The sequence below is a fragment of the Struthio camelus genome, chromosome 26, assembly GCF_040807025.1.
Source record: "Struthio camelus isolate bStrCam1 chromosome 26, bStrCam1.hap1, whole genome shotgun sequence".
Classification (NCBI taxonomy): Eukaryota; Metazoa; Chordata; class Aves; order Struthioniformes; family Struthionidae; genus Struthio; species Struthio camelus.
The window spans coordinates 5,845,560-6,122,771 of record NC_090967.1 but is presented as its reverse complement, the minus strand read 5'-3'; the positions used below and the strand labels follow the sequence as shown (position 1 = coordinate 6,122,771).

The window sequence follows — 277,212 nt, the reverse complement described above, 5'->3', positions numbered from 1 at the left end:
AAGTACATCCTGCAGTACATGTGAAAGTGCACTTGCCCCCAGGCACTTGTGAGAAGTGTAACAGCTGTTGAACCTGGTGTGTCCTGGAACATATGTGATACAACTTCATGTAAATGTATTTTTCTGTAGCCTTTGACTCCTGTACACCGTTTCAGACTGCTGTCTATTTTGAACAATTGTGTCATATCAGAAATGCAAAGAGCAGCTGTCCAAGTGGAACCCTCAGTTGAGACCTTCTGAACTCTAATATTAATCTTTTGAATTGTGTTTGGGGAGGGGGAGAAGAGAGGTTTATACTACACTGTAAATGTGTCCAACTGGCGTTTCCTTTGTGCCCACCTCGGCTGTGATTGCTCTGAAAGGGCTTATTGTCTCTTTCCTTGGCTTGTTTAGCAAGCAGCTATTTTCAATGAGGGGTTATTCATGGTCCAGTCTTGAATGAATGTTTCCTTTGTAGAGCTGTCTGAGGGAGATGTGAAAGGGGCTTGTGTTTTCAGTTCAGCCATTACCCACTTGATGGGCCATGATAAATTGACTTAAAAATGTAAACAATAAATGCAAGTGGCATAGTAGGAGCCAGGGCTGTCAATGTGAAAATAGAGGAACATGTTGTTCAGACCTCCAAGAGGAATGAGTTTGTGTTTTTTCTCACTGATGTCCCAGACCAATTAGAGAAGATCCAGAGACCTTGAAGGCAAAATGGCTCTCCCCAAAGCAGCTGTGATCAGAGCAATGACTTTTAAGTGGCATAAAGCTCAATTATATTTTCTCTTTCCCTATCAAGCTGGTTCAAGTTACAATTCCATAGATGGGTTTTCTATTCTTGAGTGCCTATGTTTTGTTTTGTTTTGTTTTCTTCTCCTGTCTCTACTGATAAGAATCTCAGAGCTGCCATTTAGCTGATAGTTTTGGTGCTTTGGGGCACAACTGAACTCCATTTGTCCCTCCACGGTGGAAGCTGAGTACTACTGCTACTCCAGTGCCTTTGGTCTGAGGTTCTTGTTGTGCCATAGCATAAGAAAACTTTTAAGTTTCAGTATTTCAGGAGGATCTTCATCTTACACTCATGCTACTCCTAGCAAAAGAGATGTCTGCATTTGTGTTTTGACTATCTGTATGTGACTATGAATGTATTGCTTTTGATTTTTAAACATGCCCATAATGAGATTTGTATTCTTTTATGGACTGGCAGCTGGCAGGAGTGCAAGCTGCATGCCTTTTGGAGTGGGTATTTAGTAAAGTCTTTCTCAGCTGGGGTTACCACCTCCTGAAGTATGTGCTTGCCTGTCCTCAGGTGCATCTCCTTATCCTAGAGCCTGCTGTCACTTATTTGGAACAGGTGCAGAAGTGTAGCTGTGGGGGTAAAAGCAAAACACACGGACTTCTTTGCACTGAAATACCTTGTTGGCCCCTGTATAAGCAAGGGGTAAATCTTCCTGCTTTGCAGAGATCTGTGGAAAAGAGAAGGATCTGGAGGAGTTTTTTTCTGTTTGCATATCAAACCCAAACTGTTAAAGGATGAATGTTTTGTTAGGGGCTTTGAACGTGGTTTTGAACATGTACAAGTCTCTCTTCTCTCTCCCTGCTGGACAATAGCACCAGAGCTCTGTGGGTAGCTTCCAGCCCTCACGGCCACCCAAGGGCTGTACCTTGGCAGGCACTGCTGTTTTCCACTGTTGTATCATTAATTGTCTTCGTTTGATAGTAAAATACTAGTTTTTGTCTCTGGTTCTCGCTACTGGAGCGATTCCAGGCTATTGTCATGGCTCATAGTTGAAGAGAGTAATTGCATTGTTTCTTGTTTAAGAAACTCCCGCATAACTTCATTCAGCGAGTGTGGTGTGGGTTTTTTTTTTTTTTTTTTTTTTTTGCTGATTAACTGGCACCCAATTAGCTGATGCTTCTCCGGGCATGCTGCCTTCGCCGCCGGGCGCTGGGGGGCGGCTCCTCGGACCCGGTAACGGCGGGGGGGGGGGGGGGGGGGTGGCGCGACGCCGGCGCCCGCCCCGGCCGGAGTCTGCGCGCTGCCGGTGACAGCGGCGGCGGCGGCCGGCGGGGCCATGGGCGGGCGGCGGCGACGGTGAGCGCGCCGCGGCGGGGAGCGCCATGCCCGGGCCGGCGCCCCCGGAGCCCGAGCCCATGCCGGGCTACGGGCAGCTGCTGCGGCGCGGCTACGGCAGCTTGGCGGCGGCCGTGCGGGGCTGCGGCGACTGCGGCTGGGAGCTGTCGCGGCGGACCTGGGCCGAGAACGCGCACCTGGGCTGGGGCGAGGTGCTGCTCTGCGGGCTCTGCGCCCTGGGCTGGACCGCGCTGCGCCGCGCTGCCTCCCGGCGCCTCTTTCGGGTCAGTCTGCGCCGCCGGGGGGGCCGCGGAGCAGGGGGGCCCTGTTGCCCGGGAGAGCTCGGCCTCCTTCATCCGGGGCTGCGTGCCGGGAGGTCTCGTTGCACGGGAGCTGTCATCCCTGTTCACCCGGGGTCGCTGTCCGGGAGGGCCGAGGGTCGCGTTGTATGGGAGGTCTTGTCCCCTTTCCCCCGGGGCTGCATCCCGGGGGGGTCTTTTTGCGTGGGAGACATCATCCCCCTTCCCCTGGGCTGTAGTCCAAGAGGGCCGGGGGTCTCATTGCATTGCTGATCTCATCCCCTTTACCCCGGGACTGCATCCTAGGCGGTCCGGGAATCTCGTGTGACAGGAGATTGCGTTCTTTTTCTCTCTGGGCTGCATCCCGGGAAAGCAGGGGGCCTCAATGCATGGGAGAGCTCGCTCCCCTTCCCCTGGGGATGCATCCCCAGGGGAGGTTTGGGGGTTATTTCTTGTATGGGGCCAGGTTGCACGGGGTGTGCATGGAGGAGGGAGAGGGCTGCATTTCTGTGTGTCGTCTGCAGTTTGCAAGAAAGATGTCCTTTGCTGCTTTCCCTTCCCTGGTGCGGTGGTAGAAGGGTTGGCGTGGGGATAGCTGCTGTACTGCAGTGCTGGGCTGACCTTCTTCAGAACATGGGGGATGCAGGGATGCTAGCATCCGACAATCAGTCACAGCCTCTGAAAGGGTTTGCTGGCCATTTGTCCCCTCCCTGTTAAACTGCTGCTTTGTAAGGGACAGGATGAGCAGGACTTCCCTGATAGTGAAGAACAGCTTCATTAATTTCTTGCAGTGAAAAGCATTCATAAAGAAATGAGACCTTTCGGATGGCTCAGTCCTGGCAGAGGGGATTTCTCCCACGCTACCTTTCTAGAGAGGTGCCGTAGACTTTGCTATGCAATTTACCTTGGCCTTGATAGGACTTGAAAGGCAAAAGCAATGGAGGTGCTGTCTTTTGGGTCAGGTGACAGTCCTCTCAGAGGTACAGAGACAACCCTTTTCTCACCTACCCAGGCGTATGGTGGCACATGGCCTTGAGTAGCTACAGGAGCATGTGTGGTTCTCTGCGTCTACATGGGACAGGCCTTGTTTCCTGGAGAAACTGCTCCCTTCAAGGCTGTTTCACAGAGCTACCAGAGCTACTGGTAGCTTAATTACTACAGCTTCACAGTACAGTACAGTGAAAAGGAAGCTATCGGAAATTACTGCTTTCCTCTCTCTGCCCTACTGGCTGCCAAGGCCTGTCTTTGAAGTGGCTCTACCTTTGCTGTTCAGAATTGTCCTTGCTTATTCTGGTAACGTGAGGTGGTGCTTGTCCTGTCCAAAGTTCCAGTCCAAGGCCTCTGGAGTCATCTGAAGCTGCTAAAACGGCATGCAGGCAAGGAAGGCTTCAATAGTAATGTGCTGGCTTTTTATGTAGAACTGAACGTGTCCTTAGTACCTGTATCTGTCTGCGTGTAGCTACTGATGGGCAGCATACAGCACCTGGAAATTCTGGCTCTGGTCTGAATGAGGTTGGAGGTACTGTAACAGATGGGAGGTAATTTCCTTTGTGCTCCAATTTCTCCTTGTGCGAGGCATGGCTCGTCTTTACAGAGTGCACACTGATCAGAGGGTGAAAAAAACTCTTTGGAGTGCTGTGGAGTCCACAGAGTGCCCTTGGAGGACGCTTGGCAACTTTTACTGACGCTGAAGTATAATTCCCTTGGAGAAATGGGTCACGATTGTAATTGCAGAAGAATGAGGAGAGTTGATCGGAGCTGGTTCTTGTGGCTAAACCTGAGTGTGTTGTAGTGATGAGATGCTAAGTGACAGTGTGATAGCATCAGTTTCCTCCCAGCAGATAGGTGGAGGGGGTAGCAGCAGGGAGAGGAGACTATTTTTTAAATGTTATTATTACTTTAGCATCTGAAACTTCCTCTGTTTATTCTGCTGGACTTGCCATGTGAAAAGCTGGAGGTTGTGGCTTTCCCCTAAAAGCATTAGTAGTTTTTAAGAAATCGGTTTTTATTGCATGGCTCTTGTGCAGGTAGGAGAGGAGTGGGTCATTCAGCAGCAGAGTAAAACGTTCCATCACTCAGGGAGGAGGAAAGTATAAAGAAAAACCTCTTGTTTAACCTGGGAACAAAACTTCTCCCACGCTCAAGACCCTTTGCTTCCCAGTATAGACTCAAAGAGGGTCCTTCCTCATTTTGAATTCCTTAATGTTCTGTCCAAGAACTGAAGCACTCATGCTTATAAAATGAATTCATTCAGTGTCCCGAGAATGACACCTTCCTGCATGTTAGTTATAAATAATAGATCTTGCTGCTTGGATTGTAATTCTCTGCATCTGAAGAGGAAGTGACTCTTACCGCAAGGCCTTGAAGCTTGGAGCATAAAGTGCACCTTGCTTAGCTCTGACCATGACTGCTTCTGTGTGAAACAAGTGCCTTAAAGCAACGTACCTCTCCCTATATTATCTGAATTGTCCCATTTTTTGTCAGTGGTAGTGAGAAGACAGAATCTAGGTTGTTCATTCTTTTTCTGGGACCACTGCAGCAACGTTTATCCTGCAACAGCTTTGTCACAAATTGTCTCACAGTTGGTTAGATGAAGTGGTAGAGACTGTGCGTGTAATGGGAGGGGTTTGGCGATTTCAATTCCTATTGAAATCGTTGACGTTACCTGTTATAAGTGCTGGGTTTGTAACTGTGCACTAGACATAGCTTTTCCAGTGATCCTTAGAACAAAGATAATTTTGGGTCTGTTGCCTCTTTTTCATAGAATCCTCACTTGGTTTGAATACAGAAAGGAACTTGTTTCTGCATAGAAAAGATCTCGCTTAGCTGAGCAAATGTGAATTACTGGATAGGGAAGGCCCTTGAGGTCAGCTGTACTGGGGGTACAGGTTTCCCTGTACAGGTCTGAGGGACATGTCTTTCCTCCTTGGGTTCTTACCTTTGAGTTTTTCTCTGCTCTTTGTCCCCTTGATTTCCGAGTGTGTGAACTTGAGTGATACTCACAACACATGTGATTATATCATCTCATGGGAGCTGCCGCCCACCTTCAGAAGTGAAAAAGGTCAAGCCAGGTCTAGGCAACGGTTCCCTTCTCTCTAAGCCTTCTCCTATATTTGTGTGCCCCTGTCCTGCTGTGGTTAGTGTCTGTGCTCCATTGGTCTCTGAAAGCCACTGCCCTTGGTGTCCTCCCCATGCAGGGAGTGGTGGCAGCCAGACTCTAAGGAGTTTGATTAAAAAGCAGCAATCTGAGCATCTCTCAGTTCTGCGTTAGTTAAACATCCTGGAGAGTAGCTGAGTCTAGAATTGTCTAGGCCAAGCATAGTTGGAACAGGACCAGGCATCTCTCCTTGGGAAAGACTGGGTGAAGCGCCTGGAGCTCAGCAAGCCTGCGCTAGCAGTCTCCTTTTCCAAGCAGGTCTTGGGCTGCGCAGTGAACTTGAATAGATAAAACTGAGAGTGCTCCTGGATTCATGCGCAAAGCTGGTCCAGAATAGCTGTGGCAAGCCTAGGCAGACACCTTGCAGCCCTCAACTACCCTGAGCCATCTTTGCTGCGCTGCTGGGAGCTGACAAGTCTTCTTGTCAGATAGTTTTGCCTCTTAACCTGATGATGTTTGTCAGATACCACCTCTGTCCTTAGTGGCTATCTGGCTTTTCTCTGCAGCTGGTAAGTGTTTTCCATTTTTGGCCCACACACTAGCCAGATTGCTCTCTTGGTGGTGTTGAAATTTGTAGGACATTGCAGTGTTCTCTGCAAGGAAAAATGCTGTGTAAACTGGAAAGTGTGCTCTGGAAAGCAGAGTTTCTAGGTAGGTGATCAGTATAGCCCCAGGAAACATACTGAAGCTGGAAAGCCATGGTCTCTGTTACCCCTTTCAGTGACTTATGTAAGTTTTCTCCACCCTACAGTATTGTCAAGACTTATTTTTCCAAGCCCCAGAGCTAGGAGCGTGCCTTGGGGGTAATTATCAGTCTGTGGGAACGCTGGCCCCAAAACCCACCACCCGAGACCCGAAGCAGTCTCTGCTGCTTCTGCTGTGAGCAAAAGACACCAACTGTGGCCAACGGTGGGGGAAGGCTCAAATGCACTGCCATCTCCCCAGCTTGTCTGGTTGTGCTCTACCCAGGGTTTAAAGCACAAACCCTGAAAACTCGAGGAGAGGAAGCCACAACAATGGGCCCTTTCTTCACCCAGGGAATGAAACTGTGTTGCTGCATCTCGGAGCGGGGGCTGCTTTCCCTGAGCCGTTGTGTCAGCATTCAGGCATGAGAAGGTTATTCAACCCCCGCAGCACCCTGTTGGCAGCTGTGTATGGCCTCCGAAGAGTGTCTTCTATGGCTCTTCTCTCTTATGGATAAATCTTACTGCTCTCGGAGACAGCAAGGAAGAAAAAATGTCTGTTGGTTTGTTGCAAGTGTCATGATGTCTTTTTCTATATGTTTATCTAGAAACTGTTACCTAGAGCCTAACATAGATTCCCAGTGTCTTAGCCGGTACAGGTAGAGAAACTGAGGCACTGAGAGGCTCCATATTTGGTGTAGGGATGGAGCCGTGAGAGAGCTGGAGTTCTTCATGCTGTGCTCAGTTCATTCCTCTTTCGTACTGGGGTGACAGCTGCTGCTCTTGGGCTTGCAGGCCCCAGGAGACTCTTCTCTTTGTGTTTAGAGAAATATGACACTTTACTGGGTCTTTCCTTCAGCCGGCTCTGTGCCCTGATGTGGGTAGGGGGTAGCAGCAGGTCTAAGAGCGGTGTCCAGGCTGGATGTGGAGGGGACGTTGTCCCTTGGGGCGGAGAGGCACCATCGCAACTTTGCAAAGGTGCAGACCAGGTTGCAGGGGAGCTGCGCCACTGCCATGGAAGGGGCAGAAGCTGGCCAGGTTTTGAATTAGAGTTCTGCTTGCTCATCATTGTCATCTGCATTGAGGAAGAGCTGATGTGAAGCTGCCAGTTCCTGGGGCTGAGGATGCTACGTGCCAGCCGTTCCTTTGTGTTCCTCTGGGGAACTCTTTGTGCCCAGAAGCCAGACCCAGCGCGGCTGGGATTTGGCTAGTCTCTGGTCTCTAGGCTGGAGAGGTGGCAGAAGAGATGGGAGGCTGTCTGGGGGGATACAATTCCTTTGTAACAAGCCTCAATTCACAACCTGTCACGGCTGGTCTGCCTGGCCTTGCTGGAAGGACTTGTGTTCTGCTTCTTCAGCTGCTTGTGGATTTAAGAGGACAGACTGCTTTCCTCTAGTGCTGCAGGCTGTAAAAAGGGAGTGTGTGCATGTGTTTGCTTTTTGCTAAGAGTATTTTTTTGACACTTTAGCAGAACTGTGGGCAGCGATGGTTTCCATTTGGTTTCTCTTTCCAGTTTCAAGCTGCTCTTGCGGTGCACTCTCGCCCGCTGCTTTGCTCATTCTCTCCCCAGCCCTGCAAGTTGCACAAGGCAGTGTGTGGGAACGGTTGCATTCCTCAGACCCTATTTCCAGTTAATTTTAAAGGTGAATCAGAAGATGTCTGTTAACAATCCGGTGGGGGCAAGGGGAGGAGGGAGAAAGAGCCAGTGGCCCTTTAAGTGAAGCCCCATTACATCACTGGCGAGGAGCCTTTTGGCTCTTTCAGCCTGAGCCAGATCTGCTGTTCCTGCGCACTCGTCACCCTTAGCAACAGGCATCTCTGCACTGTTGCCATGGAAACAGCAGCTGGGAGGACATCCTCCATCATGCCTATCTCCCCCTATAGGGGAGAAGGAGGCCACGAACACAGCACAGCGTGGGCTGGTTTCTCCCCTTGCTCTGGGCTTTGTCAGGGTGGGTGCCTGTGTGCCTTGGCAGCTGGCGCCTCCCTGTGCAAGCAGTCCCAGGTTTCATCTGGGCGTCCTGAGTGACCTGGGGACAATCATTCATCCCCCAGCCTTCTGCGTGGGTCAGCTTTCTGGAAGATGCTGTTTATCCTCCAGCCCTTCAAGCTGTGGGGACTGCTCCTGTGCCAGCTCTCATTTCTGCACAGCACTCAGGGTAGAGTCTGAGATGCTTCATAACTATTTAATGGAGAAGGAAGGCTCTGCTCAGGGCCTGCCACTAGCTATGTATGCAGAGAGGGTTAAAATCTGTGGGTTCGTTAGTCGCCACAAGTCAGAATAGCCCTCCATGGGTTTTACTTTTACTCTGGACTGTGAACTGCTGCCATGCCAGAAGTGGGCTGTTCACCACCAGGCCATGACCGGAGACTTGTGGCAACTTGCTGCACCACTGCAATTCTGCTGAGGGTCTGAGCGTCTGTAAAACACAAATTGTCTCAGTAATGCTTGCTTGCCCCACAGATGATGGTCCCCATCGTCAGCTCTGCTTGCCTGGGGTAGAAACGTGGTGTCCTTCCCCTTTTGCAGGTAGGGAACTGAGGCACAGAGAAGTGACAAATGACTTGGCTTATTTAGGCTGAGCTCAGCATCCTAAATGCAGCTCCAGCTGAAGAGGACAGGACTGGTGAGAGGTTGAGAAATCACCTCTTGGTGGCCCTTGGTCTCCAGCTTGGTCTCATGGTAGCATGGTGAGCTGTTGCCATCTCTGAGCTGCTTCTGTGCTCCACTTTATGGAGTTACGAATAACTCATGCCTCTGGACTCGGGACTTTCTGCCTCTGCATTATTTATTCACCCTTAGAGCTTCTTCCTCTTTTTTTTCTGCCATGGCTTCTGTTGGAACAAACCTTGCCAGCAGTGTGTTCCTGGTCTGGACGAGGACTGCCGTGCCCTGAATGCAAGATGTGTGGGGGGAGGCTGGAGCTGTGCCTCTTTAGCTGGAGGGGTCTTAGACAACTTGGCAGGGCTTTATAGGGCTGGTGCTTCCAGGCCTGACCACTGCTGGGAAATTCAGAGCTTAGAACAAAGCACTTTCAGACTGGGACAGTGCTGGGAGTGGAGCCCTTCGCAAATCTGACACAGGGAGGGGCTAAAAGCCAGGCCAGCCACAGCCCCGGGACAGCTGGGGCCTTATTATAGCCTTTGAGCATCGAGGAGCCAAGTGTTAGCCTCGGAAAGTGCTGAGCTGGGGCAGGGTATGGTTACTTTGCAGGCATTTTGTTTTCATCTCAAGCTTATCTGGCCTCTCTCTGGTGAGCTCTCAGCCCCGGGCCTTGGGGCATTATCTGCGTTTCAGGCAGTGACGATTCCCTCCGGACCTTGAGCCACGCTCTCTCGTGTTGACTGCTCCCCCACAGCCGTGGCCTGGGGTTGCAGAGGTTGCCTGGGCTGCCGGGCTGATATGGCTCTGTCACTCTCGTGATGAGAAGCAGAAAAGCTGCCTGGTGTTGCTCAGCTGCCAGTGGAGGGAGAACGCCGGTGCCCAAAGCTCCAGCTGAGCTGAGGACAAGCACTGGCTGCAGCATCGTTCTTCCTTCAGACATTTCACAATCTGGCATGAAGGAGAGCCTTAGCTGTTCAATTTTATTCCCAGGGAGCTGATGCTGTTCAATGCTGTGGCTTTGCTTTTGCTAGGATTTCTCAGGCGTCCCTGGCCTTGGTGGCCCGTCTTTCTTGCCGTTGCACAGCATGAGTGTTGGAAGAGCTATGTGTTATTCATCGCCCTCGAGAGCATGGGGAACTCGGAGCAAGAAAGTTTCGTTCTTTGTGTGAGCAATCTGCAGAACTGCTCATCCTCCCTTTCCTCACTTTGGCCATGTTCAAGGAGGCTTTGCCTCTTATATCTGTGAGCCCCAAATGGTAGGAGAAGCTCTGTAAACCACAGGAAGGAAAATCCAGCAGCATTTCAGCACTGGTCAGCTAGAAGAGCTGCATGAGAGAACAGGTGCTTGGACTCAGTGCCCCAGCCTTTACCTACCTGTTACCTGCAAAGCCGGCCTCCCTCCAGCACTGGTTGCCCATTGCAGGGGAGACTTGTGACATGGCAGTTAGTGGAGCAGCAGTAGCCATGTCTAGGACTCTGCAAAGCCTTTGCTTCATCAGTTGAAAGGCTCTTTTCTCAGAGCTGGCAGTGCCGCAAAGCTCATACATGCAGGGTGGTCACATTACAGCTTCCTCTTCTGGGTTTCCTAGTACAGATAGGACTTGATCTTAATGTATTTGTTATTGACTCTATTCTGCCAAAGCCAGCTGTGGTCAGCTCCACTCCTGGAGCAAGGATGATGGAGGCGCCATTGTGGCCAAGGCCGAGTAGATGGGATCTGTAGCCTTGTGTTTTGCCCTGCTTCAGGCAGGGCAAAAAACCTCTTCCTCCTCCTTATTCGGGATGCAAAGAAGGCCAGAAAAATTCCCTTCCTGTCCCTCTTTTTACGAAGGGAGATCAGTTGTTATAAAAAGAAGGAAAACGTCAAACCCATCTTTCCAGCTGCAGTTCCCGTACAAGTTTCAGGACTGTCCATATCATTTTGCTGAGGACCTCTATGATCTGCACTGTGAGTTTGTGCCCAGTCTGGCAGTGTACTGCGCGTGCTCGTGTCCCTCAGAGATCCTTTCTCATGGTGAACGCTGCCCTGGGCTCCCCAGAGCCTGTCCTGCCGTGTGTGATGGTGCTTCTCCCCTCTCCTTGCAGCCCTTCGGGGAGTGGTGTAACTTGCAGCCCAAAGATGCTGCCAAGATGCCTGAGAGCGCCTGGAAGCTGCTTTTCTACACGTTATCCTGGTCATATGGCATCTACCTACTCTTCTTCACCGAGTATACTTTCTTCTATGACCCGCCATCTGTCTTTTACGGTACGGTAAGAACGAGGGAGAAGTGGGTTTGGATTAGGATGCCCAGGTTCATAGAACATCTGAGCTGAACAAGTGAACTGGAGTTGAGATGAGAGAACCAGATTGCCTTTTCTGTGATGCTATGGGTACAGAAAGGGCACAACTGGCCATCTCCATTCATTTAATTACAGAGAGAGTGTCACCTAGTGGTTGGCATGGGTAGGGGCTGGGGTGTCTGGCATCTGCCTTTAGCTGTAGAGGGGAATGGGACTGGGTAGTTAAAGTAGGGGAGACTGTAAGGTGAGGCTTCTTTCATAGATCTAGGAGGGGGAGCAGATCTAATGCCAAGGGCAGGCCTTGGGAGCCAGGACTCCTGGGTTCTCTTTCAGCCTTTGCCTCCTTTATTTCTGTGAGGTGCTGAAAGGGAGCTGGAGCGCGAGCACAGCTGAACCCTGAGGGCTGCTTGGAGCAGCTCTGGCTGCCACTTGCTCTGTGCTGTTTGTACTCCTGTGCCTCCAATGCTGAAGGAGGCCCTGTGCTTATGGCTCTGGGTCACCCAGGGATCTTTGTCCCACCCCAGACTGGAAGAAGGGCATGGATGTGCCCACGGACATCGCCATCGCCTACCTGTTGCAGTCCAGCTTCTACGGACACTCCATTTATGCCACCGCCTACATGGACACATGGCGCAAGGACTCAGTTGTCATGCTTCTCCACCACGTGGTCACACTGACCCTCATTGCCTTCTCCTATGCTTTCAGGTGAGGACCCTGCCTGTGACACGGCCCCTCTGCACTGTGCTCTCGCCAGATGTGGGCCGACGTGCAGCAAAGGCTGCAGCCTTTCCATGCCCGCATCCGCTTGTGCACGTTTGCCGGCAGGACTCCTACTGGGTTGGTGTGGCTTCTCCCCTGCCTAGAGCTAATCCTGACTCAACGCTATCACTGCAGTCCCCTTCAGCACGTTGCCACACTGCGCTGTGCCGACCTATTTGTCTGGATTAGTCACAGAGTCTGTCTGTTCCTGAAGTGACGGGCCATGTGCACTGGGTGCGTGACCCCCCTGCCCCACACGTGTCCCTCTCTGGTCCCCTTTTCCCTGCAGGTACCACAACGTGGGCATCCTTGTGCTCTTTCTGCATGATGTCAATGATGTGCAGCTGGAATTCACTAAGCTCAATGTGTACTTCAAGCACCGGGGGGGAGTTTATCATCGACTCAATGACATCATCTCCAACATTGGCTGCCTCACCTTCAGCGTCAGCTGGTGAGTTTGTCTGCCTGCCTGGCCCTGATCCCACTTCCAACCATCCTTGCCAGCTTTTGCAGTTCCCCTGGTGCCCCGGGGTACAGCCTGCTGGTTTTGTGTGCATGGGAACAAGCCGTTTCTATAAACTGTTTGGGAAGAGGTTCCTGCAGTGCCTGACCCCATGCTGGGCTTGGAATCCTTCTGTAGTCACTTTGCCGTCTGTCACCACAGAAGTGCCTGTGAAATCTCGCTTGCAGCATGACAAATGACCCCAGGGGAGGAGGAGCTGTTTCCATTTTCCCACTCGTTTGGTTTTAGCAGTAAAAAGCATTTTTGCAAGAAGGAAACAGGACGTGATTCTGTCCCAGATTCCAGCCTTGCTGTCCCTCTTGGGGGAAGGCTAGAGAGACAGATGAAGAACAGGGATGAGTAACTCGCAGGTTGTCACTCCTGATGTGTCCCTTTGTATCCTCCTTCCTTCTCTGCAGCCTGCTCTGAAAAGCAATGAGAACCACAGATTTGAGGGGGAGGAGAGCAAGGAAGGCTTGTCATGATAGACTAGGGATGTGGAGGGCTAAGAAGGCCTTCCAGCTATGTTTCTCTGCTGCCCCCCCTCCAGTTGAGATAATCTCTGCATTGTAAACCTGCCTCTCTATTCTGAGAAGGCCCTTTCTCTGTCCTGCCTCTGGTGCCAAGTCTTTTCTTCCCATTAGTAATGGTATTCTCCCTTCATTAGCTACCCTTTCACAGGGCCTGTACAAAGTCCTGTCTAGAACCGGGCCTTCAAACCCGAGTCAGATGCCAAGAGCAGGGACTGCCAGATGCAAGGAGAGCTGGCAAGGGTTGCCCAGAGACGCGAGGTTGTGCCTGGGGGATGCCACGCTGGGTCCCATGCCTCCCCAGGGATCTCCGTGGGCCGTTAAACCCACTGTGCTCTCTCTGCCCTGGCAGGTTCTGGTTCCGTCTCTACTGGTTCCCCCTCAAGGTGCTCTATGCCACCTGCCACTCCAGCCTCCAGTCGGTCCCTAACATCCCCTTCTACTTCTTCTTCAATGCTCTGCTCTTCATCCTCACTCTGATGAACATCTACTGGTTTCTGGTGAGTGCAGAGGTGTTCAGCAACCCCTACGCTAACTTCTGCCCTCCTCAGCTGTTCCTGCACAGTGCCTGCTGCCTGCCTGTCCTGGGGACAGCTGGGGAGACTGTGCTGGGAGGGAGGAGGTCTGGGAGGACTGGGGGTGGGTTGAGGGGAGAGAAGGGAAACCAGTGTCAGTGCCCGGAGGGGTTCCTCTGGGCTGGAATTCCAACTGTCTCGCACCCCGGGGATCCACGAGAAGGGAGTGACAACAGCAGTCAGCAGTGCCGTCCCCAGGGGGATTCCTTCAGTCAGGGTAGGCTGGAACCTGATAAGGGCGTAAATGTGCTGGCATCCCCCAAAGCTCTGGGGAGAAGGATGAGAAGGGTGGACTTGCAGGGTTCACACCAGCAAGCTCAACTCCAGGCAGAGCTGGGTGACATCTGAGTTCATCAGCCTGCAGGGAGTAAATCGACTAAGGGTAGTTGCAGCAGCTTGTGCTATTTAGTTCCCGTCTGGCTCAGTCCAGCCCTGGCTGCGTGCTTGGCCCTGTCCCTCTGTCCCCCTTGTTAGCCCCAAGTCTTGTAGCCACCTCTGCCTCAAGTTGAAGTGGAGATCTTTTGCTGAAAAGAAAAGCTGCCTCTCTAGGAAAAAGATTTGAGGATAAAGAGCCTCAGAGAGGCTAAGAGGGAACTCTTCCTCCTGCTAAATAGATGTGGAATAGCCTTTATCCTGCCTTGCACTCCTGCCCCTTGCAGGGATGGACATATCTTGTGCTTCCTTCCGCTGCTGTGAGTTGTCAGCCACATCTCAGGGCAGGAGGTGACACCTCTTTGCACCCATGGGTGCCAAAGGTTGCCAGTCTGTAAGGGAGCTGTCATTTTTGGGGTTGAGGACAGCAAAGAAAGGCCCTGATTAGCAAATGGGAGCGAGCAGGTTAGTGGAATGGCTCTGGGCCTGGAGGGCTGTGACTGATGTTCTCTCTCCCCCCATAGTACATCATCCTGTTTGTGGCCAAGGTGCTGACAGGGCAGATGCAAGAGGTGAATGATATGCGTGAGTACGACGTGGAAGACAGCAAGAAAACAGTAATGACCAAGAAGAAAGAGGGTGAACTCCAGCTGCCCAGTGCTCTGAAAGAAGGGTGCGTGGGGGAGAGGAAGCACGTACAGCACCCATGGGCTGGGGGAAAGGGTGCTGCCAGACCTGTGAGGCCCATGAGCAGCTGTCAAAGGACCCAACACTGGGCTGGAAAACACAAGAGCAGGATCCTTTGACACAGAGCGTAAACAATTGTTGCAGGGATCCGGAAGAACTTTGTATCTCTCCATCCTTAGGCATTCTGGTGTGTCCATCTATTTTTCTGTTCAATGAACCCTTACCCATCCCTTCCCCTGCTCACAGTATAGGACTGGCTGTTGTGCATTACTGGGGGCTGCTCTCTCTGAGCAGCATCTGCGTTTGATGTGATGGGCACAAAGTCTGGCGAGATGCTGGAACCCACAGGCAGATGTGGCTGGCTGGGGACCAGGCTCAAATCATCTGCATGAACCTGTCGGGACAGATCTGACTTCAGTAGTAGTTTGTGAAAGTAACAAAAGGAGAATCAGTTCAGAGACCAAGGCTCATTTTCTGCTGTGCTGTCTTTCACAGGATGCACCTGAAGAACGGACTTATAAAAGACAAGCGGTTGTAAGGAAAGCGCAGTTGCTGCAGCCTGGGCAGCCTGGCTGGATCTGGAGACTGACCCAGGACCCTCACTCAAACCCAGCAAATGAAAGGCACAAGGAGAACATGCCCCTGATACCCCTTCGTCCCCTGCCTGGAGCCGGGGAAGAGATGCCACTGACAGTAACAGGCCCCTCCTGGGGCTTGCCTGTGACCAGGCTTCGCCTGATGCTGATGTGCTTTTTGTAACCAGTTGGTGCTGGTTCAGCTGGGAGGCTGATGGCTTTGCTAACGTGGTCCAGGTAGGATTTGGAGCTGGCTTTAGGTCCCCTGGCGTTTCCTCTTCCACCCCATCCCTCAGCTATTCTCAGTCCCTTTGTGATATCCCCCATCTTTGTTGGATTTCCCCACGGACCCTGTCTCAGCAGCCCTGAAGGGTCCTTTGACCCACCTTCAAACTGGGGAGGAAAATGTCCTCCCCTTTGTTGGCAACACCATCCCAGGCAAGGGGAGCCCAAAGCCAGCTCTGCTCTAGCTGCTAAGCTGGGACTAAAGGAGATGTGATGCAGTTCACCTTGGAGCCTCACAGCTCGTGAGGGGTCACTGATACAGAGCTACCCACATATATCTGGAGGCCACAGTGCATGGCACAATTCCCACGTGCAGGTCCCTGCCTGGAAACCCAGTCCTGGCACGTTATTCCAGCCTCCTGCCCTCCAGGATGAAGGCTGGGACATTAATTTGCTTAAAATGCTTGTGTTAGTCTTATATTTGCTTAAAAAGCCAGTCCTAGGAACACATCCTGCAGGGCCCCCTGACGAGGGGACTCCAGACTCTCGCTCAGCAATTTCTGCTTGCTAAAGTAAAGAACAAGGAGTCTCCGCTACGTTGGTTGGTTTTCCAGGCAGTGCCAGCCCTGAGCCTTGCAGGGTCCCTGAGGCTGAGCCAGGTGGTGTGCTGTTTAGCTGGGAAGCCCCGTGGATTTTACAGCCCCTCAGACTGAGCTCACCCCATTGCTTTCCTCTTGCAGGACCAGTACCCACAGCTCCTGTGTGCTCCCTGGGAAGCAGAGGTCCCTCCCAAGCAGGGACAATAGGCCATGAGGGGGAATTCATGGCATTAATTCCAAGCATCAGAGGGTGGTTAATTGTTTTTCTGTTTTGTCTCTCATGTTGATTTGACTCCAGGCCCATTATGTGAGCCACAGAGAAAGTTTTTTGATAAACAAAAATCAAAGTGTCACTTTGACTGATGGAAACCATCCCAAACTGTGACAGGATCTGTCACCTTCTTACTTGTAACCCCATAGCAGGGTTTCAGAGGGGTACCTGCAATGTTCGGCTATCTCAGTGTTTTAGTTCTTTGACTCTCAAGATGGATTTGTAGCGTGAGGGACGTGGAAGCTAATATCCCCAGGCTTCTTTCTGCTCAATCATAGCAGAGTAGGGGCAGCGATGGTGCCAAGTTGGGGTGACAGCGGTAGCTAGTCAGCACGTGTATGGGTAAACTGAATTTCCCGTTATCGGCTTGCCCAGACTGAGTAACTCCTTGGACAGCAATGCGTGTGAATGTGTGCGTGTGTAACAGCAGATGTGCTGCCATCAGGTTTGCTGTGATGACTAGAAAGGGACCGTGCAAACCGGGAGGCCCTGGGGCTTGTTGCAGCTCCTCTGCCAGAGCAGCTGGACCGGGGGATCCTGTGCGGGGGGTTTGTGTGCTGATGGCTTTCTGCACAATAGGGGCTGGCCCCAGGGCTGCCTGTCTTTTGGGCAAGGCGGCATGTGAGGGAGCGAGCTGAAGAGGAGAGTATGAAGATTTGAAGCGCTGGAAGTTGTCAGCATTTAGAGAGAAGTGTCAGATGCTGGGATGCAAATAACAGGTTTGAAAAAGCTGATTTGGGGGGTGGCAGCGAGACCCTGATCAAAGCGACTCCCTGTGGATCTATCTCAGTGGGATGTCCATAAGGTCCACCTTTCTCCCTAGGGCACTGGGACCAGTGCTCAAGTTGCTGGCAGCTTTGTATATGGAAGGAGAACAGCCTTTTTCCCGTCAACAGGGACTTTGTTGGACCTTGATGGTGTTGAGATGAGGTAGAGACTGTAAGAGCTCTGCGGGAGGAGGGGGACCTGCCCTCCAACACGCACACAGCAGCCTCAAAGGGTTAACAGGCCCCAGGAGGCTGGAGGGGCTGTTCACACCCTCTGCCCAATCCTGGGAATCCCTCTGTGCTAATTGAGCACTAATCAGATCAAAGGCTCCAATCAGGTAATCAACACCCCCCTAGCCCCTGTCTTCAGTCCCCTCGAGAGCTGGTCCCCAGCACAGCTCTGCTCTTTGTCTACCGGGAAGGAAAGCTGAGCAATGTGGCCTCTCTCTGTATGTGCCAGCTTCAGAGCTGGCCTTGCCTGGGCTCTCCTTAGTGTGATTCTGGGGATGGATTTAAGTTTGCAGGAAAGTTTACTGTTAAAATCCCTGGGTCTGAGCACCAAACCCAGCCCCAAAACCCCTGTTCCTGTGCCATCTGTGCTCTGGCGGATCTTCCAGAACAGAAAGACATCTCCTTCTACAAACAAAGGCCTGGAGGATGCTTGTAGGGTGGAGGAATTTAATGTCCCTGGAAACATCATCCGTGTCTTCGCTGACCAAGGTACAGAAATGCCATGATTTAGGTCTTGCCTTTGGAAGCCCCTCTACTCTCTGCACTGGGAGCTATTGCTCCAGTCCTTCCTTTCCTACCTGTGGCGTGTAGGTAGGAGAGAGGCTGGGGGACAACAGGGCAGTGGCCAGAATTGGTCCCCAAGAGAAATCATTGATGTGTTAACTCCAGTCCCTTGGGATGCTGTAGATGCTTATTTCCAATTTAGAAATGAGTCGGTAGGCAAGGAAGTGTGTGCAGAGCTGTGCAAGGCACCTGGCCAGCTGGGAGTCACCTAATGCAGTTCAGAGATGTTGGTTTAATCCTAGGTGACCGGTTTGGTTTCTGGCTTGCAGTGGCGGAGCTGTGACTCCTCCCCGGGGCGCTGGTAACGCAGCTGCTCCATCCGCCAGGACTGTGTGGGTGCAGCGAGGAGAACTGGGATCACCCAGGCACTCGGCTTTGGATGGGGATGGAGCTGCTCAGCTGTGCCCCCTCATCCTTTTTGTCCTCATGCCCCTGACTGACCACGTGGCGTATCTGGCTGTTTCAGCCTGTGGCATCTCTAAGCCATTCCCGGTTATGTGGGAACTGTTTGGTCAGTGTCCTCTGTGTCTAGAGACTGAGCTCACCTCACTTGTGATTCAAGGTTTCCAATGGAATTTTAGGTCTGACTTAAAAGGGCTGCTTACCTTTCTCTTCTCTTTGCTGCTATTTGCCTTTCTTTCCACCCCATCCCAAATGGCAGGTACCCCCAAATCCACCCTGTCCTGGGGAGGAGATATTTACTGGGGGAAAAATAATGCGCCAAGATGTTAAGTAGTTTCTGGAGGAGTATTACTGCCCTGTCTGCGAGGCTGTGATTGCAGCAGCAAGAGGCGAAGCTGTGCTAGTATTACTTTAGCATCTCGGTGACACAGGCTAGAGCCTGGACTAGCAGCGTGCCTCCAGGCCTCTCTGAAGGCTGTGCCATTGAGTGGATAGTCCACGCTGCGACATTGTCATCTTGGTCCAACAGCTGCAGGCGCGTTTGGATGCCCAGCTCTGTCCAGTCCCATCTTCCTCTTGCTGTGCAGCCAAGAGCTTAGCTTGGAGCCCTGGGAGGCTGATCCCGCTCAGCGTAATGGGATTCAAACACCACCACCACCTCTATTTTTCCTTCTTTGTCAGGCCACTTCATTCATAACAGGCAGCCCCAGACATTGCTGTGCCTGCAGAAGCGTCTGTACTTTAATCTCTCTGTGCTTGAGGAGGGCGAGCGCTTGACGATGGCTCAGCTAGAGATCAAATTCAGCCACAACTCCTACCACACCTCCAGCCAGGGCCAGGTCTTTGAGTTGAGGCTGTACCAAACCTCCCAGATGTCCCTGCGGGAGATGCCCTCCCACGAGTACAGCCAAAAGCTGCTGGTAGAGCAGTCCTTCGCCCAGCTGCACAAGTCTCTTCTCTTCAACCTGAGCGGGGTGGCAAAGGACTGGCGAACTTACAGCAAGAATCTGGGCTTGATCTTGGAGATCTCGGTGGGCGGCAGAGATGGTGCATCAGCCCTGGCGAGCAAGGGGCTGCAGAGCCTCTGTGCCAGCATCGACTCCTTCCTGGATACCTCTCTCCTGGTGGTGACCCTCAGTCAGCAGCAATGCAAGGCCTCCCGGAGGAAGAGAAGCGCTTACTACACCCCTGTCACACCAAGCAACCTCTGCAAGCCCAGGCGCCTCTACATCAGCTTCAGCGACGTTGGCTGGGAGAACTGGATCATCGCCCCCCAGGGCTACCTGGCTAATTACTGCCTTGGAGAGTGTCCCTTCCCGCTGACTGCTGAGCTGAACAGCACCAACCATGCCATCCTCCAAACCATGGTGCACTCGCTGGACCCCGAGGGTACCCCCCAGCCTTGCTGTGTCCCCGTCAGGCTGTCCCCCATCTCCATCCTCTACTACGATAACAATGACAACGTGGTGCTGAGGCACTATGAGGACATGGTGGTGGATGAGTGTGGCTGCAGATAGTGGAGGGCCTGTGTGGGTGGGTGTGCATTGGGGCCTGTATGAAACACTGTTGAATGGCTGATAGAACAAATCCAAAGGCGGTAAATCCCCTCTGCGCTGGTGTTTAGGGACTTTCCTATTGCTGCAGCAAGGGCCAGAGCTCCTCCCTGGACTGCTGTTCTCCGTTTGCATCCAGAGAGGCGATCTGGCACTAAGCGAGCATTACTGAGTTTGGACATGTGATTTAATACCTGGGTGCTTGGTCCGCCAAGAGGCTGACTGCTGTAGCCAGCTCGGGCACGTAGGGATTATGATCAAGTCCGACACCGATCGTCTGCTCGTCCACTCTTTGCAGGCGATGGTGGCACTGGTTTGTGAATCCCAGCTCCCCCCTCGTGCCCAGGCCAGAGCCTAGTGGAGCTGCTGCGGGTGCCCTGCGCGACGCCTGCGCTGCTCAGGGAGCAAGGCACCCTCTGCTGCAGAGGAGCAGCTTGGCTTGGTTTGCTGCTCGGCTTTTTTTTTTTTTTGGCTAAATGCTGCTGCTTTCCCACAGCAAAAAAGGAATTGCTTTTTTTAATGCTCCTGGTGGGTCTGCCTTGCTGCTCAGGTGCCCGCATGGAAGGGCAGAGCTGTGGGAGAGCGAGGAGGCAGCGATGCGGCAGCTTGGCCCCACTGCGAGAAGAGGTATGTTGTCACCGCAGGAGCCGCGTCACTGTGGCGTTGCCGTGACTGAATCCCTTCTTATAGCGCAGGTACGAGAGTGGTGGTGGTGGCTTTTACTCTGGCAACTCTAGCCTCAGCTTTTTTTTTTTTTTTTTTTTTTTTTTTTTTAAAATGTGTGTGGTAGCTTTTTGGGGGGGGGGGGGGGGGAAGCACACAGCAGTATACTCAGGTCAGAGGTGCTAAGCGGCTTTTAGCGCCAGCCATCACGTCTGTCCAACCTGATGTTACCTGTGGAGGTTTTTTTTGCCTGACAACCAGCCCCATCCCCAGGGCTGTGGCAGCTGGATGTGCGCCCGCTGCAGTGCTGCGTAGCAGAGGGCTGCGGCTGTTGAGTCAGTGGCAGCTAGGTCCCTCCTGGGCTGCTGTGAGCTGCAGTAGTAATTTACCTCATTAGAGACACGATGAGACCAGGTCCGTGGTCCAACCGCAGCCCCCCCCCCCCCCCCGGCCCCCCATGCCACTGCACAGCCGGCAGGCGCAGCTCCCCGCAGCAGTGTCACGGCCCTGTTAATTCAGGCACTGCATTAATGTGGGTGCCCATCTTGGGGGGGAGGAGGGGGCAGGGTTTTAGGTTTTTTTTTTTTTTTTGGAATTTTTCTGTTGAGCTTGGGTGTTTTTTTTTTTTTTTTTCCCCCCCCCAGACTTGAGGTCAAAGCTGCAGTTGTTGGCTGTGTTCCCTAGTCTGTTGCAATAGTGTGGACAGGCTCTTAACTAAGTCTGTTTAATGCTGTTAATAAAAGATAGCAGATCAGTATTGTTTGAGATGTAATTAGCTTTGTCTCATCTCTTTTGAGCAACTGTGATCACTGACTGAGGAGTTGCCTCTTTTCTTCCACCTTTACATATGTGAGCTGTGGAGTCACTTGTGGCAGCTAGATTCAAGGCCTGGGCGAAGCTATTCAGCCATTCCTCCTGTCTTGCGCTGTCCCTGTTAGCAGCCAAGGCTCCCCTGCACCCCCGGGAACCGGGGGTAAGTGCCCCTTCCAGCTCAGGCCGCCCGCACCGCTCCCCTTCGCTGCCGCAGCCCCTTCGGCTGGTGCAGGTGGCCCAGCTGAGCCGTGGACAGGGTGGAGAGCGAGGGACCCCTTGCCCACGACAGACACACGCAGGGCAGCTGGCTCAACTGCAGCTTTTGGGGCAGGGTGGGGAGGGAGGGCAGGAAGAGAAACAAGACTTGAAGGGTTTTTGGTTTTTTGTTTTTTTTTTTTTTTGATGCAAGTCTGAAAAAGTAGCGTGAATTTTCTTTTTTGTAGCTATGCTGTAACGTCCTAAGTGTTTGATTAAGTATTAACATAACAAGTTAGGCCTTCTCCCTGTAGGGGAGCACTAAAGGTTTAACCACTTCTTAGTTTGCAGAGGCAACGTCTTCCTGCCCCTCCTGGATAGTGTTTTTGCTAACATGCCTGAAAGGTGTAGCAGGTGACTGAGAAGGCAGTAGCTTGATTATGTAACTTTTGAAGCACAGTAGTGTGTTCAGGTCCAAGTGTGCGTTTCTTGACTCTGACATGCCTGAGCAGGGAAGCTCCAGGGAAGGTTAGCCCTGCATTATTCCAGCAGATGAACAAGAGCAGTATTGGAACTGATTTCAAACACTTAATGGTGTAAGGGCTTAGAGGAGGACTTCGCTACAGGAGTTAACAGGAGCCCTTTTGTTCAAATGTAAAAAAGGACAAACCAACTTCAATATTAATTTTTTGAACCTATGCTGCAGCAGGCTAAGGGACTGAAGGGCTCAGCTCATTAGGATGCAGCAGGCAAGGAAAACTCCTTACCTTGTTCTCCAACAAAATAGAGAGGGCAACAGTCCCCTATGCTGCCCTATCCAAGCACTATGGAAGCAGGTGGGTTACAACACACGAGGAAACAGTTCAGGTGGCAACAGCAACTAGAAATTGAGACATTCTCAGACCAGCTTAATGAGCTTGTATCAAATGAAAACTACGTGCAGCTTCACTACTACTGCCAACATTCTGCCTGCTGCCTGAGCACACGGGCTAGTGCCAAAACCAGACCTAAACACCTAAACTGTATTTTCAGCAAAAGCTGAGCCAATCTTGAAGGACTATTCAGGCCAAACAGGGTTCAGCTACCCAAGCCAGTCAACCACTACTTAACAGGAGTAAACGCAATTTTTAGTTTTCCACAGAGCATGCAAAGCAAGAGGTAGGAAATGGTCCAAGCTGGACTGGTCACCTTTAGCAAAGCACTTCCTAAGCCCTGTAACTCCCACCCAACAGCAGCGCACAGGCCCAGAATATTCCCATTTGAGCTAATCCCCAAGGCATGCATAGAGTTGGTCAAGAGCCAGAGGCAGGAACCTGGGTAGGACGTCTAACAGACTTCTCACAGTTCATTTGCTTAACCATGTATGCTATGCACACACCACACTTTTGTACTAGTATGTGTTGAAAAAGAAGTAATAAACTTGAAGTTTATACAATCAGACTAAGTTTTAATGAATGTTTCATGGTTTCATCATTGAAAGTTAGGGGCCACCTTGAATGCAAGAGCTGTTTATTAATATTTTATTGATGACAAACAGGTTTAAAACAAACTGAGACAAAATCAAAGAGTAACACCGTGCTAGCACTGATGTCTGGATTTATAAAACTCAGAGTAACTGCTACAAAAGAAAAAAAAAAAAAAACAGCACAAAGCAGAGGCAAGCATTCCAATCGGTGAAATAAAGGGGGTGAGGGGAGAGGAGGGGGTTACATTACTCAATGGATTGCATTGCACAAGGGGGTTACAGCTTAAACCTATCTCAAAACTATGCAACTACGCAGCCTAACCAGAAGGAAAAAAAAATTAAAAAGCCCTTCGGCAATGTTAATAAATAAAACAGTCCATCTTACAAGGAAGGAAGGTGGCCTGTGTCTCCATTCTTTCACGTTTTAGAAGTCTAAACTCTGGAGGCTTTTTATGAAACAAGAATGGTTTTTATTTCTGGCAAGTTTAGTTTATTTTGCAGTTCTTGAACTATGTTCACTGCAGGACTGAAAAAAATTTGAACACCTGTTCCATTTTATGTGCACACTACTCACAGTTTGTGGGTATGCTACACCGGATCTGTACTGGGGGAGAGACACTCTTGAAAAACTACAGCAAATACAGGTTATGAAAGCGGGTCAACACTCTACAGAAAGGACAGTAATGAAAGGGTTTTCCCCCCCAGTTACAAAAAGTGGGGTTTACATCATTTAAGTACATTCATATGAGAGGTATTTTGAGTTCCCCCAAAAAAAAGACTAGAAACACTTGGAGCCCTTTGAGTATAAAGCTAACTTAATTCAAACTTTAAAAACACCTAGGTTAGTAATTCACACTCTACTGATCTTAGCCAATTAGGAGGTAGAGGTTAGTCTAATTTCGGGGTCTGATAAAAATGGGTCTGTAGGAATTTAAGTTCTCTGCGCTGTTTCTAAAAAGGTTTAGACACAAATAAAATGCTCCCAGTGTTCCCATATGACTTATTTAAGACATGGGTACAACTTAGAAATTGGATGGCTTCTTTTATGTGCTGTTTTCAGTTTTGACTTCCAGCTATTTCTCAGGCCAGCATTGATGGCACAGCCGTGTCCACTACCTGAAAAAATAGGCTCCGGGTTTGTTTTTAAACACCTGAATCTTTCAGCTATCTGCATTAATCACTGAAGAAGCCACACAAAAGCCTAACCCATTATCTCTAATTATACCCATCCATCAGAGGCCACCTTCCAACAACTGCCTGCTTTTTCCATTTTTCCAACCTGCTTCGATAACATTGTAGAGTCTTTACTTCAAAACCAATATAATCCCCAGTTTCCACTACTTCTTCCCCAGATCTGTGGGAGTGAATAAAGCAGGCCTATTAGCATCTTTTCCTCCAGGGCCGAAGGGCACAGGAACCCATCCCCTTTTAAGCGCACAGTTCATCTTACAGAAAGGCTTGTTTTTCACAGAGTAGAGTCCAGACAGTAGCCAATTAAAGCATACAGAAAACACTTTGAAACCCTCCTCCTGCTCGAGCGCGCAGGCTCCTTTCACTCTAACTGCTATCCAATGTAGGAAGAAGAGGCTGATTGCTGCAACTTTAAATCACACTGAAAGTTCTCAAGGTTGGTGCTCTAATTTAGTTTTGTTTTAAACTTTTTGTAAGCTTCTCAGAACAAGGATCTCCCAGGTCCACCACTAAGAATTCAGAGACAAACTTCTAAAAATTCAGTGCTCCTTTGAAAGAATCTCTTTAAAACCACCTTGTCACAAAGACCCGTTCAGAATATGGGCGACACGATGACACTAGGATTTCAGAGCCAGTGCTGGACAACAAAACCTGCATCTCAGAGTTGAGCATCAGCTATGATCCGCTGCATTTCTGCTTGGCTTGCTGTCACTTAGTCAGGAACTCTCTCTCAGATACTCTGTTTCTAAAATGTAAACAGTTACTGCTAAAATATAGTACCCCTTTAAAACCAGAACAACTCTGAGATGAGGGTTTTCCTCTCCCCGTCTGCTCTGAAAAGTAATGCCCTGCTCGCAAAGAGAAGTATGGAATGAAGTGAAACCTGCTTAAGGCCCTTCTCTCGAGCTTGTTTGACTGGGGGAGCAGGGACTCAGCTGACCACTCATTTCAGGGTGAGATGCCTTCCCAGTGAGGCGCCAGCCAGTCCTTCGGTGCTCTCTCTCCTCTCCGGTCAGTCTCCTTGTCTCAGTGAGCTAGCAGTGGGCTCTCTCGCGCGCGCGCTCCTTTCTCTCTCTCCTCTCCGTTGGTTGGTTTCTTTCTCCTGTTGCTCTCACACAGTGGTGCTTCAGTTTTAGCAGTGGAAAACAGGTATCCATTTTATTTTATTTTTTTTATTACCCAGAATAAAATGCTGATGAACTAAGCTCCACACAAGCTTAGCTCTTCTTCCTCAACCTGAAAGCAAGAAAGCAAAACAATATTTGCATTCTGGGTGCCACTGTTGTGACAAAATACTGTTTTCATGAACTTAAATCAGGGAGTAAGAAGCAAAGGACTGAACCTCAAGTGCCTTACACTCTAATACTGTGACAGTCCCGTCACTCCGCCATGTTGATATGCGCGTTCACCCTGGTAAGTAGAGTCCTGTGACAGCGCCACATCGATCTGAGATTTAAACTCATCACCAAGGTAACTGTCCTGCAAACGAGAGCATTTGTTGAGCTTGATTACTGATTGGAGGCTTAAGTGCTTCCTTACAGAGCAGAAAGTGCTACATGGCAGCCAAAGTCAAGGATAAAAGCTGCGAGAAACTTCAAATCTACCATTTTTGCTGCAGAATTTTTACAAACCAAACTGCAATCCATAAATATTAAACTTTTTGCAATAACTGGCTGTTGAAGCAGCCAACAGTTTAAAAAAAACAGTTCAGAAAAAGCAGTCTGTAGATCAAATTCTGCTTACCTGTGATAATTCTGGTTGGGAGAGCCCAGGCTGACTCATCTGCGATGGCTGACTCATGGAGATATACCCTTGAGTCAGTGGACCCTGGGAGAAAGGCTGGGACACCACATCTTGGCTTGCTTGACTATTTGGAAGGTTTGACTGACTAGTTCCAGGAATCCCAAAACGATTTTTCTGACGCCCACCACGACCAGTCTTTCCTTTTGGTGCCCCTCGTCCTGGAAAAGCGTTTATCCCAACCATCAGTGAGACGTTTTACAAACGCAAAGCGCAGGGATTAACTGCTTCTATAAAGACTTGACTGGCGGCTAGCAAGAGGCAATATTTTGTACGTATTCAAAGTAGCAAGCACAGAGAAATCAAAAGGCAGAACTGCCAAGGTAGACAGAGCAAAGGAACACCCTCACCAGAGGCTGCAGTACTACTGTATTTGCATTCAACACAACTAAGACTTGTCCCTCCAGCACATCATCATCTAACCTCATCAGCACAGCTGCAAGAGTAGCAAAAGCAGTTCTCCCACTTCTGACTTAAAAATGAGGCTTTCGCCCTGTTCCACCCTTGCCCCACGTACCTGCAGCTGGTCCATTAGCCTGGCCAAAGTATCCCGGTGGTGGCATCGGTGGCATCACAAGGTTGAAAGGGATAGGAATGTTCATAGCAGTGACGTGGCTGGGGCCAGCACTAATCATCCCAATCTGGTCATGAGTTTGGAAGTACATGTTGGACGGGCGCCCTAGGGAGGGGAGGGGAAAAAACCACAATGATTTCAGGCATCTCGAATATTTAAAAATCAACTCATACTCCTCCTCCTAACAGTAATGGGAGGACTTGTGAGCAGGGAAAAAAAATCAGAAACTGGAAACTGAATGGACAAGCCTACTGCTGCCAAGAACCTCCGACAGTTCTAGTTCAGTATTCATCCTGCACTTCCAAGTTCCACAGAGACACCTGTTTATCCCACCTTCCCCTTTTATATACCTTTCATTCAAGACTACTGAAATGCTTACATGCACACAGAAGTCCATCATCTTGTACTTGCTTTGCAGGCATTATAGCAGCCTTTGCAGTCTACTTTAATTACACAGACAGCAAACCCCCTCCAGTTCTTAAACTCTGCATTTTTCTGTAGTAACTCTTTAAAACATTTAGAATTTTGAAGTCTGTAAGATACCATCCCCCAAGGACTAATTGAAAAGTCTATAAAGATGTTGATTTTGATAGCTGCTTCTACCTTGACTGCTCCGGTCATAGACAGATCCTGGAATAATAGCCTCACGTGCATCATACATGGCAGTAGTCATAAAACGGGCACCCTGGAAGCATTACAAGAAGTTAGACAAAGCCTTTGCACAGAAGACCGATATTTGCACCGCAACTCAAATCTAAGTTTTTTGGATAAGAACACAGTCAAGCTCTGCAGGCAACGCCTACTTTACAAGTGCTGAGGAAAACAAACTAATTCTAATGCATGAAAAACACCCAACTAGATCATTGGCAACTAGGAAAAAAAAAAAAACACACACTTAATTCGGTTTGAGATGGGTTGTTTGTAAAACTATTTGATGAATTTTCGGTCTATTTTGAGGTTCTAATGATAGCTTTCCCTTGCTCTATTTCTATAGCTGTCCTTTGGTGAGGGCTGACAAGCTGTTTTATGGCTACTTATCCCCCTTTGCCAAATGTTAAAGGACTAGATACAATTTTCAACTTGGAAATTTTAAGGTACAATAATGCTATTAGGTACTCATTTCTAATGAGCTTGGTATTTCCACATAAAACAATGATTTGATGTTTTATTCACCTCAGATTACCTCCCACATCAACTTTTTTTACTTACTGCAAAATAAGTACAGAAAAATCTTTTCTAGAAGTGCTCAACTTAGAAACAGCTGAGGAAGCAACTTACTTGGTCACAGTCCAATAGCCAAGCAACAAAAATGGAAAGATATGGGTGTGTGAGGGTATGTGGTTGAGCGTGTAAGTCCATCCATTTATAACTGATTATCTAACCCCAAATCGCTTCATAACACAAACAGAGACAGGAAACGTCAACTTACTGGATTGATGGTATTGACAAGTTTCCGGGGCTTGCTGAATTGCATAAGGCTTTCCCGGAGGTTATTCAGTGGTCCCTCCACCAGAACCTTCTGCTCCTTGTAATAATTCAGCAGGTGATTCCAAAGTGGTTGTTTAGACAGTGCTTTTGGGTTCCCAACAATAATTACGCCATACCTGTAGAACAGCAAATAACAAGAGAAACTAAAGTCAACTTTGACTAAAAATAAGTAGTGTTACGTATTAATGTCAGAACGGCCTGAGTCAACAAGTTATTTTGCAGTAAACCAAGGCACCCCAAGAAGCCCATGAGGCTAGTATGGGAGACCCTGATGCAACAGTTATGTTTACAACAAAAAATTTTTGTAGTATGACAAAACACTCGAAAGGAGGAAATTGCTGCAGTCAGTTTCTCAGTAATCACACACTTTCTTCTGACACATTTGGCAAGTCCACAGTGTACTAAACTAACCACATGTTATAGTTGTTTAAAAGCTTAATTCTTAAAGACAAAAGCTTGCAGGAACCAAGGAAGTCCAACATAGTTTTGACTTCACACTACCCTTCTCAGTAATTAACACTACTTCTCTTAAATAGATTTAAGGACGGGAAGGACAACAGAGAAGCAGACAAACAGAAGAGTTCATCTGCTCCGCAGACATGGGAGGGACATGCCTGCTTCTACAGGCTACTGATGTCAAACGGTCACACTGATTAATCTTAGATTGCTCTTGTAAATAGATGGGAACACGAAAAATCATCCAAGGGCCCCTTAAGCAAAACAAAGAAACAAAACCAAAACACACACACACACCACAACCAAACACCCCCATACCCCTACACCGGCATTCCATGCACAAAACAGATCTTTCATTAGCCAGACTGCATTACTACTTAACAGATCAAATTAGGTCTCCAAAATACATACAAAATATTCTTAATTTTACTTTACCTTGCTCTTGTAAGAGCCACATTAAGACGCCTGGGGTCATTCAGAAACCCTATTCCTTGGTGTTCATTGGCCCTGACACAAGAAAGGATAATAAAGTCCTTCTCCCGTCCCTGGAAGGCATCCACACTCGCAATTTCCACTTCCTGAAATGGAGGAAAAACATGTACATCACGGAAGCACTGTGCAAAACAGTTATGTTACCAACAGGTATTACAAAACACTTTGGCTGCACAGTAACAGAAGCCAGCATTTAACAAAAATGTTATTTTTGCCATGCGGAATGATTTGATAATTCCACTGGTCACTAAATAGTTTCCCTAAGGGAGAACAGACAGTCTCAGTTTAGGACAAACTACTTCTATATTCACTGCTTCATGGCTCTCATATTTCCCCCAAACTGACATTTGTACCAGAGAAAGCATCCTTTTTCTAGGTACACTGCCAAAATGACTGACTATTCCAAAACCTTGTAGTAGTAAGACAGCTCCAAATTAGCACTGCTGCTCCCAGCTGAGAAGCCTGAATCAGAAGGACAGATCATTCCTGGCAGAAGCAAAAGTTATTTCCACCACGTCTTCCTTCAGTGAAAACACCAGTTTTTCAATATTGCAAAAGAGACTGTATTAAACATACAACTGTCTTGTTTGTAGAAACAAATTTTAGTGTTTGGTAGAGGAGGCCAACTGATGGTAGGACATACTCCTAAGCAAATAATCTGTATTAGCAGCAGAATTTTTGGAGCTGGGTTTCCTGCATGTCTCTTGGCTGGATGCTTCTATTAAAGCCACCAGCTCTGACTGAAGCTTTTCCGCTACTCAAACATTAATGACCTCTCTTTCTGTGCCTAACAGGGAGGGCTCACTGAAGTCCTCCTTTCAACGGAGGCCTTAACAGGGCTTTCTCCTTTATCTGGACAACTGCTCTCCTGAAACTTATTGGCATTTGACACCTCTGAAACCCTTTCCCTTGGTCAATTTTAACCAAAATCCACTGAAGTGCACAAAAATTAGCAGAGAAGAATAAACACACACTGAAGTCTAAGTCGTCAGACTAGAACGAACACACTGAAGTTTCACAATATCTGAATTTTCTAGCTTCTTTGCATCCCGGTGTTCTCTCAAGTCTGTACAGTTACTCCATACCTGGTAAAGTTTCGTGTGCAAGGAACCACTGAATTGCATGTACTGCACCAGATAGGATCGCTGACCCTCATAAGGAGTAATAATGCCAATCTGATCTGGTTTGGCACCAGCTTTCAATAACTTTGTAGTAATCTTCTCCACATTGGCTGCTTCCGTTCTACAAAGAGAGATTTGTTTTTCTAAGAATTAAGGCGTTAGGTCTAACATACCTCTCGCGAGTTACTGGGTATAAAAAATTTGAACACATATAACACATACTGTGCTAGCCTTTTGTCAGAAAGCCACTTCAAGAACAAGTGTGATTTTATGCTGTGTTGCTTGGCTACTCTGATTAATTCAGCTTTGGCTTTGCAGAAACATTCATCAATATTACCTTGTGGCTTAGGTTGCACATGCATATTCTCTGCCAAAGAAATATAGGCAAAAGCTAGCACCTCCAAAGGTCTTGGAATGACACAAATTTCTTCTTACACGTACACCGACCTTCTCAGACCTACACAACTAAACTTCCTGGAACTGCAAAGTTCATGGTGGCCATCTTTCTAAAATGGAAACTCTCAGTATAGTTGAGAGCATACACGTGCCTTGAGCAAGACCATTAAAAATATCCCAGCCTGCTGTGCAAACAGATCCTTCAATTGCTTTATCTTAAAGTTTTAAATATAGAATGTTTTTAAGCCAATCTCCCTGTCAGCCAACTATTGTGCCATTTGTTTGTGCACAATCTGGGTTGCTGCATTCAGCAGTCTTGCACATGCTGTTCATGAAACAGACTGAGATTAAAAATACCACAGCAGCTATTTTTCACAAGCTGGTCTGGTTTCTTTTCAGGCACAGGAACAAATGCATGAAACCAAAAGGAGCAAAACATTTTAAATATACTCTTTGAAAAAGGTTTTGGAATGCAAGGAAAAAAGGACGGAAGAGAAGGAACTGAAACTCACATCTCTCTCTCTTCTCTCCCACTTTTTCACCCCAAAAATCCAAAATATAGGCTATCTGAATTGGGACTTTGAAACAGCAGTTGATCAGCACTTCCTGTTGCAACTGCAGTCAGTTTAGACACTGGCCCAAATTCACCCCCATTTATATTAGACACTTAATTGCCCTATGTTCCTTATACAATTAAGAACGGAAAACATGCACCCCCAGAGAACAATTCAAACCAACTTAAGATCTGAACTGCTCCCACTGGGGATGCCTTTTTCTCCTCATTTACTGTAAAGGCAGCCCAGGGCAAATCATCTCCTAAAGACAGTTTGGTTAGCTGGCATCCGTCCTATCTAGCAGCGCTATGGCTGATTGCCGCTTTCACTTAAAAGGCACACAAGCAATTTCAATCATAGCTGCTAATAGGAAATAGCATTTCATTAGTTTAGAAAGCGTACTGCAGCATATAAGAATAAATAGCACTGTAGAACCGTATCCCCTCATATGACACCTCTGAGGTCTGTGGGCTGGCTGGTTTTAAGTACAAGTATCCTCTTCATGGAAATAGAAATTAACCTTTGTCTAAAACACAGGCCTTTAGTTAGGCGTCAGGTCTTTGCTGACGCAGCAAGGTACCACAAATTACAGTGAATAAGAAAACCTATGGATTTAGGTGCAGAGATTCTGTAGGGTAGAGATATACTTAGATATTTGGTTTGCAGTAGGAATGGTATATTCCATCCTCCTTCGACTTTCTTAATTGTGACTTCCTCTCCTAGCAATGTTCCAGAATCATTAAAAGATTCATATATCAATCTCCCTTATAGTTGAGATATACTGGGATGAAGGATTTCTAAATAAGTCTATATCTTGCTGCTGAATTTGTTTACCTGTTTAAGTAAGAGGTGCCTGAACTGGCAATTTCTTCCTGTCCTTGTGTAACATAGAAAAACATTGGCTTATCTGGCTGCGGCCACTGGAAATCAAATCCTTTTTTCACACGGTCCGCTGAAGAACACAAAAAACAGTAAGTAAAAAAAATTAGCATTGCTTTACTAGAAAGAATACTACCCCCTCTCACATCAAAGCATCTTAAAGACTCAAAAACAGAAGTGCAGCAGCAATTCTCTTTTTGAGGGAACGTAGTTTAAAAAAAAAATAGATTAAACATGCTTCCTATAATCCTTTAACAGAAAAGGCAATTTGTAGGTTTACCTGCAGTAACACCATTCTGGAGTGAACCCTCATAGAAGATATTGGATGGAAAAGCACTAAGTGCAGGATGCATGCGATACTGCACTTGAAGGCGAATCGGACGGATCCCCAGCACCACAAGCCTCTCAAAGAGAGACTGAGATAGGCCAGCCTTTGCAGCTTTTTTACACATCACAACAGGACCAAGCTGACAGTGGTCACCTACAAGAATTAGCTGTGGAAAAGGAAAATTCATCACTGATGACAATGCAAATATCTAAGTCTGTATTGTTCTGAAATCCACCCAATAACTGGAAGTGACAGCAATATCCTAATATAAAATAAATTAGGAATTAATCCATTTGTCTTGTCATAAGCTTCAGATCTAACCTAAGGCTTATAAGTCTAACTTATAAGCCTTACTTACTGGCTAACTGTCCAGTTGCATTACTGATCGTTTTAGAATAAAATTTTATTCAGTCTCCAGTTTGTTCCAACAGGGCCAACATATTGTAGGTGAAGATTATGCCAAGGAAACAGAAAACTAATATGACTAACACAAATTGAAGTCATTTAGATCCGTGTTATGAGAAAGTCTTCCACGAATAAAAGCATTTTGGATGCCTATACCGTGAAAACCACTGCTTAACACTACTTCATCTATTTATAAACTTAATTTTCTTCAGCAAAATTCAATGGCTCCTACCTGTTTTGCTCCCAGGACAACTGGCACCATACACTCTGGCTCAGTAGCCTGCGTGCTTTCATCAATCAGAATGGAGCGGAACTGCATTTTTGCAAGTCTTGGATCACCAGCTCCCACACATGTGCAACAAATCACATCTGCATTCTGAGACAGACAGACAACTGAAATCAGTCAAAGAGGATATCAACAGATAATACTTCTATACGGAAAAGCATTTAATACTATTTTCAGAAATCCCCCCCAAAACTAAACCGTACTCTGGCCTTCACCAGCAAATACAACTAAGCCTCAGGTCAAAAGAGGCAACTGTTTAAGGTGCTAGAACCAACAGAACTTTACCATAAGCAATTCACGCTCTGCTGTTCGTTTCAGTGCACGGTAACGTTTCTCATCAGCGGATGACAGTTCTCCAGTTTCATCTTTAAGCTGCTGCAGTTTCTGAAGCTCTGGCATGCTGCAAGACAAAGGAATTTGCTTTACAGCCCCATTAACAACGTCTTCGGATTACAATATAAAACTTAGGTTTTTAATCTTTTTTTTTTTATTGTGCCACTTCTTTGGGAGCAGTATATGCCAGTTCACAGAGGAAACCTTTATATATTACCACAGAAATTAAGAACTCATCTGTAAAGTGACACGCACATACGGAAGCAAAAAAAAATCACCACATCAAGCAAATGCTTTTTGCTGGCTGTTATACACTTAATTATTGCCTCCATCACAGGATCCAAGCTTTTCTTTGTTCCCCCTCCCTTTCCACCTCCAACAACTTCGTACCTATCCATGTTTCTGATCTGGTTATGCAATGCCAAGAAGGATACAGGAGAATCAATTGCCTCACGACTTTTAGCACACAGGCGAACCACTTTCAGTCCAGTTTGATGAATCTTCTCAGTCAACTGATCTACAGCTATGTTACTTGGAGCACAGACTAATACAGGCCTTAAAGATTAAAAAAAACGACATAAGTCTCAATGAGTTATAAATAGCCTTTTCTGATAGACTTGCAACAAAGTCAGAATTGTGTTAACATGCGTCCCCAAAAAAAGTTACTTAAGAATGTTTTCCGAAATAAGCACAAGTCCTTCCAGAATAGTATATTTCTAGAAAACCTTTCTAGTGCAAGGTGTCAAGTTATTTTAATGTTCAAACATAAGTCGAGACTCTGACCATTAATAAAGCAACTTTAATGCATTAAAAAAATTAGAGGGAGTTCTTACCCATTGCCCTGTCTAGCCAGATGATAGACAATTGTGGCTGATGTCACTGTTTTTCCTGTACCAGGGGGACCCTGAATAAGACTCAAGGGACGCTGCAAGACAGTCTTCACAGCATAAACCTGATTTAAAAAAAAAAAAGATTTTGTTATTTCATATGTAGGTAGTTACAAAGCTCTTCGAACTCTATTCCTAAGTCCTTTATCATATTCTTTGCCTGTAGTAAAAAAAGGATGGAATTACCTGAGAATGGTTGAGATCAGGAAGTCCTTGTGCTGTAAAGCGCTTTGGCAACTGGCATTTAATAATTACATCTTCTACCTCGTGGCCTAACAGCTTGTGATAGATGTACCCAGACACTGAAGTCTCATCCACAGCAAATGTTTTTAAAGCACTCTGCATTCTGAAACAAGGGAAGGAAAAAAAAAAAACAGTACAAGTTAAAACATAACAATCCAGAAGCGTCCAGTGCAAAGGTTAAACAGACATCACGCACATTAAGATTAAAAAAACATGCAAAAACACCCCACACCACACACACAGCATCCTTTGAATCAGCACCCAGAGGAAGAAAGGTGTTTTTGTGATGTAGAGCTGACAAATCAGAATTAGAACCCAAGAACACAAATCTTGTCCCCCCCCCCCCCCCAAAACACACATGCTATGAAGTGTTATAAGCAAAAAATCTGTAGAGTAACCAGCCTTTGATAAAATTTGCCATAATAATTTTACATGCAAGATTTGAAGAAGAGTCGCAAATAACATTTCTTTCAGGATAAGAAAAGAATTCTTTTCTTATAAAGTGCAGTACAGACATGTCTGAAGCCTATTGACCTCACAGCTGATTCAATCACCTTGAAATTCCAGGTAAAATGATTCAAAGTTTAGCAGGGTAACTAAGAGAAGATAGCACTTCATGACTGAGCAACGTTTAGCAAGTCGCTGAATTGTAAAATAATTTCTCTTCTTACTTTCGAAACTTAACCAAACATCAGGTAAGCTTTCCCCCTTCAGTTTACGTGTTACCTTGATATATTTGAAACAAGCCTTAAACGTGCCCTCAAAATGAAAAATAGTGGCAGTTTAGTAGTACTGAGATCAAATAAACTTCTAATAAAAATTAGGTCCATTGCTCCATGAAGCAGAGGTCATGTGTTTGTAGACCTGATACCTGCAGACTGCTCTTTCTGATTGTGAACATTTTGAAATGCAATACATCCTGTCCAACAATTCTTGCTCAAAACTTCCCATTGAAGTAAAAGGAAAAAAACATGCATTAACTATACCAATTATTTGCCAAGTTCTGAACTGCTTTCCCAGTACCTGTCAAATGAAGTAGACTTCCATACAAAATCCACTTGGAAGTTATGAGTAACTTCCACAGGCGCTCCAACGCTGCTTCTTAGCTCAATGGCTATCTCGTCACCATAATCTGTAGAACCTCGTTAAGTAGTAATCTACTGCAAACATTTGAATTTTATTTTTCCCTATTTCACTTTATTTAGCAGATCCCTGTTTGACATAAATTTAAATGGTTTCAAGATTACTTTGTACATTTTTAGTGGTTTCATTACGATGAGACTTCAACCTTCCTTAAGGCCCCCACTGTCAAGAGTGCAGAAACGCTTTGTAACTTTTAATACTCTTCACAGTGAACTTCTAAAATTCTGCTCATCCATTTTACAGATAGGGAACTTTTAAGAAGGAGACTTTCCAGACACATGTGTTTTGCTTGCAGTACTGGAAGTCATAATAAGCAAAGCTAGGAGAAAGAGAAACCTGTTTCTCCTGAAGTACTGTCGCTATCCTACCTGAAATTCAAACAGATTAAGCTACTTAATTCACAACGTCACTGCTTGTGATCTACACAACTCCTTTCTTAAAGGCTTATTAAGTAAAGGATACTATCAGGAACTTTGATAACATGACCAATTCCCTTCCATAAAGGGGCCAGGTCTCCTTTATACCTCAAGCAGATCTCGTCTCCTTGCATAAGACGCATATCTACAAAGGAAGAAAAACAGGTCTCAGAAAACCCACCAATGAACAACCATCCCCCAATGCAAAAACCCTACAGAACTATTTCATATCCCAGGCCAGATCATCACAGTTCTTTAAACACCAAGGTTATTCACCAGACAAAAACAGACAAAACATACAGCTAAGCTGTCATTACCTGAATCGGTCTTCGGCAAAGTGAAATAAGCAATTCTTTTCTTGTTCAAGCCCAAGTCCCATCTGACTGTGATGTTATCTTGGGTCTAACGGTAAAGGAAAGGCATCTATTATGTTCTTAAAGACTGCTTACTACCACAATTCTCCTTATAGTCTCTCCCCCCCCTCCCCACCACCAAACAGTGGAAAACTGCAAAACTCCCATTCCAACGTCACACAACAGCTAAATGTCTGTATTTATTCTTAAGGACCGAGTCCGCACCACCTGCGGAAAATAACTCTGTTCGACAAATACAAAGTTACATGGTTGACGAGCACCAAATTCCTAGCCACCGCTGGTTTTGTTCTTTTCATTTTAAGCATTCATCAAGTACTTACATACGCCCATAAAATGCAAGTTTGACTGGAAACTTATTTGCCAAATCCAAAAGCAACAGAAATATAACTGGGGCTTATGATGATAACCACCTAATAACAAGCAGCCAAGTAACAACTCTAAAATGGAACCTGGTTCTAGGGAAGAAAAACAAACACCTAAAAGAAAAAAATTCAAGTGTTTCAAACTCTTCTTTAAAACTCAGTTTGAGGATTTTCCTTTCATTTCCTCACTATCTCACAGCACCATTACTACTGTAATGTAGTTTTACTGCAATAAGATTTTTGTTGCACTTGAGCCTTGCTTCTATTCTGTTAAATATGACAAGACACTTCATATCAGAGACCTGGTCAGAAGTCTCCTCAGACAGGCACGTTTCAAGAATACTACCTGAGACTCCTTGAGTTTCTTGTCATAGTCTGCCTCAAGCTTCACTAGAGGACCAAATATATTTTGGTATTGATAAGCATCTTCATATCTAAGTAGGACATGCTGTGGCTCTTCATCAACACCAGGCTTTTCTAAATCCTCAAGAGTTGCAGATGGATTTTCCTAGAATTTAAAGCATAAGTGTTTTCTTTCAAAGTTGTAAAAATAGAAGTGACAAACTCACTGTGCAACAGGAGCAATAAACCTCACGAAAGAAGTTATGTATTCCATTAGAGACATTTTTGGGGAAGGAAAAAAAAAATGAAAACTGTTGTTTCTCATTTATTTCAGATTTGAGATCAAGTCTGGGAGTTTTTTTTTTTTTTTTTAAATAAAGTCAGACATTGACAGTTTGCAGGTTCACATATCACTGCCACAGAAAGAGTTATAAGAGGCATAATTCTAACCTGTTACAACAATATCAAGATATCATGTCATGCTTACTCACATCCAGTTGGTTTTGCTCTGCATTAGAAGGCACACAGAAAAAGTTCTTAAAAAAGCAAAAACTGAAAACCAAGTGTAGACTGAGTTCCTTACTCACCCAATCATCATTTCAAGCAGAACTGACTGAAAAACTTAATACAGGGAAGGAAAATGGTTTCTGCAAACTGTCTGACAGTGCAGCTTTGACGTAGCTGAAGAACTTAGGGATGCAGCTTTCCTACTTAAATAAATGATCCCCTGAACTCTCCGCTAAATTCCCATTTGCTAAAACAATCCTGTCCCTCCTTCACAAAAAAAACACAAAAATAACACTTGGTTAAATATCGCTGGTATTTAAAGAGAAGCTCATACCTTCCAAAGTTCTTCCAGTTTGTTAATCTGTTGAGCTGTAATCTGACGTGCTCTCAGCTGTTCCTGTTCAGATGGAATCTTTACCAGCCATGAAAGGAAACAGCGGTCTTGGATAAGAGGCTGCCACTGTGAACTGTCCCAGTTAATATCCTTTAAACTGCTCTGACTGGCACATGGTTGCCTGCACAACCAAGATATTGGAAAAAAATTATTAAATTAGACAAGTGTAAGAACAAGTTTACTGCGCAAAGTTTGTAAGATCGTGCTTACCATGCTTTTCAACAACGCAAACATCTCTGAAAGAAGAAAAAACCCCACACTGTAGCCTGCTGTGCCAATTCAATTATTAGTTCTTCTATTGGCTACTTCAACACAGGGTATACCGACTGGGTATCATGAGTAATATTGCATAGGAATTTCTAAAATTGAAAATTTCAGAACCTAAGATACTTAATATCATACTCACCTTTAAGAGCGGTTATGATCCCTTAAGACTATGCACACACACAATATATTAGAATACACTCAGGACTACTTCCCATCTGTTGTTTAAAACAAATAGGAGAACTCATTCTGTAGAAACACTTTCTACTGTCAAATACATGGTAAATGACAGCACTGAATAAAAAGATATACAATTATAAAATCATGGCTTCTGCTACATCCTGTCAGAGAAAAATTTCCAATTTACTCTCATCTTCAAATAATTCTGAGCTGACAAAAGAAGTTTGTTCTGTAATAGCGTCTGACACTACTCCAGCATGGCTCCAGAGTCATTTCTTAAACTGATTGGTTTCGCTTCCAAATCTGAAAACCACAGCAGTTTAACACCAAGGGGGGCAATATCTTTATTCCATTAAGAACTGTTTCATTTGTAAGAGATTCTTTTTATACTACTAAGACATTTATAAAGCATAACAGAACATTTCTTCATTGCATTGTCTAATTGTCTAACTCATGAAGTCTGTACTGTCACCCAAAGAGAGAATGGTAACAATAATGAATATACAATAATATTAAAATATTTTCGGTAGAAAACGAGAGCAAGAGTTGGCCCGTTAGAAATAAGATTATGCAATAAATTTGCTACAAATGTGCCAATAAAGGCATTCTCTCACCTGCACAGCAAAACAACCACAGAGTCTGCCTTCGCTGGAATAAAGCCCAGGAGAAACACATTACGACATCCACAGTTATAACATTCCAAGACAGTCTCTCCTAGAGGCCCATCTTTGTGGAGCGTCACCTCTTTGCACTTCGCTCTCACAAGATGATTAACAATGTGGCTGAAACCAGAGAGGATATACATTTATAAGAAGTTAATACTAAAGTCAGATTTAGCCCCAATTTAAGACAATATAACAGCTCCATTAACATTGCAAGACACAAGCAGAATCTATTTATACTGTGGCAGACATTGGTAAGGTCTTGCTGCTTTCATCTAGGCAACGATGACTGCTAGCACAGTCTCTACATTTTCTCAGTGCATGAATGCTCTAGGGTGACTGTGAAAGTTATCTTACTGATAATAGAAAGAAGCCCCCTAAAGCCCCACATGCTAAGAACATCAGCTATGCTGCTTTACAAGCACCTAGAAGCAGTAAGCTCACCCCACAATGTAATTCAAGCTTTACTGGGATCGAGGCATACATTCATCATGGTAGAAAAGCAAAAGAGGTTGGGGATTCACATTTAGGTCACCAGACTTCAGTTGTCACCAAAAGGTGAGTCACACCAAGTATGCCCCTTCAAAATGAACACGCTCTAGAACAAGATTCTGTCACGGTCATTTCCATCATTGATCATTTACCTGCCAGATGTATTTCCACGCCCATTACAGAACCATTTTTTGCTGGTGTTGCAGTAAACCACACAAGCTGGGTCATGGATACCACAGTAGCTAGAATTGAGAAGAAAAAAAAGGAAGTGATTTGGTGACTGCTTATAGGAGTCAAAGATCTATTGCAAGTGGAAGCTATAAGTGTATGCAACAGCACACCAGAGGGCACTATTTTCCTGCCAGTATGTAGATGTCTCCAAGGAAGTTATTCTCAAATTCTAGAAATCCTCTAAGCTTACACCTTTTACTCACACAAACTCGCTATTAAAATTACAGTTCAGAAACATGTGCTCTTGCCTTCTGGAAATATTAAGCTCGGGGTAAATACTGGGCCCTACCTGCAGGCATGCACAGGGAGGTCCTTTGTGTAATAGGTATCTTCCTCATCTTCTTCAAAATTCAGCTCTGCCAGAAGCTGGCTGGTTTTAGCCACATTATCGTCCACAGCTCCGTTCTGCAGAATGCCATCAGGTCCGTTAACCTGAAACACAAAGTCAGTGCTTAAGTTACAAAATCGAAATATACTCCAAATCAGAAAGCTGAGGTCAGTAATCCCCACCCCTTAAACATAAGTTTTTGTTTTAATTTAGAAAAACTTAAAAGAAGAGGAAAAAAATGATAAGAGCTGAAATACACAGTAGTTACATAATCAGCACTTGTTTCATTAGCTCCTATTTTACTGGACTATTTAAACCCTGACTGATGAGTAGAAAAAAGTTGTTAACGCAGGCAATTGCTTTTCCACGGAATACATTTCTCCCTACGGTCCTACATAACACAAGAAAACTCCATTCAAACAGTTCTAGCAGTATCAAACATTGCTTTTTTTTCATCCCTCATATTTTACCATGGGAATTGACCTGAAAACAGGATCTTTATTGTATAGCACTGCCCCCATCTATTTTTACTGTCCTTTACCCATCAAATTTCATTTTTTTCCGTGATACCAGAAGCATGCCTTCATGACACATGGACAAAGAACAGGTTAACAAGAAACCTATTATAAGCCTAGTTAAAAATAAAGTAGTACAGAAAATAACAGAAGCTGTTTCTCTGCAGAGTATTTTTCAAAGCTTTCCACAGGTGTCTCAAGCATACTTGCATAATACATCAGGTAAGACGATTACTATGTAATATTTTTTCAATTTGTTTAGCTATGATTTCCATAAAAAAGGCCTCAGTATAAATTATCCGAGAAAACTGCAAAATCAAAACTAGTCATTACCTCTTACAAGTTTCCAGAGTACTGTTTCAGAGAGCCAGAATAACATACCACATATAAAACAAGTGTGCAAGGAAGCTGCTGCTCTCTTTAGACTAATGATACACTAACTGCCAGGACCATGAAGTTCTGCAGCATTTGGTGCTGTCTCAGCACATTTTACACACACAGTCTTAGTCCTGTTAAAAATATATATTGTTCCTTGTACGTTCCTTTTCAGCACAAGGGAAAAGTATAAAGAAAGCATGTACCACAAAACTATACAGTTTCAGAAATGCATAGAATTCAACTTTTTAAATACAGTGCTTTTACAACTAGGAAGAAGCATCAAAAGCGTGAATTTCATGTATCGGATTTTAGTGTGACTAACATAGTCATTGCCCTTTGGGAGTTAGAGGGGTTCTAATTTAATTCCACTGCTGTCTACTATATCTCTACACACTAACAGCTTAGGGAAGCTTCAGCAAGTGAAGTGAATATGCTTCTGTCAAGAAAAAAAACAAGACAGCTAATCCAATCCCCCCCCCCCCCCCCCACACACACAAACTTTGTTCAGAGTCACTCAATTCCTTGCCTTGTTTAGCAAGAGCTCACTAAAACCTGAGAAGAGACAGGTATACTGTTTAATCCATGTTATCTTCAAGTAGAAGAGATGGGAGCGAAAACACCACAGTGATTGTGAAGATTAGCACAATAATCGTCATTAAAATCAATTTTAATCAAAACACCCATTTAAAATTACAAGTCTCCTTGAGCCTATTTCAATATTTATTCAGACTTTTGTTGGTCCCCATCGCATAAGTTCCTTCAGAAAATCCTTGAGCTACCTACAATCAATGGCAGACCCAAGGCCAAGGCGAAAGAGACATTACTTCCAGGATGCATATTAAGGGACAACTTTTCTTTGAGTATTCAATGTCTTAGCATAGTCACCTTAGCATTTTTGAGCTACAATTCAATAAGCAAACCAAAACAAGCATACCTCTCCCAGAGTCTCATTGAGATTCCACACAAACTAGTTTCATTTTTGGACATTAAAATTTAACACACAACTAGAAGAGTTAAATTTTAAAAAAGTTTACGCTGCTTCGCGTTTGCCTTCAGCAGTAGGGGATCGGATTCAATGACACAAGCTTTGTTTTACTAGCTTTAAAAATACATGAGATGCATTTGCAAAACACGCAGTCTAAACAGTATGACTTTTTATTGATACTATCTCCAAGGGCTGGCTTTTAATAAGATCACCCAACCAAGGGGTACGCTCAGCGTAGAAAGTGCAAAAGAAACAGAGGGGAAAAGAAAAAAGAAATAAAAACATTCCAGTAGTATATAAAGCACATTTGAATGATGAACCCAAAACTGATCAGCTCACTGCATAATAGCATCATTGCAGATGTTGGAAGACAAATATCCATTTAAAATATATAGAACTACTTTACAAAATACGAAGACAATTTATTAACTGGTCATGGAATATGTGGGATCCTGAAGCCTTAAGTTAACTTTAATTTCTTAATGTATGAATACTGGGCATTCATCGGTGCATCTTCTACCTTCTATCCCAAAATGCTCTAATACATTATTACACACATAAGTTGACAAGTTTAATCAATTTTTTGGATGCCCATAGGAAGCTCAGAGTGCCAAGCAGGTCATTAGTTGTAGCACAATCGTACAGTCCTTTTCAAAAAAATACAGAAAAACCAAAAGCTACAACAACTGCAAGCCGTGTTGTGCTTCTGCACCAGGTGACTGCATCAGTTACACCCCGAAGAGCTCCTGCCCTTTCGGAGTGTTAGGCAGGAATGATGTCACCTGTTACTATGAAACTCCAGCAGCCTAGTACTAGGCCTTGGCAAGCAAACAACGAGGAAGTGACTCAACTATTGTTCTAAAACTTACCGTGATGTTAGTCTATGTGCATATTATTAAAAATCTGGCACCATAAACTGTTTTATAAGGAGAAGGGGAGGGGGGCTGTCTCCCCCCCCATTTTAAACGCCCTTTGCATTTTAAAAGCGTTGACTGAAACGTCTCGCAAAGCAAGTTTAACAGCTACATCAAGCAATCTGAAAACTTAGGCGCTCTCAAGCCATCACCAAGGCATTGGTCCCTCTCTTGCTCTTTTTCGATCCCTAAAATACTGGCCAAAAGTCAACAATCAAGGTCCACAGAACCGAGTTACAGAACAGTAATACCCTCTTTCAGTAAATTAGATGAAATAACTTAAGTATTCATTTCTACTGACCATAAAAGCGAGTTCCCAAATCAGCGGCAACAAAATATTACAGAAGCACCATCTCAATTTCTCATGGCGCTTCTGGCTAACGTACCCCAGCCTATGTCCATAGCTGATCCATAAAAGAACGTAGTGTATATATCCACTTGGTGTAGTTCTACTTTAAAGAGGCACGCTTCGAGTTATAGAAATAAAAATAGTTAAATATATAGTTTGCTAGAAGATGACTCTTGTTAGACTGCAGTCCAATCAATCGTGGCAACACATTCCAATGCTGGACAGTAACCACAGGACACCCAGTTGTGCTGTCCTAATTCTGGTAATTTTTCTCATGCTTTAGCTTGACCATTTGTTTTTGGTAATATTTTAGACATTAAAGCTATAGAATATTTACTGTACTTACTATCATCTATTACATGTATTTGTTCTCCTTTTCAAAACAAGGAAGTGTGTATTACTGAGAATATTCACCCTTATAAAGCCTCCAAAGCAGTGAAATATAAGTTCTATTTCCAGATGGGGACCTGAGCAGCAAAGAGTAAGTCATTTTGCTAAGACAAAAAAGTCTCTCGTAGAACTGGAGGTTAAATTGAGCTCCCAGTCTAGACTAAAATCCAATCGCTGACCCATCCTCCTTCAATCACTCACTCAAACAGCTTAGTGCACGTTAAGACAAGGTGCCTTGTCCATCACAGACTCAGGAGTATGTGACTCCTTCCTACCATCGTAACTAAGTCCTTGCCTAGAAGGGCCAGGAGGTAAGGAAGAAATCAGAATTTATCTTAGAAGTATTAAAATTGAACATATGAGTTGATTTGCCTAAACATGCCATATGTAAACAACAAAAATAACGTTTTCCAAAGAGAAACAGCAGAATTGCTTCTGCACTGTTATCTTCTCACTACCTTTTGTCAGTTGCATACTAATCTATTGCAACAACATCCTCTTAAACTATTAGTTAAATATATGTAGGGGAAGGAAGCCCCTTTAGAGTGGCTAAATCAATCACATTTTCTTAAGAAATTAGGTGCTCTGTCTTTCTCGACTAATCTTTTTAAACACCAGGACACTAAGAAGATATCAGAACATGGAACAGCAGGATAAAATGACACGTCTCCAGTGTTTATCAGCTTTGAATAATGATTATACATTTAATTAGCTTTAGTTATATTACAGTAACAAAAATTAACTGAGAAAAAATGAATGCGATCAATTTTCAGGCCTTTGAAGTTGCATTTTTAGCATCTTCCCTGTCAAAAGACACGACAAGTTTACATATTCAAAGTAACAAAATATTCTCCACAATCTTTAAAAATATATAACTTCTGATCTTATAACAGATGAGACTGTTGAAATGTACAAGCCTAAACAGATAGAGGGATTTGTTTTTTGGCAGTTACTGTCACAATAGGTCCGTTCCCCTCTCCCCAGCATATAACTTCTGGCATCAAGATGAGCATCAGAAAGATTCTGCAAAAAGCACCTTAAGAGTATTCAGTTTGACAAAAAGAAAAAAGGAAAGGAAGAAAAAAATGCACCATTCTTTCCCCTTGGCAGGATGGCTATCGACTTCTTAATACCTGAATGTGCTCTCTATGCTTTTTTTTTTTTTTTTCCCATTTTACTTCAAAGGCTTTTCAAACATGTTTAGACAAAAAAAATCCTCTAGTCTGGTCTTTTAGCATAAGTTTATTTGGGTTTTTTTTTTTTTTGTTCTTCTGGCTTGTAGTTCTCTACCATGAGTTCTGGAAAGATCACAACCGATTAAAGCTTTGAAAATTAAGACGACTTTATTAAAGCTACCTTTTCAACCAATTAATATATATGCTGACTGCATACAGACACACAGATTTTATCAATATTTAATAATTGTGATGCCTGAATTCTCAAATAGGAAAAATGTTTACCTTGCCAAATCTAAATCTGAGTTGTTAATTATTATAAAATAAAACAACAAACAGCCCACGGGGTCACATCTCTAATTCCACCTTTGGGTACAGACATAAGCATGCGAACCTGGAGCAAGTCACACCATAGCAGCTACACCCAGGGTGTACGCTAAGCATCTGAAAACACAAGACAATCAATCAATTCATCCTGGGATACATCTGCTATGGCAGGATAATACCACTTTTAGCCTTGCACCGCACACCTGTAGATCTTCAATACCTGGACAGCTTGACCTGTTTTAAGTTTGCTCACTTGTATATCCACAGCTATATCATTTATGGAACCCCATACATCAGTCAGTATTTGCAAGTAAGAGGAAAAAATCAAAAACCATCCAAACTGTGTTTTGGTTCAGGATTAAGAACTTTTATCTACAGTATTTCAACTCATCTTTAAAGTCATGCTTTAAAACATGGATAATTTATAATCATTTCATCATTAACAATAGAACTACATAAGTGTTTACCTAGATGCAATAAAACTTATCAGTACATTCCACGATCTTCACATGGAGAGCCTAGTTTCACTTTTTTTAAAAATATGGAACAGTTTCTCAGGTTTTTTTGTTACGTACACCGCCAAGGTGTGGCACAGAGACAGACAGCATTCTCATTTAGAACACTTCTTGGCATGCGAGTATATAACCGCAGTTCCCTTTTTGCTTTCACTTCTGTAAGGCCACTACTGTCAAATAACAAACTCATCTACCAACCAACATCAGACTATATAAAAAAATACTCATTTTTAAGCTATCAGGAAACAGACCTCTGAATTGGAGCATAAGGCCATATTGCTTGTTGCTCCCATATCCCATACCAACCCAAAACAAACGAGCTTAGCAACTGTGCAGGAGGAAAGGTGGCAAAGAGTAAGGATAAAAATAATAATTAAAAAAAAAACACGCATCTATTGGTCTCAGTCAGAGAAAGGAATAAATTAAAGGGAGTAACAGTGAATTTCCACAGGTGCAGTATCCAACTTTTGGAAAAGCAAGTACTACCTGTAATTATATTTGTTTTAAAGACGGAAACAAGCCGCGACCACATCCTGAAGCATCTCCGATGTCTTACTTCGGCATCGCACCGAAAAGCGACGCGCCTGTCCCGATCCAACAGAGAGGGCCGCTGGCTTTACCAGCGGAAGAGAGACCGCAAGTTTTTAGCCTCGGCGCCCTCTCCCTCCGTTCCCAGGGAAGGAAGAAAAGCCCACGGGTTTCAGGCCCGTGTGTCCCCCCCCACCCCCCCGGCTGCCGGCTCGGGGAGGGCAGCCAGCGCCGGGCCGCCCGCTCCGCGGCCGGGAGCCTCCTCTGCGCGGGTCAGCATCACGCCGCTTCCACTTTCCCGTCCGGAGCGCCCAGCCCGCTCAGGGCTTCCCCTCGCCGGCCCCACGGCCGGGCCCGCCCGCCCCTTCCGGACCCCCCCCACCTCCCTCCTCCGCTTCCCCGGTGGCGGAGACGCCCTGACCCCCCCCCCCCCGGCCACCAACGCGGTCTCACCTGTGCCTCGATGGGTCCCGGCGGCCCCTGCCCCGCTCCGGGGGGTCCTTGGCCCTGCCCCGGCCCCGCCTGCCCGGGCCCGGGCGGGGTTTGGGTCTGGCTGGGGAGGGTGAAGTCGGTGAACTCGAACTCGGAGCCCTGCGTGTCGGCGCCGAGCAGCTCGGCCTCCTCGGTGTCCAGGAAGGTGAGGGTTTGCGAGCTGGGGCCGTACGCCTCCACGCTCATGGCGGCGGCGGCGGCGTCGAGAAGCGGCGCTTCTCCCCCCCCCCCAAAAAAAAAAACGCGAGCCCGTGCCCGAGGCCGAGCCCGGCCGGGCCTCACCTCAGCGAGCCCGGGCGCCGCGCTACGCGAGCGGCAGGATCCGCCGCGCGCACCAGGCCGCGCGCGCGCGCGCCAGCCGGCCGGCCACCAACGAACCCGCCGCCGGGGCGGCCGAGCCAACGGCGGAGGGGGGGGGGGGGAAAGGAAGGCGGGCGGGGGGGGGGACGCGGCCGAAGGAGGCGGGGGGGAGGGGGAAGCGGGCGGGCCCCGCCACAGAACCGAGCCCCGAGGCGCTGGGAGCGGAACCGTCCGGCCGCCGCCGCCGCCGCTGCTGCCGCCGCCGCCGCCGCGCGCCAGGCCAGGAGCGGTGACGCGCAGCGCACGGAGGGACGACGACGCCAGCACGCCCCGTACGCGTGGGAGGGGTGACGTAGCACGCACACACCTGGGGAGGGCAGGCGAGGGGGCGGGGCTCCGGCGGAAGGCGCGAAGGGGCTCGCGCCGCGCCGCGCGGGGGAGGCGCCGCCAGCCACCTGGCGGGCGGGGGGCGCTGCCCCTTTTCCCCCCGCTCAACTCCTTCCCCCCGCCCGCGGCGGCGCGTAGGGGGCGGGGCTTACTCCTTGACTGACGGCCCTGACAGCCAATGGGCCCTCGAGCTGAGGAGGAAGGGCGGGCTGTATGGGAGGGGGGGCGCTGTGGGAGCCTTTGGCCCCTGTGGCGGCCGTTGGCCCCTGTGGTGGCGGTTGGCGCCTGTGACGGCAAGGGGTTTCGGGGGGGGGGGAGGTGGTTATCGGCCCTTGTGGAGGCGACGGGAGCGGGAGGGGGGGAGCTATGGTGGTGGCCGGCCCCTGTGGTTGCGGGGGGGCTGCGGAGGTGGCCGGCCCCTGTGGAGGCAGCGGCCTCTGTGGTGGTGGGGGAGGGGAGGGGGACTGTGGTGGTGCACGGCCCGTGTAAGGGTAAGCCATGGGGGGGGCTCGTGGTGGTGTTTGCCCCTGTGGAGGCAACGTGGGGTCCTTCACCCCCTCGTCCTCGCCGGGAGCTGCTAGCACCTTTTCTACGGCCTCCTTACCTCATGTCCCCCGTTTGAAATGAGTGCGTTGAGTCACGCAGAGAGCAGGTAGGAGAGTTGTGTGGGGGGGCTTGAGGTCTGTTTTGAGACAGACGTGATGATTAAGAAGGCTCCACTGTTATAATAATATCTGCTCTAGCTGTAATACCTATTATACTCGTAATAGTCATAATTTAACAGTGTAAAAATAGTCAGAAAGCTGAGTTGCCACAGGGTGGGGGTAATGGAGTGGGCCATGGAAATTCCTCCAGGTCGAGGAAGGTGAATGACTGGGCTCTGCAGAGGAGGTGAGTATCACGTGTTGCTACCCATAAATAAAGAGAAAATTTGAGTGCCCTCATTTCAACATCCTTTTATTAGAACAAAGCATCTTTTTTTGAGATAACTTCTGTGTTGTGAAAAACATTGACGCGAAAAGTTAGATATTCAATCCGTTTTCCCTACTAAAGACTTCATTTGACAACTGTAAGATGCAAATATGTACTGCCTTTTTGTAAGTAACTTTAATTTTGTTCTTGCTGTTGGTGTAGGATAAAGCCTGGAACCAAAACAATATGTGGGACCAGATTTGCAGCTGTTAAGCCGAAAAGATGTAGCTGAAGACAGAAGAATATCCTTGTCCTGGGAATATTGTGCACCAAATTGGGGGAAAAAGCAAGTAGAGTTAGTTATCATTTTTCACACACTGACTGTTTGAATTCCTCTTTAGCTTTAAGCCTCTGTGAAGAAGGAGACTACACCAATAGCTTATTATAAAAGTATCCTAATTCAAGATTCAGGTTAAAGTAGATTAATCAAACAAACGACTAAAACCAAAAGGCAGAATGAAAAATTGATTCTGGAATTATGACTGCCGCATTAGCTGCTATTTTGCACAGTGATATCAAGATAAGTCATACATAATTTCACCAGTGTTACAGGACAGTCCGAATGTTTAGGCTCTTTGATTCCTGAAGGTGAAATACAGCTGAATTAAGTACCACCTATAATCTCATTGGAAAGCATTCAGAGGATGAACCAAATTGGTATTTCCATAAAGCAAACTGGAAATTAACTGTTTTGTAGTTTAGGGAAAAGTACAACTGTGAGAAAATAATAAATCCTACTTTAGGATGAAAGCAGAATTGAGGAAGAAATTTATAAAATCAGGTAGGCCGTTTAGTACAGACACTTGTTTATGAATAAACAAAACATACTTCAACTTTTGGCTGGTTTACAGAATCCTCAAAAGTTTTGGACACCGATCAAAGTTTTGATGTGTTGCTAATGGCTGCCTGGATTTTTTCCCCCTGTCCTCTGCATAATACGGAAAATAAGAATGTTTTCAAACAGACTTTAGTTGGAAAACATATAGAAAGTTGCAGGTCCTGCGCTCATAGTGCCATCAGAAGCTGAACTCAGTTTGTGATACGGAAGCACCAGCGACGTAAGCTGTGTCCTCCGACAGAATCGCGCTGCTGTCTAAGGTGCTGAAATTGGAGGGCTGCAAAGAGGTTCTGTGGATCCCCTACCCCCCAGGAGGTTCAGTTTCCCTGTTACACAGGTAAAAAGTAAAACCATAGTGAGTCAGGTGTGGAAAGCCTATAGTTCACTCTGATATGTTTCAACAAGGGCAAGCTAGATTAGACTGGTAATTAGTCGTGGCCGTTAGGCTCCCGGTTGTGTTTGTACCAATATAGAGGCATGACTTCTGGAGAGGCTGCATCTGTATCTCATGGCATAATTGTTTGATCATAGTTTACTGCATGCGAGAAACTCTGTGGACTACTCTGGTGTATTTTGAGGTAAAAAATGTATGCAGGCTGCACTACAAAGCTTCCTGGACAACATTTGTTTCTGTGAGCTGTGTTTTATCTAATGTTCTTGTGAAAGTTTTATCTTTTAAGTATGGGCTCATGTAGCGGGATGGCCACTCTGAGTCATTGGTCTTTACTACTGCGTGCCCAATATGAAATCTAAAAAGGTAACGCTCTGGAAAATGAGAACACAATCTCTGAGAAAATTATGATGTTTTACCATTTTTATACATGGATAGAAGCTAGAATTTGCAGGGCATACTTAGTCATAAAAAGCTGTCCGAGAGAACAGATTTGGATGAATTTAAAGAGGATACTTTTTGCTTGCTTCCATAAGCAAGAAAGTTTAAGTTGTTTATCTTGAAGAGGTGAAAGTAAAGGTTCTTCTTGATTGTAAGTGTTGAAATGATGTGTACTGCAGTTTAGCCATTGATAGAAATAATTCAATCCTGTCTCAGAATAGTTAGCTGTGCCAAAGGATTTTCCTTGAAACTCATTTCAATTCCAAGACACACTCGCATCAGGATTTGCTAACTGCACAAGAGAAGAGTGAAAAAAAACCTGTTATGAAAAAGAATGAACTGATTGGTCTCTGCAAACTCCAAGCCTTGGAGATAGTGTTAGGAGGTGTCATGATGACGGGAAGGGTTCAGAGCCAATCAAACTGGGTGTGAAAAATCTTTGCAGAGCTGCTACTTTAAATGGCAGGGTTGGCTTAAAAAAATCAAGTATTTTTATCCTGGAATAAAACATCCCAGGTTAGGGGACAATACGTATAAAGTACACGTTTGCCTTATCTGATATCTCTCAGGTGGAGATCCCATGTTCTTGATAAAGAATTCATAAGGAACACTCACACACTGCACAGCTGATGGTGATTTCTATACAATAAGTACTGTGATTTTGCAATACATTAACATATTATAGAACTATAAATGTAATCAGTAAATTTATTATGCATATTTAATCACTTTACCTTCTTACCAGTTTTGTCGCTTCACATTTGCATTTTAGCATCTATTTATTTTTTCTTTTTGGTTTCGTATTCATGAAACTCTCATTAGTTTAAAAGTTCTTCTCTCTCTGTTCTTCCTTTTGTTTGCCTCTCTCCTAAAACAAATCTTCAAGTGAAAATCCCTTGGAGTTTTACCTAGCCTGACTGCTAGGAAATGGAAGAGCAGAGGATACTTTAAAAAAAAACAAAAAAGCAAAAACCTATTTCCTTGTCAGAATATACTGAGAAGTTTTCAATATCAAAGAATCTTGAAAGAGAAAATCTTTTAATGAAAAAAGCACCAAAAATGCAGCAACAAAGCAAAAATTTTGGAAGACAGTAAACTAGCCATTCCATTGCAGATGTTACACTTCTGCTCAGTCACCACAAGAGGGACATAGAAGGAAAGCTAACATAGCGTTGGAAAAGATTCATAGCAACATATATTTCCTTTTGTTTGGAAAGGTCTTCTGGGATCATAACATTTTGATAGCTTCCTTCATCCCAAATAATCTCTAGAAAGCTTCCTGGACTTTAGAAAATGTGATAATAAGTATTAATAGCTAAAATGGATCTTTTCCCAGAACTTCATAATCTTTTCTGACCTTTTTCCTGCTGGAATGTCTGTAGTAGTGTTGGGATAGGGAGTGTTTGGGCTGCCTGTATTTTTGTTCCATCTCTAGCTATTGGACCAACAAATATTGGAGCATTTAATAGGCACTGGACAAGAAGATTGTGGAGCTATTTTTGTTTACTTGTATTTGATTTTCATGAACTAATGGCTGACGATGCAAATATAATGACAGAACTCATATAAATGCCTTCATGAAATAAGAGGACCATAAAAAAACCCTAAGTAGATGTTGAAAGGTTTATTGGACTCTTGTGGAATTAGAAAGCACAATCCTAATATGCACTAGATCGAAGGTAACGCAGCATGCACATTTAAGCACATGCAGTCTATGAATCCCTAACGTCGGTAAAGCTTTACTTCCAGCCATGATAAAACAAAGGCATCACTAGTTGGGCGTTCTGCTTTGTTTGAGCCAATGATATATTAAGAAGAGTTCTGGGAGAAAGGGTTGCTTTGAGTAAGGTGGAACTAAAGTGTTTTTTTTAATTATAATTAAAATTAATCAGTCCTTAATGCTTACATTTCTATAAGTGTTTTAGCATATCATTAAAAGGTATCTATCAAGTGCCATTGGATTGGATGGTATTTTTAGAAAGCCCTTTAATGCATGGAATGCTTTCATGAACTAAAAACACATCAGAGAAATATTATTGTGCAAATGTAAAAATTCCTCTAAAGTGTCAGAAATTTGGATGCAACAGTAAATGCAACTCTGCTTTGATTTCCGAAGTACCAGTAACGCAGCACGGAAAATTCACAGAGATAGGCCATCACTCACTATTAGGGGAATTTCAACTCTGTAATCCTTCAGCAAATTGTGTAATATTTCTGTCTTTCAACTGATTTACCTGCAGGTTCAATTGCAGTGTGGCTGTAAAAAGTGTCCCTGAAGCCAGTCATGGATAAGTGTCTTAAAACAATGAAGGAGAAGGAAGAGAAGATCTTGAAATTTCTTCAGTGATCTTGACTGGTTCTGCTTAAAATACCTGAATGTGAAGGTACTCAGATATTAAGGTGATGGATGCCATAAAAAGATATAATTGTAGCAGTACATGAAAGCCACTGAATGAAACTAGTCGTAAACTCAGTGCTACAAACCAATTTTCTTTTACTGTCTAAGCTAAGGGGATACTAAAAAGTAATAAACTGTGAAAAGGTAATTTCGTAGTAAAATATGAATTAAAAATATTTTGTTTCAGTATAGAATTTGAAATCTTTCCCTGCCCCCCTGAATATACTTAAATCCTTCAGGGCTCTCACTCCTTGAAATTAGCTGAATGAGTATGAATGTCAAAAGACTGTGTTCATCCTAAACAATGCCACGTTATCACAGAATCTGAATTCAAAGAACTAATGCAGGGGAAAAAAACTTCTTAAGAACAGAACTTCTGGCTTTGTGCACAGTTTTTGGTAGCAAAAATACTAGTTGAAGTGAGCTACTTCTCTATAACTGGCCATAAAATTCAGATTGCTAGCAAAAAGGCATCGTTTTTTAAATCCAAGAAAAAATTGCTAGAATTGATAGATACATTCAAGAGGATACTTGAGAGTAACTGTTGCCTATTAAGACTTTTTTTTTTGTAGGAGTTTAGGAAGGAGCAGACTTGTTAAAAATATTCTGTTTCTAAAGGGGCATCAACAGTTCTTTAAAAGGGATTTCTTCAAAACAGCTGTTGTTTTATCTCAGCTTTAAAACAAATTTTGAAGCTCTTGATTGACTACAAAGACTGTACATCTTTCTTTGTTTTAATTTCTGGCACTTATCCTAGGCAGATGGAGAAGCAGTGAGGTTATTTTGGTGTAATGTAAAATCCAGTACTTCACAAATGGTTTTGATGTGTGTTTAATTTTGTGGACTGGTGTGTCTCCCTCTGTTTTAGTGGGGAAAATGCAAGAGTGGTGAATTTTTAGGTTATCCCTGGTGTCTCATTTAAGTTTATAAATACTTTGAATTTTAGCAACATGATTTCCAATGCGGTAACAACTTTCTTCCTTCTCAAAGCTCTACCGCCTTACAGACATGTCTTTAACTTTGGGGAATGTAACTTGCACAGGGTCAAATATGCGGCTATTTTTTGTAAACAGTATCTTAAGAGAACAAGTTTTTTGAAAAACAGGGGTTTTTTTTTGAGACCCACCCTGTCTTTTTCTTTGCTGGTTGTTTAAGTGAATAACATGGTTCCATTCTCAACATATGTTCCAAATGAATCTTTCCTCCTGCTGTGGGAAAAGTCTGTTAAGTTGGCACTTGTCTTAAAAATGAAATAATGTAAGCAATGCAATTATTAGCTGTGTTGCCTTCTGGGTTTTGCTGGTAGGTGTGTAAAATTTTCTGAAGGTTATACATGCGTTAAACCATATAATGTGGCTATATGATTTGGTTGTTCAGATTCCTGTTGGACTAGACACATGCACCCAAGATGGTCCTTGTCCTGAAATACCAGTCATTTCGTTTTCCAGTCACCAGCTCACAAGAATTATGGTCTCTGGCTTTTTCACAGATATGTCAGTTCCTTCTGATGTGAAATACAGAATCTATCAACATGTCTATCCATTGTATATATTAAAGGTTCAGAAAACACTAAATGTAAGATCTTCCATACTATAGTAACTGCTACAGGTAGGACTAGTAATATTAGCAATTTTTTTCCCTCTGTCTCTTGCCTGAGAAAATGCAGATCTAGAATTGAGGGAGAGCATATGTATTAGGTGTCGCAGTAGCTTTGCCAGGATGGAAGCGCTCCCATTAGAAACCCTGTATTTCTGATGTCTTGGGATGAGTGCAGGGCAAGAAGAGGTTGGGTGCCTAAACCAGACTGGTTTCAGGATGGAGAGGTTTACTTGAAGTGGAAAGAATGTTTTCCTTGCAGAATGTTGTGGATTTGAGGAGGAACCAAGCCAGTATTGAGCTCAGGTCATGAATGGTTACAGTGTAGCTGTGTAATGCCTTCCCAGAAGTCATGAGTTCTTTGGGAATGTACCCAGGCCACGGGTGGAATTTCATCAAACAGAGCATATGAAAAGATCAAGAGGACAGTGGGGTCCCAGGTTTTAACAGATTTTGAGATTCACAGTGTGTCAGCAGCTGCTACAGGCGCTATAATGGAAGTATAGTCTGCTTTAATCCCTGCAAGGCCCATGACAAACCTATGAACCCGTCATGAAGTCCGGACGCTGTGCAACTAGGGCTGTTTGTACTAAAAAGTGAATTGCTGGGCTTGATTTATGGTCAAAAAAAAAGTTTTCAAACTGCTTCTAAGTCCTGGTCCAGAAATCCCTGAGCCTTATGTCAAATGGAAGAAGCCAGAACACAGAATCCATTTATGCAGTTGTTAGCAAACATTATTAAGAAAATGAAATGTTGTTGAACTAGATCCTATGGCCTTGATTTCAGCTATAGTTTGAAGGCAGTGCAAAGGTGTCATGGGAAGCTTTCGGGTAAGTAAGTGGTGTGCCAGGTTCAGGCAGGATATTAACATTAGTCCACCTTCCTGGCAGCAGACTAGTGTATGACTCTGGTGGAAGAGATGATTGCAAAAGGGATCTGAAGGAGGTCTGCAGAGCAATAATTCTAAATAGCACTTTAGTAGTGATGTCATTTAAACAAAAAGAGCAATATTAAATATTGAGCAATGAACTCCATTGGATCAAGAGCAACACAAGGCCACTAGCCAAGATGCAGAAGACCTTCTACAGCAGAAGTTGCACAGAGTAGTAAACAGCCTGAGGAAAGTTCAAAGCATATGAGGTCAAGGATGAAAAACCATATTAGAACAATCCTGAGGAGTGGCAGGGGAAATAACCCAATATTTTCTACGAGTTTGAGGGGTTATTAGAAAGTGGAGGGGAGGAAGATTATAATTCCGGTCAAATAATGCATTCACGTATGATCAGTCCATGTGTCTTGAAGTCAGAAGCCAAATCTTGGGCTAGCTGGAACGCTGGAACAACATGGATGGTTGCTGTGATCTCAGATTGATACTAAACTATTCACTTGGGGCTTAAATCAAATCCAGTTGATAAACCTGCATCCACCCCCTCAGTACTGTGGAAGCAGAAATGCCGAAGCAAGACATGGGGTATTATCCTTGTGGATTTGATAACCTGAGGTTCATCAGGTTACATCAAAAATATCATTTAAAAACTGTATTATTGTAGGTCTTTTTCATTATAGTATGACCCAGTCATGGAGCTACAAGTGGTCTGAATTGATGGATCACTCTCAGGCTGGGGTCTGGAGATTAACTCTTTACTAGTGAGTACATATTGTTTTAAACAAATTCTTACTGAATTCAGCTATGAATAGCTGATAGCCTGGTCAGCTTTGCAGGAGGCTGCACATGCCTCACTCCTTTTTCCTTTTTATACCATTCTTTCCATGTTCCACTAGAGGCCACCACAAACCTCATCTTAAAAAAAAAAAAAAAAGGAAAAAAAGAAAAGAAAAAAAGAGGGGGCACCTGCAGTACTAAATGGCCAAAGCTCCTGTTTCATAGGGAGATTTAGAAATGGAATTTGGATCTCCCTAGAACAACGTTTCTTCCCACTATGTGAGGAGTAACTCCCAGATGTGACTTGAAGCCAGCAAATGATCTCAGGCAGTGAGATCAGATTTTGCTGAGTATACAGGGTTAGACATGTTCATTACTCTTTCCAGAAGATCTCCTATCCAAGCCATGCATTGATATTTGATTTCCTTGGGAAATGTAGGCCTTCTCTGTAACCTTTACTGCATTTGTATATAGAGACCCTCACAGTTTCAACATTGTCTCCTGCCTTGCCAGTAGAAAGTTGCTTCTGTGGTTGCTATTTATTCACCTGAGGCGTGGGGTTCCTGGAATTGTGTACACTTTCCTGGAAGAAGTGTTGAAGGGTGTAATGGCTTGTGCAGAGAGCATTCAAAGACTGAAAAGATGTCAAGGAGAGGCAAGGCAGCTGGAGTTTAGGGAGAGCTCTCAGATTCCACTCTCATGATAGGTATTTCTCTGGCCGTTATTGTCTCAGGAACTCAATGTCGCTTACACCCAAAGTGTTTTGGCTTGAGTAAAGGTTAATGGAAGAAACTGACTGCTGTGCTAGCCAAAAGCAATTGGCCTTTGTTGAAGGAAGTGTTGCAAAAATACAGAGGACCAAACTTCTGGTTTCCATGTGGAATTAAAATTAGAGTAATTCTGTGACCGTGGCAACTGGTCAGAATATGTGTCCTTATGATCTTTGGATGGGAAGAGCAGTTTAAATTAAATAAGGACTTATTCTGCATCTTTACCTAGTCCATGACACTGAAAAATATTGTGAAAAAGATTAGTTTTGCTTTTGTGGCTGTTTCTTCAGCTTTGGGTGGGGCCAGGAAAAGGAACTGCCAGAACTCTCCAGAGCCAGTTCATTCCTCTGAGATTTCTGGTCTGATATTTTCTTGAAAACTCAAGAGGTTTGGATCAACCTCCAGACTCCATCTTTCTGGAGAACTTCCCACCACTTGTGAGCCTATGTACATGCATGCCATTTTTCCATTTCTCTGGGGGGGAGGTGGGGGGAGAACCATAGTCTGGATGATGTTGAATTTTCCTCTGAGTGTATAAATGATGTACAAAGAAGCACAGATTTCAAATAAAGACATAATCTGTAATGTCTCAAAGGTTATGAAAATAGAATGTCCATGTGAAGAGATGCATGATAAGGTAAACTGACAGTATATTGTGCTGGGAAAAGCATGCATTTAGTAGCCAGTAGCTTCTTTGTTTCCACAGTCAGTGAAACAAGCAGTTGGTGGAACAAACCGTTTCACAAATGAAACTGCTTTAATATTAACTGGCCTTTTGAATTGATTCTTTTGACTTCTACCTGTTAATAACTTTCTTTTGTTCTGGGCCAGGTAGAACAGGCATTCCCTTCAGCACAGAGAAAGTTGCAACTCGGAAAACATTTCTGAGTATTCCCTGTCTGCTTTGAGGCCTGAGTGGGGGCCTTTTGCATGAGAACAGCTGAGTATTTAATGTTGTTATCTAACCAAATGTGAATGAGTGCTCAGCTGCCTCGGTCTGTGCTCTCATTTTCTTTTTGAAACCTCATCTTTATATCAGATGAGATCTCTCTTTTGAGAGAGACAAGGTGCTCCTGCTTCTGAGGACGATAACTGTCCTTCCCCACCTCCAGAGCGTGGGCCTGTGAACATTTTTGTCTGTTCATTCCTGTGACAGCTGTAATTATCTTTGACAGAATGCCTGTGGAACGCCTCAGGCAACTATAGGAAGAGGGACAGCAGTGTGGAGGATATACTGTGATACAATGGGGTCTGTCTTGAAGACATTGGGTTTATCTTTCTCTGCTCATCCTTGAGTGGACACTCTTTTGTGGTCAAGATTTTGGGGACAAGCAATAAAGGCATAAAAAAGAGTTTCCAGGAAGAAGACTCATTCTTGTTTGCTCAAAATCTAACAAAAATCACTAATGAGTTGAAGTGGGGTATGAGCTTAAAATTTTGAGAGACAATGTTCTGCTCTACTACCATCATGAGATGAAGAATGTTTTTGTGGACTATTAAGGCTCTGCTAAAATAATAAACCTTTTTTTTCATATTCAACATTCTCATTTTACATATGGATAATAAGACAACTTTAGAGTACAGCCTTGACAACCTATCAGTGCTTCATGTATGCCTCCGTTCTGTGTGCCCTCCATGAATCTCCCAGTCACCTAGATTTCATGGCAACTAAAGAAAGCACCTACACCAGAAGAATTTTCATCGTAATTCGTAAAGGCTTTTTTTCCCCACTTCCCTTGCATGAGAAGAAGTTGTATTTCTGCATGCAAGAATTAAACTACTCATATTAAAACTGGATTTAAGTCTGTGGTCTCTTCCTCAAGCATGGAGTATCGCATCTAGTGATCAGCTTCTTTTCCCCCCTTTTCCTCTCCCATCCAGGGTTTTGAAGAATTGAATTTGGAGAAAGCAATGGTTAGACTTCTGACCCAGCTCTTTCAGCATCCCCTCAGCCAGCGATGATGTGAAGGAGATTAAGTTAATTCAGTATGTTCTCTCCTTTCTTCTTTGTACACAATAATTCTCATTTTCAGCACTGAAAAAGTTTACATCTCTTGCAACAGCTGACTGCAGTTCATATTTTTACGGAGTACCACAACAATGGTCTGTTGATCACCGGTGTCCTGAAAAGACCTGATTGCTTGGTGCTGGTTTTGCTTATTTCCAGCTGTTAAATCACGGTAGATATCTTCCTTCTGTTTTATGGTGGGGTTATTTTAAATGTAAGCAGTAGAGCTAATTGATATGGAGAGGTTATGTGAAAATGAGCAAATGGGAAGAAAAAATGGCTCCTGTTACAGTCAGTGAGAAGGGAAGTGTCAAGAGAACTATCGTTAATCTTGAATCAACACTTATTAAAAAGCTACAGCTTTTTGCTGCATGTGTCCAGGAGGCCTGAGCTGTTTTGCTTAATATAACTTCTGGCATGGAAAATTTCTTGATGTTCCCTTGAGATGTCCACAGAAAGGATAGCTTTGTGGTCTGTGTGAACATAGTTAATAGAACTACTGGTCCAACATGTTGGAAAAGGTAACTTACCACTTTGTACTTCTGAGGCAGAATAAACTGTGAAATTCAGATTTTCTCTGTGGGTCTTTGGGATCTGACCATAGAAAGTACAGTGCTGTCTCTTGTGAATGGATGCTAACCATTCCTTGGCTGTCTCCATAAAAAGAGAGAGGTTTTCTCTGGAGTCCCAAGCCAAAATGTTTCCTTCTTTCTGCTGTTCTGCACTCTGTTATAGATTTGGCAGTGCTCTCTGTCCCAAAGGTGTCTATGTTCTGGTGGTATTAGGTATGAATAGATTGTCAAGTTCTTCGGGATCTTCCTTGCTGAAAGGCACTATGGAAACTTGATCTTTTTTTGAAGTTGCATGGCAAAGGACTAATGGCATGTGCCAGCTTGTGGCTGGAAGGCAGTAATTTGAGGACAGCAAATACTGGTCTGTGTAATACTTGTATATATGATGCAGAAATAGTATAATTTATACACAGTATGTGCATTTTTGTATAGCTACTGAACGAATCATGTGTAGACAGTTCCAGCAACATATCAGTAGATTTCCAGTGACCCTCAAGTTCAGTGTCCTGCCTATGAAGGGGTCGATACCAGATGTTTCTCTTGAGTTAATAAGTTTTGGTAAATGATCAAAAGCAAGTCAGTGCTCCCTGAGAGAGGTCCCTAGACCATTAAAAAGTGTATGTGCTGTCTGCCCACCTACATGCGTGATCTCAGAGCCCTGAGCACTTCCAGTCCCTTCTGTAATGAGACAATTCCTGTTTACACTATTGCTGAAGACCCCTAGATTACATAATAGGAAGGTTTGACCACAGGGATGGATCGTATACATCATTTAGGGGAAAAAGAAAAGCCAGTCTGCTTAGAACAGCTTTTGTTTTTAAGCTTTGCCATCCCTGAGAGTTTTGGGAAGTGACTTAGTACATACTGAGCAACGAGTGAAAGCAATCAGTAAAACTGTGTTATTGTCATTATGACTCTGGGAGGTGTCTTTTAGTAGGAAAACCCAAAAAGGAGACCACGGCCAAAGCAGTTTTACTGAAAGAACTGCATACTCCAAGCATTAATGATACTCCCAACAATAATTCCCAGCGAGACATGATGGCTTAACCATAGCATCAGTTTGCATCTCTCTTGGTCAAAACAGCCTTCAGTCTTCTTTTTTTCCAGTACTATTCAGTTAATTATTCCCAGTTCCCTCAATGAGTCTGAGCTCCCGCTGGCTCCTGGAGCAATAGTAGCTCATTGTTGCAAATGAGTTTAATCCAGTGTTAGAAGTCTTTATTGTCCCTAATAGAAAATGGCATGAATAGTAAAGGAAAAAATGTAAGATGTTTCCTGTAAGGCCTTTAACAACCCTCTTGGGCGTATGATTACAACATATGCTGGGGAATAGTTTTGAGCAGGGTGGCGGTGGGGAGTAGGAGCTCTGGCAGTATTTTACACCCCCATCTGTAAGCCTCATTACAGTGAGAGGAAGGGAAGGATAGGAGACAGCTCTTCTTGATCTGAGCATGCCACTGCTTTTCCACCCCTTGGGCTTCTGATTTCTCATAATTTGTCTTTGGCAGCTTAAATGAGAGGCAAAGCAAAACTGAATGAGGGCTGATACGAAATTTTTAGGCTTATAAAATCCCTTTGATTGGCCTCCTGCCCTCCATTTTGCAAAGAGTTTTTCAGTTTAGTTTAGCTTAATGTCTTAGTTTTCTTCAGACAGGATTATGTTGACACCATGTCTGAGGCATTTTGGAAAGTGTAGGATTATCAGCGTGAGACCCAGAAGTGCAAAGCATTTGACAGTACTGTGATCTTTCCAGAGACAAAAAAAAAAATTAGAGTATCAAAATCCATCTAGCCATTGGGAAGTACTAGAATGTATTTTAAATAAAGGACAATGTCCAGGATGATCTTTTCCTTTATCTTCAGATACATCACATTTTCTTTCTGGGCAGAGAGAAACTCTGGAGAATAACCAGGGAGGAAAACCTCTCTTTGCTTCCTTATGTGCTGCAAGGAGTGTGCTGAATCTGGCACAGCTGAGAAAGGTTCCATGTTAAATATGTCAGCCCTGAGTACACTAATAGTCCTTAGTTGTTCTGATCAGCCTCACCTGGGCCCTCTACTCCACATCCTCTGCCTTGTAGTTTGGGGCTACAGTTGAACTCAGGCCTAGGCCTTTAGCCTTGGCCTGAGTTACTTGTCGTGTACCTGTATACATTTCTATCTCTGGCCTCGTTTCCTGGATAGGCTTTGGACTTATAGCATAGGCTTGTCCTCCTGTCATGGAGCAGTGCTACTCTTGCTGTTCCATGGCAAAATGCAGGAGTTAGAATGTAGGTCTTTTGTGCATTCAGAAGTGTTCTGGGTTTGAGTAGTGAGTCTAGGTTAGCCTCATTCATGCTTCCTGCTGCTCTCTCAGTCCTTGAAGTTCAGTATCGTGTCTGTGATGAAGCTGAACGGTGGTTTTGTTGCTGTTTGCTTATGCAGTTTTTATTTGTTGAAGGATATTTTTTCCTCTTGCAAAAGTATAATTTTTCTTGCTGATGCTCCTCAGAGTTTCTGTGCCTCATTCTCTCAGCTAATGAGGGCAGAATATGCCACTTCTGGAAAGGTCAGCAAATTACAAGGGTGATAAGGTTACCCTTACAATATGTAGTGTTACTTCCTTTGATGATGGATGTGTGTGTGCATTTATTTTTGGTATCTTTACGTGCCAATGTTTGTGACTGAAAATTTCTCTCGCCCCTCACCTTCAGAGAAGAAAGCTGGTTTAGTTATTACGGTGCTGGCATGAGCCTTGGGCATCCAGGTTCAATTCGCTTGCATATTGTAACCTAGTACAAGCTGCTCAACTTCTGAGTGATTCTGTTTCATGGCTGTAGAGCAGCATTCTTCCTCAGAAGAGTACGGTGGCAATAAAAAGTTGTCAGGTGATTCAGCTCTCTCATGGTTGCTACAAATTGGTTATCTTGTTGGAGGTCTCATAAGAGAGATGAAGAAACAAAAAAGCCTGTAGGACTGCAATTGCTTCCAGTTAATACTAGTAGCTTCCTAGGTCAGGTCCAGAGGCATAGTGAACCTGTCCTGATAGAGAATATGACGCGCTTGGAAACTTTCAGTCTAGCACCTTTCTCTTCTCCCCTACCCCAGCATTCACTGAATAAAAGAAGAAAAAAAAGAGACGGTTCTAATAGTATTGGACGAATAAGCAGGAAAATCGACACTTTTGGAACTCTGATTTTACTTTGAGGATGGTATTAGTTTCTGTGCTGTAAAGCAATAGCTTCCTGACAGGAGACTTCGTGTTACAATGTGCCAAGTGCTGTGACACTAGTTGTGGCCCAGCATTATGTGATTCTGCCTATTGCCACAGTGGGTTGTGTGACTACTTTTTTTTTTTTTTTAAACTCATGTAAATAGCTTTACTGATATTAGTCAAATTCCATTAACTGATAGAAAGCAACAAGAAAAATAGATAGAGTTAACAGTGCACAGTGAAACCATGGGGACTCACTATGTCTTGCAGGACTGATTCTCTGTCATTGCAATTTGCCATTGATTAAATGGAAGAAATATTAAAAGTGCATATAATAGGTCTTCAGTGACCTTGTGTCTTGTTTCTCTGAGGGAATTAAAGCTGGAGACATGAACCAGACTGTGGCAAGCTGTAACTCTTCAAACATGTAACAAAGTACAGCCTTTCTGGAATATTGCATCTTGCGATAAATGAGGCATACTGGGGAGGAGGGGTTGTTCTTACCTGTTAACTGATGGAGTTTGTATATAATACTTGTTTTGCTCTAGGTGCTTATGTCAAATAATGAATCTGCCTTCCATAAAGCGTCAGTGCTATTGTTTAAAAGCTATACCTAAACTTTGTTACCGCAGGACTGCAAATAGCTCTAAGTACAGATCATTTAGGAATCCTGTTTGTTGAGACTGTGTTTTAGCAACGGATGAAATAAGTATTTGTACATAATCAAGCTGTAAAATCACGATTTTCAAACTGTTATGAAAATAATAGGTTTTTTGTTTTGGCCAGAAGCACATACTAGAAAGGTAGGACAAAACTGGAGATTCTGTTGGCTGCTGAGCATCAAACTTCTCATTGACCAGTCCTTTTCACAAATGGTATCTTTGGAATTTGCAAGAGTTAGAATATAGCATTCAAAATAAGTAGAAGCTGAAAAAAGCTGAGCTGTAAAATTCTGATGTGTTAGGTTTCTTACTGATCAACTAGTTGCTAATGAGTGAAATACAAACGACTATTGCATAAATATGTCAGGTCAGTTTAACTTCAGTTGTTGTAATAGTACAGTTCAGTAGAATAGGTAATGTATCTTCTGTGTTGCTGATAGTTTATGTATGGTGACAATTAACTGATTATGATTTAGTTCAGACTTGGACTCTTATTCCTATTAAAACTGACAAATAGTTGATAATCTGTAATGACTGTGATGACTTTCCATCTCTACTTTTCTATATTGGAAGTATAAATCTTGGAAACTTGGAGGCTACATACATTACTAGACTTTTCTGCAAAAACATGGAGTTGAAATGCAAGCCTTCAGATACATGATTCTTCAAAGAAGGAGCTAATCTGTTCTCTATTTTCTTGGTGTGTAAGAAAAGCAACTTAAACTGTGTCCCTGGGAAACATTTCCTGACAGTAGGAATGTAAAGCATTGGAAGGTTGTCTGGGGGCCTATGGAGCCTCTGTCAGGGGAGATGTTTAAGAACAGGGTAGAGAAACCATTCTAAAGAATGGCATATGTACTATTGATCCTGTATTGGGAAGAAATGGAGAAGATGACTTTTGAAATCCCTTCCAGTCATCTTTTACGTTATTTGGTTTCTTATGGCCGTAAGTGTGTAAGAAACACTGCAAACCACTTACCTACACCCTCTGAAATAGTATGCTGTTTTCCACTTATTTTTAGAATTTGATCTTACAAGATTGAAAAATCACTTTTTCCTTCTAACTTTTGCCCTTTGCTTGGCAAACATTAATTAAAAACACAGAGATGGAAAATATTTAAACTTTAAACGAGGATGAGCTTTTCTTTTTGTTGTTTGTTTGTGTGCTAGTTTCCCTTGTGATGTCAACTCCAGTCAGGGAAAAAGGTGTAACTAACCTGGCACTGTACAGAGTTCAAAAATATTGTTACTTTGAAGCCTAAGTAAACACTAGCTCTCTTTTTTTTTTGGTATCAGTAATGCTTAAAAAATAGTATTAACAAATCTGGAAGATGTTTTCCACATCAGATAATAAAAAGTTCAGGGTATATCAACTTCTTTTTAATTTGTCCTTTTTAAACAGATGCTGGCCCCCAGAAATAGCCAAACTCTGACTGAACGCCTTCTGATCTGCTACTGTGTGTTTAAGCTGTGTTAGAGCAGTGATTTACAGGGATTTCTAGCCCTCAGACCTGAATATAGAAAGGTGTAGAATGATTCCAAGGAAAATAAGGGTAGGAATGACCTCACCCTGTGGAGACACCGTGTCTTGCTCAACTCCAGAAAGCTGTGTAGAATCTAACTGTGTTTTTCTATGTATAGTTATTTTGCTACCATCAGTGAGTAGAAGGGATTCCAGAAACTATTGTAGGCCAAAGAGAAATGGCCTTGGGTTTCTGGAAAAAGTGTGTGAAGACATATGATCACTGCCTTCATATGCAGAAGACCTATTTGTTCAAATACTTGTAATTGGTGTAATTCAGACTTAACATGCTTTGCTTCATTTCACTTAGATAAAGTGAGCAATAAGAAGCATTATTCTGCCACTGTGCTGTCCCATATAAATTCTTGCTGAGGGAAAGGAATGTTTTTCAGCAGCAGATAGTCCTGACTTGAGTGAGGCTTGAACTTGCAGCTTCTAAATACGTGTTCACAGATTTTCTCTTTTGCTGTAACAGATCAGCCAAAAGCAGAGTTACTTTTAAGTCACATATACTTCATGAGAGACAGTTCAATGAACTCTCCAGCCTCTGCTAATAGCTTCATTATTACTAATTCTTTTGGAGGGGAGAACAGAAAGGGTGATGTACTTGCAGATTGTCCACACTGGAGAAATTCTCTTTTCTCTTCCCTGTAAAGAGATCCAGCATTGCTGGTGGTAGCCCTGAATGTTTTAAATGCTTCCATGACTTGCAGCTTCAGAAGAGAGGCTACCTTTTTTCCTTTAGTCCTTTGCAATTACTCCAGAAGCTTGAGAATTTTCTTCTCTTTATGTCAATTATTCAGTTTTTTTTTAAGTGAGAGTAAAAACAAAGATGATAGATCTAACTTCTATATATTATTATTCTGCTAAGTTAATTTGAATGTTAAATAAGGGACATAATTGGGTGTTAGAATTTAACATTATAATATGACCTGCAATACTGGGCAGCTGAATGCGTTCAGATAAATGCTGAACTCCATGCAGAGAAATTAGGACGCCTCTTTATATTTTCCCACAGTTCTTCATAGATTCAAGTTCCTTGCTTCCTTGCTGTTTGGAGGTCACATTATTTTACAAGCCAGTTTCACGTGGTGTCACCAATGGTTGTTTCCAGTTAAACCAGTATCTCGTCTCAAAAACTTGGATTCCTTTGTTGACCTCTGAAAACTTATAAACACAGAAGTATCTAGTTAGCTACCACTGCTAAGCAAGTCCAGCAAATCAATCTACTTCCTGAGCTTTCTCTTACTTGAATTTTTTATTTATATATTTATTTATTTTTTAAAGTTCAGTGCTTCTCATCCTCTCTTTCTCACTGGGTTTGGCTATAAGGTATAGAGGCGCTTAAGTAGAACTGAGTGCAACATGGCTTTCAAGCACCATATCACAAGTGTTTGGGGTTTTGTTTGTTCCTTTTTTTTTGTTTTTATGTCTTGATACCATTTAGTAATATTTCACTTGGGTAGCAGAAAATACTATTACTCCTCTGGCATGTTTTATTTGCCTTATATTGAATGGTTTTGAATGTTTCTTTTTGTAGCCCCAGGATTTTGATAGTCTCATCAGTCTATATGGATATATATTTTTCCATACTAAGCAAATCTCATGTAAATTGTTACCAAGATGACCTCACAGTTGACCCTTGTACAGTCGTCATTCCACATGAGCGCAGCTCTTTCTTTCTGGAGTTTTATGGCTTCTCTCCACTTGAAGCAAATAGGGTTTTCCTGTACAGTTGGCAAGGGTCTTCCTTTAATGACCTATCAGACTTCTGCTGAAGCAATATGTTTTCCCCTTCTCCACCACCGTAGCCAGTGCTAATGAGCTCCCTTGCTGGCCGTGCAGCAGAAAGGTCCTGAACTAAGCGGTCTGCAAATTCCAAACACCTCTCTTGCTTTTGACAACAGCATCTTCAAACATAAGGTGGAGGGGCATCAGCTACCACTGTTAGACATGAAAGACAGTCTCTGTGGAATGGGTGAAAGTGCATCTTTTATTCATCCCCCATTCATTGCTATACAGTAAAAATTGTAAATAATATTTCCTAGAATATCACTAGGAGAAACGATAGTGTCATATCTTTAGTAATAGGTTGGCATGCTTTTGATTTGTCAGGAAAGACCCAGAAATGCTAAGAACTGGGAAATTCAGCTGTTCTGAGTTCCAGCTAAACCACTTATATTTACCACAAGTAACAAACTCGCAAAGCTGATTTTACCTTTGGGTTTGCAACCAGAAGTCACTCACTATGGGTGACATGAGATGACATGTGTCATCTCATGTGACAAGCAGAATCATATGAAGGCCACCTAGCTAACACAAGGCAATTAACTTTATTTTTAGTACAAACTTGCTTTGGTGCAAGAAAATGTAAAATCTGTCTGTTGCAGCATTCACATAATATAAAACTAATATGTTATGGCTTTCTCTGAGGAACGTGCTTGCATGCTCACCAGTGAGTACAAGACTGCACAGTTACCCTCAAAAACTGTGCATGGCCACAGGGATGGGAAGTCTTTTCCTGAACATGGGAGGTCTCTGAAGTCAAAATGAGAAAAAAAGTTCATGTAAATATCCAAGAATCCTGCTGCTATAACAGTTTAAAGACTGAGCTACTGTTTTCTGGGGCTTTCCTGTTTGTGGTGTCCCCAGCGATGTTGTATGATCCTTATGCTGGCACATTTCACAATTGAACAGTGAGAATATGCGATCGAGAATTTCACTGGTCTTTTTTCCTCAGACTAACCTTTTTACAGGTTGCAGTTATGCTTGCAAGTTCTTTGATGTAGTAGCTTAAGACCCTTGTATAGACAGGTTTTCTTTGGCGTCCCTAAATGGATTTCTCAATCCACTCTGTGTCTTTTGATGGAAAGTGCTGGACTGAGACTGACTGATGGAAAGTGTTGGATCGAGACTCGTTCCCTTACAGACAAGAAACAGCAAAGTGTACCTTTCCTTCATGCTGTCAGCGCTATGCTGCATCCTGCCCTTAGAAAACCCCAGGGTGGGATAGGGGGTAATAAGAACATCAGCCTCTAAGGGCTAGTACATTTAGCTGATCCATTTCTGAAATAGGATGCAGTAGCTCCTCTCTGGAGTTAGAAGATGATTCAATAATTCTACCCCTGAGCATGAGTGGTAAAACTGTCTTTTGGGAGTTTAAAGAGCCTTTTCTGAAACTCTAGTGAAGTCCAGATGTCCCATAGCTTTTGTGAGCAGTTTTAGAAGGAAAAGACTGTGAGGGATAGGGCTATGAATCATCTGTCTATCCTCTGTCTATGAAGAAGAAATAAAAACTCTGATTCCAAAAGAATTCATTTAATTCTGGAATTTTCTGACCTATTTTGGTACAGGCTGGTCAAAAAAAAAATTAAACTACTTCTGATGACTTTCTCATATTGTTTACTTTTGTAACGTTCTCTGTGGACTAGCAGCCAGAAATGACGTCCACCCCTCGTCCAGCATCAGAGAATAAGAACTTCAGAGGAAGGAATGCAACTTCATAAATAGCAAACCACAGACACTAATGGGGAGCAGGAGCAAACCTGCAGGTTAAAAATTCATTGCAAGAGAAGCCGTACATCCAGACTGCTTGTAGATTCAAAGATGACTTCAACTCTAGCCTTTGTTTTTCTCCTTTGCCTCTCTTGTCCTTTTTCATCAAGTCAACAGAGAAGAGCAGGTAAGTAATTTTAGTTATCCCTATACTTTCTGGACTGCTATGCAAATTCTGTTCTGCAGCAGGGAAATGGGGAAGAAGATAATGTTTCAATGACATCGGCTGAAGCCTGGAAACAATGCTTTCAGATTTGTAGTTTCATATGAAACCTTAAGCTGAACCGTGTAAACGTTCCGTCTAAGATTGCTTCCCACCCTCTTCCCCTGCTGAACAGTGATGATTTTTAATGGGAAAAAAATATTATAAGGCAAATGGAAATTTTGTCTCTCTGGCAGGTCATTACAGAACATAAGTTTACGTTAAGCTGCATTTTGCATGTGATTAAGTTAGACACCCAGCAGATTCTGAGCGTCCTATGGCAGGATCCTTGGCTATCCTGTCTACTTGCATACACAGAGCTTAGGGAAACCCTGACTTCTAGGAACGTATCCCTTCTAGGTTCACTGTAATAGTTCTCCTTTTCTGAACAGCCCTTTAGGGGACTGTTCAAATCTAGGAGGATCTGTGAGATCCAGCATACTCAGACTTGAAAGACCACATAACAGATGCGTGCGTGTGTGTTTGTGTAGAGAGAGTGATCCCAAGGGGAAGGATGCATGGTAATGGAAGTGTCTGCAAATGCATAGATTTCCTTTGGAAATTGCTCCTGAGTGGTTGACCCATTTTTGTGAGTTTGAATATTTAAAAAAAATTCAAATCCTTTATTTTTAAAATACATCTTGTTCCTAGGGATAGAAAATTCTTCCTAGGTATAACAGAAGCTGCCTTCATGCAAAGCTTATTCGAAATCTCTGTTTGAAGTTAGAAATCCTGTGGATGCTCCTCATTTTAAATAAAGAGAAAAGTCACTTCATTCACTATTTTTGTCTTAGAATGGCACATTTATGTTACTTTCGGTTTAGTTCCCAAACTAAAATGTTGTTGGAGAGATTTCACCAAGTCATCTTGATTCTGTGCAGGGAAGATCCACCAGGCTTTCAGGCTTGTTTGTCCTGTGAGATTGCCTAAACTTCTGTACTAAGTCTGGACGTTTGGGCTGACGTCCTGCCTCTGGCACTAGCAAATTCCGCGTGCTCAGAGGAAGTAGACCCCTAAGCCCAACTAATGTTCCCCTGGACAATTATGCAGTGCTGTTTGCAGAAGATACTGCTGTATCTCCCTTTATAAAGGTTTGCTTCAACTGTAGTCACGGTGTGGCTTCTGTTAATGTTAACTGAATCAATACTAGCTTTAAAATAGCTAGAACGAGTACTGATAGCAAAATAGACGTGATGGTATGGGTTTCAGTGCGAGATAATCATTTACCTGGGTTCTTGGATTATTTTTGTCCTATGCAGAGTTCTGCTGCCAATGCTACACTGTTATCAGCGAGTTTGAAGCTAGTTCTGATGTAGATATGTGAGCTCCAGTCCTATCTTGGCTATTTAAATTATCCTAAGATATAAAGAGGATCAGTTGATCTAGAGAAATTCAAAGAAATGAGATTGTACTTTCTCATTTCATGTCAGACTGGAGATTACCAGAGTTGAACTTTCTGCCCTGTTCCAGCGGCCTGTGGTTTTTGTTTTGTTTTTAAACCAGGCAGGTTTTCTTAAAACTTGGATGTTTCTAGAAGCTATTGAGCTACATCCATTTATTCTTCTTGAACAAAGCTGAAGATTATAGACTAGACTTTTAGCATGTCTATGCTAAGGACTAGGCAACTCTAGAAAATGGGAGTGAAAAGTCTTGTTAATCTGCCCTAGATGACCTCTTAAGATGACTTGTATCCTCTGTTCAACGTAGTTCAAACAGGCTTTTGCAATGTTGCATTGAAAAGCAGATGCACCTTTTGAGTCCCACTACAAGGCAATTTGAAGTTGCTGCTACCCAAAAAGAATCCATCTTCATGCAGCAAGAAAAAAGCCTGCTATATCTTATTTGAAGTCAGTGTACACAATGACTAGCGTGCAGATTTTCCACGTTCAGCATGCTTGGGATAGACTCAGCAAAGAGCTTTACTTTAGTAGGTTCCATAGCACTGAATTATTAATTTGCTTCTTTTGGCAGAAAAGCCTTCCTATGTGTGAACTGCACAGAGTGTGCCAGATTAACAGCTACCACAACTGCCAGGCCAGTTTGTTTGCTGAGGGGTAACTGTTACCTACCTGAATGACTGACATGGCTGATTATCATGGCCTGTCCTGCCCAGAGCAAATTCTAGCCTATGTGCAGTCTTTGTCACTTTGAGCAAGTTTCTAGTTTGGAACTGGGAAGGGCTGGTAGGTGTGGAGGATTCCTTATCTCTAATGTTAAACTAAGGTTGTTAATATCAATTGGTTCGTGCTGCTAATGACTCTTTTGCGTTTTTTTTTTTTTTTTCCAAACAACGTTTTTTTGGTAGGAGGTGAAATTGGCCCTGAAATGCTGGAAGAGATGAGAGAAACTAACCGTGTGCTGATGGAAGTTCGAGACTTGTTGAAACAGCAGGTAAGTAAGAAAGGGACCTAATTCCTTGCTGCACAGGAGAGATCACCGAGCCTTCCACCTTATGTGCTGAGCTGTGGAATAGGAAGGCCTCTTGCTTTAGATGAAATGGTTCTGTTGCTCTGAAGATCAGGATCACAAGGTAGTGTTGCAGTCAGATCTGTAATTCTGGGATAAAGTAGATTCATTTGAATGCAAATTCTGTTGCTTGGAAGCATGTCTGCTGAAAAACAGCATAAGTAGAGAACAAACTCTTTTAACAACAAAAATGTGCATACAGCGGGTGTATGTTTATCTGGAAAAATAAGTCACTTTTTCCTTGGTTTTGTGGGCTTGTGAAACCAGTAGAGAGAGGCCAAATCTGGAAGATGGAGGAGACCTTTCAGCCGCCTATTAGGGTCCTGGAAAGGAAAGTCATATGGAGTCTAAACAAGCTCTGTATTCACTCTTTTCTCTTTTTGCTTTAATCCTAAGCCTGTCTGGCTCCAGTAGGTTCTGAGGGAATTTGGAACTTCTTGGGTGCTTAGATCTTTTCCCATTTTAATGAGATGGTGGTTTGTCTGGTCCACTCTTTTTTTTTTTTTTAAGTATAGAAAAAGGTTCCATTCTCTCTTTATCCACTCCAGGAGCTGAGGGCAGCAGCCTCTGCCTGCCAGATAATTGGAATGGCAGACAGGTCTCTGTGCCAGTGCAAACCGGGCGGCCTCTAATCTGCAAAAACATCTGTTGCGTTGAGTTACTCTCACATTTCAGGCTGCTGCATAAATACCCAGTGTTTACTAGGAATCAGGTCAGACATGGTTCCTGGCAGCCTGGAGCAATGATTTCCAGTGTTCCCTTCCAGCTTAGCATTGCTTCTCCATACAGGTTTTATATTTGTTCTTTCTGTTGCTCTTGCCACCTTTTTTTTTTTTTTTTTTTTAAATCCATGGCCTTTTTCTCAACAGTGCTTTCAAGAAAAGTCTCCCTCAGAGGAGAAGCTTGCATATATCACTGGAGAGCCAAGGTGGCAGTTCATAATTTGTTAATATATGCAAAGATGTTCTGAAACTTAATTTTCCTTGAATCAGCATTTTGGGATGTTGGCAATAAGGATGGCAAAAGGAGTAATACTAAAAGGCCAGGTCTGCTCTCCTGATCCACAGGCTGAATGATTCTTGGCACAGAGGAACTACTGATGTTCATCAGCAACACTCCAAGTGCTCCCCTTTGTCTAACCTTCTCCCCCCCCCCCCCCTCCCTCCCCAAACCATCACCATGGGAGATATTTGAGGATTTCGGTTAGGTCTATCTCTCCATTAACTACTAAGACCCTAGACCATGTTGGAGGGAAGAAAGCATCTAACAGAGAATGAAAGCTTGCTGTTATACCTGGGACCTGGCAGAAAGACATGAGCAGACGCTTTTATCTGAGCGCAAAGTGAAATGACTTGATAGTGGAAACATAAAGCCCACAGGATGAGGAAGGGTGGTCGTGTAATTGCTCTTGAGCATCAGTTGTAAATAGCCAGTAAGGCTTTTGTGGGAAAGACGCCTGCTAGGATTGCTATCTGAGATGTTAGAGGAACATGAATGTTAGCTTGAGGTTGACCTGCTTCTTTGAGCCTGTCCCATATTCCTTTCTTCACCAAAGGAACAGCATCTCTTCACTGCTGATGCTACAGATTATCTGTTTAGTGAAGCAAGCTTGAAGGAATGGTAGCCTTGAAGAGATCAGAGGAAGTCTGGAAAGAGGAGGCTTTGTGAATAGCCTCTAGATGTCTTAATGGCAAGGGGATTAGGGCCAAAGAATGGCATAAACCAGGTCAGAGATGATGGATATATGTGCAGAAATAGCACATAGGAATCTCCTCCTGACTTTACCTATGCGGTACCTGGGCTACAGATGAAGTAGGCCCCTCTAGGACTGCTAGTTCAGCATCTTCTAGAGTATAAGACCCAAATAAAGTAGATACCTCATTCTTTATGGCACTTGTTTTCTATGTTTTTGAATCCGGTATTTCCTGCATCTGTCATAGAATAATGTTACCTAGTTAGCCTGTAGGAACACTACAGCAGGAGTGACTTACAGCAGGAGAACAAGCCACTCCAGCTTCCAGAAAGTCTGCAACACAGACTTTGGGGTACAAGTTAATTTGCTTGTAAGTAGCTGTGCAGTTCCAGAGAGAGAGCCTTTTTTCTGGCAGTGGGGCTATTGGTTTGCGTGGGAGTAAAACTCGGCCTTTAGCTAAGTGGTGGTTCTTGTTTTCTTCTAGATTAAGGAGATAACATTCCTGAAGAACACAGTCATGGAGTGTGATGCCTGTGGTGAGTTACTAAGCTGAAATGCTCAGTATCCAGCTGCCTCCTCCAACTGCTTCATACATTTGTGTCCAAACAAGTAGTAAATGACACCTGTGACTGTCTCCCCAAAGGCATTGGCTTGTTTCACCATTGTCCTGAGTGTAACAGGGTATATTCAAGGTTAATGATGCCTTTTTTTCCCCCTCCCCAATACATTTTGCATGCATGGACCAGTGCTCCCTACTGTCCTCATGGCTCAATGGCAGATGAAACTATTATCCCTTTGCTGAGTGTGGGGTGCAGGAATGGCCTTAGAAAGCTTACCTTTCTTTCAAGCAAATCCCCATCGTTTGTCTACTTCCACTGTTTTCAAAATGAGGTTTGTTAGTGGTTCCATGACATGTCATGCTGTACTTCTCAGGGCGGTTGCGGCATTTTAGGTGCTGAAACTTGCCCAGCCAAGTGTCTCCTAATAACCCAGCCCATGGCCCATGTTAGAATTGCCCAGGAATGCGTGCTCGGTGTCCTGTGGTATATAGCTGGCTATCCTTGAGCTGTGAATAGAAGAGAACATCACCCCCAAGAGGCATTGCTCTGCTGTTCCTTCCATCCGAATGCTGTCACTATCCAAGCAAAGAGCTTGTTTACAGAGGATTTGGGAAGCAGAGTCATAAAACTTTCCAGTATAAATTTTACTCTCCATTAAAAATCTTGCTCCCCATTAAATGATTTTTCTGGACTGGAACTTGCTTCCATTATATCTGGCTTTCAGAAAGCATGGTTCTTGGAGATGCTCTGTTATTTGCTGGTACACTCAAAGGGCAGAGCCATAACTGTTTCCACATTTGGAGACTTCTACTGGAAAAGAGATTAGCCAAAGCCTCTGGGATCTGTAGCATAGAAATGCATTCACCCACCGCAATTGTTTAAATAAGTTGCTCATAAAACTGTCTCGAACTTTCTCTCTGTCACTTGATCTCTGCCTTCCCTGCTTGCTGTTCCACTCTACGTACATTCTTCTCCTGCACTCCTCACTGTAGAGAGCTGCTTTTAGTCATGCATTGAACAATGCAACTCCTATCAATCATGTGTTGTTCTCATCATTTCCCGAATGAGAAGCATGAAGAGAGTAGGCCGCCTTCTTGGTGAAGATTTTGCTGGTGATGGTGGTAGGGTGTTGGGTTTTTTGTTTGTTTCAGGTAATTAAGTTAGGCTTTTAAGCTGAAGAAAGCAAGATCAGAAAGTGTCCTTGCCACTTGGAATAGTGGGTGTGGTTGATTTGTGGCAATTCTAGTTTCTGAAGGAGTTTATTCACGGTCTTGAATTTGCTTTCAGTGAAGTTCTTTATCCCACACAGATTCATTTTTCACGTTTTCTTGTGCTGTGGGAGTTCAGTTCTTGATCATAATTTTGATTCTGGGGCCTTTAGGTTCTTTGTAGATGTTCTGAAGTCAGGTCATGAGGATAAGGATGAAAACCTTGTACTTGGCCTAAAATTCTGAGGGAAGTAGGGGGATGGACCTCATGTGTTCACAGTGCTTCCAAATAGGAATGCTGCAGCATTTTGTGTGGGTTAAAATTTCCTAGCATCACAATACTTAATGCTTGGGTATATCATATTGCTGTATTCTAGCCTAGAAGTGATGAATGTGTGAATAACACATTGATTTCTCATCTGCCAGGATGAAGTGAAGTTTCCTAGGCCACTGGAGATAATAAGTAGCATATTATACATAACGCTGTTCCATGAAAACCTTATGAGCCAGACATTGAGTGTGTTCCTGCTACAGACCAAGTTGACCTGTTTAAGATGTCTGTCTCCTACAGTGGAGACTGACTGACAGTCCTCCACAGTGTTTCCCAGCCTTAAGTCTGTGCTCTCTAGTTTCTGCTTCAGCCAGGTGTCTGAGCCTGTGCTGCCAGTGGGGTGTAGATGTGAAGGAACCAGAGAGAGAGAACTGATCTCGGTGGAACTCCAAACACAAGGGTGCTACACCAGCAAAGAGGGCAGCATGACCAGGGTTTTGGCCTGGGAGTTAAGACTTCCGGATTGCTTGTTTTTTTCGTTTGTCTCCTCCGACTCAGAAGTCGGTCAAGCTGCTGCTTTTGGCTTCACTTTTCTCTATTTACAAAATAGAGCCACAACTGCTCAACCCTCAGAAGGACCGCAAGGAAGTGTCCTGTGTGTGAAACATGCTGAGATCTTCTAGTTGATGTGATGGGACCACCTGATGATGAACTCTGGCAGTAGCTGTTCTTAATGTTCCTCTTGTCCTCCAGGCATGCACACCGAGGCAACAGGCCCTCTCATCACCGTAACACAGTTCAACAGATGCATCCCAAACCCCTGCTTCCCTGGAGTTGCTTGCACTGAGACCAGCACTGGCTTCCGCTGTGGACCCTGTCCCCCAGGTTATTCAGGCAATGGGTCCCAGTGCACGGATATCAATGAGGTAACAACCAAGTAGGCCAGGTCAGAAGTTACAAAATTGGCTCGCTCTTCTTGGAGTGCTGTGGGTTTGTCTTGTGGCTGATGCGAGTCCTGCAATATCCCTGGCAGTTCAACAGAAACATCCTTTCACTGGAAGGAAGTCTGTACCTCACCTTGCCTCGAGCTCTGTTCCATGTTGTCTTTAAATCCAGTCTAACTAGCTATTTCTTTCTAAAAGATACAGGGCTTCAAACAAAATAAATCCTTTTGGTCTTGTACTTTTTATTTATTTATTTATTTTTTAGAAAGTCAAGTGCAGTTTTCTCTCTGCATGGGTAAAGCATGTCTGTGAGATTCTTTAGTTGTATGGTTCCCACGCCATAGTCTTATGCTTCCTGGCTAGTCCACCAACCCACTGTAAGTGTCTTGCAAAGCCACATCGCCTCTGTAGTGTTCCAGTTTAAAAACCTAGTGAAGCTAAAGGATCCATGAGAGATTTGGGGGTGGATGGTAGACTTCTAGCCCCAAAACGTGGGAACTGCTGCGTTAGTGCAATGCTTCTGCCAGTACGGAGTACAAGAATTCAATGAAAATACTGTCTGCACAACCTCTTTTCTTTTTTATAGTGCAATGCAAACCCCTGCTTCCCGAAGGTCCAGTGCACTAACACCGCCCCAGGCTTCCGCTGTGATCCTTGCCCTCCTGGCTTCACTGGGCAAATGGTTGAAGGGGTCGGACTAGCTTATGCCAGGGCCAACAAACAGGTAAGGCCCAGAAACTCTTCTGTTTCCTTCAGAAGCCATTAACTCTTTTTCCTCTAGAAGTGTAAGCCAAGGGTCTTGGAGCTCTCAAAAATATGGGAGGGAGATACATGGTTGCATCATATTAGAGAAGGCTGTGATGCAGTGAGAGGAAAGACTTGGCAAGGATGTCTTAGCCCATCAGCAGCAAAGCAACTTCCATTCAAAGACTTTCTCTCTGCTGAATTTATGCTGGTCAGAGTGTCAAGTCTGTGACACCTTCATCTATGGCTACGAAGCCAGCCTCGGGATCCCTTATATTAGGACACAAAAGAGTTGATGCAGCTATTGGATATGCATACCCACACGCACAGATATATTAACAAAAATAGCCTCAGTGTGGTCTCTGAGAAAATATTCAAAAAAGGAAGAATAGCCTGTGGCTTGTATTATTTAGAGAGTCATAGGACTGGTCATAGGACACAGTCTTTGACCTTCTTCCTTCATTGACTCTCTTCTATCCTTTAGCAGTAAGGAGATCCTCTGACAGCTCAGCTCAGAGCTAAGCTATTTTGCCATGCTAAAATCACTGGTGGCTCTGTAGAGGATGAACGACTTGCCTGGGGTGAGGAGTGTTGCTGGGATCTGTCTCAGGCCTTGCCTGAAGGAAACCTTTGAGCTGTGGGTCCCAGCAAGATATGCTGGGGGCTTTACACCTGCACCTTGTAATGCCCTAATTCAATAACCTGACAGGATATCTACTTAAGAGTGAAGTTAACGTCTAATTTGTTCTTCCTGAACAGGTTTGCACTGACATCAACGAATGTGAGACAGGTGCTGCCGAAAATTGTGTCCCAAACTCCATCTGCATCAATACACGGGTAAATATCACTGGAAAGCCTTGTGCTGGTCTCTCTTTCCTAGGCTCTGGGGAATGCTTCCCTCTGTTAGCTGTGGCAGTCCCGCTGCTGAGGACAGAGGACAAGTAACAGCAAAGGCTTGCTGGGGCTAAAGTTATAGTTAATTCCTTATTGCTTTTTCTCACAGGGATCCTACAAATGTGGAGCTTGTAAACCTGGCTTTGTTGGGGATCAAATCACAGGATGCAAGAGCCAGACAGTAAGACGCTGCCCTAATGGTGAAGTTAGTCCATGCCACGAGAAAGCACGGTGCATTGTGGAGCGTGATGGGTCCATCTCCTGCGTGGTAAGGCCCAAACATCCTTGCACTTGGGGTCTGCTCGTTTTTCTTTCCCCTGCCTTGTGTGTGCTCTCCTGGGTCTACCACTGCCCTCTCCTGGAGACCGTACCTCCCCAGCACAGTCCTGCTCCCCACTGACTCCTGAGCTAGGGCAATATCTCTTTCAGTGCTCTCTAGAGAATTGGACTGCTCCTGGAGCAGCAGGTTATCTCTGCACTGCACCTCAGAGGTACTGGCTTTTTATGTGGAGCACGACAAACTTGTAGTTGCAGAGCGTTGCACAGTAGCTGAGAAGGGGGAAGTACGATTCAGCATCCCGCTGGGGCCAAAAAGTTTTGCTGCTGCATCTGCCTTTATAGCTCAGGAGCAAGCAGAGAGCTTGTATCTTAGCTATTTAAAATACTGTTTACAGCATAACTGTCTGCTGCAGGCAGTATTTTTCCAGCAGAGTGTTGTGTACCTGGATTTGCAATGGTCTTGCGCTGTCCTCATGTAAGACTTTCAGTTTTGGAGGCATGTGCCTATCAGAGGACTTACCAGCAGCCTCACTTTGTTTATCTGCTATCTTGCAGTGCCTTGTGGGGTGGGCAGGGAACGGCTACGTCTGTGGGAAGGATACGGACATCGATGGAGTCCCTGATGAAAAGCTACGCTGCTCTGACAAAAAATGCCGCAAGGTAAGATGTGTTTGTCTTTGAGACTGGGTTCTGATTTGAGGGCAGGCCTTTACCCTTCCTTTGGTGCCAGTTAGAACCTGCCCCATCCTCAGAACTCAGAAAGGCTTTAGAATATGCACAACTTGCCAGCAGGCCTTGGCACTTGACTGTTGCTTTTCTTTCAGGATAACTGTATGACTGTCCCCAACTCTGGCCAGGAAGATGCAGACAGGGACGGAATTGGAGATGCTTGTGATGACGATGCTGATGGAGACGGGATATTAAATGCTGAGGTTTGCATTCTAAGACTTATCCTGACATGCCCATGTGTACCCAGAGGTTCTGCAAGGCACTGGCCTGCATCTTTCATGTGAATTTAGAGAACCTGCAGGTCACGCTGTACAATATTTCCTCTTTCTCTGAATAGTTTGAAGGCACCAATTTCTGCCCTAGCTGAGCATTGGTGGGTCTGGGGAGCTTGTGCTGGACCTGAACAAGAGGCTACTTACAAGGCCTAGTTATAAATATGCCATTAGACACACTTGTTCTGTGTTGTGCTGCTAGAGGTCCTCACTGCCCTAATGCAGGCAGGAGAGAACTTACTGGGACTGAAGGGAACCTGGAAGTCATGTTCCCCTGAGGGGTGGGAACCCTCTCACTTCAAGCTCTGGTTGGAGATATTTATAGGTATTACTGGTATTCACTGAAGAGGCAGTGACTAGGCTAAACAGAGGAAACCAAGACTGGCTGCACATGCACTGCTGGGCTGCTCAGAGCAGCTGGCCACGTACCTCACAATCTCCATCTCTTTCGTGCCTCCATACCATGCCCAGTGCCAAACGCTTCCGTTCAGACAGTGCCTCTCTCCTGCAGGACAACTGTGTGTACACACGCAACACAGACCAGCGTAATGCAGACAAAGATAACTTTGGTGATGCCTGTGACAATTGTCGCCTTGTGAAGAACGATGATCAACGGGACATCGATGGTGACGGAAAAGGAGATGAATGTGACGATGACATGGACGGTGACGGTAAGAGCAACTGGAGAACCTCCTCCAAGACGTGCACCTGTACTGATACAAGAACCAGAAAGCTATTCAGTGCCCAGCTATGGATTCTAACGGCAGGCAATCAGCTTAAACTCTACCAGAACAGAGCTAGTTTCTGATAGGATGAAGCACAGCTCAGTTCTTGGACACCAACATCAGCAGTCAAACCAGCATCCTTCACAGTGCAGCTCTCGCAGAGTTTAAAGGTCTATCACACACTACTTTCAGGCTAGTGCTAACAATTTTTGTTAGCATGTTTATTGTGCGCACTCACAAATCAGTGCTGAAGTATCCTTCAGAAAGAAACATGTAACAGACAAACGGATTTCAACCCAGACAAGGACGCTACTTTATACTACAATTTAAACTTGCAAAACAGTGCAGGGAGATCCAAGTTGTTAGAAGCTACTGGCTCGAGGCAGTATGCGTCAGGATTGCATTCTGGAGGGGAGGGAAAAAAAAAACCGGCTGGTTTTAGGAACGGTCTATGTACTAGTAATGCTTTATTTACACACAGCCTGCTTTCCAAAGCCAGAAATCACAACTGCTGCTGGCCTGACACATGCATATTTATTTACAGATTATTTCCAGTGCCTCTAGTGCTGTTTGGGTCTTGCTACTTCCTGCCAAGTAGCTTCCTGCTGGCATGATTTGCTGGTGTGGTAGGTAAATGCCGAAAAGTGGGAAGTGAAGTCATACAGGTTGCTGATTAGATTGTTTCCTGTCTGTCTCAGGCCTTGAAAAGACAGTCTAAATCTTCCATTTAAAACAGCCAAGGTTAACCTTGACTTATTTTATAATTATATAGATGTCTCCTTTAGAGGAAAAAGAATCTGTTATGGTTTGGGGAACCACAGACAGCGTCATCTTCGTCCTTTTGGCCTCTCACTCCTGCCTCGATATGGTGCCAGTTTGGAGCAACGCTCCTCAGTTCCTTGGCTTTCTCTAAGGAATGCAGTTAGGGTCATTTCCTCCCAGATTCATTTTCAATAGTGTGCTTAGACACCCATAACGGTGCAGTTTGGAGTATGTTTTAAGATAAGTTGCTGCTGATCTCTTCCTGCCCCAATAGTTGCTAGGATGTACCTTAAATGAATACAAGTATGTAAAATATGCATTACAATGGAAGTATCTTTTATTGCATGAGTTCAATGGAGAAAACATCTATTGAACAATGAACAAACAGTAAGGCTGTCCTAGTCTTTTTGTTGTCTTTTACATCCAGAAGTGATCTTTGCTGCAGGCATCCTAATAGCACTGCTGACTTGATGAGTTGTCTTTGTGTGTTTTACAGGAATCAAAAACCCAACAGACAACTGTGAAAGAGTCCCTAATCCTGATCAAAAAGATAGTGATGGAGATGGAGTAGGAGATGTGTGTGACAGCTGCCCAACAGTCAGTAACCCAGACCAGGTAAGTAAGCACTTCAAATTTGGCAGTCTTACCACTTCATTTCTCTCGCTGAAGACAGCGCTCGCATCTACCTAAGGTCTGAGTACTTTGGAACTTGTCAATTGCCACTTGCAAATTTTAGCTACCATCCTGTAATACTGAAGTACAGCACCTAGAGATCAAAAGTCTTATTGTGCAGAGGAATATGACAGAGAGGGAGCTTTCCGTTTTGGACGTGTCTCTTCCCGCCTTGCGCGTCAGTGTTTATTGCTGCTTCATTTCATCAGGGCAACTTGCAAATACTGCATAAGGAACTCTCCCTCTATTGTGAGCTCCGTTTTTTCGTCAAAATAACTGCAGCGCTGAGGCTGCAATCTTGGTTCTCCTTTATTCCTAATTCTCCAGTTCATCTATGGCAAGTTTAAATGATTATTGCTTTATTTTGCTAGAAAGATACCGATCATGATCTAGTGGGAGATGTCTGTGACACCAACCAGGACAGGTGAGAGCTTCCTTCAAAAATTATACTGAAGTTGCATGAAATCTTGGGAATGGGGGGAAGGCATGCTTTGCTAACTCCACAATAAGTAGGCTTGGCCTGAGCCTGTTTCTTCATCAGACAAGGGAGAGGGAATTTTTTTCAGACCTCAGGAAACTTGCCAGCAGTGGCATGGGCCAAAGGCTAGAGAAGGACAGCAGGCTTGCTTTTCACTGCCTGCCTCAAACTTGCTCATAGTGTACAGCTGGAATATTCATTTCTGATCTGTTGTATGTGTGCCGGTAAGAGCTTAAGACTTAATAAGGCTAAAATCACCAACTTTCCCTGTTCATCCCAGTTCCTAGAAAGGAGTTACAGGCTTACTTTAAAAGCATATGTCAGCTTCTAATCTTTACTTGTATAACGCATTTTTTTTCTACCAGTGATGGGGATGGTCACCAAGATACACGGGATAATTGCCCATCAGTGCCCAACAGCTCCCAGCTGGACTCGGACAATGATGGGCTAGGAGATGAATGTGACGACGATGATGATAATGACGGGATTCCAGATGAGAAAGCTCCAGGACCTGACAACTGTCGGCTTGTCCCTAACCCTGGCCAAGAAGACTCGGACGGTAAGGGGGAATGGGTGCAGATTAGCTCTGCCTAGGATTCTTCCGTTCCTGGAGGCCACTGCCTATTAGCTTGACCTCCAAAGACAGGCAGGAAGTTAAATTACCTCAGTGCTGACTTGAGATAGCCCTAGGCACATTCAGACCTCCAGTAATCCTGGCATCGGGCTCATTTTTGAGAAAAGTTCTCTTCCAGAACTATCTATGGTTTAAGGTGTTCTAGTCGCAGCATCTCTGCGAGCAGTGAGGGAAGGGTCAGGGTTTCTGCGTAACTGACTCATAGGAAAAGAAAGCATGCAGCAGCATTGCCCACATGCTCTGAACACCTCCTACCCTTGCATGGACATAGTTGCCTGAAATTGTGATAGCCAAAAGCTAGCTGAGTAAAACGCGGACGCAAAGGCTAAGAAATTAATGAAAGCTTGTCACTTCTTTCCTTTGATCATGCTCTCTCAGGTGATGGTGTAGGAAACCTTTGTGAAGAGGATTTTGATCAGGACAGGGTGATTGACAGAATTGATGTGTGCCCAGAGAATGCAGAAGTGACACTAACAGACTTCAGGGCTTTCCAGACAGTTGTACTGGACCCTGAGGGTGATGCACAGATTGACCCCAACTGGATTGTCCTCAACCAGGTAGGAGACCGCTTCAGAACTGGCTAGATACAATTTTCATTAAAAGTCATTGCAGGCTCAGTGCTACAGTATAACACTGTCCTAATCCTATAGTCTCACCTCTGTGTATCTTTCCCCTGAGTGTTTAAAAGGGTGTAAAGTCAGGATGTTTGCAGTGTACGCTAATAAGTCAACACTCATCTTTCACAGGGCATGGAAATCGTTCAAACCATGAACAGCGATCCTGGCCTGGCTGTAGGTGAGGTGCTTATTTTTGTCCTATTGGAAGACTGTGGTTCATTAATTGGGCATCTTTCTTCTCAGTACAGCTTTTAAAAGTATTTCAGACACTACTTAATGATTCCATCCACTAGCCTCCTTTTGTGGGGGAAAATATTTTCTGTGTAGTAAGCAGAGTCCATTTCCTTAGCACAGTCCCCTTCCCCTTTCTGATTCTGGAGAGAAACAGATCAGATCTACAATTTTACCTCAGAATGCAGAATAGTTGTTTTCCTACCACCTAAAGGTTACACGGCCTTCAACGGAGTGGACTTCGAGGGCACGTTCCATGTGAACACAGCCACAGATGATGATTATGCTGGCTTCATATTTGGCTACCAGGACAGTTCCAGCTTTTATGTAGTCATGTGGAAGCAGATGGAACAGACCTACTGGCAGGCAAACCCCTTCCGAGCAGTTGCAGAACCTGGAATTCAACTGAAGGTAAAGAAACTAGCAGAAAAGAAGGCAGTAATAGATTTTTTGCCTTTTTCCTAGCTCTGCTGCTTTTCCCCATACAGTGGGATAGCAGCTATGGCTGATCAAGCCTTTAGTCACACAATTTATCAATCTCTTCTCTGCATTAGGCGGTGAAGTCTAAAACGGGCCCAGGTGAATATCTCCGCAACTCTCTCTGGCACACTGGAGACACTACAGACCAGGTCAAGCTGCTGTGGAAAGACCCTCGCAATTCTGGCTGGAAGGACAAGACTTCTTATCGCTGGTTCCTGCAACATCGGCCTCAAGTTGGATACATCAGGTAAGGGGGGGGTTTACAGTTTCTTCTCCGTGGCTGACTGGTAGTTTAGTTTAATGCACCAAACTACCATAGCACTGCACCCGAGATGTTTAAGAGGAGGAGAGCCTCTATGTGATCTTGACACACCCATGTAGAAATTGCTTCCTCAATCTCATCTTCTATACATGTCTATTCTCTTCCAGAGCTCGCTTCTATGAAGGCCCTGAAGTAGTAGCAGACACTGGAGTTGTCCTTGATACAACTATGCGAGGAGGACGTCTAGGAGTCTTCTGCTTCTCGCAAGAGAACATTATTTGGTCAAACCTGCGTTATCGCTGCAATGGTGAGTTAGCTTTGAAGGTCAAGTACAGAAATGCTTGCATTTTTGTTTTCTTGGTTAGCGTACATAACAAATGTAGCAGGATATAATGCAGTAGCTCATTTAATTTTTCAGTTCCACTTCTAATCTATATTTGCTTTAATCTTGTCTTCCTCAGATACTATTCCAGAAGATTATGAAACATATAGAGTTCAGCAAGATCAGCCTCTGGCTTAAACGTCTGTCCAAAAACACTTGCTTTAAAAAAAAAAAAAAAAGTGCTCAGCTGCCCCACTATTGCCTCTGGTATACTGTATAAAGAACTGTAAGTAATGTACCACTGCACTCTGCACAGCACCAAGTGTCACTGCATTACCTGGCATCTTTTCTACAGCAGCAACTTTCTTTAAATGCTATGAAAACATATTGGAATTGCAGTGGTGTAGACATCAAGTGTGAATAGAAGCCTATGCTGCTGTAAACGCTAGTTCTCTACACTACATGGAAAAAGATGTGTTGAGGAGCTACCAGCAGTAGCTGGAATTGTTGAAGCAAGTTTAGCATGGGTGTTTCCCAGGAATCTTTCCCCTCCTCAGAGGCTCTCAAGTGTGAATGTTATTCTTTTCACGACCTACTGCAAACCAAACTCGGCACTGGTCTGAAAAGCACACAGCGAGAGCAGCCTATGTCCAAGTTGCTCACAAAACATAAAAAAGCACTTTAAGGAGAGTATTTTTGTTCTGGAATGTTGGATAATAAATACTCTAGTAGACTTCGTCTTTGTCCCATGCATGTTGCACTTTCCATATGCTTCTGGTATGAATATGTAACAAAGAAGCCCTCTAAGCAGAGAGCAGTAGTACTGCTACAGACGCCACAGCTGAATTAACAACTTTGTTAGCAGCATAAATGCACAGGATCTTTCATTCAAGAAACTCCTTCTAGTACTACCTGGCTTTTCCAGATAGTGGTAGCTATTTTCAGAATTATAAATGAAGACTTTATGCTAGGTTTGTCTTATGACACGGTGCCAGGAGTCCAAAAAATAAGATAGGTGAGGAACTGAGGAAAATGACGTTATTACTAGCGCGGGTGCTCACTTGAGCTGAATACACAGATGTGCCACAAGGGCGTCTGTGGTCAGCAGCTTGGACTACTTGCCCAGTCTTTTCCAGGTAAACAGTAGCAGCGTTCTAGTTTGCCTAAAGACAATAAAAGCCCAATTCTGCAAGATGCTTCAGGAGAGCAGTTCATGCTAATTGTACTGAAACTTGATCATGGCTTCATTAGAAAGGCAGTTCTTGTTGACTACTTAACAGTGCAGTTTTGCAAGTTTTAAGTTTCATTCTGGAGCAAGGCTCTATGTTAAATCCTGTACAAGGGCTGTGCTGTGTCTTAAATGTTACCAAACAAGCAAGGTGTGACCAAACTTTTCTTCTCCTCCCAGAAAGCTGGCTTACAGCAAAAGCTTCACTTTAACCAAGCACAAGTCTCCACAGCTATTTGCATTTGGATTTCATGTTCTGGAGGCAAGGGCAGAAGCAAAGATCTGCAAAAGAACACTGGTTTTGCTAACTAGCTCCTTTCAAGTGTTAGCTTGCTGATCACAGCACTCTGAGAGCATCTTCAATTACCATCCTAGACTACCATGAAAAAGCCATTAAGTAAGTTGATCTTTCTTCACCAGGAAGACATGCAACTGAGTCAGTCCAACTCAAAGTACAAAACAGCTTTATGGACTGAAGGGACATTAGACCACATCTAAGAAATGGCTTCAAACGTCAGTGTGCCCAGAGATGCTTTGTTACCATGCTGAAAGCAGAAATGAGCTACTTTCCATTTACACTAGCAAGTGGCATGCATTCTCTCAGTCTTACTGCAGAACAATTTAGTTACGATCGATTGATAGATATATTGAATCAGAATGACAGCTTTCTACCCAGCACACCTGTCCTTTAGGTTCAAACACAGATTGCAGATGACTGGTTCCCACAGACAAGTATAAAAAATGGTAACAGAAAAGGATTAATTCCATTCAAAAGAGCTATGAAATAATTGCCTAAGCTGAGAGAGAGAGTTGGTTATTCTGTCCCAGCTAAAGATAAACACTGTCTTATTAACCTAAAACTTTTCTCATCGCTGGCTCTACTTACCTCTATTTTGACAAGCACCCTAAAGCAGGATTTACTGCAGTTAAAGTTACACCTAGCTGTTAAAGCCTGCACAGATGACAATCTAATCAGGCAAGTCTGAACATTTACACACTTATTGTCTCTTTCCGAAGTCCAGCAATTCAAAGGTAGACGTAAGTGCTGCTTACCATAGCATGCTCTAAAACTATACAGCAGTCCAAAAAAATGTAAAGAGCAGAGACTGTCATGCCACTGTCCTCAAGAGCAATAAGAACTTAAGGGACTACATCTGGAGACAGCTTACATTTTGAGATTTAACACATACTTTGTAACTTTTAGATTAGAGTGCAGTTTCCTCTTAAAGAGGAAGATGGGGGTTCAATCTTCATAGCTGTAAGAAGCCAGCTTACCCAAAATAATTTGATTTTGCTGTTTCCTTATAAACATGAGCACTGAAAAACCTTCAGTCAAAAGCCAAACAAACAACAAACAAAACTAAGGAAGAAAAAGCTAAGCAGCCAGAGACAAAAACAGTTGAACTTTTATTACATTTCATTTACAAATAATGCAAAGATACAAAGACAAAAGCCTTCACACAAAAAAGAAAAGATTGAAAAGAATGTACATTTAGTTGAGCTGCTTTTTTTCACATCATTTCTCAGATTGCAAACACTTAAAGCCAACTTCAGTTTTCCACTTTACCTATAGAAAAGCACAATAAATAAAAGTTTTATGTCGCAGGGACAATTTTTCCAGAGTTCCTGTGCCACCAAAGCTGTAGCTGAATATAGGATTGCATATATCAGTGAAATAATCCACAAATTATTTTAATAGAAAAAGTTTAGCTTGTAAAGAACAGTATATTATACTGTTTCTGAAAATGCATAAATCTGATTTTTTTTTTCCCCAAGCTCAATGAACTACATAAAGTTGTTTTTAGCTGCCAGTCTATGAGAGAAGCTGCCAAAAGCAGCTGTATTTAATTTTATTAAAATCTAACTTGCCCTTCACATGTATTAATACATTTTACTTCCACTTCTAAAAGGAATCCTTCCACAGATTTTTGGGGGGGTGGGGGAGGGGTGGCTCATAAGGTAAGAAGAAAACATTAGTTCCTCCCAAAAATAAAACCTCAGTATCTACCGTCTTACTAGTTCGTAGCTGGCCGAAATACAGTTATTTTAATTACTATGCTGTATAACACTGACCAAAGATTGATGGATGTGTATAGAATATGTTTATACACGTAGTTATCTTCTGACTGTGTAGATGCTCATGCCATGAATATTCAGGATCCAGTAAATAAAGACAGACTTGTTTAAGGAAGCCCTATCCCCCCCCCCAAACAACATTTTGCCCCCTTAATATTATCCTACAACTTTTATATTCATCATCTACTCTGCAAGAACAACCATTTTACTTTTTTTTTTTTAAATGTCTTAGAAATTCCAAAATTGAGCCGAGCTTAATCTTTTCCTTTCAAATGGAGGCTTGTAACATTATACATAAGCAAAGATACTTGATAACTGCTTGCTTTTCTTTCCTGACAAATAGCCAGAGCAGATTTTGTTTAATAAAAAATTGCCCTTTGTATGGTATAATTCAACTCAATTTCTGTAAGTTTAAGCCTGTAAAATTTCTGAAGGAAATACTGATACTCTACTATTACAGCTGCAGAAACTAGTTCTTAAATTAGATTTATAAATGGACACCTTTTAATCCTTTTCTTCTAAACCACAGTATAAAAAATTGGATTGAATAATCCATAGGACATGTACAAATGAACTTTACATTTCACTGTACAAATACAGCAGTTCAAAAGGCAGAGTAAGATACAGTATTCTGAAAGCAGATGTCTCTAATGAGAACCAACAGCATGTACAGCACTTTTTCAGTATATCACTTTGTACTTTGCTTTTTAAATGATACTAGCTCAGACTGCCTTCACATCCAAAAACCCCTGCCCTACTTTCATAGATTTAGTCAAGATTCATTACAAATATAAACCTCTTACCACCAGCTGAAGCCTTATCCAAGACTTCCCTTAGCCATTACTCAATTCTGACAATTTAAGCTTATTCAGGGGGAAATTTTATTGCACATTTAAGGAAAGAACGGAAGGATGGATGAATCTGCACAGGTCTCAGACTAATCTTTAAAATAAAGATTTAGCAAAATTTGAATGTGGCAGAGAACAACATTCTCAGGAGCAGAATATACGTTTTCCTGTAACTCTACGCTTTCCTATTTAAAAATCTCAGTTGCAGTTAAAAAATTTCCAGCTTACTTGCAGAAAAGGGTGCCCTTCAATAGATCTAAAAGCGTTATCTGCATGAGGTTATAACTAACGATATGCCATACAAAAAAATTCACAGTCAGGCAAATTTATTTATTTTATGTGTTGTCACACAGCTATTCCACTAGAGAGCGTTTTATAGAATAGTAGCCTCAAAGCAACATGATACAGATCAATCCCCTCCTTTCCTTCCCTTGCACCACAATGAATCATCTCCCAGAGGAAGTGGTAAAATCCCAGTCTTTTGAGACATTTGAAATGCAATTGGAAATCATAAAGCAGTGACTAGTTCTGCTCTTGCAAAAGAGTGTCAAGTCCTGAGAACATTTGGCCCTGTACAAATTACAAAAAGGAGATATGAATTGACTCAGTTTAGGACAAGCAGTCTCAGGAGACCTTTATGCTCTCTGGTTCTGAGGCTTGTATTTCTTCAGCAGAAGTACCAACTATTTTGGCTTTGTCTTATTTTCAGATACACTTTTGAGAGCTGAGTAACGCAGTTTCCTTCTTTGTTCATTAAGTGTGTTAACATATGGCTCAAATACAGCTTCCATTTGAAGAACATAAATTTCCAGGAACAAGAGCAGGAAGGCAGATTTTGGGACAAATTCTGCAATCTCTTGATTCACATGCTGAGAGCTGTCTGTTGCAATCCAAGTTCTGTTTGTCCTAATTTATTCATTGAAGGATTCTCTAAGGTAGGATGCCTACTGAAGGATGCCTAAGATTCATCTCCTACTGAGAGATGAAATCTTGAAAACAAGATTTGAGTTGTTTTAAAAAAAAATAAAAACAATCTTTTAGGGTTTTGAAAACACTTAGCAGAAGAGTAGATAGAATCCCTTAAGACAGCAATTGTCATTTCACTCATCTGCCAGCATTAGACGCCCACCAGTTTCTAATATAGCAAGGCCCACTTCATTCTGACTCATCTGCCACACAAAACTAATATTATAAAACAAAACTTGATCCAACACATTAAATAGTACAAAATCCAACAATTACAAGAGCAACAAAAGCCACATTAACATGAACATGCCTGTTCATTTAAAGTCAGGGTATGTCTAGGCTGCAGTCACAGCACTTGGCACAGACACGTAGACGTACATACTAGCCTGCTCACTCAAACAACCTTTACAGAGCTAGCTCTGGTGCAAGACCTCAGGTTAACGTCTTGTCCTGAGAAGTGTACATCATCAGCACCTATTCTCAAGTTCCCCGTATCAACCCAGAGTTAATAGTTCCCTCGCCGAGAGCTTTCTGCCACAGTTACTAGCATCCAAACTAGTTCAAAGGAAGCTCAAGTCTTCTGACTACACTGCCTTCACTGCTACAACTGCAATTAAAACATAAGTAAGTCAAGCTCAGCTTTACACTGTAATACAGGAAAGCCACTGTCATTAGCACCAAAGGGATAGAAAAGTACTGCTCAGTTTTTAAATCCACTTGTTTTAGGTGGGTAGGCAGGCATGGACATGTACACATACAAAGTTCTTCCAAAAAGACAGTACCTGGACAAGCTTAAAAACAAGACAAAAGCAAATACAAAGCAAAGCCTTGCAGTGCCCTGGCTCCCAAGCTGCTGATGCACAGAACTTTGCCCAGAGTCCCACCTCTCATCCCAGCTCAGCACCAGGCTCCCAGGTGAGCTCCTCCAGTTGTAAACACACTAAGAGCAAAGGTTCAATACTGAATTGCTCCTTTCCAACCATTAACTCAAAGCAAAGGAGCTAGCTTACTCAAAACACTTTGAAATAATAAAAACACACATCTTGACAACACCCTGCTTAAGGGGAATCAGTGACTGGAAGCTGAAAGATCTTCACACACCTGCTGGTTCCAAAGTCTGCACAGCAGATTTTACATGTCGGAAGCAGATTTTACAGGTGAATGCGGGGTGGGAAGCTAAGTACTCATAATTCTTCCAGAGGACTTATGCTAATATGCCTAGTTCAGCTGCCTGCTCCTGATTTACAGTCAGGCAGTGTAGAAGAAACCTGTTTATTGAAGAGGATTAATCCCTATACCAGCTCAGAAAAAAAGGTCCCTTCTGCACACAGCTAAAATTGTTAGTTGATGGTGAAACTACTTGAAATAGATAATTAACCCAATAGTTATTTTTCCCCAATCAGTCTATATTTCAACCTACTGCCCAGACTATTATTTTTAGTTAAGAGCTCAATAAAAAGAACACAGAACTAGGGACAAACTCAAGGTCAACATGTAAATGCTTCAATACAAACTGGTTCAATATGTGCCCTTCTGCAATGACAGAGCCCAGTCTCCTAAAAGCTGAAGAGATTAGGACAGTAGGAAACTGTGACTTATCCCTAAACACAGTGCATTCCCATGCACAGCTCCTGCAAATACTATGATTAATTTTTCTACTGATATTTTTATCGGTTTTGCCTCCATTAAGCCACTACACTGAACACATTAACAGCCATCAAAAGGACATACTATCTGCAAATTTTAAAAGGTAACAGAAATATCTGAAAGTTATATAGGCTGAAGACAGGCAAAATGAAGGAGTAAAAGAGTCTAAACTGTCATCTTCATTTCCATCTTATCATCATGCTCAGAGAAAATGTCTTAAAGTTCTGACATTGCTTAGAGTATAGCGTCTCATGTCTGCGACTGTGATGGCATAAATACTTAAGGCAAGCACCGTATTTAGGAAAATATAGAGATATTGTAGTGACAGTTTCCTAATAGATTCATGAGGCGTTTGCTTTTGTTCCAAGTATTTAAAGTTCTGCCAATGACACATTAGCTTTTTTAGCAGCACTACAGGGAAACAGCTTCAGGGTTGAATTGTATTCTCCAGAATTCACCCTTCCTTTCAACAAGAGGACGTTGTCTTTGTGGCTGCTACGAGCCTTTGCAAAGCTCAAAGGTGCACTGAAAGCGGTTCTGCTGGTGCTGCCCTAACCTGCTGCGTGATCCCACCAAAGCTCTTCAGAAACAGTGACAAGGGACTGGACAAACTCAAAGTAACGACTTACTGAACTAATACTGATAACTTGCTACGTAGGTCTAGCAGGCATATCATAATAGCAGATGGTTGGATATTGGTTAAGAACTACTAAGGTTTTTCCCCTTTATCTTATTTAAAAAAAAAAAAAAAACAAACTTACCACAAGTTTCTCCCCTGAATTACGTTGTGTTAAAGCTGAATCACTTACTAGATTAAACACAATCAACAAAATAGGACCTTCATACACACCAGAAAACATCAAGATTAGATCACTGCGATTCTCTAGCAAGCAGAAAATATACATCAGAAAAATCAACACATATCATTAACTTTATTCTCCTGTAGCTACTTAATAGCAAAATTTAAGTAAAAAGAGCCAAGTTAAAACAAACAAAACAAAAATGTTATTCAGGCATTTCCCTGCCTACTGTTTAGTTACAAGACATTACATGCAACCTTGAAGAAGCAACAGTTTAAGCTGGTTACCAGGAGATAGTCGGGGTCAGAACACAAGTAGGAAACTGCAAGCGCACAGTACCACTCGTAGAAGGAATTGGTGCCAAGCGCTTTCACTTTGGTTCCCGTTCTCCAGGTCTCACCTGCTGGGGGGGGTGGGGGGGGGGGGATTTACAAAAGCAGAAATGCCAAGGAGCCACAGAGCTCCTTCAGATTCACATGGATTTTTGAAAGTTTTCTCCCCTCTATGTAAAGAGAAAGAGCAGTTAACATTTTGTTCTGATTATTCTTAGGAAAGATTATTGGGGGTGGGGGGGGGAACCCTCTTTAGTTTACACCAGCTTCCTTTCCAGCAAAAGGTCACCCCGTTTCCTCACGACATGCACTAGATGCCTCTTTTAGGGTGATGGCGAACGGTACTGCTGCAGGAAACACAGCGAGGGGAACTACTGCGGATGGCTCGGGCAGGCGGCAGCAGCAGCCCCGAGTGCCAGCGCAAGGGCCCAGTCTCTTCCAGGGTCCAGCTGAACAACATGAACATGAAAGCCACCTCTTTCTCCCCACTGAAATAAGGTAACCAATGGACCCAATGCCAGAGGAGCTCAACCTCTCCACACCTAAGACGACACTGAGACTTGCGTTTAGTCTAGCGCAATAAAACCGCTCCTCTGTGCCGCATGTGCACGGCTGCAGAACCTTCACAGAGCTAGTTCGGAAGGGCTGAGGCAGAGCGCGCAGCCTTGTGCCAGAAAGCTCTTCGCTGCAGTCACACCGAGAAAATACCAGTAACTGAGGAAGGCTAAAATTCAGAGAGAAATTAAGAGCTACCCCTCGAAAACACCCAGGAAATTATAGAACTGACAACTATGAAAGCAGAATTCATGCAAACGCATGGCCCCCCAGGCCACCGCCCCACTGCGCTTGTCTGAACCCGGCTCTCAAAGCAAAGGACCTCCTTGCGATGCTATTCCGAGACAAGATACCACACACGGCAAAGCAGAACAGATCCTACGTGTTTGAAACCCAAGGACAGAAGACTCTAAACGTAGTTGCCATACATCTACTCTAAAATAGAGATGGCAGAAGAGAAGTCAAACTACCATTCGCATCTAGAAGCGTCATACTGCGCGTGTTTCCTGTTGGCGTCTGTAACACACAGGCCTGGGCGAATACGCTGCAGCCTGACCTGCACACGGGGTGCAGGCACCCCGTTCCCTCTGCGATTTGGTATCGTTACCTGTCACCTTCAGAAATCCACTGCGCTCACATACACACTCCGTATTTCAGAGGTAGAAAACCTGCAACAAATAAAGAGCAACGGCCTTCACCTGTGCGTTGCCAGCTTTCTGCACCATCGGAGCACGCGAGAACCTGTTTTTTCCTGCTTGTCCAAATCAAGATGGCTATTTACTTAGTTTCTTAAAAGAAGTGAAAAATCTAGAGCAGATGTATTTGAAAGGGTCAGACAAGGCTCTTAATACTCCTTACATCATTACCGACACAGAATCGTCATGTAAAACTCAAATCACTTTTCAGACCAGCACTCCCTGCTATTTATAGTTCACGTATTATACAGCTGCATTTTCTTTCCTACCGATTTTCTATGGTACGTTTGCTTTCTTTTTATGCTTTCTACTATGTACTTTTCTGCAGCGGCCTCTGTGGCAGCCACAAGTCATTCTACTGAAGAAAACAGTAAACATATTTTACCCCTTTAGGCCTTTATTTTGATAAAATTGGTCAAGCCCACATAAGGCAATATACACCACAGTTAAAACCACCCCCCACCCCCCCCCACAAAATAATAAAATAAATAACACAAATGAATATAGTACTTAATGTAGTGTTGTGTTTCGCAGTATAGAAATTCCACACAATGATTCTGTTTAAAAAGGTAAAAATGATTTATAATACACAGTTATAATGTCATCATGGTGCCCGCATAGAAAACTGACATGCAATCCATGCCTACACTGCGCAGTATAAATAATATGCAACTAAAAATACAAAGAACAGGAACACTACAAATTTTTTTTTTTGCTTTTTCGTTTTCTAAAAAGAACATACACATATAACAAACGCTACCTGCGCTTTCACATTGCCATCACAGTGACAGGGGTTCCATTTTTCAGAGGAATAAACACTTTTCTCCCGAAAGCACAGCACACATTTTGATCTACTGTTATGATGAGGGGGCTTTCCTCTTCCTTACTGTACAGAGAGGGTTTCCAACGCGAGTACCATGCTGATAAGGGGCAGATCTCAAGTCTTAGTTATTGTTTCTACGGAAAACAGAGCTTTTAAAAACAAACACAGTTAAGATCTCATTTTTGAGAGACGCTTAAACAATTCTTTTCTCTAAGTTATCAGATGCTGCTTTTATGCTAACTCCGAGCGGCAGTTCTTTCTCTTAACTGGAAGTCCTTCAGTAAGCATTTCTGTTGCATGGGTTTGCACCAGGGTTCTCAGGCACACTTTTTTTAAAATTAATTTAAATTTAATTGAATTTAAAAAACAGTAGTAAAAATGTACAAATAATGAATAACATATTTAATTTGCAGCCTCTTTCTGGAAACCTTTTCCCCTCTTAAAACAAAAAGGGGAGGGGGGGGGAAAATCAAAGGTTCTCTGTACAGGAAAGGTTTTGCACAGTTAAAGATCGCTGGCAAAGCGTTCACTGACATGCAAAAGCAGTAGTGAGCTCGACAGGTTCGACGCTGCCTGCGGTCAGTCGTGCATGCAGCAGAGAGAACGACCTGAACTCGGCCTGTGCAGATTCATTTGAAAGAGAACGCAGACTACTATGTACAATGAAAAGAGCCTCCCCCCTCCCACCCACCTACACTGCAATAAACAGCAGAAGTCTGTTTTTCTTTTTAACATCACAGTATTTTATACATTGAAAGTTTATTCCTATATTTCCCCAATATATTGGCAAATGCAACAGTCTAGCTTGGGAGCTTTTTTTTTTTTTTTTTTTTTAAATACATATAAAAACACATGTTGTAGGGAGAGGGTGGGATTCACTCAGCAGGTATATTTGGACAGTAACCCTTTGAGACACCAGACAGTTAAAAGTATTTAACTGAAAAAGTTACAAATAATACTTCTTTTTTTGCCAAGGGATGTTTTTTTCTTTCCACTCTTCAGTCTCACCCACCCCTGGGTTCTAAGGGCCAACCACTTCCAACAGCTCTCACCCTTACACACACACTGTAAAATGCAAACAGTACTAATACATTTTAAAATAAAAGCAATTTGTTCTGAAATCACTGGGGATCCCCTCCATGTTTACCTCTGACAACTTAATAGATTGTTTTTGCTTTAACATTAGCTGTATACATTTAAAAAAAAAATTAAGGGGAGGGAGGAGAAAAATCCCTCTTGGAGTACAGCTCATACGTGATGCTGTGGAGAAACTGGCCTTCTGGGAAGCAAAACACAAGAACTGTTGAAATAACTGCTCCGATTCTCAAAGGGTTAATAAGAAAAGCAGCTAGCCTGCCCGCTACTGGGGCTTAAGAGATGAAGCACATTCTTTCAAACACAGCCATCATCTGCTTGCCCGTGACCTCAGCTTATTCCTTCCCGCTCCCAAAGCGCCCTTCTCCACTTGTCCCGCAAGAAAGGAACAAAAACCTATTTCTCTCAACTAGATGGTCCCTAATTTTGACAGTTGCATCCAGACGTGTTATTTTTAAATTAAGGCCATTTTAAATGTCTACTTACAAGTCTAATAAACAAGATCTCTTATATACACATGTATTTTAAAAAAAATTAGAAGGTAGCATTTAGCAACAGCTCCCTGTAAATGTCTCCAGTTAGGAATCTGATTTCCTACTTGGATGCTTCATTCTGAAGTGACTCTGGTTTTAAAAAAATAGATCACAAACAAGAATTTACATGCATAAGAGTCATTTGAACAAGAGAGCGATATAGACAGAGATCCCATCGAGGAACTAACAGTACTGTCAAAGAGACTATGTGAACCGCAAGAAGCATATTCAACTCACACTGTACCTTTGGCTGTTTCAAAGCAAAGGTCTCCAAGTCACCCGTGCCCAAATTTCTCTTGTTCTTTTAGGGTATCCTCCTGTTCGAAGCTACCTTTTTTTTTTTTTTTTCCTCCTTGAATTGAAAAAGCATTAGCAATCTGAAACAAGCAGACATCAGGAGTACATGTAATATTGGGCTGAAATCCTGACAAACATTTCCAATGAAGATGCAGGATAATCTTGCAATTGTAAGGGTAGGAACAAAAGAGAAAGACAAAACACAAGCTAAGAGATCAAAAGAGAAACAGTAACATTTTTAGTGCAAATGGTCAACTAATGGCACAAATGTGAGCAAACACGCACCCAAATTATATAAATCCCAACAACGATTCTGCTCAGCAGTGTCTGCATGAACCTCAGGACGGTGTCCCACAGATTTCTGGAAGCACACAGAAACCTAGTATAACTCATTAAGAGCAGTCCACTTCCTCCGTGGACCTTCATATCGCTTGCTGAAAACAGCAAGATCTTTCTTGAGGGGAACGGGGTGGGGAGGGAGGGTAGACGTGCTGGGGATTTTTTGCTTAGAAGTCGTACGACAGCCGAGAAAGAACTGACACGTTTTAGATAAAACACGAATCCAGATAATGCAAAGGACAGCAGATGTGGAAATACCATGCCAGAGCGGGGGGGGGAAACAACAAAACACAACTCGTCTTGAAATAAAAACTAAAATGGCTCTTTTATTTGAGATTATAGTTAACAAAAATATATTTCGATGTTCAACCCCTACTGCATGGAAACGCTTTCCTCTAGCAGGTATTCATTCACCTCACGTTCAGGGTGTTATGCATAATGTGACTTTTATTTTGTTAATAAAACTCAAAATAACGTTAATTTGTAACTTCTGCATAATAGAAGGGTCATTTACTTATAGGTGCTATTACTGTGCAGATTACAGTGTAATGAATGCAACATTTTAACAGTGCCCCTGGCAATTACTGTAAGTGCACCGGGCTCTTGATAAATCTTTAAACGCATTTTTCAAATTTGATGGAGTCCCAAGTGTCAGAGTTCTGAGAATCATTATAAATTTCCGCCACGACGTTTAAGTGTAACCACCAATTCAGACTCGATGGGTGTTGGTTTTTTTTTTTTTTTTAAATTCGCCATTGATAAAGTGTCATTCATCATCCTGTTACACTGCAGCACAGAACATTAACAAGGACTAACAGAAATAGTCTATTATAAATTTAACAGAATCTCAACCTGTTCAAGGATACAGTACTATTTCACTGTAGAGCAAGCTATTTTTTCCCCAGGGTGAAAGAAGGAATATCTAAGTTCCTGCCACCCTACTTTGACTATGTAAAAGGAAAACATTTAGACTTGCCTTAGGCTTCCTTACTTCTGCTCAACATCTGTTTAAAATTCCAGTTAGTTAAAAATACCTATATATATAATATATATAATATATTTCTGGAATAAAAACACAAAAAGATGTACTGTACAAGTATTATGTAGAGTGCTTCAATTGGCTGTATGTAGTTTAGCTACTTGTCTAATATCCAAATACTTAAATAAAAAAAGATCATAAATAATGGTAACAGAATAAGTAATGATAAGAATAAAAAATAAAAAATAGTCATCATGATTTGAGCCAGGCATTGCCATACAAATGCCCTTCCCGTTGCCCAGGAATCTCTCACAAAGTAAAATTAGAAGTGTGCTCTGCAAGTTAGTCTCCTCTATTCTTTTAGCTGCTTTAAAATGTTCTGATCCTTCCTTCATGCTAATCAAGTAATGAATTATAGTACTTTTTTGTGTGCTCAGAAATGCTCTCTCTCTATATATATGTATAGATATATATAAATATATATATATTACATATATATATTTTTTTAAAAAAAGTTTTGAAAATAGTGTTTACAATTGTCTTTTTTTTTCTTTTGTTTTTTTTGAATAGCCTGCTACAAAAGGCCGTTGGGCTGCCAGGCTGCTTTTCTGCTTTGCCAAGTACACGAGTTTGCTCAGGGCATGAGAACAGGCAGTGGGTGCAGGACAACAGTCAAGGAAACAAACCTGGAAACAAACATGGCATATCAATAAAGGAAGAAGCATTTTACTCTACAAAGCAGCTGTCACAAAGCAGTCAGAGTCAAAATTGCAGAAGCTCCCCCAGCCCGTTCCAGAGGGTGGCAATGCAGAGATTTGCTTTAGAGTCAGTGGGGGAAGAGGGGGTCAGTAGTCAGAGCTTCCCCCCCGTCTCGTGGGGAGACGACCGCTTCCTTAAAGAGCGGCCACCAACAGCCAACGATCTGGTACGCTGGAAAGGATCTCTTTACCCAAGGGCTCTGAACCTTCCTCACCTGCCCCAAAACACCCCCTTCTAGTGCAAAGGATAAAACCGACAACTTAACGCTGGAACTTTGGTGGGGGGAGGAGGGGCTCCGGAAAGGAGAAGGCTGATGGAAACTCCTTACTCATTAATGGCAATGAGTGGATAAGGGGTAAAATACGGCGCAACAGGGAGTAGGGGTCTGCAGCGCTGCAAGCTTAGAACGACAAGCTTTACTCATTGTACACGTTGTACAGGACAGAGCTACCGCTCTCAGTAACTCCTGTTCTGACAGGACTGACCCATTGGACTCTCTAGTTCGGCTGGGCTCCAGGACCAAGCGCCATCCCCAAGCTCCTGGTGTCCACACTTCACAGCCGGTCCATCCTGAACGTGTCCTCTGTGGCAGGGTCAGTGAGGACCATATCTGGGTCATTCAGCATGTGCAGTCCATCCAAGGTTAAAGGGTCAATTTTTAGTTCATCCAGAGGGAACTGGGAATCCGTATCAAAGCTGACATCTCCCACTCCTGCCAAAGAGCTGGTCAGTTCTTTTGATAAGCTGGGAGGAGATTCTCCGGTCACTGGAGTGAAGAGGAAGAAAGAGGTATCGGTAGGCCTTAGCAAACACTCTCTAGGCAGAACATTTAGATGAAGTGATAAAACAGCTTGCAAAAATTCCGGAATAATTTTCTGAGTTAAGATTGAAGTTCAGAGGAGAAAAATCTATTCTCCTGTCCAGCTGGATGAACTACAGATTTGTCAAGAGATCTCAAAAATCATAATAATGACATAATACAAAGAAACATTCATATACGTATATTTTTGGCCCGCACACTGATGCCACTTCAGTCTCTTCTCTCCCGTAAGTTAAGGAACAATAACCCTAGTTTACATGATTCTAATCAGCACGAGTCATAGGCTGAAATATGGATCGAACTACACTTTTCTCAGTGACCTGAGCAAAAACTGTTTCCAAATGTCCAACCGCGACCAGATTTGCTACCATATGTGACACTAAAAAATCCTTTGCTGGCAAGCTCAAACAGAGCAGGAGCAGCAAAGTTCAGCTTTGATGGCTTCTCCCACATTGCGACAGAGGATGCGGTAAATTCAGAGGCACAGAAAGTCTGTGAGACAGATAGTGCTGCCGCCGCCTGTTCTACCTGTTTGCTGCGATTAAGCGATAGCCATCAGGCTCCAAGGCACTCGGGAAATAACACCCGGACGGTAACACAAACGTTTACACAACGTAAAACAAAACCCTCAAAGGCAAGAATACCCTTCTCCTTTTTTTGGCTCATTGCTAATGTTACACCATGAAGACTAAATCCAAGAGCAGGAAGGTTTCACTCGTCTGTTAAGTCTGTGACTTTCTTACCTGTAAGAATAATGTTGGGGATGTTTCCATGGCTGGAGTAATTCAGCTGCTGCGAGTCCTGCAAGCTGCCGTGACTCCCGGTGAGTCCCATCATGGCTGCCTGGGAGTAGTTAAGGGTGGAGCACGGGCTGTACAGGCTGTTGGAACTAATGGCGTTTTCTATCATATTAAATTGTTCAAGCTGAAGACCAAGGTACAAAGGAATTATTACTACTAATCATCAGGAAATACAGCAAAACAACTTACAAGCCTCGAGTATGGGAAATGACGTTGAGAAAGACAGGCAAACAAATTCATCTTTAGGTTTTGTTGATCAAAATATGGTCTACTTTCCACCTAACTTTCCAGAATAGTTTATTGCCAAATTCAGAGTGCAAGAGGAGGAGGAAAGGGTGGATGCCAAAGTAAAATTCTTGTTTTCAATATCATAAGAACAAAAGAAAATATACCTTTAAAACAAAGGAAAAAAACTAAACCCACAATTCATGCTACTAAATCAGGTGTCTGCCCATAAAGCATTATCTCTCAGAAGCCATTTCATTTTTTTCTGCTACAAGAGCAGCATATTTAGCAGTTGAATGAACAAATGCATTGGCTGGCCAAACTAGCGAAGGCACGGGTCTGCTCCTCAATTTTTGGTACTGTATTCGGGTTGATTGCCAATTTCAGAAGTACATATTTGTTACCACCTGCAAGTGAAACCTTCCCAAATAGAACAACTGTCAGAAACGTTTGGTTTTTGTTTTCATTATTTTTAATCCAATAGACTTGGCAGAACACCTTTCGCACGTCTGCCGTAATGGCTAAGAGGGAAGAAGGGGAAGGAGGAGAGGGGGAAAAGAAAGAAAGAAATAGGAGTACCTGAGTACTGCAAACTAAAAATATGAACAAAATGTGATCCCACATAAGATAATCAGAAGTTGAATTATATTATTTTAAGCTGAAAGTGGCCGAAATATAGCTGAAAATTGGAGATGAATTTGCTCACCTGATGGGATAGGGCATTAGCCTGCCTAGCTGTCATCTGCTGATCATAATAGGAGTCACCAAATACACTCCCCAGAATGGAAGAATGCTGAAAACAAAACAGAGTCTTTATGGTGCAAAAAATCTCACAAGCAGACGTACCCACGGTATGCAAGTGTCTCACACCGTCCAACCGATCCACCTCAAATTTAGTTAGAAGTGCCCTTTGTTATTAACAACCACTAACCACCACCAAATTCATACAACAGTCAATATTTCCCTCCAAAACATGAATCCTTATATAGTATGCTGCCTTTCATTAAGCACAAAAAACAGTCAAGAAAACCCAACAAACTTCCTCACAGAGGACGTACAACACATACAACTTCTGATCATGAATGCAGACGAGTGTGCTAGGTGACACGAGAAATCAAGATCACTCTGCAGCTGGGGCTGGGTTTTTTTTTTTGTGAACTTTGTTTTGTGAAAGACGAACCCCACACAGCGCTGAACTGCACGTTAGCGCAAAACGCAACGCAAAGCTTGTCGCCAGCGCGCGGGCAGGGGCTAGCTCACGCTCTGCAACCCACTGCTCATCTAACAGCCAGCTTAACTAAGACAACAACATGCTAAAATAAAACTGACATTATAAATTCATTTCACTTTAGCTGCAGGTCAGAAAAGTTAACGAGAAAGCCTGGTAAAGCATGTTATCAGCGGTTCAGAGGCGAGAATCGCAGGAGGAACGCCCCAGCCCTGCTAATGGCACTGCCTCTTCCAGCCCAACGATCTGTTATCAGTTTTTCTCCATCATTCATCAGTTATTCTGAAGGCGACCAAGAACGTGAGGCCAGACACAAGAGAAACCGCAAAGAGATCACCCCTTACGTAAAACCATCACAACCAAATCCTGAAATTCCAGCTGAAAAAAAAGAAAAAATTAAAAATCTACTGACAGAGCCTCTGTAAAAAGCCAGCGTCCATAAAAGACAATTTGCATGGAAAGTCTGCATGAGTCTTGGAAAAAAATATACATATAAATACTTTGCATAGCATTTTCCAGCTGTTTTGTCTACACATTAAAAGACTAAGGCTACAAATCTTCGCCTTAGGAAGCTAAGCAGCACATGAAGTCTAGCAAAAGCCTAGAAAATGTGAGGACAGAATTACACCAATCGCGACAATTAAAAGCACTGAACACAGCCAAGGATCAAGATATTCAAAAACATGGGACGATGTCCACAACAGCGGACGCAAAAATCATCTCGGCAAGCACACCAAATCTCATTTTAAACGTTCTCCTCCTCCATCACCAGTGTAGCTTGATATAGTTTATTCCCAGGCAGCACGCAAGGAGAAGGAGGGATGTCTGGTATACAAAACTAACCTGCCAGCATCCTCTGTAAGAGGAGACTATCATGAAGGAACCAGTAATACGTTCTTTTTAAAGCAAACAAAAACCTTCCCACCTTCAAGCAGCAGCTTTAGCGATCACATTATATGGACACTCCTGGACAAATGGGACATCGAGGGAGGAATTCACGGCCCAAGACTTAGACTCCTTGGGTGAAGATCGCTGCAAGTTCAATACAGGCTGCGGGCGCTACCAAACTCCTCGCTGAGCGGATCCTACCTGATCCGAGAACTGCTCTGAGTATCGCTGCAAAGCACTTGCCCCCGGCCGCCCGCGAGGGTGCGGATACAGCGCGAACGCGCTTTGAGCGCGCAGATCTGCCGCAGAACAGCGAGGCTGGAAACCGTCTGAACCCCTGAAACAAGCCTAAGCACCTCCCCGGCGCTGCACTGTAACGCGCGACACGGGCAGAGTCAGAACGAGCGGACAGGGAAGACCATACAGCCGCTTCTCAGCGGGAAACGTCTTAACTGAACGAAGCTAGCTCTCTGATTAAGTGGAGCCTGAGCCAAAAACAGGATTTTATGGAGAAAAAAAAGTAAAATAAAGACTTCCTTCACTGAATTCAGTTTATTGTGCATTTATGAACTGACATAGCTATGACCACACAATAATAATTCTATCCCTGCAACTTAACACCCTACTCAATGACCTCATGAGAAACAGGTAAAATGGAAAATTCTTGTGACTGGAACTGGTCTTCCAATATATCGTCTGGTACTCAAAATTACTGTGGCTGTCCTATCCCTAACATGAGATAAAGCTAGGAGGAAGTAATCAAACGTCACGAGCAAGAGCCACGTGGTATCTGATGAGAGAAAAGCAAAGCACTACCGCAAGTTTGTATTTCAAAAAATAAAAGACTTTTTTTCCTTCTTTAAACCATTGACATCTTACTTGCTGCACAGTTACACTTTGATCAAAACATTTAATAGCTACCTGAACTCCACATTATTCAACCTGTTACATATGCCACTTAAAAAAAAAAAAACGGAGAGAGACCGCGGAGCTAACTCAAGCGAGCAGATCAGGACTAGCCAGCTTAACTCTTATCGTGGCAAAATTGTTCCTATCTGAAACAGCAGGCATGGTTTCCAAACTGCGTGATGTTTTACAACGCTTCCCAATGAAAAATGTGCACTTCAGGACGTCACATACTCGCTGTGAAGCGAAGCCAGTTTAGACCAGCATACAAACCCCACTGCCACTCAAGAGCTCCAAACAGAAGCGAGGTAATTTTTTTTTTCCTTTAATTTGTGCCATTTTGTTTTTATAGGAGCTTTTCCAAAGTAGGGCACAAATTAAAACTTTTGTATTCCACTAAGCGTTGTTCCCATCTTAAAAAGTTGGGTAACGTGAAAAATAATGAACAGTAGGACAAAATCTATTTTTGTGCAAGTCTATATTAATAACTCTTAACAAAGCGCGGAGGCCGCTATTTTTTCCTCCGCTCTAAAGTATAGAAGTTATTACAGTTGTAAGCATTGACACTCCCAAAGGAAATCAACTGGAAACGTCATTACTTCAACACTTTGGAGTCCTAGAATAATTTATCAACAACTCTGTGGAAAAACATCTTGCTAATACCATCTCCTACAAAATACTAGATGAGGTCTGTTTTGTCAACAGTACATCTTCGTGGGTTAATGATGTGGTGACTGGAGGAAAGGAGGGAAAAAAATACAAAACCCTTGGCTTAAGTTATTAGTCTAAAAATACATACCATATTCTCCAGTATTCAGCCATTCTACTAAAAAAAGCAATTTTCTATCTAATTGGAACAGTAGGCTGGGTGTTAGAGGAGAAAAGCGAAGTAGTAATAAACAAGCCACCGTCAATGAAAAGCCATGCAAACACAAAGCTGAGAACTACAAGCAGAGCTTTTCAATTCATGTTTTAACAGGAAGACCTTCATATAACAGCAACAAACATCTAAAACACAAGAGTAAATAGATTTGGAGATGCGGAAAGATGAGAAATAACTTCTGGTGAATGAACCATACGTGATAAAAAAAATCAAACCACAGATTTCTATTTTTAGCGTGTGTTGTTCATATCATATTGATACGCTGCAACACGATTTAACCTAAAATTAATCAGAGAAACAGGAGCAAATGGAAGACGCCTACCCGGTCGCACCTACTTTACTCCACTCTTGTCAGCCAGTGCCAGACTCTTCCAGAACGGGTGTATTCCGATGGTGTAACCAATCTCCTTTTACTCTTGACAGATTATTCTGTTGTCTAATGGATCTTGCTATCTGGATGCTGCCCCCATAATCATAACCCAGGTTTTTCTTCCCATCTGTTTTTTTTCTTCCCCCATTGCTTCTCTCTACCCTTCCTATTTACAAATCTTAAAAGGTCCCCCACCACAGATAGCTCTCACCACTACTATCTTTTGGCTCACTGATGGAGGCAGGAAAGCTGTACCATTTTTAATCTAACAGAAAAAGAACTATTTTCCGGTGCTTCCATCTGGCTTTTTCTTAAAAGTTTCTTTTCAGAAGATGGTATGCATTCTACTAGTTCTGCACACTAAGCCCCAGCATTAGCTTATTTATAAACTTCTCTAAGTATTTTATAACATTTTCCATATCTGAAGATATGTAACAAACCAATAACAGGATAAATAATATAACTACACCCTCTTCCTTTCACACGTGAGTGTCACGCCTGGAAAGAACAAAACCTAAGCAAGGGCCTAGAGGATAAAACAGGCCCAACAGGAAAAATTACAGTCAGCTCTGCACTCCACCAGAGAGTGCTTGCTGCACTCCAGTACTTTGGGCTGACCAGTGGCATCAAGCCTGTGGACAAAATCAAGAAAGAATTATTGAGAAGTCAAGGGGGAAAGAAAACCAGAACAAAATCAGATGTGCTGCCCAACTGACAACTGGACCTGAGAATTTGCAGCAGGACTGGCAACAGTTTTGCTCTACATGACAGCCTAGAGAAATAAGTTTGCTTGTTTTCTTTGAGCCACACACAGAACACAGCAGAATCGGCAGAAGCAGGCAGAAGAAAGAAGTTAAGAAGCAATTCAGCAAGGGTTAAAAAAAAAATCCAGACAGTCCTGACACTCGGATCTATTACTGAGCTTACCAGTGACCTGTCTCTGGCTAATGGCAAGGAGAGACGAAGCTTCTGCTTTGGAACCATGAAGGGGCAGCACTTATTTAGATAGGATCCTCCTTACAGCCTTCAACATTAAATGATGAAACAGAAAATGTATTTTCAAACTCTGTTGTGATGCTCCGTAAAAATTTCCTGCACCTTGTTACTACAGGGGGGATTTAGGAAAAGGGCAGCCATAGGGATCTATTCTAGCAGCATCAGATTTCTGTACTGACAATGCATCGAGTTCCCTTACATTAGGGGTACCCCCAAAGACCACCTTGCTGTTTCTTAAATGTCTTGCAAATGGCAGATAAAAATTCCCCTTCCTAGGTTTATATATGCACCAAATTATGACTTGTATATAGGATATGAATTTACGACTATATACATACACAGGAAGGAAAAACAGCTAGCACGCAAGAAAGCATGTTTTCTAACCCGTTACTTCCAAGCCACAAGATAGCAATTGCTAATTTTAAGAGCATTTGCTGCAGTGTTTTCTTTCAAAGTGCACGTTCCCATGCAAAAAAGGTCCTGCTTTAAATGCACTCGGTCATACAAGTGGCATTTAGCGCAACAGGAGGCTATCCTGCTGCAGGAGGCACTCAGCTAGTTTCTATCTCTCTCCCCCCTACCCTCCCAACCGTTTTTGTCAACCCCTAAGCAATGCTGCTATTGAAAAGGATCTACCTGGAGGTTTTGTCCATGGTACTTCCAAAAGAAATAACTGGATTTTAACAGTGTTCAAATAGTAGCTTTGATCAATAAAAAGGCAATTCACCAGCTATTGAAAAACTCTGGATCTGAATGAAACTGCAAACAAGATGAGACATCAGTAATGCATGAGGCACATACAATTACAGTGAGACAACTATGGGTCAGTAATGGAGAGACTCAACTAAAAACAAACACGAGAAGCAAGGCCTGTGGAAGCACAGAGTCCCTTACTTGAGGGGAGCTGCCAGGAGAGAAGCCTTGATTGGAGACAGGAGAGGTGGGAGACTGGTTGGCTGGGGATCCAGCATTACTGCGGTACTGCTGGAGTGAAGCCTACAGAACAACACAGAATTAAAGACCATGGGATTGATGGAAGGTTGGAAAATTATACACTTCTGGTGTACAGCTTGAGGAAGCTGGGAGAAACCATCATCTTCAGCAATTCTTGGATATATATGAAGACACTAATACTGTGAACAATGCCGCAAAAAGGAAAAAGAGTTAAGATATTACTGTGGCATGGTCTCATGTCTGACTGAATATCTAAGAGCAGGGCAGTGCTGCTGTACAAGGAAAACTGCTGAAATCTGTTTTTCTCCCCCATTGTTTCCAGTTGTGTTCAATTAGAGGGGGAAAAAAAAAAAAATCTGTTCAGCCAACAATTTATGGAGAAGCAGTCTCCAAATCTGGAATAACTTGAAAATAATGTCATTTACCTTAAATTCAGCTGCCATACCCACACACTCTCCACTTCTGCATAGCTTGCTTAGGAAATCCTTATTACTCTCCCTAGTCTTAAACAGCCTGGGTGTATTATCCGGACTCAAGTGTATAACCACAAAAACTTAAAGGTTTCTCAAAGTTACATTTTATCCCGGTACATGAAACAGACATTGTCTGAGAGTTCACACTGTTTTGTAGGTTTATATTAGCTATATTAACATTGTTCTCAGTCTTCCTGAGAAGAGATTTTCAAATATTTTCCTTTGTTTTTTGGCAAAGAACCTTGGATTTGAACAAATTAATAATCTTAATGCCATCTGAATAGAATGTCACCCTAATTAATGTAAATAGCAAGTAGAGCTCCTCCTGTTACATTGCCTCTAGAAATTAACAGGTGACTGAAGAAAACCTGCAATCCAGTGCTTTCCGACACCAAATTCTGTGGATATTAAGAAAATATTTCTTACCAAGTTTTACTATGCATTACTATTTCTGCCCTTTAAACAGACATCCAAACTACAGTAAAATGAATTTCAATATCACTTTTAAAAAGCTGTGTAAAAGCTGTCAGTGAGACTGTACCACAGCTCAAAAGGGTTTTTGAAAAATCTATTTTTAAACTTAAGTTTACTTATATACAATTTCAGTTGCTTTAAAAGATAAGCAGAAGACCTTGAAAGTTAAGGTCACAAAGAAGTTTAGGATGAGGAAAGCAACACAGAAAGCAAAGGATGAAAATCAGAATAATCTCTATTGGTAACTATTGTTAACTATTTGAGTCAAAGTATTCAGAAACATTTGAATGGGTCAGGATCCTTTCCACTGACGGATTTGTCCATCCTCTTTCCCTTCTAATCCTGAAAGGGAAGCAGCTTCTTTCAAGAAGCACAAACTTAAAATCTCAACCCCAAATGAAATTCATGATCCAATGCTAGATCAATAGAGAATGAATTCTTCTCATTACCAAACCAGTTACTCTCACTACAATGCTGCCAGGAAGACACAACAGGTCAGACAACCAAGATCCTTTAGAGCCGAGCAGAATGCCCAGAGAACGAGCCGTGAACTTCCTCCCTAGCTAGCCTGTTATCCTGTTCCTGCTCTGCGCTTTGGATTTTCATATGCGGAAAAAGACAGAACAATTCACAACAGACCAGAGTAAAACAAGCAAGAAAAAGAAATCTGTCCGTAAATCATCACAATATGGATTACAACTCCATTCCTTATGGGGATCTGAAAGCAGGCACCACAAATCCAGCTTCTGAGGATAATAACGTATGCTACAAAATTCCTTAAAACGGAAGTGTTCTAAATATAGAAAGTATATCCTGTGTCTGCGTTTCTCCAGCTTTTCGAAAATGTTTCTTAGCAGGTTTCCTTCTCAAAGTTCTGTTAACTCCTTATCTCGAGTCTATAGCGCTCTACACATAACATGCAATGTGTTGGGAGTACGTTACTTTTAACACCCTGAAAATATATCTGTGCAACAGTAGCAGCAAGGTATGAAAAAAGTGCTGCTATCCAAGACACAAGCTAGCCTAATCAAACATATGGGGGTCATAAGGGGCACATTTTGAAACTAACTATGGCCACCCTCAGAGCATACTAAAATCAAATTTTATCTTTAAAACACTTAAAGATTGATTCAATCAAATCCATTTTAAACCTACTGCAGACTCTGCCTACAAGTATTAAAAGGGCTGTCCAGTTTGAACTCTGATACTACGCTGTACACTACCACGTTTTCTGAACGAAGACCCTATCATCCTCAGCTGCACCAAAGCTTACCGAGTTGATATCTATTCCCATTGACTGTTGGCTCTGGCTACCCGGAGGTGACTGCGGGATGGTAGAAGGTACCGTGACGGAGAGTGGGGGAAGTTGTGTTCCTCGCTGTAAACCAGAGGTCTGCATTAAAGGAGTATTCTGAGGCAGGGTACTTGCCACCTGGGTCTGCTGCTGCTGCTGCGAAGTTGTCTGGGTAAAAAATGGATATGGGGGAAGCTGCTGTTCCAGAGACAATGCATCCATAGCCACGGCCTTAAAGAGAAGAAACAAAATTATGCATACTGGCAGATAATTCCCCTTAATTTTCAGGCATCTAGAAGCTTCATTATCAGGTAAACAGTACTAAGCAAATCTGAAACTTATCCTACCTTGCATTTAAAATATATAAGTATTTTTCAAGTAAATAAACAAAATGCATTTAAAAACGTTTAAACAGTCAAGAACACGTTTCAGGGGACTTGGTATCACTTTCAGTGCCCTATAAACAAACACTCCATCTAAAAGCCCAGCTGAATGGACCAGGAGTTGACAACCCAGTCAGGCAAGAAATCAGACATATGAAAACAACTTCAGCACTTCTGTAACTCATGGGAGAAGCTCAAAGAAATGTCTTCCAAATTTCAAGACTAACTTTGAGACAGAGTGTCCTAGTGACATTTGCCAAGGTTCTAGAACAGTGAAAGCAAAATCCATGTCCTCTACAAACCTATTTCTTTTTTGTCCTTTAAAAAAATAAAATAAGACAGACACTGAATTAATGAACACATTTAAAGAAGAAAGTTATATAACAAGAAAGATGAAGTTGCAGCTAATTTCTCCCTAGACAGAAGGGGAAGGGGAGGAAAAAAAAAAAAAAACCACTATGGTCTAAAATTTTAGTTCTCCGAGTAAGTTCCTACCTGAGTAATTGGTGACAAAGGGGAAAGCGTAGGAGACATTTGCTGTGACTGTGGTCGTCTTGAGTCTGCGCTCAATGAGAGAGGACTGACAGCTGGCTGACGGTGCTGCTGGGAAGGGGCTGGTGTTGTTGTCATTCCTGTCAGTAGGGAATAAACCAGCTTATATGGTAACAGAGCAACAGATTATTGATACCTATACAGAGGTAATTACATAAACTATGAAAAACAAATGACTGAAATCTACAAACACTTAATGCAAAGTGCTGAATGTGCCTAGGCCGATTAAGCTGAAGCTTTGTAATTAGTTTGCAATTCATTTTGTCAGGCTGGAGAGCACCAGCATGACAGGAAGATCCCTGTAGTTTATCCTGGACCAAAACCAGTCACGGTTGTTCAGGTCTGGGCACAGACACGGACTTGAAACTGAAATATGCAGATGAGCTTCCGAACTACTGAGCTTCTCAGGGGTACGTGGAAACATATTTGCAGCTGTGCAACGGAAGAGTACGAAGAGCAAAAAGTGGGTCTGCAGTACAAGTCATTCAAAAATGGAAAATCAGAACTGCACTGTTAGATAATGTCTGCACAGATCAAATCGAAGCTTCTCTAAGCAAGTGGAATTGTCGCTTAATAATCCACTACTGATAATAACGCCTTCAGGAAAGATGTATTCTCTCACATTGAGAAGGTTTTCAGCTCTGATATTTTATATTCTCTGCCTCTAAGGCCCTGAATCATAGGTATACTTCTTGTACGCTCTTTGGGCTGCACACAGCCAAAGAACCCGGAAGACTTCAGCTCCGTTTTGTTTCTAAGAGTTCAAACTTCAGGAAGAAGATAACAGATCATGTAACAAGACTAATCGGGGGGGGGGGGGGGGGGGGGGCACCTGCAACATTAGCCCAAAAAAAAAAAAATTCATGTAATGGAACATGAGGAAAAAAACTGGTTACACAGGAAATACTCCATTTTTGATAGCATACCAATGCACAGGAAGGTAGGAAATATCCTTCACACTCTAAAGAGCTGTGACCTAGCGCAGACAATGTTTAAAATTAACAAGGGAACTGAGGCAGCAGAACTCATATAAGCACTTAAAATCTGCGTTTATGACAGCTCAACAAAAGAGCAATCCTTGGAGCCATTCTAAAACATTTGTCTCTACTAGTTTCCACTACCATATGCCCCAGCATAGATAAACCACAGACACAGAGCCCACAACACCTGAAAAAGCATCTCCTTAAGCTACTTGGCAGTTAAGTGTCGGACTGCCTTTGGGAGAGGTAAAGGTTCTATTCCAAAGTGGAACAGGAGGATAAGTATCACCCAGGATATAAGTAAGAAAAGCCAAAGAAAGAGTCTGAGACCCTTCTCAGAGCAAGGGAAGTTTCTGATAAGATGGAGCTCGTGTTTGGGGACCCAACAGGATCATCCAACAGGAGTTCATCAGCAGAAGATATCACAGCACAGTAAAATTTCTTGGGGCAGATAATTAAAGTATTGTCATTTTGTTTGAATTCAAAACAAAATCCGGAAGTTTTGAAATCTACCATAAAAATATTTCCTATTTTCTGCTTCCCCCTAGAGAACTGAGAGACCCTGGAAAATGGTTTCAGGACAATCCAGCTAGTGAGCTCTTCTTCTAGAGCTGCCAGAAAGGAGGGATTCACAAGAGCCTGGGAGCTCCTAGGCACTTGGCAACTGTTCAAGGCTTCCAGGCAGGCTGCCAAAGAGCCAGGAAGTCCAGGCTGCCAAGGAGCCAGCAGGCAAACTGGCTAAAATTGAGCAGATTATGAATCCTGCCTGGTTTCCCGTAGAACGTTTTCAAAAATCAACACCGTCTCATGGAACGTGTCAGTGAACCAACAAACTCAAATGCACAAACACGTAGTCTACGGTTTTGGCAGTTCTTTGAAACCTGACAGGTGCTTTTCCCCACCTTTTCTTGGGGTGCTTAGGGTACGTCTGTACAGTGCATGTAGCTCTTGCAAAAGATTCAAAAGCACTTATGTTTTTTGCTAAAGAGAAGACAAAATAACGAAAGGAAGGTTTGGGAAGATCGGGGGGAAAAAAAGCCAAATACAGCCTATGCTATTGATTAAATTATGGACTAGTTTCCAAAAAGAAGCAGCAAAAGTCATCAGCAAATATCTTTTTCATTTGTAATTTCTAAGATTCTTTGATAGATCAGAAAATGTCTTCAAAGCAATTATATACTTACTGGTTTGGTTTTATAACATTTATTTTGCTAAATAAGGGCAGTGCAAAAACTTCAGCAAATAAATCTGGCCTAACTTCCATGAAAATAATTTGTTTCTTTTTAAACATACACTAGCTCTCTTAATACAGACTTGCTAAGGTCTACCTGTATGAAGGCCCATCTCCAAAAGTGTCTGTGTAAAGTGACAGAGAGGTAGCCTGTTTTGGGACCAGAAAATTTGTTAAAAGATGCTGAAAGTTTTTGATTTACTCAGCACTAAAATGGGTAAGCCACATTCTTGCTTCATTAAGTATCACTGCTTAGTTGTAACACTACATTAACCTGATTAGAATTATATCCTTTCGCCAATATGTGAGAGGATTTTTAAGTGGGTAAGGAAGTCCTGCATATGCTCGCATTGTTGGATACAACACCTCATTTCTATTTTATGAGCTAACTGCCTGTGCTTGTCACTGACAAAAAAATCCAATCCTCTTCACAACTATTCTCCAATATGATCCAGTGAATCTATTACAAAACTAACAATCCCCAGTTTAGTATATTGGCCTATAAAGTCCCAAAATTATAATATTCATACTGATTAGATGATGAACTGACAGCATGGCAAACTTTTCTTTTTCTTTTCTTTTCTTTTTTTTTTTTTTTTTTTTAAATTATCAGTATTGCAGCAAAGTTCAAAGCCCCAAAAAATCCTCAGGCTCACCATGCTGAACAGTTAAACAGCACTTGACAAGAACTTGCAACAAAGACTACAGTGCATACAGCTAAGGTGGCAATAATTTCTACCCAAAGGCACTACAGTGAAAGTTTTTAGATATTAAGGTGTGCACTTACTATCATTTCCCAAAGCTCCGCTATGTTATGTAGTCTGAAGCATTCAGGATGTTTTCACCAGTGTCATTTACAAGAGCTTTACACTAACACACCTTGCAAAGGCTTTTTTTCATTTTGATTGCCCAAAAGATAAAATTTGGTTCAGGTAAAGCAAATAACGTAATACCATCGAAAGAATCCTCAAACTGAAATTTGGGCGTCAAGAACATAAGAAAATTGAAAAACAATTTGTAAGGCGTTTACCTAATTATTGTTTTCTCACTTCTTCATACAGAAACAGCTTAATAAATTCGTTTAAACAGAAAGGTCAATCAACAGTGAGATACAATCACCTCTTAGACGAAACAATAATATTCAGCAACACAACTTCCATAATTTAAGACAAGTGACATGTTATGGACAACCTGTAAAAATCTCTCAGAGTTATGGTCTTACCCTGATTGGCAGTGCTGATGCCCAAGTGAGTCAGATTGGCAGCAAGATTTCCAGTACTATTGGAGCTACTCAGGGCTGGGAACGTGGACTCCTCAGGATCTAATGGTGTTGGGAGAGGGGAAGGGAAATGGATGTTTGTCAGGTCTGGCAGGGAGCCACCCGTGTTATGCGTAGCAGGAATCAGCGTTGTAGTGTTTTCTTGGTCAGCTGATGGAAAGATGCTAAATAGGGGAGAGAGAAAAAAAAAGATACAAAGTCAATTTTAAATTTTAGCCTGGATAGATCCTTTTAAAATCATTTTTAAAAGGGAGGTGCCATATATAAAATTTTATATCGTATTTTGATAAATCAGTTTAGAGACCTAATAGCCAAAAGGACTCTTAGTCCTTCTGGTCATTCTGGTCTTAGTCATTCTGGTTTGTCCCGTAGCTATTACAGAGTTATATAGTCCAAGGGCTTTTCAGAAAATTCAAAAGCAAGAAGACTTTCAATCTACAACATACTTTCTTAACGATCTCAATGCTCTTTACAAAAACAAGCAGCTCAAAACTTACTTGATTCCCGGAACTTCACATGATTTAGGTCTTGATGAACCTGTCTAAAATAGAGAAAAGGTATTTTTAAAGGCAAGAATATTGCTAGAAATTAATGTTTAGGATAAATTTTAATCAGTAAGTTTATTTAATTTATTTGTACAGAAGAACACCTCTTCTACAGAACAGTTCTATGGAGCTCTTCAGAAGAGATGTACTGTCAGTGCTGCTTTATGCATGCACATATAACGTTAGATCAGAAAGGCTGTTTATGTGCAAGTGATTTGTTGCTAAATATAGAACTTAATCTCTAATCCTGGCAGGTAGTTTGTTTTGGTTAGCAATATTTAGAACATTTGTCTACTCAAGCATGTTTGGAAAATAAGATCTCTACACTTTGAAATATGAGATTTCTACCTTTTTAGTGTCCCATCCTTGCTTAGAGAGCGTTTTGTCTGCCTCAGAGGTGGTTTCCTCCATTCCAGGGACAGTCAATAATAAAACTAAAAGAAGTGAGTACAAAAGAAATCAGGTCATAATACTAAGCTTTTCAAAAAGACATTTTCATTTTAGGTATGTAACCGTTACAAATAACCTTAAGTAATTCCTATTATCAAATCCATATTTATGTAATACTGCTTAGGATGATCTCTACTCAATGTTATACTGTTCTAGAAGTATTATAAGGAATACATAACACTACAGTTGCAACACAGTGCACGTGTACTGTGCTGCTGTGTGTTCATCTATCACTGAGTAGACATTTAAGGATTAAATTTCTCTACCCAGATTTAGGAGCTTTTAAAACATTTCTTGAACTGACGGCAGAAACAAGGGCCAGCAGAGGGCACCAAAACTGTTAGTGCCTGAGGGCTGCGCTTCAAAAAGCACTGTTTGCAATCTTTGCCTCTGAGGATATTCTCACTGATGACGTGAATCCCATAAAAACTAGATGAATCTTGCTACTGTATGATATTGTACCTTAATTATGTCCCATTACTTTTGCTGCTTGACACAATGTTTATGCAAGAGGCTAGCTCACGACAGCTAATTTACAAAATGGAAATTCTGAAAGCCACCCCAACAAAAGAGGTCACCAGTTAACAAGACCAAGATAATTTGACTTTCGTTCCAGTCTTAAGTGTGCATCCACTACGAGATTTAAGTTATATCAGTGCAGTCAATTCTTCCAGTTGAGGAACTGCATATGAAGAATCACAAGTAAATACGAAGAATCTCAAGGTAAATTTTGGGACAGATTTACATTTCCGCATCTCCAAGCACTGGTCTCAGATGGAAAGTCAGGTATATGTCAGACTAGGTTACCAGAAGTAAAATTCAGCAGTCCTAAATATTTCAGTGCAGAATCAATTTCCAGAATTTAATTTCTGATAGTTAATATTTAATGAAACTGCCAATGTGGAATTTGTCCTGTCATTAGACTAAAACTGACAAATTAATACCAATATCCAAAAGAAACATCTATTAGAGCAATTCTGTCCATTAGAGTCACTGATATTTTTGAGGGCCTGGAGCATAAATTAACACCTAAAACTACATGAGCCATATGTAGGGAAAGAAACACCTCACTGCTGCATACAGTATCCACCTGTTACCTGCTGACAGCTGTTCACAGACCCACAGTGTCTCTATACTTGCCTAGAAGTTACTACAGACTGGAAACCTCTAGAACCCCCAAAAGGAACCCACCAGGATCCCATCAAGCCCACATTACTCTTTCTCACTGGGCAAGGCCTTAGAATGACAGGATATGGGGTACAAGATATGCTCTGCCTTAGCTTTATAAAAACTTCTGGACTGCAGTATCTACAAGAGAAAATGCGGTCCTTTGTCCTAATTCCTGTGCAACTGAATCTAGACAATTTTATGCTTACATGTGCACATAGAAAGAGACAAGTATCGATACACGTACATATAATCCAAATAGAATTATTTGCATGTTACAAATATTTTCACTGTTTTTGTCTGCTTACCTCTTTTCTGCTGCATGTCTTGTGACCCCCCCGAAAACGACTCTTGTTGAGCTGGAGTCATAGTACTCTGGTGCAGGGCAGAATCAGAATTCGTCCTGAGAGGAAGGCAAAAAACATATTTTTACTGTCGATTTCTCTAAGTTAAAGAATGCTTAATCTCAGACAAAGGTAAACAACTTAGGAAAAACTGCATTTACTCAGCATTAAACAAATAAAAATAAAATCTATCTATGATATGCACCAGGCACAGTTTCTTTATGAAACAATCAACTCACAGAACAAGTTAGCTCAAGTTTGAGGAGTAACTGTTTCAATAACAGAACTTAGAAGAACACAGGAGGAATTGTTTGCCATAGTTTGAAAATCATTTAATATGTTTTAAGATTGTACATGACCAAATAATACAATTTTTAAGTCAAAAGCCATTTATATATACTACTGTGGTTTTACTAGCCTTTAAGAGAAAGCATCTCTATTTTATAGGGAGGGAAAATGACTGCTTCGGGGATACGCATTCGTTGTGGAACCAGGAACCACAGGTGTCTCCATGGCCAACGCAACTCTCACATGATGAATTGTCCTTAAACCTGTGACTGTTGGCCATCACTTAGGCAACTCAATGCCTGCTTCCGTATAGCGAGAAGAACCCAAGTTTTTATAATTCAACAATTTTAAGGTATGCCTTAGAACACATCTGGCAAGATTTACCTCCACAAAGATCACATTAGCTGACACACCTTAAGCTTAAAAGCCGGTCATCTAAAAGAATAAGCATAATAAAAGCAATAAAAAACAACACAAAAAAAAAAATCAAGCTCTAAATTCAGTAAGTCACGGCAATTCAGATGACCAACTATGAAGAACATTAATGAAGAACATTAAAGGCCTTTTTTGCACGTGAAGATGTTATCACAGTATCAGGGAGTGCAGACCGAATACTAACGCACACACAATTATGCTACTAACCTTCTCCAGCTTGTATCTGATGGAGGTGACAGATACACAGTGCCATATGGACAACTGTCTACGTGATTCAATTAGTTAAGGGGAAGAACACCACTTTCTCACTTAAGTAACCAGCCTACTTGAAATCTTTTCCTGAGAAATAATTCAAATTACCTTGTCAGAGCCACTAAGCTCAAAAGAGAAAGGCAAAGCAGATTCCCTATGGAAAGCATATTGATTTTAACAGGATATTCAAATCAAAATCTACATGCTTCACAGCTGATGTAGAATGAAAGGGTACCATTTAAAACATCAGGCCTGACAACACAGAGACAAGCTTTTGACTTCTACACCAAAAGAAGCCACCTTAAGAAACAAGGACTCCTCACAACATCTCAGGCTTGGTTCTTGGCCAGTTCCCAGGTTGGTTTTCCTGATCTCACGTTCTGAAGGTAAACAACCCCTAAAAAGAGCATATAACACCACATTTATCTGGCTAGTCACAACGTCTGAGCAACAGGATGACCAACCTCATTTCCAGCTTTGGAGTACCTCTTTCCTCCTGAGAAGCTGTCATCTCTCCACTCTCCCACTTAAGCATTCCCTTTAGCCTCATCAGCCCAGTTTTATTGTGGCACATTTTAAGCCCGTCAGCAATAATAAGCTAATTCATTTTCACAAATGGCAGGAAGAATAGAGCTTGGCAGATGCTAAACTGATGAATCAAGCTGTAATAAAATGCACAATGAACTGCAAAGAATTCTTCTGCTTTGGATTTACTCAGTTCTGAAGGGAAATTCAGTTTTCATCAATACTGCCTTACATTTTTCATCAAAGGATCTCAATCCCTCTCAGCTTCACGTGTATCATTATCCCCACTTGGAGCTGAAGAAACTGACATAGAGAAAGGTAAATGCTTACTTTACAGAATAGTAGATATTTATAGACTGGATCACAGTTCAGAAAGAGTAGATGACATTAACTGTACAGAGATGGGAAGCATCTCCGACAGGTAAGAATGGGAGGAGGAAACGCCCTGCAAAAACTGAAAACCGTAATGCAGAAAAGGTAAGTTTTTACTGCCACCTCATAAACCAAAGGATATTTGTCTTCCATGTTTGTCCACAGAGAGAGGACGTCGATGAGGAGACCCAAGACGATTTCTGTCACGATATACTCTGTCCACCAGACCGTGATGCCGAGTTGTTCTGCTTGTATCCAATCCAGTCGACTGAAAAGGAGTCTGAGAGAGATGCACAAAGTTATAAGCAGAAAAATATATGCATAAGCTGTCTGCCCAGAAGTTATTAATACTGTATGAACGGTTGTGTTATTTTAAGAAATAAAACTCAAAATTTAAGACATGGACAAACCACACCATGTAAATTTTTCCTTCAGTAACATTTTCGCTATAGCCATGGAAAGTAATTACCAAGGCTATCTCCTCCAGACAGAGATTAGAGACAGGCGGAGGCAGACACTGCTAGATCTGCCCTCTCGTAAATCAGCACTGCTCTCCAACCTTCATATCTTTGAAATACCGGAACCGATGGTGACAGGGAGCCTACCGACAACTGCTGTTTACATTCCCTTGGTGTAGCATGCAGCATGCATCCAGAAGGAACAGGCTGACAACCAGAGCTTGAACTACAAGGGCAGGAGATGCAGGAAGAAGATGCACAGTGATCCTAACATTCATCTGAAGCTTTTAAGAAACACCCCACTCTCTCAAGACTTTCTTTCGCCCCTCCTCTCAGTATAATTGTTCTATGGGGACACTGACAGAATTTCCAAAAAAAAAAAAAAAAAAGAAAAAGAAAAAGAAAAGAAAGAAAGAAAGAAGGAAGAAAAAAGAAGCAGTTTCCTTCCTCTGTCTAGAAAAAGTTTTAGCGTCTAATATTTTTCTAACCGATGTTTATTTCATTAGGTTGCACAGTCAACACAGATGGGTCGATTCCACTCTGAATCTTATTGGCACCTATATCCTGAGAGTGTTTACCTGTCAGCAACTGACTTCAGAGAATCTGAGGATGACATAGAAAAGATAAGGAAAATGAATTTCCACTCTAAACTGGAAACTCCTATATTTTCAAAGGCTCATCCTAGTGTATAGCTGGGGAAAAAAAAAAAAAAAAAGGGTCAGCCTCTACTCATACTTCAACAGCAATACACGGGCATCTAGGGAAAAAAGCTACACATTCTTCCGTTCCTTGCCAAAGTGAACAGCTTTGCTGAGTCCCTCAACACCATCTGTTTGGAAATCCAAAATTTGCTCTCCCATTCAGGTGATGCATGTGGCAAATGCACTGTCCTGTCTGCCAAACCATGAAGCCATCTGGCTTCCACATTAATCTTTTAAAAAACGTCCAGTTAGGCTGCTTAAATGACTGTTTCTAAAAAACTTTTAAATGTTCTATCTGCAATAACTTTTTTTTAAAGCATCTTTCTAATACTCTTAACTCCATTCTAGTTAGCAAATACTAGCGTCTCCCTCTATGCATACACAATCTGTGTTAATATAACAGATGCAAAGTGGCTGTGTTGTTTACTTTCTTGCTTAAGGACCAACACTGAATATGCAGAGCAGGATACTGCTTAAGTCAATATGTAACCAGCAAAGGAATGCAGTAACTTTTGGCTATACTCCCTCTACTAAGATGGTGTTCTGCTTCAGCTCCTTAACAAGTATGACTCTTGTATGAAGATTCAGAAGCCTCAAATCATAGCATCTTAAATTTAAATACTCTAAATTAAGACATATTGGTTTAATCTCTGCTGCAAATACTAAGCAACAATCTAGTTCTACTTAACTGGCACCACACAGAACTGAAAAACACTCATAATTCCAAAACACCAAAAAATGGCTCAAACTCTTCTTTGTGCTCTTATTACACCAACTCTATCCCAAATAGCAGCAACATTTCCAAATTAATACATATGTGCTCGGAAGATCAACTGGAGACGCAACTTCCCATGTCAGTGGTCTCGACCACAAAGTTACTAAGAAAGGAAAAGCCAGTCTGAAGCGTACAGAACGAAGACCTCGCCTGCAATTTAAAAGGAAGCCAATGCAAATGAGCATAGACCTACAGGTGAATGCGAAGACTGTTCTTTCAGAAGTTTTCAAGTAGTGTTTATGGCATAACTTCCACTTAAAAATCACAACAAAAATCTAATTTGGATGTAACAGTGGAAAAAGTAAACATGGACCATACCCCAGTCACAAATAGAGGGCTACAACTTATGATCAAATAAACACGCTAGCAAGGAACTTTTGGGTAATGCTGTTCTCTGGCTTTCCAGGAACAAAGATCCCAAGTGAATCCCTAACTTGCTTAGGCAAATCACAAAAGGCAGCAAACACCTGAGAAAATGGGCACCGCCTCCAAAAGTTCTTCCAGCTTCTCACAGCAACCATTACATGAAACTTAATCTGAACCAAACACCAGGCAGCTCCCCTTCATTAAAATCCCCATCCCTGGAGGGCACGTGATACTTAACTATACTGCAAAACTGCAATAAAAATGAACAGAGCCAAGCGTCACTTGTATTTGGACAGTGAAGAAGTGCAACTGCTTCACTTCCCTGAAACAGACTCAAAGATTTGAGATCAGAACCCTACCAAAAACTCCACAAGACACTGAAAAAATGCTAAATACTTACAGACAGGAAGGAAAAAGCTCAGTGCTTTAAAGCAGCAGTGTCCCTTTACGATTTATGACTTAATTTATGAATAAAAGCAAGCAAGGAAGATGAGGGGGAAAGTGAAGGAGTAGTACCTACTAGTCATTTACATTTCAGTGCCCCTTGGTGACGAGCAGCATTTTGGTAATCATTCTTCCTTTCCCCGTGGAGTTTAACATGCAGGCTAAGTGCACATGCTCAGATATCGCTTAAATCACAGGCCAAGACAGTGCCAAATAAACCACCATCTGCATCAAATTAACCCCCCATAAACCATAAGTAATCACACGACAGACCACAGCAAGTCCAGAGAGTCTGTACAGGAATTATTATGCATGTTCCAAACTGGGATGCATGGCAAAATCTGTATTTATATGACAGACCGTGACTCTTCCGGAGCTGTAACGGTGAATCAAATAAATACTGTGCATACCAAAAAAAGTGTAACGTGTGCTAAAATACGTATCTGCCTGGGCAAACAGTACACCAGTCCTAAATACGTATTTACACAAACCTAAATGTTTGTTTACCAAAGAGACAGGAACTGCTCCAAAGGCTTCTGCCAAAGCTCCGTTGTGCTGTAAATGCAAAGAACCAAGATTCTCAGATCACTACCCCTCTAACTAAAGATGACCACACAGGCATCACCTGATCAACACACTGTACAAATAGCTTTTGATTGCATCACATTTTAGCCTGAAATGAAGAAAACTAGGAACCATTCCTGACACAAACAAGTACATATTTTTATTTTGTTGCTTGACACCATTTATTCTCTGTAACAGCATCACTTGGGGGGGTGGTGGATTTTTGGATTTGTTTCTGAAAGAACATATAAAAACCTGGAGTTTAAAGATCAACTTGTTTCCATATCCTCCTCTATTAATCCATAAATTTTTGAGTACTCTCTTTCAAGCACCACATTAGTTTCAGAACTAAAAAGATTCTAATAACTGTCAGAAATGGCCATCAAGCACAGAAGTACTCAAATACTATTACCTAAAAAGAACAGTAATTATAAACCTCTTCAACACAAAACTAAAGACAAAAATCTGTGGATCCTGAACAGACCAGATGCCTGTGGACTAAAGTTAAAGACTTGATAACATCATAAACATCCGCACTTCCTAAAGACAACCAGATTAAAATAGTTCTTTGCTTCTCCTCTTGTCCAAAATTCAAGCTCTTGAGAACTTTCACAAATTCAGCTGCCTATGTGTATTTCAAAATACATAGGTAGAGCTTGTCATCATTAGTTTCTCTGTATTTATTAAGCCAGCCTTCATCAGAAAAACCACAAACTACAAAACTTAATTCTTACCACATCCTTGCAAGACAAAAATCTAATTGTAACTACTCTAAAATAAGGAAAACTGATGCAGAAATTTTAGTTGCCTTGAGTACCGTTAATCAACTGCAGAAATCAGGAGTCCCAAAAGCATCAGTCACCTAACCCTATCCACTGCAGATCATCTCCTGTCCAAATAGACTTACAAGCAGAAAAGCAGGCATGTAAAACACCGATGATCTGTTCATGGGCAGAGGGGAACCCACACACCCACATTTTCCTTTCGGTCGGACCAAAGAAGAGAAACTAATCCGTGCCCCTCTGCCATCCTTCCCTTTTCCTCCTAAAACCCATGCAGGGAGCACACTGCCATGGGTGATCCTCTTCAAGATTGCCACCTACCAACGCTTTCTATACCACCTTGTGTTATTTATTTCCACTTTTGTTTCGAAACTACAGCATTTTTGCAGAACAGTCCATTATGAATTTGATACTGAACACAAGCAGCACCACAAATAATCACTGAGAAAGGAATTTCACTGCCTCTGCTTATGCTTGACCCAAAAGCATCACGATCAAGGACAGGAGACCTAACACCTGACACTGCAATAACATGCACACGTGCTGTACAGAACTGTGCTCCGTTCCAAAAGAGCAAGAGTTTTCAGAACATTTAGGGAGGTCTGCTGTGGCTATGGTCCTACGTTCTGAATCCTGGTCTCCTATGAGTAAAAAATAACATGCAGGCGCAGCATTAACTGACAAAAAAAAAAAGACGAAAGAAAGAAAGAAAGAAAAATATTATTTATATATATATATATATATATATCTCAAGCTCACCTGGAAGGGCAGATCCATGGCACTGTTTCCAATTTGATTCACATTTGGCAGTGACCCTCCATAGTACTGGCCACGACTCTGTCCCAGTTGCAAATATTGGGTTTTCTGCAGCTGTAACTAGAAGAAAAGGAGGGAAGAAAACTGTAAGAGTAACTCTTTTTTCCCGTCAACCGCTTTAACCAACTCAATTCTACAGAGTGTCAGTTATCACTGAGAATGGATGCCATCTATAAACAGTATGAATTCAACTTCTGTGAGTGGATGTCAATCTTCTCTACAAAACATGCTTGGCAAGCTGCCATACTAAGTGTTGTGTGATAGCGTAAAGCAACGAAAAACAAAATCTACTTTAGAGTCAATAATAATGTTCAGCTTTAAAAAGTAACTACGTGAAGTCGGCCTGATCATGACTGTTAATATCGGAATTAGCTAGCTTTTCGTATTTCTGACATATATATATATAACAGGTCACCTTAATTTATAGTATATTGTTTAACCAAACTTTCACATTTTTTAGCAATCTAGGCAACAGAGATGATGTGTCAAGCTGCAGCCTTCCACCATTAGGCAGGTGCTCATTTCTTGCACCAGAAAAAGCCCTTTAGAAAGGGCAGAGGTACAAGTTTAAAAAAAAAAAAAAACACAGCAAAGAATTCCTTACTGCAATAGGCGTACATGAGAATAAATGTGATAGGCAGCAAAGTTTCAATAAATACTGGATATCTTACTCGCCAGTCCTGAATGACGCCTGGCTACTAAAATATTCCAGTCTGCATTCCTGCAGTTGTATAGATTTTTGGTGTATAAAAAAAGCGTGCAAGAGAAAGTTAATCCTTTTCCGCTTGCATTTCAACTTACTGTCATTGCCAATTCTTTCAGAAGACTAAGGTGTCTCAACAGCTCGTTGGTAAGAGCTAGGATGTTTGATTAAAGTTAGTGACATTTTTTCAATTTTTTTCTTAAATTTAGCGGTATCAATAAGTAAAATTATTTCTGGTTCAATTCTCTAACGTTCCCCCTCAACACACCCAGATTTAATGCTACATCGCTGCCAAAGCCCTGTTTTACACTGATAAAGCAGAGCCTGGAATCATTTGAATGCACAGTCTTGCTCTGGGAGCTGCATCTTCCAAGGACTCGAGGAACTACAATCAAACTAGCAAAGAAACACACTTACATAAGTTCCCTCTCCACCCACTGTGGAGGAGTAGGTATTTTATAATGTATGTTGCTCCTCACTAGATGTCAACCGGCTGTTTTTGCACTCTGAAATGCAAGAACATTCCTAGATTGGTAGCAAAGAATTGTTTAAAGACGAAACGTTCAGATCTTGGACTAGATGCAGGTTGGTTGCTAAGGTACTGTAGTGTGTACATCAACAAATCTGTTGTAGTTTCATTCAAATAGATGCTAAAGCCTTTGCCTCGGAAGGCCAGAATTTTGAAGAACAAAGTTTGGAAAAATAATAGAAAATGTGGCATCCACAAAACTGGATGTTTACATGCTGTTCTTTCTTGACACTTTCTAAAAGCAAAGGAAATGGTAGAATGGAAACACGTGGCCCTACCTCTTCAGCATCACCACAAAAACTGAGGTTGAGTGAAGATGTTTATAGCAAGCAGAGGAACAGTTGCCACTTCTAACACTGACAAACGTTGTCTAAGCAGAGTCCTTGGATAAGCTAGTAATACCACAACCATGGATGCTAAGCAGAGTTGACAGTGAAGATATTCAGCACGTCGCACATTGATGATGCCATTACTGAGGGAGAAAAAGGGACCGGTCTGCTTGTATTATGCCTCACGCTTTCAGCGTATTTATTAGAATATTCCCAAATAGAGCAAGAAAAAAAAGTGAGATTGCCCCAAGGAAAAAAGTGCATGAATTCTTATAACTTTAAAACTATCACGAGGAAAGCAACTCAAATATCCTTTAATGATACAATTTCCCCTAGAAGTCACTGTTTTCCAAATACACAGTTAACCAAAACCTACTGCTTTATCTGAGGGACTGAATTAATCCAAAAGTTATCAGACAGTTCTTAGAGATCAAACTTCTCCACGGAGCAGCCAGTCTCAAAAGCCTCAACAACGACGCACACAGAATATCAACTACAAAGCGGTGGACGCTTTTTCTTTAATAAAAGGACTTATAAATCCCCTCAGCCCAAAGATGTATAAAATATTCATAAGCGTGCAATATCAAGAGGTTCAAAAAGATCCCATCTAAAAAGCAAGAAAGGAGCTCCCCCCTTTTTTTGCAGTCTTTTGACACGCAATCACAAATGCAGCTCTCTAAGCGGTACACGCATCGAGAGACGCGCTCTGCACTGGCATCGCTGAATGAGTCACACCCCCTCTAAATCATCGCCGCGGAGCACTAAAAGCACAATATCAGAACTAGCTGTGCTTTTTGTCTGGCCTGTACATATGTTTTTGTTGTTAACCAAAAAAAAAGGCTCGCTTGGGATTTGCGCCAAACATTGGAGTAACTGTTTCAGCAGGTGTTGGTATCTTTGAAAGAACGGAGGGGGCAAAGGGGGGAGTATATGCTTTACGTTTTTTAATAATGACTTGGCTTTCCCTAGTATATACCACAAAGTATAACGTAACGTGGAGGTCATGACCGCTTGCCCTCCCGCTGCAGTGAAACACAGTGGAAAGGAGGAAACACAGGAGAGCGAGGGCTAAAGCAGTCCTCAAAACGAGCTCGTTAAACGGCTTTGGTACATCATTGATTTTACTAGCGCTACCTTCACCAAACGCTTTTGGAGCTCCGCGGCAAAAATAAATAAAAAAGTTGATTGCTTATATATGCCGTTATACACATCACTACATCAGCACGTATATCTGTCCTCGTGGTCCCCCTCGGCCTCCTGCCTCTCAAGAGGAAGCGGCCCCCGGGCGCCGCGGCTTGCAGGAGCCCGGCAGCGCCTCGCGACGGAGCCCACCTCGAGCAGGCGTACGAAAGCATTTCTCAAGGCTGCAACCTTAGCCCTTCCTGTCATCCCAGCAGGGGATCTCAGGGGGGAAAAAAAAAATAAAAATCAGCTCAAGTCTTTGAAAAGACAGAATCAGCAAAAAACCTGCAAATTTCACAGCTCGCGGTAACTCAAGAGTCTAAAGCCTTAATAAGGGGGCTGCTTCCCACACAGAAGCAGCATCGAAAACGAAGAGACATTGGTTGCAACCAGAATGAACATCTCCTCCTTTTTCCATAAAAATATCTTATGAAGTGAACTGAACATATTGAATTATCCGATTGCCTTTAATTTAAAAAGCTTCCCCCCCGCCCCTGCTTTGGAATAGGTTTGGGGGGTTACGCTTGAAGAAGGGATTGTTGGGTTTTATCTTAAAAACAAACAAAGAAAACTTTTGTTAACAGAAACATTCAGACTATTCTTATATTCTTAACAATTCTCGTGACAGCTCTAGCTTTAGCTCTTGGGGTTAGATTCACCTAGTGGCAGTTTGCTTTCTGTATGAATTTAGATAGTGAAGTAAGATCATGGATTACTTAGTGCTCACCAGATGCATTAATTTCTTGAATCACAAGAACTTAGTGAATCTACACTACAGCTTTTCCGTTTATATATTATGTGTCCAAGATAACGGCTGCTTGACAGTTGAAAATATTGCTAAATATTCCAGTTCTTTCCTGAGAAAGCTTTTGGTAAGGAAAAAGCTTTTGCTTGTTAAACCATTTTATTTCTTCTTGGCGCTCCTGTTCAGAAGGAATGTTTCTCAAACAACAGATCCTAGCTGAATCAGTAATTTCCCTTCCACCAGCACTTCTCTTACGCTACTTAAAAGAAATGTAGATTTTAACTTCAAAAAAAAAAAAATTAGAACTATTTAATCATTAAAACCAAGTACTCTTGCAAAAGCAGTTTTTCTTTTTTTTTTTTTTTAAGCACAGCTGTAAATGTTCCCCAAATGAATGGTGGAAATAGTAGTGGTTTGCCAGATCTGAAGTTATATTAAAACCAATAAATAATTCCTGCAAAGGTACAAGAGCCACAATCTGTGAGGCTGCAGCATTATCCTTGCAGCGAAAAGGAATCACTACTTTTCTGTGCAGTAATTAGGAATTTGCAAACAGCTACGTTCTTAACTAACACTGGAGCGAAATTATGTGCTCCAGCTCAGGTCAACAGAGCTGCTCTGGACATACACAACTATAGCAAGAAATCAAAAATGTTAGATTTATCCCAGTTACTGACTTGCTCTAATCACTAACAGTGCCATATTCTTCCAGATACTAACTTTTAATGTGAATCCATTTATATGAACTACCTCAATGTTTCCATTTAAATTGGGTTAAAAGTTTCTGGCTATACAGTTGTGTTTGTAGGGAGAGATTCAAGTTATATAATAAAAAAGGAGAGAGAAACATATTCCTAAAAGCATATCCAGTTTTCCAGCACACTTTCTTGTGTGTCCAAAATATGCAGATGGGAATCAAAGGAAGCATTTATTAAAATTCAACACTTGAACTTCCCTCAATTCTTCCCCCAAAATTCTGGGCAAATTATAAACTCATGGACAGAACTTGACTGTAATCAAACGGCAAATTTTACACAAAAATTAAGTGAATCAATCTACTACAACAGTTTCTTCAAAAATGCCTTCTTTATACCTAAAGATTTGATTCCCACAAGCGTAATAAAAGGGTGGAGTATCCTCTTGATAAAAAAAAACCCTAAGCTATCTGATGAATACAGGAAGTAAGATTTCATGATAACTGCTCTTTTGCTGGTTTGCAGTTTCCACACCAAGCCTTCTTAAAAATTCAAGTTTTTTCCACTTTAAAAAGCTTTCTCTTTAGTGTTTTGAGGCTAATATGCAGCAAACAGAGCACAGATTAAAATTAGAATTGTAATATTAAAGCTTTTAAGTGGAAGTCAATTTCTGTTTAAAGGATTAACTGCAAGTTTTAAAGACTGAATTACGGGTAAATCCTGCTGTTTAGATCAGTTCAAAGTTTCACATTTGGATGCACTGAAAGTTCTCAGGAATGCTTTCTCCTAAAGCAACCGGAGAGAGACAGGAACTGCCACAGAAAATAACTTAGTTGCTTGGGAGTTTTTGAACTGGCTGGGATTGACTTGGCATTCCCATGAATATGTCGCTGCTATTTTCTGATCAGTCCCTAGGAACGAACTCAACAGCCCAACTCTTGGTCCACCTCAATGAAAAATCACTTTACTACCGTTTTGGTTAGTCATCTCAGCAGAGCAGCCAAAAACAGATAGTAGAGACCAAGTACCCTCCTATCTGCAGGACTGGACTTTTCAAGCTACACAGCGCAGTGGGGGAGACATTTTCCAGGTGCAGTGGGTGTCCTCTACCGCTTCTGCGAGCGAGCAGAAGGCAGGGAGACTCCAAAACTACTAATCTGGCTTCTTTCTCCAGCATGAAATTAAACTCTAAATTAAACAAACCCACAAGGAAAGTCAGTTACTCAAAATCCCAATGGAAGTATTTTCTTCAAAGGGAGATTTCTTCCCATTCACAATCCTCACGTTGATAAAAGTAAATATAGTCTTAAAAAGAAAGATAAGTTAACACCAAATTTAATGATTCACAGTTATTCTGTTTAGACTCAGTGGCAATATAGCCAGGAGCTAAAAATCACCTAATTAGCCAACTATTAAATTTAAGTTCTTTGTATTTGTGTGTCTATGTTGCTGAAAACTACCCAAATATTAACTAACCACTCTGACCAACGAAACAGTTTGGCTTCTCTCTCCCCCCCAAAAAACCCTTTTAAAATATTTTAACCCTGTTAAAATTATGAAATTCATATTATAATGTGAACTTTTAAAACTCTGCACTTTCTTTCCAATTAATTTCTAAAATTAACATACATCCAAATAACTGCTCATTTACTAAAACAGCCCACCATGGAAGTTGTCTAGAATTCACTTCATTAAATGAGGATGGATTAACAAATCAGAGAGCATCCTGGTAAGCCAAAAAAAAAAAAAGGAAGAAAATTTAAATCTGCTCGCCACAGCTTCATAAATCACAGCAGACATTCAGCTGTCAGTCCATCTCTATATCAACACACCCAGATGGAATCGCATTAAAGCCAAGAGCTTAAAATTAATATCAACAATGAGAAGAAATAGAAAGTTATTAACAGCAAGAAGTTTTGAAAGCAACTGTGGATGTAGTTCTCTAATACAGCTAAGGAGATCAGGCCATGGAGAACATAGTGCCCGTGCTCTGACTGCCTTGCCTGCCCCGGAAGAGCTGTATAACCTTGCCTGTCTCCTTGCATATGACTTCATCTGGCTGAAGAAGCCGAACTAGCAGAAGAGTTTTGTGGGTTAGCTTGGTTTCTCTTCATTTGCTCACCCCACAACCAGAGGAGCTTTCGCTAGCAGATGGGGAACAGGAGCACGCAGCTAGAGCCAAGAAAAGGACTGCTTTTTCAGCATTTAGCTGCTAGGCTAGCTCAGCTGTATTGTGTAATTCCACACCATACTTCAGAAAGTTGATATCTGAATAAACCTCATCTTCGCTCCTGCGGAAGCTGAAAGGTACGAACAGAATGAGTCAAAAGAACAAGAAGAGAAGAGGGCCTCATGGTTACAGCAACCAGGCGTTTCTATCTTCCCTCTGCCACCAAAGCGCCCTGTGACACGACATGACTAATTAAAAACATTTTTCAGCAGCACTTACTGATTTTTAGGTTACTCAGCACAAAATATTGGGGTCGGTCAAAATTGCTAACTGGGGTCACGGTTGCTGCTCCTGCAGCGAGCAGGACCTGTGCTATGTGCGTATAAAGCACTTTCAAAAACTCAAGCCCCATCGTTGTTCGTTTCTTCCCCCTGGAGTGTATCAAACTGGACATTCAAAAAATCAATGTTTTTGCTTTAATGCCTGCATCTTAGTCATCCTTCTATTAAATGGGAATCATCACACCAGAATATTGTAAAGATTAAGTTGTTCCTGAACTATTCAGGTCCTTTAATAATGTAAGCAACAGAGGCCTTCCTCATGGGCTTAATTATCCTATCACCAAACCAAAGTTTGCCTGGTGTACTCCAAGGCCTAGAACTATACACTGAACGACGTGGATAAAGCAAGATGTTTAATTATCTATTTTGTGCTGAAAGAGGCAGGGGTCCCAGCCTCATGGGGGAGGGGGAGAATGTCTGATAGATTAATTAAAGACTAGCAAACTGTTCATGCACAAGGGGATGAATTAAGATCGGAAAGACTTTGGGAATGCTTGACTTTTTAATCTACATAATGCTCTTATAGTTTGAGTACAACTGGTAAGTTAACGCTGCCCATGTTTATAGTGCTCACAGTTTTGACAATTTATTGCAAATAAAGACTTTCATTATTTAGATGTTACAGACCAAAAAATCTACCTACACATTATCTAATAGCTGAACAGGTGGGTAAAAAAGAGAAAGACCTCTAGTTGCAATTTTAACCCTTTAGTTTCATTTTCCAAGTAATTCAAAATTAGATGACTAAATTTAGCTACTTTCCCTGTCATCCCTTACACCCACAGAAGCGTGGCTTAACCAGAGCTAGATTAAAAAAAATTATAAATATACAGAAGTATACAGAGTAATACTAGAACAGAAAGAGTGCAACTAGCTTCCTCACAGTTCCTTCAGCTAACGGAGGGAGACTGCACAGATAAACACTAAAGAAAAAGAAAAGCAAATCCCTTGCCTTTCTCTCTCATTTGTGCTGTCACAATCAGGAAGAAAGGCCATCAAGCCAGATTTTTAAAGTAACTTATTTCCTGCAGTTTAAAGTACTGATTCAACAGCAGCACTGGATCCAAATGCACAGCTGTTCCTCCAGGAAGACTGGTAAAGGAAATGAAGCCTGAAGTTTAGAGGAAAGGTATAATCTGCAGTGATAGCAGCTGCTCTGTCTGGGTCACTTGGGATTTAAAATATTCCATCACTAGCTTTATAACAAAATATTTTGCAATTTTGGGGGGGGGGGGAGTTTTAGCATGTTTTTATTTTCATAAAAGCAAAGATTTTAACACTGGCTAGGAACACAAAAGCGTGGACAAGTAGAGCAAAAGTTTCCCTTGTTGCCTCTGCCAATCATACTTGGCCTTGTAATGCTATTAGTATCCTAGTGCAATAGATATTACAGAGAAAAATACTACCAAGCCAAAACAGGAAGCCAAATGTCTACTACAAACTAAGTGAAAATTACCACGAAAAAATCCAGACATATGGTATGAACTGGATTTGAACCCATGCTTTTAGAATTGCTGCATCACTGTTTACTCTTCCATCACCCTATCTGTCATTTAAGTCACTTTCAAGTATTTGTTCCATTAACACATAGACATGTCAGGACGCACCAAAAAAAAAAAAAGTACAATTCAGCCCAAGCGTATTCAGTAAGAATACAAATTAAAGGAAAAAATTGATTTGTTATTTTGGGGAAAGAAACCTGCTGAAATTTAGCAGACACAAAACAGTGACAACCTTGTTTTTGCCAGGCTGAAACACCTTCCAGCAAACCCTTCACTGCTAACAGCCGAACAGAGCCAGAATTCCCAGATGCAAGCCCAGGACTGCGCTTGATTTTTATCAGCGGATAGCTACAGTGTACTACCAAATCCAATATTGTCCAAGAATCAATACTTTCCTCAATGCATTAAAACACCCCAATTCTCTCAAAAACTTTAGAAATTAACAACAAAATGCAAGGCCACATATTCAAGGACCAGAACCAGGCTTCGGCCTCCGAGCTTCCCGGCTCGGATGAACGGAGTACGAGGGTCTGCACGCACAGGAAGGGGAAACTGAATCCTTCCCCTTTTGGCAGCAAAGATCCCTTACATTAGTTCACTCTATCTCATGGAACCAAAACTTGAAAGGAAACAGGAGCTCTCCCCAGAGGCCATGAAAAAACAAACTGGAAACGAGAAGGCAGCCTTTTTACCATTAGAATAATGAAATCCTCTAGATGGAGGAAGAAGGATAACAAGCTATCTTAGACTTAAGATGTTATAAACCTGATTAAGCTTAAATATTACCTGACATAGTACATACGCCCAGACTTTCTGAAGAGGGAACCATTTACTGTCTTGTGTTTCCTAAATACGCTACAATTTCAGTCCCTTACCACTAACCACGACGACTCAAAGGGTGTTTGTCCACTCAAACACCTACACGAGTCCCTTGCAGCTCAACAAAAACCTCTACAAGATTAAGGCAGTACTGAAGGAGTCTGCGCTTTGAAAAGTGGAAATGAGACGATGGAACAAGTTCTTATCTCTAATATCTATGATAATGCTGGCCATCTGAGGAAAGTATTGGTATAGGTTTGTTTTGGGGACTATTTAAAACCGTTCTGTTTTTACGGCCACTACCTTCATAAAACAAAGAACTGCAAAGGGAAGGAGCGACTTTCTCTCAGTTTCAAGAGGCCTGTGCATTAGTTATGCTGTCCTAAGTTTCTTCTCTTCAAGAAGCCATCTTGGTCACTTGGCTGATTCATGTTGCAAAGAGCACAGAACAGGAGAAAAAGTAAATCTGAAAATACGTCAGACACAGCCCTAGCCCAGAGAGCTGAACTGAGTTTAATTGCAAAAGGTCACAACCATAACGCAACTTAAAATAAACTTCTGGCAACTGGTAACTGTAATATTGCTTTGTTAAGATCATTACAGTCCAGTAAATAAATTTCATTCATAAGAGCTGCGATACATATTGATCAGCAACACTTGAACAGGAATCATTGGAGTCCCTGCCAACTAGCGATCACTGTGCTCTTCGCGTTCCAAGAGAGCCAATCGTTACTCATGAGTTCATGATGTTTTCTTCACCTTCCTGTTGAAGGGATTATTTAAGACCTTAAATCACTTAACTAGACTGTTTTGTCCTGTTATGAGTCATCTACAAATTCCATAGCACCATTAGATTCTCCTTCATGTGTTGAAACCGGCTCCCTAGATTGTCTCAGCTATAAAATTGTGAGTGAAACACGGTTATCGAAATTATGAACCTCCTAGTCCCAGATGTCTTCTAGAATTCATTCACTAGTCAAAAGATCTCACTTCCTAACATATAGTCATTATTTATACATCACCATGAGTTTGCCTTACACTCCAGACAAACCAAGCAGAATGAACCAAAGTGTTTAACATTTGTAGGGAAAAAGCAAGGGGAGAGAGGATGGTAGTATTTAAACACAGGAAAAAAAAAATTAAAATTCTGTTTGGTACCAGTTGGACTCAGAACTGGAGCACTTCTTGGATGTATTTAATATTCTCCAGAAAAATCAGCTAATATGAACTATTTGATGCATTGCGTTATGAGGGCAAAGAATCAACAAGATCATACCTTGCAGAACTTGTAAATAGAACAAAAATATAAAATACAATGTAATACACAGACTCTTATTCTATGTTTAAAAACACTCTGCTATTTCTGGTGAACAAAAGTTTACAGTTTAAAATTTAACAGTCACAACTGAGTAGCAAGTAAAAACAGGATACAGCACAACTAGAGACTTAAAATAGTGACTATTCTTCAGAGTTCTGCTCTATCACCGGGCGTAGAGCCAAGCTAAGCTACAATATGAACCAAACCTGATTTGCACTGTTTTTAAAAAACAAACCAGATCCCTTGTCAGTTCTGCAAGTGCCACCCTTCTTTTCTGAAAGGTTTCAAAATAAAGTACGTATGTTACTGATAATTAAATATAACACTTCACAGAGAACTCATACTTGAGGTTCATACAGTATTTGATACCAAAAAGAATTTGTTGCCTTCCTGATATATTTAAATCTAGTGCTACGCTTTCAAAATCTTAATTGTTTCATTGATCATAATTAGCTAACAATGTACTTTTAAAGAAAATACTTGTTCTGAGTAGGCCAACATGTCTGTTCGCTGACTGATGGACAACATTTCAGAGAATGATACAAAATGAAATGACCAGCCCAAAAAAAAAAAAAAAAAAAAGCTCCTAAACCATGCCTGCTTCTCCTATTGAAGCGCTTCAGAAAAGATAAAATAAAAGCAGAGATGCCCTCATTAAGCAAGATAAAAATAGCTTTTATGTTCCATTTTTTATTTTTAGCCAAAGAATGAAAATTCAGTTATGTAACCCTACAAGTTTCATAAATTAAGACAAACAGGACACATTTACATTCTTTGAAGTTTATTAAGACTGGGAACACCTATCTATACATTCATAGGTAGCCACAAGCACACCTAGTATAGTAAAAAACCTACTGTTACAGAGTAAATGTGATTTAGCTGCTGCCCAGTATCATGTTGGATCCCACACTGAGAAAGCCACCTAGCAGCGACCTTCAGTCAGTGATACAGCGACAACGCTTCGACCCCGCAAAACCCCACTGCCTTTGCAGCACGTTCTTCCCTTCAGCGATTCCTCAGGTTGCTCCTGCTGTTGCTCAACCTTAAGCCCTCATATTACAGCTCAAGAAATTGTTTGTAGCGCTAAGATGAGGCATCAGACAATACGGTAGGTATTAAAAAAAATCCCTGTCATTAGAATCAAAATTCTTCGAATGCAAAAAGCTCTTACAATGTAATCATTTCACTGCACAAGTGAACAAATCTAATTACAATGAGAAGGTCAATAAGACATTTGAATCTGAGTAGGCTGGTGAAAACTTGGGCAATATTTAAGATGTTATTTTTACTCTTCCCTCACTAGCGGAGGAACACCACAGAGGCAAGTTTGGGGTGGGGGGGGGAATAGTTTGCATTACATTAGATTATATTATCCTGGAATTGTGATGGAAAAAAAAAAATCAATACGGACAATCACTGTCCATTGAATGTAAGAACAGTAAAAAGAAAAACCTGGTAACAACACTCCAGTAATTAATGGCTGCTGAATGGATACCATGAATACAGACTATAAGAGTCTTTGCAAGGAAAGAAAGAAAAGGTGAAAAGTCAGTATTATTACATAAGTGTAGTCTTTCCTTCTGCCACCGAGTTTTTCCCCAATTCAGCTTACAGGAGGTGCAGAAACACCGCTTGAAGGACTCCAGATCTAGAAAGGAAGACTCCTCTGTAGAGCTTTACATTACTGCAAGAGGCTGCTTCTAAAACAACGCGACTTAAGAAACGTCAATGTACAGTAAGTTGTGTCACAAATAACCAATCCACTTTGAGCTGTGCTATGCAATCATCTGCCTGAAAATACTTATCTTTTGGAAAAACAACTCAAATTCCCTTCCCTTTGAATCCCTGAGAATCTGAGGAAAACAATTCTACCACTAATAGTAAATTACTTGTATGCTGAGTATCCAAATTAATGGAAAAATTCATCTAATAGCACTGCAGTTTGCCATTAATATATCTTGTAACTATGTACTGACAAGTAACCGTACTAAAATCAAGATGAGTCCAGCAGGCAGATCACAGAGGGTATGTTCCCAGTCACCACAGAAGTGATAGAACTAACAGGCAAGAAAGCGAAATACACATTTTGAGAAAATTTGCCTGTAAAATACATATTTCTATACAAGGATCATACAGCGCTGTAGAAATACATCCATTTGCAGGTGAGGAAAGTCACATGGCAAATAATCAAAAAAACCTGGAAAATATCTTCTCAGTTTTCACCCCTTCCCGCCCCGATAGCAAGCCAAACTTACTGAAAACCTATTTTCCTAGTAACAAAACATAAGAGATGCAGGTGAGGATACCTAAAATTGGAATGCATCATTTCATTGTCCTCTACTTCATTATTTAAGACCTATGTTTGTGAGTGGGTGATGTTTTTTTATTGCAAAGTATTGCTCTGGCACATGCAAAAGAATTTTTAGTTCCTAGGAAATAATTTACAGAACAAGACTATTATCAACATTCAGTTACAACTTTATAATTTATAAAGTAACAATGAGATCATACAAAAACATCTTTGGTTGACAAACATGCTCTTTTGCAACGCTCATTTGGCCCAACAAGTGCCACTGGAGATCTTGACAAAAATCTTCTTCCTGGGTATCATTCACACAGTGCTAACTATGCTATGCAAACCATTAAAAACAAATCAAAGCAACATTTTAAATATTAAGTTCCACGCACTGTCAAATACAGATCTTAGCTAATGAGTTAACAGATACTTACAGTTTGGCTACCACCTCAAGCTTACACCAAAAGCCTCTGGGACAGCATTTGTTTATGGAAATGCAAGTGGTTTAGACCAAAAGAAAACAAGGGAAGCTGCACTCAGGTCGCAACTGGTTGCTGTCACAAGGTGAATGCTGTTGCAAGCTTATATTCACAAAAAAACCCCACTAGATCTTGACAGCTTGTTTCTTTTCACCCACTTACTCCAATCCTGCCGACTACCATGCACCCCTGACTGCAATGCAAAGGCTACCCCAGGCCGTTGACAAAAACGCTAGGGTAAATTTCCAACCATTACAATCAGAAATGTTATTTTAAATACAAAAAGCCTTTTTTTTTTTTTTTAAGAGACAGTATCACATTTACTGAAAAAGTGCACTGAGGTATATTTGAGCTTCAGACTGTGCATTAGGTACAAAAATATTGATGTCAGCATGGAACATATCATTACGCTCTGATCAATACTTCCAGGGAGATTGACAAAACTGCTATAATTCAGCTCACGAAAACACTCCTTTGCAATTACAGATAAATAACAGTAAGCTAAGACAAATATTTAGCCTTTAAGACATTTTGTTTAAACTTCCATTGATCACTTTTGAGAAAATGGTCTACTTCTGGCTGAATTAGTATTTTACTGCTACAGTGGAAATATCTAGAAGTACTCCATAGTTTCTTACAGTACAACTTTCATGTCTAGTCAGAGCAGGAAACTGCCCAGGCTAAAGCTCACCTCAAAGAAAAACCCCAACCCCATCTGTTCGATTTTAACGTGGGTCACCTCCCTGGCGCAAGCCGCCGCAGCGCCATGCAGAAACTCGCCCTGACGCGAGGAGGGACGGGATGGCACAGCGCGCTGGGCAGCCGCTACCTGCGCCAAAGGCAAATGCTCAGGGCTAAAGGTAGCTATTTGACGAACAGCACAATAAAGTTTTTACTAAATCAGCACAGGTAGTCCAAGATGGTTAGAAAAAAAATCTAAGTGCCAGGAAAATTTCTGGTGCATATTTCCTTTTTTGCCTTGTGAAAAAACACAACACGTAGTTTGCGAGACTAAAAAAAAGTCACCTCACTGAGAAACTTAACTACATTTGCATCTTCTCACACAATCATGCGATGAGCTTTTCGGGGAGACACTGTTTGGTTTTGGAGGTGTGTTTTTTGGTTTTGTTTGTCTGCTTCTAGGCCACCTTAGTACTACAATCAGTTTTCAATGCAACGTATTCCTGAAAGATACTCTAAGGAACCGTTCCTGTTGTATGGCTTTGTAGTCTACTCTCACAATTCTTTCTTTATGCAGATAATTCTTATTTATGTATGCCAGCCTACTGATGCCAATTCATAATTCACATCAATACAGGGCAAACTCCTGTTCACTGAATTTTCTATCATGTTTTAACTTCAATAGTTAAGTTTGTAACTTGTACATTTTGCAATCAAAGTCATCTCAACTCTACAGTTTAGTTTGCAAATGCAAGGATGAAAAAAATCAGTACCCAAACCTAAAACTTTTCAGGATCTTAACTATAAGCAAAGCTCATCTCAACAAAAATGGTTTTGCAGCTCAGTAATTCACTTCAAAATCAGTCTCCAGCAGTTGGAAGAGCTGACTGTATGTAAGTTTGAGAATGTATTCTCTTACAAAATAAGTAACATTTATATACACATTACTACAAATATTCTCCACCACTGCAGCTATAGAAAACTTTGAAACGCAGCACACTGAATCAAGTTCCACCTTATTCTCATGAATTACAAGTAACGTACTGAAATATATCAAAGCCGTACAATTTAGTTTCTTGTGCCCAAGGGTCATAGATTTGTTAGATCATAGAAGAACCCGGCCGCCGTACAGAAAGTCTTTCTCTCAGAGCAAAAGCAAGCAGCTGTAACGCGTGGCTACGATGGAATAATGAAAAAAGTCATTCGCTCCTCGAAATAATAATAAAAAAAACGCAAAACCTGAGTCAGTTTACAAGAAGAAATATTACACTGCTAAATAAAGCACGCACATTTCTCTAGCATGGCATATCAAAAGTCGACTTGTGCTGTTTACCTTGGACAGCTCAGACAAGTTAAGGAAAGCAGAGGGTTGCAAGAGAACAGAGCTTCTTTGTGCCCTTGTGGGCAGTTCATCTTTACATTTCACTGTCTGATTTACAATAATTCTTTCAAAGAATTAATGACACAGCGCCATTATTTCAGTACATTCAGTTCAATTACTTGCCTTATACCCGTGTGTATCAAAAGAACAAACACGCCCGCAGCCAGCAGTATAGACGCTGCAACATGGATAACATCTTTGCCTGCATGGAAGCTAACCGACTTCAGGAGGGCAACAGAGAAGAGCAGGGGCAATCCACAAAGAGTCAACCACAGCGTCAAGGCCTCGTTCTGTGTCCCACTTCATCAGTTTATTTAGGGGAAGATTATGGGCAAAACTTAAGCGACCTATTTCTTAGCCTGAAAACGTGCAAATACAGGGTCCAAACCCTGCATTTGAGAAAGAAACAACAAAAACAAACACAAAACTGTATAGAGCTAGAAGTCAACATTAATATTTCCATTTTGGAGAAACTCACAATACTATTGACTTGAATAAAACTACTTCCAGTGGAAAGTATTAACCTCCATGCTTGCAGAGCAGTCCCGATTTTGATGCATTTCTTTAATATCTTTTAGGCATACAAAAATACTATTACCTACTCAGGAGTTTTTTTTAAATCAAATTATTTAGTAAAATTCTGAATACATTAGGAATCATTGCGACACTGTATCATTAATATTTATCATTTTTTAAAGTACAGATTAGCATTCCTGATTTAACTAAGCTTTTAAATACTGTTTTGCATAGTATCTACATTTAACTGTATGATCTGTGAACGTACAAAGAGACATTCTGCAGCAGATAGAAACAAATACAAAAGCAGAGCAATTGTTTCACTCATAAGTACAAATTCCGAAGAGACGTGTGCCTGTGCGCATATATATATACACACACATATATAATACGCATATGAGTACAAACTATGAATTTTTTCACTTGATTTTCATTTAATTTCACTTCAGTTAAATGGCTATATATGGATAGCTATGCTTTTATAGTATATTCCATTTAATCTTGAAAAAATTAAACTAAAATTGGATCTTCATATTCAGGTTTAAAATATGAACGCTGACTTTTTACTCAACATAGATTTCAATAAATTGAAAAAGCAACACAGGCATACACAACTTTTGATAACACCTAAAAGATGCAGGCAAACACTGTCAGGCAGCACCACGTAGACTGACAGGGCATTGAATATGTACTTTGAAACACAAAAACCACATTGTGTGTCAAGGAGGAATATACCTTCTTAGAGGTCCTCTTAAGAGGAGTGCTGTTATGAGTAGGAAGGCTCACCGAAACACCTTCCACAAGTTGCCTGCGTGGGGGCTTCGCATACATGAGAAGATTATACAAGCAGTGCTGGAATTTTGCAGAATATTTCCAAACATTACCATTAACCTGATTTGTTTCCCTCCCCCTCTACGTTCCAGCCATCACCAACAGCAGCACAGCTCTCCAGCCAGTTTGGGGGTGGGGGGTAACTGGGGGCTCAGGTGTTTCAGGGTCAGGGGCTTGAGGAAGGAGGGGGGGTCTTTCTCTTAGGTAAATCTGCAAAGTCCATAAGAGGGAGCTCAAACACAGCTCTGGCTCAAATCCCTCAAAACCAAGTGACTTTAACAATATATAAAAGAAAAACTGGAGTCTTGAGAGCATTTCTAACTGGATAAGAATCACCTTAAAAATGCAGGTCACAAGCTGTGCCCAAGTTTTTTTTAAAATCTTGAACTCTCTAGCATTTGAGGAGCCATTTGTGGTTACTCAACACTATTTGTGCTATCTTGTATGTTAGTGTTTTGTTAAATACAATTTTAGAGGGAGCTACAGCCTTGCGTAAGGAAATAACATGCAATGTAGCAAGCATCACTGGGCTCTGCTGAGAGCAGGCCCTGGTAAACAACCCATTCTTGAAACAGAAATCAGCACAAGAAGATGTTCCAGAAGTTCGTGCTTTAAACAACAACGGAAAGGAGCAGGCCCATAAGCACAATATAGGAGTCAATGTCACAGAGAAAAGAACTCCTCCTCTTTTCAGCTACTTTGTCACTATGGGACTCCCAGAAACCTCTGGATTATAAACATCAAGGTCCCGCTCACAAGACAATTAGCCAGATCCAGTGCTTCTATCAGCCACCCAGACTCTTTCCAAGCTCTGTCTCCCCCAGAAAACCTAAAATGCATTCTTGAATTTGCCGGCTGAAAGATGGGACTCAGGAGAACATCTCTGAAATCAAAGTGATCTAATTTTCAAGGGAAATTTTTTTCCATGAGTATGGTGAGGGTAATAGAGAAAAGAGGAGTTAATATCACGCTCTGCTTTATACCAGGCAAGAAAGATGCATCATAACTTAAAAATCTCAGATGGACTGAACAACATAAATAGGTGGAAGACTACCAAGTCAGAAAGAAAGCTCAAAAACATGTGTATGCACAAGAAATGGTGGAACAGTAGTTCTCTGCCGCTGCTATGACCAGTAACTAACAATAAAACAGACAAGATGGTAAACATTGCAAAAAGACAATTACTAATAATGAAAAGGCAACAGAAATTTTGGGCTGCTTCCACAAACTGAGTAACGCATTTTCAAACTGACAGCAAAGTGTTGGTTGCCAAATGAAAATGAGAGCAAAGTTGTGCTTAACCCCTTTTTGCTTTTATACTGCATTTTGAACACAGATGAAATCATGGAATTTAGAAGAAAAAGTCTACAAAGGAGACATTTTATTCAGCTATTTGGTCAGTATTTCCATCACTTCAGTACCCAGAATCCTCAGACAACTTATTCATCTTGGGTCCTTTCTCAATACCAGGTTCCTGAAAATAAGAGGAGTTTCATCTGCCAAACTTAGATTAGGAATGCTCAGCTTGGGAGAACCTGAACTAGGATTCTGACATATGAACCTCCTCACCCTGAAGAAGGTGAATGCTAAACAGTAAGAGTTAATTAAAGGACAATCTGTAATTGCAGATGTCAAGAACTCTCTCCCTTAGAAATATCCAGCTCTTGAGTGGTATCCAAGGATCGATGATCAAAAGGCTAAAAACCTGAGGTACTGAGCTACACAAGTATAACAGGTTCAAGAAACAAGGAGAGTCCAGCAACTGCAAACGTTCACTGAATTGTTCTCAGCATGCTCTCAACTGTAATAGTAACTACAGGCAGCATCCTCTGTGAAATATCAACAGTTTAGCACAAACAAAGCTTCAACCTTACACCTTACCAAGCCACACTGACAGAATTAGCATGCCTTTGTTTTGTGTCTGACCAGCAGCAGCATGAATGCAAATCAAATATTTACCCTATTCTGACACAGAGGAATAAAAGGAAACATTTTACTGCAAATTCAACTCTGTTCTCTTGTTCCCATTCCTGCGAGCATGCAACCACAAACAAGCTTGTAAATTTTCTTTAAACAATTAAAACAGAAACAAAAATATTGACACAAGCAGGTGAGACAAGAACCATATAGAAAAGCTCTGAAACGCAGACCTAAACCAGAAAACGCATCTGAAGTTTGGGAAAATGCATTTATTACACCACTAAGCTCTAATGAAGCAGTTTGCAGAGACATTGTAAGCCGAGAACAATTTGGAAGTGCAGCAATTTGCACCGGTGACAACTGGAGTATAACAGGAACAACAGCAGTGACACTAAGCCCAGCAGCTCCCTCAGCGTCCCCGCACGCCCGCAGGCGCTTTCTCCGCACCCCGCACGCCCCCCGAGCCAGGACGGCGTGGGTTTACCTGCAAGCAGCTTGGGGCAGGGACCTCAGCCGGGCGCTGCACTGGCAGGGCAGGGGATGCTCCAGGCCGCGCCGAGGGAAGCGGCCCCCGACACGGGCAGGAGTGAGGCTGGAACTCCCCCCCTTCCCCCCCCAAAATCTGGGTCTGTCCCAGGGGAGAGGAGCTCCCCACCACCACACGCTGCCTTGGGGCAGCGGGTCCTGACCTGGGCTTCTCCCAGCGGAGAAGTGAGGGGGTTCCCCTGCCCGTGCCTCGGGAGAGAGGGGCCCCCCCAGAACCACACCTGCCACAGGGCAGCAGGGATACCCCCCCTCCCAAAATCGGGGCCTGCAATAGGGGAGCAGGGACACCCCCCCCTCAAAAATCAGGGCCTGCAATAGGGGAGCAAGGGCAACCCCCCCCAAAAATCAAGGCCTGCAACAGGGGAGCAAGGGCAAACCCCCCCTCAAAAATCAGGGCCTAAAATAGGCGAGCAGGGACACCCCTCCCTCAAAATCGAGACCTGCAACGGGGGAGCAGGGGCAACCCCCCCTCAAAACCGGGGCCTGCAATAGGGGAGCAGGGACACCCCTCCCAAAACAAGGGCCTTAAATGGGGGGGGGGGCAGGGACAGCCCCCTCCTCTCCCCCCAAAAAACAAGGCCTGAAACGGGTGGGATGGGGGGGCAGGGAGCCGCCTCAAAAACCGGGGCCTGCCCCGGGGGCAGCGGAGAGGGCACCTTCCCCCCCGCCGCGGGCCGGGCCGGGCGGCGGCAGGTGCCGCTCTGCGGAGGATGCTGCGGCCCCTCTCGGCCCCGGCCGCCCCCGCCGCCCCCCACCCCGGAGCGGAGCGGGGCGGAGGGCGCCAACTGCCCCCGCCAGGGGGCGCTGCCCCCCCACCCGCCCGCCGCGCCGCTGCCCCCGGGGCTGAGGGGAGCCGCGGGGGGCGCCGCCCCTCCCCCGCCCGCCTCCACCTCCGCCTCCGCCGGGGGCGGGCGGGCGGGGGGGGGGGAGGCGCGGCGGGCGGCGGCGCTCGCTCACCCTGTGGGCGCGGGTCAGGCTCAGGTCCTTCATGACCTCCTCGAAGGCCGCCGTCTCCTCCGCCTGCTTCTGGTTGTGCAGCGCGATCTTCTCGCTGAATTTCCGCGGGTTGTTCGAGGCCGCCATCTTCCCCCGTCCGCATCCCCCTCCCCGCGCCGGAGGGGGCGAGGCGCATGCGCCGGGCGGGCAGGCCGGGCGGGCGGGCGGGGGTGCGCAAGGCGCCTGCGCGCCGGCGGCGCCGGGCGGGAGGGAGGGGGTGGCGAGGCGGCGGCGGGGCGCATGCGCGAGGCCAGCGGCGGCGCGAGCGGGAGGAGGCGGGCGACGCTGGAAGCGGGAGGCGGGGGGGGGAGGCCAGAGGCGCGGGGGCGCATGCGCGGAAGAGGGGCTTCCCCCGTGGACGTGCGCGGGGAGCGGGCGCGCATGCGCGTTGCGCGCCGGCCGCCCTGAGGTGATGCCTCGCCGCCGGCTGCCCCCGCGTCCCGCGGCCGCTCCGGGCACCTTCGTCCCCTCTTTTTCCTGAAATTTCCCATATTCGTTAATGTCCCCGCCCCGCTCGTGGTAGGGGAAACCCCCCTCTGTGCTCTGCGTAACGCAGGGAGCCTGGTAACGGAGCTGGCTGGAAAAGGTGATGCTAAAAGTGGAGGGGGGGGTGATGTGAGTGTGCGCCCCCAACGAGCACTCGGCTATCACACTCCTGCCCTGAAGTGGGGAATAAATCTCTTAAAACAAAAAAAAAAAATTAAAGTTTTTAGCCGGCAAGTTAAAAATCTCAACTTTTCCCGTTTCCTCTTATTTTTCCTGTCTGTGGAGAGGTCAGTGGTTTATTTCAGTGGGCTTTTTCTTCAGACGCAACCAGCTATTCTCTCAGCTGCTCGCACACATCAGGCCCCTGTTGAGACACGGAGTGGAAAAGATACCCAGCTCCTGCTCAGCCGCCTGCCAGCGCTCAGACGGAGCAGTAGAGAAGGAAAAGGAGAGGAGAACGAGAATTAATGAGCGAGTCTCTTAAGCAACAGTTCCTGCTCTCTGGTCGCTGCCTCTTCGTGCAACAGAAGACATGTGAAGCTGTAAGAAAAGTGATGTATGTACAGCAGAAATTTAGTCGCAAGATACTAAGGAAGTGGGTTCCTGGCAAAGGTTTGGGAATCAGAAAAGGCTTCTGTTTCCCTAGGACGTTTCAGTGCGATGTCCAGTAGCAAGAAGATGCTACCACAGTGCTGTTGTAAACGACACAGAGCAAAACGTTGCATTCTTCCCGTGCAAGCACGCTTTCACTGGCAAAAGTCCTCCAAGCGTGTGCCGCTCCTCCCGCTTGCACCTGCATCTGCCCCTCTCCCGTGCTATTCTGCACACACAGCTCTACCAGGACGTGGAGCCAGGGCACCAGAGCCTTGAATTTCCACCCCGAGCGGTCAGGACCTTGGACGACAGAGCCGGCAATGTGTGGGACGCGGTATATCTGGTGTAAGGACAGGACGACAGGCAGCGATGACCCTGCCGGGATGCGTGCGGGCAGTTCCAGGGAGCGCAGACATTTCAAAACACAAGCTTAGGCTGCTAAGCCACCGATTCCAGCTGTGTTCGCATCAGATTGGTGCAAAGCACTGTGATATGCAAGCCACACACATTAGACACTAATAAATCCTGACAGTACTGTTTCCCAACACCCACGCACTGGCCTTTACACTTTCTTTTTTTATGAAGCAACAGAGGTAAAGCGGGAGCTCTTCTTTTTCAGTGATGACTCTGCCCCTGAACAGTGCTTACTCCAGTAACTGAATCCTCTAATGGTTGAACTGTCAGATAAAGAAATTAGACTCTGCTCTCTCTTCTACTACTGATCACCTCAGTGGCCTTGTTTTAGTCAGTTTACCAGTCATTTATAAGCATTTCCTGCCCACCTAAGAGATTATAATTATCCACCACTGCAAGGCTGTTGGAAGATGGATGGATGAAACTCAGCGCAGCACCAACTGTCAGGACTAGTGCTAGCAACAAAGTCGCATCCTACCCTAAATCCTAGTTGCCAATTTGCATGTAAAGTGTTTATAAAGTGATAAGAGATACCATCGCAGAAAGCACAGCTGAGACGTGAAAGATCATCTAGGCCACCCCCTTGCAGGATCAGCCATACCCGTGTCATTCCTGACAGACGTTAGTCTAGCCTCTTGCATTGCTTACCAGGAGTAAACAATCAGCACGCGTGTTCAGTTAAATACTCGCTAGCTGTGTACGTGAACAGCATTTGACCTGCAAAACTGGCCTGTCATGCTAAAAGCATGTAGTCTTAAGATTAACACCAAGATACCCTTCAACTAAATTGTTTTTTGCTTGACAACTGGGAGGAAGATAAATTATTTGTTAAGTTATCCTGGATTTAATACTATAGGTGATAATATCAAACATACTCTAGATCCAGCTGTCAATCTGCCTTTTTTAGCACCAAAAGATTAGGTGTCTAAGATGAGACTTGATAAATTTTCCTCTCTTGGATCTCCGGAGATTGAATAGGGAGTGAAATCTCTCCTCCGACGGCTACTCCTGTTCTTGGTTCACAGGGAAGGAACACAGATGGCCAGGGAGGGAGGGGGGCTACAACTTCCTCCCTCTAGAAGACTCCCTTTTCTTATTGTTTTGCCTGTCTTGCTTTATCAGATTAAATTCCAGAGTGCAACCTGGATCCCGCTGCTGTTCTTAAATCCTTTGATTTTAAAACAATTTGCTTAATAAACTTCTCTTTAATACAACATTCGTGTTGGCTGAGCCGCTTCTGGAATTTCTCACCCACTCACAGCTCTGCATTTTGGGGTGTGGGTGGATCTGAATGGCTGCTGAGTGCATGACCTAGCAGACAATATAAATCTTGACTGCATTAAGGCATTGGCAAGGAGACATTTTAGATTGGTGCCAGGTTTCCTCCTTCCTCCACCAAAGGAGATATGCCATGCATTTGACAAAATGATGAGCTCATACCATAAGCATTATTTATGTCTCCTCCTGTTTTCACCTTGCGCACATATGGGGCCATGTGAGAACAACTTGATCTCACTAGAAAGCTGTTATGGGATCCCTTGAGACAGCAGCTTCTATCTCCCTCCGCCTTCCAGACATGTGTTATGAACAAGTTTCTCATAACGGAGAATCAGAGCTTTGTTCTGAAGCAAACAAAGAGTCATTGGAGGACCAGTGTTGTGTTCACATCTGCTTTTGTTGCAAACAAATCCTTACCGAGCAACCTGCAGCTTCTTAGCACAGATGCAGCCGAGAGCCAGCGGGCTGCAGGGAGGAGAGTTTGTTTACTTATCCCATGCTTGTTATCCTTTGGAATTGCTTTGGCAGATGAGAGCCAGCTACTTCCGTATTCTCCCTTAGAGGCTTCAGGGGAAGGTGTGAGGTTGACCACTTACGCAAGAGCAAACAACATGAGATTGTGCCTGGACCAACAAATAAGCTGCCACTTTTTGCTTATAGACAGGAAGATTTTATCTCTTAAGCGTCCTACTTACTGTTCCCATCGATGTTCCCATTAGCCTCAGAAAAGAGTATTTTGTGAAGGCCACAGAGCTCTCAGCTTCAATGGTATTTTGCAAATGAGCTCCAAATTGTGCTTTCTGTGGGAAAAAAATTTTCTTTTTTCAGTTGGAATTTGTGACCATGTCCTTTAATTTAAGATATACTTATTTTCCATGGGCAGATAAAAACATCCGAATTGCCCTCTCTCTGCCATTCACCAAGTCTGTTCATCTCTCATCTTCCTCATCAGACCAAGCAAACTAACTTGCAACCACACAAAACTCTTGGTTCTGCTCTGTTGAGGGGGGAGGAATGGGGGGGGGGGGAAGCATTCCCCAGATTATGCCACTGTCATCTTTCCAACTTAGTTTCTTTCCCATTCCCTGTAAATGCCAAAATTAGAGAAAGAAAGCAAACACAGGCTCCTAAAAGAAAATATTCTAATTTCTGCAAGTCTTATCTGCTGGTGCTCTGTAAAGCTTTGGCAGCCACACAAAGGATTCTGTTACGGTTATTTTTCCCAGAATCAAGGTTTGGATTCGTGCCACGCTGAAGCAAGACGTACTCCCACGATGCCAAGGTGATGCGGTGAGCTGGTAAAGCGGCAGCCACTTATCTTTCCAAAGGCAAAAAGCGTTATAGGCGGGTATATTCAGTCAGCACTAAAGAGCGAGGCACGAGAAAGAATCATGCACTTTATTGAAACAAACAGGAAACCGGGAAATACTTTTTACCACTAAGAGATTACACCATTGCAAATCAAATTGTAGATCAGACACCAAGGCATATCAAAAGGCAAGATGTTTCCTTCCATAGCTTTCTGTCAAATCAAAGTTCAGAAAATTTGATGACGTTCAATCATATAAAGTAGCAGAAAATACTTTATTTTTAAAACTCATGGTTCAGCTTCAGATACGTGTGCTAAAAGGGCCATAAGTAATAGACTTAAAAAACTATAGTTTTTTGCAGAAGCTTCCTGAGCACTCATTTCTTATAAAATAGCTATAGGCCAGGCAACAATTACTTGGGTGAAACGCCCCAAGGAACAGTCCTTGTCCTGCTGTCTCCTGCTATACTTCAAGCAGAAATACAAAGCAGCAGAAACGTAAGACTTTCCACTTGCTCCAACCACCACTAGCAAGCTCCCCATAATCAACTACCTGCCCACATCCCTGGTTCTTGGCCCGGTGCTAAACCAACCACCGCTATTTCCATGCCTTAGGACAGAGGTTTACCTGCAAATTAAAGGCTGAAGTTGCGTCTGCACTTTTTATGCCAAAGTTATTTTTAAAAAAGGGGAGGGAGTTGAAGGATAATTCAGTAACTTTTTGCAGGTACAGGTAAATTTTGGATTAAAAAACTGATGAGCAGTTAGACAAGCGTGCCAGCTAAATGCAGGCACCTCTTGAGCATTTCTTCTGTGGATGCAGCCATACTTGCACAACTGTTTTGTGCAAGTAAAAGAGCCGCCTTTCCCCTCCCTCTTCCTGCCACCAAAGCAAAACAAGCTGCATTGAGAAAGCAGTCTATCAGGGCAGTTCTGTGGGGGAAAAACGAATTTTTGGCAGTCAGGGGAGAGACACCCTTCCCCAGCCGGCGTTATCCTGCAAGGTCTGCAGCGCAGATCTCTCTGGTCACAGACTGTAGCCGTTTTAGGCTGCAATTCAGCAAAGCACATCAGTACACGACAACTTCAAACACACGGTTATTATTATTAGTAGTAGTAGTTCAGGAAAATGCCTAAGCATACATTTTACGGCAAACTGTACAGTGGACTGACATTCCACTTTGAGCGCCCTGGAGGACAGGGTGCCTTGCACTTGCGAGCATGTGCTTTTAGATGACGGATCTGTACCTCGAGAAAAATGCATTTCTAAGAAGCTCCTTTGGGGCTCCTTTGATAGCAGCAGCTCTTTCACTCAAATTCTGGTCACTGTTTTGCAAAATCCTCAAAAGGAACATAACAACTTGTTTTTCACTGTGCAAATGACAGGTTCTCAACTGCAAGCTGTAAGCCTTCAGCTGAAACCCTGCCCAACATCTGGCCGGGGATCAAGGTTTGCTTTTCTGGTCCTCTACAAGGTGCCGTTCATGCCTTGATACAACAGGCGGACACATTTCAATGTCAATGTTATCAATAAACGTGGGAAGAATAGGGCCCCTGCCTTCCTCCCATTATCCCCAGCATAACTAAAACCAACAGCTGCAGCCCAAAAGAGCACACACTTGGCTTTCTGAAAGACTCAGATACCAAAAAGAAACTCTCAAACATAGTGCAGCCCTCAAGAAAGTAGAGACAGGCTGTTGCAACTGGCACAGGACAACAGCCTCTGCCCGCACAACTGATGCGCAGGCAACACAGAGCTCATCTCTATTCACCAAGCACTAAACCTGACCCCCTTCCCATGGTATATGCCTTCATCTGCTTCCTAGGAAATAGCAAGCTCACACTTTTGTCATAAGAAGGGTGAGAACCCTGACACAGGCAAAATGAAGGTTACAGATACGCTACCTGCACTATAGGACTAATTTCTCTCTTCCAAACCTCAGTGAAATTCATACGCTCCTCCTAAACCCGGTTGTAAACCACTATCCTTGAGGCACTAATACCAAATGCAAGCACATCTGCGGCCATAAGGAGGATCGCATGTTTAAACAAGACCCCAGGCCACGGTGAGGAAAAAGAGAGGATGCATTTAAAGCAAATAATTGCAAACGTTGTAGGGAGACACAGATTAGCAGCCTGATTAGAAACATCAGACAACCACGTGTAAAATACTTTTTAGTACATTTTCAAAGCAATGTGACTGGACGATATTGAACAAACCAACTCAGCTAAAAGAATAAATTCTGCTCTAGGTACTCCAGTGTTAATCTAGTGCAACTCCAGTGACTTCAAAGGAATTACTCCAGATATAAAGCAGTGTTGCCAGAAGCAGACTGGCTGGTGGCCTGCATAAACAAGAGGGGGAACCAAAAAAAAAAAAAAGATTTTTTTCATTTTTTTAAGAAGCCATATAAAATAGTTCTAGCTAATTATGTGACGGGGCCTGGGTGTGAAATAGCGACTGCAAAGCCTCAGGGACCAACCCAAGTACCCTTGATTTGCTCTCTATAGCTTATAAAACCTTCTTAAAAACTCTTGCCATAGCAGCTTTTCTGTTTTCCATTGCAAACTGCACACACAACTTTAATGCAAGCCCTCCCCCCTCATTGCACTGTGCTAAATCTTTAGCCTTTGTCTGACAATCTGAGGTGAATTTCAGGTTGTGCAGCTAAAGCAGCAGCCGCCTGCGAGCTGCCTCCCGCCAGCAGAAAGCCGAGGCAGGGTCTTCTTCGTGGCACGGAGCATTCAGTGTTGGAACAGTTGAAATCATGACTGCCCCATAAACTTTTAAAACGTCTCCATAGAACTCCCTGCAGTTGAAACATTCAACTCAAAAGCACCAACCTTGCACTATTGAAACTCGGTTATTAGTTTGGAAGGAGAAAAAAGGTTCTGGAGTCTGTGGGATGATCCTGTGCCTACTCAGTATTAAAATGCACAGCAGAATCCAAGCTGTCTCTGTAAAAAATAACATTAAGGGAAAGATAGATATATTTATACACGCTCCCAGGTGAAATTCAAGATGGCAGAGCGCTTGGAGGAAGGCAGCGCTAGCTGGCTCTGCGCCCCCAGCTGCCCGACGTGCCAGCGTGCCCTTGCTGAGCTGTAAATCTGTTCAGTCCCACTAACTTGTCCTGCTCCTTAAGTCACAAGTGATGAAACCTCATTCATTTGTGCAAGCAACCAAAAGATTTATGGTAAATAAAGTTCTGCACATTACACAACTGCCTAAAAATCATAATTAGAGTTGCGTTGAGAAACATGTTTTATTCATTTTGACAGTAGCCTGGCTTCAATAATCGTAGCATGATAAACGTCCCTGAAGTTTGCAGCATTTCAGCAACTCGAGACCTTATGGCAGACGTGGAAGCCGACGCGTCTGAGTAGCTCTGCCGTGGCTTACGAGCGGTCCTGAGCCGGTTACAGCGCTCGGCATCATTTTCAATCAGCACCAGGGAGCTCAGAGCTAGTGGGAGTGTCTTCATTCACTTGAAATCAAAGAGATGAACATTTCTGCCGCTACTAAATTTCCGAGGCGTCGATACGAGAGTCTGCGCGAGTCAGCGAGGTTCTCGGATAGGGAGAAGTGACAGTGCGATGCCGAGCAGGCAGCCCCTTCGGAAGAGGGTCAGTGACACCATTAATAGGATGCAGACGTTCCCCAGCTCTAGCTAGTCTGCACCCTGCCAAAAGTTCCAGCGCTCGCTTTCTTTATAGTTTTAAGTACAATTTCAGGCCCATAAAACATCAGAGAAGACAGAAGCTGTTATCCCAGCCGTGACAGGAGTCCCCAATGGGACACGCATACTCTGCAAATAACGAGAACTAATGACGCTGGGCTTTTACTGTTCCCCATCTGTTCAAGGGTATTTTAAAATGTACCAAATCAGGTTTACCCCCATAACGTTTATTGCTGCTCTGAGACTAATAAATGACTCTGAGTGCAATCAAACATTTATTTGGCTTTGTTCGTTCTTAAAGAGGAGAAGATCCCAGGCCGGTTCCATTTCACGCAGGGCATCTCATGAAGTGCCTTCTCCAAGCGAGCCGTGGAGCGTTAAAAGTGAAGCCCTTTTGCACTGCATCCCACCATAGCAAAAATTCATCTTTTTCAATCTAAGTAGTTCAAGACTACTTAGATATTCATGTGAATACCCTCATCTCAACATCAACTTGTTTCAATACAACAAAAGAATCAGACCAGCTTATTTTCAGAATAACGCGTAGCCGCTGTATACAACAGCTCAGAGCCACAACTGCATACTTTACAGGGGTAAAACTTTATTATCAATATGGATGATATGCACTTTCACAAATATTTTAGCCAGTCTCGCTAAATTAAGAACAGCTAGAATATTTCTAGCTAACATTATGAAAAATAATTATTTATATTTCTATAAAAAGCACATTCCTTTAACAAAGAGAGATGGTGCACAGCAGTGCTCTGTCACAAGTCTCAGCTAGAGAGTCTGGAAACCTTTCCCAGCACCCGCCGCACCGCGCCAGGGAACGGCAAAGCAGGTACCGGGCTAGTCTGCCGCGTCGCAGGCAACGGTTGGTGTGTTTATTAAACCATAATTACAGAATGGCTTTGTGAATCCTCCTATCCACACAGCCACCATTCTGATATGAACCAATACAGAGGCTAAGTCTGTTTTTGCAAGGTTGACATTAAAAGTAAGACCAAACATATTAAATTTGTCAAGGATTTTTCTTTTTTCCCCCCCTTCACAATTCCCCCCCTCCACACACACACAAACACATACCTTAGTAGCTTGAAGTGAAAATTAAAACAGTTTCGTTACAAAGAGATGCTAACCACGGTCACAGCATGGGTTCAGAATGGCTTGTGAGCACGAAGGCTGCACATTCAGGAAATCTCAGTTATTAAAGAAGATCCCAAACCATCAGTTGCTGCCATCGAAATACTATTGGTAGGAAAATTTAAATAAAATAGGGAAGAATACTGAAGCATTTTAGGGAGGCAATGATGGGGGGAATGGCACACTCATATGAAGCTGAATTGTACTCTGCAAACAAGAAAGCAAGTAACCTTCCATTTGTAATGCACCTAAAAAAGCACTCCTTTCATAAAGATAAGCAAGCATTTAAATTTAAAACAAAAAAAATCCATTATTTTGCAACTTTGAAGCTTGTACTGAGTTATATTTCTTCCTTTCAAAATGCATTTGTTATCTGCCAAGGCTGTTTTGCAGTGTTTCTGGCTTCCACGCCAGACCAAATGAACAGAGAATGGAGTAAATTAACTGCCTAAGAGCTAGCAAGTGGAGCTTGCCCACTGGCTTTAGCACGCTATTCAAGAACAAGTACTTTTCATTAATTTATTACTGGCAAACCAGCAAGTAGAGAGAAACACAGATAAAACTATGTATCCTTTTAACTAAAATTTAGATGACAAGCTTAACTGAGAAGCACGTGTCCTCGCTCTATCATATACAAAGGTACTTTGAATCAATTATCAGAGAAAAATATCTTTAAGTGAATCTGAGGTATGGAGTTCGTGCTTTAAATAGACCTGATCGATGATTCATTAGCAAAACAGACATTACATATTGTCTCTAAAGGTTACAGCACAGTATTTATTTAACAGCAGAACGCAACAGTTTCTCTAAAAAGGAGGCTGCATACATCTACATCAAAACTTATACAGATACAAAACAAAGCCCTTGAAACAGAATACCTGATAAAAAGGAGAAACTTTCAATTCATTAATCAGTCAAATTAATTAGAAAAATGACCTGGAGGAAAGTTCAGGAAGTATCATAAAATGTGTGTTTAGCACACAGAATACTAAAACATGACAAAGCCACCTTAGAACAAATCTCTGTTGATTTCCAGTTCTCAATGGCAACAAAAAGCATTCCACTTGGACTTCCGTCATATCATGATACCAACTACCTTATTTACAAGTCAAGGGAGAAAACCTTCAAGCACTTGGACAAGTAGCACCCATCTCCTTCACTGTATGAAAGAGGTTTGGATGGATGCATACAGGTGAAGGACAGAAACTCTAGGTGCTCTCGCTTCAAGCACTGATGAACAGCTGCAGAGCTCTTATTGCCAGTGAAGCCAAGCACATTATTGGCAATTATAAAAATCATGCCCGTTTATATGTAATCAAGCTATCAACATGGCTTTAGTGTTGCAAACTTTGGGTGTCCCAATTAAGGGAGAATTTCTAGACTAGAACCTCATGCTACTATCTGGAGGGGGTGAGGAAGCGATCTGAAACTGCAAGGTAATCCAAACAACGAAGAATCAACACAGATCAGAGATGAGCAGGGATAAGTATTCCCTTTCAGGCAAAAAAAAAAAAAAAAAAAAAAAAAAGAAAAGCAACCCTTTGCAAAGCAAGAACATGCTTTCATAAACCAAGCACCTGAGCTCTTCTAGCTCCCATTGTCCCTTTATTGCTTCTGGAGGTCAGTATGTTATACAGATTTTGGTTTTTGTTTGTTAAAAAAAAAATTGACATACAATGATTATTGGAACTATTAATAAAAATCACACCTGAACTCTTTTAAACATACCACAGTACTGAATTACTCCTGAGCTGTCAATGTTTGCAACATGTAGCACTGTTAAAAAGATGGAAAGCTGGCAAAATTCACTCCCCTCCATCAAAAAAAAAGAAAAGAATAAAAAAAAAAAAAAAGCTTTTTCCAGCTGTAACATCTGTTAAGTCTAACTAGCTGACAAGTGCTTCTGATGGAATGCTCTTGCCAGAACACTACATAAGGGGAGGAGGGACTTCATGGAGGAGGGAATGCAAGCTATTTTTCTCCTTCCCTCACCCACAAAACGCACAATACCATTTGCAAACAACAAGGGAACAACACGGCATCCTGATAACATGCAACGCGAGGCGATTCTGCAGGCCAGCTCAGTCGCACGTAGTTACCTCTGGGTCGTTACCTGCGGTAGGATCACAGGAGCACATGCTATGCCAGCAAAAGATTCTGGGAAATGCAGGTCCCTTTCCCATTCATCAGTTTCTGTGTTATACACCTGCACAATGCTTGTAACATTGTTCAGATGCCAATTGTACCCTCCTACGATATAAATCTTTTTCTCTAGTAGACAACACCCAGCTTCCGACTGACCTGCGCGCATGGGGCTCACGGTTGTCCACTGGTCTGTTTCAGGCACGTAGTATTCCACAGCCAAAACATCGAAACAACGGTCCACGTGGTCCATGCGGCCTCCCAGAGCATAAATCCTGTTATTTGCACTGACCATGGCATGCAGCACTCTGGGTTCATTCATTGGGGTTTTAAACTCCCACTGATCCACTGCCGGGTCGTAGCAGTGCAGGGCTTTTTTGTCTTCCACGGATATCCCATACCCACCTGATATGTACAGTTTGTCTCCTACCGTGGCTCCTGCGTGCCCCCACGTCCTGCGTTTCAGGGAGCACACGTAAGTCCACTCGTTGCTTTTGGGGCAATACTTCTCTACCGAGGCCAAGCTGCCGGAGCGGTTCCTCCCGCCGGTGGCGTACACCATGCCGTGCAGGACGTTCAGCTGGAACTGAATCCTGCTCTCCTGCATGGCCTGGATGCGCAGCCACTGGTTCAGGTGTGGGTCGTAGCGGTAGCAGATATCGACAGCCCCCTCGCCGCTCCTGTACTGCAGGTGCTGGCCTCCTACGATGTAGACAAAGTTGTCAAGCACGGCCACGCAGGAATGGCTGCTACCCACCTCCATTTCCGTCAGCTCCTTAAACTGGCGCACGTTGGCATCGGGCAGGTAGTACACTTTGCAGCTCACAGTGCGGTCGTTGTCCGTGTAGGGAGTGCCGCCAAAGGTGATGAGGGACAGGACGTCTGAGCGGATGGTGGTGCGAGGCGACTGCATCTCGTGCTGGCGAAAGGGCAGGATCTGGTAATTGAAGGCCTCCAGCAAATACTGCCGGCATAAGACATCTTCCACCATTATGTCCAAGGTCTGAACGCTGTCCACCAGCTCAGAGGACTTCATGAGCGGGAAGCGGATATGGCAGAGCACCTGGCTGGCGTTGGCACGGCGGGTTGGGTCATATTGCAGCCAGCGGACAGCAGCACGGAAGAGATCTATTTCACTGCAGCTTTTCAGCTTATTGCTCTGCAAGAAGAAAACAAGGCGCTCCAGCGGCAGGTGGAGGAAATCCTCTTCCTCAGAGATCTGGAGGAAATGCCTAAAGGTGAATGCGTCTACTGACTCCTTCAAGGATGCAAGGCTAAAGGTGGTGGCCATCTGCCCGATATTAAGACATGTTTCAACACTCATGGCAGACTTCAGAAACTCTTCACAGAGCTCCACGACAGGCACCATCTGGAGGAAGACAGCAGCTCCCAGCACATCCTGAATACAGTCAAGATCAAGAGTCACTTCAGCACTGTAAGCAAAGTCTATTATGTGTTTCAGTCCTTTTGCAGATACACCTTTCAGTTCAATCACGTCTTGGCTGGCTTCTCTCATCCCTCCTGTGAACATCGCCCTGAAGGTCAAGAACACAAACAAAGTTTTCCCCCTCTCTTAAAAGCATGTAAATGATGCATCACTTCAGGGTTCTTTGTTTTTGTTTTTAAACATACTGATTCTTTCGAGGAGAACGAGGGGGGGAGGAAAAAAAAAAAAAATCAAGGCTAAACCTCTAAAAGCCAGGAGAAATAGAAGCATGCAATTACTTATACAAACCTTGCGTAAACATTGCATTGAGAAGTAACATTCAGCTATCATAGAAAAGTTAAGCTTTTCAATCCTGCTGTTGCTGACAGCATCAATAAGAGTGGTCCACAGGACAATGCTTCAAGAAATAGGCAGGACTACAAGAGCAGGAAGCATAGTATGCTGGACCAATGTATCCACAACATCAATCAGTAAAAGGGTACACTGGGACCTGCACTAGCATAGACTCCTAACCATCCCCTTAACTACCTAAGTTTTAAGCGTGTAGGATTTGTGAGCACAGAGGAAGAATACACTTTTGGAAGGTTTAGGAGGTCAGTGATCCTCTGAGCTTGCCTGCTCACAAGACAAGGATTTCAGTTAGCCCATTATATTGTATGCCAGTTATTAAATGGCTTACATATTGCAGGTGCAAGCAGAACTTTTGAGTAGCTTTGGTAACCACGACAGAACCTCCTCCAAGGTTCATTCCCAACACCTGAAGAAAATATGAGTTGCAACCACTTCAGAGAACGTCTGTTATGTTGCAGTACAACGGCAGGGGGCTAGCAGGCAATTAAAATAAAAAAAAGATTCCCCTCTTGCAGCACAGCTGCAAGCACATCAGTTGACCAGGCCAGGCAGAGCTTAGGCCCTAGATCACCTCCTTGGGAGGCTTCGAAATTCCACAGGAAGCACATACCAAGCCAAGGGCTGCACACAGCCATCCCGTACAGCGCTCTCCTAGAGCCGTGTTGCATTTCCCAGATATAGGGCCTGTGAGTGTGATGGGGATATAACTGCAAAGTTTTTTTTTTTTTTTAAATATGGTTACATGAAATTTCAGCAGTTTTGTTACGTATAGGTAGCTCGGGGGCAAAGGTACGCGCTGTGCCTACTACTCAACAAGTAGCAGCAAAGTGGTCCTGGGGAAGGCAAAGTCAAAACAGGTTGCTGGAAGAACTGTGACATGCCGTTTCACCAGTCAACGCCATTGCACAAACACTACAGCAAAGCTAGAGAGGCTGCAATACAAAAGACCTTTTAAGCTGCTTGCTGCTGCCTGCACATTTTGGGCCATTCTTCCAACATTGACAGCTTCCAAATATGAAAGAGGACAAACTAAGTTCCCTTGGGAAGTACAACGCCATTAGAGCTGCTTCGGGAAGCTGCAGTGACTTCAAGGTGCGAGTTACTCAGAGAAAAGGCTGAAAAGACCCTCTTCTACATCAACATAGGAATAAAGGACTAGCTTGGGAATGCTGTCAGAACACAAGTTTCCTGTCCAAACCATGCTAAAAGAACTGCTGCAGTCCAGCATATACTGAAGAAAAGCTAAATGACCTAAATAAGGAAATATCTGCATATGAAATCAGCTTTCTGTAACCGAGTGACCAGGAATACTGTTTGCAGGAATTAATTGTCCAAACAGCAGATGAGAGCAGTCTGTTAAAATCCCCTTGCATATCCCATGTCACAGAACAGCATGCTGCTCTGATCCCTTGCCCCAGAGGATATGCAGACATATGTGGATTCATGCATTAGCTATAGAGCTGAATGTGCACAAGGAAAGAGAAGCATTATTGTTGCTATGATGAAGACAAATCATCAAATAGAATGCAATTCCTTTAAAAAGTGTTATGTTCTAAAATGCTGATTATATAAATGCCTCAATTTCACTCCCTCTCCCCTCCCCCTCCCACCCTCTGAATAAAAACAGAGTATTTTCAATAGCTAGATTATTCTGCCATTGTTCCCCAGGACAACCGTACTTAACACAACAGAAGTTATAACAAGAAACCTACTCAGCAATTATATTTCGACAGTGAAAACACACTAGCAGCGGCACTGCATTCAGCGTTTATGAATACAAATAGTGCTATTAGCATTTGGTGGAAGATCAGCTCCATCATTAATTGCATGCCTGTTAGAAAGAGTGATAAACCTTCCAATCTTATGTTACCAGGGGGAGTGAGAAGGGAGAAAGCTCCTTGAACAGCCTTGAAAATATATGTATGCATAAGATAAACATCACAGAGTAGCTGAAGAAACAGGAGAAGGAATCAAAGAGATATGCCTACACTGAAGTCCCTCGCTCTTGGTTACCCGCTCAGCAAACGAACGCGCTCAGGTCGTGGAGGAACCCACACATCGAGGGATTGTAAACTCCATTGAACAGACCTGCTCCACCCTTATGTGTCACGGCTTGAAGTCTAGAACCTCATCCAGCTTAAGTTCCCTGTTGTTTTCAACCTCCCCGATACCTGCTGCCCTCAGTATATCCATCACTTGAAATTGCTACGGGTACTGCCAGGAAAGATCCCTCCCTGCCTCAAGAGAGAAGTAACTGCAAGTCAAAGAGAATCCTTATTAAGAGTGTGAAAGACATGGGATGGATTAACAGTTGGACTCAACTTTTAGCATAAGACTGAATTCTGGCTCTGCAATTGGCTCATTCTGCATTAATTTGGCTAAGTAAATTCATCTCCATGCTCTACCGATGCAAGGTGGGACAATTCCTCCCCATCTCCCAAGGGTCTGGAGAACAGACACACACAGTGGGGCATGTGAACAATAAGCATTAAAGACAGACCAATGGTATTTGAAAATAACATTACTGTTATTTACAATGGGCACCATCTTTCAGTGTGATGGCTCATTTCGGAGCCCTCACTGCCACTTCTCAGTTAAAGTAGCTCCGGGGAAACGGCCTATTTCCTTCGGCGGGCAGAGCAGCTACTAAATGCTGCCTCGGTAGGTTCAAGACTTGGGACTCGAACATGGGACTTTGCCCAGCTGCTGTAGCAGAATAACCTCATTTGCACGCGGAAGGACAGGCTCTGGGCCTTTACATGCCTGCAGGTACGGGCACAAACTGTACCTCCAAAGGCTTTTTTTTGTGGTGCGGGCGAGAGGCTGTAGGGAGAGAAAGAAGGGGGAACAAAAACCAACAGCAAAGGTAAAAATGCCTGCTTCTGCTTCCCTATCAGATTCTCACCTGAAATAGTCACTGCAGGCAGCCAAGACAACTTTATGAACCTGAAACACTTCATTATTTATAGTGAGGATGACATCAAGCAGCTGAGCCTGAGCTCGGAGCGAGGCCAGTCCCTGCAGCAGAGTGGTGCTGTGGCCAGGAGCAGAGAACGTGCATTTCAGGGTGCTGTTCTTGTCAGCCATGCTAAAAACAGAACAAGAGAGACAAGCTGGTTTTAAATTAAAACAATATGCGGTATACCTACAAAGCATGCTGGGGAAGATGCTTTACCATGAAGCAATTTGAAAGCAAATTCCCAGCTCAATAGCTGCATGGGACATCGCAACATCAGTAGCTCAGTTGTATCCCCTTCTCCCAACACAAAAGAGACTTCCAAAATTTTAAATTATACTTTTGTGTTCTTGACAACCTGTCGCACTGCGGGACATGCGGGCTTCAGAGACCATCCAAGCATCAGCAAATGGGGCCAAAATCTCCAAAAAGTGTTGGTGTCCCCACGCTACGGCTACCCCAGAGTCCACTCTGACCTTGACTTCAACCACAAGACTGAATCACAGTTGCTTTTTCTTCTCATTCCCAATCCTAGCTGCAGCTGTTGGATATTCAGTACGGTCCAAGGACGGCCCTGCTAACCCTATTTGATCCTTTCCGTCTGCCATGACCCTCATGAGAAGAGCGAAAGCAAAATAGTGCATAGCACTGGCTGCTCTAAATAACATCAGCTGCTTGCACTGCACTGTAAACAGTCCCCTCCCAGGGTAAATATTTCCTTGGTTTCCTCAATGCCTCTCGCACGTGCTCTGCGGCACCGAGAGCATCATTCCTAGGCCCGCTCGGCGCTCGCCGGTGAGAGCTCTGCCTGGCCAGGGGAACATCAGCAATATTTCTGCGCAAGTGGTCGAGACTGCTGAATACCCTGTGCCCCTCCCAAAACAAGGGCAGTTACGCTGCAGACGTCCTGAGCGAGGTGAGCCCGGGCTAGCGTACCGCGCACGCCAAGCGGGGACGGGTTCCCTCCCACAGACCGACGCGTGAGATCTCAGAGATCCAGTCACACATTTCATCCAACTCTGAACTGTTTCCAAGATCAACATACTACTTTCTTCCGAGTCGTTCTGGGGGGGGGGGGGGGGGGGGGGGAAACCAAACACATATGCAGGAACCACTGTTCAGGGTGGGATTTTGGTTTTCGGAAGCAACCCGCTATTTAGTCTCTGAGTTTTTACGGAAGAGCAAGAGCGTGACACAGAAATCCCAAACGGATCACTCTGAACCTGGAAAGCTGCTCATCTAAAGCAGTCAGCGCAGCTTTTGCATGGAGATTAATTGCTCCCAAGTCTACATTAGGAGTGCAGCGAGTATCGTACTTAAGGGGTAGCCTTATTATTTGGGTGGATCATACTGCCAAAACCAACAAGAAGAGTCCAGAGGCCTCAGCGTGCCCGGGGCGGTGTAACCACACAGCACGCTAACAACAGTCCCGAAGAGTTCGCTGCCTAAACAAGGAAAAAAAGCCGCACACAATGGATAAAACAAGTAGGTAAGGTCAGAGAAGAGTCAGGGAGATGGGATAACAAATAAGGGGATGTAAACATTCCTTAAACAATAAGCAACAATGAACATGACTTGCTACTTGCCTAACTTATCGCATTGCAATTTCCTGCGAGCTTTATAGAAGAGGCAAGTTAGGGGAAATCTGTGATGCTCATCAGCCCGCGGAGAGGGCAGCCTCGCTGCGCGAGCAGCTCCCGAGCGCTCCGGGATCCTGCAGGATGCAGATATCAGACCTCCGTGCTCAAAACTTCTCAGGCTTGAGACTACCTCTCCAAATTCATACGAACTCCTATTTGGTATGACAATACAAGTCACTGTGCTTCCTACAGTGAGGATTTGGGATTCCTACCTTAAAGTCCAAACATGCTAAAGTCTTAGCTCAGAGAGTGAAGCCCAGCTCCAATATCCTTCTTATAATAAAAAGGATTACAAAAGGGATTAGCAAAGTCAGTTGCTGCCTAGACCCTACCGTTACTCCGAGAGCCAAGAAACATCTATCCGCTGCAGCTCTCCCCATGGCTGAAGAGGAAGGAGATTGAAGGGAGAGAGTGCATGAATATTCATCACGTCCAACTCATTTTACTCTGCTCTTTGGAACAATGGGTTTGATTCGCTGGAGTCTAACGAAGGAAACACCAAGCACAAGCAGGGAAACAATCTTGCCTCTGGACACAGCATCATTCCCCGAGCAAACCCGTTTACCTCACATTGGGCCGGCAAAACACACAACGACAGCTCCAGGGGCTCATCTGGGAGACGGCAGCTTCTTCGTTCACTCTAACTTCATTACACTCGATCTGCTGCAGGATTTGTCGCATGGGAATTTTCTTCAGTGTGTTATGCGTACCGGTTTTAAATATTCCTTTCCCCTATGCCAGCCTAGGCGCTTCCCTCCATGCCACCGCTCTCGCCACATCCCCACAAGTGACACAAGCCTCCCCGGGCGGGTGCCTTTTCAAACGACTCGCTTTACCCGGACCAACAAGCCTCATTTTCCCTTTTTAAAAGAAGAAAAAAAAAAAAATCTAGAAACAGACCCTCTAAATAATACCGAAAGTAAATTTAAAGTAGGTAGAGGACCAAATCATGGTGGGTTAGCTATTTCCACCCCAGCAAGGACTCGGTCCTTGGTCTATGTACAGGTATGGAACAAAGGGATCCGGCGATTGCACAGTCCTCCGGGGGAGAGGCAAAACAAAACAGAAGTTTAATACTAAGAGAAGCATTGAAGATGTCCAGTTTTGTTAAGCCTGGAGGGAAGAAAAAAAAAAAAAAAAGGAATTTTAAAAGACAACACAAACCACGCAAGCTGGAAGCCAGATGAACCGCTCAGAGAAACCAAATGAGAGACTTTAGAAAAACAAAAAGGGGGCAGCAGGAAGGGGAAGAAAGGTGAGAAAACAGCAACAGGCATTGCTGCGTTCGAGCAGGGCTGCCTGGAAAAGAGGGATCCGGGCTGGAAGGAGGTCCGGCGCGGGCGGGCTGCCTGCGCCCCGCGGGGCGCGCCGGCCTCGCTTCCCGCTCCTCGCGCCGCGATAGCGGCCGAGGCAGACGAGAGGCAGCCGTTGGATGTCAGAGGCGGGGGGAAAAAAAAAAAAAAAAGCACAAAAGGAAGCCTTGAACATTTGAAAGTGCCTTTGTGAGGCTGTCCCTATCTGCTTTGAGATCTGAATATAGCGCGTACTTGTTGCTTAACAATTTGTTACAGAAGAAACAGCCTTGCAGACAAACTTCGGAAGAGCTGCGTCGACTTCTCCGCAGTTCAGAGCGTGCCTCCGAGATAAAAGCTTCTCATCGCACAATACTGCCAAAGTGTTTATTCTGTGCCTTCCCCTTCTGGTGGGGGCAGGACCGGAGAGCTTCTCGAATTTTCCTTTTTTTTCTTTTTTTTCCCCCCTCCCCTCCTCTCCTTCCTTTGTCCTCCAAAAGGGAGGCAGCGCGCGAGCTCCTGGCCCTGCCGCGGAGCCTCTCGGCGGCTCCCGCAGCGGGGCCGGACGCCCCGCCGCCGCAGCGGGCGGCACCTCCCTTTGGAGACGCCAAAGGCACGGCCACGTCCAGCAGCGCCGCTGCGCAGCCATTCGCGAGTTAACTGCGCGGCGACTTGTTCACACCATCAGGGCCTTTAACGTGCCTACATTGGTATAAAGGTGACTTGACCAGAACAGAAATCCCACTTGCCACATGGAAACAGCGGGAGCAGTGAAAGGCACCTGTACGTCCATGCGGCTGCATCCATCGTAGGGAACTGGGATTCAGCACATACCTCGATTCAGAAGCGCTATCCGTTTTGGACAGCGGTCCCAAATAACGTCGCCGATAACCTGATTTTCCTAAAGTGACTGTGAGGGGACAAGTAACGGGCTAGAGGATTTGTCTCCAGGCAGCTGAGGGTCAAACTTCAAGAATCGGCTGAGGTGAGGCTCAGGGAACAGCCCGGAGGAGAGCTGCCACGGCGAGTCCCACGCGCACCGGAGGGACCTTGGCTTCCCCCGAGGTCTGCTCTCTGGACCGCCAGCCCCTGCCTCTGCCTCCTCTATTTTCCACAACACCGTGCGTAATCCAAGCTGCATTTCAAGCTAATGAATCATTTTTACCAAATCTTTACTGATGATTAAAAACATCAAAGCCGGAATTAAAGGCTTACCAAGCATAAGTTCATATCTCAGCGTGTTTGTAACTCCTGCCCAAGTACAAACGGAGAGAATTATGCCAGGCTAGATTGTAATATTGCAGCAATTGAATTAAGCAAGAGAAACCTTCTGCAACGCAAGTGCCTGACCTCTTGCTACTTTTCTTTTGTACCGCGGTCCTCCTTGGAAGGACAGATAGTCCTGTTGCTAGCAAGGCTCTCGGCATCCCAGTTGAGCATCCCCGTTAATATCCACCCACGTTTTCCCACTCTCTGGGCAGGTGGTGCTCGATAATTTTTCATACAGGAGAAACTCAAGGGGGTTGGCAGGATTTCTAAGCAGGGCAAGCTTCCAACAGGCAGCCTCAACGGTAAACACACACTCTAGAGGTAGGACCCTGCAGGGTATGGCTGGGGTACAAAAGAGGACAGAGGGAGAGAAGGAGCTCGCGTGTGTTCACATGCATAAAAGCACATAGTGCCACCGCTTTTCCCTGGATAAACAAAGGACTTCAGATTGCAAAACAGCCAGCAAGGCACCGTTTGAACACTCAAGCCTGCAGAAAAATTTTATGGCGAGGGCAGCAGAACTAACAGAAAGCTGAGGAGTAACTTTATTTAGAACATACAGGATGAATATTAAGGGCCTTCTCCGAGGATCTTTCAAAGGCGGCATTATAGATATTTTAATAATGGAAATCATTTAATGCCTTTGGTTTCACATGCCTAAGTAAAAACACATTCAGATTCTGATTTTTAAACTACAATTAAGACACTTAAAATCACAACAAAAGTCAAACTCCCTCAGATAAGTCACTGGTAGCCATGGTTACTGTAATATTTCAGATCCTTAAGCTTGATATCACATGCTCAAATGAGGAAGATGAGTTTTCAGCGCCTCACATTAGCAAATGGTATGTTAGGGCAAAAAGGCTAAACACATTACTGTAGAGTTTGCTGTTTCACAGACTCCCTTTTCGGTACTTTCGGACAACGCCTCTGCGGTCGTGCATCCCCCATCACGAGGCATTAATAGGGTTCTTCACTACAAAGGTGCAAGACTTGAAGTTTGGGTGCAAGGAAGAGTAATTGCTGCCAGGCAATGAGACTTAAAAATACCTGCCCTGTTAACCTACTTACGTTCCCAGCAGCAGGCGAGGCTGTCACTAGCACCCCATCAGCAACGACACTTACCATCGCTTCCCTGGCCAAATTAGAAGCCACAATAAGAGCTTAATGATCAGCAACTGATTAAATATTAACACATCGAACAGAGGAGATGTTTTCCAGAGAAGCACAATCATCCTTAGGAAAGATAAGGGAAGAAAATAATTTCATCAATTTCTTTGTTGCCTTTTCCACCTTCTTCTCTTAATTTCCGCTAAATTCTCTCCTCTGCCTCCACTTGTTTTCCTCTCCTGACACCCTCTCTTTCATCAGAAGCAATAAATATGAGTAAAAAGCCTGAGATTAATAATATTTTAGAAATGACTAGAAATTTGGAGTGCTCAAATAGAGAAATTATAAATGGCTCCGAGTTTTAGAAAGAGTAATACCTTCTGGAAAAAAAAAAAAAAAACCTTCTATAAAACGTCTGAAGTTGAATAGCGAAAAGTCAGACGCAGTTTTAAAAGTCTCGCCTTCCATCTTTTATACTTCAAGTCTCAAAACTTAAGAAAATTTAACATTTGGCAAAGGAAGAACAAGTAAGTAATATCCACTATGTTTAAAAAAAAACCCAACAACCTTTGTTTGCATTACAGGGACCCAATATGCTTGGTGCAAGGAGAAAGCCCCTACCATGGCAATAGGCAGGACAGGGGAGGAGGCAGGAGCTCGAGTACTTTGTGGTCCCCATCTGGCAGGCTGGGAATCGAGGCCTCGGAAGATGGACTGCCGCCTCGGTGACGGAGCTGGCACCCCAGTCTCTCCCACCCTCTCCAACTGCAGGATTGTCCCTGGCCGAGTCGGCCTTGGATTTAATGAAAGCAGCATTTAAAGATATATTCACAGAAACCAGGGGAAACTGTAATGTTTCAGTTTTAAGTGCTTTCTGAATCTGGTCCTGCTCATCTACTTCTTACTTGCTTACCTGCATCCTATTCATCCCAAGCTGGAACGAAGGGAATCCTTGTAACCCAAAGGTAAGGGAGCAAGTTAAAGCAAGATGAGTATTTTTGGCTATTTTCTTTAAATATTATTTTTTCTCCCCTGAGAAGTCCTAGATGCATTTCCAAATCCCCAGGGTTTTTGTTGTTGGTTTGTTTTTTCTCCCCCCCCCCCCCCTCCCCGAGCCGGACTCGCACACACACAAACATATTCTGCTCCCAGACTTCAATCGGGAGGTTGTTCTCAAGCCAAAGGAGGTGGGATTTTGGTTTCTGCTAACAGCGCTAATAAAACTGGATGTCTGTCAAAAGCTGGCTGGCCTGGTAAAATGGAGCACTGGAGCATGGAATGAAAAAGCGGCGGGTGAAATATCTGAACACATTAAACTCTGTGCCACCTCAGGGAGTTTCAACGTGCGGCACTGGTCAGTACATGCTGTACCCGGGACAAAGCGTGGAAAAAAAAAAAGGAACTGCTTTCTGCAAAATGCTTCTGTGGCAGAGCCAGATTCATCTTTATAGTGCTGCAGGGACAAATGGGAAAAGCCACTTGGTTGCAGAACGAAGACGACCAAAGTGGCCAGCAGAGCTCAAGTAAGGGCCCACGTTTACCGGTTGCGTTAGGGCCATGGAGAGGCACTAAGAGCTAGTGCTGAGAAGATGATTAACCATGGCCAGTCCTGTCTCTTCTCCCTACCCAGCTGCAGAGCTGCTGCAGCAGGGCTGCGCCTGGGCAGTGAGGCTCCTCGCGTGTGGAGACACTCCTGGGCACTCTTCATCCTGCTCCTAAATCTCTTCCTGCAGCAAAGCAGGGCAGGCACAGGCAATAAACACGAGCCGGCCCCAGCAACCTGCACCTGCAACCGGTATTTGCGCAGTGATGGAGGATGGGAAGACACTAAACCCCCCAACTTTATAGCCATTACATCCTCCTCAGCCCCAAACCTGATCTTGCTGAGACAGGAATGAACTGAACAAATATAAAAATCGTTCCAAGCATAGGAGTTATTCTGGCAGCCACATGCGGTATCGCAGCGACGAATAAATCAGCTGCTGTCTCTCGCTCCCGAGATCGGCCAGCTGCACAAGGAGCACCAGAAGGATGGCTGATTTTACATTTGTAAGACTTGCCTGTGCATCCATGGCATGCGGCTCTTTACACGTTCAATGCTGCTTGCTGACAGCGCTGCCTTAAACAATTCCATATTCCCCCACCATATGCACAAACTATTACTCCTGCCCTTACGGTCAAACCCTGCAAACTCAGCCTCTATGAGGAGCAAAGATAGAGCAGAGCCAAACCAAAAATGCACAGAACAGAAGCATCCTTCTCTAGCACCACCGCCGGGGTCATTGCTGCACCGAGAAGCCCCCGGGCGCGCTTTCGACTCCCACTCGCTGCCCAGCGCTGCCCGCCGCTGCACACCTCTGCGGCAGCGCCCGCGGCAGAGCCGCTCTGCAAAAGCCGAGAGGCACCTAGTGGTGCCGGCAAGCACAGCAGAGCCAGCAAGGCCACCCCAAAAGTGACGCTCCATCCAGCCTCAGTCACAGCTTCCAGCGACCGCCCTGCCCTTCGCGACCGTCCCCGCTTGGCATCTCGTCTCTGCGATGTATGGTCGGAGTAAGCTGAGCTACGGCACAGCTACGGCTTCGAAATCCGTCAAATCCTGCCTCGGCCTCCCCGCTTGTCCCAGGTCAGCGATGGCAAACTGGATACGGCGTGTTTTAGCTCTACAAGCAGCTCCTAACGTGGCAGAAAATCCTCCCCCCTGAAAGAAGCAAATCACTTTGTGACCTTCTCCAGCCCACATGGCGCACATCACACCACGCCACCACACCAGTCCCTTCACTCCAAGCCTTAGGGGAAAAAAAAAAAGAAAAAAAAACTTAGAAAAACTTCAAAATTAGACCGTGGAGTAGCTGGGGCAGCATTTGTCTTAGCCTTTTTCTGCAGCATCGATTGCAGCCTCTGGGCACAGAGTGCAACAGAAGTGACAGGACTACGCTCACATGCGGCATACATGCTGCAGCATGCAGCAACAGGGAGCAGAAATAGCCACGCTGCTGTGAACTCTCCTCATTTCTCTTTACCTCCACCCACCAGATTATTGTCTTTGACCAGCTAGAGATCTCAAGCAGAAGCATAATTAAATGCTAAAATAGCAGACGACGTCCAAGAAGCCCACCATTCCTTTAATGCAAACTAAATCAGATGTTATAGCACGTGCAAGCAGCTGCCCAAGCACTTGGCATCCTAACACCGGTTCCCGTTCAGTTCCACGATCAAATCCTCTTAACACCACTGCTGTTTGCAGCCCATTCCCCTCATTACCTAAATCCTCTGCGCTTACCTTCGGACAGACACATGCCCATCCTGGAGATCGTTATGATTTCAAGCTTCTTGGGCAGTCCAGCTCTCCACATCCAAGTCTCACCTTAACTGCATTACCCGAACAGAATAACCTAAGGCCACCGAAGTGCAGCAATAGCTTTTCTCGATAAAGGTCCCTGGCTTCTATGGAAGTTCAGCGTTTATCTTTTATATAAGCGAGAGACTGGAAAAGACTCCTTAGCCATCGTCCCATGATGCAAGCCTGTTCCTTACAAAGCTGTTAATGCTAAGCAACACTTGGAGGGTAAGACAAGAACCTTTAAGGACTCACTGAAGTTTACTTTTAGTCTAAATAAAACCTCCGGCTCAGAAGCCTTCCACTGTTGAATAAGAAAGCGGCAGTTATTTTTACAGTGATTCAATTAGAGCATAAACATTTACACCACGTCTACCAGATCTAACAACTAAAATCTGTTTTAAAATTGCCATGTGGCAGAATACAGAACAGAAAAACCATATAAAACGAAACTTTGAACAGTTTCGAAACAAAAGCATTGTCCGATTGAATCCTAAAGATCATAGTAACACAAAAGCAAGGCGGACTCGCGGCCCGTATCGTTGTCTTCCACTTGCTCTGTTTTACCCCATCCTCCTGCACATTTGCTCCCGTTCCCACCGCTTTCCTCAGAAGGAACCAGGTTAGGGGAGTTCAGGTCTGCTTTCTCTCAATGTGAACTAAGACATATGTTCTTGTAGATAAGGGAAACCTGCAGGGCTCCCTCATCCATCCATTCTGGTTTTGGCAGGTGGAACTGCTTTCCGTGAACAGGCCGGTGGCTAACAGTATTAGGAAGGGTTTTGAAAGGTGTTTACACAACCTGACTCTCTGCCTTTTTTCAAGGGACTATTCCAAGTTCTGGACAGACGCGACCCTCCTCGAGAGCTGGCCTGGTCACCCCAAGTAATCCCTGCCCGGAGGCCTCCACAGTAACAGCTCTCCAGCATCAGCAGAGGTTTATTCCGGGATCTTTGCGTCCCCCTGCTTCGTATGACCTTGCTTCACCAACGCTGCAGCGGAGTTCACACGTCCCACGTCTAAAACACACGCGGCTCGGAGAGCTGCGTCTTTCAGAGGCCGCCAACGGACTGCGCTGCGTTTTCTGCACTTACCCCTTCACGAATCTCAAAGCGTGCCTTCAGGACCAGCGCTGAGCACGCTATTGTGATCAGGGCTCGCTGCGGAGCACGAAGCCCCCCCTCCGCACGCTGCTGAGGGCTGCCAGTAAGGTGCGAAAACCCCTTGTAGGGCGTGAAATTCTACCCACCCGAAAACAACAACGGTTACTTCAAAACAGAAGATTTGGCCTCTTTTGGCTTTGAATTTATAAAACAAGAGATTTGTTTCTTACTGCGTGCTTTTAAAAGAGAACAAGAGGAACAGAGGCACCACAAGGCGCACGACTGTGTTAGCGGCACGCATGTATTTTTCCTGCGCAACTCCCAAGCAAGCTCCCATTTGCCTCATCTCATGCCCTGAAAGCACCCGTTTTTGCCCGAAACTTTTTGCCCGCGCTATCTTTTGCACGGTACGCGCCTTAGCGGCGGAAAGCGCAGGATCCACAGCCGTCAGGTTAATTTTCGTGCTTTCGGGAAGCCGGCGCATTTACGGGTATCCGACGCCAGCCACGCGGTAGCGACTCCAAGATGGAAATTCTGCCCGGGCTGTTGGAGGAGCAGCGCGCCACCAAAACGGCCCGCGCGCGCGCGTAACCTCTTGCCTTAGAGGGCAAACGCTCAGCAAGTGGAAAAAAACCAAAACCAAACCAAAAGTAAAGGCCTGGAGAAGCACCTGAGAGGAAACACCCTTAAAACTTCCCTCTCGCTCCATAGAGGCCGTCCAACGTCAGGACTCACCCCGCAGGCGTCCGCCAACGCATCCATCGTTTAGTAAACAGGCCAAACCAAAAGCCCCCAAATTTCAGCAGACTTTAATTTAAAATTAACGAAGCGAGTAAACGGGCCACGATACGGAGAGCTACGTCCCCGGAGCAGGGAACGGGCTGCGGCGTTCGGGACGGCGCGCCGCAGCTCCGGAGCGAACCGCTACCGTTTCCTCAGGCGGAGCGCCGCAAAAACCCCCGTGAAACTCCCCCAAAACCCCACCAACACCCGCGCGGAAGAAGCGTGGCCGCTCCTCTCGCAAGAGGGAGACCGAAAAAGAAAGGAGGCGCGGGGCAGAGGAAACCAACCGTCCCGAGGGAACGCGGCCGAGGAGTACGGATACGGGAGAGAGGCAGAATATACAGAAAGAGAGAAAAATAGAAAAGCTGGATTTCCGGCGGAGGGCGCTGGGCCCCGGGGGGGGGGCACCCGGCGTGTGTCAAAACAGGCCCAAAACACCGCAGAACCGGGTGCCCCCCCCCACTAGGAAGCGTCAGCACTGAAAATAAGGCGGGGGGGGGGGGGAATAAAAAATACCACATGTTTTGTGCCTGCTGGAAGGGAAAGGGAAGGAGGGAGGGAGGCACCGGGCCGGGCCCCACGGCCCGGCCGCCGGGGGCCCCGCTCCGCCCCGCCGGCTGCGGGCGCGGCCCCGCTGAGGGGCGGCCTCGCCGCCCACCCCGCGGCGCGGCGGGCCGGACCGGGCCCCGCTCACCTGCTGGGCCGCTCCGCGGCGAACTCGGCCCCGCCGGACTCCGCCATCTTCTGCCGCCGCCGCCGCCGCCGCCGGGCCCGGAGCTTGGGGAGGCGGCGGGAGCCGCCGCGTTAAAGGCGCAGCAGCGAGGCCCGCGGCTCCGCTCCGGCCGGGCCTGGCGCCGCCCCGGGGCTCCGGCTTTTGGGGGGGGGTCTGTCACGGCCCTGGGATGGCGGAGGGTTCCCCCGGGAGGGGGGGGCAGCTGTCACCAGCCCGGGGGGCCCAGGGGAGCTGTCACCATCTTGGGGGGCCTGGGGGGGTGTGGAGAGGGGGGGGAGCTTGTCAGTGCCGTGGGGTTCGGGGATCCCAGCGGGTCTGTCGCTGTCCTGGGGGGGCTGGGACGGGCCCAAGGGGCCTGTCACCACCGCCCCGGGGGACCCAAGGGAGCTGTCACCACCCCGGGGGACCCGTCACCACCCCGGGGGAGCCAAGGGAGCTGTCACCACCTCGGGGGACCCGTCACCGGCCCAAGGGGCTCAGGGGACCCGTCCCCACCTCGGGGGACCCAAGGGAGCTGTCACCACCTCGGGGGACCCGTCACCGGCCCGGGGGACTCAAGGGAGCTGTCACCACCCCGGGGGACCTGTCACCACCCCGGGGGACCCGTCACCGGCCCAAGGGGCTCAGGGGACCCGTCCCCACTTCGGGGGACCCAAGGGAGCTGTCACCACCTCGGGGGACCTGTCACCACCCTGGGGGACCCAAGGGAGCTGTCACCACCCCGGGGGAGCCAAGGGAGCTGTCACCACCCCAGGGGACCCGTCACCACCCTGGGGGACCCAAGCAACCTGTCACCACCCCGGGGGACCCATCACCAGCCCAGGGGGCCCAGGGGAGCTGTCACCACCCCGGGGGACCCATCAACACTCCAGGGGACTCAAGGGAGCTGTCACCACCTCGGGGGACCCGTCACCGGCCCAGGAGGCCCAGGGGACCCATCCCCACCTCGGAGGACCCAAGGGACCTGTCACCACCCCGGGGGACCCATCACCAGCCCGGGGGGCCCAGGGGAGCTGTCACCACCCCGGGGGACCCATCACCACCCTGGGGGACTCAAAGGAGCTGTCACCACCCCGGGGGACCCGTCACCGGCCCAGGAGGCCCAGGGGACCCGTCCCCACTTCGGGGGTCCCAAGGGGCCTGTCACTGCCCTGGGGGACCCAAGGGACCTGTCACCACCTTGGGGGACCCGTCACCGGCCCAAGGGGCTCAGGGGACCCATCCCCATCTTGGGGGGCCCAGGGGAGCTGTCACCACCCCAGGGAACCCATCACCACTCTGGGGGACTCAAGGGAGCTGTCACCACCTCGGGGGACCCGTCACCGCCCTGGGGGACTCAAGGGAGCTGTCACCACCTCAGGGGACCCATCTCCACCTCGGGGGACCCAAGGGACCCGTCACCGCCCCAGGGGACTCGTCACTGTCCTAGGGGGCCCAGGGGACCAGTCGCCACCTCAGGGGACTCAAGGGAGCTGTCACCACCTCGGGGGACCCGTCACCGGCCCAGGGGGCCCAGGGGACCAGTCACCACCCCGGGGGACCAAGGGGCCTGTCACCACCTCAGGGGACCTGTCACCACATAGGGGTCCCCTGGGGGGCCTGTCACTGTCCTGGGGGGGGGCTGTGATGGCCCCAAGGGACCTGTCACCACCCCGAAGGACCTGTCACTGCCCCAAGGAACTCGTCGCCACCCTGGGGGACCCAAGGGACCTGTCACTGCCCCAGGGGGCCCAGGGGACCTGTCACCACATAGGGGTCCCGTGGGGGCCTGTCACTCTCCTGGAGGAGCTGTCACGGCCCCAAGGGACCTGTCACCACCCCACAGGCCGGCCCGAGTTGGGGACAGTGTCCTCGTGACCGGCTCCGCCTGTCACCGTGTCCCTCTGGGCTGCCCCACAAGGAGGGCAGAGCCCCACGGTCCCCTCGCGGGGACACGGCCGGCTGGGCTGGGCTGGGGCACCGCCAGCACCCCGCGAGGAGCCCCCCCCGCATCCCGGCGTGCCCCCCGAAGCGCCCGCCAACGCCGTCTGGGGCTGCCCCTCCGACGTGCCCGGCAGCCGCTTGCACCATCTGCCAGCGGGGCAGGCCTGTCCCCCCCTCCTCTTCCTCCTGCACCGAATTATCCGACAGCGGCTGCTGGGCCTACAGGGTGGCCTGCGGCCCAGCGCTTAACGTTTTCACTTTGGTTTCCAGGTGTAATTCATTAAAGAGCGCGATGTTTTGGAGGACCCGCTGCGTGCACCCGCGGAGCCCAGCTTCCCCCCGCTCCTCCTCGAAGCCTGCTGCGACGGCAGCCGGCCGTCGCTCAACCGCAACCCGCATGTGCCAGCTTTCCCTGGAAGGAGCCAGTTGTGCAAGAGCAACAGTACCCTCCAGAGGGTGCCGTTTTGTTGTCGCAGATCGCAGCCGGCCGGTCAGGTTTGCTGGTTTTCCCTTCATCCCCTCCTTCCACGGCCGCATCCCGACACACATGGTCGGCGTCAGACTCGCTCGCCGCGCTTCACAAAGCTAGCGGCGTAGCTGAGGCAAGATGTTGCGGGTCCGTGTAATTTTTAAAGCCGTGACACATCTGGAGAGATCTGACAGGCTGGAGGGCATTGCAGTTGTCACTGGGAATCAGGAAATTCTTCATGGCGCTGCCTGTGCCAATGGCCACGGGTAAATTGCTTTGATTTCCCATGCCTCAGTTTCCACATCTGTATAAGGGAAATGGGGAGTTTGTGCATGAGAATAAACACGCTTGGAAAGCCGTGAAAACACTCTTTCAAGTTAGCCGGATGAAAACTTCATGTTCTGGACTTCGACGCTTCAAGGAGAGGAATCTGTTTCACAGGAAAAGCTGTATATTTTTCTTATTTAAACCTTCTAAATCTGCTGGAGCATTAAAAAATATCTGGCATTTCCACAGCACATTTCATTCCCAGCTCCAAACGCATTTTACAGACATTCATTAATTAAGCCTCATAAAACCTTTGGGAGAGAGGGAAGACGTACTTATTAATTTGTTATTTGTGTTACTGCGGCATACAGAGACCCCAGCCAAGACCTTGGGGCCCTGTTATTTTAGACGCTACCCGCACAGGACAGGAGATGTCAGGGCACCAAACGCGCCGCGGGGAGCCAGGGAGGCAAAGCGGCCGGCGCGGGAGAGGCCGTGGCGGGATGACAGTTAATTTCTTATCAGGAGGGCCCAAAGCAGCCCGTCCCCTGCGTTTCGTCCCGGGGCTCGGCTGGCGTTTCCCGTGGGCTCCTGCCCGTCTTTACAACCCCTCGTGCGCTGCTTTCCTCGGAGAGCGGCTCTGCTTCAGTTTTAGACTTTTCCCCTTTCTCCTGGGGCTGCTTTCTATAGCTTTAGCTTTGCAGCACACGCACCCCTCTTTACAAGGCTTAAAAGAAACACTTTTATTTATTTTATTTTTTTTTTTTTTTACAGCTCCATCCGCTATATGCAAAGCCATAAACCAGCCCCGCTGACGGCTCGTCCAGCCGGGCTGCCCGCTAGCTGCAGGCCTCGCGGCGGGGACTGCGCGGCGCTTTCCCGAGGAGCGAGCCGGCGCCGTGGATGGGAGCTATGAACATTACACCTCTGCTTCCCCTGCAGGAAAAACCAGGCTGTGCCGCGTGCTGTAAATGCCTTTCACGTGTTCCCCAGACCCCAGTTAAATTGAACCCCGCAAGGTCTCTCCAAGCATGAAAAGCGCATTTATAAGATGCTGGAAGGAAGATGTTTTCCATAACTACTCTGGTGACCAGGCGTGCTGACTTGTGTCATGCGGAGAACGAACCAAAGGGGAGTATTTCTTGTTATTTCATACCGCTGATGGGATTTTATCTCTCACAACAGATCCAGGAACTTTTTAGTTACTGTTATTGTTTTATTTTATGGGCCATTTGATATTTATTTTTATTTCTATTCATTATTTGTTGAGTGCACTTAGTCCCTTCCCCAAGGAGCTTGCCTTATATCTAAGGTGATTTTTATGGCCAGTGTTAGCACAGTATCTGAGCGACTCACACAACTTTAATAAATTTATCCCACACGCGCAGTATATCAAGGCAGCGCTGGTATTCCTACTGTGGAGCGCTGTGGTCTCCTCAGAACATCACGAGTTCAACTTGCTGGGTTCAAAAACGAGAATCAGCAAAATAACCCCCACACTATTTACGCTTGCCTCCTTTCTCATCTTCATTTTAAGCATCAGGCTGTATTTGAGTCTCGTTTTCACTTTTTTTTTCCTAAGAAACATAAGGTCTAGAAATGTACCTTTTTAGCACAAGCCAAGCTCTCACGCATCACATGACTCCACCAGCTGGGGCTTTAAAATTTGCATCCAACATCGTGAGACTAATGATAAAATCATGAGCTGGCAGCGCTGCCTTTCCCTCAGACCTCTTCGCTTTATCCTGCAACTGCTTAGAGACAGGAGCTCCCCACGAGCTGCAGCGTTACCAGCCCACGCGGTTCACGCGCTGGGCGGAGGAGCCGGCCTCCAGGACCTCCCGGGAGGCAGCGCGGTGCCTCCTCATTGCACAAAGACGCTCTGCGCGTCGCTGTGCCACGTGTGCATGCGTGCGTGTTCGCTGGCAGGCCTAGGTACTGCTGCGCCCTTGCAGGCAGCGGGGCCCGGTGCTGGGGCGCAAGCTCGAGGAGCGACCACGAGCGGGAAGCAGACAGCAGAGCCACGTGGGGGCTGGCTAGCGGGAAGGCTGCACACCACCTCTTCTGAAGCTCGGGCTCCTTCAACTCCCACGCGAGTCCAGGAAAGCTGACGCACTCGGCACCTCGCGGGAGCCGGCGCCGAAGCCAGCTGGAGGAGCCGCGCGCCAGCAAACCACCTCCGCGGGCGCTCCGTGGCGCGGGCGCGTCCTCCCCTTGAAACGGGCGCCATCGCTCCGATGCCTACGGAGAAGCAGGTGCTTGGGCGCGTCGCCGCATCGGCGCTCGGGCCGGCCGGTTCCCGTCCGCCCGGCCAAACCGCAGCCGTACGTTTGTGCTCTCACCGACCGGCTTGGCTGCGCTCCTCACCTGGCAGAAGAACACACGGCAGCGAAACGCAGCAAAAATAAATACAAAGGGAAGCGAAGCCCCTCGCGGTCCAACGAAGGAGGCCTGCCTTCCAAAAAGTAATGAAGCCCAGGGAATGGAAAATGCGTGTCACTTGGCGGCGGGCTGCGTGCGCGGAGGCGCTCCGCTCCGCGCCGGCTGCAGCGAGGGTGCTTCGCCTCCCCGCGGCATCGCCGCCGCGCAGCAGCTGCACCCGCTCCGGCCAGCGGCACCGCGCTCAACTCTGACATTTGAATACGGAAAATAATTTGGCTTCGTTAACCCCCGCTTTCCTCCCCCCCCCCGGCCCCCCCGCAGCCCCGAGCGGTCCCTCGAGCCCGGCTGGAATGTGCGTGGTAGGGACAGAACCAATCCCATTAGCACCAGCAGATTGGTTTTCATTTGGGTTTGCTGCTGTTGAATCACCCGCGGCTCCGCGGCGCGCGTAGGTCGGCGGCCGGGGAGGGGAAAGCCGCTCGGGCGTCGCGCCTGCGCGCCGAGCCGCGCTGCGTGCGCGGAGCCGGCGGCAGCCCCCGCGGCCGGCCTGTGCGGTGGGAGGGCATCGCCGCCGGCTTTGCTGCTGCCGGTGCCCCGCGCGGCCCCAAGGAGCGTTTGCGAGCGCCGCGGGCCCAGCTCCTCCGGGCAAGCGCAGCCCGGAGCCCCGGGCTCTTTTTCACTCCGTCTCCCAGAGCCGTGCTGCGACAGCGCCAAAACCTGCGGCTTTGCAGCAGCTGAGCGGAGCCGGGCGCTTTGCTCGGCTGCGGCCTCGAGGGCAGGCGGGCGACTGCCCCGGGCCCCCCGGGACCCTGCAGAGCTTCGCTGTCAACCCGAAGAATCGATGAGGGATGACGGCAACGGGGGCGGCCCGGAGGCGCGAGAGGGTCCGTGCCCAGCTCGGACGCAGGGTTTGCCGGCCGCTCGGCCCCCGTCTCGCGCCCGCCCGCCCCGGGCTCCGGCCGGCACCTCCTCGTCACCAGCACCTCGTTCCCCGGCAAAGCAAACAGCTGGGGCCGGCACGACCAGCCCCGGCTCCTCGGGGGCCCCGCGACGCCGCTGGCTCCGAGGCCGGGACCCCGCTGAGCTACTGAAGTGCTAAAGAAGAGGCTCCGGGCCGTTGCGCGAGTTTGATGTCATGCTTGGCACGAGGCGAGCTCGACTGCAGCGCCGAGGCGGGCGCTTCGCCAGCACAAACACACGCCGCGGGGGGAAAGGTGTGCGTGCGTGCACCCAGCGGCCTCGAGCCCGGCGCGTCCCGCCACGGGCCCGCGGCTGCCGGCGCCAACGTGGTTAAGCAGAAAGGGCCCCTGCCGCGCGGAGCCGGGTGCGCGCAGAGGGTTGCACGCACGCGCACGTGATTGCACGCACACGCCTGCACGCCTGCAATCCTCCGCCGCGACGGCGGCTCGGCCGCCTCCTCCTCCTCCTCGCGGCTCCCCACCGGGCTGGCCTTCGGCGCCCGCGCAGCTGCCGGAGAGCAGCATCGCTTTGTTTCTTTGCAGAACGGCCCAAAACGGGGATCTGGGTCTCTTTAGTCAGCTTCCTGCGGCTTGCAAAGACGGGACGGCGAGCCGGGCTCCCCTCCCGGCCCCGCGCGCCCAAGAAAGCCGCGCACGCTGCCGGGACTGGTACGAGCCTTTATTCCTCCTCCTCCTCCTCCTCCTCCTGCCGCGCCGCCCGCGCTCCCGGGGCTGGCTTCGCTCTTTTTACCCAAAACAGCAGCGTTCTGCCCCGACGCGGGACGGACGCACGTGGCTCCACGGCCGCCCTCGTCCCCGCTCCGTCCCGCGGCGCCGCGACCCCCGGAGACCCCCCCCCCAACCTCCGCGGCCGGGAGGCCGACGCCACCGAGCTTTATACCGAGCTGAGCTGCCGAAAAAGCGATGACGAAAAGAAGGACCCCCCCCCCAACCCCGGCATGCCATCCCCCCCCCCGCACCCGCACCGCCTCCCCCCGTCCCCGATCCCCGATACGTTGCACGTGTGACAGTGACAAGGAGCAGCGCGGGACGGCCGCAGCCCCCGGCGGTGGCGGGGACCAGGGCAGGGGCGGCGGTGCAAATCAAACCCCACGACGAGGCGCGGAGTGAAGCGATGGAGAGCGGCGGCGGAGCGGGGACCGGCCGCGGGAACCGGTGCGGACCCCCGGACCGACCTCCGGGGCAGCGGCCCCGGGGAGCCGGGGACGAGCTGCCGCCGGCTGCGACGGTCCCAGCCGCGGGCAGAGATGCCGAGCCCAGGCTGGAGCGCTCCCGGCCTTTCCCACCTCCTGCCGGAGCTCGGCCGCATCCCAGGAGCCGCCTCGTCCCCGGCTCGGTCCATCCTGCCGTGCAAACCCTCGGCGTCGGGCTTGCGCGCGGGCAACCCCCAAAGGCGTCACCCGGCCGCGGGTGCCCGACCGCCAGGGCAGGGGGACAGGGGCCGCCCGGGGGAGGCCGAGCCAAGCGGCGTGCGGAGCAGGGAGGGGGACGCAGGCGTCCCCGAGCCCCTCCGCAGCCCCCGCAAGGGGCTGGCTGCGTCCCGGCGCCCAGCGGGAGCCGCTGCTCTCTCCGCCTGCCGACGCCAAATCCATTCGCCGCGTTTCGGCTGCCCGAGGCGAACGGCTCCGGCCGGCGCAAAGCAGTTCCCGGGGCCGGAGCCGGCGCGGAGGCTCAGGCCGAGGTGGGAGGCCGCGGACGTGCCGAGCCGAAGCCCCGAGAGCTGCGGCTCCGTCCCCCGCCGCAGCCGGCGCTGCACCGGTGCCCGGGGGGCTGCGGAGGAGCCGGCCGGGCTCTCCCCGCTCCGGCAGCTCCGCGCTCCGCTCCCGGCACCCTCCCGGCGAGCGGCCGTCCGCGGGGCCGAGGGGCCGGCAGGGCTCCGGCGCGGGTGGGGGACGATGCCGCGGGGCCGGGGCCGCGTTACAGCGCGCTCTGGGCCAGCTCGACCTTGAGCGGCAGCGGCCCCGCGGCGTCGGCGCCGGGCGCGGGGCGCAGGAGGGGCGGCAGGGCGAGGACGCCGGGGCCCTCCGGGTGCTCCCTGTCCCCGTCGGTGCTCAGCGGCTGGAAGAGAAGGCGGAGGGGACCGTGCGGCGCCGGCCAGGAGGGCTGGCACGGCACGGGGGACGCCGGCTCGGCGGGCCAGGGCGCGGGGACACCAGGCGGCCGCGACAGCGCGTTTTGGGGAGAGCCGGCGTTTCGGGGAGCCCGGCGGGACCCCCCCACCCCACCCCGCCGCCGCGGCTCGGCCCCGTACCTGGCTCTTGACGTGCTGCTCGGGGGCCGTCACCAAACTGGCGCAGCTCAGCCACAGCATCACCACGACGGAGAGGAAGAGGCAGGCGGCCAGGATCCAGCGAGGAAGGCCCGAGCGCCTGCAACCCGCCGCCGCCCCCCGCCAAAGGAAGAGGACGGGGTTGACGGCCGGGCAGGGGCCCCGGGGCTGGGGGGAGCTCCAAGGCTTTGCAGGAAACCCACCCCGGCGGACGGTCGCTCCTGCACGCCCGGCAGCTGCAGCCCAGCCCGCAGCCCCCCCATCCCTGGGCCGGGGACCCCCCACCCCGGGGACCCCCCCCCCACTGCACCTACTTGGAAATGCAGCCGAGGAAGTCGTGCTCCGGCGGCGGGGGCTCCGCGCGCCCCACCGGCGCTTTGCCCCCCGCCGGCTCCTGCGCGGGGGGCTCCTGCCCCGGCTCCCGGGGCCCTGGCGGGCAGAGAGGTGGCGCTGAGCCCCGGCGCCGCTGCCCTCGCCGCCCGCGGGCTGGGGCTCCGCCGGACGCCTGCACCCGTCCCCCCGGCTCGGAGGAGAGGCGGGAGGGACTCGGAGCCCCGGCACGGCGGCTCCCGCGCACCTGCACGCGGACCGGGCCCCGGCCACGTCCGCTCCATCCGGGCTGCCGGCGCCTCCGGCACGGCGTCCTCCAGCTCCGGCTGGGACTGGCGCGCCGGCGGGACGAAGCAGAGAGGAGGAGGAGGAGAGGCGGTTAGCCAGGGCGCCCCGGCCCCCCAAGCCGCGGCCGGGCGCGAGGCGGGATGCTCCGCGCCGGCGCCAGCCCCTGGAGCGGCAGCTCGGCCCCGGCGCTGCCGGCCCTACCTGGAACACCACCACTTTGCCGTCGTCCGCCTGCAGGTAGAAGGTCCAGGTGGAGGAGATGAAGCTCTGGGCAGAGCTGACGATGTCGGTGCAGAAGGTGGAGACCAAGTCGAACACGGAGAAGGACGGCGGCGGCTTCAGCTCCCGGCTCTGCAAAGCAGCGGAGGCGCCCGCTCGCCGGCGTCCCCTCGCCCCGGCCCCCCCGGAGCGGCGAGCGGGCCGGCTCGCGCTCACCCGCCGCCCGGGGATGCTCCGGCCCCCAGGGCGCTGGGGGACCGCGCGGTCCCCGCCGGCAGCACCGGCCCGCGGCTCAGCTTGCGCCCGGGCTCCGAGCAAGAGGAGCGAAGCAGCCGAGATGCCGAGGGCGTTTCTCCGCTGGCAGCGTCCCCGTGCCCCGGATTCTTGGCCGTCTCGGCGGTTTGTTATTTTTAAAGCATCCCTGCTGGAATCCGCTTGGCTGCTGCCTGCCACTGGCTCCGAACATTTTCCGACAGCCCCTTGCACGGTCAAACCAGCAAACAGGAAATAAATAGGTCAGATTCTGTATCTAATTATTATGCTAAATCTGCTTTGCCTGCTTCTCTGGGAACCCGAAGCGAAGGCGCCCGGGGAGGACGAAGGGGGCACGTTCGGGCCCGCTGCCCCGGGGAGCGCGGCGGGGCCGGGAGCCGCCGGCGGGCGTCCGCCTCCGCTCGCCCTGGCCGACGCTCACCGCTGCCCTTGCAGCGGGGCTGCGGGACGGGCTCAGCGAGCGGCCGGGAGGACGGGGCAGACTCTGCCTTGGGAAGCGTTTGTAAAGGGGCACGTCATGCTTTCCCCCTTGCTTTTAACAGCACGAAATCTTTGGTTGCGCAAAGCCAAAAGGCTCCACCTTGGGCCAAAGTCTAATTTAATTAACTGGGCGAAAGCTGAATTAATTACACGTGGGCGGAAAAGCGTTGCTAATAGCCGGGAAGGAGAACAGATCAAAACTGGGGGAATCTGGACGTCAAAACCTTTTATCTCGGGAATGCACAGTACTCGCCCCGCCTGTCCCGAAGCCCCGGCAGGCCCGCGCGAGCCCCGCTAATCCGCCTTCCATGCTTTGAACGAAACGCCGCGACAGGGCCTGCAGCGGGCTGTCATCGCCCCAGGCAGCCCCGGGGTCCACCGCCCTCCGGGAAACGAGAGGCCGCGTTATGGGGCGCCCCCGGGACGCGGCGCGGGCGCCCGCGGAGGGGGGCTCGCGCGGCCCCGCCGAGCGCATCACCTGGGGCAGCTGCTCGCGGCAGCCCGTCGCGCAGCCCGACTGCTCCTCGGCGCCGCCGTAGGCTTCGGCGCAGGCTGCGGGGCGAGAGGGCGGGCGAGGGTGAGGGCGGTGGGGGTGACCCCCCCCCCACCACCACCCCGGCCCGCCTCCGCCCCCCGCCGGGTGTCTCCGCGGGGCCCGGCGAGCGGCGGCGGTCAGCGGAGGAGCCCCTTCTGGCCAGCGTTTGGGGCTGCTCGGCCGCCGGCTCTTTACCTGCTTCGCACTCGGCTCTGGTTGCGTTCAGCTCGGCGCTCGCGTCCACGAAGTGACAGATGGAGAACAGCCGGCAGCCCCGGTAACAGGCGTTGAGAACAGCGTCCTGCCGCGAGGAGGAGGAGGAGGAGGAGGAGGAGAGCGAAGCGCTGGCACGAAGCGCAGCCCGGGGGCTGCACCCGGACCCCGGCCGCAGCCCACCCCGCGCCCAGCTGGGTGGTGCTGAACCGGCCAGGGCTGGGAGCGGGCTCTGGCGCAGCTGCACGGACAACGTGGGACGGCGCGGTGCATGCGTGCACGGCCGGGTGTGCACGCACGGCCGGGTGTGCATGGGGGTGCATGCCTGGGGGGTGCATGCACGGGGGGAGGATGCACAGGGGGAGGATTCATGGGGTGTGTGCATGCATCAGGGGGGTACACGGGGGGGATGCATGGGGTGTGTGCATGCACCGGGGGGGTACACGGGGGGGATGCATGGGGTGTGTGCATGCACCGGGGGGGGGGTGCATGGGGGGGATGCATGGGGTGTGTGCATGCACCGGGGGGGGGGTGCATGGGGGGGGATGCATGGGGTGTGTGCATGCACCGGGGGGGTGCATGGGGGGGATGCATGGGGTGTGTGCATGCCCTGGGGGGTGCATGCACTGGGGGAAGGATGCATGGGGTGTGTGCATGCACTGGGGGGGTTGCACCCGTGCCCGCAGACCCAGGGGCAGCGCATTCACCGGGGAGGGAGCACGTGGGCACGGGCGGGAGCCTCGCGGGCATGGACCACGGGCGCCGGAGAAGAGCTCCCTACCCCGCCGCGGGCTGCAGGAGCCCAGCGAAGGGTGGCCACCGGCACGGGGGCTCCGGCTGGTCCGCGGGTGCCGCTTCCCGGCCCCGAGCCCCCAGCCCCGACGCACGGAGCGCGGCCGGCCCAGCGGAAACGCGCTCGGCCCCGCCACGCTCTCCCCTTCGGCAGGATGGAGACCCATCAGTTCACGCCGCGGCCAGGCCGCCTCCGCCTGTGTCCCCCGGGGGGTGCTGGGGCTCAGCCGGGCAGCGGGTGCCCGCTGCATCCCCGGGCAGGGGCTCGGGGGACACCCCAAAACCAGGACGGGTGCCACCACCGGGGACACCCCGGACCCAAAGCAGATGAGACCACTGGGGACAGTGGAGATGCACCGAACTGCAGGCAGGTGCCACCACTGGGGACAACCCAAACCCAAAGCGGGTGGGAGCCCCGTGGCTCACCAGGGCACCCCGAAGCGGGGGGCAGCTGCTGCTGCCGGGGCCTGGTGGAGCCCGGACCCCCCCTTCCCGGGGGCAGATGAGGTTATGCGGGCAGGGGCAATACCCGTGCAGGCCGCCCCGGTGCACCCGGCATCCCTCACGGTGCCTCAACCCCCCTTCCCGCAGCGGCGGTGGCTTGGGGTGGGCTGGTGCCCCCGGTGCCCCCGGTGCCCATGCCGCCCCGGTGCTCATGGTGCTCCTGGTGCTGGCGGTGCTCCCGGTGCCCCCCAATGCTGGAGGTGCCCCCCATGCTCGCAGCGGCCCCGGTGCTTGCGGTGCTCGCGGTGCCTGCAGTGCTGGGGCTGCCCCCCGTGCTCCCGGTTCCCCCCGTTCCCTCAGTGCCCCCCGGTGCCGGTGGTGCTGGGGGTGCCCCCCGTGACCCCGGTGCTGCAGGTGCCCCAGGTGTCCCCCGGTGCCGGCGGTGCTGGAGGTGCCCCCTGGTGCCGGCGGTGCTGGGGGTGCCCCCCATGACCCCAGTGCTGGAGGTGCCCCAGGTGTCCCCCGGTGCCGGCGGTGCTGGAGGTGCCCCCTGTTCCCCCGGTGCCCCCCGTTCCCCCGGTGCCCCCCGGTGCCCCCCGTGCCCCCAGTGCCCCCGGTGCTGGAGGTGCCCCCCGGTGCCGGCGGTGCTGGGGGTGCCCCCCATGACCCCAGTGCTGGAGGTGCCCCAGGTGCCCCCCGGTGCCCCCGGTGCTGGAGGTGCCCCCCGTGCCCCCGGTGCCCCCCGGTGCCCCTGGTGCTGGAGGTGCCCCCCGGTGCCGGCGGTGCTGGAGGTGCCCCCGGTGCCCCCCCCGTTCCCCCGGTGCCCCCGGTGCTGGAGGTGCCCCGGGTGCTGGAGGTGCCCCCCGGTGCCCCCCGGTGCCGGCGGTGCTGGAGGTGCCCCCGGTGCCCCCCCCGTTCCCCCGGTGCCCCCCGGTGCCCCCCGTGCCCCCAGTGCCCCCGGTGCTGGAGGTGCCCCCCGGTGCCGGCGGTGCTGGGGGTGCCCCCCATGACCCCAGTGCTGGAGGTGCCCCAGGTGCCCCCCGGTGCCCCCGGTGCTGGAGGTGCCCCCCGTGCCCCCGGTGCCCCCCGGTGCCCCTGGTGCTGGAGGTGCCCCCCGGTGCCGGCGGTGCTGGAGGTGCCCCCGGTGCCCCCCCCGTTCCCCCCGTGCCCCCGGTGCCCCCCGGTGCCCCTGGTGCTGGAGGTGCCCCCCGGTGCCCCCCGGTGCCGGCGGTGCTGGAGGTGCCCCCGGTGCCCCCCCCGTTCCCCCGGTGCCCCCGGTGCTGGAGGTGCCCCCGGTGCCCCCGGTGCCCCCGGTGCCGGCGGTGCTGGAGGTGCCCCCGGTGCCCCCCCCGTCCCCCCGGTGCCCCCGGTGCGCACTCACCGCGGCGGCCCGGTGCGGCAGGCGGCGGCCGCACTGCGCGTGGCAGGCGGCGGTGTCGCCCAGCTGCGGCGCGAAGGGGTCGGCGGCGGCGGCGGCGGCGGCGGCCAGGGCCAGGCCGAGGCCGAGGGCGAGCAGGGCCCGGGGGCGGCGGGCCGCCATGGCGCGGCGCGGGGCGCGGAGCAGCGCGGAGCGGCGCGGAGCGGAGCGCACCCACCGCCGCCGCCGCCGCCGCCGCCGCCGGCCCCGCCGTGACGCGCCGTGCGCCGGGCGGGGGCGGCCGGGCGCGGGGGGAGCGGCCGCAGCTCTGCCGCAGCTCCGCCGCCACCGGCACCGGCACCGCCACCGGCAGCCCCCGCCGCCGCGGCGCGGGCACCGGGCGGGCAGCCGCGACCGGGGCCCCGGGGGGGGTGCAGGGGACCAGGGATGCGGAGGGGACAGGGGATGCAGGGGGATGTGGGGGCTCGGGGGGTGCAGGGGACCAGGGATGCAGAGGGGGCAGGGGATGCAGAGGGATGTGGGGGGGCTCGGGGGATGCAGGGGACCAGGGATGCCGAGGGGACAGGGGATGCAGGGGGATGTGGGGGCTCAGGGGGTGCAGGGGACCAGGGATGCAGAGGGGACAGGGGATGCAGAGGGATGTGGGGGGGCTCGGGGGATGCAGGGGACCAGGGATGCCGAGGGGACAGGGGATGCAGGGGGATGTGGGGGCTCGGGGGGTGCAGGGCACCAGGGATGCCGAGGGGACAGGGGATGCAGGGGGATGTGGGGGCTCAGGGGGTGCAGGGCACCAGGGATGCGGAGGGGACAGGGGATGCAGGGGGATGTGGGGGCTCGGGGGATGCAGGGCACCAGGGATGCAGAGGGGACAGGGGATGCAGGGGACCAGGGATGCGGGAGACTAGAGATGCAGCGGGATGGGGGATGAAGGGAGATGGGGGAAGCAGGGGGGTGGGAGGTGCAGAGGGACTTGAGGGTGCAGGGAGACAGGAGGATGCAGGGGGTTGGGGGGGGCTCGGAGGGTGCAGGGCACCAGGGATGCCAAGGGGACAGGGGATGCAGAGGGATGTGGGGGCTCAGGGGGTGCAGGGGACCAGGGATGCAGAGGGGACAGGGGATGCAGAGGGATGTGGGGGCTCAGGGGGTGCAGGGCACCAGAGATGCAGAGGGGACAGGGGATGCAGAGGGATGTGGGGGGGCTCAGGGGGTGCAGGGGACCAGGGATGCCAAAGGGACAGAGGATGCAGGGGGATGTGGGGGCTCGGGGGGTGCAGGGCACCAGGGATGCAGAGGGGACAGGGGATGCAGGGGGATGTGGGGGCTCAGGGGGTGCAGGGCACCAGGGATGCCAAGGGGACAGGGGATGCAGGGGGATGTGTAGGGTTGGGGGATGCAGGGCACCAGGGATGCGGGAGACTAGAGATGCAGCGGGATGGGGGATGAAGGGAGATGGGGGAAGCAGGGGGGTGGGAGGTGCAGAGGGACTTGAGGGTGCAGGGAGACAGGAGGATGCAGGGGGATGTGGGGGGCTCGGAGGGTGCAGGGCACCAGGGATGCAAGGGGCTGGGGGATGCAGGGGGATGGCAGATGCAGGGGGACTGAGGGACGCAGGGGGAAGGGGGATGCAGGGGGACTGCAGGGTGCGGGGGTCCCAGCGGATGTAGGGGGACCGGGCGATGCCCTGGGACTGGCAAGTGCACTAGGACCAGGGGATGCACAGGGCCTGGGGATGCAGGGGAACTGGGGGGAGCAGAGGGACCGGAGGGTGCACGAGACCAGGAGGCCCAGAGAGATGGGGCACACGGGGACTAGGGGAGGCACTGGGACCAGGAGGGGACACAAGGACCGGGAGATGCACGAGGACCGGGAGATGCACGAGGACCAAGGGTGCAGGGGCACCAGAGGATGCGCGAGGACCAGGGAGCTCGAGGGACCGGGGATGCATTGCCACCAGCAGCACCCAGAAACCGAGGGGGAGCAGGAGGACTGGGGATCTGGGCTGGGGTGAGGCGGGAGCGGAGGGCCCCGAGGAGGGTCCCACCGCTGCTCCCCTGCCCCACGCGGCAGTGAGCCTCCCCGCATCCCCCCAACACGCAGGCCCCGGTTTGGGGCGGGCAGGCCGGCTGCGGGGCGCTGGGACCGGCCCGGGAGCCGCGGCGGCTGCGAGCCGCCCGCCGTTCCTGCGCACCGGGCCAGGAGCAGCCCCTGATCGAACAACTGCATGTCGGAGCACGGACGGCCCCGTCGGGCCGCGCATTCCTGCCTGATTATACGGCAGGCGCTGGGAGGGCCGGCGAGGCCGCGGAGCCGCCGGCGGAGGTGCTTTCCCCACCCAACGAGAGCAAAAAATCACCCGGGGGGGGGGCACGAGACGGCTCTGCAAAGGAGGAGGGACACGGTGCCCCAGGGCGATGCCGGCAGGCAGGGGGGGTCCCGGCTGGCTGCGGGGTCCCAGCAGCCGCACCGCCGCCTCGGGCAGCGCCGGCCGAGGCCGCAGGCGGGGGGAGCGCGCGGGGCCCCGCGCCAGCCAGTCCCGCCGGGGGGTGGGGGGGGGACAGCGGCAGGTTTCGGCCCCCGTGGCCGCGCGCGGGGCCAGGTGCCGGGCGAGGGACGCGTCCGAACAAGGGCGCGCGTTGTCGGGCTCTCCCCGACGCCCCAGATTTACAGCTTTTATTTCGCAGGGTTGAAACGGCGCCGGGCCGGCCTCGCGCTCGCCGCCTGTCGCCGCCGGGCCCCATTAGCCTTATTTATGGCAGCACCCCGAAGCGGGCTCGGCGGGAGGGCGAGGGCCGGGGGCTTTGCCTAATGGGGACCACATGGCCGGAGGGCAGGGAAGAGCGCGCCGGGCGCCGCGGGAAGGGCTCGGGGCCGCCGGGACGCAGCCGCCCGCCGCGGGAGCTGGCTCCCCTCCTCGCACCGATGCCCTCCGCCACCTCATTGCTCTCGTTCATCAAACCGGAGCCTGGAGCAAACGTGCTCCGGACGGGGCTGGTGCCGCTGCCGGCTTGGCTCCGGCTCGCCCTCCTCCTCGTCCTCCGCTTGGATCCCGGCCAGCCCCTCGGCCCCGCACCGGGGAGCAAACGGGGTAGTTCGGGGGCTGCCGCTGCAAATCACTGCTGCGCAGAGCCGGAGCCTGCACCCGTCCGCGGGCTCCCGCGCCCGGGCTCGCCCGGACGCCCCGGCTCTCCGTAACGCGCCCTGGCCCGAAGCGGCGCCGCGGAGGGAGCGGGCTCGCGCGGGCACCCTTCCCGCCGCACCTGGCGCGCGGCCGGCCCCGCCGCTTCGCCCTCCCCGCCTTCCCTCGCCTTTCAATAGGGAAAAGCCTTCCCAGGCAATAATATTCGAGTTGGCAAATATTTACTGCCGGGTAATTCCCGGCCCTCCCTCCTCCTCCTCCCACCACCCCTCTCCAGAAACACTCGATGCCTTTTGCATTTATCACAAGTGACCTACATTTCTCGCTGGGGCCTTTCGGGAGCCCACAGGCTGCCAGCAGGCCGGCCGGGGTGGCCCCCGCGAGGACACCCGGCCCCGGGCGACGCGGCCCCGCCGCAGCGCGGGCGGGCGGGCGGCTGCGCGGCTCCGTGCCCGGCCGCCGCACGGCACCCTGCTCCGCAGCAGTTGCCTCGAGACACCAGCAACCCGCCTGGCAGGACTGTTCGCGCTTCCCAGGGCGAACGGGGCCCGAAAGGTGCGGCCGCTCGCCGCGCTGCGAGGATGGGCTGCGCGCCGGGGTGGCACGGCAGGGGTTAAGCGGGTTATAAATTACCCACGGATGTGGAAATGTTACCGAGAAGAATATAAAGCAAACTCTGACTGCTGGATTCTTTGCATTTCTAGCCTCTTTATTTTTCCCACAGGTCACTTTAAAAGGATGCAGACAGTAATACGCGCAGCTCCGCTGCGGCTTTCCTTGGGCTTTTTTCTGGGTTGGCTTTTTTGGTTGTTGTCTTTTTTTACACCCTAGCCCTTGAGCCAGATGCTATCGCCGTCCAAGGACTTTATGGAGCAAGAGCTGCCTGGGAAATCAAGTAATTAGATTAAGCGGGGCTGCTAGGCCCCGCACGGGTAACGCGCGGGGCGGCGCTGGCGGGAGGCGACGGCGAGGCAGCCCCCGGGGCCGGACCCGCTCCCAGGAGTTGGGCCCAGGTCCGGGGGGCCGGCGCCGTCCCCTCGGCCGGACCCGGCGCCAACAAGCCGAGGGCGAAGCCCGGCCCCGAGCGTTCGGCGCCGAAATAGGGCAAAGAGGCCCTGGGAAGGGAGCCGGGGCTGTGCCGGGGGGGGGCACCGCCGCGGCCCCCGGGAGCCCGGCCGGTGCCTCCGCGTGCTCAGCGCTTTAAAGGTCACCGCGAACCACATCTGTTTTCCGACGGCCGCACTGACTCAGAGCGAGCGGGGAGAGGCGCGCGGTCATCGCCAGCAGCATCCTGCCGCCGGCGTCGCCCGGGGCCCCGTCCCGCCGCCCCGCTCCCAGCGCCAGCCTTGCCCAGCCCTGCTCCGCTGCCGGGGCCGAAACGCCGGAGCCGCCGGCGGGCAACGGGCCGTTTCCCCGCGGCGAAAGCCCCCGCGAGCCGAGCGGGGCAGGGTGGGTGGGCGGGCGGCAGCGCCCTTTCATCCCATCGTTCGCTCCAGGTGAGAAATGGAAAAGCTCGACCTGTCCGGCGTTGGGAAGGGGGGGGAAAAATCGGGAAGGATAAAGCAGACGTGGGGGAAAGCGGGGCTGGGAAGGCAGCGGCCCGGCGGCGCTCCTGGGCACGCGCTCTTCCTCGTGTCCCCTCCCGCTCTTCCTCGTGTCCCCTCCCGGCGGCTCCCGCGCGCAGAGCGGCTCCCCGGCAGCGCGAGACCCCGTCCCAGCCGCGATCCGCTCTGCCGGACTCCGACCGATTGGGTTGAAGTTTCCCGGGCTGGGTGCCTCCCCGAGGCTGACAGTTTTGGGAAATTTCAACAAAAACAGTTCAGCAGCTTCCAAAAACCAGAACGATGGGAAAAATACATTGTTTTCCCTTTTTTTCCCCCCCGTGTGTGTTTAAATCTAGGCAATCCCTTTGGAGGGTGCCTCGCACCTCCTTGCCCTGCACCGATTCCCATGGAGAGTGACCTCCCTCCCCGCACGCGCAGGGGCTCGTCCCTCACCCTGGCATCAGGGCAGCACAGACCGCCCCCCCCCCCAAGGCAGGGGCTGATCCTGTCCTGCACATCGGTGTCCCCCTTTGGGAGAGGCTCCCTGGGCCGCAGCGGTGTCCCCTGCCACCCCAGGGTCTGTCCCCACCCTGCTCCGAGCGGGCTCCGACGCGGCAGGGGGCCGTGGAGCCGAGCGGTGACGTCCCTCCTTGTCCCTCCAGGAGACCCCCAGCCCTGGACGCTCCCCACCCAGGGGGGCTCCCCATCGCTCCGGCCGCTAGGGAAGAACAGAAAGCAATGGGAGGGGATGGGCACGCGGGATGCAACGCAGAGCAAAGAGCAGGGCACGGGGCTGGGGGCGCGCAGGGGCGCCTGCGCCCGCTGGAGAACGTCACCCGGGCTGGAAACGGGCCTGGAGGGGCCAAGCTCTCGCCCCGCTCTGCTCCTCGACGGCAGGTACCGTCTGCCCGGGGAGCCCTCGGCGGCCTCCTGCCCTTGCTGCATCCGCGGAGGAGCAAGGCGGCGTGCGGCGCCCGGGGGGGGGCCTGCAGCACGGGACGGGTCCCCCCGCCCCGGCCGCCCCGTCTCACCTCCAGCCAAGCTCTGCCCTTAGCGCCTCGCTGCCTCGGGACCCCCGAGAGCAAACAGACACCAGCCCCAGGGGGAAGTTGAAGCCATCCAGGAGTTCCCCCCCACCACCCCAGCTTTTTTTCTTTTTTTTCATTTGTGGATTAAACAGGCTGTTGGGCTTGCTGGAAAACCTCGGGGTTGAATGGAAGACGCTGGGGCTTTCGCCAGAAAGAAAGAGCAACGATTTGCTTTCCGCGACCCAGCAGCTACGCTGTGCGCGGAGGGGGGAAGCCGGTGCCGGGGGGGCCGGGCGCGGCGGGGGCGGCGGCGGCGCCGCGTGTGCAGCGCCGAGCACGGCCGGGGAGCGGCCCGCGGCGGCGGCCCCGGGGGCGCGGGAGTGTCCGGGAAGGCTGCGCATGAGTCACCCGTGGGAAGGCGGCCCCGGGCCGGCTCTTACTCACCTACCGCGGGGTCTCCCGGGGGGGGGGGGGGGGGGAGCGGGGCACCGGCCGGGCCGGGCTGCGCAGCATCCCGCATCGGGCGTTGCAACCCAGCAGCACCGGCGACCCCCGCGCTGCTAGACGGCGAGCAGGAGCCGGGACACCGGGGCCCCGGGCCGGTGCCTTTCTGCCCCCCCGGGGGCGGGCCCGGGCCCGGGCCGGGCGGGGCGGGGCCAGGGCGGCATTTAGGGCTTTGGCAAGCGGGGCTGCTCAGACTTGCTCGGGACTTCCCCGGCCGCGTCGGTGCGCTCCGCCGTCCCGGGCACCGACGGGCACCGGAGCCCGGTAGCGGACATGCTGGCCCTGCTCCTGCTCTGCCTGCGCCTCCTCCGCGCCGAGCCGCTGGCCTGTAAGTACCGGGCGGCGGCCGCAAGGTGGGCACCGGCGGCGGTACCGTGCCCGGGGCGCCCGTCGGGGCCGGGGAGGGGCCGCCCGGGAGCCCCGGGAAAGGGGGGCGGCCAGGTCCCCCCCCCCGTCCCCTGCCGCCGGGGCGGGTGGCGGCGCCGCGGGGCGCGGAGCCTGCGCGGGCACCGCGAGCGGCGGGGGCATCGGCGGGCGGGTCGGGCCCGCTCGCTGCCGCCGGGACCGGAGCCGGCAGCGGGGCCGGGGTCCGGCCCGGCCGCACCTCGGGGCTCCGCTCCTGCCCGCGGACCTGCGTGTCGTGTCCCGCGGCGAACAATAGGGAACTCGCTTTATCCCCCCCGGTGGCGAGCAGCAGGGACCCCCCAGCCTCCTCCTTGCCCCCCGCGGTGAGCCATCGGGACCCCCCTTTCTGCCCCCCGGGGCGAGCACCAGGGACCCCCCTTCCTCTCCCCCACAGAGAACAATAGGTGAATCCTTTTCTTCTCCCCCCACCCCTGTCATTAAGGGTGTCAGGGAACCCCCTCCCTCCCCCCGGGAACAGTGACTGCCCCTGCTCCCCGTGGGGGTCGAGTTGCCCCTCTCTCCCCTGTCCTGAACAACGTGTCCTCCTCTCCCCCACCCAGGACAATAGAAGCCCCCTGTCCTCCATCCCGAGAACAATAGAGAACCCCTTCCTCGCCTGGAGAGCAGTTACCCCCCTCCCATGCCTGAGAACAACGAATCCCCCCTTCCCCCCCAGCCCCCCTTCTCCACCCTGAGAACAATGGAGAACCCCTTCCCCCCCAGAGAACAATGAATCCCCCCTTCTCCCCATCCAGAACAATAGGGACCACCCTCCCTTCCAGAACGCCATGGCTCCCCCCTGAACAATGGGAGTCCCTGGGAACAGGGGTCTTCACCCAGCTCTGCCCGCTGGGGGCTCCTGCCCTGTGGCAGCAAGTCTGGGCTGAGCCACCTGTGGGCTGAGCTCGGGCGGTCTCAGCGGCGGCGGGATCGGGGGTCCCCGCCTCGCCGCCGGCCCTGGGGCAGGGAGATGCGGGAGGGCTCCCGCCTCGCCGCAGGGCCGTAAACACAAATTAGCCTCCGTCCCGCAGTTGCCTTGGCCTTTCCCATAAGGCAAGAACGAAGGGAGGGAAAATTCCCTTTCCCTGCAGCAGGAAGTTCAGCTTCCTCTTCACGATGGGAATTTCTCAAGGCGATAGTTGCTCCGATGCACGAGCCGCTGGGGCCGAGAAAAGCCGTGCGGCTCGGCAGCTCCCGCGGCGCGGGCGCGAGGGACGCCGCGGGAGCCGTCCCCGCGCTGGCATGGGGCGCCGCGCACGCGGCCCCTTGGGGCCCGCCGGGGCTCGGGGAGTCGGTAGCGGGGGAGTACCAAGGAGCGATAATCGGGGCGGGAATTCCCAAAGCAGCTGTGCCAACACTGTGGCAAGGGAGCGAAAGCAGGCGGGGGGGGGGGGGGGGCGAGGAAAAACCAGCCAACAAAATCCCCGTTACGGGAGCCTCCAAACGGAGGCCGGCTTGCGACGGGCAGAGCAGGCGCCGAGCCCGGGCTGGGGGCGCTTCCCAGGCGCCGGAGGGGTTAATCCCGCTGGCGGTTCGGGGGCAATTTGGGATGGCTTCCCGCGGCGCGGAGGCTCCCGGGAGCCCCGCAGGCTGGGGGGCGGCCTCCGAAACCGGCGGCTCGGGCCGGATGGGCAGTTTTCCACCCCGTCCGTAGAGGATTTTGGGGGGGGGGGGGGGATTTTTGCCCCGTCGCATCCGAGGGGCGCAACGTGCGCCGGGCGAGCCCTCGGCGCGGGCGCGACGCGGTCGAAGCGAAGCCCGAGAGCGAGCGTCCCCTGCGTCGGGCTCCGTTGCGCTTGCTGGAACGGCGGGGCTTTCTCTCGTGCCTCCCCGGGCCCTCGGCTCGGAGAAATGCCCGTTGCCGAAAGGGAAGGCAAAAAGGGCAGCGGGAGGAAGCGGAGAAGGGGGGAGGCGCCTGGGGTAGCTGGCGGGCGTCGTGTCCGCCCGCGGACCTCGTCGCTTCAGATTTTTACGGAGCTTTAAGTGCATTTTTTTTTTTTGCAGAATTCAAGGCTACACAAACTCCTTTTGTTTCCCCTTTTTGGACTCTTTGGGACTTTCTTTTTAAAAATCTTTGCAGGTCTTAATAAATCTTTAACTGATCTCAAATGCTTTTTTTATCAGCGGGTTTTGCTTTTCTTTCCCAGCCGCTTAAAACGCTGATATAAAAATGAAATGAAATCCGGCCATTCGAAAGGAAAGCGTAAACGTTCCTGACACCTTGGAAATGTGGTTTTACTTTATAGCATTACTTAGCACCTGATCAGCATTTTTTTTTTAATAGGAAAGCAATAAAACTTCTAGCAGGTATTTTAGTTGCGAGTTGCACATTCCTCTCGCCGACTGTGTCTCTCCGGCCCTTTCCTCTCCAATCTGAAAACTTCACACTTTTCCCTTTTAAAACACATGTTCGTCGCCGTGTCTGCGCGTAGACGGGGGGGGGCAAACACAGCAGGAGAAATCGGCCCCTCCGGCCGCTCCCGCGCGGGGAGGACGGGAAACGTGTCCGTTTTTACGGCGCTCGTATGTGTTTTGGGCGCTGTTTAGATTAAGATTTACTAGAATTAGGGCCCGGAGCGGCGGTTCTCGCGCAGCGCCGGGACCCCCTTCTCCCCCCCCCCCTTGCAGCCCTCCGGGGTTTGGGGGCGGCGCGGAGAGCCGAAGCCCCCCGACGGGGCCGCCCCGGGGCACGGCAGCGCCCGACCTGCCGGCAGCCGCCCGCTCGTGCGCCGCCGCCGCTGAAAGCCGAGACGGCGGCGGGAGGTCGGAGGGGAGAAGGTCGGAGCGGGTTTTTTCCGGCCGGCGACTGGCGCGATTAGGGTGGCACGTGCGGGCTCCGGCGGCCCCTCGACGCTGGCGGAGCCCGCCGGGGTGGGGGGGAAGGAGGCGGCGAGGGCGCCGGGGAGCCCGTGTCACCCCCCCCACCCCGGTGCCGCCTGTCACTCGTGGGTTTTTTCCTTTTTTTCCCCTCTTTTTTCCTTTTTTCTTTCTTTTTCTGCCCCCCCGCCGCGATCACGTTTGCAGCTCCGCACGTAACCTTGCGCTTTGCAAAAATAAACTTGTTTTCTACGAAGCGCCTCGACGGAGGGATTTCGGCGCAGCCCCCCCCCCCTTTCCCCCCCTCCACCGCGTCGAAAAAACAAAGCAAACCAAGCGCAACTGCACGCGAATGCCGGGGTGCCCCTGGGAGGGGGCCGGGGGGGGGGTCCGCCTTGTGCAGCGCTCGCTGGGGGGGCCGGCAGCAAGGGGGGGTCAAAAGCAAAAAAAAAAGGCAAAAAAACCCCCAAAAAGGCAAAGTTTCCCCAGTTGCTTTTGAAATCCGGTTGTTGCAAAAAAAAACATTTAAAAAGCCGCAGCCCGGCCGCGGGAAACGGCAGCGCGGCCGAAGGAGGAGCGACGGAGCTGCCGGGGGCGGCGGGGAGCACCCCGACGCTGCCGCAGCCTCCCCGCCGTCCCGACCGCGGCGCTCGCTCGGCGAGCCCGGAGCCGTCGGCTCTGCTGCGCCCTGAGGGTTTTTTTTCCCTTTTTTTTTTTTGTCTTCTCCCCCCTGCTTTTCGTTTTCCTCGCCGCAGACCCTGCAGTCATTTCGCCCCAGGACCCCACGCTGCTGATCGGCTCCTCGCTGGTCGCCACGTGCACGGTGAGCGCCGACTCGCACCTGAGAGCCGAGGACCTGTACTGGACGCTCAACGGCCGGCGGCTGCCCGCCGCCTCCTACGCGGCCCTGGGCGCCACCACGCTCAGCGTGGCCCTCGCCCGCCTCAACGGCTCCAAGCAGCAGTCCGGCGACAACCTCGTGTGTCACAGCCGCGACGGCAGCATCCTGGCCGGCTCCTGCCTCTACGTCGGACGTACGTGCGCGCCGGTGCGGCAGCGGGTGCACGTCCCCGGGGTCTGGGCTGCTTTTTTGGTTTTGCATTTCTGCTCTCTCTTTGGTTTTGCATTTCTGCTCTCTCTTTGGTTTTGCATTTCTGCTCTCTCTTTTTTTTTTTTTGTTTTGCATTTCTACCTCTTCTTGCATTTTTGCATTTTTACTTTTTTTTGCATTTCTGCTTTTTGGCCTAGCAGGCGCCGAGGCCGGGGGCAGTCCCGTGGCACACCCGGCTCCAGGTTTTTGTTGGTGGTGGGGTGTGTTTTTTTTTTTTTCTCCTGTAAGGAGGAGCGGCGGCTCGGAGCAGCATCGCAGGAGGAATTTGCAGCGAGCGAAGGCGGGCGCCCGCCTTGGAGCGGGGCCAGGCGCGAGGATCGGCACCCCCGGCTCTTGTCAAAACGGGCCTCGGGCTTGCGACGGCCACAAGGCGCTCGGCGGGACGCGGTTCGGCGCGGGCCGGCTTCGCAGCGCGCGCCCGCCCCGGCCCGCAGCGCCTCGCAGCCCGGAGCCTGCTTTGGCAGCTCTTGCTGAAATTACAGTTGTCTGAATCAATAATCGTAAGATTTTATCTCGGGCTATTTTAAGGACGGTTCTATGTCCTGAGAATACAGAGGCTTAACTGGGAACAGAGCTTTTTTTTTTTCCCCCCCCACCCCTCCGCCGCCGTCATCGTCGTCCCCGAAAGGAAACGGCCCGGGAGGCCGGCCCGGCGCCGGGGTGATGGGCTCGGGGCAGGGCCGGCGCTGGCGCTGCCGCAGCCCCGGCTGCTTCTCTCCTCTCCCAGTGCCCCCGGAGAAGCCGGTCAACATCACCTGCTGGTCCAAGAACATGAAGGACCTGACGTGCAGATGGGCGCCGGGCACGGAGGGGGAGACCTTCCTGCACACCAACTACACCCTGAAGTACAAGCTCAGGTAGCGCCGCCGGCGGCTCCGCTTAATTCCCGTCGTTCTCAACAACGCGAGCGCGGGATTTAAGGGCTCGCGGGGAGGGGAGCCGGGGAACGGGGAGCTTTACGCCTCCCGGCCGCCGCTTCGAGACCTGCCCGCCAGCTGGGAAGCGTTGGGTGGCCTGCCCGTGAAACGAGTTGCGCGGGGTCTCAGCCCGGCTCCCGCGGGGCGAGGCGAGCAGCGTCGCCCGGGCGGTGGTGGAGGCAGGCGAGGGGGGCCGCGGTGAGCGCTGGGACCGAGCGGCCCCGTCTCTCGGGCAGGCGCGAGCGCCGCTGGCAGCCGGCCACGCGCTGTACGTGCTCTGGAGGAGGTTAAGAAAAAGTTTTTGTGGCTAAAGCATCGCTCGAGGAATCCGGTCCCGAGCTCTATTCCGGGCAGGGGAAGGGAGTCGGGGGCCGGCGGGGGTTAAGGCGCCGCGAGCGCCGGGCTCCGGCCCCAGCGCTTCACCTGGCGCCGGGCAGCGCTTCGCGCGAGGGGGCCGGCGGGGCTGGCCCGCCGCCAGCCGGGCTGAGGGATCTCATCTGGGAGCCGCCGCGCGGCCCCGGGGCCAGGCACCGCGCAAGCTGCAAGTGTCTCCGGCCGCCGCACGAACAGCAGACGTCAGCCCGGGGCCGGTAATCTAACACCTTGCGAGCACATTGCTGACAGTATTAAATGGCAGATAAATGAATCACAGTCCCCGTTCGGAGCCGTTATTTCCTTCATGTAAACGTGCAGCGTGCAGGACGGAGAGGCAGGTGGCCGGCGGGTTTAGCCTGGCCGTGCCGCTGCCCGCGGTGCCGTTGCAGGGCCGCGGTTCCCCTGGGGCGCCCAGCGGCACCCATGGTGCGGTTGCACGGCCGGTTTCAGCCGTGGTTCCCACGGGGTGCCCGGTGGTTCCCGGGGTGCTGTTGCACGGCCGTGGGTCCCACGGGGTGTTCAGTGCTTCTAGGGTGCTGTTGCAGGGCCGTGGTTCCCATGGGGGCCCAGTTGGGTCCCGGGGTCCCATTGCATGGCCATAGTTCCTATGGGGTGCTCGGTTGGGTCCCAGGGTGCCGTTGCACGGCCGTGGGTCCCACGGGGTGCCCAGTTGGGTCCCAGGGTGCCGTTACACGGCCGTGGGTCCCACGGGGTGCCCAGTTGGGTCCCAGGGTGCCGTTACACGGCCGTGGGTCCCACGGGGTGCCCAGTTGGGTCCCAGGGTGCGTTTGCACGGCCGTGGGTCCCACGGGGTGCCCGTGGTGCCCGCGGTGCCGTTGCACGGCCGTGGGTCCCACGGGGTGCCCAGTTGGGTCCCAGGGTGCCGTTGCACGGCCGTGGGTCCCACGGGGTGCCCAGTTGGGTCCTTGGGTGCGTTTGCACGGCCGTGGGTCCCACGGGGTGCCCGGTGGTGCCCGCGGTGCCGTTGCACGGCCGTGGGTCCCACGGGGTGCCCAGTTGGGTCCCAGGGTGCCGTTGCACGGCCGTGGGTCCCACGGGGTGCCCAGTTGGGTCCTTGGGTGCGTTTGCACGGCCGTGGGTCCCACGGGGTGCCCAGTTGGGTCCTTGGGTGCGTTTGCACGGCCGTGGGTCCCATGGGGTGCCCAGTTGGGTCCTTGGGTGCGTTTGCACGGCCGTGGGTCCCACGGGGTGCCCAGTTGGGTCCCAGGGTGCGTTTGCACGGCCGTGGGTCCCACGGCGTGCCCGGTGGTGCCCGCGGTGCCGTTGCACGGCCACCGTCTCGGCCGCGGTTCCCGCGGGGCGCCCGGCACTCACCGCACGCCCGCTCGCAGGTGGTACGGCCGCGACAACACGTGCCAGGAGTACCACACCGCGGGGCCCTACTCCTGCCACATCCCCAAGGACCTGGCCCTCTTCACGCCCTACGAGATCTGGGTGGAGGCGTCCAACAGGCTGGGGGTGGCCGTGTCCGACGTGGTCATGCTGGACATCCTCGACGTGGGTGAGCCCGCTCCCGCGGCTGCGCCTGGCCGATGCCGATGCCTCGCGGGGCGACGCGCGGATCCGATCCCGGGCTCACGCCGCCGCTGCTCCCTCCGCGGGGAGGAAGCAGGAAATGGGCGATATGTGAGCAGAATTGCTCCTAATCTAATTAGGATGTTTCTCCGAGTTTTCCTCGAGGCATCTGCGGCTCCTTAACCCCGTCGGCCCCGCGGCGGGCGAGAGGCGCCCCGCGCGAGCCCTGCCCTCTCCCGCAGTGACCACGGACCCGCCGCCGGACGTGCACGTGAGCCGCGTGGGCGACCTGGAGGACCAGCTGAGCGTGCGCTGGAGCTCGCCCCCGGCCCTCAAGGATTTCCTCTTCCAAGCCAAGTACCAGATCCAGTACCGCGTGGAGGACAGCTCGGAGTGGAAGGTGGGTCGGGGGCTCCCGGCGGCGCCCCGGGGCCGCCCGCGCTGCCCGCTCGCCCTCCTTTCTCCCCCCCCCCCCCCCCCCCCGCAGGTGGTGGACGACGTGGGCAACCAGACGTCGTGCCGCCTGGCCGGGCTCCGGCCCGGCACCGTCTACTTCGTCCAAGTGCGCTGTAACCCCTTCGGCATCTACGGCTCCAAGAAAGCCGGCATCTGGAGCGACTGGAGCAACCCCACGGCCGCCTCCACCCCCCGGAGCGGTGAGCGCGGGCCGGGGCGCGCGGGGGGCTCCCCCCTTCCCCGCGCGCGGGACGTGCGCAGCGGCTGTTCCCCGCTCCGTGCCCGGCACCTGGATTTCTTGCAAAGGAGCCAATTCGGAGCTCTTATTTCCCAGGCGGGAGCCGGAGCGCCGCTCGTTTCCCTAGCTCGCTGGGCGCCGGGGTCCCCCGGCGGCACGTTCGCGCGGGCAGCGCCGGGGCGCTGGCCGCGCCGCTCACCCCGCTGTCCCCGCAGAGCGGGCGGCGGGCGGCTGCGACCCCAAGGGCGGCGAGCAAAACACGACGCTGCGGCGGGAGCTGAAGCAGTTCTTCGGCTGGGTGAAGAAGCACGCCTACGGCTGCTCCAACCTCAGCATCAAGCTCTACGACCAGTGGCGCGTGTGGCTGCAGAAATCGCACAAAACACGGAACCAGGTAGGTAAGGAGCCTTTTTGCACTTGTTTCTCTTCTCCCTCCCCCTGATGCCAGCTCCCGGCGCATGCGGGATGCTCCTGGCACGGCAGGATGCTCCTGGCGCATGCGGGATGCTCCTGGCACGGCAGGATGCTCCGGGTCCCGCGGGACGCTCCCGGCGCGTGCGGGATGCTCCCAGCACGGCAGGATGCTCCCGGCGCGTGCGGGACGCTCCGGGTCCCGCGGGACGCTCCCGGCCGCGGCCTCGAAGCAGGGCTGCGCTCTCTTTGCAGGTTCTACCCGGCGATAAGTTGTAGCCCCCGCGGCGCTGAGCGCCGGCAGGACGGCAGGCGGCGGTGGCGGCGCCCGCCCGGGGCCACCCGCGTCCTGGCCGGGGCGGCCGGCAGCTCGGCGGCCCCCTCGCCCGGCCCGGCCCCGCTCCGCGCCGGCTCCCGGAGGTTTTGTCCGCCCGCCGCGAGCCGGAGCGGGGCTGCGGTGGCCCGGCGCGCCGCGCGGGGCCGGGGCCGCGGGCGAGCGCCTGCGCGAGGGGGGTCCAGCCCCGGGGAGCCACGCGGGCCGCTTTGAGACGGATTGGGTTCGCCCAGCGCCTGCTCTCGTTTTGATTCAAACCAGCCTCATTTTGGTTACGTTTCAGTCAATTAGGAACAGATTTAAGCTTAATGCCAATAAACCTCTCAAACCCCGCCGGGGCCTGCGTCAGCGGAGCGAGCGGCGGCGCGCGGGGCCGAGGACGCAGCGGGCGGCCCAAGGCCAGCGCGCGGGGGGCTCGCGGGACCGAGCCGGGCTGCACCGGCCCCGCGGCCCAGCACCTTCTCCGGAGGGTTTTGCACCCAAATGTGGCCGGTGCCCCCCCGGCGCCCAGCCCTCCGGCCGCGTGCGCGCTCAGGTCCGGCCTGGCCTCTCCGCCTGCGCTTGGGCCCCGGCAGCCCCCCAAATCGCCCTCCTTTAGACCACGCGACAGCCTGCTCCGCGGCGACGTGTTTATTGGGGGACGCGGGGCGCCCGTCCCTGCCGGCTCGGGACGGGGGACTCCCGAGGGGCGTTTTGGGTGCAGCATCGCAGGGACCCCGCTGTTCCCGGGGCGGCTTCTCCATCCCTTTCGCCCCGAGGAAGGGTGGGGGGCAGGCGAGCCGGCCCCCCGGCGCGGAGGTGCCCACCTGCGCGGGGGCGAGCGGGGCCCCCGCGCCGCGGGCAGCGCCCCGCCGCCCGGCCCCTCCTGCCGTTCCCACGGGGACACCCATCACTCGGCTTCTTCCGAATCGTACTTGAGGTCCTGGAGAATTTCGCTGATTGCCTCAATGGTTTTAATTAGCCTAGGAGAGCGGATGGAAACTATAAATAAAGCCCATATGGAGCGTATTAGCTGGGCCGCCTCGCGTTCCCCGCGCTGTTTATGAAACACTCAGCCCGGGGAGGCGGACAGGACCGCGGCCGGGCGGCATCGCCAAACAACCCCCGGGGCTGCGACCGCCAGCGCTTTTGAAGGCACCAGCTGGGCCCCCTTCGGCCCCGCGCCGGCGGGGAAGGGGCGGCCGTGCCCCGGGAAGGATGCGGGGGGCCCCTCCGCCCTCCCCGTCCCGCAGGGGCTCCCGGCGCCCCTTTTGCCGCTGGATGCCACGGCGGAGATGGCAGCGCCGGGAGCTCGTGCCCGCTCGGTTGCCACCTACCTGTGCTTGAGCTCCCGCACCTCCTGCTGATGGGCGTCCACGCCGGGCTGGTCCTGCGCGCGCTGCCTGGCCAGCTGGAGCTGCGCCGTCTGCGGGGGCGACGAGAGGGAGCTGAGCCCACCCAGCACCGCTGCCGCCGGCCCCCGGTGCGCCCCCACCTCCCGGCTCCGGCTCTCACCAGCTGCAGCTTCTCCTGCTCGCGCTCCTGGATGCGGCCGAGGTGCTGGGCCAGCTCGGGGCGGCCGTGCTCCTCCTGCAGCCGCCCCTTGATCTGCAGGATCTCCCGGGAGATGCCGCTGAAGGCCAGCGTGATCTCGTGCACCAGCTGCCGGTAGCGCGGGAAGTCATAGCGGGGCGCGCTGCTCAGGTACGCCCGGTGGCCCCTGGGGACAGCCGCCGTCACCTGCCACCGGCCCCGGCGCAGGGCTGAGCCCCGACGCTCGGCGCGACCCGGCAGGCAGCGCGGGGAGGGTCTGCCCGCTCAGCCCTTCAGCCCCGTTATTGAATTAGCGGCTATTTCCTCCTCCGCGGCTGCCCTTCCCCAGGAAGGCCTTGTTACCCGCGATTGCTCCCAGGCCCGGCAGCTTAACCTCTCGCTCACGTTTGGGGTTGGGGGTTTTTTTGGGGCTTTTTTTTTTTTTTTTTTGGTTCATTTGCAAGCCAGGGTCCCGGGAAGTAAATCATCTCCTGTCTGTTGCTAAAATAGGACACAGGTGTCTGGTGCGGCGCGTCCCCTTTGCCAGCTGGAGCTCATCAGCCGCCTGCCGGGGCTGCAGGCAGCGAGCGGCAGCTGCTCTTCCCCAGCAGCCTCTTCCCGCGAGGATGCAAAACCGGGGCCGGGGCCGGGGGTGGCAGAGCCTGGGGCTGCTCGAGGGCAGGTTTGGGCATCCCCTGCCCTGGGGTACGGATGCTCCGGGCCGGTCCCTGCTCTGGCAGCATCAGCAGAGCGCCGGGCACGCAGGTGGGAGAGGATGGGGAAATCGTCCGGGAATTGCTGCAGAGCGGCTCGGCGCAGCCCGTCCCTTCCCCGTTAGCCGCCGGGCTGAGCCCTGGCGCCGCTCGGCACGGCCGCGGGCGGTACTCACTCCTCGAAGAGCCGGTAGGCCTCCACGCGCTCGCCCTGCAGAGCGTAGAAACGCCGCAGCAGCGCCTTCACGGCGTCGTCCGTCTGCGGGGAGAGAAGGGAGGCGACGGCCGTGGCCCGGCGGCAGCAGGCAAAACCCCGCGGGCGAGGAAGGGCATGGCGGCGGCGGCCGTTGCGGGAGCTGGTTTCTCTCCCGTGCGCGCGCGCGTGGGATTTGGTGGGTTTTTTTTTTTTTTTTTAATTCCCCTCTTTTCCTCCGCGTCCCGGCCCGTTAACGGCGGTGGGTCTCGCCCCGCTACCGGGGGCCTCGAGTTGCCCGCCGGGCGCGGGGCCGGCCACCGAGGGGTCCCGGAGCCGCTCCCACGGGAGCCGAGCGCTGGAGCGGCGCCGGCGCGCGGGGCCGGGGTCTGGCCGGGCAGCGGTACCGGCACCCCCGGGCGGCGTGCGCGTGGACCGGCAGCCACGGAGGCGCGTGCGCGCTGGGGACCGGGCGGGCGCCAGGCCCCTCCTCGGGTGCGTCCGTGCACGCAGGCGGCACCGGGACCCTCCCAGCCCCGTGAGCAGGGGGCTGCACCGGGATCCCCCCCCCCCAAAACAGACCTTCCTGGGCACGTGGACCGGTACCGGGATCCTCCCCTTGCCCCCCACCCCGTGCACGTGGCCCGGTACCGGGATCCTCCCCTTCACCCCCCCCCCGTGCATGTGGCCCGGTACCGGGACCCCCCCCTAGCCCTGTGCACACGGTCCGGTACCAGGACCTCCCCCCCCCATCCCATCCACACGGCCCGGTACCGGAACCCCCCCCCATCCCGTCCACGCGGCCTGGTACCGGGACCCCCCCCCATCCCGTCCACACGGCCCGGTACCGGGACCCCCCCCCATCCCGTCCACGCGGCCCGGTACCGGGGACCCCCCCCCATCCCGTCCACGCTGCCCGGTACCGGGACCTCCCTCCCCACCCGGTGCACGCGGCCCGGTACCGAGACCCCCCCCCTCCATCCCGTCCACGCGGCCTGGTACCGGGGACCCCCCCCCATCCCGTCCACGCTGCCCGGTACCGGGACCTCCCTCCCCACCCGGTGCACGCGGCCCGGTACCGAGACCCCCCCCTCCATCCCGTCCACGCGGCCCGGTACCGGGGACCCCCCCCCATCCCGTCCACGCGGCCCGGTACCGGGACCTCCCTCCCCACCCCGTGCACGCGGCCCGGTACCGGGACCCCCCCCCCCATCCCGTCCACGCGGCCCGGTACCGGGACCTCCCTCCCCACCCCGTGCACGCGGCCCGGTACCGAGACCCCCCCGCCCACGTGGGCCCGGAGCGGCGGGTGCCGGTGCCCACGGGCCGCCCCGCCGCCGCCGCTCACCATGGCCCGCGGCCCGGCCCGGCCCGCTCCCGGCGCGGCGGCGGCGGCCCCGGTACGCGCAGGCCCGGCGGGGCGCGGAGGCGGAGCGCGGCGGCGGCAGCGCGGCAGCTCCGCCACCTGCAGGCGCGGCCCGGCATCGCCGGCCACAGCCCTGCCCGCCCGCCGGTACCGGTACCGGGCCCGGCGTGGACAGCCGCCCACACACACACAGACAGCACACCAGCACCGCACACCCAGAGCAAGGCTTTATTGAGATCCCCCCTTGCCGACGCGGGCACAAGCGAGGCGAGAGCGGAGCACGCGCGTGCTTCGGTGCTTTATTGGAGCGGGGGGCTGCGGACGGAGGGTCGGCGCCTCTACTTGACCTTCTTCTTGGGGCGGAGGTTGTTGGTGTGGCCACACTTCTTCTTGCGGCAGTTAACAGCGCGCGGGTGCAGACGGGCGTAGCACCTGGAAGAGGCGAGCGGGGAGCGCGTCAAGGGCTGGGCCCTGCAGCCCTCTTGCAAAAGAGGGACTGAAGGCTGGAAGGAGGGAGCGTTAAAACGTTTTTCTAAAGGAAGGCGCATAAATCCCAGCGCGGATTAATTACAGCATGAAGTGGGAGCTTATAAATAGCTGCGTTCCCTACTGAACTGGCAACAGCCACCCGTCCACAATGGAGCTCTCTGTCCCAGAAGCAGAGCTGGTAACATGACTCACTACAGGCGCATTCGAAATCAAGAATGCAAAGCTACCCACGGGGCTCCAAGCGGCACAGGGAATTACACGGAGAAAGAGGGCAGTAAGACGAGGCAACTCGCCAAAGCTTCAGGAGCTGTTCCAGTTCCTTCCCAGGCAAGTTAAGGCAAAGCGGAGCTTCGCCAAGGAACCGCGTTTTGAGAGCGCGATCACCCCCACCCCGTGGACGTGGGGTGAGAAGCGGGGTAAGGAAGCCACTCAGAGCTCCCGAGGCTAGGACATACTTGCGGCAAATCATTTTGTCGCAGTTGTACTTCTGAGCAAGCTGGCGAAGGGAAGGCTCGATGATGCCTCCGCGCAGACGCAGCACCAAGTGCAGGGTGGACTCTGAAACCAAGACAGATGCCACTGCGTCAGCCTCGCTGCAGGAGCGAGGCACGGCCGGGCAGCGCCCAGCACCCGGTCCCCAAAGCTACTGTGGGTCACCGTGCGTTCGGAAACCTGCGTCCAGCCTGTTGGATTTCTTTTGTATTAAAACAAGCGTAGGATACCTTTCTGGATGTTGTAGTCGGAGAGCGTACGCCCATCTTCCAGCTGCTTGCCTGCAAAGATCAGCCGCTGCTGGTCCGGAGGGATACCTGCGAGAGACAAAGGCGTCAAATTGGGGCGCTGTTTCGGCTTAGTCGCGGCACGGGGACTGAGGAGCGAACGGGGGAGGGCGTCAGCGCAGCGGGGAGCGGGGCCGGTCGCCGGTACCTTCCTTGTCCTGGATCTTGGCCTTGACGTTCTCGATGGTGTCGCTGGGCTCCACCTCGAGGGTGATGGTTTTGCCCGTCAGGGTCTTCACGAAGATCTGCATCTTGGCACCGTGTGGCCTGCGGGAGAGCAGCGGCCGCCGTCACCCCCGGAGCGGGTCCTACCGGGGAGTGGGGGGAGGGGGGCTCCACAGGGGACCCACGGCGGGGTCGAAGCGCTCTGAGGGCAGGGCCCAGGCGTCCGGCCTGGCCCTAGAGCGCCCCCTTTCCCCCCCCACCCCGGGGACCCAGGCGTCCGAGGCGCCACCTACCCGCCCCCAGGCCAGGCCCCCCCGGTCGCGGGCCCCCAGGCCCGAGCCCCCCCCCCCCCAACCCCGCGGCCCGCGCACCCGGCCGCCGCGCCGCCTCGCCGCCGACAAAAGGGCCGACCGGAACCGGAACTCGCCCGCCGTCACGTCACAACCGCTGCGTCACCGCGGCCCGCCGGGCCCCACTGCGCAGGCGCAAGCCCCGCCCCGCCCCGCCCCGCCCCCCCCAAAACGGTTCCCCTCCCGCGCGCTCGCCCCATAGGCCTGGCCCAAACCCCCGGGAGTGGCCCCAAACCCCCGAGATTGGCCTCAAAACCCCCGGGAGTGGCCCCAGACCCCCGAGATTGGCCTCAAAACCCCCGGGAGTGGCCCCAGACCCCCGAGATTGGCCCCTAAAACCCCAGAGAATGGCCCCAAGCCCCACACTCACCCCATAACCCTGCCCCAACCCCCCAGGAATGGCCCCAGACCCCCGAGATTGGCCCCTAAAACCCCAGAGAATGGTCCCAGGCCCTGCACTTGCCCCATAACCCTGCCCCAAACCCCCGGGAGTGGCCCCAAACCCCTGAGATTGGCCCCTAAAACCCCAGAGAATGGCCCCAAGCCTCACACTCACCCCATAACCCTGCCCCAACCCCCCAGGAATGGCCCCAAACCCCCGAGATTGGCCCCTAAAACCCCAGAGACCAGCCTCAAACTCTGCACTCACCCCATAGCCCAGCCCCAGGGACCAGCCCCAAACCCAGCACTCGCCTCATAAGCCAGTCTCAAGCCCCAGGGACCGGCCCCAAACCCTGCACTTGCCCCACAGCCCTGCCCCAAACCCCACGCTCGCCCCATAGCCCTGGCCCAAAACCCCACGCTCACCCCATAGCCCTGGCCCCCAGCTCTATGCTCACCCTACGCTCCCTCTTTGTCCCTGTGGCTCTGTGGCCTGTCCCTGCACTTGCCCCACAGCCCTGGCCCCAAACCCCACACTCACCCCACAGCTCACCCTGCGGCGCCATGCCCCAGTGCTGGCCCCCCGCCCCGCAGCCCTGGCCCCCCGCTCTCCACCAAGCCCATCTTTCCACCCCCTTGCAGCCATCTCAGCCCCTCACAAGCAGCAACAGCGCTGGCCGTTCCCACCCGGACACCCTAAGGGTTTGACAAGGGAAAGAGCCTGATGGTGAAGGTACCGGGAAAAGTCACTGCGGCTAGCGGGCTCCCGTTAGCAGTGAGCGCGGCTACAAGCATCCCTGCAGGAAGGTCTCAGGTGTGGTACGAAATAGGTGAGTACATAGGGAAAGTAGGCTCAGAGCTCTTGCTCGTGGGTGGGGAAACAAGCTGCGGTTGCTGGTGCACGTTCGTTAGCAGAGCGGCCCCGCTTAGCTGCGGCCCCAGCAGAGAGCAAGGCAGCCCGCGAGCAGCTGTGGCGGCACGCGCAGCCCTTCAGCCACTGCCGGGGAGATCCAGGCTCTTCCTGGGGGAAAGCTGGAGCCCTGGTTTGCACGCACAGGGAGTTTGAGCCTCCACACTGCTCAAACAAATTACGTTCCCAAGAAAAACACCCACACCCCGAGCTGTGGAGAGCGCTCTTCTGTTCCAAAGAGCCAAAGTCTAAATCAAACGTAGGGGTTTGCTGCTCTCCTGAACACACAAATGAGAAAGGACAAAAGGCGTTTCAAATCCATGTTTTACTTATTTGCCTGTATCAGGTTGCAGGGTATGCACTACGGTGGCAGTTTAGAGGCAGAAGGGGGTCTCTTCTTCACTCAGCCGTCACCTCTCAGCCTTCACTTCCCTCTTCCCAAAACAGTAATGGCCAAGGAAACACACAAATATAAATACAGGACAGGAAGTTCTCCACAGGCCAGGCAGCTGAGCTGGCTGTGGCTGTACAGTATCAGTACACCTAGTCCAGGTCATTGGCAGCTTCTTCATCTGTTAGACTCTGTCCGTTCACAGCCGGTGAATCGTACTGGCCTTGTGATAAATCCTCAAAATCCTGACTCATGGTTGGAGAGATAATGTCAGGGCTTGTGTCACAAGACTCCGTGCTCTGCTCAGAGGTAGCAATGGTGGTTGTCGTGCTTTTTGGAACAGGGTCAAAATCATCATCGTCATCTAGAATCGGAGATTCGTGGATGTCTGAAAGGGAAGACGCAGCAGTTAGTTTTACTGCTTTGGCCATCTGTGACAACAATACACAGCCCGTGTAACACCAGGTATGAGAGACGCTCTAACATAAGCACAGCAAAGAGTTTGCTCCCTTCTAATTCAAAGGTTTGACTGCTTGTAACAGTAATCAATAGATGGCTACTAATTTAGGTGACATCAGTTATTTGTGGCTTTGTAACCTCTTAAAAGCATATTTAAGAGAATAAAAAAAGCTCTCCAAACTTTTCACTGCAGCTACCATGAGCTGGCACATGCCTGGATGTCTCATTATTTCTTTCTTTAGAGGGGTCTCAACCCCAGAAAGTTGAGCCATGTGTCCTTAGGAAAAGGACTCCTCACGCTGAAAGCAAGCTGACATAAAAGCTGCAAGTCAGATTTAATAACAAAGAATCACTCACTGCTGAAGGCTTCTGGGTACTGTTTAGCTAGCTTCCCTTTCAGCGTCCTGCAAGAGCAGAGGAGAAAAAGAGAGCCAGGCTTACGCACGAGCTGACAAATCCCCCCCAGCGGCGGGCTGGTGAGTCCTCAGCACAGCTGGCCTCGGGGGTCGCTCCAGAGCTGAACCGCATCCCTCATCCTCTGACGCCCGGCTGCCAGACCAGCAGGCGCCTCCCGCTTTAGTTAGCTCTTTGGGGAACGTTGCGTCTTCCCCGTCTGTTCCCCAGGAAGCCCAGCACTGTGCCAAGAGGCTCCCTGCCCTCGGAGTCAAAACTTCCAGCGTTAGCCAGAGCTCCCACAGCTTCCCTGTCAGGAAACCGGGTACTTCTGCAAACCCCAAGTTTCGTAACCCTCCTGAGCAGCGCGAGCGCTGCGTCCCTCCCTGCTGACGCAGAGGGAGTGCAGAGAGTCACTGGCCCAGCTGCAAAGCCGGGATTCCTAAATTGGGATTCCTAAAGCTCCGAGCTCAGCAACCAGTGCCTCTCCCCACACCCACGTGTTTGCTCTGCTATGTGTTTTTCTCTCTCCACCTGTTTTTGGTTTCTGTGACGGTCCAAGATCCTTCATACAGGGGTGTCACATTTTAATACCCCTCTCTGCAGACAGCAGCGCTCCGTGATCTCTCTAGGTGAAGAGAGACCCTTTGGTTTCTGCATCTTCTCTCTTCCCCCACCACCCCCGGGGGACGTTCCCAGCCCCTTGACCCTGGCCCCACCTGATTCTTCGGAAGATGCTATCCAGGTCCTTTTTCATTTCAACGAGCGTCTTCGTGTGGTGCAAGAACCGCTCGTTCATCTGCTGCATGCGGACACTGGACAGGTTATTGAAGTTGAGCAGCATCTCGTTGGTCTTCTCGAATCGATCCAACCTGCTCAGAGCGAAAATGGGGCTCTGAAGATGCCTGGCGAGACCGCCCCCCCCCCCCGCCCAGCACGGCTCGCTGCCAGGGCCGTGCCCGGAGCCGGGGCACTCGTGAGCGCGGGGTTGGGTCCCCAGGGGAGACCGGTCACCCTGGGGCGACTCACATGTTCTTCTGGGCCTGGATGATGGCGTTGACGTCCTCGGCGTTGACCATGCCCATCACCCGGCCGCAGAACACCCGCGAGGCCGTGGGCTCCATCGCGCCCGCCGCCGCCTGCGGGACCGGCACGGGTTCGACTCGCCTCCCGCTCCCGGTAACAGAGACACCCCCCCCCCCCAACTGCATCCTGGCCCTGGTAACCGAGTTCCCCCCTGCAACTGCATCCCACTCCCGGTAATGGAGGACCCGCCTCCTGCATCCCAGCCCCGGTAACGGAGACCCCCCCCCCAGCCTGTCTTATCCCGCTCCCGGTAATGGAGCCCCTCCCCCCCCAACTGCATCCCAGCCCCGGTAACGGAGACCCCCCCCCACAGCCTGTCTTATCCCGCTCCCGGTAATGGAGCCCCCCCCCCCCCAACTGCATCCCAGCCCCGGTAACAGAGACCCCCCCCGCCCGCCCGCCCGCCATATCCCGGCCCCCGTTAGGGAAACACCCCCTCGCTCTGCCGTTTCTCGGCCCCGGTAACGGAGCCTCCCCCGGCCCCACCGAATCCCTCCCGTGACGGTGCCCTTCCTTCCTCCGTTAACGGAACCTCCCGCCGTCCTGTTCCCGGTATTGGAGCCGCCCCCCCCCCACCCGGTAACAGGGTCCCTCCCCCTCCCGTTAAAGGGGCTACTCGGGCCCGGTGCCTCCCAGCGGCGGCGCAGCGCGGCCCGGTAACGGCTGGGGCCTCCCGGCGGCGGCGGCGGCCCGCGCACCTGGGGGAGCCCGTCCCCGCGGCTTCACATGGCGGGGAGGCACCGGCGGCGGCACCGGCGGCGCGCGCGCTCGCTCGCCTCGCTTCCGGGACGCGGGTCACGCAGCGCGCGACGCCGTGACGTCAGCGCGCCCTTGCGTCACGGCGCCCGGCCGGAAGCGGCGGCCGCCGGCCCGCGGGAGGGGAGAAGCGGGGCCTCCCCGCGCCCGGTAAGGCCCATCCCTCCCCCTCTCCTCTCCCTCCCCGCTGGTGCCGGGGCCGCGGAGACCCGCGACGGGCGGGCCCGGACTTGCTACCGGCGTATAAATAACCCCGGGGCGGGGAGCGCGAGAGGCCTCCGGGGCCCGCTCGGGGCGCCGGCAGCTGCCCCTGCGCCCGGGGCTGCCCCGCGGCCCCTTTAAGGCGGTGCGGTGACGAGCTCTCGCTCCGCCCAATGGCGTTGGCGCTGGCGCGGCGCGGCCGTCCAATGGGAGCGGCGGGGCGGGGCCGGCGGCAGCTGACTCGCGGGCCAGGTGGGAGCGGCGGGGGGCGCGCGGCGGCGGCGGCCGTTGCTAGGGGGAGTCCTCGGCGCGTGACGGCGACGGTGACGTGGGGGCGCGCGCGCGCGCCCGCCCGGCCGGGGCGGGGGGAGAGCACGTGGCCGGCCGGCGGGGGTCTCCGGGGGTCGCGTCGGGCGGCTGCGCCCGCTGCCGAGTCTCCGCCGGTGCCCGGCGTCGCCGGGGCGTCTCCTACCCGCCCGTGCCCGGCTCCAGCGCCGCTTACAGGCTGCAGCGGGGCCGGCGAAGCGCCCGGGAAGGTGGCGGCAGCAGCAGCCGCCAGGCCTCGCTGCCGCGGAGGCCCTCGCCTCCCTGGGGAAGCCGGACTTCGGCCCTGCCGGGGCGCTCAGGCCTTTGGCCTGGACCACGTTCCGGTTGTCCAGCTCGCCGAGAGCAGCGTCGCCCGGGGCGGCCCTTGGGGCTGCCGCTCAGGCTCTCGCGCTTGCCTGCTGCGCAGCCTCCAGCTGCCGGGCCAGCGGGGAGACCCGCTTGCCCCGCACGCAGGTGTCTCAATACACAGAAACAGGCCAGAGCACCTGGCAGCTCGGCTCAGCCTGTCAGTGCATCCCGGCAGAGCAGGGGAGGGTCCCCCAAAACCTTACGGGAAAGGAAAGCGTGATCTGCTATTGCTGGCTGCTCTCTTTGGGGGCTGAGGTGCGAGGTCCGAATGAGCGAGCGACGGCTGCAGCTCTCCATCGGCGCAGGGTTGGTGGTATCTGTCCTGTTCCTAGTCACCGCTTGCAGTGTTCTGTCCAGGCTGGGGGAGGGCTGGCATTTGCGTTCATCCCCTTGGCAAACAAAGGACCAACCTCTTGAATGTCTTTCCCCTTTAGCTTGCTGTTCTCCCTGCTCTGCGGCAATGGCTTCCAGCGGGGAGGAGCAGAGCAGCAGCTCCCCGGACTGGGCGGACAGCGGCACGGACCTGTCCTGCCCGGAGCTCGCTGGAGCCAGCACATCCCCGCTTGACAGCGGGGAGGATTTTGAGGTCTTGGAAGATGATGATGATGACTTGAGCGAGCTGCCCCCGCTGGAGGACATGGGCCGGGTGAGGACCCCAGCGAAGGACTCCCAGTCCTCAGAGCAGGCCCCAGGGGAAGCAGCTGAGGACCCTCAGGAATGGCTCGATGTCTTGGGTAAGAGCCTACAGAGGAAACTTCTGCATCTTCTGCTCCTGTCCAAGGCGCTGAGCTGGCTCACGGAGCTGAACGGGCTTCTTCAGGGGAGGTCGGAGGAGGTGGGCTTCCCCACAGCTCTTCAGGCACTCTGGGAGCAGCAGCGCAGGAAGGACTGGACAGGCAGCTCTGCGCCTGAGCCGGTGCCAGGGGCCGAGGCTGCTGCTGGGCTCCGCCGTGGTTTGTGGGGATCCGTCGCTTAGGGTGGAGGTGGTGGGATGGTCGACGGGGTGACATGGTGGCGCTTCTCGCAGCAGAAAGGCCGGCTGGTGCGGGGGATCGCTGCTGGAAACCGGGGGACGTGGCTCGGAGCCAGGCCGTCTCCCTTTCCCCTCCCCGTGCAGGGCCCTGCCGCTGCGGTGGGCTGACGTGCCTCCGCCTTCTCCTTGCCCAGGGAGCGGCTTGCTCAAGAAGAAGACCCTGGTGCCGGGTCAGGGGGTGGAAAGCCGGCCACGCAAGGGCCAGGACGTCACTGTCCGCCTGAAGGCCACGCTGGAGGACGGCAGCGTGGTGGAGGAGAACCCCAGCCTCACCTTCACGCTGGGAGACTGCGATGTCTTGCAGGTAAGAGCCGGGAGGCCGAGCCCTGCGGCCAGGCTGCGGAGGAGAGCACAGTTAGAGGTGCAGCACTGGGCTCCTGTGCCTGCTCCCTCTAGCCTGGGCCTCCTGCTGACTGGGGATGGTGGGGGGTTTAACTCAGCACCCTGTTTCCAGACCACGTAAAGAAACGAATGTGGGTGCTGCAGGCTGATTGCCCAGTTCTGCCCTGCCGCTGTCCCTGGTTTATCGCTGTGTTGTTCTTACCGCGCTGGGCGGCACCTCGCTGCCCCGGGCCTGGGGCAGTAGGGGCGGCTGGCAGGGTCTGGAGTCGGCGACATCCCCAGCTGCGCAGTTCGTCTGCCAGTGGGAAGCAGCCGCTTGGCTTCCCTCTCTGGAGGGGCAGGACCTTTGCTCACCTCCTTCCACAAAATTGGTCTCTGTAGGCTCTGGACTTGTGTGTGCAGCTCCTGGAAATGGGAGAAACAGCCTTGATCATGTCAGATGCAAAGTACTGCTACGGCCCCCAGGGCAGGTGAGTGGGGAAGGGCAGACCGGAGGCGCTTGGAGCAGCCTGCGGCTTTGGTGAGATGCAAGTAGTGCTAAATCCCCTAAATCCCCATGGCCCAGCCTGGCTGGGGGAACTGGCAGAGGGGGCAGCCGTCAGCCAGGCCCTCGCTTTGCAAAAGCCCTCAGAAGTGCCCTCCTTGATGCAGGAGCCCTGATATCCCACCCAACGCAGCCCTCCTCCTGGAGGTGGAGCTGCTGGAGGCTCGGGACGCGCCGGACCTAGAGCTGCTCAACGGGAAGGAGAAGATAGCACTGGCCAACCGCAAGAGAGAGCGCGGCAACTTCTACTACCAGCAGGCAGACTACGTGCTGGCCATCAACTCCTACGACATCGCCCTCAAGGTCATCGACTCCAGCTCAAAAGGTATCGGCAGGCCTGCCCAGGGAGGAGGGCTGGCCGGGCTCCTGCCTTCCTGGCGTAACTGGGCTCTGGGATCCTTGCAGTCAACTTCAGCCCCGAGGAGGAGGCCGAGCTGCTAGATGTGAAGGTGAAATGTCTCAACAACCTGGCAGCCTCTCAGCTCAAACTGGATCATTACGAGGCAGCCCTGAAGTCCTGTAATCTCGTCTTGGAGCACCAGCCAGGGAACATCAAGGCCCTCTTCCGAAAGGGCAAGGTGAGACTGGGTGCACGGCGGGCTCTGCCTTCCACTCTCCACAGCCCGGCCACGGCAGGACAGAGGGCAGGGGTGAGGGATGGACCCCGAGTGCCCTGCTCAGCTTTGTGTCTCGCCTTCCAGGTCCTGGCCCAGCAGGGGGAATACAGAGAGGCCATCCCCATCTTAAAGGCGGCTTTGAAACTGGAGCCTTCGAACAAGGTAGGCTGCCCTGAGCGCTGCTAGCGATCCTGTTGAGCTGTGCTTTGCAGGGCTCTCCTCTTGGCCATGCAAAACTGCAAACCGTGGTGCTCCTGTGTAAGGGCTGGATATCCCGGCATGGTGCCCTGCGTGCTAGCACCCACGGTACAATGTCCGAGCTTGTCTGAGCTGGTGGGGCCCTTATCTCTGGGCTGTGATACTCTCTCTTTGCCCTTTGGTCCTTGCGGCAGCAGGACTCCCTGCCAACCCATCCGTAGCTCAGCAAGCCTGGGCGTAGGGTCCTGGCTACCCCAGCTTTGCGGGGCGGCTCCAGCGTGTTGTGTTGTTGCTGTTGGAGGTGGAGCACAGCCACGTCCTCGGAGTCACTTGCGGCAGCCCAGAGCATGATTCACTGGGCTGTGGGAGCAGCCCCAGAAGCCCTGGACCTCAGTCCAGCGCCCAGGCCAGCACAAGGCGTGAGCGATCCCTGGGTCAGGAATTTCCGGTCAGTTAATGATCAGCTGCTGGGCTGGAGCCTGGGGAGAAAGAAATCGAAAGCCCTGCCAGAACCAGGGAATGGCCCCAGCCAGCTGGGGGAGGACGCGGAGGGAGGTGCTGCCTGCGCGAGCTCGAGGCAGGGTGCTCAGCTGTACGGACAGGCATCAGTCCCGGATTGGGCTTGTTTTATCTGCCTTTTTCTTGGGCATTTCACGAGAACATCATTATTAGCATCATGTTTTCCAGTCTCTAAAGGCTGTGAGTAGGATGGGACCCTGGGAAACTAGGTGCTCTGTGGTTTAAAAGCATGCGAGACCCCCTGTCCCAGAGAGCTCATGGTCTGGGAGCACCCACAGGGTGCCACAGGGAAGGCTGGGCAGCCCAGGAGAAGGGTCTCAAACGGACCCAGTGAGGCTCGAGTGGGCTCCCAGCCATTGAAGACGTGAGTGAGCAAACTAGGATCGCAGACAGAAGCGAGCGCTCTCCCCGTGCGTCTCTTGTGTGCCGTCAGCGTTGGCAGGGCTGCCGTTCGCCAGCCTGCTTGCGCGAAGCTTTTAATTGAAGCGAGGAAAAAAAAAAATCAAAATGCCCAGCAGTGACGTTACCAGTGAAACCACAAGTACAGCAAATTACTGACCGTTCCAGCTGGCTGCTGGGGTTCCCGGGGAAGTGGCTGCGCTGCTGCAGACAGCAGCATTGCATATGCCCTACTGAGTCATGGGCTGCCGGTGGTGAAAACACACTCAAGACATTCACCTGTCCTTGGATGAGGAAACCTGGATTCTCTGGGGCTGTTGGCACCTTTTAGCTGTTAGAGGCCAAGCAGACGCTGGGCTCCCGTTGCTTAACCACGTGGAAGCTGCACGTCCTCAAAGGAGGGTAGGTGCAAGGGAAACCGGTGTTTGTCCTGCACCAGTGCACCAAACCGGGGAGCTGGATGTAGCCCTGCAGCAGGACGCCCGAGCTACCGGGGGTGCTAGAGGCACTCAGTAACTTGCTGCTTTGCACCCTCAAGACTTTTTAACGTGCTGGCGAGCGCCCTGTTTGCGCTGCAGCGACGTGGATAACTCTGAGCCAGCGTCCCCAGGGCAAATACTGCCTTTAAAGTGGGTCGCGGGTGGCGGTGTTTCGGGGAGGCGTCGGAGCCACCCGGAGCGTGGCATGCCCAGCAGAGGGCACAGCGCGGCCGTGCCGCCGGACAGACGTCGCAGCCGCCGGGCTGGCGCGATGTCCTTGCCGGGCCGCCGCTGACGTGGGCTCCGCGGAGGCGGCTGCTGGGAACGGGGCCGCGGGCGGGTAGCGGGGCGAGCGCCCTCGCTGTCCGGGGCTCTGGGAGAGCCACCGGCGCTGGGGCCGGTTCGCACCGATTTGAGCTCGCCCGGCGTCTGCGGGCTCTGCCTGGGCTTTATCCCGCTTGAGCTCCCTCCGAGGGCAACGATTTGCGTGGCTCGGAGCGCTCAGGCGTGTGCCGACACGCTCCCGCGTACCCGGCGCTCGTGGGTCTTGCTGCGATCCCACATCAGACCGGGCTGAATTTCAGCCTGCTACCCTGGCCCGCTTCCAGGCAGAAACGCAGGAGAGCTCTGGCACGTCTGTCCCTGAGGCGGAAAAACTTTCGAGTCTCTTTTAAAGGAGAAAATCCTTTCCCTGGCGCCTGTGCGATCTGCCCTGGGCGCTGCTCCCCGCTGCCAGGCGCTGACGGCAGGTGCCCGGTGCCACGCTGCTGTCCCTGTCCCCTGGGCCGGTGCAGGGCACCCGCGGGTGGTGGAGCCCATCACAGCAGCGTCGCGCTCTCCTCCCCAGACCATCCACGCCGAGCTCTCCAAGCTGGTGAAGAAGCACGCGGACCAGAAGAGCGTGGAAACGGAGATGTACAGGAAGATGCTCGGGAACGTCGGTGCCGGCGGGACCCCGGCGAAATGCAAAGACAAGTTGCCCCGGGTAAGGCTCGGCGCTGCTGCGGGTCGCACCGGGGCTGGGGAGCGCCAGGGTGAGCGGAGGGGCTGCGGGAGCCCGGGCAGAGAGACCCCAGGGTGCAAACGTGCCCTGGCTGAGCGAGCCGAGCTCCCGTGCGCTGGGTTGCGCCGTCCCCGCAGCCCCACTGGGAGCACGTGGCCGGCCCGGGGCCAGCGCGTGGCCGGCGTGCCAGGAAAACGCTGATAGCTGCTGCCTCGCTCCTGGCCCCGGCGCTGCCAGCTGGAGGCTCTGGTCTCTGCTCCCAGCTGCTCCGAGCGCTGGCGGGTGGAAATCGCTGTCAGCTGGCCGCAGAGCCGCGGCACACACTGTCCCCTCGGCCGCGCTGGCCACGCGCTGAGCACGGCCGACGCAGCGCTTGCCTTCTTGGGCTGTGTTATCTCAGATGCACGTCGCGCCCCCGGCGCTGCTCCATCTCTTTGCGGCCGCGCGCCAGCGTGACGAGCAGCAGGAGGGCGGCGCGGGGCCGGGGCGCGCCGTGGGCGTACCGTCACGGTGCCGGTGTCTTCCTCCTCCTCAGTCCATCCCCTGGAAATGGCTCTTTGGCGCAACAGCCATCGCGCTCGGCGGCGTGGCCTTGTCCGTGGTCATTGCAGCGAGGAACTAACGGCACCGGCGGAGCGGCGCTGCCGCCGGGACCCGCTCCGGGACCGTGTCTCCTTCCTGCTCGGGATGAGCCAGGGCTTCCCGGGGCCGGCGGCTCCGCCAACCCCTCCCTGCGGACTGGCAATCGCGGAAATAAGGATGTGCTCTGTGTCGGAGGTGCCGGACCCCCCTCTCCCGACGGCCACCCGGCGCTTCCAGCACCCTTTCCCCATGCAGGTGGGTCCGGCCCTGGGGACGGAGACCCCCCGAACGTGCGCCAACCCAGCAACACGCAGCGGGCGCCGCGGCCGGAGGGGCAGGGAGCAGCGGCGGGATGGGCGTCCCGCTCCGCTCCCCTCCTCGGCGCGGCACCGGCCGGCGCAACGTCAAAGGAAGCCAAAGAAACCTGGGGCGCGAGGGACGCGTCCCCTGGCGTCGGTCTGTCCCGGCTGGAGGCTCCGTCTTCCCCCGTCCCAGCTAATCTGTCTCATCGCGCTCCCGTCTCCGGTTTTTCGGCTCTGCGCTCGCGTGGAGCTGTACGCACTGTCCTCCCGCCCCAAACCGACTGTGAAATTCCCAATAAAGGACGATTCCTTCGCGCCCGGGACTCCTCATTTCGGGCGCGGGGCTGGCGGCTGCTCCTCCCAGCTCAGCCCAGTTTGCCGACTGGGAGCCGGCCCTTCGCTCAGCTCGCGGAGGGGGCGGACGGGGCTCGGTGTCCAGCTCGGGCATCCCTGGCGGGACGGCTGCGGCGCCCAGGCGAGTGCCCCGGGGGGCTCTGCCAGTGCAGGGAGCCCCAGGCTCGTCCCCTCCCCGCCGCAGCGTTTTCCTGCGGGACTGGGGCTTTCGTCGCCGGAGCTGAGCGGGCGTCCCGAGGCCTGATCCCCCGCAGCTCCTGACCCCAGGCCGGAGGACTCCTGACGGGGTCGCAGGAAGGATGGAGAAGCCAGCCGAAGCCCTTCCTCGGCCAACAGCCTGGGGCGCCCCTCGCCCGATCCCCCAGGGCCGCCCTGGCCTTGGCCCTGCTGGGCTGGTGCCGGCTCCGGCGGCCGCTCCGGTCAACGTGGTCTGGGTGACCCTGGGGGGCCTCCTCACCGGCCGCTTGGGGTGGACCCCCCCCCCGGTATAAAGGGGACCTGGCCATGGGGGGCCCCCTGGGGCAAGGAGGCCTGCCCCCCCCCCCGCTTCCCCAGCGGTGCCTGTGGCCCCCAGGCCTTGCCCAAGCCCCCTCCCCAGGGCTGCCTGCACCCCCCCAGGCCCTGCCAGGGCAGGGATCCCCGGGCGGGGAGGGGGATTCCCGGGGGCGGGGGGAGATGCCCGGACAACCCCCCCCCCAACCACCACCACCACCGCCCGCAGCCCCGAGGCCCCTCCAGCGCTGGAGGGCTGCACCAAACCACCCTCCCCGCCATGCCCCGCGGCTCCTATTTGCATATCCCCGCCTCTTCCTTGCCGGCTGCCAATCCGGTTCGGCGGCCCGCTGGGACCGGCCAATGGGAGAGAGGGCTGCCCACCTCCTTTTACCCCAGCAACAGGCGCCTGGCGTGGGCGGGGCCTGCGGAGCGGCGGCCGGGCGCCTCATGAATAATGCATGAGAGAGGGGGGGAAGGGGGCGTGGCGGCGGCGGCGGCGGCGGCAGCGGCGGCGGGAGGCCCCGGCGGCCCAGGCGCGGAGGGGGAGACGGTCCCAAGATGGCGGCGCTGCAGGCGGAGCGCGGGTACGGGCTGTCCTGCGGCCGCCTCGGCCGCGGCACCCGCGTCTCCGTCTTCCACGTCAAGCTGACGGAGAGCGCCCTGCGCGCCTTCGAGAGCTACCAGGCCTGCAAGGTTAGGGGTCTAAGCGGGCGCGGCGCGGTGTGGTGCGGTGCGGCGGGCGCGGCACCCCCCCACCCCCTCCACCTTCTCCCTCCCGCGGCCACGAGGCCCCGGCCGGAGCCCCCCGGGCACCGTTGGGTCGCTGTTGGCGGAGGAGGGAGGGGGGAACGGCCTGCCGCCGTCCCCCCCCCCCCTTATGGCCGGGGGTGGGGGCCGTGGCCCTGGTGGGTGACTGAGGGGTCTGGGTGCGCCCCCCCCCTTCGGTAAATAATTGGGGAAGGTGGGGGGGGGCCTGCTATTCCCCCCCCCCCCCCCCGTACCTGGTAAGTACCTCAGGGGAGTCTCGTTGCCCCCCCCCCGCTCCGGGAGGTGCCTGCAAAACCCGGGGGTCCACCCGGTAGGTGACTGGGGGGGTGTGGCCCCCGCGGTAGGTGACTGAGGGGAATCGGGGGGTCTGGGTGCCCCCCCCCCTCCGGGAGGTGCCTGCAAAACCCGGGGGTCCCCCAGGTAGGTGATGGGGGGGTGGTGGTGTGGCCCCCGATAGGTGACTGAGGGGGGTCTGGGTGCCCCCCCCTCCGAGAGGTGCCTGCAAAACCCGGGGGTCCCCCAGGTAGGTGATGGGGGGGTGGTGGTGTGGCCCCCGATAGGTGACTGAGGGGGGTCTGGGTGCCCCCCCCCTCCAGGAGGTGCCTGCAAAACCCGAGGGTCCCCCCGGTAGGTGATGGGGGGGGGTCGGTGTGGCCCCCAATGGGTGACTGAGGGGGATCGGGGGGTCTGGGTGCCTCCCCCTCCGGGAGGTGCCTGCAAAACCCAGGGGTCCCCCAGGTAGGTGATGGGGGGGGGTGGTGTGGCCCCCGATAGGTGACTGAGGGGTCCCCCCCGGTTGGTGCCCGGAGTGGGGGGCAGGTCCCAGAGGGGGGACTGAGGGATTCCCCCCACCACCCCCGGGGCGCGAGCTGTGCTCCGGCCCTTCCAGCGGGGCTGTGTTTTGAAATTTCCAGATTGTCTCTTCCCGAGATATTTCCCTGAAATGCATCCAGAGAGCTTATTAGTCATGTAAATAAAGAATAATGGAAACACTCAGCATCTGTCGTTATGATGTGTCTGAGAGGAGTTAAAGAGCTGTCCTTTTTATTACTGTTGTTGTTTTCCTCTGATCCTGCGAAGAGCGCGTCCGTCTCTGTCCCCTCACCTTGTCGGGTGCTGGGGAAGCTGGGAACCTAACCCGTTTGTCATTAGGAGCGTCCTGCCTGCCAGCTTCTGTAGGATAAACCATATGTTGTCACAACACTATTTTTAATTTAGGGTGTTGGTTACATCACATCACTGAGTTGGGCAATCTGTATATGAGGACGAAGGTAATTACTGTTCCAGGGTTTATCAACTTATATTTTAATGAGTGTTTATCAGCATTATGAGAAGTCAGTAGCAGCAAGGGCCTTGGATATGGACTTAGTTGTTAGCTTTCTCTCAAAAAAAAAAAAAAAAGGGGGGTGGGGGGGAACCCCCGAAGGAACACAGTCTATATATTAAGAAAGCCTTTTCTTTTGGGGGAGGGAGAGTAGGAAGACTACAGGCAGCTGTGTTAAATATTTTGGGAAGCTATTCTGAGTCCGTGTCACACATGAATAGTGGTGTTTATTTTCTAAATGAAGTCTGGTCTCTAGAGTGTTTGGTGGCCAAGGGCCACTAATGAACTTTGCTTCCTTCACTGCCACCCAAAAGAGAAATAGTCAAAGGCTACTGGTGATTAAATGGGCAGGAAAGGATAAGAGCAGAAGAGCTCACTTGTTTGTGTAGTGAATAACACAACAATTAGTGGGCTATTAAACACATATGCTCATTCTGCGTTTGTTCTATAAACAGTTTCTCCAGCTTGTTGAACTTCTCTGCTTCCTCTGAAATGCTCTGCTAAGGAGATGCCAAGAAGTGACTGTAACGCACCTTTGGAGCGTGTGTTTGTGGAGGCTAGGCTTTGATTTAATTTTGGTCTGTAGTAGGTAAATGGAAAAAATTTGCTAAGGCTTCTGCTCAGTTGGGTTTTAAATGCGGTATAACTGACGACAGTGTTGTGCAATATGTATAATAGCCTGGAATCCAATACTGTTGTTTGTGTTACCTTAAGTCCAACATGTGTGCAGTCTGACCTGTTTTATGTACTAGGATAGCACGTTAGTATGATTTCTGCGACAAGTCTCTGTATCTTTGCCAGAACAGTCAGGCTTATATCTTCAGTTGCTTGCTTGAGTTTGTTCTTGGTCTAATAATAATGTATTGGGATTACATAATCCAAAAATGATCACCCAGCTGGGCTAGCTGCCATTTGTTTTTAGCGTCCCTCGTGCCAGAGCATTTGCGTCCCTGATGTGGGGCTGTATCGCGTGTGGATTAGGCCACGGGAATATGGAGAAATGATATTTGGCTTTTTGAGGCTCTCCTGTTTGGGTCCCTGCTAAATTGTCCTTATCCCAGTGAAGAAACTGTTACTCTTTCATGTATTGATGTTCAACTTCATGTTTCAGGAAGCTATTTCTATGTTGTATACAGAGAACATGGAGCTGCTTCTGCAGAGGTCCGGATCACAGAGCTATGTACTCCCATTGGTCCGTAGAGGACTTCTTTCTTCAGTGACAGAAGGGTATATTCACCTGAAAAAAGGGTAACTTTCCTTATAGCAAAAGAATAACATCAGCATCATGTGGGACGCTCTAAGACGTTGCATATCTGTTCCTTGTGTAACTTGCTGCCCCTGAAACGGCTTCCACGCAGTTGTGAAATTATGAGCGCTGAGTGCCGAGTTCTGCAGCTGAAGGTTGAGCGTTGGAAAATGTGTCCTAAGTAAATTTGTCCAGTGATGAAATGGAGCTGTTCTGGTGTTTTAGCCTAAAACAACTCTTCTGGTTCTCCAAGGACTGTAGCTCTCTGTTAGCTTTGCTTTATTCCGCATTTCCTTTGGGTATGCGTACAGGCTGTGCTTAGCCATTCCCCCTCCTCCCCCAAGTGGGGCGTGACTGTTCCTCATCTCTGCTGGTCTGTCCCTGGGTGTCTTGGTGTCCAGACTGAGGTACAAGGGAACTCTTCATGCATCTGCCTTTATTTTTCTCTTTTGGTCTTTATCTTGGATTCTGTCCATAATACTTTGCCAGGATGTTGTATCTGTCATCATCTAATATACCTAGATATGTCTCAGTACGTGGCATTCAGCTTTTGCTTTTCACGCCCATATTTTTAGCAACATATGGGGGTTTCTGGGTGAGTAGGAATCCGAAAGCACAATTCTAAGCGTTACATGGCAGACCTAAATGTCTCTTGGCAATTGGTACGACTCCTCATGCTAATGTGGTATAGGTGCTGATGGTATGTAAACAGTGTTACAGCGGTTCCTGGAACCTTTATCGGGGAATTTTCAGACTTTTGAATGTTTATTTAAAAACTATATTTGTGGTTTAAGGAGCAGTATTTGTGAGCAAACATGATGGATAATCTTTTGACAATAAATGACGCGACTGCAGTGGTACCCCTTTCTTCATCACTTGTGGTATTGACCTAAGCGTAGCGGATGGATGCCACGCAAGCTTCTGCCGCCAGCCCTAGTCCTAGCTTGCGGTGTGCCTGCACAAGGTAGCATCTGTAGAGGTGTAGCTTTAGGACTGCAAAAAGGGTCGTAGCATCCCTGCTTGGGTCAGCGAGTGATGCAAAAGGAGCTGAAGAGTGCCTCCTGCTCGTGTGCTAACTATCTGCCCCTGCTATACAAAGTATTTTGAACTGAAACCACCAGCTGAATCACTGGTGAACTTTGGCAGATGCACAAATGTTTATTGGGGGCTAAGCTGAGATAACCAAAGCACGCTGCCCCATGCTCTACTGTCTGAACTGAATTTTGGAACCTTGTCTGACAAATGTGGCTCCCCGCGTCTTGGAACGCCCCACCTTCCCTGCGCCTTCTGTGCGCTTTCTAAACCGATAATGGCGGAAGTGTTTTCTCAAAGGTTAGGATTAAACCAAGCCCCATATAGTCACCTCTTAAAAAAACAAACAAAAAACCCCCCAAACTTCAGACCTTTATTTTAGAGCAAATTGTTATAGGTGCCTTAATCTTACTACGTTCAAAGTATGAGATGCCAAATTAAGGCTCTTTCTGTCATTACAGGGTCTTTAGGGTAAAGCTTCTTCATGCTGACTTGAGACTTGAAAGCTTCTTATAGGTGTCCGAAGGAGAAGAACAATGTGGCTTTTGAATCAAAATCCATTAAACTATCCTGAAGCCTTTTGCATCATTGCTCCTTTCCTGTAACCTGTTTTTTCCTGCCCTATTAATTCACTGATGCTGTAGTCTGTCAAAATTGAAGCTGTTATGACATCAGTAACATGAGACTGTGACATTACTAAATGAATCAGCCAAGAGGCTGGTTAGAAGGGAAACTCATTGTACACGTACATCTCTTCACAATCAGCAAAAATGGGACAGGATATGCAGAACACACTGAACTGCTAAACTCCTGTTAAATGTTCTTAATGTTGACCTGAATGTGGCACCTCCCATTTAAAGGAAGGGGACAAAGAGATGTTTAACGTGGTGCATGAGGAATGTTTTGGCCTGTGGCAGTTTCCTTTCAATTATTTAGGGTAGCTTTTTCTCTCAACCATATACCATTTAGATCTGCTCAAATTATAGATTCATCTCTATAGTTTTTCAAATTGCATGGGAAAGAATTGTCTGTAATTTACATCTAAAGTGACGTACAGTTGCTATGGGATTCAGTAGCAAATTATAAACCCATTATGCTTTTTTTCATACTAGTGGTAGCAGACTAAAGAAGTAGGTCTAATTGGTGACATGCCAAGGGAAAATAGAAAGTTTGTGACAAAATCCTTGTGACTGACAGTGCTTTTTTCAAACGCGATCTGCTTTTTATCAACAAATCATATGTCTTAAATGGATGCTATTAATTTGAAAAGTTGCATTTGTGCATTAATAATTTTTTTGCTCTTTAACAATACTGGGGAGCGAACTTGAAGGTTAACCCCTTAGAATTTTCCCATCTTATGAGGCTAGGTTTTTTTTTTTTTTTTTTTTTTTAAAGGTACATAACTGAAGCGTTTTGGCACTTGCATCAATAGATTGAGCAGCTGGATCTTGGTGATTATATTCATTACCTTGCAAGACTAAACCCTTGTTCCAGCTTATTCTATGGTTTCTTATTGAACTTAAACAGCAGCAAAGGGAGGAATGAAAGCTATTATAAAATTTTTACTTCTGTCTGAAGCCTGTCTGGTCAAATGCAATGTTCAGATTTGCCTCAAAAGCAGTCTTGCAGTGACCTCTTACCTGACTAATGTGTGCTGTAGCAAATTGTGCCTCAAGTGGCTTGTGTGCTTGCTGTAAACCAGTCAGCGTTCAGCGTGTGGAATCTTAATGGCTGATGCTCCAACATCATTTTTTTCTGAACCAGTCTGAAGTGCTCTGTCCTGTTTAGTTAGTTTCTGTCGTAGTGCTCCTTGGCAGGCGGATGGTGACTGTTGAAATAGTTTGCTTGCATAGTGCAGGCTCTGTTGGGATAGCAGAACAGTTTTTATTACTAGTGAGCAAGGGGAAGTTTATTTTAAGTCATTTGAGGTCTCATTAGTAAATGAATGCGTTATCTCCTAAACAGTTTGCCCATGCTCCCCTTTGTATTAGACTCCTGTCTGTAAATTCTAAGCATGAACTTGTGAAGCGTCTCCAAATCCCTGGTGTTTGTGCATGTTGAAAAATGGGAAGGGACAGACTGCATGCGTCACTCTGATACTAATTTGTGCCAGCTAATCCATGGGAGAAGAATACGTTTTGGCTGACTTAGTGGTTTTGCTGCTAATGCACGAGAGAATCCATTTGAATGGATGGAGTGGCTGTGCAGGTTTAGGTAGACTTTGAAGAGATACCATGTGTCTGTGATCCTGTCCTGAATATTCTAATTTGTGAATACAGTCATGTAATATATTGGCTTTATTTTGTTTTGGGGGAACAGGAGAGGGAGTGGAGGGGAAAAGTGATGATGTTCAGTTCATTGTCAGGCATAACTTCAAGAAGGGTGAGCTCAAGTTACCTCTGAATAGTTAAGGTTAATGTTGTTTCTGGAGGAACCATTTTCTTAAGTGACCTTAATGCTAATGGAAAAAAGCCGGATAACAGGGACTTTGCTAATATTTTATCTGCAGAGTGGATACGGAAGAGACATCACCAGAACTAGTCGTCTTCATCCACCGTTCCTTAGCTTGACCTAAATGCATTATCCAGGGAAGGAGCTTGGATTTGCTGATAAGAGGAGTTGTCTATAGTAGCACATGTGTTGCTTAGAAACATTCCGTGCACGTAAGGCAATTTTTGCACACCATGGTAACCTAGTATTGCCTTTTTGACTGCCTTTTTTTTTTTTTTTTTAAAGAATTGTTATAATAAACAGGATAACCCCTCTGCAGTTGGTTTGCAGACGGATGGTGTCTATCACTGCTGTAGCGAGAAACTACCAAAATCCAATCCTTTTTGTATTGCTCCAGCAAAAAGGCAGTCTAGAAAAACACTGTTCCGTGCACTTGGTCTCTCCTTTCTTTACATTGGACTAGTGCCTCTTTAATTTAAAGAAACCAGCATTTGTTTAACTCAAAAAAGAGGTCACTGCTTGTGAGCATGACTTGACTTAGCTGCCCACCTCCACCCAACTTGAGTCTTCCCTGATCTAGCTAGTCTGACTGCTGTTAACTCTCTATTTTCCCCTCTGTCTGTACAGCAGAACTTTCCTTGTCATTTGTTTTGCAGGAGGGAATACTGTAGCCTAAGGCTTTCAGGGAAAGCCGAGATGTTTTACTGTCTTGGTCTCTTCAGGCCGGCTGCCACCACTAGCATTACTCTTCTTATATGCAGAAGCTGCAACCATCCCTGGAGGCTCTGGGTATGGTCCTGAGACATACCTCTTTACTGCAGGAAAGTAGGTCATCATGGGGAAAAAGGCTGAATCCAGTGTCTCGAAGTGTAATCTGTGCATATCATTGCAAGCAAAGCTTGAGTTGTGCTTCTGGCTTTGGCCTCTGTTCCAGGTTATGCCATCAGTTTAACGGTAGGTGCAGACTTTCTGCTTTAGATTTGTGTCTGCCTGTAATGGAGATCTGTAAGTACTGTGAAACTTCCTAAAAACAGCTGGTCATCTGCACCTTTGTAGTATTCGGAATTCACCGGTACAAACATCCTCTTGACTACTTGCTTGAAACATTTCAAGACCTGTGCAGTTTAGCTGATAGGCTGTCCTTTGATAAGAAAGCAGTCACCTGATACTTGAGAAGTTTTGTTCGTACAAGATCTGTGCTGCGAGAATAGTTTCAGCTAATTGTCATTCTTTAGCAAGAAGAGACGCGTTACATAAAAGCTTAGCAAAAAGCCCAGCAGGATGGAAGAAATGCTAGCTCAATCGGTATCGTTATGCCCAAAAGATCCATATCTTCTAAAACTGAAGTGGAAGGCATTGAATTAATCTCCTTTTCTGTATTCTTGCTCTCTGAGGGCCTGTTCTGTGATGGGCTGCAATCAATACATTATGTGCCAGTTGTGGTTATTTGAATCATATTTCCACATTTCAGTGTCTAGACTTTATGTTTGTGTGAATTCTGTTGTACCTTTCCAGCTCCGGCACTGATTTCAGTTGTTTTTGGCTCCCGGTTTCTATGAGAAAATCAAATGGACTGTGTTTCTGTCTTTCCCAGTCCCCAAAAAGAGGGGAACACGGGAATTGGCAAAATTTAGTTTCTTAGGCTTTTTTTTGCCACCATTTTTCTCCCTTCTGAGAGAATCTGTGTGCGGAGGAGCTGCATTTTGCCATTTGGTGACTGGTAGACAAAAATGAAGACAAACCACCAATAACTCGAGATAAATCCCTCCTCGGTTCCTGCACAGAGGAAAAAAATACGCTATGAGAAAGGGAGATGTTCTTGGTGTAGGGGATGAAGGAGAGAAAATGGAAAAAAAAATGCATTTTAGAAATTAAAAATGCTATAGTAATCCACATAAGAGCATTTATTTTGAGAGTAAAGCAGCCTTTTAATTGACTCCAACTGCTATGCTTTGTTTTTAGCTAGCAGCTTTCTTGCGCTTGCAGACGTTCAGTACTGTGAACACGATTGTATTTACGTTCAGTGAGAAGGACGCTTGCTCCGGGGTGGGTAAGTCCGAGAGAATTTCTCTGCAATGCTGTGGAAGTTGATAATGACATGGATGTGAATTACATTAACCTTACTGTGACTAGAAGCTTGGACAGGCTTCAGTATCGTTATCTGTAACTGCCAAAGGAAGCACTGACTTAGGAAGAAAACAGTGCATAAACCTGACTTGAGACTATATTAGCTTTTGATTCTGGAAACTATACTCCTGCTATATAGTAAAGTGTATTGTGGATAAATTGGTGAAATGAATTAATGTTCACAACTCATAATTAACTCATAAAGCTTGCTGCCATGAAATTTAAGGGGATTAAGTGTGTCTGAATAACAAGCAAAATTAGTCATATGGCACGCAAAGAGGAGAAGGTTGTGGTTACAACCTCTCTGGGCATCTTTGTTGGAGTAGCGACCATTTTGCTCCCATTTCTCTCCTGGTGTTTGAGGTGATTTATCTTGTTGCCAAAACCTTCGCTTCACCTCTTCCAGGGATTACGATCCACATAAACGTTAGCGTAAATTCTTCCATTCCTTACGGATCCAGGGTTCAGTGGATGCTTTTCAAAGCCTGAGCTGGGCGGAGTGGCAGGGAAGCAAATTTTTTCCACCCTGCCTGAGCTTGGGCAAGCGGAAATTGTGCCTTGGAAGCCATATAAGGCAGTCGTCTCTTGCCAGGCTCACCTTTCCACTGGGAGGCTCAGGAAGGGAGCAGCCCTTGCTCTCAGTGAGAGCTTGAGGTCTGCCCAGCCTTTGAAGTTGTTCCCTGCGAGTCTGACACTTGCTGGAGGTGTGGTGTGGCAGCCCTGATTAGGTCGCAGCAACTCATTAACTTCCTGACTTGTGGGGGTTTAACACGTTGTCCCAAAATGAATCTGCAAGCTTGTGATTCAGAATGAAACTGCTATAAACTGCCTGGAGCTGGGAAGAAGTTCACTCCAGTCAGGTTATGGAATCATCTCCCGTCGTTGAATTTCTTCATTTCCTCCAGTGGGGTCTGATGCCGGTGCTGCTGAGGACAGACTGGACCAGGCAGGACCTTGCTCTTCTCTGAAACGATAGTTCCTGTGTTCCTATTTCATTAAAATTGGTTTTGAAGACACTGATAGCACCTGTCTGAACTTCCAGGGGTGTTCAGCTGTCAGAGCTGATGAAACCTGAATTGTGACCTCTGGTCTGTCTTCTCACAGAGTTAAGAACTTCCTGTGCTACCCATAAATAGTCTCTTTCGGTGCGTAGGAGCTTTACTGGCCAATTTCTTTTGAAGAGTGCTTTCGGAGACACCTGTGGCAGACCTTGCTCACTGGTTTCCCCACTTGGTGCTTGCCAGGGGAGCTGTATTTTGATGGGAGCATGGTGGTCCAGTCGCATGCTCTGCCTCCTTTTCCAAGAAGAGTTAGTAATAAAAAGAACTGTAATTATCTGAGGGTTTGTGTGCTTTTCCCTGTCTGGATATTTGGTAGGGAAGTTCCTGCACTTACCCTGTTTTCTTTTCTACTGTAAGATCTGAAATGTTTCCTGCGTTGCTGCTGTGATGGAGCATTAGCGGGGACCGTGTTCTCTAATGTTGTTGAAGGGCTGAGGATGGTTACTGTTTGGTTTCTGATAGCTCCTGGGTGCTGTGCGCCTCAGGAACAGCCTGGTTTTGACGCATGTAATGGTAACTACTAATCCTCATTCTAGAAATAAGGTGAGGTTTCCTAAAGGAGAAGGAAAATGATGCAGCCGAGCAATTGTATCTTAATAAAGCAGTGCTTCCAGCCTAGAGTGCTTCTGACCATGAAGACGGGGAGTTCTGAAACCCACATAGGTTTGCTAGGTAAGCTAGGTTTCTCTTTAGGAACATGGGGATAGGGAGAGAGAGACAGTAATGGATAAAGCAAAAGAGACTGAAATAAGCTTTATGAAAGTAAGTGGGTTATCTTAAATCTGTGTGAAACATGCACTTTAGTTGATGTGGAAGGTAGTGGTGATTAAAACCAATTTCAAACACTTCTCTAGAGGCATGATGCTGAAATCCTTTACGAATATATCAAGGACTATGTTTATTGTGCATTAAAATGGTGCAGCAGTGATTACTGCATTAAAATATAGAACACTTTCTTTTTGTGTTTCTTAAAGCAAGGAGGAAAAAAAAAGGAGAGAGAGATTTATTACTTAGAAGGGTTGGTATTGTAGTGTCAGGCAGGTTTCCATGACCTTCCCACTGATGCTCTGCAGTCATTTGCGCTGGAGATGTGTCTAATGCAGATGGTGCCTGCATTTTGCTCCAAGTTTTGGCTTTCTCATACAGTTAAGTCTGTCGAACTCAATATAAAGGCCTTTTACTTGTCACTAAGACTAAATTTAAGGACACTGACATCAGGAAGAAGCATTCTTTTATTCTAACCTCAGATGGGCTCAGTTAAGAGAGCATAAGGTTTCAGCTGACTAGAACTTGTGTGGATTGTTATATTTGGAACAAAAATTCTGGTCAGACAATTAAGTAACAGCTCAGTGGCCATACCACTACTTTTGCATGTGCGAATTAGATTAACTGACTAGCTTTGCTCTGAAAGGCAAAAGAGATTCTCTATCTTAATGTATGAAATCTCTTGGGGGTTTTGGGCATAGACCCAGTGAGACTTTTTGCAGGTCTGTGGTCGATCTCTATTTAGTCAGCAGAGGTGGTATGTTTTTACTGTTCTTATCTTAAAACTTTTCATGTTCATTTTTGAAATTTGTTGTAACCCTAACTTTCACAGGTGTCCTTGCAGGGAGCAAGAAACATCTGACTTTTTTGTAAGGGGTAGTTTTTGCCAGTTTAGAAGAGTATGTTCTTTCTTTTACTGTTTGTCACTCTATTTTTGGAGCAAGTTTGTTACCAACCAGCCTGGCAGTGCAAATAAAAATGTAGTTAAAACAGTGTGGGTTCTGTGCTTTTCTCCAAAAAGCCTGCTGAAGGAAATGGAGTACCTCATTTAACTCGGTAGCGGCTTCTCCAGTCTGCTGTGCTCAGTTTGGTGTCAGAGAAGAGCAAGCACCACTGAAGGATGGTGTTTGCTAAGAGGCAGTTGGCAGCAATGTGTTAGGAGAGGGTATTTAACACACTGAGGTTATGACATGATAGAAAATCTAACGTGCCTGTTTTGCCCAGTACTTCGTTTGGGATTTTTGGGGGGCAACTTCCCTCAACAATGGAAAAGATTAGCTTGTGTGGTTTCTTTCTCGCTATCTTCATGGGGGAGTTAGTGAGTGACACATAGAAAATTTCAGTGTCTCAGTGGAGTCCCTGTTGAATGCTGCCTTCTGTTGTGTTGTGTTCGAGTCCTGGTGAGTTTTGGAGCACCTCTGTTCAGATGTCTGTGATGCCTGAAAACAAAAAGCAACTGTGTCTGAGCTGGTTTTAGCTTTTATGGTTGCTCTGGCTTGTGTGGTATTAGTGGTAGGATTTCTTTGGGGTTCCCTTAGGAGTCTCTGTAGGATTCTGGCTTTGCTGACTTGGGTTTATCGCAGCCTCAGCCAGCAGAGCTGGCTCTGGCTCCTTGAGGAACGTCTGCAGATTTTCTTAAGTAGAACTTTGGCAGACTAGTAATTACGCTTCCCTTTAAGTGTCAATAGGGTATATAGTTGGGCACCAGGAGAAAACTGGCCCAGGCTTGTTTTCCTAGGCGCAGCAGCGTGCATGTTAGGTGAGATGCGCTCTGGGATGGTTGAACGAGTTAGCCAATCTGATCTCTAAATTGCCTTTCTACAGTTTCTCTTGCAAGAATAGTAGTAAAGCTTTGTGGAAGATAAGGATCATACTGATGTTTCAGCAGCTAGTTTAATCCATCTTAGGAGCACACAGTCAAATGAATCAGCCCTTGTGTCTTAATACATCCTGAAACAAATTAGACTTTCGCAAGCAAATTTGATGGGTTAGAATTGCTGTATTTTCATTAAAAGATTTCAGTGGAGAAAATGCTCTTTAAAATTCAGCCCTAGGGTTGTGTTGTTCATTAACTGATAGTCACTCCTGTTTACCTTGTGTGATAAGTACAATGTTAAGAATGGCTAACAGGGCTGATGCCGTCACAGCTGCCCTTCAGATAGAATTACTCTTTTTTTTTTTTTTTTAATGGCTTGGTTTACTGGCAGGTGGGTTTTTTTTTTTTTTTGAACAAAAAAAATGCAAACAACCAGAACATACCTCTTCTAATCACGGATACCGAGTTTTCTTTCTGTTCTTAGCAGCTTGGTAACACTGTTCTCAGTACAAAGGTCATTTAAAAATGTGACATGTTAGGCCAGCAACATACTGCTTCTTAATGAGGCTTAAAAACAGTGTGTAGCCGCTTATTAGGAGCGTATTCGACTCTGGAACAGAATTGAGAAGAGGAGGAAGGAGGCACACGAGCAGCTTATTGGGATGGGATCACTCCAATTCTTTCCTGTACCGAAACTCCTGTATCTTTTGGTAGCCTTCAGTACTAAAGTGCTTGCAATTTAGTTGTGTAATGGGGTTTTGATTTTTCTCTTGTTATGCAAATGAAGCACAGGTGTTTGATAGCGCATTCATGTTCTCAGAAGAAAAGCAACTAAAATATCTTTTTTTTTGGAAGAAACCCACACTACATTTTAAAACTGCCCCCTCCTGTATTTCAGACTTTAAGATTATCTCCTGCTAATCTTGGCCTCTTGGCTGCCCCAAAGCCACCATTCAGCAAGGCCAAGTTGGACAGGGAAGGTCCTCAATGCGTTCATTACTTCATTCATCGCCACCTTGTGCAAATCCTCCCATCCCTCCTCCCCAGAACGTGCATCTGGATGTTAAACTGAAGCTCTTGAACCTTAAGTTCCTTGGTGTCTGTGAAGCTTCATTTGTAGCTTGAACGTCTGAGGGCTCTCGCTGTAATCCCGTTCCCAGGCATTAAAGCTCCAGTACTGGAATTTCAGCACCTTCAGCCTCGCCTCAGTCTTTTCAGCTCTTTGACTGTTCTCCAGTTAAAACTAGGTCAGAAACCACTGTCAGCTTCTGATATTTCACTGTTCCTGTTTTATAAATTGTAACCCAGTGTTGCTCTGCGTTTAATCACTTGCTTTAATTTTATGTATTAAATGTCTCATCCTGCTTTGCACAAGCAGCTTGACATAGTAGAGCTGCTAAATGCTCAAAATAACCTCTTGGCTATAAAAGCAATGTTACCTTCGTTCAGCCTGAGAAGGTGAATTACCTGCTTGTTACGTATGATCCTTAAGATGCCAAACTGGCAGATTTTTTCTTTCATCAGTTCGCTCTAGCTGTACATTTGCTAGCAATTTGCGTACAGCCAGTTCGCTAGCTGTAATTAACCAGCTTCTCTTCCTGGCTGAGTGCCCTTCAACCTGATAGGCGACAGAAAAATAGCTCAAAAAATCGAAGTAGTTATGAACCCACAGACTGGCGAAGAACACAGTAAAGCAGGTATTGTGGAAGCCATTCAAAATACTTATTTTTGCCTGAGAGGTCTAGCTGACTGTACCCATTCGGCATTTTTACAAGACTAACATGGGAATAGTACTTGAAGTCTGAGCTGAGCACCTCAATATTCAGTGAAATCCACCTAGTCTAATTAAAGAGTATCCTCCTTCCTTTCTTTCAGACAGACTTTAAGCTAGCTAGTAGTATTGGAGTACTTGGAGGCATTTTTGCCTGTAATGTTATTTAAGTGTTTTCTTACCTTTCAGCATAGCTCAAAAGTTGTGGCTTTTAAACTCTCCCTTAGGCTCAAAGTTTTCCACAGTGGTAAGTTATTATATTAACCTATTCTTTATATATATATTTTTTTCTTTTACGTATCTCTTGCTGCTCTGCGAACCTCTTCTAGGGTCTAAGGATCACTGGGTTGAAAACCGTTGGTTGGAGGTACCAGTGCAATCCAGCTCCTGTTTACGGACCTGAATGCTCTACAAATACTCCATGAAGTATTTGTAGCTGTGTTTCACAGACGGAGGAGTGGGAGCCCAGAGGAGAAATGTTTCATGTATGGTCATCCAAGGAAAACTTCTGATGGAATGCAAAAGGAACAAGTTTTGACTCTAAATCTTGTTCTCTAGTCACTTTACATCACTTCCACAACATGGCCTCCATCCTTGGATGGAAGAGCTCGGCCGTTATAATCAATTATGAAAATTTTCTTGTTTATGGTGGAGAGGAGGAGGAGAAGTTGTTTCAAAGTGTTGAAGAGGCAGTATCATGGCATGGTTGATTTTGTACAGTGCAGAGGCTAAAATCAAAAGAAACAGCCTGGTGTATTTAGCAGTTTGTAGTACATATACTTGATACAGTTACTTATAGAAAAGCTTCCTTTAACTCTTTTGCTTCTCTCATTTCTAAATGAGAGTGACTTTTTTCATCAGTGTCTTAGGTCTGGCCAAAGCAGTGGGAATGCGTGCCCTTTGTAGTTGTGAAGGGTCAGATAAAGAAGCGTCTTCGAGCAGTTTTTGTAGGGTAGCCGCTCAGAAAACAATGTTAGCTCTTGTTTTGAGTTAAGAATGATAATTTTGTGGCTCTCTTGGAAGGTGCTTTGCTGGAACACCTTCGTATTATATTTATATCGCAATGTGAGCACTAAAAGTGAGTTGCTTCGTTTACATCTGTAGTGCTACGAGCCATCTCTGACTTCATTTGCTACCCTGCGGAACAGTTCAGGACAGGAATTTGACAGAATCACGTATCAGGTTGAAATAAGAGGAGCATTTATACAGAATGTAACTGGCCACCAAAACAGGTGAATATTCATAGTGGGCACATTGTGCTTTGAGTAAAAGAAATAAGCAAGTCTCGTCTCACCAAGTTGGGTCCCTCTCTGCCTGTGCATGGCTGGATTTTAGCTGTGCTGATGGGCTGGCTTGCTGCTGCCTGGTAAATGCCTATTAGCCGACTTCTGCTTCCTGCTCCCCAGTGAGAGGAACGAGTCTTGATCTACCCGATGTTTAGTAGCTAATCCCAACTTTTTCCTTGAAGCTTACTGAAATCATCTTTTGTCGCTTGTATCCACCTTCCAGTTTTGAGCCCCTTGAGGGTCGGAAGAATCAGGACAAAGAGACATCTGTGTAGTTGCTGTGATCCTTTTTGGGAAATCAGACCAAAAATGCCACCGTCTTTGCATTTCGCAGACCTAACTTAGTTGTCAAAATAGCCCGAAAGGAGTATTTCTTGTATTGTTTTGGAAAGGCTAATCAGTGAAAACTACCATTTCTAAGATAGATCTTGGCAAGCCAAGTAATTTTCCATGATTGAAATTGCTTTCCTCAGGATGTTCAGATGCTTCTTTGTTTCCTTTGAGAGGCAACCACATCTCAAACATCCAGTAAATAGTCAGAAAACCTCCCTCCTCTTTGGGAGGAAGCACAGAAGCCTTCATTCAAGATATCTTGTACTAGAGGAATCACTTTTAAAATATTAATCTAAGAGAATCTTAAAACCCCTTAATGATTCTTGGCTCCTAAAACTGTTTAAGTAAAGCCTTTAGGGAAAAACAGAACTGCTGTTCACCTTTCACGGAGTTGGGAATTTCAGATGATTCAGTTTCCTTCTGCCAGTTTTTTTTTCAGTCCTTTCCCAATTTAACAAGATCATCTGATAGCTACAATAAAATTCTGCTGCAAAAACAAGCAGTGTTGCATGCAAGAGATGATTACCCAGGGAATATTGAGCATGGATGTCTTAATGGGATTCTTGCCAGAACTGAGATCTCTGTAAACTGACTTGTAATGCAATAGCGTACAGGTTCTGAAGCCGTACTACTTAGCTTTCATCGAGCGACTAGTTTAATAATTATTAAACTTAAATAGTATTCCCAGCCTGTGTAGGCACTATGGGAAATTTCTTTGTGGAATAGTTTGTGTTTCCTGGTGAAAAATGCCCTGTGTTTCAAAAACAAATTATGAGGCTTTGCTTTCCTTTGCCTGTACTTTAAAAATACCAGTGTTCACCTTCTTGTTTCTATCCTATCTTTAATTTACAGTGTGGCAGATATATCTGTTGGCAGGTCTAACTGTGCTAAAAGACACACGGTACTGCTGTGTAGGAAAAGGGTAGATTCAGGCCACAGGAGGTGACTTAAATTCCGACTGAAGCACAAACTTTCTCCCCCTTTATAAGCAAATGACTATATGGCTGCTATTCTTAAAAAAAGGGATGGGTTTGGGGATGTATTAAATTAACATGAAATGACTTTTTCCCCGAGCTCTACTCAATTGTTTGAGTGTAACAAAGCAGTAGAACTGCTTCTAGTTTTGTGCTTTAATTTTTGCTATGAATTTGCCAGCACAGCATTATCCCTTTCAAGAGCTTTAGGAAATACTGTTTCGACTTGTTCTATGCTTTCCCAGTTTTGCCTTTTATTGTTACAGAGGAAAAATCCCTCTGGAAAATGGTAATAAAACAACTATGGGAATTTGTTGCTTTCTAGTGCGCTAGCAGGAAAAAGGAGAGGGTTCTTGAACCTCCATCTTGGGCGGCTGGGTTGGGCAGAGCAGGAAGAGACCCATACTGAGGAAGGTAAGGGCATTTAAATTAATGGATATTTCTGGCTCAAGAGCACAGTGCTGACTAATAAAATTAAAACAGCTTTGAGGTCTACTAGTCTCGGCTTCAGCGAGGGTTTGGAACACCCTTTCGTAATGAGCAACGGATGCAGAAAATCCAATAACACAAAAATGGAACTTCCTTTTGAGAGAGATACAGTAAACGTATCAAAACTGCTAGGATTTTTGACTTGGAACTGAAAGAGACCTCCTGGGTTATTGTACTAAACCTGGGAATGGTTTTTATGTGTTTTGGTAACTCTTCCATTATAGACATGTATTAATAGATTTCCAGACTCTTTTGAACAGTTGTACTAAACACAGACATGCACATGAGGATGCGAACAGCCTCTTTTCCCTTGGAAGTCCTGCATGCTCAAACCTTTGGAAATAAGGGGAATTAAACTGTTTGGATTTGGCCATTGGCAAAAACCTCCCTAAGTAGCCCAGTCTTGTTAATATTGAAGTCAGTGAGAGTTCTGTAATGATTAAACTACAGATAATCATCTTTTAAGTTGTTCTGACAGTCTAGATTTAAGCATAAGGAGTTGAGGCTTCAAGATTATAGTTTCTCTTGCCGGTCAATCCCCAGAAAAGCAAAAGGGAAGAAAAAATAAAAAAAGGGAATGCTGTACCGGCGGGAAATGAGCCTGTAGTCTCCAAGCTTGGATTCCCAAATGAAGCTGATGTCTCCATCAGCGCTGAAGATGCATAACTGAGTTAACTGGGAGCAAGGGACACTTGGTGTCACAAACCAACTCTGACCTTTTCCTGTTTCTTAGCATACGCATCCTCTTTGACCTCAGACTGCAAGTTTCTGGCATGGAATTGCTCTGCTTTCCCAGTCTTACCCAATCAAGAACTGCAGCCGCTTGCTAACTGCTTACTTCAGGCAGTGAGGTCAAAGGTCTTGCCATTCTCTTTGGAAGCAGCAGTGATGGGATCCCGTGACCAACTAGCTATTCGAAAAGAAAGTATTATTTAGAACAGAAGTGTTGTGGCTCTTAAAATGAATTAAACTATGCCTATGTCTGCTTTTCCCTAAGGCTTATAGTTCTCCATTTGCCATTTCCCTCTCTGCAGTAACCAGTCCCCTAACAGTTGAGCCCCTCTCTGGAGACAGGTAGGTTTGACTCTGCAGTGTTCTCTGGATGTCCTAGCTCCTTTGTCTGGAAAAACAAAGCTTGCGTTTTCTTTGGCAACAGATCATTGCATCCTTAAAGCTAATTGCCCCTTTAGAATTTATTTAAGAGCCCTTCTCTGGATTTCTTGCATTGACTGCCTGCCTTTGCTTTCCTGTAGTCGCTTACTGAGCTGGAACAGCAGTCAAGAAAAGTTTTAAGTCATCTCTTACAAATATTTCTGTGGCCAGATCACACTCTTGTTCATAATTATTACATAACAATTCCATATCCATCTTGCCACTCTTGAAAAATAGTAGGTTAACTGTGTTTGAATTGCTGTAGAAATTTGGGAAGAGGGATTGCAAGAAGTCATTTGGTGGTTGCTGCTCTTGGGAAGGGATGCGATAGCTATTGAAACCTGTTTGTCTTAGAGGTCTTTCCACAGCCAAACCGGGTAGGCTGTTTAACAGTGATCAGAATAGTCATGCTCCGACAGATGCATTAGGTATATAGTAACTAGCATATGCTAAATGAAAGTATTTTAACTTGACAATTGTCTCTCTAAGGAATTGATCCTCTTTTTAATTTTCTTTCTGAAAGCATATCTAAATTGTGTATATGTGTAGCTTTTCTTCTTAGTGGAAAACTACCGTGCTAGCTTGTGCTAGCCAAACATCTTGGCTTAATGACTGCAAGCAATGTGTGGTTTGTCCCAGCATTTTTTCCTGTGTGCAGTGAGTTGGAGCTTTCTTTACCAAAGATGCTTTTCACAATATTTGCCGTCCGATGTTAAAGATGATCCAAATGTTGTATTTTGTGTCAGAGACATCTGTTCTTTTGGAGTTTAAAGGCTTGGTTTGCGCATACAAGATAAGTAAAAGCACAGTATGGTTCTGCACTAGGAAGCAGAGATTCTTTTGAGGCCTGTCTGAGAAGGTTGCTTGAAGTTACCAGGTTGAAACTAAAAGGGTTTTCATTGGGCTTGAGCATAAAGCTTAACAGGAACTTGAACTACCCTCTATGCAAAGCATAACTGCACTGAGTTTTGCCAAGATTGCTTACTAGTGCCATGGAGGAGCCCTGTGTGTAACAACAGGGCCTCAAAGATGAGTCCCACCAAGGAGCTTCGTGCTCTGGACAAACGATAGAGAAGAAAGATGGGATTTGAAGAATTGCATGACTGCTCCCCTAGTGCAACAGTAAAAACTGTAGCCAGCCACTATGTACTGAAGCTGCGTGTTGTCACCGTGGAGCTGGCAAGCATCAGCCTCGGTTAGCTGTTATGCAGTTGTCTGAGTTTTGAGGGTGGTGGAGCAGGCATTGGGGTAGGCCGGTTGGCTCCGCTTACAACATTTCTCAGTCTCTCCCGTCTCCTGGTTCCTCTTTAGAGAAAGCTTTCTTGCATCTGTTTTAAAACTACTGTGCAGCAGGGAAGTATACTGAGGTTTGCTGCCTCGACAAGCACTGCAGCGTGGGGAAGCAGTGTTCGGTTGTTTCAGTTTAAGTTTCCAAATGAATTCTGCAGCTAAGAATCACGTCAACAAATACATTACACTTTGTTCAGTAAGATCTTTTTAACCTGGATTAGAAGAGATCAGAATAACCAGGCATGCATGAGAGAACAGACTCCATGGCTAGCTCAGCTCTCGTGCCTGTGGGGTGACATCTTGATGACAGTGGAGTTTAATTGCTTTCTAGTTTGCTGATACAAGCTATTGTCCATTTAGGGACTGAGCTTCTGCTTTACATTGCATGCCCAAAGCCTTTCAATTAGCCTATGTTTTTTAACTTAACAATCATGTGTTTTACTCTCAAAACTTACTCGAAGGCAGCCGTTTTCTGTGTTTCACGTGGGCTGCTATCTCTGATGTTCAGGTTGTGTAGTGATGTAAGAGTTTGTATGCTTGTGACACTTTCTTGTGGAGCTTTCACAGCTATTGAAATTATCTCACAGCCATGGTTTCAGGAGTGTCAAACCTTTTCAGCTTTGTGCTAACGTTCTTAACAGAAAACTTCAGTTTTCTATCTTGTAGGGCGCTCTTGGTTTTGAACCTGAAATTTTAGATTCCTGGGGAAGTGACATTTGTGCTGTAATAGCCCGTTTAAAATTATACAGTTATAAACAAGGAAGTCAGTATATATTTTGCAGTTTAGCAATTTCAACTTCAAAATACATGGCTTAGCATTTTGACTAACGTAAAAGCTCCTTATGACTTATTGCTACTTGTACTGTGTTGTGGCTAGGATTTGTAGGTGTTTAATATTGCAGTGATGATTTGCATGCATGAATGGTCTTAGGGAAGCCATAGTTCCTAATAAATACAGAATACAATTCTCAAAGTAACTGATAAGTCTCCACCTCTTAAACCTTCATCAAAAGCACCTTTTTCTAACGATTTTTATTAAAAGCTTGAGTGCTCGTTCTTCCACCCAAACAAACGCTCCTTTTTAATGTTGGGGAGCAGAAAAGAGGGCGCAAGAGCGGGGGAACTTAGGCTTTCATCGTTTGGTAACTCTTCCTGCACCGAAGTAATAAACGGGGCAGCATCGCACAGGGCGAGCGAACGGGCGCTTGCAGGGGTCGGCTCCGGGATGGCTGCCGGAGCAGGCCGACCCTCGCCTGCGGGCACCGCTTCGCGGCTGTCGCCCCTGGAGACCCAGGGAGACCTCCGGCCCTTTGGAGGGCTCCGCTTTGGCTGTGTTTCTGACCTTGGCAGCTGGCCGTTGCGGAAGTGGCTAGTGACGCCTCTTTGTGTAGGGAGCTCAACTTTTGCTGTAGTGTTTGTAGATGCAGGGTTTCCAAGACTGTTTCACCCAGAACATTGGATTTGAGTAATAAGACTAGTAACTTGTCTACGAGGTGTCCGCAGTAGAAAAAGCGCTGGAAGGCTTTGCGGTTTAGGTCAACAAAAATTATGCAGAATCTATCATTGCGGAGTCTCTGCAGGCTTCGCTCTGTCTGCAGCCCGTGAGTGTCCTCCAGCGAGGTCGTTAGGAGGCCTGAAGCAGACGCAAAGTGTATTGCAGAAAGACGCTGTGTTAATTCCGTAAGTGATAGATGTTATGTAACAACATTCGGAAAGCTTTCTACTGCTGTGTATCTGATAGATAAAATACAAGTGTTTGAGAGAAGAAAGCGGGATGGCCTGAGAGAAGTCTTTTGTCGCTACCTGCTGTGCAGTGCTTGCCTCTCGGGAGACGAACTTCTGCTAATTGACTACTAGTAAGCTTGACCTCCTCCCGCACCCCCCTTGTTTAAAGTTGTTGAGGGTATATTCAAAGGTATTTCCACTGGGATTTATATATTTTGCTACTTCTAATGAACTTTGGGACTCTGAGGTGTAGGTCTCTTGCGAGTCCGTCACAGCTAGACGCTGGATATATTTGCTTTGTTTTGGTCTCTTACTTTCCAAAGTCTGCGTGATGTCTTTAAGACAGAATGTAAGTGGAGACCTAAGTTGTTAAGATGTTCTGTTTGGGCCTGCAAGTTTTCGCAAGCATTCAGGTCTGCTTGAACTGAGCGTGCCCCTGGATTGGGATTTGCTTTATTTTATTATATATATTTTTTTCTTTTACCACTCCCCAGTTGTGCTGAGAAGTGAAGGGAAGTAGTGGGGGGAGTATATTTGGACCATACTGCAAGGGTAAAAGAATTATAAACTAGTCATAACCAAAGAATTAAAGACCAACCTCAATGAGTTTGGGATATTAGTGTGAAATGTATGAAATTTAAGCAATTTCTGTTTTTTCGTATCTTTGCAGTTGGCTTCTGAGTTGATATGCATAATAGATGAAAATGGCCATTAACGGCCTTGGGCTTAGTCTGATTTTATAGTTTGTGTATATTTATTGGAATTCTTGCCAACTAATTTTAAATGTTTGCAAGAAGCTTTACATTCTGAAAATAATTCTCTTGTTCCAACATAAATAAGGACAAGCTTTCATTTACTCTTTGCTCTGTATTTGTGACTCTCAACATCCAAGAAAATAAGCAAATATACCAATACTTAAGTATAGGCAAATATTTTCCATCTAACACTGCCTCCAGTATAAATTCCAGTAAACGCATAACAGAATTTCTCGAAACAACGTATTCTTTAATTATTTGCATTTCCCCGAAGAAACGGGGAGGTTTCCAGCTGGTTACTTGACCTGAGCGTTTCAGATGTCTGAACCTTCCTTTCCCTCTCCATCGACCTGCTTGCTGTGCAGCTTCTGCTCGGCCAAGTACTGTGTCCAGATTCGCTTTATAAGATGGACTGTAAAGCTTTCCTTCCTGGTTCTATGCAGGAATATCACATCAAGTTTTTCCAGTTGCTGTTTTTAAAACCTCATGCCAGCTTTCTCTGATCTTTCCTATTAAAGTATTTGAATAGTTTTGCATTAAATTTGTGGCTTTTATGCTATCCTGAAATGCACACATTTTCTACATTCTGGTGTTCCTACTATTACTTAGTATTGTATTACCGCTTGGAAGAAAGGCTTTTTCTTCTGAATATATGAAGCTGGAAGTAACTGTGGTCTTATGTAAGAGATGGGGGTGGGGGGGGGGGGAAGTAGCCATTAAATCCATTTTTAAGTCTGCAGAAGTAGCATTGGCTGCTGGAACTTTAAATTCCTTCTACTCTTTACTCAAGCTTCCATTTGCCAGATCCAGAATCTTTAACTGGAAGGAGCTGTTATCGCGTTGCTATGCTTTTATCAGCTTTAGGAATATACATTAAGTGTTTCTAGCTCTCCTAGCTCAAAGAAGCTAGAGAACAGAGATGAGCATAACGAAGTGCTAATAAAAGACAGTTGTTTTGTGTGGGGGGGGGAGGGGGTTGATTTAGTCTTACGCTGTCTGAAAGTATTGGTTTTACCTTTGGTAGTTATTCCTAAAGAGATTTTTAGGCGTTAGTAATTGATTACCTTTCAATCAGAAAAGCCTTCTGTTGAAACAACAATGAACACAGAACAGAGAACATGTAATTATTAATGAGTCTTAGTTGGCTACTCTTGCTATATATAGTTTAGAAGTAATGATTCTTCTTCTTGCATGGCATTGCTTGGTTCTGCCGTTCCACGTGTCCCAACAACCGTTTTTGTTCACACTTGAACCTGGTATAAAACGCTGTCAAAGTTGGAGAAAGGTGTTAATCACAGAGAGAAGTATCTTGTACCCAGCCCAGTGTCAGGAAACCTGTTAAACTGAGAGGTGTCTGGTTTATAACGCTTGAGCTGCTGCATCCTTGCTTTAAAAAAAAAGAAAAAAAAAAAAGAAAAAAAAGAAAAGAAATACTGCTATGATTTTTGTCTTCATCCGATTCATCTTTCAGTTATTATTCTTGGATATATTAAGTCTTTAGACTAACAAATTTTAGCTTTATTCCTCCGTAAGATGATTAGGCTGTGCAGGTGGCCGAGTTGCAGACTGATTTGTCAGTCTTGTTTTGCCTCATAACTGAACATAAAGGCAAAGTTTCATCGGGATTCTTAATTTACCAAAGATTCGCTAATCCTGTAACTTGGTGTATTCTGGGAAAGGCAGGCTTGTACTTGCAGCAGTACTGCAATCTTGTCATATAGCAGAGCAGCTGACTTTCTAAAATAAATTCTAATAAATACGTGAAAAAAAATATATGTAGAAGGAAATACAGAAACAGGGTTAAAGACGGATGGTATGGCACTTCTAGGAAACCGAACAAAGGAAGTTAACTTTTCTGGTTTTACTGGGGAAGAAGAATTAGATGACTTCAGAAGATGGTAAGGTTTTTGGAAACGGTAGCAGGAATGCTTTGCAGCTGGGCTTTGTTCATACTAGAGCATTCAGGAAAGTTAATCCAAACGAGCTCAAGATATAAATTGAAATACAGTTTAAACTCACTTTAGCTTAATTCATCTGTTTGCTTTTGTTCTGAATGAAGGTGTCTACCCAGGAATTTAATTTCATCTAATAAAAGTACTTAAATTCATATCCTTAATTGTATTAGGGTATGTGTGTGTTTTCCTTTTTCCCTGCGCGTTCTCCAGCAGGCAACCTTTAGCCGAGGAACTGGGTATCAGCAGAAGGGGAGAGATGCGTATGCAGGTGCAGGAGCGGTGCTGCTGGAAGAAGCCGGGAGCCTCCTGGCAGTCCTCGCTTTTTCCGTATAAAAGTAGCGTTCAGGCTGTGCAAGGATCTCCAGTATCCGGCGCTTCCATGCGGTACCTTCTGTTAAGTGCAGCGTGGAGTCGTGACGCTGGTATTCCTGTGCAGCAGATCACAAGATGGAGCAGCCTCTAGGCATAGAAAATGAAGTAGAAATATGGTATTTCAGAAGTGCAGCAAAATAAAGCAAAGCTAGTTTGCCATTTAACTTGCATGAATCCTAAGCTTTAAGTTTTGAGATTACACATTCAATTTCAAACCATTTTGTAAGTAGATTAGTGAATTTAAGTTCTGTAGTTAAAGCTTGTCCCAATTTCTGTAACGGTGCTTTTGTATTGTTACTGCCTCGTTATTTCTCTTATCCGCTTCATATTACCTTTTTATTCCACTTAAGTCGTTCTCCAGATTTAATTGCAGAACTTCATGAATTTGTAATTAGCTATACAAGATAATTACTCATTTTTGTAAAACACATTTTTTAAGCCAAGTCTCCAAATCCTTGTTCTCGCAAATATGTTCATATGAGTTTACGGGCACATTGCGCAGCACATGCTGACACCGTGAACAAAAAGCTGGCCAGTCTGTCTATGAACAGTGTGCTGTGGTATGCAATGTCGTGGCACTCAAGGAATTTAGTGATCTCTGTACGAAGAGCAAGAAGTTGTTTATTGTTTCTTCATAAAGTTTATTTCATGCCTGCAAAATTCACAATATAACACGAAGTGAGTGCTGTCAAATTCAAGCATATTCTTGCTTTACTCGGCCATAAATTTACAGATCTCCTGACAATTTTGGATGTGATGCAGATCTCTTAAATTATATTAGGTAGGCTCTTTAAAAGACCCCGAGGACTTTGTCTTATTATGAGCTTATTCATCTGTGGTAAAGGATTTTTCTTGCTAGTGAAATATTTTTTGTTAGTGTCAACTTATTGTGGCTTAGATTCTTCGCTCTTGGGCTGAAAGCCTTTGGAAAGCTCTTACGAGAGAGATGATGATAAACTTATGGGCTTTCAAGCTGTTAACCCTTTTGCTGCTAGATGTTAAGGTCTGTTTCTGTAAATCAGCAGAAACTGTGACTGTGCAAATCACCACGATTCTTTATAGGAAGTGCAGGCAATGTGACTTCAAAAAGGCTGGTACACGCGTACAGTCATGAAACTCTTAAAACTTTACCTGTGAAAATGTGTCTCTCTGGTTTATGTGGAAACGTGTCCTTTTCTAAAGGACATATCAAGCTATTCATAAATTTTTCTTTCTTTTGGAGGATTCAGGGTGTTATCCCACGTTAAGCATGTTTTTCCACCCTGTGGAGCACAACTGCTGTGCTGCAGGAATACGTCTTTTAGTGTTGCTTGGAACAGTTTACATGGCTTGGGAAATAAAACCAATGCAGTCGCAATACTTCTGAAATTAAGACCAAAAAACCCTTTATCTTAGTGTGGCGTGGATTTCATAAATTTTCTTTCCCTAGAGTTGAAACCTCAAGCATGAGTTTGAATTTGAAAGCCTTCCTGATCATTGCAGAATCATAGCAATGCAGTACTAAAGGCTAGGCTTTAGTCTTTTGGCAAAAAGACTTAAATAATTGACTTCAGTTGTGTCTCGGTCCTGTGCAGAGAGTGATTTTAAACTTAGGTCATGTGACTTCCCAAAATGTAAGCGAATTAATGTGGAGGAAAAGACTGATTCTTGAAATGGGCAGCCTGAAAACAGTGTTTTGCAATGAGGCTGCAGTTTGCTTTTCCAATGAATTGCCAGGTTTCTGTTGGAAAAAATTTGCTTAGTGCCTTCTCAGACCTAGAATTGTAATAAAATTTTCCCTCAAACATCCAGCTTAACTCGTAAGTTACGTAAGCACTGAAAATATACCGCTACTGTATTTTGTGCTGGAAACGTGGCTTAGGGGTCAGGAAGGAGCGGAGACTAAATGATACTGAGGTGGTCTGCTGCCCTTTTTTTCTTTATTTTTTTTAATTTTTCTTCCACTGAAGTGTGGGTGGGGTTTTTTGTTTTGTTTTTTTTTCTTTTTTTTTAAAGAGTGATTAGCGTAACCAGTAGTAAAAGAGTAAATCAACAGTTTTATCCCTTTTTAGGTACAAATCACTCTTTCAGGAGTTTTTGTGTTTTCTTAGTTGGAATTGTGTGTATTTCCTGGAACCTTCTCTCTTAAAATAAAGAGGAAAAAGTATAAGTGAAAAATCAAGCTGAGTATTTTTTGGCAGTGAATGTTAGAGCTTCTAATTTCTCTAAGGTAATCTTTCTTTCTTGTTTTTGTAGAATGCTGTGACATCAAAGCCGGTAATCCAGTTTCAAGGAAGCCAAGGGGTAAGTTTGGATGGGTTGCCTTGGGAAGCTCTTTACTGGCTTGCTCACACAGTTAATCTTGAGTCAAGTGTTTGTTTTGAATGTCTGTCCTATTCTAGTTCAGAGTGATGCTATGATTTCTGAAAGTGAGAGATCGTGAAATTCATATGTGGCCCAGAAAAGAGCATTTGCGCATTGATCGCATGGATCGTCTCTCTTTAAGAACTTTTTTCCTCTAAATTTTCTAACGTTGCTAAACCCACAGCTGAGTAAAGTGATGCAAGCGTTGCTGGTGGTGAAACCTAATTTTATAAGGCCATACTGTTGAGTAGAACAAGGAAGCTGAAAGCATAATGATGGTAATACTGTCCTAAGTGCAGCAATCCATGGAAACCTTGCTTGTGTCCTGTGCAAACACCTTGCCAAGCCTGGTAAACTTGGTGCAAGACTGTGTTAGAGATACGAATTACTTAGTAGTAGTGTTTGGAGGGTGTTATCCATGTACTGAAGCTTTATTTAATATGTACTTCTAAACAACACAGCTTTTCTGCGAGTATCAAAAATTTTTTTCTACTTAGGAGTCTTATTTCTTTAACTTCTGTTCTGATGACTGAACTCCTCCGAGGTATTTATAGAAGTTTGAAACTGTCTGTCATCCCAGCTACTGACAATGTAGAGCTTTAATTGCTAGTTTTTTCTGTTAAAGTAATGCAACACTTCAGTGAACTCATTTATATCTCTTTGAAATACAAAAAGGTGCGTGTTAACTTTGGTACTCTGCGCAAGAAAGGAGAATATAATTTTACGTACAGTTCGATGTAGATGTGCTGCTTAGTTGTTGTGCTCTTTTGTTGAATCGCATGTGTATGAGAATTGAGTCATCTTAAACATCGCGTGCTGGGCTGCTTAGGAATAGGAAGGAAGGTAACAAAGTGAGTAGCTACTTTAAAACTCTTGATCAAGAATCTGAACTCAGCTATAAATAAATTTTTAGATTTTTGTGGTGGTACAATAAAGCTTTCAGAAATGCTTGAATTAAGTATGTATTAAAGTCTAGCGCATATCTTCTTGCCCATGCTTTACCTTGTGATATTAGTCTCACTAGTTCCATCGTACTCTAACAAAATAGCAGGAAAGACATTGTAATGGAAGTTAAGAGCAATACAACCCTTTTTGTCTGGGAAGATAAAGAAAGGAGTGATTTCCAGGGGTTTTTTTTTCTTTTTTACTTTGTTTAGAATTAAACTTCCCAGAAAGCTCAGCATGAGAGCTCAGATAAAAATCTGCAACTACAGTTTGGCAAAATTATAAACGAGTGAAAAAATAGAACTTTTAAGGGTGCCTGATTTGTCATTACTAGATGAGCTGGCAGCTTTGCCTGTAAGAAAAAAAGCTAAAAACATTGCACGCGTTTTCCTTCCCCTCTGTAGTGCACTTTGTAAGGACCTAAATCTAACTTTTCCTGTAAATGTGCTAAAGGTCTTCTTTCACTTAATCTTCCTCCTCCAAGGAAATAGAAACAGCGACAAAATTAATCAGAACAACTTAAAACGCTCCACTGCCCTCAGCTACTGTGCTCTTTTGTGTAATGGGTTTGACGTGGATGTGGTATTACCTGCAAACTTGGGAGCGATTCTTGGAACTTGAGTGGGTTTTTTTTAGGTTAGGCAAAAGAAAACCTACTTTAAAACAGTGCAGTTACTTACAAAAAGATTCGTTTAAACTAATGCTCTTAACTATAGTTGAGGCCTTAACTTCCAGAAAACAAGTATTTGGTGAAAGAGCTGTCAGTCATATGCGGTTATAGTCTGGGTTGAATGAAAAAGGAGTTCAGCGGTATGATTGCATATGATGTTGCCATTTCAAGAGTGAAACGTGGAGACCTGCACAGTGTGAGCAGCACGGAGGCATGGTGGGTGGAAAGAGGATGTTGGCAGCGTGGCACTGACCTCTGCTTGCCTCGTTTTCAGCTGTTTAATTAATTGCACTGTCGAGTAAAGGCCAAAGGTAGAGCTTTGAAGAAAGCGAGAACCAGTTCAATTGGGGCAGATAGAAAGAGCTCTTTGTCCTTTTATTATTATTTTTACTGGGTATGACAAGAAGCTGGCAGCTGTGTAACCATCTGTTTTTAAGTGTAGTGCCTCATATATGTCAAGACTGAGCCTTGCTTTAAGGAATTAACAGCAGGGCTGTAAATACTTTCTAGAGAGCATTCTGTAATTTAGACTGAAAAGATAAAGCTAAATACAGTAATTGAGCAAGCTCTTAAATTCAGATGATCCCATCAAAACTTTTTTTGTTTAGCTGTTTATTTTTGGAATACACTTTTTTCCATTATCTCTTAATTCCTCCCCTTGCCTTCATATTTTACTTCCTAATAAATGTCGCTATGGAGACAATTTCTATATAATTTTCGAGGGTCATAGGTTTTGTCTAGCACGAATGTCAGAGTGTGGTTTGAAGTAGTGTCCAGTGATGCAAGGTTTTGACAGTGAGACCTTTCTTTCAGTGTAAATACCCCTCTCCCTACTGCTTTCTTTCATTCTCTAGTAGCTTCCTTGCTTGTTGAGTCTCATTATCTGTCGTGGGTTTTAATCGCTGTGTCCATGTCTTCCTTAGCTGTTCCCAGCGCTTCAGGGTAATGAACTCTGTCAAGGATACTCTCAGCTCTCTAATACACAGAAAGCAGTTTTCGTCTTTAATTAAACAGAAGAGGGAATTGGCTAGGAACAAAACACGGGGTCGGGCATGAGGACGGTCCTCTGTCGGCCGGGTGCTTAAAGCAGGGTAGGGGTGGTTTTAGCCCAAAACGTAACAACCGTTTCAGTGACAACTTAAGACATCAGAAGGCAAAAGCTTCTGAATAGATCCTGGTCTGGGTTGACTCTCATGAGAACACTTAAGCTGTAAATGATCTTTGCCTTAAAATATATTTCTTTGTACCAGTGCTGTTTTTGTTCGTTGTTTTGTTACTTTTTCAATGCATGTGAATTTTGGTAATAGTGGATAGGTCTTAGGTGGAGCGTGTCTCTGCATTGAGAGATGCATGGCAATACAGAGGTGCAACTATTTGGATTTTCCTTAAGAGCAACATCTATTTGTTGCACTTTTTCATCCCCAGCTGTTTTTTCTTTGGTTTTGTAAATTTATAGGGAGTCACGAGCGTTTTGCTTGTTTCGAGATGCCTGTAAATTAGAATTTAAGAGTTTCAGTACCAAACTGTTATAAATGGTGGCAGTTGATGCAGTGCATAACTTCACAAGAGGGATTGAAGATGTTTCTATTTTGGTAAAAGCATGTGCTGAATTGGAGATTAGGTTGGGTCAAATTTGCAGGTGCTTACTCGAAAAAGAGCTGAAATGGAGGTGGGAGGGGGAGAGCTGAATAAAAAAAAAAAAAAAAAAGGAAACGGGTTCCAAATACGTGCGTGTTCATGCAGATTTCTTAAATATGACTGTTAAGAACAAAAAACGTTTCAGCAAAACGTGTTTGGAAAATACTATATTTTTCCCTGTTTCTTGGCATGAGCTTTTGTTGGTATTAATAGAAGGTGAAGCTACCATTCAAAATGAGCTGTACACAGATGAATATTACTTGAAAGAAAAAGCAAAGTCACATCTGTACTAAGCTATTTTTAAGCATCTATAGTTAGTGGTATAATGCTGAGCACCAAAATCAGGGCTCCCTCAAAGCAGTTACCATGTTGGTTTGGTGGCTTAAGAAACCTTCTGTTTCAGCTAAAAATAATTCCTAGATAACAGCCATTTTGCATATGCTACACTTTTCAGTACTGAAACAAGCCGAGTTTAACGTTAATGAGACTCTGTCACTTCTCATTTTACGCCCTTTGAAGAAGCTGCCTCTATAAGGCACAGAGACCATACCAAAACGCCGAAGTTCAGGACTCTTGTAGCAGCCATTTGTAACAGCGGTAAATCAGGATCCAGGAGTGAGTTATGTCGGTGTGCGACTTTATGGTTCGCTTACACCTTGGAGGTTTGATTGGGCAAACGTGTTGTCCGCAGCACAATTCGAGCGTCAAGCCCTGGTGGAGAAAAGCAGGGTTGAACAGACCTTTTGTGTTTAGCCTCTTGGCCTTTCATGCTAGTAGGTGGACGGTACTGTAAAATACCCAGAATCTGCTGTTTGCGTAACTTTGAATTTGTGCGTGTTCTCAGCTCGCTTGTGAAGGAGAAGAGCGTTTTATCCCTTCCCTGTGGGTGGGGGAAGAGGGTGTTCAGACAGATTAAAAGCTCAAGGCCGCCCCGCGCGTTTGGCAGGGGAGATAGGGCTCCGCGGACCGGGCGCCCGCCCGCGCTGGGGCTCGAGGGCCTTTCGGTGTCTGCAACGCCACCAAGTCAGCTCGGTGCGTTTTTTAGATTTGGGTCCTGGGACCGCACAGGGGATAACTTGCCCTTCTGTAGGGAACACAGCTAAAGTTTGGGTTTCTTTTGCTTGCTGCTTAGAAATAAGGAAAACGTGTTTGAAGGACTAGGCGAAGGTTAGCCGGAGGGTGGCTGCCCTTCCCAAAGAGGGAGCAAGTAGAAAACGCTCTGTTAGTTCAGCTCGGCGCAGGTCCCAACAGCACGTCTTGCCGCTTCAGAGAGCATCCGCTCGAGCGATGTGGCGCAGATGCCCTGGGTGTTCAGGCTGCTGTGGATGTCTGAGGTCAAAGGGAAACTACCTAAAACCCCTTTTGCACTAGCGAGCCATCTTTTGTGGAGCGTAGTCATAGGCGGATGCCATGGCTTGGCTGGCTAGACATACGCATTTTGTGCACATATGTGGCAATCCGGGTAAATATAAATGTGTGTGGTAGAGTGTAGCCTAAAATAAGTGGAAACCACCGTTCCCTCTGTCTCATTTTCTGGAAGCCATCTTAATCATCAAATATTGATGTGATGGTAGAGCTCAGATGTCTCGATTTATGTTGAACTTTAAACGCAGAGGGGAAGCAGTTCCCATTTTTAAAAATGAATGGCTAAGGGGGAAGGAACAATGCAGATCTCTGTAAAGTCGTCTGCAGAACACACTTCAGGCTTGATTAAATATTTAATTTCGCAGCAACGTCACACTCCGCTGTGAGCCATGAAATCTCTTTATGGAATTATAATCTCTTAAAAAAAGAGCAAGCGTGCTACCTGGTGACCTGGGCTGTACTATGTTTAGTGCTGGATCACTAATTTTGAAGAAACAAGTCTCGGGTGCTTCGAATTGAACATAAACAGTGATAGCAGGTCTGTTCTGAGCCTGAATCAATACAGAGTTGGGTCAGATTCCTAGAACAAGATTACTGCGGGCTCTGCTTTGGGAGGCACGAGCCGCCAGTTCACACCTCTGTTCTGGAACAGATGTAGCTGCTTGCTTGCTTGCTTGCTTCTTTTTTCTTTTTAACTGATCTTTACATCTTTGTCTACCTCTCTTACCTGAACTTTTCATTGCTGTAGCATATAGTTTTGTTAACTCATATCCCTCTTGCAGCTTCTTGCCAGCTTGCCCTTCATAGTCTCCTGTGCAGTAATCTGCGTGCTTTATTTGTAGTGGGTTCTGAAACGGCCAAAAGCGTAGTGGCTGCTGAACTATTTAGCTTGTGTTAGCGTGGACTGCCCAAGCGACTGATTTTTCTCCTTCCAAACAGCACATCACAATTCCGAGGCCTGATCGCCCTGCGGAAGTGCGGACTTTCACGTTTTATCTTTCAAATATTGGCAAGGACAGCCCCCAAGGGAGTTTTGACTGCATCCAGCAGTATGTGTCTAGGTGAGTGGTAATCAAAAGAAAAACGTAGCTGCTGATTTGCTTTGTTTTCTGTAGAATCGTCACTAACAAACTTGAACAAAATTTAAAGCATGTTCTTTCTTTTTAGAGTCTTTCTAATCTCTTTGCATGTGTAGAGGTATGCGTATTTGCGTAAGGAGGCATTTGCAGAAGAATCTGTTTACCTGTCCCAGCTTCCTTCAGTCTCCTGCTGTTATTTAGATAATACAATCTCAGTTATTCACCAGCAGCGGAAGTGTACCTTTTTGCAGTGATGGGAGTGTCTTTTCCATTGCTTTTTTTTTTTTTTTTTTTTTTTTTTTTTTTTTACAGCAATGGCAATATCCATCTGGATTGTCTTGGAAGCATACAGGATAAAATCACTGTGTGTGCTACTGATGATTCCTACCAGAAGGCAAGGCAAAGCATGGCGCAAGCAGAGGAGGAAACTCGCAGCCGGAGTGCTATAGTCATTAAACCTGGGGGGAGATATGTAGGTAAGCAGCAACTTGATTGGGGGGGGGCGGGGGGGGGCTATTCTCACTACTCTCTTGTTAAGTCGAATGCTTCCGTTTGTCTTGCTGTGAACGGCTTGACTGTGAAAGCATGTGACAGGTATCTGATAGTTCTTTATGGATGTCTGGTAATTATGGTGCTAGTTTCCTTGTATTGTGACTTCTTTATGGCTTGCATCTTTGCTCTAGAACTTGTCCGGTGGTGTTTGTGTGGCCTCTGAGGATTGTCTGTGTACGGTCTGATAACTTTCTGGCATATTTCATATTTGTCATCTGGTGATGCTGAGCGTGTACTGCTGATGCATCAGAAGTGCCTGTGCTTCTAGCTAGGTCAGCTAAAACGTACCACCGCTGTTGTTGCACATCTGGTGTGTGCCTGTGCTTGAGACCATTACAGGCAGCATCTAGAATGCAGGCTGGAGTGCCCCAGGTTAATCAGCAAAGAGGCTACAGTAATGCTTCTGACTGCAGCCTTAAAGATACCATCTTACTGTGGCAATGAGAGGAGAAATCTTTTGCAGAGGAAACAAAAATATGATAAATACCAGTAGGCTCCAGTAGGAGCCTGTAAAGACCTAGCTTCGGGCTCAGGTCCCTGCTTCCCTCACTCTGGTCACAAGCTCAGACATTAATATTCACCAGAAAGCAAACTTTCATTTTTTGAGCCAGCTGTCTTTTCTACAGCCCATGTGATCTGCTAGCTAGTTTCTTCTCAGAGGATGTCTGTGATGAGAATGGTGAGTTGCAAAATGTAGAACTGACCCTGACTCATTGTTTTATCAGCCAAGTGCTCAAAGCTGAGAAATAAGATAGTAATCAGGAAGGAAATGCATTGATTTCCTGTAGACTAGAAGATTATTTTGTTTAGCTCAAATTTGAGAACATTACAGTAAGTGGATGAAGTTGTTAGGTTTATGAGAAGGCGAGAGAAGATTCTCAGAGCAAATTGCTTCCCAGAAAGATACAACAAAACTTTGATTTAAAAATACGCTCCCTTAAACATTTACCACTCTGAAATGGAGGTGCAACCATGTAAAAAGCACTTAGTTTTCTCTGTTCTTATCACTGCACGTTTTGGCTCCAGCCATAAGTGCAAATGTCACAATGTGTTTTTGCTATTCACGACCTGGCAAGAGTTAAGGGAGTTCTTTAGAAAGCTTACAGATCTTTTCTTGTCCGGTTTCTGCAAATGAAATCCAGTGGACCTCTGAATTTTGGGGTGTTTAATGTGTGAGGGGTTGTCTTTCTCCCTCTCATCTTAACTCGGCCCTGATGAAGGGTCATACTTACTTGCATCAAGCTGGTGCGTAATAGGAGCCTAGGAAATGGGGCCTTAGTTAAGCAACCTACATGTCAGTAAAATAAACATTGCAGACCATCACCAGTATAGTATCTTCAGATGACTCAACTGAAAACATTTTGCTTCCTAGCAGTGGAGAGTTGCCATACTGAAATAAAACTCCAGAATTTCTTGCAGTAAATGCTGGAGTGTGGTGGGGTTTTTTTTTGTTTGTTTGTTTTGTCCTAGTGAAGGTCACTTTGAACTGAAGTGACTGTTAATTCCATCTCTGTGTTTTAGACCTTGGCACCTATAAATGTTTTTTTGATTTGCTGTTTTCATCTTTGCAGTTGGTAATAAGGACTTTTACTGTTTTGAATACAGAAAGAGGTCAAATTCTTTGATTTGTGCTTTAGTAAGTGATGTGGGCCTTTTGTGAGGAGTCTAGTTGAAGTTGTTTTTTTTTCTTTCATTGGTAATAGGAATGAGTTCTCAAGTAATACAGTAAAAAAAGAATGGTATTTGGGATGGAGTTGAGGAAGTTGGCTCTGAGGGCTTGATATGAAATTTTCAGACAGTTTGGTTATATTCTCAAATGCATGTAAATATAATTGGAGCATGAAGCAGTTATTACTACAATGCAGAAGGGGTTATTCTATTAGAATATTCTGTCAGCTCACTAATGAATAGATTAATGTATCAGGGCTAGACCCCATTCACGTTCATGTGTTTGCCGGATGGGGGAAGGGAGGTGGGCCAGCCCCATAAAGTTCCTATTGTTCCAAAAGCAGAAACATCTGCGGGAGTAGCGTTTTTGCTGAGCTCAGCAGCAGGGAGCTGCTCATTGACTGGTTCTGATCCTTCCACTCCATATTTCGACTCTTCTGCATAATAATGCAGAATTTTCTTCTCATAGGGAGTTAAAAATGGTTAGATTAACCATGGGGATACATGCACTTGGGATAAATGAATAGCAGGCAGACAAAGAGAGCTTTATGTAAGCTTGTAGCCAATAATACTCAGGTTCGCAGTGCTGTTGCTGTTTACTAGTTACAAACTTGTCATGAATTGCAAAATCCATGGGATGGACGCTTGCTCCAGCGGTGTATTGGAGCAGATGGGGTATGGTGGTTGTGTTTGTCTTTCACTGCCATCTTCTAGCACTTCAGACCGTCTCTGATGCACTCCATATACATGCTGACAAACCACTGGCCTTTGCAAGGTGACTGCTGCAGTTCACTGTTCTCATCTCATTTTAGGCAAAAAGGTTCAGGTGCGTAAACCTGCACCAGGAGCTTCCGACGCTGTTCCCTCCAGGAAGCGCCCAACGCCGGTCAACCTTGCCAGTGCAATAAAGAGAGGCAATAGTGCGATTTCTCAGAGACCCTTCAAAGATAGGGTTGTGCACTTACTGGCACTAAAGCCTTATAAGAAACCTGAACTTATTCTCAGATTGCAGAAGGATGGACTTTCTCAGCAGGACAAGGATTTGCTGGACAACCTTCTGCAACAGGTTTGTACTCTGAAGGCAACAGTTTAGGTAAAAGGAAATGTCTTCTCGGAATAGTAGTAAACTTCTTATTAGTCTGAACTTAACCTCTGTATATCCAAGCTGCAGCTTAATTTCTCTTTAAAGTCCCTGTCAAACAGACGTTTACAATCCATGGTACTTTACCTCTCCGTGTCATATATACACCTAATCTTAGGTGCATGTAACTAGGCTGTATGATTTCAGTTCACCAGGTCAGTCACCTAAGAACAATGCTTTTGGCTGATTGTGGGGAGTGTACCTGCCAGAGATAGAATCTGAGAGTTGTTCAAATTATTATAACCTATAAAACTATTGCATTTTTATTAACAGGGACATAAAGAAGCATGCTATATGTCTTAATACGTATAATGTTTCCCATGTGAAAGGAAAATGTGTCCCTCCAGTATTTTATATCTTCTTTGTACTGTTCGAACCTATGCCTTTCCTGCTTAGAAATGTTACTGGTTAGGTGTGAAGATCATGCAGCTCTGTGCTAAACATATTGTTTGTATGTCAAGAACGAAAGCTGTCTCCTAGTTAAATCAGCACTTAACACTTCAAGTCATGTTGAAGGTGCCATTTCAGGAATTGCAGTAAATACCTTTTATTGCTTTCACAGCGCAAAACACATAATGGATGTTTGTTTAAATGCGGCAGCTGTCCTCTTTTTATATTGGAATTCTTTTTTTTACTCCTTTTCGTAGCCGAAAAGAATGAGACAGAATGAGGATTTAGTTTGTCCAAGAGCGCAGGCCAGGTCATATTGAAAATGGCATTGCTGCTGGCGTTACGTGCTCTTTGCCTGGATATTAATCCTCTAGTCCTGTTCCCTTAATTTTCCATCAATGCTAGAGTTATTCTGAGCACCCTTTGAATACTATAAAATATGTCTAATACTAGAAATACTGTTCCTGGTAATCATCCTTTTATTGGTGCTGTCACAAACCCCGGCAGCCCGGTGGTGTGTTTGGTAGTGTCTACAGCATCAGCTGGGTTGGGGTAAATGCCGATTTGGCTTTAAATATATTGCTTGTAAACTTATCTCCTTTCAGCACCCCCAGGGCTCCCGTCCGCAAGCAGACACAGATAAGCTAGAAATTACAGGCTGCATTAAAGCTACGTGTCTAAATATGTCTAGGTGTGGGTTTCATTGTGCGCTTGCATCTCTCATAGGACTCGGTGTTCCTGCTGGCCTTTTTGCCTCATTTTGCAAGGTTGCTATTTTTGGGAGGCCTGGGGTGGAGCTTGCAGAGTCCCACACCAGCAAAACAAGGAGGTAGCAGCTCTCGGCCTCTGTGCAGAGAAAATCTGAGTTGTTCTGCCTAGGTTACAAGCCTCGCCGAGCAGGGTGTCTCCTGCCGAAGAAGAGGCGGTAGCACGGCAGCAGGGAGAAGCGACGCGGGCAGTCTTAGAGGAGGTTCTCCGAGTTTTTGAAATAGAACCCGGTTTTGCTTTCGTCTCTTGGGCATGTTTACTGGGATATCTAAATGTAAAACGCAGCTCAAATTCTTCTTGTGTTTTGGCTCAGGGTTTTGGAAAGCTGACAGAACTGAAAGGAAAAACAAAGTGTTCGTCATGTAAACTGATAACTGTGCTTTTTATTTTTCGCTTATCGGGAGTGCTTTGCTGTATTTTCTTCTTGAGCTTTTTGCTTTCAAATTCATAGACTTGTAATATTAGGTGAAATGCTCCATAAAGCAAAAGCAGAAGAACTAACAGCACCTTCAGTTAATTCAAGATTTTTCCACTCCTTCGTTTGTTTTTCCTGAGGCTATCATCTAGCGTTGTGGATAACATAAATTCATGAACGCAGCCATCTCCCGAATGGAATGAGCAAGGGAAGAGTATTAATCCTTAAACAGATAAGCAGCATCTCCGCTGACTGAATGAATAAAAGATCTTCCAGTTTCACGTGTAATATAGTGGTCAAACTGAGGGGCTGAAGCTGTGAGTTTGAGACTCCGTTCTTGGCTTTTCTAGTAGATCAGTATGGCTGTGGGCATGTCACTTGGCATTTGTGCCTCTGTTTCCCTCTTTACAAAATGAATTCAGTGTTTTGTTTTGTCAAAGCCCCGTGGTTCCTTCTAGACTCGGAGTACTCTGCAATCACCTAGTAAGGGTTGACTGAGGCAGTGCAATACTTGTGAAAGTTTAATTACTAGATGCAGCAAAGCTTTTTGTTTTGTGTTAACATTGTATTTTTCAGATGTATAACCTGCAGCAAGAGGTTAAAATTTCAGTCAAGCTGTGGAAATACTGATTAAAGTGGGATAACTCCTAACAAGTTGTTTCCATTCTAATGCAGTTCTGCTGGTTCCAGCAATGTTTCCACGTAGGCACCGTTCAGAGTTTTGTGGGGAAACTACACATGACAGAATTGGATAAAATGTAGAAGAGCTTCTCATGCATATGTGCTGAACTAACTGCAGCACGTGATTTAGGTGCAACGAGTTAATTGTAAAACCCTGGATGATAAGCTGGTAAACATAGGTTTTGTTGTTCTTTCCCTGAAGTAGTCCTCAGAAAAAGTTCTCCTCCATAAAATCAAGCGGGGGATCCTAGTGCACTGAACTCTAACATAATCCGCAAGCCCCCCGATGCGTCATATTCACAAGGTATTCTCTTTGCTGCTCCTCAAGGAACCAGCTTTCTGTATCCTCTTCTATTTGTTAATGAGAAACTATCATCTGATAGTTGTTAACTAAGTTATCATCGCAAGAGTTCCTCTAATAACTAATATAGTAAGCTGCACCATTTTAGGTATTGGGCAGTCTTGACTATGTATGCTGCCAAGTAAGGCAAAGGGAAAGGCACAGTTTTATAATTTGGAAACAAATGAGTTAGTATCTACTTGTTCATTGACACTACTAACTACAACCAAGTCTGCTGAAACTTTGCCTACATCTTAGATCTTTTTTAGAAAAAGTGTGAAAATTACATTCTAACAGGTTTTACCAATTACTTTTTCAGGTGGCAAATTTGAGCGCCAAGGACAGCACTTTCACGCTGAAAGACTGCGTATACAAAGAAGTGCAGAAGGATTGGCCTGGCTACTCTGAAGGAGATCAACAATTGCTAAAGAGGATACTTGTTCGGTAATTATTCCATCTTCTCTGTAGTATCGTTTGAGGCTTGAGAATACTGGGCCAGGTCAGTTGCTATAAATCAGGGTAGCTGAAGTCAGTAGCGCTATAGTAAGTTTGAATTATTTTATTTTATCATAAAGTCTGACTACTATCCAGGCAAGTATAGAAAGTGACTGAATTTGGGAATATCAAAGAGGATGCAGCCTTCAGTCTTTAGAAGTACTGAAATCGCTAGTTGCAGCGGATTTTAATACATTATCCTAAAAGCTACAGAAAAATGAGGATGGGGGGGAAAATGTTACTATTAAAAGCTAATAGTGGTTTAGAATCCTGGAAGAGGAATGGATTAAGGCAAATGTATCCAGTTCCACTCGGCATTGAAACTCTCCTTTCCTTTTTCCATATCTTCTCGTACATGACTTCCTGTGCAGACTGACTTGTTTGTTCAAGGCAGCGAGAGAGAAATGACTCTGCAGTCGTGTTCCCTAGCTGCCATGTTTCTTAGCTGTCTTGCTCAGCTCCTGTGTTCTGTTCGTGTGGATGCCCCTATTCTCCTTGAGCTGTTTGTTTTGGAGACTTTGCCACTTAGTGTCTGTAGTGTTACTTGGATGGGGTTCCCCCCACCCCCCCATATTTTTCTGCCTGTCTTTTCTAGGTTGCAAGTTCTGTTAGATATCACAGAGGCAGATACCCTGCAAGACTTAAGAATTGGTTGTAGTAAGGGATGCATGAATGTGGTTGAAAAAGCACAGCGCAGTTCTCCAGAGATAAATTCCCTGAAACATGTTCATGTTTGTCCTTCTGCCCATAAAGTGTAATCTGCGCTGTCCGAGAGTGCTCTTGAATGTGCACCCTACCTGTTCACATGTTCCTTCCTGAAAACAGCTTTAAAGAGGTAGTTCAGATGATAGCTTTGTCTCGCTGGTTGCTAAAGATTTTTTTCTCTAGAGGTTTTTTTTTTCTTAGGTGAAGCCTCCAGGACTGGAAGTTTTTGGCTGGCAGGCAGAAGAGAAAGAGACTGTCTCCTAGATTTCTAAAGGGGAATTCTGTTCTGGGTACTTGTATTTCCCTATCTGGATTTTCAGTGTGTTTGTACTGACTAGATTTTGTAATGCAGGTAGTGATGTTACTTGACTTGTTTTCCGAGGCTTATTTTATTATGCTCTTGGTTAATATTAAGTGGAGCATGTTCTGTTTGAACAGTTTTCATGACTTGAAAGCACAGTTGGCTTGAAGATGAGACTTTGTTAAAGCAAGAAGATTTTACACTTAGTGTTTTGCCATGCTAAAGAAAAATCAAATGGTTGTAACTAATTTAAGTAGCCTTGATCTTGAATTATAATTAAAAGGCAAAATACAAGTGCCATGCAGTCTTTATGGCTTTCAGAAAAGTGAATTTCTCCCTGTAGAAAGCAGTGTTTACTGCTTTTTGTAGAATTGTGGCATTCAGTTATGCTGCAGGTCTAAAAATAAACCTTGGAAAGGATGTATTCAACTGTACAAACAAAGACCCACTCAGCCAATGCAGGTAATGAGGCTACAAAATGGAAAAAACATGTAGGGTTGAAGACGGTAGAAAAACACTCGCAAAAAGGGCACAGGCACCAGACGTCGAACTTTACATGGCTTGCTGTGGTAGTCTGCGTGGTTGCCTAGATCCATACAATTGTTAGACGTCTTCTCGGTTTTCAGGTCCGGTTGCCACTTGATGGTTCAACGGTTGCAATAATTAACACATCTTAAAATCTTAAAATCTATTTCTAACATGATAATGTTGGCTTGACCTAACTCACTTTGCTCCTGTAGCTTTTTTTTTTCCCCTACCTTCTTTCACCATTGTTCTGAAGTGTTTTTCCACTGTCACAAGAGCCACTGAATTGAAAACTAGTTTTCATTCACTGCAATTTCTTTTTTTTAAATATATAATTGACGTGTGAGGAGATGTGGAAGGATTGCTCAGCAGTTAGGAGATGCGGTAGTATAGCCACTTCACTGTGGTGTTTATGGAATGTCACTGTTCCCCTTCCTGTTCTCACAGCCACCGAGTCCTTTTCTCGAATTGATCCATTGCTACTGAGGTTGCTCTAAATAAAATTAAACAAAGCAGCAGCTTTAGCCAGAACGGCAGTCAAACTGCAGGCATCTAAATGTTACTGCGGTATGGCTGAAGGTTCAAGTTAAAAGAAAATCTTGCAAACATCTCTCTGAAATAATCTTCCCAACATTTGAAAAATAAGCATGTACTTTAAAGCTGATTAGAGTCTTTTGTGGCAGAACGTAGATGCTGGTTATTTGGACTGTACAGCTGGTGGCAAAATGACTGCAGAGCTAGCTTATTAAAACCTTTAACCCTGAATTTTTTTTTTTTTAAACTTGACAGCTGCAGCTTGATGCAACAGTGGATTTTCCTGGGTGATTAATATACGGGCTCTCTGGCTCAGGTCAGAATAGTAGGGCAAAGCTAGTGCTCTACGAAACTTTGCTCAGAGAACTGGAGTGCCCCTTGCAGGGTGGGGAGCAGAGATGCCCAGCGTGAATGTGAATTAAGACGCTTGCGTGATTAGAAGGAATTGCATTGTACTTTTTTACTACAAGAGGTTTCTGTTGTGTGTCAGATACCACAAATACAGACCAGAGTCGCGCTATTTTGCCTGATTCAACTTACATTTAGGGCTTCAAAACAATATTTTAAGCCCTAGTGGTACAGTTGCAGTTCCTGTTATAATGGTGCTTTTCCTGGTCCCAGAGGGGCTCATTTCTGAAAGACGACTGCTGTTGCTGTAAAATGTTGTTTCACTGGTGCTAACAAGTGGGAGAACTTACTCCTCAACACCTGAACTTCAAGCTCCCAACCCTTTTGAGAGTGTGCTTGCTCTCTGAATTGTTTTTGTGAAGTGAATTTTAACCCGGTGAGACACAAACTCAGCTGGAATTAGTTTAAATGCCGTTTGGTTATTGAGCCGTGTTTGGAAGCTGTAGCTACAATACCTATCGCATTTTTAAGTTCAATGGCTGTTTTTACTAATTTATATATGGATCACTTTTTTAAGGTAGCTATTCATTTATTGTAATACTTGTCACCATGTCAAGGGAAAAAGGTAAAATTGTCAGGGACCTGTCAGAAAGTAAGTTCCTCCATCAGTGGGACTCTTCCCCTGGTCTAATGGTTAAGCCACCTTCCCTCCCTGCTGCAACTCCTGCAGTCTCGGTTCAAAGCACTACCACCATTCAAGAGAATTGCAGAAATCGTGGGGATGCATGAAAGAAACGGGCGCTTTCCATATTTTGGTGATTGCTAGTTTCCTGTAGTGTTTTCTTCCTCCTAGATTTTGCCTGAGATCAAAAATTTTAAGTGACTGGAGGAGCTATTTTCATGGCATCTTCAAAGAGGCAGAATTTGAGCCCACGAGAAGGCTATTTGCTCTGGAGGTTTCTTTCTCTGGGGGAGGATTTGAAATACCGTCTATTGGGTGGTCAAGTAGAGGATTTAAGCAACCCTAAATTCTGGTGTGTTTTTTTTTCCCCCAGGAAACTCTGTCAGCCCCAGAACAGTAGCAGTTTTCAAGGAGAAGCGCCTTCCCTGAGTCCGCCAAAAGACAATGTGAACTCCAGCTCTCCTCCTCAGGTAGGTGTTCCTCTCCGAGGATGCTTGGTCTGGTCAGCACTGAACCAGGAACTGAGATCTCCCCTTGATGGAGGCAGCTGCTGGATGTAGGTGTGGGCTGAGCTGTTCAGCCTTTCTACACACCGTGATCGCCTGCTGCTTGAGGCTGTTAGTTTGATAGGCGATTTTTCTTTTTGTTTTGTTTTTTTGCCAAGTTGGGGTCTGTGTTTCCTGGGGTTCTGTTTCTCTTCTGGATGTAGGTCGGGGTGGACTGTGGGGAAGATCTCTGACAATGTGCTTTTAGGTTTAAGGGGTGAATTTTTAAAAGTACCTATATCCCTTTGGGGGAATGTGAACTGGTGTTTTACCTGTTACCAATAATTGACTGGAATGAAGCAGTAATAACGGAGCTGTGTTTGGGACCTGTTTATTAAAAACCTTGACCTTCTGCAACCTAATTGCTGTGACGAATCAGGGGCAGGTTGGTCTGCTCTTTGGTTTGTTGAGATGCCGGTGCATGAGGCTGTAAAAAGTACCTTTTCTGTCACTGGGTATCTTGAGGAGATGTGTCCTCTTACTGGTAACTCAGCTAGCCTTCTGCCACCTTCCTGTGGTTCAGTCTTTTCAGCTGACCTATCACGTTATCTTAGACAGCTGCTGAACATCATTCAGGTGATGAAGGAACTCATAGCTATACATTTTATTCATAAACAGGAATGGTAGTATGAAGAGATTTTAAACATTTGTGCAGATGAGTTGAAGTCAGTATTTTTTTAATGATTTTTTTTTTCCTTGTCAGTGCGGCCTGTCCCCATGGTGGCTAGTAGAGTACTTTCTCTTGGGAGCAACCTTTCTCACTCCCCAGTACTGGAGAGCTGCTGTCATTGCTCTGCAGTGGTAACAGCTGCTGTTCCATGATGACAAGCCATGAAGGAGCTGCCTTTGCTAGTGAATCCGTGTGTTAAGCAGAGTCTGTCCTTGTTCTTCTGTCTTAGTATCTTTCTATTCAGGCCTTTCTTGCTAGGATTGCGAAATGCCTGTTTCCCCTCTCTCCTTTGGGTCAGTCCAGACAAGTTGAGTATTTATCCTCCTCCTGCCAATGGAATGCGTAATGCTTACTTGTCTGGACAGACACACTGAGGATTAGTGGCAAAGAATATTAGCAGGTAAAGAAATTATGCGTTTTCTGGCAGCAAGAGGGAAGCATTTCTCCATTGAGAATAGGAACTGTGCAACTCGTTTGCCAGGTAGCTAATTCCAAATCCTCTTCTGCTCTGCAGTGGACATGTTGCTGGTGAATAAAGAATGATCCCCTTCCTCTGAGTTAACTTGGAAAGACGCTATGCTGTTAAGAGGTGAAAAACCATCTCACTTCTGGCTTTACATATTTTGAAAGACATGAAAGTCTGTAGGGACGTTTTTGGTCTCTGTGATTACATGTTAGCTGATCAAAAGCTTGGGCTGTTGATTCATCTGGATCTAGAAAAGGCTAGTAGAAGAGCAGCAACTGACCAAGGGATATAAATGTTGCCAGCAGTGCTTCTGCTATGGCTAGTGTTAGACAGCAAACCACAGGCAGCTTTTTATTGTTGGGGGGTCATTTGTTGATACTACATACAACGTAGCTGTAGTTTCTATTTAGAGAAGGGATGCCGCTGGAGTGGTTGCAGTCTTGGCAGAGGACTGGGATTTGATAGCCTTAAATGCAAAATATTTTGGAAAAAATCAGTTGTGGAATCAGTTGTGGAAGGCAAAAAAGTGGTTGGTTCAGTATTTCTAAGGAAACCTGTGACAGAACAGATATTGCGTACACGCAACATTTTATAACCAAGGAGGTTAAGTTGGTGGAGGTGGTATTTGTTGGCCTAAAGGTAAGGTGAGTGAAAGACAGCAGTTCTTAGATCTGTCCCCTGTTTAGAGATCTGTAGTCAAAGCGAGTGGGCCCCTCCTTCTGGGAGATGGACGACTGCTGCGCTCTGCATCTGGAGAGGGGAACCGTGAGTCTGCAGCCAGCGATGTCGAAAAGCCGGTTCGATGTGCCGCTGCCCCTTCAGCTCTGCGGCAGGATGAGCAGTTCCTCTCCGCAATTAGCTTGACAGGTGGAAAGTAGGATTCCTGTCGCTGAGCACTGTCCTCGTGACCCTTGGAGTTGGCAAACAGAAATAATGCTGGGGGGAGATGGAATGAGCTGGTAACTCTGTGACAAAGCAGCCGTGTGTCCAACTGCGCTTTTATGAGTTCCATTTGCAAACACATTGCAGTCCTGCCTGAGACAGTAAATAAAATAATAAAACATCCAAAAGAAATAACCAGGACTATCACTTGTCTTCCACTGGACACTAAATAATCTTTCCTAAGATTTTCTGCAGCCCTTTGCTGCCAGGCAGGCACACACCGCTGTCCTGATGGCTGTCCAAGGTAATTTCGGCTGCCTCAAACTGGATTCAGCCCGACAGCCATAGAGCTGCTGGCTCCAAATTAAGCTCTGCTCTTTGCTGACTGAAGGCTGGGTTCTCTCACAGTGTAACTTCCCCTAAGCTAACCTTAGCCTGTAGACAACCACCTACTTGAAGAAATGAGCGCACAGAGCTTTCTTCTCCAAGTCCTACCTGTGGCTGTCCAGGTAGGCCTGGTGGGACAAATGGAAACTTCTACTCTGTCTACACATTTTCACTTATTTAAAGAAGGGATATTAAAGTCATGTTGGTCCGCATGAGATGGCATTGAAAACTGCTACTAATATCCTTTTGTGCCTTAAATTCTGAGCATTTACACAGTTGACAGTTTCTCGCCTCTTCCAGGAAATGTCCCTCTTGAGAAGAGGAAGGAGTGGTATTGCAAGGGTAAAGTTGCTGACCACAGAGTTGATTAAAAAATCAGTTGGGCATAAAATGCAGAACTTGTGAATTGCTCTGCACTCCAGAGGCCCGAGCAGATCTTTGCCCTAGTCCTATATGGACTTTTTGCACTTTTAGATATATGTATTGAAAATGTCTTGCCACAAGCAGGAGAGATGATAGATGTTTTTATGGCGATTTCTGTTCTCTGCTAAATGGTTGGGAGGCAGGAGGAGGACACTTTTACACCCTTACTTTTTAAGGGCTAAATTTGAAACAAGCTTCAAAGAGAACAGGGTGGGTTGCATGGCCCGCATATGAATAGTGCAGAAGATGAAAAATTGCTTATCTGACTTGTGCTGTGACTGCTTATAGAAACCCACAGCTCTTCCACCGTGCTGTAGGCTCCACAGTGGCTGTCGGGATTTTCAGGAAGTGGCTTGGGATGGATTGTCTTCTGCGGGATCTCGGCGCTGGCAGTCCCGCCGCCCGTGCCCAGACGGGTGGCTGGGGCAGTTTGGATCAGCCTCTGACCAGGGATTTGCTGGCAGCCTTTATTTTTAGCAGAGCTCTTTTTATGGGGATGCTCTCTTCTTCACTGGTGTTGCACCACCACCTAGTGGTAGCAGCATTGTGAGCAAATGCCGTATCCAAAATTCGTGTCAGACTTTAAGATTTGTATCTCTCTCTCTCTCTCTTTCTCTCTCTTTTTTTTCTCTTTTTTCTCTTCTCTCCCCAGAAACGATCCCAGCCTCTGGAGTTCATTGATCCGCTAGCCAACAAAAAGCCTCGGATATCACATTTGGCCCATAGAACTCAGCCCACTTTCAATGGGAAACTGAATTCCTCCAACGGGAAGGACGCTGCCACCCCGGCTGCGCAGCCCGCGCTCGCCGAGTCCGTGAGCTCCAGCTCCAGCCTCCCGGTCTTGGAGCTTCCGAGGCCTCACGACCCCCTTTCGGATGTCAGCAATGACCTAACTCACAACGGCAGAGACTGTGAGAACCCGGAGACGGCTGACAGACTGACTCATCCTTTGTCAACAGACTGTCCCCAAACAAGCAAACACAATTGCAGCTCATACGTAAAAACCAAGAAAAAATCCAAAAAGCACAAAGACAAAGAAAAAGAGAGAAAAGAGAAGAAAAGTGAAGAGAAATGCAAAGAAGAGAAGCAGGACTGTGAAGTAATAAAAAATGCTGACTTAATTAGCGTTCCCCAGGATGTCACAGGTATGTAAGCTCTGAAACATCCTTCTGTACAGTTTGTGATAAGATAATATTAGTATCAACTGTGTCTTTCTGCTCAAAATCCATCTGAGGAAAGAGGTTGCATATGTTGTTCCACTTGCAGAGACTGCAAGGTTAACGAAATAATATCGCTGTCCCTACCTAGGAGTCAACAAATGGTGCCCCTCTAAAAAGAGGATATCAAGTTTTTCCTGTTTAGCCTTTTATGCTGTTTGGAACTACCGCAGATTGTGTCTTGTTTCTCCCTGTTAAATTAAAAGCCTTATTAATATGTGGGGATGAATGGCAGACATCAAGATCTGTTGGAAAAAACGGTGCTTGATTGACTGCTGCTCTTATGCTTGTGCATGGTATTGTGATGGCTGTTGTATTGATTTTTAACTCAGTAATGAAAAGTTAGTCACAGAAGCTTTTAATATTGGACACAAAAGAAATGATAGACGAGTCTTGTGATAAAATGTTGTTAGAGCAAGCTACACTCTGCTCTCTTAGGCTGAAAGAATTTCCCCGTTGTATCCCACTATTAGTTCGAATTTCTTTTTTTTCAAGGATTAACAAAATGTTTTCCATCGCGACACTATGTTTCAAAGTCAGTTCTGTGTGCCCTTAGAAACTAGAGGAGAGAATATATGTTGGCTAGTCCGATCTGTTCCCGTGCCAGTGCCTGCTGCTTTCCTGTTTTCTGCTGTTGCATTAGGTCTTAAAATTCTCTGAAGCAGTGGGACTTCCTCCACTGGCTCTAGGAGTACTGCAGTCTAGGTCTCTTGCTATGTTTCTTTTTGCATTCATCTTGTTTTCCTTTGCCCCGTTATGCCTTTTTTTAATATTAAATTCCTCTTCATGCTGGTGCGTGAAAATCGTACACGCTTGGCTCAAAAAGGACAGTAACCTGCAACTGAAACGTAACCTGTCAAATCCTTGTAGAAGGAGAGATTCAGTCTGCGTTGGGGTTAGCTCTTGTCTTCCCCACAGTCTCCACAGCGTCTACAGTATGTTTTGATTGCTCACCAGTCGTTTTTAGCTATGGCTTATAGTTCTCTTCATTATAAACGGGGAGTTTTGTGATACTGCAGACCAACGTTCTGAAATGCTAGATACTTTTTCTCCTTTGATCCTGCTTTTGTGTCAATCCTAGCTTTTTCTGTGAATGTTCTCAAGTTGCTCTTCCCTGCGTATGTTGTGCCCTGATCTGTAGCACATACAGATGGTTACAGACTATATATACTTTGTCAACACCACTTGTTAAATAGCACAATATTCTGAATTCTTTTCTCATCAAGTTGCTGACCCTTTATTATCACCTTTTCTTCTTTGCTTTTTTAAAACCAGCAGTTAACTGGCTTGTTGTTAACAAGCGGGAGTCGGGTTTTGTTCCCGCTGCACTGCTGGTGTGTGCAAGGTAATGGATCCTAGCTAGACTTGGAAGGAACTGTAAACAGGATGTGGTCAATGCTGCTTGGATTTAGTACAGCCAATTCACAGCTGAATTGAATCCTTTCCTTCTGCCTGCTCTTCTGTGCCTTACTGTGTGTGGATAACACTGGCCTAATTCTGGTCCTTTCTCATCTGCAAGAAATGGCAACTCCCCCTTGGGCAAGGGGCTGCACAGAAGCAGGGTTTCTCCTGGGAGGTCTGCTTAAGAGGCAGTGAAGGGACCTTTGGGGTCTTTTTGGCAGACAGTAGGTGGCACTCACAGGCAAAATAAACCTCCTTTTCTTCCTTCTCTCCTTCATCTCCTGGAGGCTCTTACCTTCGTTCTGCGCCTTTCACTGTGGTGGTCAGGTGAGGAAGAAAGGAGAACTGCCTCCAGACACCTGCAGCAGGAATTAAGACTGCTGTGTTCATGATGATGCTATGTTTTTCTGCATTCTTCCCTTCTACTCAGGAAAGCCTTTCGGGGTAAATTCAGAGAAAATTAGAATTTTTTTTTTTAAAGGTATAATTAGGTTACTGCTTTATGTGCCTATTACTACCTCAGCATTTCATGCTCCCTGCAGTTTATCTGGGATAATAACTCTAAAGTGGTGCAGGTGAGTGTTGGGAAGGGTGAGGCTTGGGGCGTGCATGAACCTTTCCTGTGAATGTCTGAGGAAACTGTGTAATCAAGGTATTACTTGCCATAAGTAACAACTTGAATAGAAGAGCCTGAACCATTATATGGTGTTTGTTTTTTTTTTTTTGCAAAACAGATGAGTTAAATCCTCTTTTGCCTCCGTTTTTGCTGCCTTTTCATGGATGCAGCTGACTTTCTGATTAGGGCTTTCATTATAATACGCAGTTCATGAATAGTGTCCCTTTTCAGCTCTGTATCCACTGCTTTTCTTCCTCCAAATTAGTAATTCAAGATATGGTGTAGGTTGAGGATGGAGTCTGTTTTGGGCTCACATTCAGAATGCTGTTCCTTCTGAGGCCTTCATTCCCTTCACTTGAAGTCCTAATTTTTTTTTAGTTGAACCTCCCTTGATTCATGTTTCCTTGACTTCACAGAACAGAGCGCGCTTTGATTTGCCTACAGGGCCATAGGGCTACGTGAGGAAAAGCTGTATGCCTTACGAATCTCTCCACTGTCATCTCATAGGAATCTGTAAAGTGAATAGTAAGAATCTCTGTAGTGTAGAATTGGGGGGGGGGGAGAGGGATGCACCTTGCTCAGCTTTCTGTTCTGCTCATCTGGACCCATAAATTTGTTATGTGGTGTAGCAGTGTCGGTACTGATGTTCTCCTTCTCCACAGGCAATATTCATAAACCAATTAAATTAGGCTGTTTTGCTGCTCAGTACATTGGCTAACGTTGCTATTGTTTTGTTGATAGACAAACATTAGCAAAGCCTTGACGTTTCAACCACCTCGTAATACTGTATCTACTATCTTTTGTCAATTTAAAGCAAAACAGAAATCCTCTAGAATACAGTGAAGTGTATTTTGCAGATAGGTTTATGAATTTGCAGTTGATTGCATACAGCTTTAAGGTTTAGGAATATTTCTAAATACGTTTTTATTTTTCAGGTTTAAATGGAACATGCAATAACTCTAGTGTACCAACATCGACTTCAGAAATGCCAGATTATTTATTGTAAGTATATTTATCAGTTGCTTCATCGCTTTGGGATCAGGTTCCAAGCTATTGATCGCTATGTATTAGTGATTCTGTTGGACTTGCAAAGTGTTTTCAAGTAACAGTTAGGATGGGCTTAAAAAGAACAAAAAGGCAAATCCAACCTCGCAAATACTGCCTGAAACTAAACTTAATATCAGATCTGTTCTTTCCCTTCTTATAGAGTTCAAGATTGCCTTCCTATAAACATTGTCAGAGTACTTCAAGAAACTGCATATCTGAGGAGGGTTTGAAAGTATTAAACATCTCCATGTTGCACATAGAGACTTTGAGAGGAAATTATCTGCTTTAATGTTACAGAAGACAGGGCAAAAAATAATTTTCAGAGGTTATCTAATCCTTCCCCTGCTCAAAGCCAAGATGAGCTCTGCATAAACCATTGGAATATTCTTCATGGGGAGGTGACAATCCTTGGGTTAAGATGCGAGTTGTTTCACCTTTGACTTTTTAATCGGATCCCCTTGAGGTTAATTGAACGATACTTGTGTCTTGTAGCACAGAAAAATACAGGTGCTTTTCATATGCCCAAAGCCAAACCTGTCATAAACGAAACTCAATGATAGTGCAGAAGCGTAGCTCTGGGTGATAGCCCATGTCTAGGTCTCAGCCTGGCTTTTTAACGCTATCAGATCTGGTCTGACTGTGCTGTGATCCCTCAGAGGAAAGAGAGGAGGAGGTGCCCACACTTTGCCCTGCAGGAACAGTCAGTGCTAGAGGATATGTAGGGTTCTTCTGTGGTTACAAATTTGTGGTTTTGCTGGTCTGAAAGAACCATTCAAATGCCTGCTTTGAGTTGGCATTTCTAGAACCGTTCAGAAGAACTAAGATGTCTGGTATTTTTGCATGCACCAGTTGTGCTGATCTGATCTCTCCTGCAGAGAGATCCTTGGTCGATCTCCTGAGAACTTGTGTCAGGTCAATTGTCTCACCTTTAGGTACAATCGGAATGTTTTGATGCTCAGCTGTTTAAGTGATAGTTGTCACTGCTCTTTTGATTATGGAGACACATATTTCATAGTGGTGAGGGCAACTGCCTTACAGTAGCGGATTCTGTGCAGATGCTTTGTTATACGGGCCCCTTAGCAAGGAATCACAGTTCTTGAAGGCTAGAGCCTGTTTAAGTTAAGGCAGTGAAAGTTTTTTCCCTCATTAATTTGATACCTAAGTTAGCCTATGTATGTTCTTGCACCAAGCTGTCACTATTGCGGACAGAGTAAGGTGGTAAATTAGAGGTGTCACCTATGAAAAGCTGAGTTTTGCCATCAGAGAGGATTGACTGCTGGGCTTCCTGTAAAATGTCAGGTTTAATAGCTTTTTGTTGAGCTGAATGCCTTTCAAAAGGCCTCAGAGGCACATCTGTTAAACATGAGCTCTTTGTTACGTCCAATTCATGCCGGCTATCTTCAGAAGGTGGTAGAGATATATTCAGTCTATTTAATAGGATTTCTTGTGCTGTGCTTGCCACGTAATCGTCCTGTGAGCATTTTGCAATGATAGCTGAACATTTTTGTGTTCCTTTCCTTTAAAAACTCTTAACACTGGAAGCTTCGTATTCCTGCTGTTCCAAGGTCTGGCACAGATGCAGAACTCCATGTTCTGTGGGACGGCAGAAATTAGAAAAGCTGTAGCAGTACTATCTGAACGTCCTCCTACAGCCTCATCTGTTCAGATGCTCTGCTGTACCTGCATAGTCCATCCCGTCTTGCATAGATGGGAAATTCTGGGAGCAAACACTGTCTTGTTTTGCATAGAGGTCAAGGCAATAGTCCTGACACTTATCTCCTTGCTACTATAATGAAATCATAAGAGACTGTATTTGCTTTCAAAAGCAGTCACCTGATAGACTTGTCCTCCTGTTTTTGGCATTTCAGTAATCTTGCTGTCTGGAGAGGAGAGTTAATTCTAAACTGATTAACTAAATTATTTTCCCTCTAGAAAATATGCAGCCATTTCCTCTTTGGAGCAGCGTCAGAGTTACAAAAATGACTTCAACGCGGAATACAATGAGTACAGAGACTTGCACGCTCGGATAGAGAGGATAACTGGACGGTTCACGCAGTTAGACTCCCAGCTGAAACAGCTTTTGCAGGGCTCTGAAGAGTATAAGGTATAAGCAGAAATTTCTTTCGAAAACCTGGTTCTGCAAGTGACAGCACTACAGTTTGTTGCTGTATTAGTGGCTCTTTCTGCCAGGTTGTTTGGGATGGGTTGACGGAGGCCCTGTATTCAGGGTCTAAAACGTACTGCCCAGAGCCCAGAATTGGTGGATGCAGAACGTGCATACAGCTGACAGCTTTGTAGACTGTTCTTAAAACAGCTCTGTGTTCTTTCGTTTTCAAGTTGGAGCACACATCATGGTACTTGTTGACAAGGAAAGGCCTCAGTGAGACAATTGGCGTCTTTAGCCAAAAGCTGCTGGAAGCTATTAGTGTATCCCAGCCAGAAAACTCATATTCGCACATATGGTAGCGTATCAGGGCTGGAAGGGGAGTTAGTACAGGGTCATCTGTTTCTCTTGAATCTTTGATCTTAATAATGTAGCATTATTCAACTTGTCAGACTGATTTTAAGAGCTTTAACTATTCATTATCCTGAGAAAATAAGTCTTGTCGAGTGTAATAAACAGCTTTACAGAGCGCCTATTGTACTAAGCACCACTTCCTCCCTTGAATATACTCTTTTTCAGAAGACTTCTGATTCCTCACTCCATTATTTTTATAGTCCCAGAAAAATTAGTCTGAGCTGTGGAGATGTCAATTATCCTGTCAATCCCAGTAGCACAGTGGGACAGGTAGTTCTCCGTGGCTGGGGAATCACATTGGGGGCTGCTCCTTCCAGTGCTTGTTGTGGTAGGACCAGTCTAGTCAAGGAGGCAGCGAGGCTAGTTGGAGCAGTCAGAATCTCGCAAAGCGAGTTGTGGAGGGAGTCGATTTTGGTCTGTATTTGGAGAGAACGTGAAAATGGAGCCATCGGTAGATGCTCAGTCACTACAGTAGGCTGCAGGATTATTGACTGTTCTGAAAACAAGTTATCTTTTCCTTTTCAGACGATCCATGATCAAATTTTACAGGAATATCGGAAAATTAAAAAGGTAAGTAAAAATATTTGGCCATGAACAAAAAGCTTTTGGGAAGTGTCCATAGTGATAGAAGAAATGGGTATTTTGCCAAGTGGAAAAAACGAGTTTCTGAAGCTTACTTGCAGATCTTAGTTTATTCTGCTAGGGCTTGTCTGAAAAGTCGTCTCCCGTTGTTGGAAGGTTTGTTGGGAGTTGAGACTGCTCCGCTGATCTTGGTGAACATACTCGTCTCTGTTAGTGGCACATTAGCCAAAGAAAGGATATGTTAAGTTAGTTTGTCAAGTGAGAGAAGGGTTCGCAGTTCAGGTGCGCAGGCTAAGTGATAACAAGATCCTCCGAGTCTGGGGGTGTATTTGATATCATTTGAGCTCAGCCTGTAATACAAATGACTTGGGTACATAGTCCCCTATGGGTCTTAGGATGTTTTTGTGTGTGTGGCACCCAGAATACTTTACTCATCTTATTATGTATCTATAAAGCAAAAGTTGTTGACTAGAGGGATTTATGGTTGAGCCAGATGAGGTAGAAATCCTGATGCGGGCAGGGCATCCATAGACCAAGGGTTTTTTGGCTTTTTTACGATCTATGAATGGGGCCCTGAGCCCTGTTGTTCCTGAGGGATTTGAGAGCTTTTTAAAGAGTTTCGCATGTGTTGTAAGTTCATCTTTGTTTTAAAGCTCTCAGCCTTGCACAATCCGGTGCTCATGTGGGGGGCCAAAGGGCAGGGTGATGCTTGCTGAAAGCTGATGCAAGTGGCACAGCTGTTCAGAGTCACTCGGAGCCTGCCTCAAGGTGCACTTGTTTCCCTGTGATTAGGTTCCTGGAGCTGGGTATTGATGGAAAGGGATTTTGGTCTTAGGTTGTTTGAACAGAACAGTTCCGCTTTAAAGAGAGGGGTATCTACTACTTGAGCTAGAAAAGCTTCATTCCCTGATCATGTATTTGTACTTTGAGGTCAGGTAACCTCATCTGGGTTCAGCTTAGGTGTCGCTGAGTTCTAAGAATTGCATCCTGTCACTGCATTTTCATTTTTCTTTACAGACTAACCCCAATTACAGCCAAGAGAAGAACCGCTGCGAATACCTCCACAACAAACTGGCTCACATTAAAAAACTGATAGCAGAGTATGACCAACAGCAGTTTTAGCTGGCACTAATCTGGACTGGGTAGGGCAAAAAGTCACCTGGATGTTACGTTCCCTTTTATACAACTAGATTCCTTTCAGAGATGAGCGTTAAATCCTCGCGGTTGGAAGAACTTGGGGATTGCTTACGATGCCGAACCTCTCATGTCAGCGTCCGAGCCAGGTAGCAGCCCAGCGCCTGGCATGGTCCTCTCAAGTTTTAGCCTCTCTGAACGTCGGAATGTAACAAAGGAAAATCTGCTTATTTGAAGCCAGCGTTTGACACTTAAGGGAAAAACTTGCCTAAAGTGAACGAAGCTCCCAAAGGTTAAGAATCAGTAGTTTTCATGGATTAAAGTTTGGCATGAAGTGTAATTACCCCTGGCCCAGGTCCACTGGGTTACAAATTGTCCTTCAAATGGTGAGGAACTGGAATGCTGCTAGGTTACCTCCTTCTCTGGCACCTGCGACTGTTCATATGCAAGCTGTCTGCTCTACATGGCACCGCGTTAAATACACCAAGTACCCAGAGCTCTCGTTGTTTGTTCCTGCTTTTGTCATCTCCAGTTTGTGCTCTCTTGAGGTGGTTGTGTCAGTAGGAGGGGAACAGCCCGGGAATCTGCACTGAGCGCTTTGTGCAGTGCAGATGTGGATCCTTCACGTAAGAATTTTTTTGTCCAGTTTGTGCATTTGGAACCAGCGGGCATAAACGTTGCAGTGGCCTCTCCAGCATGCGCAGTGCAGTCTGCTTGCGTTATCCTTCATGTACCAATGCTGGGAAGACTGAGACCTGTCTGTCTTTGACTTTTATAATTTTATACCAAGGCAGCCAATTTTATTAATTGCTAATGAGACTATGGTCTATTTTTGTATAAAAAAAAGCATCTTTTTCTAAAACTGTGCCTCCCTTTTCCTTTTAGGCCAAGTGTTTCAAAACCTTTCCTGTCTTATAAGTGCAGTATTACTAAAGCTCGTTGGATAGTTACCCAGAGAAGTTATTTTGTTATCTGTAATGACCCATAAGAAAGGATGGGGTGGGGGTGGGGGATATGATGCTTTCTCGTTCTGTTTTCTGTGCATTTCCAAAGAAGCAGCAGCAGAAAATCATATTCTCAGAACAGGCGCCTGAGCTTGAGAGACGTAAGGTAGCATTTTCTATGCGGGTCACTTCCGCTGTTGTGCTTTATCTAGCCGGCTTCTTGTTGCAGTCTTTCTTCTTGGTTTTTGGACTTGAAGGGAACACGTTAGAGTATGGCCAGCGTGTGAGGAACACGCCAAAAAGCACAAAGGTGTCCTTTAACTCTGCTATTTCTTTCTCTTCCCCCCCAACCCTGTTAATCCTGCCAGCCTGTGTGATTTTTACTTCTTCCCCCTTCCATTTATCTCAAAGTAAAGGATTACTTTCCTGTGGTGTCTCCTTCCCTTGGAGGCTGCACTGAAGAACCTTTCTCCCTTTGAAGGAGCGGAATGGCAGAGTTAAGGAGGGAAACAGGTTGTTGTTTTTTTTTTTTTTTTTTTTAACAAGGAGTATTTTATTTTTCCGCCCGAAAAAGTGGGTCCATCTGCTGTTTAAAACAAAAAACAAAAAAAAATCCATTCTGGCTAGATGGATGCTGCGTCATCCAAGCAGGGCCGCCGCTCGCACACGTCGTCCCTCCCGACGTTCAGAGTTTCTCTCCTCCTGCCGCGTTGCCCGCAGACGACCAGAGCTCGCCGGGATTTTGCCCTTCCGTTCTTCAACCGCCAGGCTGCTGCGGAGAGGAGCCGGCCGCGCGCAAGCGCCCCGGGCGAGCCGCGTCTTTCCGCCGCTCGGCGAAGCGGAGACCCGTTCCGAAAGCCGCGGGGCGACGAGATGCGGTCCGCGGGGAGCGTGGTGGTCCGTGGCGGGGACGGGTGGGAGAGCCCCGCCAGGCCGGCGAGGTCCTGGCGAGCCTCCCGAGGCCGCGGGGACGCTTCGGTCTCGCCCCCTCCTCTCCGCCTAACGAAGGTGGGAGCTTAGGGAGCTGTTTGCGACTCGTGGACGTGCCCGTCTGCGTAACGCTGCGGCGGTGCCGCCACGCGTGAGGGAGAGCTGAAAAACGTGGGCAAAGTTACAGGTGGAGGAGCTTTTGTCCGAAACCCTCTGGCCCTGCTCGGCGGAGGTTACACCCGCTCCGCGGGCACCCTGCCCGCTTTCCTGGGAGCTCAGGCCGGGTTTAGCCTGACTCGGCTCCAGCAGGCTCTCTGGAGCCGTGAACACGTCCGTCAGGGGGTCGGCCTTCTCGCGAGCCTTGCTGGGAGGGGGCGTTAGGCAGGTTTGGCGGTGCCCGAGCCCTCTCGCTACCTCGGACCCGCCGTGAGATTGCTCACCGCGAGGCCGGGTCCGTGCCGGAGCTGGCGGAGCGGCATCGCCAGCGGGCGCTCGCACCCGCTCGCTGTTTTGGTTGGTAGCTCCACGTTGCCCGAAGGTCGTGCCGTTAGGCGGCGTCCGCCCCGGCACCCTGGGGTCCCGCTCTGCCGGGGACGGGGACGCGCAGCGGGGCTCGGGGAACCTGGACCGCGGGGCGCACGTGGGGTGCGCGCGGGACTGGGACCTCGGGGCACGGAGGAGGCAGCCGCTGCCTAACCAAGATGAGTAAATTCTTCCATGGAAACGCTTCTCGTTCTGATCCTTAATATTTCGAATGGGGTTTTTGCCTTTTTTTTTTTTTTTGAGGGAAATAGAGATGGATCTCAATCTTTATACATCTGCTATAAGATATTTTTGCAAACAGAGTTGTATACAAAGATGTATTGTGTACATTTACATGTATATTCTGGAACTTCTAAAATTTGAATATAAAACTGAAAATATTTAATGAATATCCAAACTGTGAGACCCAATTAGCATTCAACAACTTTCTGCTTCACTTTTCTTTTGGACTGTGTTAAAGAATTGTAGTCAAATCTGCCTTTCTTTTTTTGTTTTGTTTTTTTTTCATTTTAGAGATTATGAAGCTAGGCAATTTTTGTGCTTTTTGGGTTAATAGAAACCAGTTCTAGGTGATTAAGTATGATCTTAACTTATTGATACTGTGTTTTACTTTGTAATATTGTACTGTGGATAAAACTATATTGAGCCATGGAGTTGGAGTTTACAAAAGAGCTTTTCACTTTGCCAAAATGTTACAATTTAAAGGCAGCATAGTCTTCAGCTTTCCTAATCTTTTCTTAAGAGCTAGTGTCTTTTTTGTACACTAAAAAGCTGAATGCTGATTTTGCAACATATAATAAATTCACTGTATTGGAAAACAAGCGCACAACAAGGTGGTATGTTTCTTTTCGGTGCTTCTTACAGCAAGAGAAGGGGGAAAGGTGATAAATGGCTGACATGGGTTTTGCAAGCAGTAAGCTTGAAGGAACCGAGTTATTTGAGTTAAAGTATCCGAAGTGCAGGTCAGACACGTGGAAAGGGGGGGGACGGCGCTTGGTTTGGGGCTGCCGGGGCGCCAGGGAGGGTCTTCGCAGCCGGGGAAGGCGCCCGCGCGGGAGCTGACGCTTGGGCGGCCGGCGGGTTCGCTCGGCCGGGGCGAAGCCGTTGGTCGGTGCCCTCGACCCGAGGCCGGGCGAGGTGCTGGTCTCACGGAGGTGAGTCTCCGAGAGCAGCTCGACGGCCCTAGCTGACGTTTCGCCGCCAGCTCGGGCGACCGCTGCCCGGTGGGCACGTCGCTCCCCGCGTTGCCTCTGTGACCCGGCTCGTGGAGGACTCGGTCTCTCTCCGTCACCCACGGCCTTGCGGCGGCTCGGGCCGGGCCTCTTGCACAAGGTACTTGACTTGCACGGAAACTGGCTGGAGGGAGGTTACTTACACGCGGCCGCAGCCCCGTTTGCCCTCTTCCGGAGGTCTCCTTCCCTCCGCGTCCAGGCTTTGGCGTTCCTCAGCAGTTCCTTCAAACCCCTGGCAGCTCCTGTGCTGGCCGGGCCGCGGGCTGAGCTCGCGGCTGCGCCAGGGAACCTGCTAGTGGAAAGTTACTGGCTGCTTCCTCCGTGCCAGGGCCAGCCCCGCTCCAGCCGCTTCCCTCCTTATCTGGACCTCCGTGGAGAGGCGGGGGGCAGCGCTGCCGGCGGCCCGGAGCCGGGGCTGCCCCTGGCGCCGTGCCCCGGGCCGGCACCCTTTGGGTCGCACCCAGGAGAAGCGTCGCTTTACGCTGCACGAGCTGCTGGTCCTGCGCCCTTGCCTTGAGCTTGCTAAATTAGGGAAGGCGAAGAGGTGGCAGCGGCGGCCGCGCTCCCCCCCGGGCCGGGGCGCGTGCTCCCGCGGGGGGCGGCAGCGGCCCTCCCCAAACCCCTCCGAGGAAGGGCCTGGCCGCAGGGCGCGTGACCCCCTCTCTCCCCGTCCCCTGCCCAGCTCGGCGGGACGCTCGGCCCTTGACGAGCGCTTCGCAGCCGCTCGCTCCTCCCGGGCCGCGCAGCGCGGCTCCCCGCGCGCCCGCTGTCGGCCAGGGCCGCCCGTCGGAGCCGGGCCCCCGCCGCCCCCAGCGAGGGGCCGGGAAGGAGAGAAAAACAAGCCGGCAGCAGCTGCTGCTGCAGGCAAAAGATAACGAGGGCTCAGAGGCCCCCGGCTGGCTTTTCGCTGGGGGGGGGGGGAACCCAGCCCCGAAAGGCGTCAAGCGGGGGCTCCGCGGGGCTCTTTGCCCTGCCTGACCAAAGGTGCGTTTGCAACAGAAACGTCCCGTTTAAAACCAGCCGGAGCGCGCTGTGCGTTAATCCGGGGAAGAGGCTGCAGCAGGGGCCGGGGGCTGGATGCGTCCCGCGGCGCGAGCCAGCACGGGGCCGGGAGCCCCGCGCGCTCCCGGGGCTGCGAAACGGCGCGGCTCCCAGCCCGGGAGCATCCCGGCCTCCTTTTGCATTATTACTTTTTTTTGTTTCCTTCTCCTTTTTGCAGCAGTTTCTGGGTGCCGTCGCTGCCGGTGGCGGCGGTCCCAGGGCGGCTCGGCGCTCCTGGCCCCCCGCCAGCGCTGGCAGCCGGGGCGCGAAGGCGCGCTGGGCCGCCGGCCCGGCCTCTTGGCCCATTAGCGATTCTGCGAGGGCCGAAAGAAGGGAGCCCCGCTCCCGCCGTGCCGAGCGTGGGAGGAGTGGGAAGGGAGTGGGGGAAGGAACAATGGTGGGAGTTCTGGGAGGGGGCAAAAAAAGGAAAAGCAGTGGAAAAATACCAGTTCTCAGCCCCTGGCAGCGCTGCCCGGACCCTCCCCGCCCCAGGATTATTGTACAAAGAAATGTTATTTTTGTTTCAATAATTTGCTGAGGCATTGGCATTCCAGCGCGGGGCTCGATGTGTCCTGCGGCCCGGCACTGAGGAGCGCATTGTTCCTCCGCGGCCGAGGGGCCGCCGGCGCCCCGGCCCCCCGCGCGCCGCCGCGCAGGTGCCCCGCGGAGCCGAGCCGTCCTGGTCCCGCGCGGGCAGCCTGGCCGGGGCCCCCCCTTGAAGTGGGACCTCGCCACTGCCAGGGAGCCGGGTCCCGCGCTGGCCCCCGGCGCGGCGATGGCCAACGTGTGGGGTGCAGCCTCCCCCGGCCTGGCCCTGCGTCCCCCCGGGTGCACCGTGCAGGGCTGTGGAAGGGGGCAGGTGGCCATGGTGAGGACAGCAGGGTCCTGGTGATGGGGTGATGGGGTGCTGGTGGCCGTGGCAGGGACAGGAAGGTGCTGGTGATGGGGTGCTGGTGGCCATGGTGGGAACAGCCCAGTGCTGGGGGCCATGGTGGGGACATCCCGGCGCTGGTGGCCGTGGCGGGGACAACCCAGCGCCGGTGGCCGTGGTGGGGACATCCCGGCGCCGGTGGCCGTGGTGGGGACAACCTGGTGCTGGTGGCTGTGGTGGGGACAGCCCAGCACTGGTGGCCACGGCGGGGACAGCCCAGCGCCGGTGGCCGTGGTGGGGACATCCCAGCGCTGGTGGCCGTGGCGGGGACAACCTGGTGCTGGTGGCCGTGGTGGGGACAACCCGGTGCTGGTGGCCATGGTGGGGACATCCTGGCACCGGTGGCCGTGGCGGGGACATCCCGGTGCTGGTGGCCACGGCGGGGACATCCTGGCACCGGTGGCCGTGGCGGGGACATCCCGGTGCCGGTGGCCGTGGCGGGGACAACCCGGCGCCGGCGGCCGTGGCGGGGACAACCCGGTGCTGGTGGCCACGGCGGGGACAGCCCAGTGCTGGTGGCCATGGTGGGGACATCCCGGTGCTGGTGGCCACGGCGGGGACAGCCCAGTGCTGGTGGCCATGGTGGGGACATCCCGGCGCCGGCGGCCGTGGCGGGGACAACCCGGTGCCGGTGGCCATGGTGGGGACATCCCGGTGCTGGTGGCCGTGGCGGGGACAACCCGGCACCGGTGGCCGTGGCGGGGTGCTGGTGGCCCCGTGGCCGTGCTGGGACGGCGGGGTGCTGGCGCTGGTGGCCGGTGGCCGCGGCGGGGTGGCGCGGGGGTGGCACCGCGGGAAGCGGCGGCCCCCCCCCCCATTCCCCCCCCCGGGGGCCGCGGGAAGCGGCGCCCCCCCCCCATTCCCCCCCCCCGGGGGCCGCGGGAAGCGGCGCCGCTTCCCCTTCCCGGGTCAGTCGCCGCCGGGGGGGGGGGGGGGGGGGGGCGGATGGAAAGTTTCGGGCTGGGCGGCGCCGGGGGCGGGGGCGGGCGGGTCCTGGGAGCCGATTAAGCGGCGGGAGGCGAGGGGAAGCCCCAGCCGCGCTCGCGTCGCCCCGTGGGGCAGCACCGGCCCGGCCCGGCCCCGCTCGGCTCCAGCGCCACGCCGCCCGGTGAGTGTCCGCCCGCCGCCCATCCCCGTGGCCTCGGCCGCCGCCCCAGCCGCGGGGACAGCGCCGCTTCCCCTTGTCCCGTTCCCCCCCCCCCACCCCAACCCCGCGGCCAGCCCGGCTCCCCCCTCCCTCCCGCCACCCGTGGGGAGGGGAGCAGCCCCCTGGGCGCCCCCCGCCCAGGCCGCGCGTGGGAAAGAGCCGGGGGGGGGGGGGGCGACACCCGTTTCCTCCCGCCGCAGCGCCGGGGACGATGGCAGAGCCGTTCCTCGTGGAGAGCCCCGACGTCGCGTACAGCAAGGACTACATCGAGGCCAAGTACGCGTACAGCACCGTGCACGTCTGCCAGGAGAACGGCCTCACCAAGGTAGCGGGGGGCCGGGCGGGCGGCGCGGGGCTCCCCGCGGGACGTGGGCCCTGCCCGGCCTCCCGCTCCCTCTGCCTCGCAGGTGAGGCCGTGCTCGACCCGCTTCACCTTCCGCACGGGGCGGCAGGTGCCCCGCTTGGGCGTCATGCTGGTGGGCTGGGGCGGCAACAACGGCACCACGGTGACGGCGGCCGTGCTGGCCAACAAGCTGGGTCTGTCCTGGATGACCAAGACCGGGCGCAAGGTGAGCCGGGCGGCCGGCGCGGGCCGGAGCGAGCGTCGGCGCCTCCTGGGCGACCCGGCCGGGCCTCAGCCCCGCGCTGCCCTTCCCAGAAAGCCAACTACTACGGCTCGCTGCTGCAAGCCTCCACCGCCTGCCTGGGCGCGGGGCCCGCCGGCGACGTCTACGTGCCTTTCCGGGACCTGCTGCCCATGGTGCACCCCAACGACATCGTCTTCGACGGTAGGTGGGGAGAGCGGGGAGATGGCCCCGGCGGGCGGGCGCGCACGGACCCACGTCCTGACCGGCCCGCAGGCTGGGACATCTCCTCGCTGAACCTGGCCGAGGCCATGCGGCGGGCCGAGGTGCTCGACTGGCAGCTGCAGGAGCAGCTGTGGCCCCACATGGAGAAGCTGAAGCCGCGGCCCTCCATCTACATCCCCGAGTTCATCGCCGCCAACCAGGAGGAGCGAGCGGACAACGTGCTGCGCGGGTCCAAGGCTGAGCAGGTGCTGGGGGCCGGCGCGGGGGGGCGGCGGGCCGGGGTCCCCCCGCCGTGCTGACCCATCTCGTCCCCCCACCCCGCTGCATTGCCCCAGGTGGAGCAGATCCGCCGGGACATCCGGGACTTCAAGGAGGCCAGCGGGGTGGACAAGGTCATCGTGCTGTGGACGGCCAACACGGAGCGGTTCTGCGACGTGGTGCCGGGGCTCAACGACACCGCCGAGAGCCTGCTGCGGGCCGTGGAGGTGAGGGCGCGCGGCGGGCGGGCCGGGGCGGCCCGGGAGCCGCGCTGAGCCGCCCCGTGTCCCCGCAGCGAGACCTCGAGGTGTCCCCGTCCACGCTCTTCGCCGTGGCCAGCATCCTGGAGGGCTGCGCCTACATCAACGGCTCCCCCCAAAACACCTTCGTGCCGGGGGCGGTGGAGCTGGCCGCCCAGCGCCGCGTCTTCATCTGCGGCGACGACTTCAAGTCGGGCCAGACCAAGCTCAAGTCGGTGTTGGTGGATTTCCTGGTCGGTGCCGGCCTCAAGGTACGCGGGGACGGCGGGTGGCACTGTCCGCCCCGCGGCGGTGCGCGGGCGCAGGCGGGCGGCCGCGGGGTGACCCCTCTCCCGTCCCCCGCGCCAGATCAAGTCCATCGTGAGCTACAACCACTTGGGCAACAACGACGGGAAGAACCTGTCGGCTCCGCAGCAGTTTCGCTCCAAGGAGATCTCCAAGAGCAACGTGGTGGATGACACGGTGCAGGCCAACCCCGTCCTCTACGGGCCCCAGGACAAGCCCGATCACTGCGTGAGTGGGGGGCCGTGGGGGGGGGGGGGCGCGGGGCTGGCCATGGGGCCGCCGGCTGCTGACGGGGCCTCGCTCGCAGGTGGTGATCAAGTACGTGCCCTACGTGGGCGACAGCAAGCGGGCGCTGGACGAGTACACGTCGGAGATCATGATGGGAGGCACCAACACCATCGTCATCCACAACACGTGCGAGGTGCGTGGGGCACGCGGGAGGCCCGCTCGAGGACAGCGGGGCACGGCGTGGGGCTGGGGGCTCAGCCCGTGCCCCCCGTGCCCCGCAGGACTCCCTGCTGGCCAGTCCCATCATCCTGGACCTGGCCATCCTGACGGAGCTGTGCCAGCGCATCACCTTCTGCACCGAGAGCGACCCCGAGTTCCAGGGCTTCCACAGCGTCCTCTCCATCGTGGCCTTCCTCTGCAA

At 48.1% G+C, this 277,212-nt stretch overlaps 14 protein-coding genes and 1 long non-coding RNA gene across 42 annotated transcripts in view; 8 read left to right on the top strand and 7 right to left on the bottom strand.

The window, feature by feature from the left end:
• The first annotated feature begins 2,109 nt into the window (after positions 1–2,109).
• On the top strand, positions 2,110–15,181 carry CERS1 (ceramide synthase 1). Its single transcript, XM_068920190.1, has 7 exons — positions 2,110–2,343; positions 10,889–11,048; positions 11,608–11,788; positions 12,132–12,293; positions 13,227–13,374; positions 14,346–14,494; positions 15,004–15,181. The coding sequence occupies exons 1-7, from the start codon at positions 2,140–2,142 to the stop codon at positions 15,044–15,046; spliced, it is 1,047 nt and encodes a 348-aa protein (XP_068776291.1). The 5' UTR covers positions 2,110–2,139; the 3' UTR covers positions 15,047–15,181.
• Positions 15,182–17,245: 2,064 nt separating this feature from the next.
• Positions 17,246–19,802, top strand: GDF1 (growth differentiation factor 1). Its single transcript, XM_009678518.2, has 2 exons — positions 17,246–17,665; positions 18,824–19,802. Exons 1-2 carry the CDS (start codon positions 17,380–17,382, stop codon positions 19,657–19,659), a joined length of 1,122 nt encoding a protein of 373 aa, XP_009676813.1. The 5' UTR covers positions 17,246–17,379; the 3' UTR covers positions 19,660–19,802.
• Positions 19,803–22,858: 3,056 nt separating this feature from the next.
• UPF1 (UPF1 RNA helicase and ATPase) lies at positions 22,859–46,855 on the bottom strand. Of its 2 annotated transcripts, none has more exons than XM_068920176.1 (24): positions 46,489–46,855; positions 39,921–40,063; positions 39,553–39,642; positions 38,861–39,028; positions 37,743–37,923; positions 36,906–37,067; positions 36,141–36,225; positions 35,870–35,968; positions 35,288–35,405; positions 34,208–34,367; positions 33,968–34,086; positions 33,525–33,689; positions 33,087–33,201; positions 32,748–32,891; positions 32,063–32,276; positions 31,738–31,855; positions 29,918–30,074; positions 28,776–28,918; positions 27,826–28,000; positions 27,000–27,081; positions 26,340–26,501; positions 25,766–25,983; positions 25,379–25,501; positions 22,859–25,258 (listed from the first exon to the last, which is right to left on the bottom strand). In XM_068920176.1, exons 1-23 carry the CDS (start codon positions 46,711–46,713, stop codon positions 25,382–25,384), a joined length of 3,363 nt encoding a protein of 1,120 aa, XP_068776277.1. In that variant the 5' UTR covers positions 46,714–46,855; the 3' UTR covers positions 22,859–25,258; positions 25,379–25,381. The 2 variants fall into 2 exon arrangements, with proteins under 2 accessions (XP_068776277.1, XP_068776276.1); XM_068920175.1 differs by having other exon boundaries at positions 35,288–35,396; positions 46,489–46,822.
• Positions 46,544–83,973, top strand: COMP (cartilage oligomeric matrix protein). 8 transcript variants are annotated; one of them, XM_068920184.1, is made up of 22 exons: positions 46,544–46,672; positions 48,349–48,472; positions 52,097–52,240; positions 67,675–67,922; positions 70,303–70,388; positions 72,641–72,692; positions 74,949–75,121; positions 75,726–75,863; positions 76,643–76,720; positions 76,887–77,045; positions 77,612–77,716; positions 77,881–77,988; positions 78,569–78,728; positions 80,041–80,159; positions 80,588–80,640; positions 81,060–81,253; positions 81,707–81,885; positions 82,075–82,123; positions 82,391–82,587; positions 82,731–82,903; positions 83,086–83,225; positions 83,380–83,973. In XM_068920184.1, the coding sequence occupies exons 4-22, from the start codon at positions 67,847–67,849 to the stop codon at positions 83,436–83,438; spliced, it is 2,298 nt and encodes a 765-aa protein (XP_068776285.1). In that variant the 5' UTR covers positions 46,544–46,672; positions 48,349–48,472; positions 52,097–52,240; positions 67,675–67,846; the 3' UTR covers positions 83,439–83,973. The 8 variants fall into 8 exon arrangements, with proteins under 8 accessions (XP_068776285.1, XP_068776283.1, XP_068776286.1 ...); XM_068920182.1 differs by having other exon boundaries at positions 67,672–67,922; XM_068920185.1 differs by having other exon boundaries at positions 52,097–52,256.
• A 13,044-nt stretch (positions 83,974–97,017) lies between these two features.
• CRTC1 (CREB regulated transcription coactivator 1) lies at positions 97,018–141,369 on the bottom strand. Of its 3 annotated transcripts, XM_068920186.1 has the most exons (14): positions 141,173–141,369; positions 121,176–121,292; positions 116,469–116,606; positions 115,385–115,446; positions 114,419–114,513; positions 112,842–112,927; positions 112,446–112,489; positions 111,892–112,112; positions 108,402–108,538; positions 107,503–107,754; positions 105,223–105,324; positions 99,764–99,850; positions 98,776–98,956; positions 97,018–97,978 (listed from the first exon to the last, which is right to left on the bottom strand). In XM_068920186.1, exons 1-14 carry the CDS (start codon positions 141,296–141,298, stop codon positions 97,767–97,769), a joined length of 1,860 nt encoding a protein of 619 aa, XP_068776287.1. In that variant the 5' UTR covers positions 141,299–141,369; the 3' UTR covers positions 97,018–97,766. The 3 variants fall into 3 exon arrangements, with proteins under 3 accessions (XP_068776287.1, XP_068776288.1, XP_068776289.1); XM_068920187.1 differs by lacking the exon at positions 99,764–99,850; XM_068920188.1 differs by lacking the exon at positions 105,223–105,324.
• A 3,998-nt stretch (positions 141,370–145,367) lies between these two features.
• Positions 145,368–168,408, bottom strand: KLHL26 (kelch like family member 26). 6 transcript variants are annotated; one of them, XM_068919799.1, is made up of 4 exons: positions 159,816–160,082; positions 159,217–159,511; positions 156,961–157,143; positions 145,368–153,792 (listed from the first exon to the last, which is right to left on the bottom strand). In XM_068919799.1, exons 2-4 carry the CDS (start codon positions 159,330–159,332, stop codon positions 152,211–152,213), a joined length of 1,881 nt encoding a protein of 626 aa, XP_068775900.1. In that variant the 5' UTR covers positions 159,333–159,511; positions 159,816–160,082; the 3' UTR covers positions 145,368–152,210. The 6 variants fall into 6 exon arrangements, with proteins under 6 accessions (XP_068775900.1, XP_068775902.1, XP_068775901.1 ...); XM_068919801.1 differs by having other exon boundaries at positions 159,217–159,314; XM_068919800.1 differs by lacking the exons at positions 159,217–159,511; positions 159,816–160,082 and adding an exon at positions 168,240–168,408.
• LOC138062327 (uncharacterized) lies at positions 167,771–171,848 on the top strand. Of its 3 annotated transcripts, XR_011136381.1 has the most exons (3): positions 168,245–168,429; positions 170,472–170,696; positions 171,712–171,848. It is a non-coding gene; the product is annotated as an uncharacterized lncRNA (long non-coding RNA). The 3 variants fall into 3 exon arrangements; XR_011136380.1 differs by lacking the exons at positions 168,245–168,429; positions 171,712–171,848 and adding an exon at positions 167,771–167,857 and having other exon boundaries at positions 170,472–171,181; XR_011136379.1 differs by lacking the exon at positions 171,712–171,848 and having other exon boundaries at positions 168,292–168,429; positions 170,472–171,181.
• On the bottom strand, positions 171,770–181,682 carry TMEM59L (transmembrane protein 59 like). Of its 6 annotated transcripts, none has more exons than XM_068919806.1 (8): positions 181,524–181,682; positions 178,889–178,994; positions 178,637–178,710; positions 177,388–177,537; positions 177,146–177,230; positions 176,883–176,997; positions 176,551–176,692; positions 171,770–173,304 (listed from the first exon to the last, which is right to left on the bottom strand). In XM_068919806.1, exons 1-8 carry the CDS (start codon positions 181,680–181,682, stop codon positions 173,179–173,181), a joined length of 957 nt encoding a protein of 318 aa, XP_068775907.1. In that variant the 3' UTR covers positions 171,770–173,178. The 6 variants fall into 6 exon arrangements, with proteins under 6 accessions (XP_068775907.1, XP_068775909.1, XP_068775904.1 ...); XM_068919808.1 differs by having other exon boundaries at positions 173,045–173,304; positions 176,551–176,668; XM_068919803.1 differs by lacking the exon at positions 171,770–173,304 and adding an exon at positions 175,260–175,642.
• Positions 181,683–187,868: 6,186 nt separating this feature from the next.
• Positions 187,869–196,374, top strand: CRLF1 (cytokine receptor like factor 1). 2 transcript variants are annotated; one of them, XM_068920205.1, is made up of 8 exons: positions 187,869–188,060; positions 191,710–191,988; positions 192,793–192,922; positions 194,710–194,879; positions 195,136–195,293; positions 195,381–195,549; positions 195,803–195,985; positions 196,254–196,374. In XM_068920205.1, exons 1-8 carry the CDS (start codon positions 188,006–188,008, stop codon positions 196,268–196,270), a joined length of 1,161 nt encoding a protein of 386 aa, XP_068776306.1. In that variant the 5' UTR covers positions 187,869–188,005; the 3' UTR covers positions 196,271–196,374. The 2 variants fall into 2 exon arrangements, with proteins under 2 accessions (XP_068776306.1, XP_068776305.1); XM_068920204.1 differs by having other exon boundaries at positions 195,803–195,981; positions 196,254–196,351.
• Positions 196,375–196,947: 573 nt separating this feature from the next.
• Positions 196,948–200,170, bottom strand: REX1BD (required for excision 1-B domain containing). Its single transcript, XM_068920207.1, has 5 exons — positions 200,099–200,170; positions 198,734–198,816; positions 197,827–198,031; positions 197,649–197,737; positions 196,948–197,294 (listed from the first exon to the last, which is right to left on the bottom strand). Exons 1-5 carry the CDS (start codon positions 200,099–200,101, stop codon positions 197,222–197,224), a joined length of 453 nt encoding a protein of 150 aa, XP_068776308.1. The 5' UTR covers positions 200,102–200,170; the 3' UTR covers positions 196,948–197,221.
• Positions 200,171–200,330: 160 nt separating this feature from the next.
• On the bottom strand, positions 200,331–202,043 carry UBA52 (ubiquitin A-52 residue ribosomal protein fusion product 1). Its single transcript, XM_068920208.1, has 5 exons — positions 201,921–202,043; positions 201,533–201,651; positions 201,328–201,414; positions 201,061–201,163; positions 200,331–200,548 (listed from the first exon to the last, which is right to left on the bottom strand). Exons 2-5 carry the CDS (start codon positions 201,633–201,635, stop codon positions 200,455–200,457), a joined length of 387 nt encoding a protein of 128 aa, XP_068776309.1. The 5' UTR covers positions 201,636–201,651; positions 201,921–202,043; the 3' UTR covers positions 200,331–200,454.
• A 1,457-nt stretch (positions 202,044–203,500) lies between these two features.
• On the bottom strand, positions 203,501–206,376 carry KXD1 (KxDL motif containing 1). Its single transcript, XM_068920206.1, has 5 exons — positions 206,218–206,376; positions 205,463–205,572; positions 205,153–205,305; positions 204,398–204,444; positions 203,501–203,969 (listed from the first exon to the last, which is right to left on the bottom strand). Exons 2-5 carry the CDS (start codon positions 205,555–205,557, stop codon positions 203,734–203,736), a joined length of 531 nt encoding a protein of 176 aa, XP_068776307.1. The 5' UTR covers positions 205,558–205,572; positions 206,218–206,376; the 3' UTR covers positions 203,501–203,733.
• Positions 206,340–213,484, top strand: FKBP8 (FKBP prolyl isomerase 8). 5 transcript variants are annotated; one of them, XM_068920201.1, is made up of 9 exons: positions 206,340–206,425; positions 207,586–207,885; positions 208,319–208,488; positions 208,908–208,996; positions 209,178–209,395; positions 209,476–209,648; positions 209,772–209,849; positions 212,130–212,267; positions 212,821–213,484. In XM_068920201.1, exons 2-9 carry the CDS (start codon positions 207,612–207,614, stop codon positions 212,905–212,907), a joined length of 1,227 nt encoding a protein of 408 aa, XP_068776302.1. In that variant the 5' UTR covers positions 206,340–206,425; positions 207,586–207,611; the 3' UTR covers positions 212,908–213,484. The 5 variants fall into 5 exon arrangements, with proteins under 5 accessions (XP_068776302.1, XP_068776300.1, XP_068776303.1 ...); XM_068920199.1 differs by lacking the exon at positions 206,340–206,425 and adding an exon at positions 206,635–206,728; XM_068920202.1 differs by lacking the exon at positions 206,340–206,425 and adding an exon at positions 206,699–206,799.
• A 1,029-nt stretch (positions 213,485–214,513) lies between these two features.
• Positions 214,514–268,937, top strand: ELL (elongation factor for RNA polymerase II). The gene is made up of 12 exons (XM_068920198.1): positions 214,514–214,711; positions 240,946–240,993; positions 246,611–246,732; positions 247,063–247,226; positions 249,783–250,036; positions 253,025–253,149; positions 256,669–256,765; positions 260,321–260,813; positions 263,838–263,904; positions 265,882–266,053; positions 266,993–267,037; positions 268,067–268,937. The coding sequence occupies exons 1-12, from the start codon at positions 214,577–214,579 to the stop codon at positions 268,169–268,171; spliced, it is 1,827 nt and encodes a 608-aa protein (XP_068776299.1). The 5' UTR covers positions 214,514–214,576; the 3' UTR covers positions 268,172–268,937.
• A 5,833-nt stretch (positions 268,938–274,770) lies between these two features.
• The window catches only part of ISYNA1 (inositol-3-phosphate synthase 1), a 4,330-nt gene continuing 1,888 nt past the window's right edge, over positions 274,771–277,212 (top strand). The window contains exons 1-10 of the mRNA XM_068920191.1: positions 274,771–274,912; positions 275,152–275,276; positions 275,359–275,520; positions 275,610–275,739; positions 275,812–276,005; positions 276,096–276,245; positions 276,314–276,529; positions 276,627–276,791; positions 276,871–276,984; positions 277,073–277,212. The exon at positions 277,073–277,212 is cut by the window's right edge and continues 78 nt beyond it. Coding sequence (XP_068776292.1) covers positions 275,163–275,276; positions 275,359–275,520; positions 275,610–275,739; positions 275,812–276,005; positions 276,096–276,245; positions 276,314–276,529; positions 276,627–276,791; positions 276,871–276,984; positions 277,073–277,212 — 1,385 coding nt within the window. The 5' untranslated portion in view covers positions 274,771–274,912; positions 275,152–275,162. The remainder of the gene's footprint in view (positions 274,913–275,151; positions 275,277–275,358; positions 275,521–275,609; positions 275,740–275,811; positions 276,006–276,095; positions 276,246–276,313; positions 276,530–276,626; positions 276,792–276,870; positions 276,985–277,072) is intronic.

Coding starts and splice junctions, on each gene's coding strand:
- CERS1 (XM_068920190.1), top strand. CDS start 2,140: ATGCCGGGCTACGGGCAGCTGCTGCGGCGCGGCTACGGCAGCTTGGCG. Junction 12,294..13,226: donor CTCACCTTCAGCGTCAGCTG/GTGAGTTTGTCT, acceptor CTGCCCTGGCAG/GTTCTGGTTCCGTCTCTACT. Junction 14,495..15,003: donor CCCAGTGCTCTGAAAGAAGG/GTGCGTGGGGGA, acceptor TGTCTTTCACAG/GATGCACCTGAAGAACGGAC.
- GDF1 (XM_009678518.2), top strand. CDS start 17,380: ATGTGGCCTCTCTCTGTATGTGCCAGCTTCAGAGCTGGCCTTGCCTGG. Junction 17,666..18,823: donor CCGTGTCTTCGCTGACCAAG/GTACAGAAATGC, acceptor CTTCTTTGTCAG/GCCACTTCATTCATAACAGG.
- UPF1 (XM_068920176.1), bottom strand. CDS start 46,713: ATGAGCGTGGAGGCGTACGGCCCCAGCTCGCAAACCCTCACCTTCCTG. Junction 35,406..35,869: donor TGTTATCAAAGTTCCTGATA/GTATCCTTTACT, acceptor CTACTTAACGAG/GTTCTACAGATTATGGTGAC. Junction 25,502..25,765: donor CCCAACCAGAATTATCACAG/GTAAGCAGAATT, acceptor TCTCGTTTGCAG/GACAGTTACCTTGGTGATGA.
- COMP (XM_068920184.1), top strand. CDS start 67,847: ATGACTTCAACTCTAGCCTTTGTTTTTCTCCTTTGCCTCTCTTGTCCT. Junction 76,721..76,886: donor CCATCTGCATCAATACACGG/GTAAATATCACT, acceptor TTTTTCTCACAG/GGATCCTACAAATGTGGAGC. Junction 81,254..81,706: donor TGGCCAAGAAGACTCGGACG/GTAAGGGGGAAT, acceptor ATGCTCTCTCAG/GTGATGGTGTAGGAAACCTT.
- CRTC1 (XM_068920186.1), bottom strand. CDS start 141,298: ATGGCGGCCTCGAACAACCCGCGGAAATTCAGCGAGAAGATCGCGCTG. Junction 112,928..114,418: donor AGACATGCAGCAGAAAAGAG/GTAAGCAGACAA, acceptor CACTTCTTTTAG/TTTTATTATTGACTGTCCCT. Junction 108,539..111,891: donor CATCAGCACTGCCAATCAGG/GTAAGACCATAA, acceptor CCCTACTGACAG/GAATGACAACAACACCAGCC.
- KLHL26 (XM_068919799.1), bottom strand. CDS start 159,332: ATGCGACAAATCCTGCAGCAGATCGAGTGTAATGAAGTTAGAGTGAAC. Junction 157,144..159,216: donor TTTTGCCGGCCCAATGTGAG/GTAAACGGGTTT, acceptor TTCTGTTTTTAG/CATGGCTGACAAGAACAGCA. Junction 153,793..156,960: donor GCCTGCAGTGACTATTTCAG/GTGAGAATCTGA, acceptor CTTGACCTTCAG/GGCGATGTTCACAGGAGGGA.
- TMEM59L (XM_068919803.1), bottom strand. CDS start 181,682: ATGGCGGCCCGCCGCCCCCGGGCCCTGCTCGCCCTCGGCCTCGGCCTG. Junction 177,538..178,636: donor GCCGCGAGCAGCTGCCCCAG/GTGATGCGCTCG, acceptor GCTGCTTTGCAG/AGCCGGGAGCTGAAGCCGCC. Junction 176,998..177,145: donor GGGGCCCGGTCCGCGTGCAG/GTGCGCGGGAGC, acceptor TCTGCCCGCCAG/GGCCCCGGGAGCCGGGGCAG.
- CRLF1 (XM_068920204.1), top strand. CDS start 188,006: ATGCTGGCCCTGCTCCTGCTCTGCCTGCGCCTCCTCCGCGCCGAGCCG. Junction 188,061..191,709: donor CCGCGCCGAGCCGCTGGCCT/GTAAGTACCGGG, acceptor TCCTCGCCGCAG/ACCCTGCAGTCATTTCGCCC. Junction 195,982..196,253: donor CGCACAAAACACGGAACCAG/GTAGGTAAGGAG, acceptor CTCTCTTTGCAG/GTTCTACCCGGCGATAAGTT.
- REX1BD (XM_068920207.1), bottom strand. Junction 198,032..198,733: donor GCCTACCGGCTCTTCGAGGA/GTGAGTACCGCC, acceptor GGCTGTCCCCAG/GGGCCACCGGGCGTACCTGA. Junction 197,738..197,826: donor AGCAGGAGAAGCTGCAGCTG/GTGAGAGCCGGA, acceptor TCGCCCCCGCAG/ACGGCGCAGCTCCAGCTGGC.
- UBA52 (XM_068920208.1), bottom strand. CDS start 201,635: ATGCAGATCTTCGTGAAGACCCTGACGGGCAAAACCATCACCCTCGAG. Junction 201,415..201,532: donor CAAGATCCAGGACAAGGAAG/GTACCGGCGACC, acceptor TGTCTCTCGCAG/GTATCCCTCCGGACCAGCAG. Junction 200,549..201,060: donor GACAAAATGATTTGCCGCAA/GTATGTCCTAGC, acceptor CGCCTCTTCCAG/GTGCTACGCCCGTCTGCACC.
- KXD1 (XM_068920206.1), bottom strand. CDS start 205,557: ATGGAGCCCACGGCCTCGCGGGTGTTCTGCGGCCGGGTGATGGGCATG. Junction 205,306..205,462: donor ATCCAGGCCCAGAAGAACAT/GTGAGTCGCCCC, acceptor CGCTCTGAGCAG/GTTGGATCGATTCGAGAAGA. Junction 204,445..205,152: donor AGCATCTTCCGAAGAATCAG/GTGGGGCCAGGG, acceptor CTGCTCTTGCAG/GACGCTGAAAGGGAAGCTAG.
- FKBP8 (XM_068920199.1), top strand. CDS start 206,650: ATGGCGTTGGCGCTGGCGCGGCGCGGCCGTCCAATGGGAGCGGCGGGG. Junction 209,396..209,475: donor CATCGACTCCAGCTCAAAAG/GTATCGGCAGGC, acceptor GGATCCTTGCAG/TCAACTTCAGCCCCGAGGAG. Junction 209,850..212,129: donor AACTGGAGCCTTCGAACAAG/GTAGGCTGCCCT, acceptor TCTCCTCCCCAG/ACCATCCACGCCGAGCTCTC.
- ELL (XM_068920198.1), top strand. CDS start 214,577: ATGGCGGCGCTGCAGGCGGAGCGCGGGTACGGGCTGTCCTGCGGCCGC. Junction 246,733..247,062: donor ATCCAGCAGTATGTGTCTAG/GTGAGTGGTAAT, acceptor TTTTTTTTACAG/CAATGGCAATATCCATCTGG. Junction 263,905..265,881: donor GAAATGCCAGATTATTTATT/GTAAGTATATTT, acceptor TTTTCCCTCTAG/AAAATATGCAGCCATTTCCT.